Here is a 288,358-nt window from a genome sequence, read left to right as displayed (position 1 = left end):
TTTAAAAATGTAGTGAAATGCTTATATATTTTTGTTTTAATATACAATCTTCTGATTTCTTTTAAGGAGGACTGATCCTAGCTAGGATGTTGTCTTAGTCAATTTTCTATTGTTATAACTAAATATCTGAGACCGGGTAGTTTACAAAAAATAAAGTTTTATGGGGCAATCATTTCTGAAGGCTGAGAAGTTCAAGATCAGATGGCTGCATCTGGTGAGGTATTACTTATTGGTAGGGACTCTGCAGAGTCTAGAGATGACACAGCATTTGCAGCGGCAACTAACTTCTGGGTTTTGAAACTGTCCTGGGACAGAGGCTATGTCCCTCTGGATAATTCTGGGTGTGAATATGCCCATTGAGAAAGCCCAGTTACTATGGTGATGTAAAAACAACTATTTGAGTAAGAGACTAAGATCAGTTTCTAAAACAAAACATCTTACCTAACATTTATCAGGAGGCCACCTTACCTGAGTTAAAACTCTGTCTCTCTTCTTATTCTGTTAAGATAACCACTCAAGTTAAGTCTAAACGAAAGATTTTTGTTATAAAAATTAGTGCAATATGCAATATTAAAATATACAGAAAGTACAATACATAGCTAAATAAAGATTTGAGATTACAAAAAAATGTTTTTTTGATTTGTAGCTAGTATACAAACTAAACATGTTCTTATTCTTGTTAATTTCATTTTATATTTTTCTTGTAAACTTTATAACTATTGTATGTTAATGCCTTACAAAAGTACAACTTTCAATATGATAACCTAAGTTACTAAGGTAATAAGACCACCACCCATAGGACAAACAAAATGTAAGGCTGACTTCCAGTATTTACCCCATTCCATAATTGTATTGGTCAACTTATTAACAAAGACAAAAGTCAAGTCACACAATTGGTAGGAGTTGAGCCTTCTTTCATTGTGGTGCCATTTTCAGTTTAACGACAGCGTTGGCTTTGGCAATCCTGACATGCTTGACAGGTAACTTTTGCTAATTTTCCTTATCAAGTAAAATATATTCATCAAGTTATTTCTCGCTGCTAATCAGATTTGTAGTGCTGGGCCACCCTCTAGAAATTAAAATTGATAATGTTACAGCTGATACTATTTCTTCTTTTCAACAATTTTGTGAGCAATATCATATTGATCACCAAACAGGTATTCCTAATAATCCCCAAGGCCAGGCAACGTTATATAGCAGCCTCACATGTTCCTTAAATTATAATTATAAAAAACAAAAAGGGAGAGATAGAACCCCACAAAATTGTTTCAAAATTTTTAAAATTGTCATGATAAAGATCACACTGCTATTTCAGAGCAAAACATGACTCCAATTACAGTAGGCCCATCATGCCTGGTCTGATGGAGAAATTTACCAACAGAATAGACCAGATTCAATAATAATATATGGTAGAGGCCATGTTTGTGTCTTTACAGAAGGTGCAGTTCAGCCTATTTGGGTATGTGATCATGCTGTTCACCAACATCATGGAGAATCTGGTACCATAGTAAAAACAACTGAAGCTTAAACTGGAGGTGTTGATCCTGACCTTCACCAGAAACAAGAAATTGAGAAAGAGGAGGAGAAATGAAAAGAAGACTCCATGAATCCAGAATGCCAACCTGCAATGTGGGAGAAAATCACCTGACACATCGTGCTGAGCAGATGATTAAACAAATAGGGAAGTACTAAGTCTCCAGCCACCATGTTTGTGAGTATGCTGGCTTTATTGAGCTGTCAGGTAGGTATAGTTCATGGGAAAAATATTTGGACTTATTTCCCAGATCCACCCAGCTATGTGGACTGGAGCATCCATTCCAGTTAAAGCATTCACTATGATACATTTTTGGAATTACATGTTTGCTACTAATTCTCTTTTGTGTTGTAACAATAGGTTGCTGCATCTTCTGAGCAGACATCAGAGAACTTCAAATAAAACCCATCACTTGCACTTAAAATATAAAAAAGGGAAAGATGTTGGGAGGAGCAACTGAATTATGAGTTTTGAATCTGTCCTATGACAGAGGCTATGTACCTCTGGAGAATTCTTGGTGCAAAGGTTCCAGTTGAGATAGCCCAGTTGCTATGGGGATGTTATGTTCAATAGGAGGTTATGTGCCAGTCACGGAATTATTCAGTTCTTGAGTTTCAGACACCAGCTGCTCCAGGGTAGAAAGTTATGGGAGCAAGCAGATCATAATTGGGCTGCTCATACTTATGACCTTGGCTCCACTGGCTTTGAAGAAACTTTCCTATAATAACTTTTTCTATGATAAAATTAATATAATAAACATGCTGAGCTGACTTGTGGTCATGGCATTACATCAGGGTATGGTACCCACTAGGTCTCAACTTCTTCTCTATTTATGTGTCTGGTTTTTTTTCCCTAATATCCCATTGCCTGTCATCTGGTTTCCTGAATTAACTATTGTGCAGGCTGCAAAAACACAGGACATGTTATGGCAAGTGGGAATGAGTGAGCATCCTAGCTCAGGTATCTTTTTTTCTTCTTATAAAGCCACAGTCCTATAGAGAACTAAGCAATTTAAAACAAACAGACAAAAAGGGATCTCATGAAAATAGAAGGGAGAACATTAGATTACAGGAAGGAGATCAAGGGGGAGGGATAATGGGCAGGAAAGATTAGAAATTGAAGAATGATATCCATAAAATTATGCTATGTGCATGTGTTGCTGACTTTTGAAGAAAGAAAATGAATTGATTGTCCTCAGTACTTGGAAATTGAAAGAAGACATGTTAAAGGCACTATCTATAATCCTTAAGTGAAGAATACTTGGTGGAGGATTTTATTTGGGGAATTTTTGCTAATGGCCACACATTTTTAGAAATCCCAATTTCAAAGGTCATAAAGTAAAATGTACTTATTCACTACTTAATTATATACTGATTGGTATAACTTGTTTGTGTAATTTCTAAGCAACTAAAGAACACTATTAAAAGGTGTTTTATTTTTTTTCTATCTCCCATGGAATTTAAAGCACATTCTCATATGTATGCTTTCCTTTACATCAGTTCTAAACCATCTCCAATACAACGAGGTTCTGCAAAGATTCAAAGAACAATTATATGACCTCATTCTATATATGAATAGTTTAACTGTTCTAGAACTTAAAAAATTCTGAAAATCAGGATCTGGGTTTAAAAATTACAATAGGTTTCTTGGTCTTTGCTACAAACCTTTAATCTTTTCCTCTCTTCTTCTGTCCTACCCTCCCCTCTCCCTTCTTCTCCTCTTTTCTTAGTTCTCCCTCTCTTCTTTCTCTTTCTTACAAACTGGTGAAACTTAAGAATATAATCAAAGATCTCCCAGAAGTTATAATAAAACCTTAATATTGATTGCAGCTTCATATATTAGGAATACCTTTTAAATTACTTAAGTGGATAAATGTACTTGCGGTGGTGGCCCCAGGAACTATCTTGTATGATACTCAAATGTGAGATGGACACACACAGATGGAAGGAGAGAGGTGTCTAATCTATATTATAGAATGAGGTGAGGCATAAAATTTATATTGGATTAGTTTCTCTTTGGGCAACCTGATCACATTTTTTGAGAATTTTAAAGTTTCAGCATTTGTTTTCTCTCTCCTCAGTTATTCACCACAATGAAAATATGACATAACTCGTGCCACAAAAGTACTGGGTTCTATGTTACAAATAGTATCTTGGATATTGAACTTTCTCAATACCATATTTGTAAGAGATATATATATCTCCTTCCTTGGTTCAAGTCATTCAATCCTGGAAGCAATCTGAATTTTAATAGGTTGCATTAGAAATATGTTAACAGTTGGAAACTCTTCAATTCAACAGATAATGATATTCCTATAAGTGCTTCATACTGTTTATAAGCTTAGCTTTAAACTAGCCACTTCATTACAAGTACCATGCTGTTGTTACGGTAACTTTGGAGATGGTCATGATGAATGGGAAACGGAGTTGATGAGGATCTAAAGACATAATTTAATAATGACTGCCAGGACACCTACTTGGAAAGCACTGTCAAAACCAAGGGGCTATACTGATTCTCTAGAAACTCCATAGAGCAAGCTTATTGGGGGCTTAATCCTTCCTAGTTAAAACAGAATATATCAGAACACAGATTCCATTGTTTCATCACAATACTACCTGTAACTTTCTCAAAAAACAATACATCCAAAAGTGGTATATGAATAGCAAACTACATTACCACACTTTCAATGTCATTTAAAAATTTTTTTTCTTCCAAATGTGGAATAAGGACATATCTTTATTCTACTTATTTATAGTCATTGATCTAGAGAAAACTCATAGTTTCCCTTTTCAGCAAAAAGAAAACAAAACAAAAAAAAATTATCTTACATGTAGTACATGTGCTCTGAGCACAAAGTCACTTTTTCTTTTCAGTGCCTTCTTATTATTTAAGAAACTGAATATCCTTACAATTTTTTTTCTGATGTCTTCATGTGGAGATCTGAGTGTGAGTATCATTCTGAGCTTGAGGAGTAAGGCATGACAATGGCACTTCTAAATTATATCTAAATATCCTGTTGTGATTTTTCATCAGGTTCAAACATTCCAATTCAGACCTATGCTTTTTAGAAGTTAAATCAACATCATTTTGTCTCCAAATAACTTTTTTCAGTGATCCATACTGGGTAAGACAAATTTAGATTAGGAGAGTAATTAAAACAGTTGAAAATTTCTCAAATATTTTAATATTTCTTCACATCTTGACAAGACAAGGATGAGCCTTCTACCTTTGTTGCCAATCCCCAGCAAAGTTGTTCTGAGAGAAGGGGTCTTTCCTACCAGGAAGAGCATATCAGACACGGTTTGATCTCAGCCTGGCCACTTTCTGAACACCTAGGTAATTTCTGAACACCTTCTGAGTCTATTTCTTCAGGTATGAAACAGAATGGCACATACTCTGCAGGGTTATAGAAAGAATAGCAAAAGTATACATATAAAAGATCTTAAGCAAAACAATGAACCCTCACAAACAGAAGTATAGCTCATGACAGCCATTGAAAAGTTTCATTGGCTAAAAATTCATGCCTATTTTGTAATTATCTGCATGAAGGGAGTAATGAATCTTCTAATCAAGGAAGAGTGAATAGACATTTTTCACTCTAAGGGAGTATCAGTGGCAAAGGCCGTCACAGTTTTTCCAAAACTCATAAAGAAAATCACCTCACTACTCACTAGTGTTTTATTACCATGTTTCCTTTTTTGTTTGTTTTTAAAGAATCTTAAAAAACCAAAATCAAAATAAATTCTATTTTAAAAAGTCAGAACTCAATTCTGACAAAAGAAAAAAAAACAGATTTTTTAACAAAGATCTTTTATTATTATTATTTCTTACATACACATTGGAGAAGATAATGCTAAGTGAAGTCAGCCAATCCCCAAAAAACAAATACTGAATGTTTTCTCTGATATAGGGAGGTTGACTCATAACAGGATAGGGAGGGAAAGTATGGGAAGAATAGAGGAATTCAAGATAGGGAAGAGGGGTGGGAGGGAAAGGGAGGGGGTAGGTGAGTAACAAGGATGGTAGAATGTGATGGATATCATTATACAAAGTACACGTATGAAGACTTGAATTGGATGTCAACATACCTTATATACAAACAGAAATACAAAAAGTGTGGTATTTATGTGTATTAAAAATTTAAGAAAAAAATAATGTTACCTTAGATTAGGTAGAGGGAAATGAAAGAAGGGGAAGGCAGGGGATGTGAGGATAAGACAAATAGTAGAATGAAAAAGACATTATTACTATATATATGTATGTGACTGTAGGACCAATGTGATTCTACAATATGTATACTCAGAAAAATGAGAAATTATATCCCATCTATGCATTATAATCAAAGTATAAAAAAATAAAAATTATCTTAAAAAAAGGAGGAATCTGACTTAAGAAAACAGTCTCAAATCCTAAAATACTGTACAGCAGGTATAGCTGAGCTACTGCTACAAATTGGTCTGGAATGGTAGATTACTCATTATGGATGAGTTACTCAGAAAATTATAATGTTAGGCATTCTGATTTTACACCATAGTGGGATTCTTCCAGGCCATACTTGTACATGCACGTAGTTTGATCAATCTTATTCCTCTGTATCCTCCCTTTCCTTCCCCTCCTACCTCCCCTGTATACTTGCTTTACTGTACTGATCTTCCTTCTACGTTTCTTATTTGAGAAAGAAAACACTCAATGAGTTTGGCACAATGTTCTCTAGTTCTACCACTTACCAGAAATGACAATTTTATTATTCTGTGTGGCTGAGTAAAACTCCATGTGATATATATATATATATATATATATATATATATATATATATATATATATATCTCAACCACTTCTTAGCAGCTGTAATTGTAGTATTTTGTTGGATAAAGGAAATGTAGTATGTATACACATACACACTATAGGTAGTGTGTGTATATTTATATATTTATTTATGTATATGTATACATACATATACATACACATACATACACACACTACATTTTCTTTAAACAACAAAATACTACAATTATAGCTGCTAAGACAATGTTGCTCAAAGGGGAGAGAAGAAGAAAGAAAAAAGAAGGCAGGTATACTGCATTTATATGCCTCATTGAGGAGGGAATAAAGATATAGACTATAATAAGTGGAAAAATAAGTAAAAGTATGTACTTTAAATTGAACAAAGCTAATCAATATAAGAACTGAAAATGAGGTAACCCCTAACACTGAGCAAGAGGGAAGGTAGAGTAGAAATGGAATATAAGAGATCTATAGCTTTATTTTTTTTTATAGTGGGGACATCATTCGACATTTCTTAAGGTCAACACTAGAGTCAAAAATAGAGGCACTTATAGTTATAGAAGTAATAACCAGAAACTTAAAAAGTATAGAAGTCTTTTAAAAATATTGACTGCAGGGAAGGGAATGGAGATGGAGGCAGAATGATCAGGAGACAGTCATTTATTACCACAAAGCCTCTGAACCACTCAATTTTCACAATCTTTATTTTTTTAAAATTCAGAGAATCTAGAATTAAAATCACAGATGAAATACCAACTTTAAAAAACTATTCTGATATAAAGGTAGAATTTTATGGTGTATATATATATATATATATATATATATTTTAAATCAGAAATTGATCCCACATTGATTGGTTTCTAAAGACTTCTCATTGGCTAAGATCTAATTTGCTTTTAAGTGCTACAAATTCATGGAGTGGGCTTTTTCTACTCTGGCTTTGCAATTTAAGACATGATAATTTTTATCATCAGAGTTTTAAGAGGCATCAGTCCCCTTAGAGAGTGGGGCTTTGGGTGAGTCTCTGTCCAGTAAAGTCCTAAAAAGTGACAGCAGAGAATTCAAGTACTCCATAAAAGATACCAAGTTGAGATGAATGCTGAAGTATATGCAAATTCTTGTTCAGGACTATGAGGTTTAAAATATTTCTGTGACAGATTAGAAAGGAATGAAAGTAACTCCACCTGTAGGTATATAGTTTTAAATGAAATTTCATGTTAAAACCATTCTTATTTTACCTGCAGTACTACTATAGAAATTATATGTCCAAAATAAATAAAATTTTTTATCCATATGTGTTACATAGTGCACATAATCTGATATTGTTAGATTAAGGTTTGGAAAACCTGGAACTTTCCCATTAAATGTATTTCTTTTTAAAAGATTTAACTAAAAGAAGATTTTTGTTTCCTACAGTGTGCATGAAATTCTTTTCTTTCTTATTTAGAATCTGCTGTACCTAAAAAGAAATATAAACTTTTTGAATGCAGATTTCTCAATGAAGAACTTTAGAGTTCTTGACAGGATCAAACCTTTTTGCTTTATAAGAGAGTGTTGAGTGGTGGGAAAGGAACCCAGCTGGAAGTCAGGAGGGTTCTTCACTCCTGCCAATCACTAGTCTTGAGAACTCATATAAATCACTTAACCTTTCTAAGCTGCAGTTACAGCTTCTGAAAATAAATTAAATACTGTCATTTCTACCTCATAAAATTCTCTTCAGGAGCAAATTAAATGATTTTTCCCAAAGTGCTTTGATAATAAAAGGCCATGAAAATTGCATTATATCTAAGAACTTACACACACACACACACACACACACACACACACACACACTTGCTTTTCCGTCAAATGAGAGACAGACCATTTGAAAAATACAAAGTGTGAAGAAATAATTAACCACTGGTCTTTGCTTAGCATCAATTCAAGCAATCACATGATGCTGGAGAGGATGTAAAGAAAAGGAACACTTTGTTAGTGGGATTGTAAATTAGTACAACCACTGTAAAATTTAGTATAAAGGATCCTCATAACACTAGACTTGCAACCACCATATGAGCCAGCTATACATTTTCTCAGTATATATCCTGAAGAATTAAAGCAATGCATGCATACCTACGTTAATAACAGTATAATTCACAACAGCCAAACTATGGAACCAGCCAAGGTATCCATAAATAGATGAATGGATAAAGAAACTGTGGTACATATACACAATGGAGTTTTATTCATCCATAAAGAAAATGAAATAATGTTATTTGCAGGAAAATGGATAGAACTAAAGACGATTTTGTTAAGTGAAATGAGCCAAACTCAGAAGGTCAAGGGTCCCATGTGGAAACCAGAGAGGAATAATGAAAAGAAAGGTGTGTATATATGTGTGGGGTGTGATTGCATGAAAAACAAAGTGAGATCAGTAGAAAAGAGGAAAGGGACCAGGAGGAAGGAGAAGGGGAGGGCAAGGGAAAATCCTGGGGAATGATATTGCAAAAATGATATTGTTACATTATGTGTATGAATATGTAACAAAAATCCCACTATTATGTATAACTAATGTATCAATAAAAATGTAGAGGAAAAAATTAAAACAATCATTCCAGAAATCCCTTTCAGAAAATTCAGCACTTGTGAACACAGGGTTTTGTTATTAAAATATTGATGAGTACCAATATTTTCTCACACAAGAAAATAACAGAAAACTACTGTTACTTCTGGAGGATGTGCTATTCCCATGATCCCCCATCAAATGCTGTAGGAACTGAGTCCTGCAGACATCAAACTATGGGAAAGGCAGTAATGACCTATCACTCACTTCAACTTCTATGATCAATGACAGTCAAAATCTAACCACAGAATTTGTTTCTTTTAAAATGTTAGATTCTGTGCTAGAGAATGCAGATCTGAAAAAGAGACTCTTGCAGCCTAAGCTAGTGAAATGGATAATAAACTTAGAAAAATCTTGTCAGATTCTAACCCCACTTCTTTTCTTTCAGTGCTTACTCCAAAAAATTAAATATGCAAATGTAATTTATCAAAAAGAGTTCTCTGAACAAGAATCTTTCATTCTGATGACCCCCTCCAATATATTGTCATAACTTTTGTTTTAACTAATTTTTGTTCTAATTAAAAAGAAAGCATGATTGCTATTGCCTTATACAATCATTGTTTAGAATCATTCACATTTTCTTTGATTATCATTACTTCTTTCTTCTTAAATCTTTCATATGGTATCACTTTACTTCTGCCTGAAATAAACCTACAGAATTTCTGTGTGTCTGAAGATCTTATTGTGACACATGCCCTCAGTGTTCGTTGTTGTTGTTGCCTACCTTTTATAATATATGTTCAGTGGAAATACAATTCTGGAAAGTTCTTTTCTCTTACTTATTGTAATGATTACCTCACTGTTTTCTGGCTCCCACTGTGGTCAATTAAAAGCCAGTTGTAAATCTAGTCTTGCACATTGACTCTTTTTCCCTCAACTTTGCAATTTTTCTCTCAGGTTTTGGCATTCCCAAGATTTGCTATAATGTGTCTTGGTATGGATTTTGTGGGTCTTTCTTGTATTTATTCTGTTCGGGATGACGAGGATTCCTTCACCTATGGATTTGGCAACTTTCACAAATCCTGAAAAATTCTCAATCATTACCTTTTCAAATAATGCAAACTATGTATAAGCCAATGTATATGACTACAGCTTACTAGAATGAAGATCCATAAATTATTATTTCTGATTTCCCTGTAGTCATTGTGAATTCAAAACCATTTTCTATACTAGTTTTTATGAGGCTGCTGTTTAGAGACTTTCTTGAAAACCCCTTTGTCAATCTCTATGTCTCCTTATAATAAACCTTCTTTGACTTAGTTTGAACATGTCTTTCTATAACATATATCATCACAATAAAACCTACTTTGCAAATTAAAGTCCTTTTTAGGTTCTACCATAAAGAAGCATTATCATTGAATACATTTTATGCATAGCAAGTAAAATGTTTCCATAATCATTAATAAACTCAGCCACAAGATATTCAATTATCGTTTAACCCCAAACAAGACAATTCTACCTAATAACATGAAATCTCCTTAAGAGCAGAACTTTGCCTGCTCTGTTTCCTATCCTGTCTCCAGGACCCATAAAAAATCTTGTTATGTAATAGACTCTCAATGCATATTTGATGAGTAAATGGGCTCTAGCTATTCATTCCTTTAAACAAAAGATTATTGCTTTAAAATCCTTTTGTAGTATTTTAGAACCTAAAAGTATTTGGGGCCTGCTTAGATACAGTCAGACCTCCATTTCCATGGGTTTCACATCTTCATATTCAACCAACCGTGGACTAAAGCATTTGCATCGTATTAGGCATTGCAATTAATATAGAAAGGATTTGAAGTCTATGAGAGGAACAAATACTACATCATTTAATGTAAGGGACTTGAGCATGTATGGATTTTGGTATCTGTTGTAGGGGAGTAGGGAACTCTTGGAACCAATTTTCAGTGAACGCCAAAGGATGACTGTATACTAGACAAGTAAAAAAATTAATTTAAGTTACAATTGTAGAAATATAATCTCTGTAAAAGCCAGTATCAAAAAAATAAAAAACAATTATAGTTATGATATCCCTGGACTAGTTGTAAATATACAATTTAAATAAGTTTAAAAAGCTCTTTTAAAAAAGAGCCATATCATAGCAGTAAAAATTATAGTATTTCTCCGTTCTTTGTGCTTTTTGTTCTTCCCAAAATGTATATTTTATTTATTCCATAAATATGAGCATCTGAAATAATCTCATTTTAAACAGAAGAAAGCATAGATTTAGGCAAATACTTTATTGACATAACCTAAATCAGCTCTTCTTGAGCAAATTATTCATCTTATTCAACAAGGACTTGGGCCAAGTAGACAAAAAGGTGGAACTATATTTGGTGTAATAAATATTTCAACTATAATGACCTATTTATTAATTAAAAAAACAGTCATTAAAAATGACAACTCATCATTACATAGAGGTTGATTTCATCTTTGAAGTGATCTAGTAACATTTATTGGGGTCAACTATATGTTGAGGATAAGATAGTACAAATTTTCCCAAATAGAAGAGCCACTTCACAAAAAATGATGTTACCCATATGAATTAAGTAAAATAAACAATGTCTACTTATAATATTTATTAATTTAAACAATATTTAACATAATATTTCAATCACTTTTTTCCACCTTGATATGTCATGAAATAATTTTATTCACACATACGTGTTTGATATCAGTGGTCTTATCATCAAAATTTTATGAGACATCTAACACAGTTGCTCAGAATATATATTTTCATTTCTACCTAAGTTGTTATAGATAAAGCCATTTTGAAAGTGGTTTATAGCCAGGTGCAGTGGCAAATGCCTGTAAATCTAGTGGCTCAGGAGGCTGAGGCAGGAGTCAGCCTCAGCAAAAGTGAGGCATCAAGCAACTCAGTGAGACCCTGTCTCTAAATAAAATATAAAATAGGGCTGGGGATATGGCTCAGTGCCCAAGTGCCCCTGAATTCAATCCCTGGTATACTCCCCCCCATGCACCAAAAAAAAAAAAAAAGAAAAAAGAAAAGGTTTATAGTTTAATCAGTGGAAATCTATCTTAAGCTTGGATGGTCTTATCTTTTGCATAACATTGAAACTTTATAATGAAATTAGTCCTATAGATTGTTATCCATAATTTCTACAATGTTACTGTGTTTGGAGACATGGAACATTTACATTTCTGACCCTTACATTCAGGAATAATTGCTGATTATTTAGCAATAATTTTGCTTCTATTTCTGCATATTTTACCAAGTAACTTCTGACAATAAACTTTGGTTGAGGTTATTTTAGGATATGTATTTTTCTCCAACAGTACTTTATTTTTCACAAAAATAATTGAAACAGTTCCTATAATGAGAAACTCTACAAAGGTGTGAATATAAAACACAGTTTCAAGTGATGATGTTGCCCCCAAAAAATCTATATTTGGACATATACAATAATTTACCATATGATGAAAATGGATATAATAAGTTCCTTGACAATAATTAAATTTTTACATCTGTTCAAAACAGTATTGAATGACTTTTCCCCCTCCTCTACTGCTAGAGTTTCAATCTGCAATATCCCCCAAATGTCCAAGTGTCAAAGGATTGCTCTCCACTGTGGCACTGTTGGAACTTGGTGGCACCTTGAAGAGATGGGGCCTATTTGGAGGAAATTAGTCATTGGGAGTCATTGGGGGATTGTGGGACCTGAGTCCTACTCCTTACTCTCTATTCATGTCCTGGCCATGAAATGAACAACTTTGCTCCACCACACCCTCCCTACCATAATGTGCTGCCTTGCCATAGGCCTAAAAACAACAAGGCCAACCAACCACGGAATGAAACCTCCAGAACTATGAGCCAAAATAAACCTTTTCTCTTGATAAGTTGATTATCTTAGGTATTTATTACAGTAATGGAAATTTGACTGACACATGTACCAAACTGAATTCTAAATGGACTTCAGAATTCAGTTCTAATCCTGGTCTTCTTCATAAAATAGTCCCTATTTCAGACCATAATGATCTTTCTCTGAGAATTTCTGCACTATTTGTAATTTATGTTGTTATAGTTTTTACTTTAAACACACTGTACTATATTATTCTCCAATTTTTTGATATTAGTTAATCTCAACTCCTCCATTCTGCTTATTTCAGACCTTGTACTATTACATACCACTTACCATATTTGTGAGATGTAGCATAATTACTCAATAAGTGGTCATTGGCTGTGAGTTATATTTGGTAAATTTCACTAATAAACATCTTCTGATTGGGTTCTGTACCATTCCCAAATGACTCCAGATACTAAGCAAAGTCATCCAGATCTACTTTATAGAAAAACAAATAATAGAGTCAAATTGACAGAATACTCATTCAGACATGAATAAGTTCTTAGATTTCGGAGCTCCAACATGGCGGCGGGCGGAGAGGCAGCGTTTTCAATACCCCCCCAGTGATGGGTTCATAAAGATGCATAGATAACGCTTAGATTCTTCCAACAGAGAATCTCCTAGCAAAATTCCACTGAAGAGAGACCGGCTGGGAGCTACTAGGATTTTTTGAAGTGACAGATTGCACCACGAGACGCAGAGGTCCAGATCCACCAGCCACAGTCAGAGTGCCACGGCCCGTCTGCCCGCAGCAAACATGACTGAGTTGGGCTGGGGATGTGGCTCAAGCAGTAGCACGCTCGCCTGGCATACGTGCGGCCCAGGTTCAATCCTCAGCACCACATACCAACAAAGATGTTGTGTCCGCCAATAACTAAAAAAAAAAAAATATTAAAAATTCTCTCTCTCTCTCTCTCTCTCTCTCTCTCTCTCTCTCTCTCCCTCCCTCCCTCCCTCCCTCCTCTCTCTCTCCTTCCTATCTCTTTAAAAAAAAAAACAAAAAAACATGACTGGGTCCCGCTAGCCTTCGAGATGCAGCTTGGCAGGAAGAAGTCTTTAGCCAAGCCTTCATGAATTATCGAGCTGGGAGCTGAAGCCAACCTGGGATGGACCAGTCCCACGCCTCCCTTCGGACACTCCAGCAAGGAGCCTGGGGCCTGCCATAGCAGAGAGGTGACATCATCGGAGTTCGGCCGACGGAATTCCTTCCCAGCAGAATCCACTTTAGCAGATGTGTGACTTTCTCCCCATCCAGATACAAGCAGCCAGGAAACTTCATGGACCTCTCAGGGGTCGTGTCTGTAGGGAAGTAGAGGGGATCCCTGACCCCCAACCCCCCATATCACCAGCGGTGACTCCCAAGGTCTTAGCTGCCAGTTTACCACAGCACTGGGGCTTAAATGGGACACGCGGTGGGGCTGCAAGTGTAACTAGATCTCTGGGGAACCGCTTCTGGTGAACAGGACCTGGCTGGCTGGAAGGGGGGTAAGGGCTGGAGAAGTGAAACGGCTCTGGACTGACAAGTCTGAGAGACTCCCAGGAGATGCCTTACAGGGATTGCTATTGGCAGGTAGAGAGCAGAAGCTCCGCTTGGAGGTCATAGCTCCACCTACTGGAAGAGAAGAAAATGGATCTCTAAGACTTCAATATTTTTTTTCCTTCTTCTCTCTCTGTTCCTTTCTCCCCTTTTCCTTCTCTCTTTCTTTCCCATTTCAAGTTTTATTGTTCTTTTCATTCTCCTCTAATTATCTCTCTCCCCTTCTTTCTTTTTAAGAGCACCTTCATTCCCCTACCCCCCAACTTTCATCCCAAGCATTATGTCTTCCATTATGTGTAATTGTCTAAATGCAAATAGGTAAATGTCTTGAGGCTGTCTATAGGGCTCCTAAATACCTAGCTACTACCAACACCCTGATCCAATTGCCTGTTAGTATCCCCCTTCAGTAGAGCAATCTTCTAAAGTAGCCAAGACATACTAACCCTCGTACCATCATAGCACCTAACCTAAACATATAGTCCTATGAACAAACAACAAATTACTATATGCATACAGAACCTGGAAGCCTTTTATGAATTGAATGAATCAGCTTTAAAGTACAATACAGCCCAGCATTTCTAGGCATAATCTCCCACTACAAAGGAGAGACAACAGAGATATACAAAGCCAAAACAAATGTATAGGAGAAAGCAGTTACAAAGCAGTCAAACAGAGCTGGAAAGTAACGTGAACAACATGAAAAAACAAGGGAAAAAAGGACTACAAACAATGCAAGACAACTTAAATCTACAGGAGGACCTAGAAGCATCAGAAACATGGACAGGGAAAGAAATCAAGGCATACCTAACTCAGATGGAATGGAATATTAGAGAAGACATGAGACAGCAAGTCCAAGCATTGAAAGTATATTTTGAAAATGAACTAAACAAACAAATTCAAACTGCAAAGAATGAGCTTTCACAAGAGATAGAGATTTAAAAAAAAAAACAGTAATTCGAGAAATGCAAGAAACCATAAACCAGATTAAAAACTCTAACGAGAATATTACAAATAGACTAGATCAAGTAGAAGTCAGAACACCAGATAATGAAGACAAAGTTTATCAACTTGAAAAGAATATAGTCAACACAGAAAAGATGCTTAAATCTCATGAGCAATCTATCCAAGAGATATGGGATCTCATCAAAAAAACAAATTTGAGAGTCATTGGGATAGAAGAAGGCACAGAGGTTCAAACCAAAGGAATGGACAACTTATTAAATGAAATAATCCTAGAAAACTTCCCAGAGATGAAAGATGGAATGGATTGCCAAATCCTGGAAGCCTACAGGACCCCAAACATCCAAAACCATAAGAGACCAACTCCAAGACATATAATTATGAAGATAGGTAACATACAGAACAAGGAGAGAATATTAAAAGCTAGGAGAGAAAGGAGGCAGATTACATTCAGGAGTAAACCAATTAGGTTAACGAATGATGTTTCATCACAGACTTTGAAAGCGAGAAGATCCTGGAACAACGTATTTCAAATGCTAAAAAACAATGGATACCAACCAAGAATACTGTATCCAGCAAAATTAAGCTTCAGATTTGACAATGAAATTAAAATCTTTCATGATAAATAAAAGCTAAAAGAATTCACAGCCAGAAAACCAGAACTGCAAAGCATTTTGAGCAAAATACTACAAGAAGAGGAATTGAAAAATAGTGCCCAAAACTAACAGTGGGAGGTATCTCAGTAAAGGGGGAGAAAAATAACCAGAGGAAAAACTAGCCAAACTAAAATAAATAAATAAATAAACATGACTGGAAGTACAAACCATATTTCAATTGTAACCTTAAAGGTTAATGGCTTAAATTCACCAATCAAGAGACATAGACTAGTAAGTAACCTGGATTAAAAAAACAAATCCAACAATATGCTAGCTTCAGGAGACTCATATGATAGGAAAAGACATACACAGGCTGAAGGTAAAAGGTTGGGAAAAATCATACCACTCAAATGGCCCTTGGAAGCAAGCAGGAGTGGCCATACTCATATCGAATAAAATAAACTTCAAACCTAAGTTAATCAAAAGGGATGAAGAAGGACACTATATACTGTTAAAAAGAACCATCCACCATCAAGACATAACAATTATCAATTTGTATGCACCAAACAATGGTGCTGCAACATTCATAAAACAAACTCTCCTCAAGTTCAAGAGTCAAATAGACCACAACACAATTATTATGGGGGACTTTCAACACACCGCTCTCACCATTGGACAGATCCTCTAGACAACAGCGGAACAAAGAAACTATAAAACTCAATAACGCAATCAATAACCTAGATTTAACCGAAAGATATAGAATATATCAACCATCATCAAGTGGATACACGTTCTTCTCAGCAGCACATGGATCCTACTCAAAGATAGGCCATATATTATGCCATAGGGCGACTCTCAGTAAATATAAAGGTGTGGAGATAATACCATGCACCATATCTGATCATAAGGAAATGAAACTGGAAATCATTGATAAAAGAAGGAAGGAAAAATCCTAAATCACATGGAAAATGAACAATATGTTACTGAATGATCAATGGGTTACAGAAGACAAAAAAGAGGAGATAAAAAAAATTCTTAGAGACAAATGACAATACACACACAACATACCGGAATCTATGGGACACAATGAAAGCAGTTTTAAGAGGGAAATTCATTTCTTGGAGTTCTTTTCTCAAAAAAAGAAAAAACCAACAAATAAATGAACTCACACTACACCTCAAAAACCTAGAAAAGGAAGAGCAAAACAGCAGCAAATGTAGTAGAAGACAAGAAATAATTAAAATTAGAGCAGAAATCAATAAAATTGAAACAAAAAAAAACATTGAAAAAATTGAAAAAACTAAAAGTTGGTTCTTTGAAAAAATAAATAAAATCGACAGGCCCTTAGCCATGCTAACGAAGAGAAGAAGAGAGAGAACTCAAATTACTAACATACGGGATGAAAAAGGCAATATCACAACAGACACTACAGAAATACAGAAGATAATTAGAAAGTATTTTGAAACCCTATATTCCAATAAAATAGAAGATAGTGAACATATCGATAAATTTCTTAAGTCATACGATCTGCCCAGATTGAGTCAGGAAGACACACACAATTTAAACAGACCAATAACAAAAGAAGAAATAGAAGAAGCCATCAAAAAACTATCAACCAAAAAAAAGCCCTGGACCAGATGGGTATACAGCGGAGTTCTACAAAACCTTCAAAAAAGAATTAATACCAATACTTTTCAAGCTATTTCAAGAAATAGAAACAGAAGGAGTTCTTCCGAATTCATTCTATGAGGCCAACATCACCCTGATCCCAAAACCAGACAAAGACACTTCAAAGAAAGAAAAATACAGACCAATATCTCTAATGAACTTGGATGCAAAAATTCTCAATAAAATCCTGGCGAATCGAATACAAAAGCATATCAAAAAAATTGTGCATCATGATCAAGTAGGATTCATCCCTGGGATGCAAGGCTGGTTCAATATACGGAAATCAATAAATGTAATCCACCACATCAATAGACTTAAAGACAAGAACCATATGATCATCTCAATAGATGAAGAAAAAGCATTCGACAAAGTACAGTATCCCTTTATGTTCAAAGCACTAGAAAAACTAGGGATAACAGGAACTTACCTCAACATGGTAAAAGCTATATATGCTAAACCTCAGGCTAGCATCATCCTAAATGGAGAAAAACTGAAGGCATTCCCTCTAAAATCTGGAACAAGACAGGGATGCCCTCTATCACCACTTCTATTCAATTTAGTTCTTGAAATACTAGCCAGAGCAATTAGACAGTCAAAAGAAATTAAAGGCATAAAAATAGGAAAAGAAGAACTTAAATTATTGATATTTGCGGATGACATGATAATATATTTAACAGACCCAAAAGGGTCTACAAAGAAACTGCTAGAGTTAATAAATGAATTCAGCAACGTGGCATATTGTGGGGTCGGGCTCCAAAATCCTTAATAGGATGCCCATAGCCCAAGAGTTAATAACAAGAATCAACAAATGGGACTTACTTAAACTGAAAAGTTTTTTCTCAGCAAGAGAAACAATAAGAGAGGTAAATAGGGAGCCTACATCATGGGAACAAACTTTTACCCCTCACACTTCAGATAGAGCCCTAATATCCAGAATATACAAAGAACTCAAAAAATTAAACAATAAGATAACAAATAACCCAATCAACAAATGGGTCAAGGACCTGAACAGACACTTCTCAGAGGAGGACATACAATCAATCAAGAAGTACATGAAAAAATGCTCACCATCTCTAGCAGTCAGAGAAATGCAAATCAAAACCACCCTAAGATACCATCTCACTCCAGTAAGATTGGCAGCCATTATGAATTCAAACAACAACAAGTGCTGTCGAGGATGTGGGGAAAAGGGTACTCTTGTACATTGCTGGTGGGACTGCAAACTGGTGCGTCCAATTTGGAAAGCAGTATGGAGATTCCTGGGAAAGCTGGGAATGGATCCACCATTTGACCCAGCTATCGCCCTTCTCGGACTATTCCCTGAGGATCTTAAAAGAGCATACTATAGGGATACTGCCACATCAATGATCATAGCAGCACAATTCAGAATAAGTAGACTGTGGAACCAACCTAGATGGCCTTCAATATATGAATGGATAAAAAAAAATGTGACATGTATACACAATGGAGTATTATGCAGTACTAAAAAATGACAAAATCATAGAATTTGCAGGGAAATGGATGGCATTAGAACAGATTATGCTAAGCGAAGCTAGCCAATCCTTAAAAAACAAATGCCAAATGTCTTCTTTGGTATAAAGAGAGCAACTAAGAACAGAACAGGGAGGAAGAGCATGAGAAAAAGATTAACATTAAACAAAGATGAGTCGGGGGAGAGAAAGGGAGAGAGAAGGGAAAGCATATGGAAATGGTAGGAGACACTCAATGTTACACAAAATTACATAGAAGAGGTTGTGAGGGGAAAGGGGGGGAGAAACAAGGGAGAGAATTGAACAACAGCAGATGAGGTAGAGAGGGAAGATGGGAGGGGAGGGGAGGGGGGATAGTAGGGGATAGGAAAGGCAGCAGAATACAACAGTCACTAATATGGCATTATGGAAAAATTGTAAATGTGTAACTGATGTGATTCTGCAATTTGTATTTGGGGTAAAAATGGGAGTTCATAACTCACTTGAATCAAATGTATGAAGTATGATATGTCATGAGCTTTGTAATGTTTTGAACAACCAATAAAAAAAGTTCCTAGATTTCTACTGTCATAAAAATAGTAGGTTAAAGTGTTAATGGGTATATGATCTTTAATATTTAATGTGACAATGCAGCACTCTTTTGTTCCTACTGAAAGGAGAAATTTCTGAAAAATTTTGGTTGCCCAAAGTGTGAATTTATTAAGTTTCAATTCTTTTCCTGTTTTTTTCCTGGAATAAATGATTGTTGAGTATTTTTTCTGTATAAATTTTAATTGTTGACACAATAAGGGATCTTTGCAAAAATAATAGATGGTAATAACAAGACTACTAACAATTCTTTATATTCTTATGACTACAAGACTATAAATTACTTTTCTCATTTAAGTAAGGCCCACAAAATGAATCATCATGAAGGATTCATGTGTCCAAGAATCACAGAAATATTTCAGATTAGTTTAAGATTACAGATCATTTCCACAAACCTTTTTCTCCTTACCAAAGAGGGTTAGGTCACAAAGTCTAGATGAACTGATCATTGACATTACAACTAGTTCTGCCTTCAATCAAGAAAAAGATAATTTTTATACTGGGCCATGATTTAAACTGACTCTTAGTAGTACATAAACTCAGAATTTAACAGATCAGGGAATTTTTTTATTAAAAATTATTAAATATAATAAAGTTTGTCTGCAGTTGCCATAAACTTTGATCTTTGGTTTATAGGTTAACTCCTTATTTAGGTATGCCATGAAATATATATTTATACACAAACTTAGGAAGCATTTTTCTTTAATATTTATTTTTAGTATGTTTGCCATTTTCTGTAAATTCAAGTAATAATTAGTAACAGATACATATTTTTTCTACTTGAATCCAAAAACATGTTAGATTTCAACTCTGCAATATCTAAATCTAAACTTTAAATTTTATCCCCCACATCCAAAATTGTTTCCTTTTCTTTTTTTTTATTTCCATCACCTTAAATTCTAAGGCTTCAAAGTTTTGGCTGGTTGCAGGCAGAGGAAATAATCTGTTTTACATTTTCTCCATTTCAGATCCTAACTTATCATGATCAATTGTTTCACTTCACTATAAAGAGTCAATGAATTTCAACATAAGCATAGAGCTATTGTGACCTTCATATACCAAGGGCCTTTCTAAAGAATTAAAAGAAATCATAAGGAGATTTCTGTTTGCTAGAATTTCATGAAATATGTTTATTTCTATACATATAATGGGTCTTCTAGTGTTCTTATAAAATTGTATAGTATAATTTGTCTTCTTAGATAGAAAAAATGGGCACCCAAAAGTGGTCTTCATTATGAAACCTGTAAGAAAATTCACACATGAAAAATCAATGTTCAACACATACATTTTTTTCTACATGAAAGTAGAGTTGGCCTACTCTGTAGGGTATTTCATTTTTCTAATACCTAAAAAACTTCTCAGAACAAATGCTAGCTCTCTTTCATCAGTGAAAGCACTAAATTCTTTCCCAATTCTTTTTGATCATGCATTGTAAGACATTTAACAAATTAGAAATATGATGACTAATTCATGAAAATAAAGGCATCAAAGAAAGTAGTACAAAAATGACAATGCTATTATGTGGTAAGTTCTAAAGCATATAAATTATTTCACATGTTTTGTGAGAAAGTTTTTAAAGCCATATTTAAGCATTTAAATTACATTTCTTATTTACTTCCTCTTCTAATTTGCAATTTAGTGGCATAGTGTTTAGAAAGTTATTAAAGATTTTATAATATCCAAATATCACCTTATAGAGGCTCAGTGGTACATGTCTGAAATCCTATGTGGAAGGCTCAGGAGGGCGGATCATGAGTTCAGCCCCAGACTTGAAAACATATTGTGAGGAAAAGGGAAAGGGGGGGTAGGGGGGAAAGTCAGAAAAAGACCAAAAGGAAGAAGGAAGGAAAGAAGAAGGAAGGGAGGGAGGAAAAGAGGGAGGGAGGGAAGGAGGAACTACGGCCCATGCAAACTTTCTCTTGTACATCTTGCTTTTGTAAAACTTAAAGTAAAAAACTGATTTAAGTAATCGAAATGATTATCAGTAGAAAGAGGAGTTAAAATAGTATCATAAAATAACAGAATATGTTCTTTAGAATCCAACAGATAAGAGATGCAAATCCAAGTTCACCAACTACTAATGGTGCTAATTTGGGAACATCACTTAGCATCCGCTACTCCTAGTTCACTCCTCTGTGAAATGCTCATTGTAGGATTACTGTGAGTAATCAGAGAGATATGAATGTATATGTGAAAGTGCTCCATTGAGCATGCAATGGAAACCCACCTAACCCCTGTTCTTCCCATTCACTGTGATGTGTTCAGCAAATGTTGTGGTCCCATCCAGTTAAACCTTGTTATGTAGCTTTTATCTAAATCTAACAATATTTGCACACAATATACGAACCTGTTGTTGAACAAATGATACAAATGTTACAAATATCTGTTTACCTTTGAGGGAAAAAACTGACAAGTATAATAAACTGGAAGTCAATAATTCCATTTATGATTTTAGTCTTATGGACTGAATTGTGTCTCTCCTACCCTCCCCCCAACACTTATATGTTGAAGCCCTAGTCCCCAGTAGGAAGTACTTCAGATTATAACCTTATTTGTATATCGGTTAAGAAGGAAATTAAGTTTAACTAAGAGAATTAGAGTAGATCCTAATCTGACTGGTGACCTTGAAAAAAAAGAAAATTTGGGTACAGACCACATATAAAGAAAAAATGCTATGAAGATACATGGAGGAGATGACCATCTGAAAGTCAAAGAAAGTCACAACCCTGACAACATCTTGATCTTGGGGACTTCCAGCATCCAGAACTACGAGAACTATTTCTGTTGCTTAAGTCACCCAGCCTCTGGTGCTTTGTTATGACACCCCTAGCAAATTAATGCACTCATAGATACTTTTTTGCCTTATGAAGGTGGATCATGCTAACACTCATACAGAAGTCAAAGTTTAATAATGCTTTCTGGTAAGCGATTTTTATTACTTTAATTTCACTGATTTTAATTCATTTTGAAAGTAATGTTATTCTTACCCTTGAATTGCAAAAAGACTTAGAATTATCACTCTTTAGGGAAATACATATGCCAAGGAACTTTTTATTTTCATTTAAGGACTTCACCTGTCAATACAATTCATGTGCAACTAGCAAGTTCTGGGGGAGCATCAATGTGGGTGGTGTTGTCTAGAGCCAGGCTTTCCAGTGCCAAGTAGGAACCAGGAATGGAATTCTTACATTGTTATTGTGAAACTAGAGATGGCTTCTTAACAGAAAAAAACCTTGAAATAAGTATGGGAGGTAGCTTGTGTGTGTGTGTGTGTGTGTGTGTGTGTGTGTGTGTGTGTGTGTATGCTTTGTGAACAGCATAAATTGTTGATTTATTTCTATGGGGTGAATCTTTCAAACATAAAAGTTTAAAAATACCAAAGTACAGTTGACAGGTCAATTTCAACATGCAGCATTCTTTGTTTGTTAGTTTTTACGATTCAAGCTAGTGTTTAGTCAAAGTTCAGAATCATTCTGTCTGCAGGTAATTCAAAGCCCAAATAAATGAGGCACAGGAAAATGCAAAACTATTTAGGAATTTAGTGGTAAATATGGCAATCTGTTCCATGATCATCAGCTGTACTTCTCTTTTGTGTTGATTATAAAACGTTAATTTAAGTTCTTCAGACATAGCTCTAGTTGAACAGTTCTATGTGAAAATCATGATCAAATAAGAATGAATTCTATTTCGAATGCTCAAAAGTCATCTCTATCTTAATTAGCAAAATTCACTAATAAAGCATCACAGTCAGTACTTGAGGTTCAACCCTAAGAAAATATAAATATCTGAATCTATTAGCACATATTCAGCCACATAAATATCCCTGGCCTGAGAAAGCTCCCCACTGTCTCTCCGGAGATCAGAAGTTCATTCTTTGTGCCCAGGATCTTCAGGTAAGTCAAGACTGGAAAGGGGTGGCAAGCTAAAAGCAAGGCAACTGAGAATATTTCCAAAAAAAAAAAGTGTAAAAATAGAGACTACTTATGAATAGAATACTGGGTATCCCAGCCTCCTTCCCCAGACCTACTTTCAGAATAACTGTGACTGCTTGCAGGAGACTAGATTTTTTCTTTTCTGGAGTAAGTAAACTACCTTAGTTATACGGAAACCCCCAAACTTGGCAAGTTACTTGATCTCCCTGCAGTGAAGCCCAGGAAAATCCCCAATTCCAGCTGCAGATATTCCAGCATGCTTATTACACTTCAGTATTAAATGTGAATGGACAGCAAAGGAGCCATCAGACATTTGAGGAGAGAATCCAACTTTAAGGGAGAAGGACCAAAACAAAGACAAAAAAAAAAAGTGGGACTGGGAGAATGGAAGGACACGATGAAAATGAATAGAAGAGGGCTGGGCATGTGGCTCAAGCAGTAATGCACTCGCATGACATGCACGGGGTGCTGGGTTCAATGCTCAGCACCACATAAAAATAAAAAATAAAGATGTTGTGTCCACCAAAAATTGAAAAATAAATATTAAAAAATTCTCTCTCTCTCTCTCTCTCTCTCTCTCTCTCTCTCTCTCTCTCTCTCTCTCCCCCTCTCTCTCTCTCTTTCCCTCTCTCTCACTCTCTTAAAAAAAGGAAGAAAATGAATAGAAGAAAATTTCAACTAGAGAAAAACCTGTAATTCTATCCTTGGAGAAGCAAAAGTGAATGAAAAATAAACAAGCTATGCAAGAAAGTGATTTTTTTAAATAATGATAAAAGTATTTAAGAGTCTTGAGATATATGATCAAAATAACTACTGAAAAACAGTCAAGAATAGTCTTCAGAACTAGAATAGTATATTGAGAAGGAAAATATCTAAATATGAGTTTTAGAATAGGAAAACAAAGGAGACAAAAATGATCAAAAACAAGGGAAAATTTATAGTACTTAAAGCCACACGTCCTCCTATTGAAAACCCACTGAGTACCTACCTCTTGGGTTGACAGAAAATCCATACAACACACGCTATAAAATTTCAGCACAGGTTTAAAACCTAAAAGGATATTAAGTGGGGATGGAAGAAGGGGGGATTACAGACAAAGAACCAGAAATTATAATGACATTGGGTATCTAGCAGCAACAGTGACAAAAAGAAGACAGTGGGGGACAGTAATTTCAAAATTCAAAGAGCACACTTTCAACACAGACTCCACCTTGACTAAAAAGTTAAAGTAATGGTATAATCAATGTATTTGCAAGCAAGAAAGAACTCAAAAAAAAAAAAACATAATACCATGCACACTTTTCTAGCTAGCTAGAAAGATAAATGCTTCAGAAAATGAGGGAATAAACTAAGAAAGAGAGGGTAACAGGATCAGGTCAAAGATTCAAAACAGGAGCAGGTGAAGTATTAAGTTTGGAAACTCTGCCCTGGGCTACAGTCTAGATCCCAGCAGCCCACAGAGAGCTACAGAAAAGAATGAGTGGGAATGATAGACTGCTCAGAGTGAGCATTTGAGAAAAGATTCACAAATATTTAAAGATTTGGCAGAGCTTGCAAAAGGGAACAAATATATAGAAAACTAAACAAGTAGAAAACTAAGCAAATGGACAACAGGCATTATTACCTCTGGGGATGTGGTGAGGGTTGAGGAGAAAATAAGGTAAAGGAATAAATATGTGACCAAAGTACAGTGATTAGTGATGTTTGTTGCCATAAAATATAAACATTATCATTTAAAATGTGGTATAATTATATTAGGACATTGGAAAGAATGAAATGAGGATGATGTAAGGTGAGAAGTTAAATTCTCAACTACCAGAAAGGTAAGTTAAGGATCAAAATTCATAAATAAAAGAAATGGAAAGCTATTATTCAGAAACTCACAGGTAAATTATAGAGGCAACTTCCTCAAAATAGTATGACTGCGAGTTTTATTTTTAAAACATAATACTTTGATTAAAATAAAAATTGATTCTGTAAAAATATGTTACATGAGATCAGTGTTAACAGAAAGTAAAATTGCATAGTTTTAGGCTGTCAGATCTTGCAGAGGTGGTGGCCCTGGAAACAAATAACTAAAAAACAGAAACTCTATTTTCCACTGTGGCAAACACTATTACTACAGTGGCTTTAGGCCTGAACCAGCAACCCACATATTCTCTGGATGACCTTGGGGCAAATTGTTTTACTTCTGAGTATCTCAATTTACTTCTGTTGATGAGGTTAATGGAAACATTTATCACATGGGGTTGGTGTGAAGATTTCTATAAAGTGCTGGTGTATAGGAAAGAAAGAAACTCAACAAATGCATCAGTGAAGGCTACTGGAGCTGAGAAGTAAGTGGCTGATGCAGACTTAACCAGGTCATCTCTGATTGGGACATGAATGAAAAGTTGAAATATATATATATATATATATATATATATATATATATATATATCAGTTAAGAGGGATGGATGTTATAATCAGAGCATGCCATGGATGAATGACAGGGACTATGAAAATATATAAAACCTAAAAGGAACAGAAATTTTCTCAACTCCATCCCATGTAGCCATGCAGAAATACACACAAGCCTTTTGTACCAGATTTGCCTATTTTGTGCATCACCAGATCTTCAAATTGTATAACTTAAAGTCATAAAAAAATTGCACAAAACATTATGTAAGCCAAACAAAACCCATCTTTCATCTCTATGTAGCCTATAATTTCCCAGTTAGCAGGGTCTTAGAATGTTAACGTTTCTCAAGCTGAGATTATATCTACAGTCTTGCTATTTATACCACTTAATAAAAATCATCATTCCTTTGTTACTATTCAGTTAGAGGAGCTATACATGTGCTGTTTATTGGTGCGTGAAAATAGCTATATTTAAAGTTATGGTATTACAGAAAGAGATATAGGATAATTTTAAAATGTCACGAGCATACATTATTTACTATTTTCAAGCACTTCTTAAAGAACTCATTGTTAGCTTTGCTTCTTGATATACTTTTCCTTACAATTCTGGTACTTGCTGGAAAAAATGTTTCGGCTTTTGTAGTCATCAATAAGCTTGTATATAAGACCTCTACTAATGTCATGGTAATGGGGTTTTGAGATGTTGCAACAAGTTGTTGAAAATACTTGAAGACGGGTTGGGGATGTGGCTCAAGCGGTAGCGCGTTCGCCTGGCATGCGTGCGGCCCGGGTTCGATCCTCAGCACCACATACTAACAAAGATGTTGTGTCCGCCGAGAACTAAAAAATAAATATTAAAAAAAAATTCTCTCTCTCTCTCTCTCTCTCTCTCTCTCTCTCTCTCTCTCTCTCCTCTCTCACTCTCTCTTAAAAAAAAAAAGAAAATACTTGAAGACATAGGCTATACATATAATAGCAAAAAAATAAAGCATTTGAGAGGAAAAATATTTTTCCCTTAACATCACAAATTTAACACATAAAAATTGGGAAACTATAATATATGTAAAAGAAATAAATTACCACTTTTTATTCATGATCTTAAGTGAATTAGAGATATTAATAAAAGTATATAGTGAAAGTGTAGTTAAGTCAAATGATATGGCCTACACTCTAGATAGGTTTGTCTGTGACTAGAGAAAATATAAAATCTACCAAATAATGTCAGAAATCATATTAGTGCAGACAAATAATTACTAGTAAGAGCTAGGGATAAAATAAAAGTGAATACCCATTCTAAAATTAATTTTTAAATCCCAAAAGGTATAATTAATATGCAAAATACTATATAGACATATAAAAAAATCCTTTGAAATCTTAAACGCTAATAAACTAAAATTACAAAATGCCGCAGTCTGGCTGGGCACAAAATAACCGAGCCACCACACACCTTGTAGATTCAAAAAGCAACTCTTTATTCCCGAACTCTCACTGACACTCTACCCACACTTTCTGTGAACACACTGCCTCTACCTGGCTCTGCGCACCAATTCTCTCAGAACCCCGTGAGAACTCAATGGGAACTCCAAAGAGCGGGTGCCTGAGGCAGCAGGATATGCCCTAATCCTGGAGCCGCCCTATTCCCAGCAGGATCCACCCTAAACCCTGAGCCACCCTAATCTCTGAGCAGGGTCACCTTTCAACCAAAAAATGCCATGCGTCATTCCTACTTGGCTATGGCTCTCAGCATCTCCCCCCTTCTGTTTAAATAAACAACAAGCAATGTGGCTTAGGGACCATGCCTGTTAGGTTGTCCAATTCAACATATGGTTCTTACCCCTCATCGGATGAGCTGACCTCTAGGCGTCAGCCTCCTGTCTTAGGTTGATACCACTGCAATTGGATCATACCCGTCACTGACTACCAGTCCAGCATACAGCCATACTTGTGGATAGGCCTATGTGTGGTGAGCCATTTCAGCGGACCATGGTCGCCATTACAAGATGGCGCCGGCTTCCACCGTGGATTGCGACAAACAACTCCTTATTAGGGAGAGTTGGCGCGTCATTGTTTAACACCCTATGAGAAAGGTCCACATGGCGGCTTTGCATTGGGGCTTGGTGTGCTTTATTAAGTGTGGGAGGCGCGAGCGGAGAGAGAATGCTTGAAGACATGTCTGAGTAAAGGCCTGAATAAACTGCTGAGAGAAGATTCCTGAGTCGTGTCTTCCTTTGCTGGTGAGGGGTCATGACACCTATGCACCAGTGGGGGGTGAGGTTCTTTGCCTCACCTCTGTTGGCCCCCAATTTTGGCCTTGGTGCCAGTGGGGGGGTGAGGTTCTTTGCCTCACCTCTGTTGGCCCCTAATTTTGGCCTTGGTGCCAGTTGGGGGGTGAGGTTCTTTGCCTCACCTCTGTTGGCCCCAAAATTTTAGACCATCACTAGCAGAAGGGAGGAAGATACAGAAATGCCACAACACCAAGCCAATTGATGGCTCCTTTGGAAAAATTGTATCACCGGTGACAGACATCATCAGTAAAGATATGCCAGCACTACCACGATTTGCTGCACCAACAGATAGTTCACAATGCATACAAGTGATACATAGTCCAGGCAAGTTCTGCAAGCAGTTCAAAGCAGAGGAATCTATCAATATGTCCATTTCCTCCCAAAGAAAATCGACTTCTTGATTGAGCATTACTTGTTATTATTCATTGATGCATCAGTTCATACAGTTTACTGTGATAGCTATCATAGAAGCTGTAGTTTGGTTTTTATCTTTGTCTTCATTGGCACTGGGATGAAGATAGGAATTCTGGCAATGATGCTAAAAAGAAATTATGTAACATTACATTATCCTGAACAGAATTATTAAATATAATGAAAAGGAAAGGTGAAAGTAAACAAACAGATGTGTTAACCTCCTTATTTGTACACATATCAAACCAATCCTCAACAGCTGTTACCCAATTTAAATTAAACCATTTAAATCATGTGAATAATAAAAAAAAAATTCAGATCCATTTTTTCAGGAGCGCTCCTCATATATGATATATGGACATATGCACACACAGACATACAACACAAAACAGAAGTGTGCACATATAACATACAACACATAAGACAATAGTAAAGCCCTTGTAGCTTTACATAGGTGAAATCTCCATTGCAATGTTTAAAAACTCCACAGTCAAAAAATAAAACTGATCAGAAAAACATTAACTTAGGTCTGCATGAGCTCAAAAATAAAATAGAACTTTATGATGTGGGAAAAGGCAATAATAAAATAGATATTGAAAAAAGCATCCTGGTTAATCGCTGTCCAGATGTAAGAATAACCAAGCTGGAGCTCTGAATATCAGCTGCTATGGATTTGAGAAAAATCATCTTCTTTTTGGTCTGTAGAAATCACTTTGGTTAGTCTCTCTGGAATCCAAATCGGCTGCTGTTCTCCCTGTGGAAACACACAAACAGAACCCCAACTCCAGACAATCACTGGGTCAGGACCTTTCCATTGTCCTGTTAGAATATCCTTCCAAAGTACCTTAGGCTTATGTATATTCTTTAGACACATATGCCTTTCCGCAGCACTAAGCCCTGATGAATCCAAATTTAAAAAGTTTAGAGTAAAAAGTGGTATTTTAAGTTTATCTTTGGGGGATAATATACTCCTTTCCAATTCCCTCTTTTTGCTTTAATTTTAATAGTTTGATGAGCTCTTTCAACTATGCCTTGTCCCTGTGGATTGTATGGGATTCCTGTTATGTGAGTAATGCCAAATGATGAGCAAAATTGTTTAAAAGAGGTACAGGTATATCCAGGACTATTATCTGTTTTTAACTGTTTTGGAATGCCCACAGTGGCAAAATTTTGTAAGCAATGAGCTATAACATCTTTGGGTTTTTTCTCCGGCATGAAGGGAGCCCATCAAAAATCCAGAAGAAGTATCAACTGTAACATGCAAATATTTTAATTTTCCAAATTCTGGCAAGTGTGTGACGTCCATCTGCCAAATATGGTTAGGTATCAATCCTCTAGGATTGACTCCAAGATTAACTTGTGGTGAAAATGTCACACAATTTTGACATTGTTTTATTATATGTCTGGCTTGTTCTTTAGTTATTTTAAAACCCTTTTGTAAAGTATTAGCATTGACATGGAACCTTTTATGAAAATTTGTAGCTTCTTCTAGTGTAGAGAAAATATGTACGTCATGTGTAGTTTTATCTGCTAAATCATTGCCCAAACTAAGGGCTCTGGGCAATCCTGTATGTGCCCTGATATGTCCTATAAAGAATGGATCTTTTCTGTCCTAGATTAGACTTTGTATAGTGAAAAACAAAGAGAAAACAGTAGAAGAAGGAGAAATCCTACCAGCATCTTCAAGGGATACTATAGCATTAACTATATACTGACTATCAGAAAATAAATTAAATACAGAATCTTTAAACATCACAAAAGCTTGTAACCCCAAAATGCCATGCGTCATTCCTATGGCTCTTAGCAACAAAATAACCAAATATAACATTCAGTTATTTAAAATTCTTGGCAAAATCATGGAAATCATCAATTATGTCTATATCCTAGTATGGGGGGAAGAGTTGTCACCAAATATAGACACTATTTCAGTTCTTCCCTATATTTGTATTCATTAACATTGACCCTTTAGAACAAACGTTGATTGTCTACAGACTGAGGGCAAATGCCAGCATTACCATTTGCTTGTTACTTATTTTTGTCAAATAAAATCTTACTCTAGAATTCTAATTTATAGAATAGATAAAATCAATATATAGGTTCCTCTGTGGTTTGTCAATAAAAAAAAATTCTGCAGGGAGTCCCTGAATGTTAGAAAACACAGTGCAATGAATAGTCTAAAAAAATTAGTGAGTGATACCAGAAAACTTCTAGAACAAATAAGTGAATTTAGCAAAGTAGCAGGCTATAAACTTATCACCCATACATCAAATGCATTCTTATGCATCAGTGATGAATACAATGAAAGATAAATTAGAAAACCTACCCATAATAGTCTCAAAAAATAAAAATAAAGTATTTGAAAATCAATCTATAAAAAGAGGGGAAAGACCTCTACGATGAAAGCTATAGAATACTAAAGAAAGAAATTGAAGAAAACCTTACAAGATGAAAATACCTCCCATGCTCTTGGATAGGCAGAATTAACACTGTTAAAATAGCTGTACAACCAAAATCATTATACAAATTTAATGCAATTCCTATTAAAATCCCAATGACATCCTTCATAGAACTAGAAAAAGCAATCATGAAATTCATCTGGAAAAATAAGAGATCCAGAATAGCCAAAGCAATCCTTAGCAAGAACAGGGAAGCAGGAGGCATCATAATACTAGACCATAAACTATACTACACAGCTATAGTAACAAAAATGGCATGGTATTGGCATCAAATTAGATATGTTGTTCAATGGTACAGAATAGAAGACACAGAGAGAAACCCACATAAATAGAGTTATCTCATACTAGACAAAGGTGCCAAAAACATACACTGGAGAAAAGATAGTTTCTTCAACAAATGGTGCTGGGAAAGTTGGAAGTCCATATGTAGCAAAATGAAATTAAACCCCTATCTTTCACCCTGCACAAAAGTCAACTCAAAGTGGATCAAAGACTTAGACTCTAGAACAGTGACCCTATGCCTAATAGAACAAAAAGTAGGCCCAAATCTTCACCATGTCAACTTAGGAACTGACTTCCTTAACAAGACTCCTAATGTGCAAGAAATAAAATCAAGAATCAATAAATGGGCTAGAATCCTACTAAAAAAAGCTTCTTCAAAGCAAAAGAAACAAACAATAACGTGAAGAGAGAGCCTACAGAATGGGAGAAAATCTTTGCCACCTGCACCTCAGATCCAGCATTAATCTCCAGGATATATAGAGAACTCAAAAAACTTAATGCCAAAAAAAAATAATAACCCAATCAATATATGGGCTAAGGATCTAAACAGACACTTCACAGAAGAAGAAATACAATATATCAACAAATATATGAAAAAGTGTTTAACATCTCTAGCAATTAGAGAAATGCAAATCAAAACTAAGATTTCATCTCACTCCTGTCAGAATGGCAATCATTAATAATACAGGCAACAATAAATGTTGGTGAGGATGTAAGGGAAAAGGTTCACTCATACATTGCTGGTGGGACTGCAAATTAGTGCAATCATTATGGAAAGCAGTATGGAGAGTCCTTAGAAAGTTTGGAATGGAACCTCCATTTGACCCAGTTATTCCATTCCTACTTTTATACACAAAGGACTTAAAATCAGCATACTACAGTGACACAGCCACATCAATGTCTATAGCAGCATTATCACAATAGCTAAACTATGGAAACAACCAAGCTGCCCTTCAAAGGATAAATGGATAATAAAATTGTGAGATATATATATATATATATATATATATATATATATATATATATGAAATATATACATTGAAATATTACTTAGCCTTAAAGAAGAATGAAATGAGAGCATTTTCCAGTAAATGGATTGAACTGAAGAATACAATGCTAAGCAAAATAAGCCAATCCCATAAAACTAAAGGCCACAAGTTTTCTGTAATATGTGGATGCTAATTCACAGTAGGGGGACACCCCCCAAGGGAAGAATCGAGGTACTTTAGATTAGGCAGAGGGAGGGGAGAGGGATACAAGGGTAGGAATGAAAATAGAATGAATCAGACATCATTACCCTATGTACATATATAATTATATAATCTGTGTAACTCTACATCATGTACAACCAGAAGAATGAGAAGTTATTCTCCATTTATATATGATGTGTCAAATGCATTCTACTGTCTTGTATAACTAATTAGAAAAAAATAAAAAGGAAAAGAAGAATCAGTGCATTAAAAGGATCTACAACTGTATCACACCTAGAAAAATAACAAATGACTCATATTTTATGCATTTCCCCATAATAAAATCTCTACAAGTAAGCAAGCAAGCACTGAATGCTGATGTATAATATATAGATAAGAAATCATACTAGATATAGACACAATGTAATAAATTAACTCTGAAACTCTTGAGAATAGAGTGCCATATAAAGATACAATATATTCTAAAGGACATTTTCATATGGCTCAAGGCCTATCTCACTAACTGGGGACATGGTTATGTAGGTTGATAGGACGAAAATAATTTGTCTGTATCACACATACCAAATTTTTCCCAGAACTTTTGTGACATAAGTGGCTGTATTTGTTGATAACAATGTATTCCAGCTATCTCCAGAGAATATATTCATTTAGTTTAGGGTTTGAAGTAAGTTTTTAAAAATATTTTTATTAGTTACTCATGGACCTTTATTTTTATTTATTTATATGGGGTGCTGAAACTCAAACCCAGTGCCTCGCACATGCTAGGAAAGCACTCTACCACTGAGCCACAACCCCATCCCCTGAAGTAAGTTTTATAAGTAAATTTATTAACAGAAATGTTCAAAATTTGAAGAGAGAGAAAATATAAAGTGATTATTGCAAAGACAAATTTTCTAAAAATGAGTTTTTCGAAGTAATTACAGATTTAGGAAAATTCCTTTATCATTTTTTATTTAAATTTAGATACAAGTGTCATTTTCACTTGCCCTCTTTCTGTGCTTTAAGCTGCAAAGCCCAAAATACCATGTTTACCATGTGCTATATGATTGGGATGTATGTATTTGCCCTGATTTTCTTCTGCAATATTTCCATGAAAGTTTAATATTAAAAAGAAACTCTAAGTTGGGTGCAGTGGTGCATGCCTGTAATCTCAGTGGCTCAGGAGACTGAGGCAGGAGGATTGTGAGTTCAAAGCCAGCCTGAGCAATTTAGCAAGGCCCTAAGCAACCCAGTGAGACCCTGTCTCTAAATAAAATACAAAACAGGGCTGGGGATGTGGCTCAGTGCTCAAGTTCCCCTGAATTCAGTCCTCTGTACCATAAAAACAAAATAAACAAAAACAAAAAAATTCAATTTACAAAGAGAAAAGTTATGATAAATAGAAAATAGGCACATTTTCATTGTATACAGTTGCCTGCCCACTTGTACTACATTTTGCATCACAAATCCCAGCCACAGATCCTGTTTCCCAAATCCAATTTCAACATCAGACTCCTCTCATTTTTCCTTTATGTTATGAGAACTTGGCACATTCTTCTGCTTTTTGATCTTTATTTTGCTCATGCTTAAAGTGGTGTATATTTAAAAAAAAAAACTTCTTTGTGATGATAAGAAAATTTTTGATGGTACAATGTGCCACTTAGCCTGATGTCTGGTAAAGTGTAAATGAAAGAATACAATCTTTTTTAAAAAAGTAATTTATTTATTTATTTTAATTAAGTATACAATATAGCCAAATGCATTTTGATTCATTGTACACAATTGCAGCACAACTTTTTAATTCTCTGGTTTTACACAATGTAGTGTCACACTGTATGTGTAGTCATACATGTACCTAGGGTAATGATGTCCATCTCATTCCACCATCTTCCCTACCCACATTTCCCCTCCCCATCCTTCCTCCCCTTTTCCCCATCAAAGTTCTTCTATTTTTACCATACCCCCCCCATTGTGGATCAGCATCCACTTATCAGAGAGAACATTCGGCCTTTGATTTGGGGGAATTGACTTACTTCACTTAGCATGATATTCTCCAACTGCATCCATTTACCTGCAAATGCCATAATTTTATTCTCTTTTAATGCTGAGTAATATTCCATTGTGCATATTTACCACAGTTTCTTTATCCATTCATCTATAGTTTTTGATATTTCTATGATTAAGTGGGGTCAGTCCCTCCACTTTGAGATGTAAGTCATCAGACTCTCAGTTATCAGCAAATTAGAGACAGAGACAGAGCCCTGGTAGATGAATAGAGCTGGCATCCATAATGTGTGTTGGCAGTTGCCAACTGATAACTCAGAGTCTGTTGACTCACATCTCAAAATGGAGGTGCTGACCCCACTTAATCATAAAAATATCAAAAACTATAGAAGAAATATCAACTTAAAAGAATGAGTAAATTCTAGGAAGGATTTACATGAAGTCTGGGACTTCTGGGAAGAATCCCAAGTAAGAAAATCATTCTGATTTGTGAGGAATGGTTTGAAGAGAAGTGTCATCAAAATGATGGCATTCTAGAAGGCAATACTCAGATTCCCTTCATTGTTGGATAAAGCAAAGTGGGTTCACAGAAGACAAAGGAAATCAGATGTTGTAGTCAACTTTGCATCACTGTGGCCAAAAGACCTGACAAGAACAATGTAGAGGAAGAAAAGGTTATTTTGTCTCATAGTTTCAGAGGTTTAGTCCATGTTCAGTTGACCCCTCAGCTCTGAGCCCAAGGTTAAGCACAGCATCATGCTAGAAGGGCATGAGAAGGAAAGCAACTAGGACATGGTAATTAGGAAGCAGAGAGAGAATCCTCTACCCAGGGACAAATTATCAACCCCAAAGGCACTCACTCCCCCATCATCTCCAGCCATACCCTATCTCCTTTAGTTACCACCCAGTTAATCCATATCAGCAAATTAATCCACCAATTAGGTTAAAGCTTTCATAATCTAATCATTTTACCTCTGAACCTTCTTGCATTGTCTCACACATGAGCTTTTGGGGGGACTCCATAAATCCAAAACATAACAGCAGATGAGAGGAGAGGAAACCTTAAATCTTCCATTATGCCCCAAAGAAAAGGAGAACATGCCATCTCTGTCTTTCTGAGTTGAGGTGTATTCCCAGCACAGAGAAAATGCCTTTTGCTTCATAAATTATAACTGCTAACACTGTTCTGTCACAGGCAACGCTTATTTGGTATCTAATCTTGCTGCAAGCTTATTGAGAATGGAAGACAATCCATCCTTCTTCTTTCCCTCTCCGCTTCCTAAACTGATTACAGTCGTGAATGCTCAGAATAAGATACTTATTGAGTTGAACTTGGAGTTCTTTAAATGCAGACACAAATTATGTCCTGATGTGGATTCTGTACATAGGTAACAATAGCTACTAAACCTGAAATTTTTTACACTACTAAGATTTTTTTGTGGGTAGGTATAAGATCTGAACTATAAAGAAGGAGGAAGCACAGCAATTGAAAGGTGTGTTATTATCAACAGGTCCAGATCCAGACATCTTCTTGTGGTAGAAGAAAGGGCAGGAACATTCAAATACGGCAATGTCTTTCCAGGGCTATCTTGACACTGATCAAAGTTCAACAGTACCTAGTGCCAACTCCACAACCATAACAAGTGCTGATGTAGGGAACCTGTGACACTACCTCTCCTCCTGAAGCTTAAAGAAAAGTGTCAAAATTACAAATTCCAGCCCTGTGCACTGGAACACACCTGTAATCCCAGCAGCTCTGGAGGCTGAGGCAAGAGGATTGCAAGTTCAAAGCCATCCTCAGCAATTTAGCAAGGCACTTAGCAACTCAGTGAGACCCTGTCTCTAATAAAATATTTTTTTAAAAGGGCTGTGTATGTGGCTCAGTGGTTAAGCACCCCTGGATTCAATCCTCAGTATCAAAAATATAAATAAAAATAAATAACTAGATTCCACTTTGGAACCCTTCTTTTACCCCACAAATTAAATTATTTTTCCCAACATTTAAATTGACGTCAACTCTTCTTTAAAATTGCTTTTTGGAAATTACTTTAAGAACTAGGATTGATGCTTTCTCATAACCTGTTTTTTAATATTCCTTCCCCTCTCCTCTCTGGTAAGTTTTCCAATTCTGGCTACACATTAAAATTACCTGGGGAACTCTCAAAACTCCAATGCCAGGGACCACCTCTGAGAGATGGTCTGAGTTAATGACCTAGGATAGAACCCAAGCTTCAAAATTTTTAAAATTTTTATGTTATTCTAATGCGAAACTATTATTTGAAGACTGTTATTCCAGCCAATCCCACTCATATCCAGAACTACAATTATTATTTGTACTTATGATCCCCAAATTTAAGCCTTCAGCCCACACTTGCTTCTAATGCTCCAAATGGGTGATTACTTGGCATCTTTCTTAACCTGCTGAACCACACATGCTAGGAGGTTGAGAATTGTGTTGATTTGTTACTTGCCCATTTTATTCCAACTCCCAAACACAATATCTGGCACACAGATGTTTATTAAATATTCGCTGGTTAAATAATTGTGGGGCTGCCTTGTAGGATTGAGGGAGTTCATTTCTTTTGAAAAAAAAATGTCACTTTTAGCAGTACCATCATTCTTCATTGACAAGACAGTAAAGCAAGTATAGAAATCTAGGGTACAAATGCAGCTCATCTCCTGCATCTATTCCTGGAATCTGCCAGAGAGAACTTCATCTCACTCTTCCACACATGGAAAATTTAGAAAATATTTGTATTCCAAACATATTTGAAGGCAAATCATCCCATTTATACAAAACCACATTGAATTACTTGACAAAGTAATGCTGGGCCATATTAATTAAAATTTTTATTGATTCTACTTTAAGATTATCTGTAACAGAAAGAAAACAAGCTGTTTTGACTAGTTAGATTTTTTTGAGAGGTTGTTCCTGAGAAACTAAAATTTTACCTATTTTCCTTTTGTTTTCAAAACTACCCTCTCAAGGAAACAAAATTAAATATGACTCTAAATTTTTTTTATGTGTGAAACATCTTATTCCTTTGCCCTGGGCATCTTTTATAAATAAAATTTTCATCTGCTCACAAAATCTTCAACTCAAGGTAAAGCCACTTGCAAGAAGGGCACAAAAAGGGGACACAATGGCCGACTGATCTGGACTTTTTATATTAATCTTCTTATCTCAGGTAGAGAAAGGGAGCAGGCCACATCAGAGTCATTTCCTCCCAAGGGAACATTTTGAAGCACTTACCATATCTTTGATGTCTTTTAATTTTGAGAAGGCTATGTCAGTGATTAAGACTAAACCAAACTCAGGCATGACTGTCTCCAAAGCCTGTGGCCAAGCCACTTTAAAAGAACCACCTTGATGATGTCAGCATTCCTGCTTCCTAGCCTCCCAGTATGAGCTTCTTAGAAGAGTACCAGGTACCTGGTAAGTCTCCATCAGCTCCCAGGAGTTTGAGAACCTTGCTATAGCCATCTGAGTCAACTTTGCATCTCTACTGGCCTTCAGGTCCTAGGTGCAAGCCTCCATCCTTTGGAAATGGAAAGGAACAAGTGGTTTTCATCCCAAATCCTGCTGCCCATTATGCATCTGGTAAAGAGAGATAAGCATCCATGGACCTTCAGAAGCCTGAGAGGAACATGGCAGCTTACCATTTTTAGAATGTTAGTTTTGTTTTGTTTTTCCTTTTTGCTTCCCCTTTCATCATGATTCAGTGGGAACTGAATCACTGCACATGCAAATGGCTATAATTGCTTAGGAAATGTAAATAAAGAGCTATAATCACTCAAACTAAATGGTGGAAAACCAATTTTATGAGGAGAAACCTCTCTATTTGCATGAAAATTTTGATTTCTCTAATGACCTCAACTTTTCATATCTTTTTATAGCATATGAACAGTAACTATCATTGAATTTGATTAGTTGTGAAAAAATGGTGAAATTTGGAGAAATAAAATAACTTATCAGACCTAAAGGCCCACCAAATAATCTTAGTCTTTGAAGAGTCATTTGCAATATAACCTTTGGAAATGTTACGTTTCCTGCTCTATCCTCTCCTCTGAAAATAGAATAATTTGTTAGCCAAGAGGGATGTATTGAAGCATGTCTATCATGAAAAGGCCAAATTAAATACAAGTAAGGTATTTAGAACCTTTCTTTTGTTAAAGTAAAATTAGCCAAAGTGGAAGTGAAACTGTGTTATATGGCATTCAGAACAGAAAATGTCACTGGTTAAGGGGGGAAATAATCCATGTATTAGAGGAACAAGCATATAATATAAAAATGAAAATTTTCTCATATATTTATTGATAAAATTTTAGGGAATTATTTGATGACAACCCACTGAATAAATCAGAATAGATTATATAAAAAATATTGTATATACAATATGGAGCAATGTGTGGAGTAATTACATAGAATCTAAAACTCAAAACAGACATTGTAGTTGAGAGACTGAGAATACTGAATATAAATATGAATGGGACATGGGAAATACATTTTAATACCCTGAACTTATTTGAAATGAAGTTATCTTTAGTTAATATTTTCTTTTTCAGCATAATTCTCCAAATCCCACACCTACAAACGATGTCTATCAACTCTTCAAGGCTGAAGTTATGACAACTTTTAAATTATACCAACCACCTACATGCATGGGATTTGAAATGAAGTCTGGATCCTCTGTGGAAAACAATAAATTTAAAATATATCTCATGACCTTTGATGCAAGTATCTAAGAGAAAGACATGTAAATCTCCATTTATGCCAGGATTGGACATTTATGATGTACTAGTCAGGGTTTGTCCAAGAAATAAAACCCAGAGAATATAATAGGATGTATATTCACACACACATGCATATACAGAGAGATTTATTGTAAGGAATTTTTCACATAACATGGAGAGTAATACATCCCAAATTCTAAAGGTGAGTTGACAAACTAGACACCCAAGAGAGCTGAAAATGTAGTTTCAAATTGATTCCAAAGGCTTGAAAATCAGGAAAGTCACTGGTATATTTCTAATCTGAAGTCAGTAGGCACAAGGCCCAGAGAAAACCAATATTTCAGCTTGAGTTTGAAAAGGAGCAAAATATGATAAGCCAGTTTGAAGGCAGAGGGACAAGAAAAAATTCTTTTGGAGAGCATCAATTTCTTTGGTTCTATTCAGGCTTTTTGACTAGTTTGATGAGCTACTCACATGAAGAGGGGCAAGATACTTGACTCAGTCTACCAACTCAAATGTTAATTTCATCCAAATAATTGCCCCACAGAAACACCCAGGATAGTACTTGGTCAAATAATTGAATGCCCTATGATTGAGTCAAATTGACAGTATAAATTAACTGAAATAAATGTCCAACCACATACTTTGAGAATACCTGTGGGAGGAGACTTGGCGCTATGAGTGTGCAGTCAGTTACAGATGACGTCAGCAGTGCAATTTTAGTAGCAGCAAAAGTTAGCCAATAGATTGAAATAAATAATAAAAGAAAGTGTCTTACAAAACGACACCTTGAGTATAAAATACAAGATGGGACGACTTTAATACTAGATCAAGGAATTATGGGTGTCAACTGAACTAAAATTATATTAAGAGTAATGTTATCTTGAAAGCCATTATATATATATAGTTAATAGCATCACCTTACTGACTGAAAGATAATGTTAAAATTCACAATGCATAGTATTTGGATCATATTTAAAGGCTAAGACTTGTGGGCTGGCTGGCATTGCTACTGCTCTCTAAATCTCCGTTCTTGTCTTCCTGGCATACTAACACAGCATTTCCAACTTCCCTTGCCTTTAGGTGGGTCTGGCCAATGAAATGTGTGCAGAAGATATGTGTGCTTTCACAGGCTAAGGATTTTAAGAGAATGTTCTTAAACATTCCTCCACACATTCAGCTCTCCTCTTTTGCCTCTGAATCCAGAGCTCTGGTGGAGGCCCACGGCTCAAGGGCATCCAGGGTACTGCTGCCCTGTAAAATTCTCTGTGATGATGAAAATGCTGTACACCTACTTTGCCCCAACAGTAGCCAGCCATATGGAATTTGAAATGTAATTATGAGGACCAAGGAACTATACTTTTAATTTTTTAAGTTTTTATTGGCTATTCTATCTTGCAGATTAGCTCTAGAGGACAGAAAAGCCACTCCACAGAAAAGATTGGATCACTCAATGACACATGGAGGAAAGCATACCCCCAAAGCATGTGTTAAACGTCAATTTGAGTAATAAATAAGCTCTTATAATGCTAAGCCCTTAAGACCGGGGAGTGTTTGTTATAGCATTGAGCATACCCTGACACATTGCCTCCATATAGGTTGAGTTATTCTTTTATTAATTCAACAAACATTTATCAAGGTCTGACTATGTGTCAAACACTTAACTACTCAGAGCAAACAGCATGATAGCATTTTGTGTCAATTCCTGATGTCTTTCAAGTCCCATGGGGGTGAGGAACTGGGAAATTGGGAAATCCAGCATGCCCGTGAGTGATGAGCAAACTTGCCTTTTGCCTGAGTAAGAATCACTTCACCTCTCAAGGTTGTTCACTGAAAAACCAACGTGCACAATGGCTTAGCTAAAGGGCCGGCAAGGACCTGTATTGATGGCATACCCACCAAGAATGAATGCATAGACACACAGAGCCGGTGGCTGGCTGCCTTCCCGAGGACTCACAGCATTACTGACTTATAAATGAGAGTCATAAAGACCACATAGTTTTCATAATCACCCAAAGACATGTACCTAGGAGATTGTGAGGCCAGAATGGGAACCCAGGTCTCTGACTCAAAAGTAGGTAAATTTTTCCAATAAAACAACTCCCTCATCAGAAAATTCCTTGTATATTTTACTAATTTTGTCAACAAAACAAAGGGACATGAAATTCCTAATATATTATTGGGAAGATTTTAGATGAGCCACCTAAATATAAGAGATGTTAAAACGTTAAGGCACTATAATGCTTTTACATTAACTCATTCTACTTAAATTCTATTTTAAGATCAAATCATAAGAAATGTGAGTTCACTGTAAGAAGGAGACTCCTGAAATTAGAACATAACCAATAATACATGTAAAGAACAAAGACAAAATAAATATCTGCAGATTACACGCACTCAATGCTTTCCTCTTTCATTTTGTAAAAACATCAATAAAAGTTCTAGCAACCATTTGATGAAAATCATTTGATGAATCTCCAACAAACAAGGGTTCTTATTTTATTTTCAGGTATTACAAAATTTGTTTGGCAGCCCTCCCACATCTGAAGTTCAAAATACAAAATAAAGGTTTACTCTAGAATGGGAAATAAAATTTAATGTTATTTCAGTATCAATAAAGAGAAAAATATGTCAAATATCCCCCAAAGCGACCTACTCACTTCTAGAATCTTTCCCCATCTGCAAGGAGATGAAGAAATACTGTAACTATAAAAAAGAAAACAAAATAACTTGCAGAAAGGAAGCATCTTTTAGTTCAGAACATAGCAGAAATGAATTTAATATAAAGGAAAAATAAAGCATAAATTATTAAAATTTAAAAATATCTTCTCACTGTACATGCTGTGAAGCAGTATTTTAGTTACTTCCTCAGCTAGTTTAAAGTAGCCTATGTTCACTAGCAAATTAGAAAAAGATCCTGAAGGAATCAGCAGGACACTCTTCAATGCTTTTGGCAATACTGTGTGGAAAAGGAGGACATTATAATTTTGAATTGCCAATGATTTAGAAGAACTGGACTCTGAATATAAAGATGTTTTAGGAATACCAATTTATTTCATTTATATTTTTCTCTCTATGTATGCCCAAGAGAGATACATAACCAAAAAAATTAGCTAAATAGGACTAGAAACTATACTTTAAATAAGTACATAGTAAAAATTCAAATAAATGAGAAGGTATAGACAAATGGAGCATTTTGGCATTTTTCTTTCTTAATTGTAAATGAAATCAGGATGCAGGTCGCAATGCATGGTATTTTAATTTTGATGAAAAATGTTCAAAGGAGGATTTACCTGCTAGAATTGTACTAAAGATAAAATAGATTAAATGAAGCCTGCTATATGTAGTACTAACCCAGTATTAGTTATTATTAGTGATTTTTCTTTGGAAAATAATATAATTTTTTTACAGGTCAGGAGTTCTTCTTTATTATTCTGATTTATTATATATGACAGCAGAATGCATTACAATTTATTTTACACATGTAGAGTATATTTTTTATATCTCTGGTTTGTATATAAAGTATATTCACACCATTCATGTCTTCATATATGTACTTAAGGTAATGATATTCATCTCATCCATCATCTTTTTTACCCCCATTTCTCCTCCCTTCCTCTTCCACTCCTTTATCCTATCAAGAGTTCAGTCTATTCCTCCCATGTTCCCCCTCCCAACCTCACTATGATTCAGCCTCCTTATATCAGAGAAAACATTCGGCATTTGTTTTTTGGGGGGATTGGCTAACTTCACTTAGCATTATATTCTCCAACTCCATCCATTTATCTACAAATTCCATGATTTTATTCTCTTTTATCACTGAGTAATATTCCATTGTGTATATATACCACATTTTCTTTATCCATTCATCTACTGAGGGGCATCTAGATTGTCTTCTTGAATTACTCATGTTGTCCTCACAACTTGTGAGGTAGAGACTTGTGAAGTAGAGACTATTATGGTGAATATTTTGTAGAAGACACAGAAACATAAAAGTGAAGTGGGTCAGCTTATTAGGCATAATTGCATAAGAATGTTTCATTAAAGTTCAGGTTCTTAGTTTCTCCCGGTGTCTCCCTGCTGTAAAAAGCCTGCTTTGAGGAGCAAATAGCTCAGCAACTGCAAGCATTGGAGCCAGGCAAACCCTGATACATTATGTGAATCATTCCATTAGTTTTTTTTTTCTTTTCGTGGTTGACTAAGTTTTTTTTTTATTTATTGGTTATTCAAAACATTACAAAGCTCTTGACATATCATATTTCATATATTAGATTCAAGTGGGTTATGAACTCCCATTTTTACCCCAAATACAGATTGCAGAATCACATCAGTTACACATCCACATTTTTACATAATGCCCTATTAGTAACTGTTGTATTCTGCAACCTTTCCTATCCTCTACTATCCCCCCTCCCCTCCCCTCCCATCTTCTCTCTCTACCCCATCTACTGTAATTCATTTCTCTCCTTGTTTATTTTCCCATTCCTCTCACAACCTCTTATATGTAATTTTGTATAACAATGAGGGTCTCCCTCCATTTCCATGCAATTTCCCTTTTCTCTCCCTTTCCCTCCCACCTCAGGTCTCTGTTTAATGTTAATATTTTCTTCCTGCTCTTCCTCCCTGCTCTGTTCTTAGTTGCTCTCATTATATCAAAGAAGACATTTGGCATTTGTTTTTTAGGGATTGGCTAGCTTCACTAAGCATAATCTGCTCTACTGCCATCCATTTCCCTGCAAATTCCATGATTTTGTCATTTTTTTAGTGTTGCGTCATAATACTCCATAGTGTATAAATGCCACATTTTTTTATTCATTCATCTATTGAAGGGCATCTGGGTTGGTTCCACAGTCTAGCAATTGTGAATTGTGCTGCTATGAACATCAATGTGGCAGTATCCCTGTAGTACGCTTTTTTAAGGTCTTCAGGGAATAGTCCGAGAAGGGTAATAGCTGGGTCAAATGGTGGTTCCATTCCCAGCTTTCCCAGGAATCTCCATACTGCTTTCCAAATTGGCCAAACCAGGTTGCAGTCCCACCAGCAATGTACAAGAGTACCCTTTTCCCCACATCCTCACCAGCACTTGTTGTTGTTTGACTACATAATGGCTGCCAATCTTACTGGAGTGAGATGGTATCTTAGGGTGGTTTGGATTTGCATTTCTCTGACTGCTAGAGATGGTGAGCATTTTTTCATGTACTTGTTGATTGATTGTATGTCCTCCTCTGAGAAGTGTCTGTTCAGGTCCTTGACCTATATGTTGTTTGGGTTATTTGTTATCTTATTGTCTAACTTTTTTGAGTTCTTTGTATACTCTGAATATTAGGGCTCTATCTGAAGTATGAGGAGTAAAAATTTGTTCCCATGATGTAGGCTCCCTATTTACCTCTCTTAGTGTTTCTCTTGCTGAGAAAAAAACTTTTCAGTTTAAGTAAGTCCTATTTGTTGATTCTTGTTATTAACTCTTGTGCTATGGGTGTCCTATTAAGAAATTTGGAGCCCGACCCCACAATATGTAGATCGGAGCCAACTTATTCTTCTATCAGACGCAGAGTCTCTGATTTGATATCTAGCTCCTTGATCCACTTTGAGTTAACTTTTGTGCATGGCAAGAGGAGGGGATGCAGTTTCATTTTGTTGCATATGGATTTCCAGTTTTCCCAACACCATTTGTTGAAGATGCTATCCTTCCTCCATTGCATGCTTTTAGCTCCTTTATCAAATATAAGATAGTTGTAGCTTTGTGGATTAGTCTCTGTGTCCTCTATTCTGTACCATTGGTACACCTGCCTGTTTTGGTACCAGTACCATGCTGTTTTTGTTACTATTGCTATGTAGTATAGTTTGAAATCTGGTATTGCTATACCGCCTGATTCACACTTCCTGCTTAGAATTGCTTTTGCTATTCTGGGTTTTTTATTTTTCCATATGAATTTCATGATTGCTTTATCTATTTCTACAAGAAATGCCATTGGGATTTTGATTGGTATTGCATTAAACCTATAGAGAACTTTTGGTAATATCGCCATTTCGATGATGTTAGTTTCGCCTATCCATGAACAGGGTATATTTTTCCATCTTCTAAGATCTTCTTCTATCTCTCTTTTTAGGGTTCTGTAGTTTTCATTGTATAAATCTTTCACCTCTTTTGTTAGGTTGATTCCTAAGTATTTTTTTTTTTGAGGATATTGTGAATGGAGTGTTTTTCCTCATTTCTGTTTCAGAAGTTTTGTCGCTGATATACAGAAATGCCTTTGATTTATGCATGTTGATTTTATATCCTGCCACTTTGCTGAATTCATTTATTAGTTCTAGTAGTTTCTTTGTATACTCTTTTGGGTCTTCTAGGTATAGAATCATGTCTTCTGCAAATAGTGATAATTTAAGTTCTTCTTTTCCTATTTTTATGCTTTTAATTTCTATCGTCTGTCTAATTGCTCTGGCTAGTGTTTCCAGAAGTATATTGAATAGAAGTGGTGATAGAGGGCATCCCTGTCTTGTTCCAGATTTTAGAGGGAATGCCTTCAATTTTTCTCCATTCAGAATGATGCTAGCCTGAGGCTTAGCATAGATAGCTTTTACAATGTCGAGGTAAATTCCTGTTATCCCTAGTTTTTCTAATGTTTTGAACATAAAGGGATGCTGTACTTTGTCGAATGCTTTCTCTGCGTCTATCAAGATGATCATATGGTTCTTATCTTTAAGTCTATTGATGTGAATAATATTTATTGATTTCCGTATATTGAACCAGCCTTGCATCCCAGGGATGAATCCTACTTGATCATGGTGCACAATTTTTTTGATGTGCCAGAATTTTATTGAGGATTTTTGCATCTAGGTTCATCAGAGATATTAGTCTGTAGTTTTCTTTCTTTGAGGTGTCTTTGTCTGATTTCGGGATCAGGGTGATGTTGGCCTCATAGAATAAATTTGGCAGAGCTCCCTCTTTTTCTTTTTTCTGAAATAACTTGAAAAGTATTGGTATTAATTCTTCTCTAAAGGTTTTGTAAAACTTCGCTGTATACCCATCGGTCCTGGGCTTTTCTTGGTTGGTAGTCTTTTGATTGCTTCTTCTATTTCTTCCATTGATATTTGTCTGTTTAAATTGTGTGTATCCTCCTGACTCAGTCTGGGAAAATCATATGACTTAAGAAATTTATCAATGTCTTCACTATCTTCTATTTTATTGCAATATAGATTTTCAAAATAATTTCTAATTGTCTTCTGTATTTCTGTAGCATCTGTTGTGATATTGCCTTTTTCATCCCGTATGTTAGTAATTTGAGTTCTCTCTCTTCTTCTCTTCGTTAGCATGGCTAAGGGTCTGTCGATCTTATTTATTTTTTCAAAGAACCAACTTTTAGTTTTACTAATTTTTTCAATAGTTTCTTTTGTTTTAATTTCATTGATTTCCGCTCTGATTTTAATTATTTCTTGCCTTCTGCTACATTTGCTGTTGTTTTGCTCTTCCTTTTCTAGGGCTTTGAGATGAAGTGTGAGCTCATTTATTTTTTGGTTTTTCCTTTTTTTGAGGAATGATCTCCAAGCGATGAATTTCCCTCTTAAAACTGCTTTCATTGTGTCCCATAGATTCCGATATGTTGTGTCTGTATTTTCATTTATCTCTAAGAATTTATATATTTCGCCCTTTATGTCTTCTGTAACCCATTGATCATTCAGTAACATATTGTTCATTTTCATGTGATATTGGATTTTTCCTTCCTTCTTTTATCATTGATTTCCAGTTTCATTCCATTATGATCAGATAAAATGCATGGTATTATCTCCACCCCTTTATATTTACTGAGGGTTGCCCTATGGCATAATATATGGTCTATTTTTGAGAAGGTCCATGTGCTGCTGAGAAAAAAGTATATCCACTTGATGATGGTTGATATATTCTATATATGTCAGTTAAGTCTAGGTTATTGATTGTGATATTGAGTTCTATACTTTCTTTATTCAACTTTTGTTTGGAGGATCTGTCCAATGGTGAGAGAGGTGTGTTGAAGTCACCCATAATTATTGTGTTGTGGTCTATTTGATTCTTGAACTTGAGGAGAATTTGTTTTATGAACGTCGCAGCACCATTATTTGGTGCATAAATATTGATAATTGTTATGTCTTGTTGGTGAATGGTTCCTTTTAACAGTATATAATGTCCTTCCTTATCCCTTTTGATTCACTTAGTCTTGAAGTCGATTTTATTTGATATGAAGATGGCCACCCCTGCTTGCTTACGAGGACTGTGTGCATGGTATATTTTTTCCCAACCTTTCACCTTCAGCCTGTGTATGTCTTTTCCAATCAGATGTGTCTCCTGGAGGCAACATATTATTGGATTTGTTTTTTTAATCCATGTTACCAGCCTATGTCACTTTATTGGAGAGTTTAAGCCTTTAACATTTAGAGTTACTATATGGTTTGTACTGCTAACCATGTTTGATTATTTATCTTTTTTTTTTAAATTTAGTTTCTCCATGATTATCTTTCCCCCCACCCTCTGTCATTACCGAGGCACTTGCCACTGATGGTTTTGGTTGTTGTTTTTCATTTCTTCCTCGTGTAGTGTTTTGCTCAAGACACTTTGCAGTGCTGGTTTTCTGGCTGCAAATTCATTTAGCTTTTGTTTATTATGAAAGATTTTTATTTCATTGTCGTACCTGAAGCTTAATTTTGCTAGATACAGAATTCTTGGTTGGCATCCATTGTCTTTCAGTGTTTGTAGTACGTTGTTCCAGGATCTTCTCGCTTTCAGCATCTGTGATGAAAAATGCGTTGTTAACCTTATTGGTTTGCCCCTGAATGTAATCTGCCTCCTTTCTCTTGTAGCTTTTAATATTTTCTCTTTGTTCTGTATATTGGCTATCTTCATAACAATGTGTCTTGGCGTTGGTCTACTGTGATTTTGTGTGCTCGGTGTCCTGTATGCATCTACAATTTGTATATCCGTTTCCTTTTTTATTTCTGGAAAGTTTTCTGTAATTATTTCATTCAGCAGGTTACTCATTCCCTTGGTTTGAATCTCTTTATCTTCCTCTATCCCAATAACTCATAAGTTTGTTTTTTTTATGTTATCCCATATCTCTTGGATGTTTTTCTCATGATTTTTTACCAGCCTTTCTGAGTTGGCTAGACTCTTTGCAAGATTATATATTTTGTCTTCATTATCTGACATTCTGGCTTCTACTTGCTCCATTCTGTTAGTGATACTCTCAATTGAGTTTTTAATTTGGTTTATCGTTTCCTTCATTTCTAGAATTATTGTTTGATTTTTTTTATAATCTCTATCTCCTGATAAAGATGCTTAACTTCTTCTTTTATCTGTTTATGTAATTCATTTTCAATGTGTTCTTTCACTGTTTGGATTTGCTGTCTTGTATCCTCTTTAAGGTTCCATTCCATCTGTCTAAGGTATTCCTTGAGTTCTTTATATGACCATTTTTCTGATGACTCTAGGTCCTCCTGAATATTTAGGCTGTCCTTCATTGTTTGTACTCCTTTTCTTCCTTTCTTTTTTATGCTGCTCATGCTACTTCTTGTTCTGTTTGGCTGCTGAGTTACTGTTTACTCTTATAAATTCATTTGATGCTTGGGAGGAAAGATATTAGAAGGGAAGGGAAGAAGTCACTAAAGAGAATGAGAGTAGGCAGGTAGAATTCAAGGAAGGGGGAATAAGAAAATTGTAACTAAATGAAAAGATAAAAAGAAAAAAATAGAAAATAAAGAAAGAAAAAATATTTTTTTAAAAATAATAATGATAATAAAAATATGAAAATTAAAATTAAAAAATAATAATAAAATAAAAAATTTTAAAAAACATTAAAAACATTTTTAAAAAGTTAAAGAAGAACAACAAAAAATGAAAATGAAAGAAAAAAAACCAAATTTAAAAAAAAAAATAATAGTAACAAATGCAGTCATAGAGTTCGATTAACTTCTCTTCCAGTAGGTGGAGCTGTGCCCACTGCGCCAAGCTTCTCCTCTCAATAGGTGGGAACCAATCACTGTGCAGGAGCTCTTCCTCCCAGACTGGGTGGGTCTCCAATCCTGAGTTCCTAGGGCCTTCTCTTGTGTTTCCTCAAGCCAGGCCCCACTCACCTGTGATACTCACCACAATACTGGCTACACGTCAGGTCTGCTGCTCCTGGGAGCCCTGTTTTCATGAGTGCCTGGGCACACTCTCCCTGTTTGCCTCCCTCAGACCCTAAGTTTGTAGAGCTTGGGGCTGAGAACCCCCAGCGAATTTGCTTGCCCTCTGGGCCACGCCCCCGGTAGCTGGTGCAAGAGACCTCATTTGTCAGCACTGGTGGGAGCGGTAGCTGGGAGTTCTGTGCAGCGAGTCCCGCGCCACTCCTGATTCCCTCAGTCTGGCTATGGTGCTCACGGGAGAGCTGGGAGGGGCCCTTATGGGAGAGCTGAGAGGGGCCCTTAAGGTTTCCCCGCTGGAGAGGGAAGGCTAGGGAATTACACACCTGTTGCAGCTGGTTTCAATGAAGTTATCTCCTCTGCCAGTGACGTCAGTTCTCTGCCATGGTGGTATCCCATGCAAATGGTGACCGTTCGTTCCCTTTGCTGGGTGATCAATGCAACAGGTGGGTCCTGACTGTCTCTCCCAAGCCCCGTTTCAATCCTGTGGCCATTGCCTATGCAGGCTCAGTTGGCTTTCACCTCTGTAAGTTCAGAAGGGCCGACCAGTTATTTCATCAGGATCATTAGTGCTGAGTCAGGAGAAGCAAGCGAACCGGAGCTTGAATGCAGCTGATCCGGGCTCGGTGTGTGTTCTGAGAGGCCCAGACTGTTTGCCCCAGATCCACGTCAGCTCAGCATTGCCTAGTATCCTGAGCAAATAGCATTTAGACAGTTTACGTCTCCCTATGCCCGCGCAGCTGAAGAGGTCAGAGACTTGATCTCTCCGCGCCCGCCGCCATGTTGAATCTCAAAATAATATAAATTAAAGGGCTTAATAAAGTTATGCCTTTTGCAATTTTGTAATTTATTTTGCAATTCTGAGACTTCTTCAATTAATTTCACTATTGTGATAATTTTATAATATGTCTATAATTTCTTTGATATTTCTCCTTCTAAAAAGCAAAGCTAAATTCACCTCCTGAGTGTACTGGCTTTATTAGTGACTGGCTTCTATGGATAGAGTGCAGAGTGACAAGCAAGGATATGAAGGACTAAGTCACAAAAGGCACTATGGCATTCTCCTTGCCGTCTCTCTCTCCTTTGGATTACTTGCTCTGGGAAACCTGCTGCCATCTCATGAAAGCATTCTGGCAATCCTTCAGAGAATCCATGTGGTGAGAAACTGAGTCTTCTTGTCAACAGTGACCAAGCAACTGATGTTTTCTGCCAGTAGATCCATGAGTGTGCCATTTTGGAAATGAACCTTCCTGTCCCAGTTAAGCCTAAGATGACTGCAGCAGTCTTCTAACTATGTGAGTGATGTCGAGTCAAACCACCCACATACATCTCCCAAATTCCTGATTCTTAGAAATAGCATGAGGTAATACGTGTTTATTTTTTTTAAGCAGCTAAGTTCATAGGTAATTTGTTTCACAGCAATAAATTACTAATTCAATTGTTTTTATTTTCTTTCTATCAAAACAGTAGAAGGAGAAGTGACTGGCATCATTAAATTGACATTTATGTTTCAAGGAGGCTGACCAATTTTTACAGAGCTGCAGCTATGAAAATGGGTACTATTATTAAATCTTTCATTCAAGAAAATAAAGAGCATGTAAGTCTCACTCATTTTGAATGGAAGCCTAAATCTGCATGATTCTTCCTGGCAAAAACATAAAATATACTCTTTTAAGCTGATATTCTATACAATTACTAAAAGATCTACAATTTATAAAGCAATAATTCCATCAATCCTTTCCAAAAATCTCAAGCTGCCTTCCAAAACATTCATTAAGCTCCATTATTGATTTTATAATCTTGGCTTTGCACATTTCTCAGTTCCTCACCCCTTTGAAATGAATGTTACTAATAATGGGAAAAGTCAGAGTTAACACTTTACTCTCTCTTCACTCCTTTCCAACCAAGGCCTGCACTAGGCTACCTCAAGTTTAGTTGTTGCATATCTATCATCTTCTACCCTCAACATTTTTAAGCCAAAGAAATGCTTAAGGTGACAGTGATGACAATGAAGTCAGTGAAACCAATGTACCCATCATCACTTCTGAAATCTGTCATGGCTCAATCTCAAAAATAAAAACCCTATATCCATGAGTAGTAAATAGACGAATGTAGACTAGAGGGCATGGTCTAAGCACTGTTATCTCATATATTTGTTGCTGTCATTTGACCCCTCTCTTCCTTGCTATCTGTTATGGCTTGGATATGAGGTGCCCCCAAAAGCTCCTGTGTTAATACAGGAATGTTACCAAGTGAAATGAGTGAATTGGGAGAACTGCAATTTAACTGGTCCATCCTAGTATGAATGAACTAACTAGGTGGTAACTGTAGGCAGGTGGGCTGTAGCTGAAGAAAGTGGGACACTGGAGGCATACCCTAAAAAGGTTCATCTTCCTTTTGATCTCTTCCCCCTCTTCTCTTTCTGGCCACCACAAGATGAGAAGTACTCTTCTACCATACCCTTCTGCCATGATGTTGTGCCTCAGCTTGGGCCCAAAGCATTGGATTGCAGCCTACCATACACTAAGCCTCTGAAATAATAAACTCAAATAAACTTTGCCATCTCTAAGTTGTTCTTGCTGATTATTTTGGTCACAAGGACAACAAGCTGAATAACACTGAAATTGGAACCAGGAAGTGGGGTCATTGCTGTGACTAAGCCCTTTGGAGAGAACATATCATCATCATGTGTCCTAGACACTCTCCATGGAATTACAAGACCTATTTTCCCAGCTCAATTTTTAGTCTTGGTTTGGTCCCATCCTTTCTTTCTATGCCCACATTCCCACCTTTTGGAATGAGAATTTTTACTGTAAGCCACTATATGTTGGATATGTATAACTTGCTTTGGATCTTTATAGGATCTCACAGCCAAGAGTTTGCCTTGAGTCTCATGTGAGATGGATTTGTACTTTAGGGCAATTATGGACCTGTTAAGACTATGAGACTGTTGGAGATGAACCAATGAATTTTGCATTGTAAGACAGATATTTGGGGGACAGAGACAGAAATGTTATGGTTTGAACATGTAGTATCCCTCCCAAATCTCCTATTTTAATGTAAGAATATTCAGAGGTAAAATGAGGATGAGTGCTGTAACCTAATCAGTTCATCTTGGTTTGCACAGACTAACTAGGTGATATCTGTAGACAGATGGGGAAAGTCTGCAGAAGATGGGTTATTGCTAGTGTATCCTAGAAGGATTCATCTTCACTGTGACCCCTTATGTCTCCCCCTTCTTTTTCTGCTTCCCCAGCCAACATGTTCTGAACAGCTTTCCTCTGTCACACCCTTCTGCCATGATGTTCTGCCAATTCTTGGGCTTAGAGCAATGGAATGGGCCAATATGTGCTAAACCTCTGAAACCATGAGCCAAAACAAACTTTCCCTTCTCTAAGTTGTTTTTGTCTGCTATTTTGGTGACAGCAATGCAACACTGACTAACACACTGATTTTCATCTGACAGAAATCAACTTAGAGATGATCCTCCAACCAAAATCTACTGAACTTGAAAACACAACACCCAAGTGGCAAGAACGTAATGTTTAGGGCTGGTTTCCAGGAATCTGGATGAGAGATTGCGATCTAAGTCAATTGTAAAATGAGGACAGAGAAGTATGTATTAAAAGATTTCATAACGGGGCTGTTAGAACTGTATGAAAAGATATTAACAGTCATAATATACACAGTTTTTCATTCTGCTTTTTAAAATATTTAAACATCAAATCTTGTAGGTTTTCCATTTTTCCCCCATTCTTTTATTATGATTTTTAAAATTTGCTCTAATTAGTTATACATGATAGTGGAATGCATTTTGACACATCATAAATAAATGGAGTACAACTTCTCATTCTTCTGTTTGTACTTGATATAGAGTTACACCAGTCACGTAATCATATATGCACATAGGTAATAATATTGAATTCATTCTACTATCCTTGCCCTCATTCTTTTTGATGACTTTAAAACATTCTATGAAATTAATGTATCTCCACTTAATCAGTATATTTCATTTGAAGATTTGCTATTCCAAATGTGGTTCATGAACTAGCAACTTCAGGATCACATGAGAGTTTATTAGAAATTCAAAAACTTCATTTAAATATTTCCAGGTGACTCATACAATGAATTGAGAAGGGCTGACAGAAATAACAGTAGAGCATGCCAGTGACCTCATCTGAAAGAATTCAGAATGTTAATATTGTATACATATTTATAAAAGCCTACATTTTAAATAAATATTCTCCTGTGTAATATGACTAAAACAGTCTCAGTATATAAGAAATTCAATGACCTTATAACATGGCTAGAGAATTGAACTCAAGTTAGCGAAAAATGGGTAAGAGATAATTACTGAAATTTCTTTACTAAAATGTCTTCAACTGAGTCTGTGTGCCAGCTTGAAAATGTTTCCCCTCAAGGATTTCACTGAGTCACTTGTAAATGACCTATAAATTATAAACATCTTATGTGTTTACACAATTCCATACACCTAAGCATGCAAAATACTGTCAAGCACAGGTGAGAAAAGTAACACAAAATAAATAAGTTACATGAAGCCTGTTCAATTTGCTTTAAAAACTAAAAGGCTCTGTTAACACAAACAGGTGACCATGGCAACCTTTGTTGGCTAGGCATGGAATATTAAAGTTAAATCAAACTACAGCAGTCCCATGTGCTTCAAAAGAGCTATGCATATTCAAATAACTCCCATTTTCACAAATCTTGTGTTATTTTTAAGTAATTTATCCTTTTATCAAAGTTACCAAATTTTCAGACATAAAGTTTTTCATAAATTTTACTATCTTTTTAAAGTCAGGTGAATCAATAGTTATGGACCTCTTTCATTTCTGATATTATAATTGTGTCTTTTTTTTTTCACCTGGCTAGAAGTTTCTATGTGACGATTTTTTTTTTTAACCAGAGACATTTTACTACTGAATGACATCCCCAGTCATTTTTAGTTGTTCTCAGTTTGAAACAGGCTCTCCCTAAGTTTCTGAGGCTGGCCTTGAAGTTGCAATTCTCCTGTCTCAGCCTCCCAAGTCACTTACATGTAACTTTTAAAGGAAAAAACAATAATAACTTTTTAAATTTTGTTGCTACTTTCACTCAGATGTTTTACTGAAAAGATCTCCTTTTCAACATGAAATGTGAACTCTGAAATAAATAATTATAAATTATATTAAATATATTAAATAAATAATATTAAATTATAGATAGGAAAGGGGAAAATTAAGATATAAACTTGCTTTCTTTAATATTTTTGTGATATAATCATATCATTCAGTGTTGTCATGGAGAGAAGAACAAATGTATATGAAAATCTCTCATACACATATAAAATAGAATAATTACCAAATGTTTGCAACATCTATGTAAGCTATTATGTGAGGATTTATTATCATATTAATAGCCTTTCAAATAATATCCAATCGCATAATATCCCAAAAATAAAGTGCCTATTTGAATATCACCACCAATCCAATGTGAATATAAGTGTATAGCCTGGGTTAATGGCAAACTAGTGGGATTTTTAGTAGGCATTTCAAACTTTTTTAACCTTGACTGATTTAATTCAAACCAATACCCTGACATTAAATTCCTGGAATTTTTTATACACATTTCTATCATTCATGCCACATCTGTTAGTTTGTGTTCTTTCAGTATCAAGATAGAGAAAATGAACCAAAGATGACTAGAATTACAAACACCTTTTATTATCTACTTTATAATAAATATGGTGGTTGTTGGATCTAGAGGTGAGTCTGTGGCTCTAGGAAACTCTGGCTCTTTCTATCTTTCTACTCTGTTGCCTTTCATATAAATATGTTGTCCTGTGATGTCAAAATGGCTACTGAAATTACACGAAAAACATCCTGAGATAACAGCACCTGAGGCAGGAAGGGCTATCCTTGCACAGTTGATGCCCTTTTTGAGGGAGGAAAATTGTTCTCAGGAGCACTTAGAGGGCTTCTCTAAGTGGCTACAGATCTGTAGCCAAAACGGGATCACATGCTCTCTCCTCCAATGGTCATTGGCAAAAAGGCCTGAGATTGATACCTTGTTCTCAAAAAAAGTGAGGCTCTCTTCACAAGGAAGGAAGGAGAAAACTGCTGGGTGGACAACCAGCAGTGCATAAATCATCCTCTCTTACTAGTAGCAAAATCTGAAAAGGAGAGTTCCTTAGACCAGATTGTGTGTGTGTGTGTGTGTGTGTGTGTGTGTGTGTGTTTGTAAAACAGAAGTAAAATTTAAAACAGATAATTTGTTACACTAGCATCCTACACTGGTGAAAGCAAGTCAAATGGCTGTTTTGGTCATTTTAAATGTAGAAGGAAAAGTTTAGATATGAGTAGTTTGGAATTTCAAACTTTTTTTTTTTAATCTAACAACCAACAAAAGAGATAGAAGTAAGTTGTAGACCAGTGCATTAGATTGTCCAGAAGAAACCTAAGGTGGAATGTCTGCTTTCAGGTAACAATTTAAGTTCTTTAAATTCTTCCTCCATCATTCTGTTGGGTCACCAACAGTATTTTAACTCTTTCTTTAACACAATCAGTATTTTAACTCTTTTCTCTTCGGACTAAATTATTTGAAGGATATCCTATCATTTTTTCCATTTCTCATGCCCTATCATTGGAGTTTTTATACTTTTTATTTATTTTTTTTATTTATATATGACAGCGGATGCATTACAATTCTTATTACACATATAGAGCAAAATTTTTCGTATCTCTGGTTGTATACAAAGTATATTCACACAATTCGTGTCTTCATACCTGTACTTTGGATAATAATGATCACCATCATTAATAACCCCATACCCTGCCCTTCCCCTCCAACCCCTCTGCCCTGTCTAGAGTTCGTCTCTTCCTCCCATGCTCCCTCTCCCTATCCCTCTATGAATCAGCCTCCTTATATCAAAGAAAACACTTGGCATTTGGTTTTTTGGGGTGTCTTTGGGAAGAAATTTTATCTTCAATTCTAGCCAAATATATTTCTGTAGAATCATCCAAGGGAAAGTCTTGAATTTTCCAGAATGTGAAGTCTTATATGTGGCATCTGACAGATTTTGATTATATATTTATGGCAGATAAAAAAGGGAGAGAGGGAAAGATTAAACCTTCTGGGAGAGAGTTGGCTGTGCATTATCACTTTGAAGTTGAAAATTCTACTAAATATAGGTTGTTATTCTTAGAATTTTAAATAAAAAACAACTTTTGATAAAATAATAATAATAATAATTTAAAAATGAAAAAGGTAGTTCCACCAGAAAATTCTCTACAGAATGCTTTACCACTAGCAATGGACCTCTAAAAAAATCCTACATCTAATAATATCCATGGCTTGCTTAGATGATTAATGTTCCTGTTCATCAAATCAATGATACAGGCTAAATGGTACAAGATTCACAGTTTGTAAAAGATGCCTTTAAAAAAAAGTCAATCATCTAATGAATGCACTATGTCCTAAGTCAACAAAAAACTGATAATGTGACTCTCAGAAATAAATCCTCTTTAACCCAGAAATCCTAGAGTAAGAACCTACATGAATCTTAGCCTTTAAAAAACATCTTGGATTCACACACACAAAAAAAATCTTTTTGAACACCACTAGGCCTCTTTACTCTGTTTTACTATTTTAAACCCAACTACATAAACCAATGAAGTGTTATTTCTTTATAAACAAAACTAAGGTTTATAAACATGAAGTAACTAATTCAAAATTATTAATAATATTGAAGCAAAGTTTCAAACCTACCTGGATGCATACTGTAATCCTAGCAACTCAAGAGGCTGAGGCAGGAGGATCACAAGTTCAAAACCAGCCTCTGCAACTTGCAACTTAGTGAAGCCCTAAGCAACTTATCAAGACCCTGTCTCAAAATAAAAAACAAGAAGGGCTGGGGATGTGGCTCAGTGGTTAAGCACCCCTGGATTCAATCACTGGTAAAAAAAAAAAAAAAAAAAGCTTTCAAACCTAGGATTCTGGCTACCACCATTTACCCTGATTGCATTTGTGTATTTGTAAATGTAACAATAACTAGATCAATGTTTTCCCAAATATCTTGGTGAGATGGTAAGAGATCTTTGTAACAAACTAGCCCAAAACTGTATGGTTCTGTCTAAGAATAAAAGATTACCAGAACTATCAATAAACAGATGAACTATATCCCTTAAAAAACTACTCAGAGCTGTGTCTGTTCACTTATAGTCAAGCACTCTCACACACTGAAGAAATTTGCTGAATAACTGGTTTATTCAGGGAGAGAAGCTAGAGGGTTTGAATTCTAGAAAGGGGTATTCATGATAGCTGTAATCATTAAGCAGGAAATCCAGTACTCTACATATGAGGAAATGATTCCCCCTGACTGCATACAGAAGTTAAAACAAGGTCCATGTTGATGGGTCATGAAAATCTTCAATCTCCAGTAAGTGTCTGCCTTCCCCTCAACAATTCATGATTCTGTCCTCATCCCTCCCTCCCTCCACTCATTTACATATTTTATTTGGAAATGTGTATAGCAGTACAGTGAAACTAAATTTTATAAACAATGGATGCCATTAGCTTAGACATCATTAGTTTACTATAAAAGAGACATGGAAATTATTTACCTAATAATGAAAGATTTCAGAACTTCAGGGGAATGGGCAGCTTCATATGATGCCATTTCAACAGTGATTTATTTCAGTCTACATGCTTTCCAAGAATGTCATCATCTCTAAATAAGAAATAATCCTTGTCATCTAGAGCTACTTTGCTGTCTCTGTGTTCAGAGAGAATTTTACATGCAATTTTTACACTAACTGGTTGAATCTCTCCAGCATTTCCTTTTGAGAATCATCCCATAGTTTGTATTGTCACATAGTAACACTTTCCTTGGCATTCTTGTGGAAGCATAATGCCTCCTTTGATTACAGTTAAGGCTGCACTTCTTGCAACCCACACATGGTCAAACAGGAGAAACTTTATAAATGCCTCCTCTCCCACAACTCCCACCCTCAAAGCTTTGACTCTGCACTCAGGCCAGGAGACAAGTTCATGATCTTTTATCACCTCAGCTTGACACTAGTTAGAGCTAATGTCAATTAAACACAGCAGTTAGTTTTTTGCATCCTAAGCATGGGCTGTTACAGGTAGAGAAGATCAACTTTAGTGTGCAGTGTGTTATTTTATAACACAACAACAGTTGATTCATTAAACCATCCAAGGAAATTTCCAATGAGGCAATTGGATGGTGGTTTCAGTGTCATTCAGGAGCCCAGACTGATAGAAGTTTTAGTCTCTTCAATCTGTGCTTCCAAAATTTCCCAGGGCATTATACTTTCCAGAGATATGAGTGGCACATATCACCCCCACCAACACTTAATTGGATGAACCCAGCCACGTGAGCATACCTCTTTCTGGGATCAAGATAGGAGATTGATTCTCTCATGATTTTCATGGTCAAACAATGTTAAGAAATAAAAATGCTTAGTTTCTCAAGCTTCCTGCTATAGAACACTTAGCCTTTAATCTGATAATAAATCTTGTAATTTTTTTCAATGGGATATATAAATTTGCAGCACTACTCAAACTGATTTATCCATAGTACTTATTTTAGTCCATGGCACCATGATATAGAGAAGATCAAATTTAGTGTGCATTGTGATCACCTGCTTATTAAAATAGAAATCACTGAGTCCTATCTCTGGAGTTTTTAATTTAGTGGATCCAAGCCAAAGCCTGAGAATTTGCATTTTGGATAATCTCAGATGATGCTAATGCTACTGGTCCCAGAGCCACACTTCGAGACATGTGGTTTTATGAGATTATTTGAAAGAAAAACCCAAAGTTATGGGAGTGAATACAGCTGCCGAATGGTTGCAAGTACTAAGTTGCCACTGCTACCATAGCCTCTGTTGCTTTCCAAAGCTCAGCCTTCTTACCTGGGAGAAACCACAGTTCTAGTGTATGTGTTAAAGAATTTCACTCATTTAAAATAAGTATTTGATACTGAGTCAATTTTGTATCCAGAAAGACTGAGAATAGATTGCAAGTTAAGCTATCTGGAATTGATAGCTTTTTCTTGGCATAGTGAATAAATCCTCTAGCACTATTTATTCATCTTTCCATCCTATAATATTTACTAAGCATGCCTTGTTAAGTAAGAAAAAAATGGCTTCAATCTCAGAGATATCAGTCTTCTTCAGAAGCAAATGGAGAGATGTGTCTTGGGATAGACAAAAGACCTGTATTCCAGCATAGCCCCAAGGGTGTTGTATCAGAGGAACCTTCCTCTAGCAGGCAAAGTGCTCATGTCTTAGCATATACCATTCTACTTGCATCCCGTACTGAAACTTTCCTTCAAAACTCAACGGATAAATGTTTACATTTTGAGACAGATGATTTTGAATGGATTTTATATTATTAATATTTCCCCCTTGGATTTTTAACTTTTTAAATGTAAATAATTAAAACTTATTTAATCTTTACCCTGTTAGATTCTTGTGACTTTTTTCTGTCTCCAATTTTCAAAGCCTAAATTTGTCACTTTTTGACAGTTAACTAAATATGTCATTTAGCCACCAAAGACCTTTACACATCCTCTACCTAAAGTTCTCTTCATTCTACCTCACATCAGGCCTTCTGAAAGCAAGTATTGTAGCTTTCCAGCCTTGTTCTTTATAGTAGGTGCTCAGCACATGTCATGGAATCTAATTATTGTCTATAATCTGGATGAAAACTTAAGATGCAATAAATACTGATGAGATGACCTTAATGAGTATAAAGCTACATGAAATATATCAGAAGTCCAAATTTTTCCACCATGATTTTATAAAGTGGATATCCACAAATACATGAGGATGCCTCTAGAGTTGTATCATTTGGAAGGAAATTGCATGATAAAACGTTACTGTCATATACTCTGAACCTCACAGCACATGAACACTGAACCCAAATCCAAACATGACTTAGAATTCACTTAACAAATGGAAGTTGGGTGGTACCTATGGCTAAAATAATGTGCACCCACTTGTCCTATAAGTCACATTCAGACATAAAGTTATCAAATGGAAGGTGAGAGCTTTATTCTCACTTTCCAATTCTAGAAAGTTCTATATAGAAAATAATCTTGAATTCAAAACCATGTGGAGAAAAAAGTAATACTATTACTTAGAATTTATATCTGTATAATAGTTAAATAACTTTTTAGCTCTATTTTAAACTCAAGAATCAACTGAAATATTGAGTTATTCTGGAAAAATTCTATTTCTTTAATTTTAAAATGCTTCTGTTACAAATGAAGTTTTGGGGTTCTACATCAGAGTGCTGGCTGCCAAGACACCAAAGAACACAAAGACCAAATCAGCAACTGGTAGTCCCATTTGGGAAGAATGTTTTTCTTTAGAAGATAATTTTATAAATTCTGTGGTGGAGAAAGGAAAACAAAGTCCATAAAGTTGACACTAATCAACTTCCTTCTGAGAGTTTCAGATTAGAAGAATGAAGTTTAAGTCTGGTTTTCCAATTATCAGTTAATAGTCAAGCAAAGTAAGAAGTGGGCAATGACAGAAGGAAGTCTGCATCACTGGGGAAGACAAGTGGGAGTCCTTTGATGCTATACTGACATCATTCACAGAATTAATTGATCCTTAGAATTTTAGAATAAATCTCTGATGTCCTTTACAGACAGCTACTCTTTGAACAATCAGTTTTTGATCGGCCACTGGGCCTTAATAAAGAGACTGAATATTTAAACAAGTATTACTGAGATACCATGAGATCTGAGCTTCCCACCTTGATTGGGTGTTATATGACCTCCATAAATCATGAAATTGAGTATGTACAGTAGCACTTTATCATCACATGGAAGTAGAGAATAAGATATAAGTCCAGAGAAGGTGCTGAAGGCACAATTCAGTTACAAGAAGATGTGGCCCAAATGTCCATAGTCCCCTCTCCTGCTACACTGCCTTCTCTCTCCAAGCCTGCACCTATAACTGCATTGGGAATTTTCTATGATCAGCTGAAAGAAAGATCAGGTTTTGCTTATGGATGATTCTGAATGACAGACAGATACCACCCAAAGATGGGCATCTGTGGCATTATAGTTCCTTTCTAGGACAATAGGGAAAGGACATGGCAAAGGGAAATCCTCCCAGTGGGCAGAACTTCAAGTAGTACATGTGATTGCTTACTTTGCTTGGCAAGATAAATGGCAAGACATGCTATTACATACCAATTTATGGTGGGGGGGGCAGAGTTCTAGCTGGATGGTCAGAGATTTCAAAGTTATTTGACTAGAAAATTGATGAGATAATCTGAGGAAAAGATATATGGATTTTTTCTCTCGAATGGGCAAAAAAATGTGAATGTATCTGTGTCTTATGTGAATGCTCACCAAAGTGTGACCTCAGCAGAGGAGGATTTTAATAACAAGATAGAATGATCTGTTCTGAGGACATCAGTGTGCCTCTTTCTCTAACTACTTCTGTCAGCACCTAATGGACTCATGAACAAAGTGGACATTGTGGTAGGGAAACACATTATCCATGGACACTTTATACATATAACTAACAACATGGTCTCTAGTCATGAAGGCTGACCTGGCTGCAGCTACTTCTGAGTGTCAATCAAATAGCAATAGAAACCGACACAGCCTCTGATATCATACCATTCATGAGGCTGATCAATGCACTATCTGGTGGCAAAGTTGATTACATTGGACTATATCCATCATGAAAGTGATATAGTCCAGCATTTTTACTGGAATAGATGCTTAATCTTGGTATAGATTTGCCTGCCCATTATGCAATGTTTCTTCCCAAACTACCATCACAGTATTGGCTGAATGCCTTATCCATTATCGTGATATTCCAAAAAGCATTACTTCTGACCAAGGAACTCACTTCATAGCCAATGAAGTACAACAATTGGACCATGATCCTGAAATTCTAAACCATCCTGTAGTAGCTGGTTGGTAGAACAGTGTAATGACCTTTTGAAGACTTACTTACAGTATTAATTAGGTAATAACACCTTGTAGGATTGGAACAAGGTTCTCCAGGATACCATTTAATCTCTGAATCAGAACCCAATATTGTTGTGCCACTTCTTTAATAGCCAGGATTTATGGGAAGGTCCAAGAAGCAATGGGTAAAATGGGATTGGTACCACTCAGTATTATTCCTAGTGGCGTGTTAGTAAAATTTTTCTTCCTGTCTTTACAACTTTTTGCTTTGGTGGCCCAGAAGTCTTAGTTCCAAAGGAAGAAATGCTTCTACCAGGAGACACAACATTAATTTCACTGAACTAAAAGTTAAAACTGCTACCTGACCTCTTGGGACTCTTCATACCCCTAAAACAAAAGAAAAAAAATGGAGTTGCTGTGCTAGATAAAATGATTGATCCTGACTACCAAGGAACAATTGGGTAGCTACTCCACAATGGAAGTGAGAAAGAGTATGTCTAGAACACAAGAGACTTCTTAGAGCATCTATTATTATTATTACCTACATTTGTAATTGACATTGATGGAAAACTACAAGAACTCAATCCAGATAAGACTCCAAATGGCCCAGGAATGAAGGCCTGTGTCACCCACCACGTAAAGAACCACAAGTAGCTGAAGTGCTTGCTGACAGCAAAGGCAACATGGAATGGGAGTAGAAAAAGGTATTCATAAATACCAGCTATTACCATGTGACCAGCTATAGAAATGAGGACTGTAAATACCATGAAAATGTCTTCCTCATTTTGTTATAAATATGTTTCTGTGTATGGAAAATATATTTGTTTTCTGCTTTTTTTTTCAACCCCCCTTTTATGTAACATAACATAACATATTGACTCTTTTAATGACATAGCATTTAAGTGTATTAACCTAATATTGTAGTATTGTAGTCATAAAATTTTATGAAAAAAGAGTAAATTTCACCGAGGGATGTTGCCTCCTCATCTGGGGAAAGGCTTAGAATGGTTTTGGTTGTATACAAAACAGTTATATCATGTTAGGTAAATGTATATCTTGTTATTATCTTTAATTGGAGATTAAGTATGGTCTAACAAGGTACCTATCAGTGCCATGTTGACAAGGGGTGGTCTTGTGATGGTTAATTTTATGTGTGAATTTGGCTGAATCACAGTATCTGGATTTTAGTCAAACATTATTCTGGATGCTTCTGTGAGTGTTTTAGTTTTTGTTTCATATTTTTTGTTAGTGCATTATAATTGTACATAATGGTGGGATTTGTTTTTATATATTCATACATGTACAAAATATAAGAGTATAATTTGATGAATATCATTCTCCAGTATTTCCCCTTTTCTACCCCTATTCCCTCCCCTGTTCCCTTTCCACTACTCTACTAACCTCCCTTCGGTTTTCCTGATGTACCACCCATCCCCACATACCTTTCTTTTGCATTTTCCTCTCTAGATGACATATATGACATATATGACAGAAAACATATGACCCCTGACTTTCTGATTTGGGATTATTTTACTTAACATAATGTTCCATGAGGGTGTATATTTTAGTCAGCTTTCCCTGTACCAAAAGACTTGACAAGAACAATTAGAAGAGGAAAAGTTTATTTGGGGGCTCATGGTTTCAGTGGTCTCAGTCCATATGGCCAGTTCCATTCCTTAAGACCTGAGGCCAGGCAGAGCATCATGGCAGAAAGGTATGGGAAAGGAAAGCACCTGGAAATGTGGCACCAGGAAGCAGAGAGAGAACTCTACTCAACCAGGACAAAATGTATACCTGGAAGACATGCCCCCAGTGACCCACCTCTTTCAGCCATATCCTATTGACCTATAGTCACCACCTGGTTAATCCCTATCAGATTAATGTACTGACTAGGTTAAGGTTCTTATAACCCAATCATTTTACCTCCAAACATTCTTATATTGTCTCATACGATGAGCTTTTGAGGGACACCTAATACTGAAACTATAACAGTGTGTCTGGAAGAGATTAATATTTAAATCAGTAGACTTTGGATAAGGCAGAGTGTACTTCATAGTGTGAATGGGCTTCATCAATCAGTTGAAGGACTGATGAAGACTGACCTTCCCCAAGCAAGAAGCAAATCTCTCAACACATCGCCTTTAGATTTGAGCTGTGGCATTAATGCTTTTGTATTTGGATCTCCACATTGCCAGTCCAACCAGAACACCTTGGACTTGACAGATTCTATCATCATTACCTCCCATAATATATCTTTCTATGTATATAATTCATGCAGGGTCATTTTCTCTAGAGGACCCTGCCTAATACAGTGTGATTCTAATTTAATTTAGGTATTTCTTATTTCACATTCAATTCTACTGCTTATTCTCCCTGAGCCTTTTTACAGAAGACATTAATTTACATTTAATGCATTTTAATGCTATCTGAATTAAAGCACAAGAAAATTTACATCAAGTTCAAGTTCTAAATAAAGAAACAAACTAAGTCAAATAATACAAGTTAATTCAGTTGTATTATTTTTTCATTATTCTATATTTGAATTGAAGAAATTTGACTTGAGAATTGTGTCAACCAGGAGAATTCTAAGGCCTCATAAATAAGAACAGATGACTTTTATTCCTTTTTTTCTATCTTCATTTTTCTATACAATATTTATATTATCTTCATGTCTTTCCAAGTAGAAACCTGACATATTTAATCATCTATACTTTTTTCTGTATAATTCAATGCCTAACATCTCCCCTTATTCCAGGTCTTAGGCATAGGCATCTTCTTCTATCAGCAATTTCCAAAAGACAATGCTATTTCTGCTTTTAAAGAAAATGCTCTTCTGAATCATATACTAAACATCTTGATACATTTTTATATTGTTAGCTCACAGGGTATGCAACTAGCAAGGAAAAAAAGATATTTTTGTTCAGGCCCTACATGCTCAGAGAGCTCTAATTTAAAAAAAAAATACAAGAAAAAAATCTAGACATATTATATTTAAACTGCTAAAAAAAAGTGGCAGATAAAGAGAAAATCTTGAAGACAGCTAGGAAAAAATAAAGACAAATAACATAGAGAGAAACCAATGGCAGACCTCTAAGATGAAACAATGAAAATCAGAAAACAATGAAGCATCTATTAAAAAGATAGAATGAAAAGCATCAACTGAGAATTTTATGTCCAGAGGAAAACAGACTTTTTATACAAAAATTACATGTATTTATTGCCAGTTGAGGTGCACTTGAAAAACTATTGAAGAATGTTCTTATAGAAAAAAAGAGGATAATACCAGAAAGAAATACCAGAGTTATGCAATAAACTATGGAGTGCTGAAAGGCATATGAGATAAATATAAAATTCTTTGTGTTCTAACACTCTGTAATTTAAAACAAACAAGTACTAATATACTGTATGTTTCAAGTATGTAGAAAAGTAAAATGTATACCACCAATCTCACCAAGGATGGGGCAGAGAAATTGGAGAGTACCTATTTTGATTGTTGGGCTGTGAGAAAGTTAATTTGAAATGGATAGTTAGGTAGATGAAGGCTTCCGGAGAAATAATACATTTATTAATGGATAAATGTAGACACCTTTCCCCACTCCTACAAATATTCTTTCAGAGAACCAGAATCCTATTAACTCATATATGGGCTTTAAAAAAAGTAATATTTATAGACAGTGGTTGACATAAATTAGGTTCCTTACTCCTGACTCCTACAGAAGCAGGTGAAAATGAGGTTCTCATTGCCAACAGTGGGGACCCAGCAATTTGACGGAGATGGGGCAGGAAGTATATGCTTACAGGAAAATGAGAGTTGAGTGAACAAAGATACCTGCCATTAATGTACCCAACAGAATTGATTTAATGAATCTTTTGCTATTTTTATTGGCAATGTTCTAAAATGAAAGCATTTTGAAACTAATTTTATCAGAACAAAAGACAGCAGAGGAATTGGTCTCTCTACACTGGATACTGACAGCCCAGAGGCAATGTCTTAACAGGATCTGGTAGTGAGCTGCAGCCATATCCTCAGGATTCTGAAAATATTGGTTCTAAGTTCTATTACAAATACGGTTAATGCAATAATATTCATTGAAGGGAAATAACAAATGCATGTGTTACTATAGTATATAAGAACATAAATATCCTGACCTAATTTATGTAGTTTTTAAAAGTTTATTTTGTTTATTAAATTCAGAGAAAAATAGAGAAAGAAAAGACTAGAAATTTTCATTGTATTCATTCTTAATTAGCTGTGATACCTCTCTTAATTTTGTACTATTCAGAGCTTACCACTTTAGGAAATATCAAGCCTCGTAAACTCTTGTTAATATTTATTATTCCGTGAAATCTATTGCACCATATCCCTAACCCAAGAGATATTGAAAATGGCCATCTTGGCCAGAGAAATGGAATACTTTAATAGATCTAAATCACCTGCTCAACCCCTAAACTAAAGTTGGGGATGAATGTAAAGTATGCATACTGAGACTGGCAAGTGGGATTGTCCCCTGTACTTCCTTCCAGTCACTGGTTAATAATAAAAAATTCAAATCACCAACAATCTAAATTGATTTTTATCTTAACTAAATTTCTGTAACAAACTGCTATAGATTGAGGGGCTCAAACAATAGAAATCAATTTCTCACAGTTCTGGAGGTTGAAGTCTGAAATTAGAGTGCTAGTATGGTCAAGTTCTTAAGGACCCTCTTCCTAGTTTATAGACTGACAACTTCTTCATGTATCCTCACAGGAAATTACAGAGAGGGAGAGAGCCCTAGTCTCATCATTCCTTGATAAGGGCTCATGTTTCATCATGAGGGGTCCACTCATCCTCTCATCTATTTTTTTTCTCAAAGGACCCATTTACAAATACCCTTGGATTGGGAACTGGGGCTTCAACATTTAAATTTTACAAGGATACAAAATTCAGTCCATAACACATTATTAAAAATTTCTAATCTTAGATAATGACTAAAACTCTAAACTTGATTTTAATATTTCTTTTCCAGACCCTCATTCCCCAGCTTGCTAGCCATGGTTTTTAACCCCACGGTCATAGTGATAGCTGCTGCTCAGAAAAGGAGAAAGAGTAGCAAGAAAGTTTTCACTTCATGGGAAATGTAGGAAAACTGTGTTTGGGAGGCATTTTGTTGAAATGCTAATGCATGTTCTCTCTTTTTTAATTTTATTTTATGTAGTGCTGAGGATTGAACCCAGTGCCTCACACATGCTAGGCAAGCATGCTACCATTGAGCCATGACTGCAGCCCCTAATGCTTATTCTCTTTATAATTTTTCTAGCTAAAGTTCCTGCCAAGCCATTGATGCCTGTCCGTCACCCAGTTTCTAGTGCCCAACTCCTTGGAGGTTCTCTCTTCAGTGATCCCATTGCCCATTGTTTACCCAAATACCCTGGGAGAGTAGTATCTCTCTTTTGTTTACCACCAAGCCACCTTTTCTCTTGCCCCCAGACACAAGTTGAACAACATTCAAGGAGCCCTGATAAAAAGGGTGGGATCACACAGTAAATTCTCGTGTGTTCGGAATGTAGCCCCCTCACTAGGCTTGGTTTGCAGGATGGACATTTCCCACCAACCTTTAGTGAAGCTCTCTCTAAAGAATTCCTCTTCCTAAATTCTGACATCCTCAACATTTTTTCATTTTCCAATGGTCTTAAGTTTTTTGACATCTATTTGAAAATATTTGCACCATTATCTAGCTCTCTGATCACTTTTAGATTCTGATATGTGGGAGAGTTGCATGATATCCTGGTATCACATTTAAAACACCTATTTTAATGTGGTACAGTTCTCAATTTTTTATTACAAAAGTAACATATACTCATCGTAACAAGAGAAAAGCCAAAGACGTATGAGCAAGCATTCCCTCTTCGCTAGTCTCCAGCCTGACTCCAATCCCAGTTTCTATCCCCAAGAAGTAACTAATCCTATCAGTGACCTTCCTCGAATTTCTTTTTGCTCTTTATATGTTGTGGATAATGACACAGTGTTATTGTTTCCATTCTAGTTTTTAGCTTTAAAGATTGTGAAATGGATGCCTCTAAATATTTGTTTTATGTAATCAGATATGTTCATGTTTTTCCCTATGGTTTCCCTTATGCTCTCTTGCAAAAAGAGATTTTGTGGATGATTTTGGAAAAAAAATTGTTGATTAAAAAAAAGAATTTACTCCACAAAAAGAAAAGAAAAAAAGAAAAAAATGAATTAACTGAAAGAGTATTGTAGATTACTTTCTGAAATGATGTGCAATACCCCAAAATGATTATTCTTCCTAATTTAATTTGGATAGCAAAGTAGCATAAAGGATATTGTTTTTGAATAGTGAAGTGGTCTAACATACTACTGAGGAACTACTATTTATGCACAGGAATAAAATCATTTGTGTAGAAAACATTATCCTGCTAGAAACAGAGGAATGCATTCAAAGATGATCTTGGATGTTCTCCCATAAGTCTTTGGTAATAGCACATAAAGAGAAAGCAACAAGAATCATATAACCACACTGCTCAAAAAAAGAGCTGGGTGTTAAGCAGCTGAAAACCTCTTCAGCCAGTGGTTTTTTAATGAAGATTATAGAGCATTCTGGAAAAGCTCATTCCTCCATTAGTTGTACATTCTGAGATCAGCAACAAGAAAAGAAAATTAAGAGCACAGAAACCTAAAATGTTCATGTAGGGTTATTTAAAGCCTGCTGGTCAATATATTTTAAGATGCTCGGTAGACAGGTGACAAAAAGATAGAAAAGAATGCTCATTCGTTATATATAGGCACCAGACGTTGGCTTACATAAGATCCCTGCCCTATAAATATTGAATTTCCTCTATTTTTTATTTTTCCTGAAATTTTTTTATTGATTTCAAAAAAGTGACAGCAGAATGCATTTACAATTCTTATTACATGTATATTACCATGATTTTTCATATCTCTGTATATAAAGTATGTTGACACCCAATCCGTGTCTTCATACATGTACTTTGGATAATGATGTCCATCTCATTCCACCATCCTCAATAATCCCCTGGCCCCTCCCTTTTCCTCCCACCCCTCTGCCCTATCTAGAATTTATATATTCCTCCCATGCTCCCCCTTCCCATCCCACTATTTTAACTCTTTGTGGTACTCATGGGTGTCATTTTGAATACATTGTTTCTAAATACTATTTGCTGCTTCTTCATGTTGCTGTCTCATTAAATTTTCTGCAACTTTAGTTTCCAAAGCAAAGGCATAAACTCTTGTCTTATAGAACCTCCAGGAAATATTTAGCAAACCTTTATTCCACTTTCCTCCATTATTAACGTGACTGCTCTTCAACCACCTTGTTACAAATACCTTGTTACAAATACTTACCATCACAGATCTAACTAACTAGAATACCAATAAAAACTCAGTGGGGAGTCTGGAAAAGCTTTTTAAGATCAAAGTATATATTCTGGCCTCCAAAAATGTTTTAAGAGCTCTAAAAAACAAAGCTATGTCTAGTTAATATTTCACTACTAACATTACGGATCTCCATGTATCATAATTCTAACTCACTACTTCTTGATGGAGGTTGCACACTGAGATCATCTTGAAACTTTATAAATAAATCACTGATGTTGAGTATCATCCCTAAAGGTTCTTATTCACATCTTGCAGGTATTATAAATTTAAAAAAATAATAATAAAATAAATCCATGAAGGAATTTAAAGTGATTATCACTGGGGTCAAAATTTGCTAAGTCTTATATTTGCAAAGTCAGGTAATTTTGTTTCTAAACTTAAGTTCACCATGCTGAACTCATTTTTGCATTTGAACTTGCAAAGATATTTCTGCTTGCTCTGGTTTTAAAGAATCACTTTGCAGGATAAGTACTTCCTTTTCCGAGTAAATATTCAAAAATGTCAAAGATCAAATTTCTCTCAAAATTTTTCTTCTCTCTCAAAGTATATCCCTCTTCCTCAGCTTCCTCAAATGGCATCTGGTTTGGAAGGAGGGAGATGAAAGTGTGGTCTCCAGTCTTCCATGCTCTTTATAATTCTCCTGACTATGCTTCCTACATACAATAGTTGCATAAAGCAACAAATAGAAGGCATTTAGCTTTGCTGTTGTCCTTTTTAGAGCCATGTACAAGTACCATAATAGCAGCTGACAAGAGACTGCCTGGATTCAATCTTTGTCTCCATCTCAGCTATTTATCATTTCTTTGTGTTGAGTTCAAAGTACTCTCTACGAGCTATTTTGAAATATTCAATTAATTGATGTCAGTCATTGTTATCATGTAATGTGTAACGTGAGAAATTATTCCTCCTATCCAAAGCACTCCTGTATCCATTTACCAGCCTCGACCAACCATCCCTGCCCACACACTTCCCAGGCTCTGGTAACCACTACTTTGTTCTCTACTTTTGTGAGATCAGAATTTTAGTTTCCACATATAAGTGAGGAAATGCACTATTTGTCTTTCTGGGCCTGACTTACATCACTTAACAGAATGTTCTTTAGTTCCATCTGCAAATGACAGAATTTCATTTTTTATGGCTGGATATATCCCGTGTGTGTGTGTGTGTGTGTGTGTGTGTGTGTGTGTGTGTGTATGTGTGTGTATAATTTTCTTTATCCATTTGTCTATCATTGAACCTTTAGGTTGATTCCATATTTTGGTTACTGTGAGTCATATTACAATAAACAGGCAAAGGCAGATGTCTCTTTGAAATACTGATATCAATTTATATGGATATACATCCAATAAAGGTATTGCTGGTTCATGTGGTAAGTTCTAGTTCTAGTTTTTATGGAATTTCCGTACTGTTTTGCATGACGAATGTAATAATTTACATTTCCATTTCTTCACCTCCTATCCAGCAGTTTTGGTCTCTTTGATAATAGCCATTATAACTAGAGTGAGATAATATCTAGTTGTTTTGATTTTAATTTCCCTGATGATTCATAATATTGACTATTTTTCATATACCTGTGAAACATGTGAACATTCTCTTTTGAGAATTACTCAGGTAATTTGGTCATTTTTAAATTAGATTATCTTTGTGTTGATTTCCTTATATATTCTGAGTATTAATCTCTTCTCAAATAGTTTGAAAAACACTTTCTCTGGTTCTACAGGTTGCTTCTTCACTCTGTTAATTGTTTCCTTAACTTTCTTAGTTTGATATAACCCCATTTGTCAGCTTTTGCTTTTGTTTCCTGTGCTTTTGGGACATGGGGGTATTATTATCCTATGTACATGTGTGATTACATGATCAGTGTGACTCTGTACCATGTACAGCCAGAGGAATGACAAGCTGTGCTCCATTTGTGTACAATGTGTCAAAATGCATTCTACTGTCATATATAACTAATTGGAACAAATTTTAGAAAATTAAAAAAAAATTCTGCCCAGACCAACATTGTAATTCACTTCCCTTTGTTTCCTCCCAGTACTTTCAGTTTAAAGTCTATTTAAGTCTTTGATCCACTTCAAGTTCACTTTTCTATATGGTGAGAGGCAGGAGGATAGTTTCTTTATTTTTATTTTTCTCTTTCTCTCTTTGTCTCCAAATAGATAATCAGTTTTACCAGCACCATTTATTGAAGAGACTTCATTTTTTTTTCCATGTATGTTCTTATTGCCTTTGTCAAAAATTAGTTGGCTGTAAATATGTGGATTTATTTCTGGGCTCTCTATCCCATACTATGGATCCTGGTGTCCGTTTCTATGCCAGCACCATGCTGGCCTAGTTACTGTAGTTTTGTGTACTTTGAAGTCAAGTATTATAATGTCTCCAACATTGTTCTTATTTATCAGGAATTCTTTGGCTCTTTCAGGTCTTTTGTAATTTTGGACACATTTAAGTATTTTTTTCCTAATTCTTTTTAGAATATAATTGGTATTTTTATAGGAATTGCATTGAATTTGTGGATTGCTTCCCAAAATACTGGCAACTTTTCCTATCTATGAAGATGGAATGTCTACATTTTGTGTGTGTGTGTTCTTTTCAATTTATTTCATCAATATTTTAAAATTTTTGTTATAGGAACAACTCGTTTTCTTAAATTTATTCTTAGGGTTTATGTTTTGTCTTGTGGTGTTTTAAAATTAAAAGATTTGTCTATTTTTGTTTATCTTTTCAAAAAAACCAACTCTTCATTTAATTAACTTTTGTGAGTTTTTAGTTTATATTTCATTTGTTTGTATTCTGATCTTTGATACTTCTTTATTTCTACTGAAAAAAAAATAATTTGGGTCTGGTTTGTTCTTACTTTTCTAGTTCAATTAGGTAGAGTAAGTAAAGCAGATTGTCCTCCCTAGTATGGGTAGTCATCCAATCATTTGAAGGCCTCAATAGAATAAGAAGACTTATCTTCCCATAAATGGAAGGGAATGCTCCTACCTGGCTGCATGATTTTGTGACATCGAACTTTTCTTGCATTCAGCCTCAAAATGAAGCCTTGACTCTTGGGTCTCAAACCTGCTTAACTTTCAGACTGAAAACTAAACCACTCTTTCTCCTGGGTCTCCAGCTTGCTAAGTGCAGATCTTGGGGTTGTCCGCATCCATAACCATGCAACCCAGTTCATTATATCTTTATAATTACACATATGTGTGTGTTAAACACACACACACACACACACACACACATCTTTTTCTGTTTCTCAGTAGAACTCAAATACAATATCTGTGCAACATAAGAGAAGAAATGTAACCTTAGTGTCCCCTAATCATGAATTAAAGTTTTATTGATTGATTGATTGATTGATAGGTATCAGAGATTGAACCCACAGGCATTTAACCACTAAGCCACATCCCCAGCCCTTTTTTATTTTGAGACAAGTTCCCACTAAGGTATTTAGGGACTAACTAAATTGCTGAGGTTGGCTTTGAACTTGTAATCCTACTGGTTCAGCCTCCTGAGCTGCTGGGATTACAGGTGTGCATCACTATGCCCGGCTACATTTTAAAAATAATATCATTTTTAGATTCATTTTTTCAGCATGAGATTTAACAGATGGACAAAATATAAAAGACTTGGGTGAGGTTTTTTTAACAGAATGCAAAATGTAACAGAAAAGCAAAATCCTAATTGATATAAGGTGGTCACAGAAAAGGTAGAAAATCAGAGAAGATGCAGGGATTCTGATATTTTCATGTCATGTAGTAGGCAGTCAAAACACTACTGTAAGACAACAGAACAAGAAACAGGGATTTAAAGTTACTATGTAAAGTTACAAATTGAAGAACTTACAATAATATAACTATCAGACCTGAGCAGTGGAAGGAAACTGGGTTAGTAAAGCCAAAGCCTCACCTTCCATGACAGGGACTTAATGGATACCTTCTGTTCCATCCTTTGTCTCATATGACAATTAGCTATTTATTTATGTGAAAACAGAGATATGATCATGTTTTCTGATTCACTGAGGAAACCACCAAAAGATGAACACAGAAATTACCAAAAGTTTTCTTCTATAAGAGAATGATTAGGGTAGGAAAAGGGGACAGGGATGGGGAGTAGGAAGGAGGGTAGACATGGTCAAGGCACAGACATATGCACATATGGAAAAGTCACAGTAAAACCCATTAATTTGGACAATTATTATGCATTAATAAACCTAATAAAAAGTTTACCTCTGAAGTATACGTTTAGAGAAAAGGCAAAGTCAGAAGAGAATTTGTTGCTTTTCATTATATAAGGAATTCAGGATTAAGTTTTTTTTTTAATCTTTAGAACAGTGAAAAAGAGAAAGGAAATTGAAAATGAATTGAGGAAATAAAAGAGCAAATCAAGAATAAATGCTTTTTAAAAATATCAGTGTTTCCTATGGGGTGGATGACACAGAGCTTTGTATTTTAATGCTAATTTTTGTGAGAATTTCCTGCTGATTTCTAGTGATTGTTAGAAATATCAGTCTGAAATAGAAAATGGTGGTGGTGAAAGTAAACCTTGCTTACTTCAACTTCAAGATATTTTAGGAGTAAAGATGCAGGCTCTTTCTTCTCTTGAAAGAACAAAATGCATCTGCTCCATAGGATTATTGACAACCTTTTTTCTACCATATGGGTTTTATTTTTATGCAGCAGCACGAAACTACAATTCTGAGTCTAGTGTTCTACCTTTTATTTATTTTCTTCTTTTCTTTCTTTTGGAGGAAAAAAACACATGCTGATTCTTAGAGATTGAATTCCTACTTGTGTTGCCTTATACTCCTTAGAGAGCATTTTTTAAAAATTTCTTTTGAGAGATGTAATGGATTTCTATTATCTAGAGCTGTATTATTAAGCAGTACAGCACAATACACACAGATGGGGTATCAGATTTTTTTTTAAAGAACTAACAGAAAAGATAACAGTCAATTAAACTCCGAAATGAAAATGTTACAGATTATAAATGCATTCTAATCATAGTACTACCTTGATATGTCAGGGTTAGACAATGACATTTAATAACCAATCAAGGCAAAAGAAAAGAAAAGGCATACTCTGGCATGACAGAGTGAAAAGAGCAATTGCCAGTAAATAACAAATTTTTCAAAATAGCATTTTAATCAATCCAAGGCAAGTCCTTCAATGCAACAAAGAAAAATAAAAATCATTTGAGCCTTGACCAAGGAAAACACCAAAGAAGCATGAGAAAGAGTTGAAGGGGCTAACAATGTTATTCAGAAGATAATGCTTGTAGGCTGATAAAATTGGAGGACAACCAAAAACTAAATACTAAATTGAATGCAAACCCTGAAATGCCTTGGATATTTGAATGTATTTCTGAAATATTCATCAAAAGGTGGAGCTAGATGGGCCCTGAAAGCAGCACACCTCACCATAGGTAAAAAGTGGGAGAATGAGAACAGTTACAAACCCCAGCACAGATGGGGTGACCACAACTCAGTAGTGTGTAGGAAACATTGAAACCTCCTCTTTAGGGTTCTGTTCTACTCTTACACTCTCTATCACCCTAGTTGATATCACCTCAACTCTATTCACTAGCAGGGTCTCTTCATTGTACCACTCTTACTACCTTCTCTTTTCTTGCTAAGGCTTCTAGTAGCACTTGCTGGCCAAATCCAAAGTCCATATGCTAGTCCTCTTTCATGGTGTTTCTATTCATTTACATTTATTAGATATTCTTTCCTTGAAATGGAATGTTTTGTTTTATTTTGTTTTGCACTTCTGGTGATTAAACCCAGAACCTCAGGCATGCTAGCCAAGTACTTGACCACTAAGCTATATCCCTAGACCTTAATATATATATACACACACACAGAGAGAGAGAGAGAGAGAGAGAGAGAGAGGGAGGGAGGATCTTACTGAGTCTCTCCATTTGGCCTTGAACTTGTGATCCTCCTGCCTCAGCTTCCCAAGTTGCTGGAATTAAAGGTATGCACCACTGTGCCCACTTGAAAAAGTTTTTTAAAGGTTTACTATGTATACCAAGCACTTTTATCAGCTCTATGGATACAAAAGAAGATGAAACAGAGATAATTCTTTTTTATTTCATAAGATTTACATTATAAAGAGGCACAGAGAAATAAGTGAGATAATTATTATACTAAAAAATGATACCTCCTAAGAAGAACAAAATGAAACAGAGGTAGGATGAGGTGCTTAAGCAGATTGGGATTGTAATTTTAGGTAAATTGGCCAGAAAAGGTAATACTGCGTACTGATTAAATACTTGAAGGAACATAGGGATAAAACAGGTGAGTTTCTGCAGGAAGATCAATTGGGTTGATAGAAAAGTATGTGCAAAAACCCTGAGGCAGGAACACTCAGGGCACACTAGAAGACTATCAAGTGATGGGTATGGCTGAAGCCAAATGTGCATAAGAAAGAGAACAGGGAATCCATGATTAGGAACAGATCCCATGGAACATTAGAAGAGTCTTGACTAAAGTGAGACCCATTGGGCTTTTAGCAGAAAAGAAAGACAATAAGACATATTTTAAGAGGGTAAGTCTAGCTACTCAATTAGACAAAAAGGAGTTCATGGATTTAAACAAGAAAACCAATTAAGAGGCCATAGCAATATTGTGGATGAGAAGTGTTGGGGGCTTTAGGATGGTAACAATGACGGTGATAAGGAGATACACTCTGAATGCTGTTAGAATTTGCAGATTTGGGGCCTAAGCAACTGGAAGGATGGAATTGCCATTACTAAAATGAGAATGACCACACATGAAGTAGGATTAAGAAGAGAGCATGACAAAATGTCAGAAGCTTGCATTGGGACGTGTTTACCATCAGAGGCTTCTTAGATACTCACGTAAAGCTATATAAGAGGAAGCTGGGTCCCTGCGTCTGATATTCAAGGGAGAAGTCTGAGCTAAAAGCATGCATTTGGAAATCATAGGATGCATGGAATTTCAAGTTATGAACTGGATAATCACAAAGGGAATGAAGACAAGTGGAAAAAAAAAAAAAGAGCTCAGAGGACTGGGCTATAAGACACTCCAGTGTTTGAAGTTCTGCTTCTCCTTCAGTCCAGTACACTGCCAGGCCCACAGGTTCTTTTCCAAATCTCCTCTCATCCAGCACCAAAGTTTTAGCTCCTCTGGACAAAGAACCATCAATCCTGCCTTTCATTCATCTTGCTCCTGGCTACCATATTTCCTCTACAGAATTTAACACAATTTGTATTTATTGTTCATATCCCTTCTCATTTACTATCTGCCTGCTTCACTAATCTGCAAGTTTTATGAGCTGAGAACAGCTGGTCATTAACCCTCCATATACCAGTGACAAGCTCAAAGCCTGGCATATTGAAGGGAAATGTTTAATCAAAATAAGGAATATGAGCCATTCACTGATGACACTCCATTATGTAACTCCAATCTTATTTATTTCTTGAACTTAAGAATTTACCAAAGTTCCCCACAGATACCTCCAACTCAATACAGACTGAGTATCCCTTATCCCATGCTTGGGACCAGAGTGTTTTAGATTTGGAGTGTTCTGGATTTGGTAATATTTGTATAGACTTTAGTAGTTGAGCATCTCTAATCCCAAAGTTCAAAATACAAATGCTCCAAAATCCAAAACTTCTTCAGCATCATGTTGGTGTGTTTTAGATTTTGCATTTCCAGATTAGGGATATTCAACTTGTGTATGCAAAAAGAACTCTTGATTTTGCTTTGTAAGCCAGCACTGCCTACTCATTTCTTATTTTAGTACCTTCAAAGATCATTGACTTGGCCTTTCAAGTCAGAAATCTGAGAATCATTCAAATTTATTTTTCCTACAGTATCTATATCTCAAGTGAAGCAGGAGACATCATAATTTCAGAACTTAAATCATACTACAGAGTTATAGTAACAAAAACGGCATGGTATTGGCACCAAAATAGATGATGACCAATGGTACAGAAGACACAGAGATAAACCCACATAAATACAATTATCCCATTCTAGACAAAGGTATCATGAACATACAGTGAAGAAAAGATAGCTTCTTCAACACATTGTGCTGGGAAAACTGGAAATCCATATGTAGCAAAATGAAATTAAACCCCTATCTCTCACACTGCACAAAACTCTGTATTTCATTAGTCGACAAATCTTGCCAACTCTTTTCCTAAATGTCCTTCAGTTTTATCCCTGCTGCCTTTGCTTTACTTCAGTGTCTCAATTTTTATTTCAGAAAGTTTATATTTGGCTCAGTGGTAGAGCCTTTGCCTAGTATGTGTGAAGCCCTGGATTCAATACTCATCACCAGCTTCCTAATTACTTTTCTTGACCCTATGCTAACTCCTTTAATTTACTCTGCTCATTGTTCCTAGAATAATCCTTCCAAAAAGCAAATCCAAGCACATCAGTCATCCTAATAAGGTCTCATATGGTCCCTGATGCCTCCCACAGGTTGGAAAACTAAAGATCAAGCAGCCTATGTTTAGTTTGGTATAAATATTTGTTAAGTAAATTTGAATTTGTTTATAGCAGTTAAAGAAGGAATATTTGCTTTATGAATCTATATTTCGAGTTCACTTGAAAAACTAAAGGTTTTGTAACAATTGACACAAATTGCCACAGAGCAACAACATGGAACAGAATCCACCGACTTCCTACAGACCAGGAATGTCTTGAGTGCAGCTCCCACACAGCACCCTCCCTCACAGATCTCAGGGAGGACTAGATGGGTGTATAAGCCTTGTGCAGATGCTTTTGCCAGGCAACATTTTTGGATCCCATCATCCCTCCTGGCCTCACACCCTATCATGACATGTATTCATAGTTCTCTCTGCACTATGATCTCTAGTTTCCCTCCAGTTCCACACACTCTTTCCTCTATCTGATTGTTCTTGAGTACCTTTAAATTTCCCTCTCAACCATCCAAGATAGATCAGATCTTGATAAGCCCACAGCCTCACTTCCTCCCTTTTTAGTAAATTAGCAGAAAGCTGGCTCAGCAGGTGTTGATTTGCTCAGAAAATGTGAATGATACCAGCTGCTAGGCTTTAGAGTCCCTCTAATAATGTCACTTTCCTGCCCACTGTTGTATAGTCACAGCACGGTGTTTGTTCCTTTGACCCCCACAAATTTTCAGAGTTGCAGGTTTAGAACCTCTTTCAACTGGAATGCTGGCCATGACACATAAAACCTGCAATTGTCATAAGGTGTGAAACAACAAGAGAGTAGAGGATCACATGTGCTCTGTTAATCCTCTTATTGTTTTCCCCAATAAACCCGTTAAAAATCCTGCTCCATACAATGCTAGTTGTGTGTGTCCATGACCTCTTGTCACAAGGCCTTCACTTTCTTGCTCAAGCTGACCTTGACTTATAAACTCTTCCTGACTTCTCCAGGAAGACTCAGATATTTGCTTCCCACGCTGCCCTGGGCACCTGACTCATTCTCTTAGATTAGCCCTAATACTTAGAGGATCTATCAACACTTCATGTGCAAGTTTATTATTCATCTTTCTAACACCACACCAGGCACATTAATTAGCTGAATAATTTCAGTGAAGTCACTCAAATAACTTTCTTGTAGTAGTTATCCATGACAGAAGGCAGTGATTCTTTCCATTTAACGTAGTAAGGTGTAAAATAAATAACATTAGGTTTCATTTTTTCTGTATTTCTTAGCATATTTCTTTTTATTCTTTATAGAACAAACTTGTGGAATTGTTCTGAAAATTGACTTGAACACGGTGCTCATAGAGTGCCCATGGTGCTCAGCATTGAGATGGTAGGTGCTCAGCCAAAGAGCACTATACCCAGGAGGCAGCCTTGCTTGAAAAGTTTTGGAACTGAACAAGATTCCAATCCTGCAGCCAAAACAACAATGCACAGCACAAACTCTGGTTAGCAAATGAGCAAATCCTAGCTCTGCCCATTATTCTTGGGCCTTGTGCTTCTTCTTCTCGCTCCCTGAAATCACTCCACTAGATGTCTGCCTGACTCCCTTTCTTCCCCAGAACTCTGTTCAGATGTCTTCTTATTGAGAAGCTTACTCTAAAGGAATCCAAGTGAAATGGCCCCCTGGCACTCTCTTTTCTCCTTGCCTTACCTTTGCTCTCCAGTTTATCACCATCTGCGATTCTGCACATTAGCTCTCCTAGCTTCAGCATTAGCTCAATAGAGTAGGGACTTTGCCTTCTCTCTTTGCTTCAGCATTTCCACCAGGATGTCTAGAAGAATGAATCTTGGCACATTTCCTCTTTCTCATTTATAAAGAAATGGGGTAGAAATAATGTACTGATGTCTTTTCAATGAAATGATATATGATTCCTTTCTCCCAGTTCTTTGCCCATTGACTACAATAATACACTTTTTTCTTTTATAAATAAGTTTAAATTCTATTTTGCAGGATAAAATTGATAAAGTTGGCCATAATGAAAATCCCTTCTTCCACAAGCTACTCTGAGCTGCATAAGCAGTACTAAGTGGTAATATATTTGTATCTTCATAAAATTCAGAAATTTTTTAGTTCTTATGTATCTGAAAGCTCACCTGGACCAACTCATTTTACAAATATAGATTGGGGGGAAAAAGGGCGGGGGGCTAAGCAATTTAGTCAAGATCCCACACAAAGTGGCAAAACCAGGAAAAGCCCAGCTGGCAGGATCCTAATCCATCCCATTGCAGTAAACTCTGATCCCACTGTCATTTAAAAGGCAGGATTGAAATAGCTTCCCCTGACTCAGTCCATTCCTTTTTCTACTGTGGTAACCTGATGGCTCATCTGCTTGCTAAGGGCCATGCCCAGTATACCACTCACTCAGTAGAAATAGTTTTACTTTCACGCAGAAAATGTCTTCTGAAACTCAGGTGGAATTATTGGGGCAGGGAGAGCAAAACCACATTAGAGGTGATTTTAAAAGTCTAAGTTCTTCAGAAGTAATTCTCTATCGTTTGTCCTCTGTTCTGCAAATTTGCTCCTATGGATTCGTGGGACATATAACTCTTAACAAATCCAAGTCCTTGATCTTCCTAAGGCTGCCTGGACAGGAGCTTCAACAATTGTAAATTTTCAGAATATTGAGATAGCTACTCAATTTAACCAATTGTAGCAACTGCTTTAATTGAGTACTCACTCAGGTTTGAAAGATTTTCATTCTACAGATGCTATTTAACTATTCTATCTTCTGCTGGAACTCAGCTCCAGATCACCCTAATGCACATGAGCAGTCAGAATTAATCAATGCTTCCCACTTACACCCACTTCAAGTCCAAAAAAGAATAAAGTTTTCTAGCTCCAATCACCTTCATTGCAGAGGGCATCACTGCCCCCTGGTGGAAATACTAAAAACTATTACTGAGACACTTCCCCCACAAATCCTTCACAGGTAAGAACCTTCTGCAGCTTATCCAGAAAACACCAACTTCCTAGTGATCTCCAAATTGGAATGTCATGGGGTCCCAAATACCATGTTATAATCCTACTTCCTTTTCTACTCTCTAATCTCTCAACCCCTGGCTTACATTGCTTCAGCCATCTGTGACCTCATCAGATGCTCTCTGAAAGAGTGACACTGGAAAAACTGAAACATCCTCAGTTAATGTGCATGGACAGAACAGTGATCACTCTAGGGCAAGGCAAAATTTGTATTTATAAATTGAAATCATTACACATCTGGGGTTTATGGAGAGCTCTAACTCATGTATCTACTAAAAATTGGCTTCAGTTGTAAACTTGACAAATTTACAAATCACCTCTTAAATGCTCTCCACTTTTTGTTATCACCTAGGTCCTTCTCCTATTGAACAAGTTAATGAGTGAGGTGGGTGAGCCTCAGAATATATTATTTTACCCTTTCTGATGTAAGATGTAGGAAAAACAGTGTGACAGCAGCTGTGACAAAAGAAACCTTTCCCTCTGACTCAGGCATTACTCCTTTGAGATCTTTTCTTTTCTAAGCACATGGGTGCCCATCCTGGAAGATCATTAGCATCACCTGGAAAATTGCTCTTGTTTTTAAATTCTTATTGTTAAGCACAAAATCCCAGATACTTACTGAATCAAGATTTCAGAGACCAGGGATTCTAATTGTTTTCACAAATAAGGCATGTCTCTAAGTAAGCTTTAAACTTTTTTGAGAAGAGTATTTCTTTTATGTTTCTTACATAACTGATTTTGTGTCCGTCAGCTTTTTGTCACTGTGACAAAAACAACTTAGAGCAGGAAAAGTTTATATTGGCTCCAGTCCAGGGGCTTAGTCCATCATCTGCTGACTCTATTGCTCTGGGCACAAGGTGAGGCAGAACATCATGGCAGAAGGGAGGGGTGGAGGAGCACTGCTCCACTCATGGTAGCCAGAAAGCAGAGAGAGCAAGGAGAAAGGGCTACAGAAAAAAATGGACCCTTCAAGGGCAGGCCCCCAGTGAAGGGACCCACCTCCTCCAGGCATGCAACACCTGTCTCCAGTTATCCCCCCCCCCCAGCTAGCCCATTCAAATGGACATGGACTGATTAGTTACAGCTCTCATAAACTAATCACTTCACCTGTGACTATTCCTGCATTAACATAGGAGCTTTTGAAGGACACCTCATCTCCAAATTATAACAGAGAGAAAATTCTTATGTTTGTCAATTGCCAGCAATTTCACTCACACATCATTATCTGTGGGCTATTGCCATGGACACCATATATATAATTAGGCCTCCATATTTATGGATATCACATATATTGATTCAACCAGCTGAAAATCAAAAATATTTAAAGAGTTGTGCCTGTACTGAACATGTACAAACATTTTTCTTGTCATCATTCCCTACACCATACAGTGTAATTGTTTAATAGCATTTGCACTGTATTAGGTATAATAAATCTAAAGATGATTTGAAGTATTCAGGAGGATGTATGTAAACTATATATAAATATTATGCCATTTTATATGACTTGAATGTCCTTGGATTTTTGTATCCCTGACATGGCAGGAAGAACGTGTTCTGGAACCAATCCCTTGGGGATCCTAAGGGATCACTGTATTATGGAAACAGAACAGGGTGCCTTTCCAACTGCCCTTGACACTACTTTCAGAGTGATATTTCTAGACACGAAATGGATCCTATTGCCAGCAGAATAAAATCTTTTGATGGCTATCAGGCACGAGGTAAAATTTCTTGTTCATTACCATAACAAGAAAAACTTGTCATGTGCAACCGTGACGAACAACTTACAATTCCCCTGAACACTGAACCATTTCAAGCCTCTTGGCCTGAATTCAAAGCACTGCTTCAACTGCACTTTCCCCATCTCTACTCCTTTCTGCAGGACAAACACGTATGTTTCAAGACTCTTTTATAAAGCATTTCCCTGCATTGTTCCTCTTACCAGGTAGGGCTGACCACAGTACCTATATTACTGCACTCTAAGTATTTGCTTGTGGACTCTGCTTTGGTAAATTACAACTACCCTGAACGTAAGAGAATTATGTTGAGCCATGTTTATATTTGGAACAAACTACTGTTGAATGATTGAATTGGTAGAAATACCTAATATATACACAGTTTCAGCTTTGACCCAGTTTATCATTTCTGCATTCCCAAACTGATATAAATAAATAAATAAATAAGCCCCATATAAAGTAACACAATTAAACAGATCTGAATTTAAAAAAAAAAAATTAGCACCCAAGAACCCCTCCTCAGGTGGAAGGTGAAATGAGTAGCTTCAGCTGATGAGCAAAATGTGGGAGTAATCACACAGCTGGGAGTAATCAGCCTGAATGGAGGGAATTATTCCCTGGGGGGTGGACACTACCACCATGTTCCCACATTTCATGAGACTTGATTCAGTCTAAGCCATAATGTATATTTTAATCATGGTACTTAACAAATCATAAGTAAATCACTTTACTTGTATAATTATATCTTAATTATAACTATCATATAGCTTTATGATGGATAAATCATACTTCTCTAATACAAACCCATACTTCTCTAATATAAAACTCTTAAGGAAATAAATGTTTGTGAGCATTCAATTTAGCATTAAATAGTAATAAAATACTTCCAGATCCCTAAATACATGGAAATGTAATACATCTATACTAACAAAAATGCATGTATGTAAAAATCATTACATAAGTAAATTTAGTTTTCAGTGCTTTAGACTGATAATCTGGCAATGTAGTATATGGAAATGACTGAAAAGTGGATGGAGAAAAGTTTTCACAGCCCCCTTCTCTCTGTGTAATAGAAAGCTGGCAAAGGAAAATTCAAACTAAATGAATTAGCAGGGGGGAAAAAAAGCAGATATTATCTTTCATCCACATCTGAAATAGTTTTCTGATCTTTCTTTTCCAGCATAACTTCTGCAATAAATCAAATAATTTCCTCCTTCTTCAGTACAACCAGATCTAAATTTCAGATAACAACAACAACAAAAAAAAAAGGAAAAGTAGAAATAGGGAAGAAGGAATAAAATAAATTTGAATTATAAAGCCATCCTTCTCATTAAAAAACAACCACCACCACCTACTCCATATTAAGCACATTCTCTGTCAATCTTTATGGCCACCTGTGAGGTAGGGACCTTTGTAGGAAGTGAGACTTTGTAAAGAAGTAAGACTTTTTAGGTCCCCAGAGAGTCACTGGCTAATTACTTTAATGTTCTGAGTCAGATCAAATTTCCCCTAATTTTACCAAGTTCCTCATTTCAAAAAAGTAGGAAGTTTCATCTCTCATCTCATTAGGTTGGTTTCTGAGAGAATACCCCATAAAAGAATCCCCAATTCTGAGTTCTTAACTAAGGAATCATGCCCTGAAAATCATTGAGGATTACCACTCCTTTTACAACTGTGCTGCCCAGGAGAGGAGCGTTTAGCCCATATGTCTAAACTATTGCCTGATAGGAACAATCGCCCAACACTCACACAAGAAAAGCAAGATCTGAATAGGCCTATTCAATCTTAAAGAAACTGAACCATTAATTAATTCATAACCTTTCAAAGCAAAAAACACCAGGCCTAAAAGGGTTCACTGGCGAATTCTACCAAACATTTAAGGATGAAATGGTACAAATGCTGTGGTGTTTGCAGCTTTTTCCTTAGGTCTGCATACATGTTTAATGTTTCTCTTTAATTGTGGGAAATTAACTGTAAAATATACGTGTAAACCAATACTTCATTTTTATACTGTCTATTCCCTTAGTTCTCTTTGTTGTTTTAGTGAATCTTAAAAAGGGGAATAAGGAAGTATCTTTTCATGACGCTTCATCTTGTGGTGATCATGCCCTTGATTTTAAACATCTTCATCATCTCATTGACTCTTCTTGATGAAGTAGAAGAAAGTAATTCTTTTGAAGTTGTTCCCAACTTCATTAATAATGTCTGCCACAGAGGACAATGCTAATTCTTTCATTCCTTATGATTTGGCTTATCATATTTTGCAATCATTTGTGCAATTCTTTTGAACCACAATTATCCCCTTTTGATCAAATTTCTTTTCAATGACAGGATTACAATGTTTTAAACTTTTTCTTTAAACAGAAGTATGAAACCTCTTCCAACTTATTGGCATGCTTCTTTGTAAAATATTTAATTAATGTTGACATTTTTATTGTTTCAATTTTAAAAATCTCACTTGCAGGTTAAGCAAACACTGGTGATTACTGGTTTGTGAGCAAAGGTATGAAGACCAGTTTCAAATATTTAACTGAGTAGTGTCAACCTTCTTCTTCATTTTTGACATTTTTAACCTGTGCTCTTGTAAAACTCTTGATTTCCCTGAAAGCATCTTATGCCCCAACACCAGGAGGAAACCCATATTCTTTCTTATGTGAAGGAAAGACAAATAGCTCTTCTCTGTCATGGAATCTTCTCTGCATTTGGTGATCATGACTTCGATCATGGGGGGGCTCAGACCCAGGAAACAGATTTAGGGTTTCAGCAAGTAGAAGATATAAGATGCAGTTAGGATAGTAGACATACATGCTTTATTCGGAGGTGGTAACAACCTCCAGCTTCAGCTCTAGGCCCCAACAAGTTCTATTTAGCCCCTATTTGCCCTCATTTAGTCCCAGAGTCTTTTCAATAGGCCCCTTTTATATGCAGACCAAATAAAGAAGGCACACTGCCAAGAGGTTACATCTACAGGCACATGCGCACAGGAAAGAAAAATTTTGAGCTGACATTACTTAAAGATTAATGTCAATTTAATGTTAAATAATGGAGAGCAAAGGGTTAACTACCAAGATGGTTTTTACTAGCACCACTGTTCACATTAGAAAAACTAGGTTTCTGAATACACGTTTTACTTCCATATGCTAAAAATTTGTCATTGTATTTTTTCTTTTTTATTTATTATAATATATTAATGCACTCACACAATAAAATAGTATCATTTGATCGATTTCATTCCCCAATTCCTCCTTCCCTTCCTCCCCCTGTTCCCCTTCTTCTATTCTACTGATGTCCCTTCTATTTTTTTTTTTTGTAATTTGTTATACATGACAGTAGAATGCATTGTTGACACATTGTACACAAATGGAGCACAACTTCTCATTCCTCTGGCTGTCCATGGTGCAGAGTCTGTCATTGTATTTTTATACCTTTAAAACAATATGATTTATTGCCATCTGTCTAGAACATGTAGCAAATACACAAATTACAAGATCTCAAAAACAAGTGATATCATCCTGGGGTTAAACACTGAAGGAGGACCCTGAAGATTTGGGATCTTCCATATGTTTGGGTTGTGTGGTGTTTGATAGATGTACTCCCTTTCTGAGAAAACATTTTCTATAATATATTGATATAAATCATTAACTACATGGAACTACATGGATGTATGCCACATTAGACTGCTTTTTTTTTTTTTAAACAAAAAGATCTTAAAATTTAGTTGCTCTCAAAGAATAGACTTTTCTCTCTCCATAATCTAGAACCTGTTTTTGTGTGGTCTCAAAGGTAAGAATGCTTTCTATATATCAAAAAGTTGTATAAACAAGAACAGTAGGTTGCCTCTAAAACTTAAGATAGTTATTATTTGGCCCTTTACATGGAAAACAAAACAAAACAAAACAAAACAAAAAAAACTGCTGACCTTTTGCATGTGATTTCTCTGAGGCAGGGGGAAATTTCTGTTCCAACAGATCACATGAAGACTCCATGTTCACCTTCACCTGTGGTCATCTTCATGAGCACCCTCAGGGCTGACTCTTCACTTCCTTTTCTCTTTTCTCCTTAGTATGCAGGGAAAGAGAGCGTGAAGGTCAAGCACTTCTTAAAAAAAAAAAAAAAAAAAAAAAAAGATAGGACCAGAAGGTTCATATATTACTTCAACCTAAATCACACAGCCAGAGAACAAACAATACCACATGACCCTGGTTCACCATAAGATCAGGTGAGATGCTCTGAATCCTCAGGCTTCTACTACTATAAGGACATCAGGGAAGATGGGTAGAAGGGGACTTAGAAGTCTCTGCCACATACACTACAGAATTCTCCTGATTCCTAGGTTAGTGCTGAATCTCCCACATGGTTAACAGTCTCCCACCTCTCCTTGCCCCAGGAATCAAGATCACTCACATGCATAGTTCTGCTCACTCTTAGGAAGTTCTTTTCCTCTGTGGGGATTACCTATCAACAACCAACAGATAGGAAAAGGCAGCCTGGGGGAAAGGAGGTGGGAACAGGCAGAGATGAATGCCCATGAGATAGAAGCGGATATTTTAGGATCCAAAGTTAATGGCCAAAGTAGCTGAAAATGACACTGGTAAGTTCCTCAGCAACTCCCCGTCTTTCCTGAGAAGGCTTGTGGAAGAGAATTCCAGCTACCCATCTCTTACAGAAACTCCCAATTATAAAAATGAAAGCCCAATCAGAGCTTAATAATCAACTCTAGTAAGATTCCTGGGACCTTCAGGTAAATCTGGTTCTAAGTGAAGTCAGGTTTCCCATCACTCCATTTTTATTTGATTGATATTTTTCAGTGATAGTGTCAAATGGTTGCAGTGGATGAAGAAGCATGAAAATATATTTCTGATAATCTCTACTTATATTTTACAGAGTAAAACAACAAGCAAGCTCTTGGACAGGCTTTCAGTTTGCCAGGGAGAGCAGAACTATGCATGTTTTCAGGGGAAAGCAAAAAATGCTCCATTGTCCTAGGAGGGTATTCTAAATCTTCCAGGCCTAGAAGAACCTTGAGGCAGCTGCACATATAGCAGAGAGTTAATACCTACAGACCTGGAGACAAGGGAGAGCAGAGGGATTTCACAGGCTATCAAAAGAAGACTGACATTTTATTGTAAAGTCCAGGCTTACCAGAGCAGAGTGTTGTCCCCCACCAGGAGCCTGCCCTGGCAACCCAGGTAAGCAGAACCATGAGCAGGCAGAGAAAAATAAGAACATCTCACCTAAGGAGAACCAAGCAACTGTAGAAAGACAAACCAAACTAATTAGGAAGGACTCTGGAAAAAAAAGAACTGTCAGAGGAGAGAGAAGACAACTTTAATGAATAATAATAGCATTTAAGAACATCTCTTTCTAACATAATAAGACTTCAGGAAACTAAAAAGCATTGTTTTAAGGTGAAAACAACTACCTAGATTAATTAGAAAAGAGAAAAAGTAAATGGAAGAAATATTTTAAAACACAATTTGCAAATAAAAAGAGATAGTGTATCTTTTAAAATTTAATTGCAAATATGGAAACTACTGCAACTGATACACAAGCAGAAAGGAATTTACTATAGGGAAATGCATCCATCCAGATTGTTTGGACAAGAGGAGCAGCTGCTAGCTAGTCTGACCCCCAGAACCAGCTCAGCAAGTTACTGCCTCTACCACAATCAGGATGATGGGAACTAGGGAGCCACTGCCTGCCTTTTGACTTCAAGATTACTATGCCAGCTGCGTGCCAAGAAAAAAGTACCTTATACTCTGCCAACTCCCACTGCCAGTAGCCAGCCACTGGGATTGTCGTTGCTGCCACTGGGAAAACAAATGCCTTAGCCACTGTGCTGCAGAAACTGATTCCTCCTGGTCCCACCTTTTTCCCACATGGTGGGAGCCAGGCTAATGAGACACAGGTAAAAATCTGAGAAATATGGTCTTTGCTTTTCTTATGTCTAACACACACCAAAGCCTACTAGATGGGGTCTAGAATCCTTATCTAATATGTATTGCATAGTGGACATCAGTCATTATCTTTGTCTGGAAGAATCCCACACAATATAACTATTGTATTTTATCAATTCTAGAAGGCAGACCATCTCTCATAATTGAAAAAAATCCCTAAAATTGGGTGCTTCTGATCATCAGTGACATCTTAGATTCTTCCCATGTTAGGGGTTACCTCTTCAAACAAAGGAGAGAGTAAATGCTCAATAAACATTGACTAGTACAATTATTATTTTCATCGAGAGAGAAATGAGAGAAGAAACATTAATGGCACCTATGACATTTTAAAATTTAGCATCTCAATATAGTTGGAAACTAGAAAGATAGATAATTTCTATTTTCCTATGATGATGCTCATATATAGTCATATATTTCATATCTGTAATTTAAAATTCCAAAATCCCAACTATTCACATCTGTGCAGTAGTTAGCAGATCAAATCTTCAACAACTATGCAAGACAACAACCTATTCTAAGGCCAAAAACAATTTGAAATGATTTTGAGCTAAAGTGTAGGAAGTGCTTGGGAAAAATAACAAGTAGCATAGAGGGACTTATTACATGTTGATGACTTTAAATTTTTATGAAAGACTCCACAGCAGCTGTGAATTCAATAAATGTGGTCATGTGGAGGTATTGCTGAATTGCTATACAAAATCTTGTCATTACTCTTTAACTATGATGTGAGATTTTGGATTTAACAGAAAAAATATACCTTTGCAAAAAAAAAAAAAAAAAAGAGGCTACTCAACACACATGGGGACATCTAGCATACATTTAATACACAGGAAGGGCTACCTGAATTTAAATTTTGTAGGCATCGTTTTACTGTTTTAAAGATTTATTTTAACCTTTCTGAATGGAATCTTTATGGGTTAACATTATGTTTCAATATGTAAATTCTTAAAGAAATTCCCCTCTTTCTCATGTTCTTTTGAATTACTTGAATCAGATCCACTAGCTGAGCCTCCATTTTCAAAGGCTTTGTATTTTGCATAAGCAAACACAGAGTTTTAGGGCCTCTGACTGAACTCACAGACAGAAATAGATGCATCCTGGACTTCCTAATACTGTAAATACTGTTTTTGTTATGTCTCTACACCCAAAGACCAAATGTCATCTTGGTCTTGCTCTTTTTACATTTCCAATACCTAGTCCTTTAGATGCTTAATAAACATCTACTAAATAAATTAATTGCAAGATTACTGAATTACTGATTAATAGTTCTATGGAAAGAAACACTCCAAGAAACTTAAAATTCAATACAGTCTTAACTCTCTCAATTTCTGGCACAGTACCTTTCTTTAAGGAAGGAGGCAAAATTACAAAGTAGCTGTTTTGTTATTTTCTTTTGAAATTAAAAAAAATGTTTGAAACATAACACACATATATAGAAAAAGAGAAATATATGTAAGTGAAACATGAACATATTAAATGAGCACTTAAGTAACATTTAGGAGCCAAATAAAAAATAAGACTGCCAGGCACACAGAAGTACTTTCCACACCACCTCTAGCTGCCCAGCTCACCCGTGTGACACCTGCCAGTCATCATCCACTCCTTCTCCTCTCTAGGTAACCTAGGTCACCACTATCCTAACATTTATGGGAATCATTTTCATTTATTTTATCATCTATGTTTAAATCTCTAAATTATATCATTTGATTTAATTCCTTTAAATAGAGTTTCCATGGTTCATCAAGATGAGACTTAAGTTTAAACTTTTCAGGAATACTTCATGTCTAGTGAGCAATGAAATGAATTGCTAGACACAAAACAGCTTTACAAACACTGGTCATTTTCTTATAATTATAAAAAGAACAATAGAATAAAGATAATTCAGAGCAACATGTTTATTTAAGCACTAGCTAAGCTTTCATTTACAAGCAAATGTTTTCAGGGAAAAATCACTTAAGACAATATTTTCAAGTGTTACATCATCTACACAAAAATTAAACTTGCAGAATTTACAAATTAATATTCTGAGCAGACAGATAAATTATACATCCTTTTGCAAAATCCCATCTACAGCATTTAAAAATTCACACAGGCACAATACAACATCATGTATTTTTACAATCTACCTATTTGCATAGCTTTTCCCACCATAAATGATAATAGTTCTCATCAATAGCTACTAAGGTATGCCAACATAGTGTATTTAAAATATATTTAGCAGCATATAAAAATTAGATAAAAGGGGAAAGGAAATACTACTATTAAATAAAAAAGAAAGTAAAAGGTGATAATAGAAACAACTCCATAGGAAAATAGATCAAAATATCTTTCTGTTAGCACATCAAAAGTGTATACCATTACAGAATGTATGCACAGCACTAATAAAACAATTTAACTGTGTCTTAGTCCTGAGCATAGAATAACTGCAAAACTTTGGTCAATACAAGTGAATGCAAACATTTAACACAAATTATTAAACAATCTTTGTTAGTAGATTAAGGTCAATTTCACTTTATGGGAAATCATCAATAATATTTTCCTTGTGTTTTTTTCAATTACATTAAATGAGCATTGAAATTTGGGAACCCTCTATAGACTGATATGAATATCTGACAAGCGGACCACAGTTTGACTAACATTTCCAGTATGTTAAAGAATGTAAATCGTCTGAACAGGCTATATGAATGAGTGAGCAGGGAGGTGCATTGTATTCTGTGAGTGTTTTACGACTGTCACAAAAGCAGACATCTTGTAATTCAAATAATTTGAAGGTTGTCTTTTTATAGCTAGGCAAAAATCTAGCCACAATAAAAGTGCGAATCAAGCCATATATCAATTGTAGAATACATACATATTGGTAGATAGTAAAATTAAGCACACAGGATAGTACACATTTTTCAAGAATATCATTAATATTTAGTAAATGGATTCAGATATATTTTCCAGTTAATTCCATTCATAAGTTTATGTCTAATAAATGCAGGACACTTCCATAAAGAACATATGGGATATTATCACAGTATTCAGTTTATGACTTATCTTCATTCATGTTTAATTACTGGCAAAATCTTCCCCCATATCTCCTGTGTCAGAGATCTGACCATCTTGCAAATTGCGAGCCTTCCAAATTCTCACAGTTCGGTCACTACAAAACAATAAATGGACATGATGAACAGAAACAGAAAGGTAAAGACATAGCTGTTAGACTTACTTATAATGGAAACATTTTCTAGATGGCCTTTGATAAATGCAAATAAAAATATACATTGTCTTAGAAGAGTAGCAAACATATATCCACAATAATGATAATGATAATAGATAATGATGCTAACTCATCTTATCAAGGGCTGACTATATGCCAGGCATGGTCACTATGAGCCTTTACATACATTAACGTCTTTAATTTCCTTTAACTACCACTAGAAATAGATACTACTGCAATATTTTTATTTTATTTTATTTTTGAGAAAAGGTCTTGCTATGTTGCTCAGGCTGGCCTGAATTCCTGAGCTCAAGATATGCTCCTGCTTCAGTCTCCCAAGTAGCTGGGACTGGGATATTCTTTTATTGAGTAAATTGTGGCCCAGATCACAAAATAAGTGGGAGATGTGATCTGAATTCAGGCAGTCTGGCTCCAAAGCCCATCTCTTAACACTAGATCTGAACTCATCATTTTAGAAAACATGTGATATGAAGTAGGGTCAAAAGTCTTCAGGCAAAGACGCCCAGCGTAAGGGCACAGTGAGGTTTCTGATGGGCAGGAGCCAAGAAAAGTTTCCAGGGAGCTGGTGAATCTAGGAACAAGCAGGGAAAGCTACCTTTGGTTGAAATCAGCAAATAGACCCCAGAAAGAGCAAGAGGCTATTGAGAAGTGGACAAATACTCCACCTAGCACAGAATGTGGAAGATTAAAAGTATTTTTCTGATGCCCCATAAGTAGATGTGATTATTATGTCTCAATTGGAAATGAAAAATACAAATTTTTTAAAGAAGAAAAAAATGTGTCTAAGCGTATTTGCTTCTATTAACCCAGCATGTTGACATTGGGGCCAGTCATTTGATAGTTACATTTCTTAACATCTCTCATGGCTTAAAAAGAAAATGTGTCTTTTCCTGATAAACCCAAAATCAAAGGGAAAGTTCCATGGAATTTTATAGCTAAAAGGTACTTCAGAGATTTTGTAACCCATTCCAGGGGAAGGGGGGGTATAGTGATATGCCCAGTATACCAGTAAAAGGCAAAGATTCATAAGAGAACAAAGTTTGCTAGAATTTCATAAGCATCCCACACAATACACATACATTGGTAACAGCAGTAGGACCTGTGTATTTATCTATCCATTCAGCCATTCCACTTATTGATTCACCCATTTGCTCAGCAAATATTTTTTGAGAACCTATGTGCCAGACACGCTGTTCCAGATGCTTGGGATATAGCTTAAAAACAACAATAACAACAACAACAAAAACAGAACTAAAAAAGCCTCTGCCTTTGTAAACCACACATTTTAACAAGAGGAGACTCACAGTAAACCACAATGTATAACAGATAAAATTAGTAATGAGGGCTATAGAAAAAGAAAAGGCAGGGCATGCCAAGGGGGATCCTGTGCACTAGGCTACAAGAGAAAGAACAATGTGAAATAAAGTGGAAAAAGTCAGGATCTCTGGGGGGAAAACATCTAGGCAGAGGGAGGGACAGGGGCATATGCCCCCAGGCAGCAGTGAGACTGGCAGGTTCAAGAACCAACAAAGAGGCTATTGGGGTTGCAGGATAAAGAATAAGTGGGAGGGTAGCAGAAGGCAAGGCAAGGGAGTTAACAGATGTTCAGAGGGCCAGGCCAACTCAAGCGAAATGGAGGATCACTGCAGGCTTCTGAGCAGAGAAGGAACACACTCTGACTCCTAAGCTAAAGGGCAAAACAACAGAACCTTACGAGAGATTGGATTTGGAGTGCAAAAGAACAGAAGGAATGAACAGTTCTGACCTGAGCAAATGAGACAAAGAAGCCACCAGCTGAAAATGCTGTGGGATGAGCACATGTTTGTAGGGAAGATCAGAAGTTCCATTTTGAATGTTAAATTTAAGATGATGGGGCCACCACAATTAGTTATGACAGTAATTTACATCAGGTCAACCTTTCTACCATAAACAAAGAGAAAACTTTACAAAATATATGGAACAAATGTTTTCAGATACTGAGTGTAGCAGCATAGGACTCAGACCCCCCCCCAAAAAAGGGAAACAAGAAGATGAACTTGGATAGCTCTGGCTCCATCTAAGAGCATCTTCCACTCTACAGTACAGGGAGGAGGAACCCAGAGAACCACAGAATCACTGAACTGAAAAAAACAGAAAATAATATCTGGAGAGTCTATAGCAGTCAGAATTCGCAAGACCAAGAAAAGAAGAGGCCAGAGCCGATCAGGGAAAGACCTCTGTAAATAACCTCATAGAAGTCCCCTAACGTCTTTGATAGATGCTAAGTTTCACATGAGTTTAATAAGACTATGAAGCCAGACCAAATACAATTACCAGGGAGCTATAAACTGAACAATTCCCAGAGTTTACACACAGCTATGATATGTTCAGGGTCTGACTAGGGAGATAACACTGAATATCTGAGATATTCAAGAGGAATCAAAATATAAATCTTACTGAATCAACTAGCCATATTGTAAAGCTTCTCTAGATCTTCTTAAAAAAATACTTAAAAATAAATCTCAGAAAGATGGAACTAAGCTACAAACAATTTAGCTGCTTGATAAAGTTCAATACTCTTTAAAGGAATATAATGCAATGGAAATATTTAAAGAGCAACGTTATAATATCCAACATTGAGTGACCTAGTCTGGGCCTAACAAAATGTGAGTGAAACAGGCATGGAGTAGGCTGTACCCAACGGGATTCAAGTTGGAATGGTGAAGTGGAGCCAGACTTGTTTTTCCCTTGTGTCTGGAGGCTCATGTGACCAGCGGAAGGAGGCCGGGAATCTCAGTCTGTGTGTGTGTGTGGGGGGGGGGGGGGCGGGGGTGAATACACTCAGGGACTAAGGCCAGGAAGGCTGCATCTGTAAGCAACAGAGAGTGAAGGATCAGCCTCCTTGGCCCATAAATGGATTTCTTGGGAGGCTCCTGAGAATCAGAACTACATATGAGATCGGTTACTGTCTCGTCCTATAGGCAGGTCAATCTTCCTTCTCCAAAGAAGGCACCACTCAGTAAAGCCCAGGAGGCCTGTTTAGACCTGAGCCCTACCTGTTGGAACTCCCCTCAGAGAACACTACAGAAGCAGTACCCTGGGAATGCACTGAACAGGCCCAAATGGACAAAACAAAAATTGACTGTATGTCCTACCCCAGAAGGGAAGCTGAGTCTTACATCAAACAGCTTTAAACGTAGGCTGATCCAACTGGCAGCTCAGCATGCAACACAAAAACAGCAACGGGTTATCAACAACCTCCCCCTTGCTTTATCAGTGCATAACTCAAGAAGAATTGGAAAGAAAGATGCTGAACAGACAGTGACTACCCAATCTGGTCAACTATTTTGAACACCTCAATGGAGACGTTTCTTTCATTCTTCACTAAAACTTTGGATTTCATTTTTTTTATCATTTTATTTTATTTTACTTTTTAAATTCTTTCTGTATGTGTGAGAGAGAGAGAAAGAGAATGTGTGTGTGCATGTGAATTCTGGCTATGCTGACTGGTTCAGGAACATATATACAAAACATATATACACACTTGTTTCTATCTTCTCTCATAGTTAGCATTTTTTAATACAATTATTTTTTCCTAGCCTTGTCTTTTAAACACTTAGGCTTTTTTGGACTGCATATTTTGTTTTGGTTTTTGTATTATTTTCATTTGCTTATTTCTTTTCTTTATCTTTCTTATCGTCTCCTAATGGCCAAATTCTATTGTTCTCTCTCCATCTCTCCCAATCCCTTGTTTCTTTTATTTTTCCCCTCCTTCCATATAAATAGCACTTGCTACATCTCTTTTGTATTCTCTATTCACTTTTTAAAATTGTATTTTCTAACTTCCTAACCCGTTTCCTTTTTACCATAATTGTACTTTTGCCATCTTTCAGAAGTACTTGGTCTATATAACACTCCTGCCCCCACCATTAATGTTAATACATTCATTATTGTTGTGGATGATATAACTGACACCTACCATTTGCTTTAAAGTCATATCTAGATCATGGTTATTCTTTTAATTGTTGACAACTGCTGAACCCAACATTCCTCTTTACTGATGGCAATTAATGTTGAAGACATCATAGTACAAACTGTGTATTTACTTTAATACTGTGTATTGTTTGTTGTTTGGAATGGTTGTTATTATTGTTTATATTACCCTATGCTATCAGGTTCTGGGAACCTAAAGGGACACTAAAACTTCACAAGTTAGAGATTCTGCTAATGAACTAAACATTTCCTGACATTAATCCAACTTAAAGAAGTGAAGAGAAACAGTCAAAGAGGGAACTCAGGTCCCACCCCTTGACATCTATATATACATCAAAAATAGAGAGAAGTCCCAGAACAAACAAAAACTACCCACAAAAGGATGTGCACAAAAAAAGAGGTAGGGGAACCACCTCAACTGAAGCACAAGTTCAAAACCTCTGAAAACATGAGAAAACAGGCAAACAAATTTCCCCCCAAAATCAAAAATCCCCAACAAAGGATCCCACTGATAGCAAGATGGACAAAACCCCAGAGAAAGATTATTAAAAATTGATTATTAAAATTTTCAATGAACTAAAAGAAGATCTAAGGAGGGAATTAAGAGAGCAATTGCAGGAGATGAAAGACCACTTTAATAAATAAATAGAAATGGTGAAAAGAAACCAAGCAGAACTCTAGAAATGAAAGACACAATCAATAAAATTGAAAACTCAATTTAAGGCATAGCAAACAGACTGAATAGAACTTCAGCCCTTGAACACAGAAATTTAGGCCTTAAAGACAGGCTATATGACCTTACTACACAGAAAGCAATAAAGAAAAAAAATATAGAGAACATGGCCAGAATATGTAAGAACTCTGAGACAACTTTGAAAAACCAAATCTGAGAATCATAGGGATAGAAGAGAACATCAAGATGCAAACTAAAGGCATAAAGAACATTTTCAGTGAGATAATTACAAAAAAGTTTTCTACATCAGAAATGATAAATCTATATATAGGAGACTTTCAAGACCCCAAATATACCTACTCACATAAAAAGTTCACCAAGACATATCATAAACAAAATGCTTAACATAGAAAATAAGAAAAGAATATTAAAAGCCACAAGAGACAAACATCAGGTCACATTTAAAAGGAAACCAATAAGGTTTACTTCTGATTTATCAGCTCAGACCCTATTATCAAAGAGGCCTTGGAATGAGACATTCCAAGCCTTAAAAGAAAATAACTGTCAGCCAAGGTTACTATAACCATCAAAACTCGATTTCAAATTCAAGGTGGAAATAAAAAATTTCTATGACAAGAATAAACCAAAAGAATTCATGAGCACTAAGTCAGCACTAAGAAGACTACTCAATGATAAATGGCACACTGAGGAAATAAAAACAATACCCAAAGGTTCCAAACAAAGTTAAGTAGAAGAATAATTCACTAAATGAGAATCAAGACAGGATAAGATATAGCAAAAAAATCAAAATGGCAGAAAACCACAAACACATATTCATACTAATGCTGAATGTTAATGGTCTCAACTCCCCCAATTAAATACACAGATTAGCAGAATGAATTAAAAAACAAAATCCAGCAACATGCTGTTTATAAGATTCAATTTATAGGGAAAGACATCCACAGACTGAAGTGAAAGGATGGAAAATAATATTCCATACATATGGTCCAAGAAAACAAACAGGAGTAGCTATTTTCATATCTGACAAAATAATAGAAACCACATAAACACATGGAGATTGAATAATACTCTATTAAATGAAGAATGGATAAAATAAGAAATGAGACTAGCAATCAAGAAATTCTTAGAAATAAATGAGAGGAGAGATAAAACATATCAAAATCTTTGGGACAGCATGAAAGCAGTTCTAAGAGGAAAATTTATAGCATGAAATGCATATTTCACAAAATTAGAGAGATTCCCAAATAAATAAGCTTATGCTTCACTTCAAGGCCTTAGAAAAAGAAGAACAAACTAATCTCCAAGCCCATAGAAAGCAGGAAATCATTCAGATCAGAGCCAAAATCAATGAAATTGAGAATAAAAAAATAATACACAACATCAATGCAAAAGAGAGTTGGTTCTTTGAAAAGATAAATGAAAGAAAGAGTGAGAAGACACAAATCTCCACAGATTCTTCTGAAATTCAGAGGATTGATAAAATCTATGATGAGCTGAAACTGTATAAGTGCTGAAGAAAACATAGGTACTGGCACCAACTTCCTTAACAAGACCCAAAAAGCACAAGAAATAAATCAAGTGATTTTATTTTATTAAGTTTATTTGGCATCTCAATAAGTGAGATGCTATCAAACTGAAAACCTTCTCCACAGCAAAGGAAATGATTAAAGTGTGAAGAGAGAGCCTACAGAATGAGAGAACATACTGGGCAGCTATTCCTCCAAAAGGTGATTGATATCCAGAATATACAAAGAACTCAAAAAACTTAACTCATAAAAATCTAATCAATAAATGAGAAAAAAATAAACAGAAACTTCTCAAAAAAAAAAGAAGCACAAATGTCCAACAAATATATGAAAAAAATGTTCAACAATCTCTAGCAATCGGGAAAATGCAAAACAAAACTGCCATGCGAGTTTCTCTCACTCCAGTCAAAATTTCAATGATCAAGAAAACAAACAAAATAAAAAGTTGGGGAGGTTGCTGGGAAAAAGGTACACTTGCAAATTGTTGGTGAGATTACAGACTAGTACAATCACTCTGGAAACCAGTATAGAGATTCCTCAAAAAACTAGGGATGGAGCCTCCATATGACCCAGTTGTCCCACTCCTTGGTATTTTCCCAAAACATCTAACACAGCATACTACAGAGATATGGCCACATCAATGTTTACAGCAATGCAACTCACAATAGCTAAATTATGAAATCAACCTAGATGCCCATCAACAGATGAATGGATTAATAAATTGTAGTATATGCGTGTGCATATATGTATGTGTATGTGTGTGTGTATATATATATATATACACACACACACACACACACAAACACACACACACATGCACACACGTATAATGTGATTCTACTCAGCCATAAAAAAAAATGAAATTATGGCATTTACAAGTAAGTGGATGGAAATGGAGAACCTCATACTAAGTGAAAGTAGCCAAACTCAGAAACTCAACAGATTTTTTTTTCTCATATGTGGAAGCTAGAATAAAACAAAGGAAAGTTGGAGGGATGGATAGGATAACATAAAGAACCAATCAAATATAAATTAGTAGAAAAGCAAAAGGAAGTCTAAGAGTAGAGGAAAGAGAATGGGAAAGGGGAGGGAGGATGGGAAGAAAAGTAGAGGAGGGATCATTAACTGAAACCCATTTCCATGCATGTGTGAGTTTGTCAGAATGAATCCAATTACTATGTATAACTATAAGCTCTCATAAAAAGTAAAAATAAAATAAAACAAGCCTTTTGTGCTGGAGATGCACCTCAGTGGTAGAGCACTTGACTAGCATGCCTGAGGTCCTGGGTTCAATCCCCAAACAACACCACCAAAAAAAAAAGTGGGGGACTTTTGATTTTATTAGCTATATTCTTGAATTTGAAAACGTATAAATACAATTGCATCTGATGTGTCTTGCTTAAACTGAAAAAAAAAAGTTTAGCTCTTGAAAATGAGATCATATAATAAAAGAGAGGTAGGAATATTTATATCATATGTCAGCCCCTAGGATTCAGTCATAACACAATGCTTAGTCTTGTATTGAGTATCCCACAACTTGGAGTATATCATTTTCAGTAAATTATCAAGGATATAAGTTTCCAAGGAAATAGCAAAAGTAGACACTCTTAAGAACATAGCATATTTTACAAACATCAGTGAAGCATCAAAGGTCATCACCTTAGCAAAACAAAATAAATTGGCTTTGATGTTCCTTAAATATGAAAATAAATAGATCCAAATGAAAAGAAAGATTCAATAGAAACAGCCTAACTAATAAGAAATGGCACAGAAATAAAGTAGAGGTTTCAAAATTAAATCAGGGTAGGTATTCATGCATTTGGGATAGACTGAATCAAGGTAATGTTCAAATTAAATTAACATAGCCATGCACAAATGAGATAGGGAGATTTTCTAAGATATATATTCATGAAAAAATACATTATCTTTGAATGAGACCAATATTTTACATTATAATACATGCTTTCCTTTCCAAAGAACTCATATACTGAGTATGTCATTTTTAGGGTCATAACATCTTTTCTCTGTCTCATTCAAACATCTTCTTAAATGTCACTTTCACTGACCACTCTATTTTGTAACCTTCCCCCTGCCTTAGTTTTCACCATTGCACTTCTTACCATCTAACATATTTTGACTTGTTTAATTTTTGTTTTTTATCATTAGGATGGAAACAAGAGTTTGTATGTATTTTGTTCACTGATGTATTCCCAAGAGACTAGAACAGTGCCAGGCACATAGGAGATTCACTGTGAACAAATGAACAAACAAATGAACCCATCAATCCAGTCATCCATAAAAGGGAGGGAGCAGATTGTATTACTATATAGCTTTTTACTTTAAAGAGAGAAAAATCACAGAGAAATTTTTGAAAAATAATTTGTTCTACATATGAAGGATGGCAAATTTGTTGCCTCTTTGAAAATGAAAATCTTTAAGATCACTTGTCTATAAATTTATTTTTAGAAATTAAAATCACCAATAAAATATCTTGCAGCAGACCTGCTATTATAAACAGAGTGTTAGAACTGGACTGACATTACTGTTTTATAACTTAGGAGCCTCAATTCATTGATCTCAGTGTACATCAAAAAATATAAAATAGGTATCTTAAAACAGACATTAGTATGGCTGTAATAAAAGAAGGTTCTCATGTTAGAAATTCATAACTTTTAATATTTATTAAATCTGAACACAAGCAACCAATAAAGAGCAAAAGCACGTGGGATAAACTTACTCAGCTGCAGTAAAAATGTGGGTAGAATTAACACATATGGCATTGATAGGACTATCATGACCCTTCATCTCTCCAGCTGGCACAAAAGTATCCATGTTCCAGAGCTTCAAAATGCCCCCTCTGCAGCCACTGAGCAAAAGTGGGTGGCCTGGCACCACTCCCAGGGCACAGACCCAATCTTTATGAGCATTAGGAACTTGCTGAAAGGAAAAAGAGAAATAAGGAGCTTAAGGGGCCCCTTCCAAACTGACATTTTCATACCAAAATAAGTTATACTTTTATTAATAAAACTCAATATTTACAATGCTAAGTGGTGTGAAAATTATAAAAGTTCATTTTCTAGGTAGTCACTGAGTGATGTAAAGAAATGAATCTGTAATTTGCTCCCAAATTTGCTCACTAATCTCCATAATTATTATCAGTATTGAAGACTTATAATGTTAATAATCTGTTGATTCTAAAAAAAAAAAAAAACTCAGAATGCTTACAGGATTCTTCAAAATCACATGAGCAGTAAGTATCTCTTCTTTCTCCAAATTTATTATGTATCTAATAAAATGAGCTTGAAAACTACAATGTCATATGTAGATTACAAGACCTACTTCATTAAAACCTTGGTTCAAACCTTGGGTGGAGAATGTAGAGGCCTCAAGTTTTTTGCTGAAGATCATATGCAATCTACATATTTCATAATGAATAAATAACACTTACAAAACAAGACTATATAGCCACAGTCTATGCATAAATATATTTATATGTACAATATGAAAATCAGAACCATGAATGCATATCTATAAAAGAAAAGCTTCTAATGCAGTATGTGCGTCTGTTGTCAAGTTTTTCTATTAATATTCACACTACTTATTCTTTTTGTCTTCATCTTCTGGTTGCAAGCAAGAAAGTGCTAGCAACTGTAATGCATACGTATGTGTGTGCGTGAGCATATATATGGCATAAATATGTAAGGAAAAGCCTGAAATTGTAAACAACTTCATCTAATTTCTTCCTCTGTTAGAAAGATGCTTAAATATTTGAATTTAACTGACAACAAACTATCCATTCTGTGGGAAATGAGAGCACCACCACTCCTGGATGCATGAGAATACTCCTACAGTTGAGAAATCATGGATATTACTCTTAACCTTAACTAAACGTGCTACTGTGGAATGTATGTAGAAAAAGCAAAACAAAATGAGAAACTACAACTCCTCTACTCCAGGGATTATTATATTTAACAAATATGATGTATGTAGGGCAATTCCAGATCTTTCAACTCTTACCGGTATCTGATGTCTTATTTAGCAGGTATTAAGTGTTGAGTGATGCCCTTCTACCAATTAGTAACTGTGGTACTTGACAATAAACCATTTTTTAAGAGGGAGTCCTGATTAATGTTATTTTTAAACAATAAAAATCTATATAGAAGCTCTTTGAATTCTTAGAATAGAGTACTGAGGGGTTTTGAAATGCTTACTTCATACCGTGAAAAAGTTCAGCATTACCTGAAGAAGGTCTTTTTGAGCTAAGTCCCATTTCTTGATTCCATTATCTCTGGACCCACTAAATAGATTATCCCCTTGAATGGTTAGCGCTTCTATGCCATCATAATGAGGGGGTTCAAAATTGTGGGTGGGACTCACAGTTCCAAGAGCCCCTTCAGTTACATCAAACATCTATTTTTAAAAGAAAGGCAGAAAGAAAGCAGTTATTCCATTTAAGTTTTAAATAAGTATACGTGCACATTTATAGAAACACATATACATACACAAATCATACATAGTTTGTTATAATATTTTACTAAGTTAAATGAATTAATCTGATATGAATGACTGAGGGTGAACTGAGCCTTATTCACACCAGTTTGGCCTGTATGTCACATGCTTTCAAAAAAAGCCAACCAAATTTTTTCACGTGTAAGTAAACCACTTGAATCAAATGTATGAAATCTGATATGTCAAGAGCTATGTAACGTTTTGAACAACTAATAATAATAAAATAAATAAATAAATATTAAAATTCAAAAAAGTAAAAATTTAAAAAAATGTGTAAGTAAATAAACGACAAGTTCAGTAATTTAAAATACTACATTAAATCCAGTTGAAATTCAAATAAGCCATATGGCTGTTATTTAACCAATATTAGGTGATCTGCAGTCCTGGGGGCCATCTCTAGTTCCCGAAGCTGCTGTTCAAAACCTCTGTGCTTTTCTGAGTTGCCTTTATCTCTTCTAGCAATGGCCGAGGCCTTCCTAAGAAGACTTGCATGATCCAAAACACTCTGGATTCTTCCCTCCGTGCTGTTTCTCTTCATCTTCACACATGCTCTTGCCCTTCCTTCTCCATTAGAGGCTGCCATGTGCTTACTGTCCAAGGCTCACTTCTAGGCTCCGACTGGAACTCCCACCACTGTATCAACGGCCTCTCCTTCATCACTCTTTCCCTCTCTACTGAGCCCATTTCCAATGCACAGAGCTTTGAGCTACTCTCTCCCTTGGCTGTGTCATCAATGAGAATTCTTGGAATGTCTGCTTCTACTTGAATGGCTCCCAAAACAACATCTTAGTCTTTGCTTATCTGGAACTATGACTTGCTTTCTAACGGCCCGTTGGCTGCATAAGGATGTCCTCTGTTGGGATCTCAAACGCAACACTTCTAGATAGAAACTATTTATCTATTCTCATCTTATCTGTTAATTACATAAAATTCTAAAGGCTATAAATGTTCTACATAAAAGATGTTAATAATGAATTTAATTATTCATTGGAAGACTAAGCTAAAAGATCTTTGAAATCTCTCCCAATCTATATCCTATGAAAAATGAAGATATATGATTAAATAATAGTGAAATCAGTGACTGTGAATGAGGAAAAAATAGGAAGAAAAAAGCAAAGCCTAGAAAAAGGAAACAAGAAAATTTGTCAAGAGAAGGGAAGGGGGTCCTATGGGGCTGGGGATACAGTTAGTAGAGTAGTTGCCTCACATGCACAAGGCTCTGGGTTTAATCCCTACCACCACAAAACAAACAAACAAACAAACAAAGAAGGGGTTTCTACACGAATTGGAGTACTTCAAACCTATCATTTAACTGGCAAATAAAGGGGTTGGGAATTTAGCTCAGTGGCAGAGCGTGCACCTGGCATATGCAAGCCCTGAGTTCAGTCCTCGGCCCTGAAAAAAAGAGAAAAAAAATAGGAAAACATACTTCAGCAACACTCTAATACATACTTTGATGTAATGATCCTTAGAGCCAGTGATGATTAGATCTTGTCCACTGGAAATCTGTTCTACAGTAAGGCACATAACAGGGCCTAGGTGTCCTGTTAACTTTCCTGTAGACTGAAACCTTTAAAAAGAAAGAAAAATGATTTTATTTGAAAATATTTCTTAGCATGATGAGGCTAAGCCTCAACATAAATAACCTATATTTTCTCATGAAATTCTTCACTAATTTCCTTCCTTTCCTTCTTTTCTTCAATATGGGGAATTGAACCCAGGGCTTCTCACAAGTACTTTTCCACTAAGCTGCAACCCCAGCCCTTTTTATTTATTTATTTATTTTACTTTGAGACAGGATCTCACTACATTGCCTAGCCCACCTCAAATTTTTTGATCCTTTTGCCTCAGCCTGCCAAGTAACTGGGATTCCAAGTAAGTACCACCACGCCTGGCCAAATAAATTTTCTTTTTGGTTTTAGTTCCATCTAAATGAAACTCTGTTCAAATCAGAAAGAAAAAAAAAAAGCCAAACTAGAATATTCTATGATAGAAGTGGGAGAGTCCTATGCTAGCTATTTGAGAGTTGATTAATGTCATTTAGATAGTAAATAAAAAAGCAGAAAAATTTTGAAAGTTTGCTTAAGGTTGATTTGAACTCCCTCTAGGTAAATTTTAATCTGTTAAAAATCTGAACAGGTTATAGACATATAATTAATATTTTTAGGTACAATTTATATTTGAATAAAATAATACCAGCAATATAATCATGAAGCCAGAAAAATTAGGAGAAAGTGAAATATTTTATTACATACATATACACATTTTCACATATACACACATATATGCATACACATTATATATACATACATATATGTACATACAGACAGACATATATTGCTGAGGGCCATTACCAAGTAGGAATGACGCATCGAAATTTCCTTGCCAAGCGTACCCCATGCTGCTTAGAGGACATTTGATGGGACATTGCATGCATGCTTTAATGAGGTGACCTTGCTCAAGGACCTAGGCAGATCCGGGTTTAGAGCTGATCAGGTTTGAGGAAGTAACCGGCTCCTTGAGTTTAAGGCGTTGCCAGTTTAAGATAATGGGTTTTAGGGAAGTTAGAGTTGAAGATTATTGCTGGGATTAGGGTGTTCCTGCTGCTTGTTCCCGTTGAGTTCTCGTGAGATTGAAATGGGATTTGGAGAGAGCCTCGTGGAGTAGGTGGTTGGGGCGGGAGGCAGCAGAACGCGTTTGCCCCTGGACCTGTGTGGAGGTGGTGTGAGAGCTGGAATAAAGAATTGCTGTTTGAACCTACAAAGCTGTGAGTGCCTCGTGATTCTGGTGCCAAGCCGAGACATTGGCCTTGGCATTTTGGTGGCCCGTACGGTTCTATTTTATTTTTTGAGCTCATACAAACCTAGGTTAATATTTTTCTGATCAGTTTTGTTTTTTGACTATGTTTTATTTTTTGACTGTGGAGTTTTTAAACATTGCAATGGAGATTTTACCTAGGTAAAGCTACAAGGCCGTTATTATTGTCTTATATGTTGTATGTTATGTGTGCCCTGTTTTGTGTTGCATGTCAGTATGTGTGTATGTTCATATTTTTATATGAGGAGCGCTCATGAAAAAATGGATCCGAATTTTTTTTTATTCACGTGATTTAAGTGGTTTAATCTAATTAGGTAAACAGCTGTTAATGATTGTTTTCAAAGGTGGTTAATAGATCTGTTTGCTTACTATTGTTTTTAAAGGTGATTAACAGATCTGTTTGTTTACTTTCACTTTTCCTTTTCATTATATTTAATAATTCTGTTCAGGATAATGTCTCTTTAACATCATTGCCAGAATTCCCATCTCCATCCCAGTGCCGGTGAAGACTAAGAAAACCAAACTACAGCTTCTATGATAGCTACCACAGTAAACTGATGCATCAATGAATATAACTCAACAAGTAATGCTCAATCAAGGACTTGATTTACTTTGGGAGGAAATGGACATATTGATAGACTCTTCCACTTTGAACTGCCTGCAGAACTTGCCTGGACTATATATCAGTTGCATGCATTGTGAACTATCGTCTGGTGCAGCGAATTGTGGTACTGCTGGCATATTTTTGCTGATGGTGTCACCAGTGATGCAATTTCCTTGCCAGCGCATCCCATGTTAATTGTGGTAATGCTGACATCTTTGCTGATGGTGTCACCAGTGATGCAATTTTTCCAAAGGAGCCGTCAATTGGCTTGGTGTCGTGGCATTTCTGTATCTTCCTCCCTTCTACTAGTGATGGTCTAAAATTTGGGGGCCAACAGAGGTGAGGCAAGAACCTCACCCCCCCACTGGCACCAAGGTTAAATTTGGGGGCCAACAGAGGTGAGGCAAGAACCTCACCCCCCCACTGGTGCTTAGGCCTATCCACAAGCATGGCTGAATGCTGGACCGGTAGTCAGCGACGGGTTGATCTGATTGCAGTGGATTCAACCTAAGACAGGGGACTGACGCCTAGAGGTCAGTTCATCCGATGACGGGTAAGAACCATATGTTGAATTGGACAACCTACCAGGCACGGTCCTAAGCCACATTGCTTGTTGTTTAATTAATCAGAAGGGGGGAGATGCTGAGGGCCATTACCAAGTAGGAATGACGCATCGAAATTTCCTTGCCAAGCGTACCCCATGCTGCTTAGAGGACATTTGATGGGACATTGCATGCATGCTTTAATGAGGTGACCTTGCTCAAGGACCTAGGCAGATCCGGGTTTAGAGCTGATCAGGTTTGAGGAAGTAACCGGCTCCTTGAGTTTAAGGCGTTGCCAGTTTAAGATAATGGGTTTTAGGGAAGTTAGAGTTGAAGATTATTGCTGGGATTAGGGTGTTCCTGCTGCTTGTTCCCGTTGAGTTCTCGTGAGATTGAAATGGGATTTGGAGAGAGCCTCGTGGAGTAGGTGGTTGGGGCGGGAGGCAGCAGAACGCGTTTGCCCCTGGACCTGTGTGGAGGTGGTGTGAGAGCTGGAATAAAGAATTGCTGTTTGAACCTACAAAGCTGTGAGTGCCTCGTGATTCTGGTGCCAAGCCGAGACATTGGCCTTGGCAATATATACCAATGGACACATATATATGTATATATGTGTATGTCAGAAAATAGATGTCCACTTCAATTATTATAAAAATATGAAAATCACCAGGACAGATATCTGGCTAGTAGAAAAATATGTGTTATAAACTGTCAGAAGGTGATAATGACCCTGTTTCACAGTCCTATCTCAAGTCAACCTTCTGGAATACAGGGACGTCTTTCTGTAGGAAGAGAAGCACTCTGTATTTCCTGAATTGTGAGCCTCACTCTAGTATCCTGTCACAGTCTGTAAATAGCTTTATCCTTCATCACAACACAAACTCCAAGACAATAGAACCCACAGTTGTCTTGTTCAGTATTTACTCCAAGGACCTACCATACTGTTGGTGCAATGCCTGCCATAATTAGTGTTGAATAAATATTTGTAAAGTAATAAATAAATGCACCCAGGTTGGGGATGTAGCTCAGCAGTAAAGCACCTGCCTAGCATGCACAAGGCCCTGTGTTTATCCCCAGCAGCACCAGGAAGAAAGGAAGAAAGAAATGAAGGAAGGAAGGAAGGGAAGAGGGAAGGAGGGAGGGATGGAGGAGGGGAAGGAGGGAGGAGGAAGCAGAGCACCCCTCACAGATTTGGCATAAATAAATTAATGTTTGGTGAATAAGTGAATGAATAAAACAGGAGGACATGGTTTACAAGAAAGGAAGCAAGAAAGGAATGAAGGAAGGAGGGGAGGAAGGGGTGGAGGAAGGGAGAGAGGGAAGGAGGAAGGAAGGAAGGGAGGAAGAGAAGAGATAGGTTCCTTTCCTGCCAAAATTTCAAAAACTAGAAAAGAAGCTAAAACAAGCCCACAACTAATGGATAAAAGCTCACATGTCATGGCAAATAAAAATTAAGTGGAAGACAAATGCCTTACATTTCAATTTATCATTTGTTTTCTTTTAAATCACTTTGTCTTCTTAACATTTTATCTTTCTATAATTTATTATTTTATATTCACAAAACCCATGAGAATTTATGATCCAAGTTATTAAATTGTATAAAATGAAAAAGTTGATATAAAGAATGTTTAATTCATGTTGCAAAAATAATTATTTCAAAGGTTCTGGTGGAACTTGGATGAGAATCCTCTCCTCAATTTAAACAGCTCAATTTAAAGACAAGTATCAAAAGACTGTAAAATAATTCTATCTTCCTCTCTAACATTTTTCCCCAGTATGGAGGAAGGAAGGAAGGAAGGAAGGAAGGAAGGAAGGAAGGAAGGAAGGAAGGAAGGAAGGAAGGAAGGAAGGAAGGAAGGAAAGAAAACTGAGTTTGTAAATGAAGACAGAAGAGATATCTAAGACTGCTGTGCTGAATTAAAAAAAAAAGTATTATTTTACATTGTCTTAGAATATAAAATTAGATTTCACAAGTATAGTATTATTAATGTGTGAAGTTGCATGTGCCATATGCAAGAAGTGTGGTTTTGTTCATTTGTTCATTTATTTGTTTTTTTAATTCTACCTTTTAAGATCCCACATTCTGACAGCATTTCCAGAAGCTGCATAGAGGAATGTGCCGGATGGATTTAGTGCAATTTGATTGATCTGGTTCTCCCCAGAAGGAATAGCCACTGTCCGGCTGGTACTTGCAGAACAAGCATCTCCAAGGGTAACTTGACCTGACGACCTTAACACACGCAAAAAAAAGCAAACATAGTCATGTTTCCAGACATGAGTTTGGCTTACAATTTCTTGAATTCCTAAGGAAATGGCTGTGGGCAAAGAGAACAAGGTGCTTTTGTCACTGTATGCATGATGCCTAGCAGAGCACCCCTCACAGTTTTGGTACAAATAAATTAATGTTTGGTGAGTAGTGAGTAAATGAATGAATGAAACAGGAGGACATGGTTTACAATTTTCACTTTAATGCCCATTATAACACTAGGCAGTCTAAGTCCTGAGATAGGGATGACTATAAAATCATTCAGAAAAGACAAATGACATCATGCATAAAATTAATTCATTTGTCTGCAGGTTCCAGAAGTTGTCTGTGAACTAGTCTTACCAAATTTCTTTTGTGTGTAAAAGTTGCCATTTTGGATTAAAGGCACTGGGATCTTTTTAATTATCTGAGTTTTGCTTACTTTAATTCAATCATAAATAGAGTATATGTGCTAAAAAATAAAAATTTGTTTCTATCTCTCCAGATAATTTCTAGATATTAATTTTTTTTAAATTTTGAAACATTTCCTCAGCTAAATGCTAAATTAAGGAATCTTTTCAAATATGAGTTTTGTGATTCAACTGTATTGGTAAGTTTTTAGCTTAAGAAATAGTGTTATTTTTCTATAAAACTTTCCTCAAGAGACTTGTATTCAGCACGTAAAATAATTAGTAGTTCTCAAATTATAAATTAGCACCTAAAAGTTAATAAAATCTACTTACAAACTAGTAAAAATTAACCTTTCCAATGCTCCCTTCTCCTTTAAGCAATTGCAGAGGCAGCCTTAGTTTTGATTATGTAAAATAGTTCAATCTTAGGGCAAAATATCATTATCCAACACAAACAGCAGTTATAAAATTTGTACTAATACCAAAGTATTGGTGAGCTCATTTTCCAAAGATTAATATTTATTTGAAGTGAGTAATATAAATTATTCAATTTCATCAAGTAGTAAATAGTATGAAATGTAATTTCTTACTATTTGGAAGGGAAAAACATGAAATATGTATTTGGTTGTAAATAAATATTTTATCCTTTCCTGTTTAAAACCAGGATCTTATATTTTGTCAATTTATTTTTCCCTTATTTATATGTACTTTAATTATGAAAACTTTGACTTTCTCTGAGGAGTCGATAGATATATACAATTAAATGCATTCATAGCCTTATATTTTCTTGTCTTTAGTAAAAAAGAAAATAACTACAGCCCCTTAAGCTATTTTTAAGTTACTTACGTCAGTGTTCGGATGCACTTTGCTGAATCTCTGATATCCCACACCTTAATATAAGATGTTGACACAGTGAAGACCAAACTGGTATAATTACAGTATTTTACAGATACAACGTTGTTGGGATGACCCCCCAGTGACATTATCTCTTGCCCAGTGACCAGATTCCATACTTTACAAGTACGATCTAAAACAAATAAAAAGAGGAAATACTGTTAATATGAACTACTTTAGGTTCTCTTAACAATAAAAATTATTTAAACAATTTCTCTTCTACAAGAAGAATATGGGAAAGGAAATCTAATTATTCAATTAAACTGCAACAGGCATCCTAACTTCAATGTTAACCTTCTGTAGCGGTTTTATAGCAAGGTAGGTGCAATAGATCAGATTAGAGTTTGGAACATCCTGTTGTATGTATTACATGGTATTAAAAATATTTATGTAAAAATTTTAAATACCCATATTTAAATATTTTTAAATAGTCATAAGCACAATCTGAGTTGTGCTTCAGATTGCCCCTGAATTTAAAATTGCCATCTCCAACCAATATCTTCAAAACATACTGCTTTCTTTACTCTTATTGATCTTTCATATGCACATACCTTTCTTTTCCAGGGCACTAGTGGATTTTATTTTTACTTTGATCCCAAAACATAATCCCAGAACTATTCCCCCTTGTTTTGCTGACATATTGAATCTATAATTATCCTGGAGAGTTAAATTTAAGTCATCAGAAAAGTGTGATACTTTCACATAACAGATTTTTTAACTGTAAAATTTCTTGCCATTATTTTCAATTCCTAAGTTCTAGCTAGATCCATATGCTTCCCTTATAGACAATGAACAATAATGTCTGCATGTTAAACTGAATCATGGAATGTCTCTAAATGCTAAGGAACTCTTACTGGCCCACCACACTCCTTGCACATGCTTCCTTTTTATCTCCCCGTTCTCACTGTCCACCACTTTTCTTATTTATATTCTACTTTCAACACTATGGGACTTAGTTACCAAACACAGCCCACTTCAACTGCTATGTCTGTGCTAATGTTGCCTTGTAATCTTAATTATCCTTTCTTCTATGCCAATATCCAAAGCATCCTATTCATTTCATCCTAAATGCTTCTGGTCAAAGCCTTTCTTGGTTCTCACACCTAGGCATAATCTTCCCTTTCCTGAAACCCCGAAACATGGTCTGTAAGAGCATTTATAGCTAATGTCTAGTTTCTTGGAATCATACCAAATGGGTCAAAAGAGCAGGATGAGAGAGGAGTAGACCATGTTTCTAATCCTGTTTTTTTTTTCAATTTCTAGCTATATTTACACAGGAAAATAATTTAATCTCTTGAATCCTAAATTTCTTCATCTATAACATGAAGATATAATATGTATCCATTCAGGTGGTGAGAAATAAATGAGATATATTTATATAGTGGCTCACAGCCTCTGATAATATAGCTAGTATTCAAGAAATGATAGTTGCTATTGTCTTATTTCTTTTACCCCACTAGATATTTTAATGGCCTTTTATAAATGTGTATATTAACCTGCATTACAAAACCCAGAACCACCCAAACAATGAAGGGAGATATCTTACTAGTCTGAAACATTTCGATATTTTTAGAGCCTGTAAAAACTAAACCATTAAAAAAAAACTATTAAATATCCACACTAAATAACTACTAGCACCTTTTGATCCAGTGAAGAGGAGATCATCAGTAGAATCCACACAGAGCACAGCTTTTGTATGCCCTTCAGCTATGTGAATACACTGAAGTGGAGATGCTCTGATTCCTTTCGAAGCAGGAAATGGGTTGATTATGCCCCTGAGTTTGGGGAAAAAACATACAAAGATTCACTTCAACAGCTCTATCTCATGGGACTAAGTTATTTTTCCTTATTTTAAGAAGTCTTTATAAGGAATTAGTAATAAAATCTAGACTGCTTCCTTGCTTGTTTATAAGCAAAAAAAATGAGGTGGGGAGGGGGGATAATACTAGTACTAATAGCAACTAATCAGGCTTCTGCTAGCAGCTGTGTTCTACAAACAGCAAAGCCCATGATATATCTGGATTTTCTCATTAACAATTTCATCTCTGCAAAGTTTAAGGAAGCAATACTGGGAGCTGTTTGAGTGTATTTAGTTGTGACAAATAAGGAAGACGTAGAAATGAAGAATAACTCAAAGAAGTGACTCAAGGTCATGTGGGAGAGTAATTCTAGGTCAAAAGGAGCATGCTGAAGAAAGAATAATACACAGTATGCCACCTTACATTAAGAAAGAAATTTTCAAACAAAAACTGAAGAAAAAAGAGGAATGTCTGCATGAACAGAAATTGAAGGGAGGAGAATTCAAAAGATCAGAAAATTAAGCAAGAAAATAATTCTAATAAGCTCAACACTTTTAAAATGAGAATTGTAAATAACAGTGAAGCTTTTTAGGGAGTTTCTCATAAGTTTAATATTTCTGGAGTTTCTCCTTTATGCCACTGGCTAAGCACTATGGAAATAAAAAGATTTATCAAAACACTTTTCCTATCTTAAAGAAGTTTAAGAAACAGTCTAAATTAAAATAATTGCACTGGGAAAGCTAATCTGAGAATAAATTAAGATGTGATAAATCTATCAAATACTTAGCTCAGAGCAAGAAGAAAAATTGATAAAATATGTCCATTTAAAGCAGATGGTATAATACTAAGACAAATACAGATATAAAGAAAAACTTTAATTTCCATGTTCCTGAAAGAGAAAAATCTTCCAAGGTATAGAACAAAAGTGATTAAAAAGAAATGTAAGCCGAATACAAGAGAAAAACTGACAATGCAGATGTACTCAAAGAGTTCAGATATTTGTGTTCTTAAATTACTATGTCATAAGGTTTTGAAATTATATGGCATTGTGGAGGGAAAATCATTGTCAGTGTGCTTAGAAATCCCAAAGATTGATAAAGAAAACAAAACATATACACTTGATTATCCAAAAGAAGGTGGGAAAACAGGTTTCAGATACTATACATCGGTGAAATTTCTTGAAGAGTATCACAAATGAAAACAGAAAATGAACCATTATATAAACACTTAAAAATAAATGTTCATCAATAAAAGAGAACATGAGCTCACAAATCTCCTGGGGAGAAATTCTTTGTAGGGTTAATTGGTGGCACACCAAGTCAGTGTCATATTTATTATGTATGTGGACTCCAAATAAAGCCATTTATTAAGGCTTTTAAGCAATATCCCTGGTGACAAGGTAATCATGGAACTGAACTACTAAGGTAGTTCCAAGGACTGAAGAGTTACACTAAAGAGTCAATCTCAGAGATCTTTCCCTAGCCATAAACCTCATCAATCTTTCCCTAGCCATAAAAACAGAAATGGCTTATTAAATTGATATATTAAAAAGCTGGCGGCTGCGGTTGTGGCTCAGTGGTAGAGTGCTTGCCTCACACGTGTGAGGTACTGGGTTCAGTCCTTAGCACCACATAAAAACAAATAAAGATATATAAAAAGAAACAGAGCAACAATGCATTGCTATGCCTAATTGTGTTAATAATGCCTGAGCCAAAACAAAACTCATTTTTTAAAAAGGCTATTAGTATATTGTATTGCCTGGAAAAAAAATCACTGAAAGAATTCATTTTTTTTATGAACCTCCTTAGCAATAAATAATCACTATATAAAATGTAAGCATAAAATTTAAGTCAAAGATAGAATAGAATGACATAAGTAGGAAAGACAATCATAGTAACTTAGGTTTAAACACCTAAATGGTTAAATTTGTTGAATAAAAGATCAAAGAATTAACAATATGTAGTTCCCCTACCAACACTCTCAATGATTCATTCAACAGAAGTAACTATTTCAGAAGAATGTAAGAGACCTAAGGTATTTCACCTAGGCCACATTTAGAATGAGGTTTAGTCTTAGATGCCACATTTTAAGAAGAACATGAAAAAAAAAATGGGACTTTTCCAAAACAATAGAAGTACAAGAAAGACTTTATTACTTACAGAACGGATGACGAAACTAGAACTATTAAACTAATAAAGAACATTTACTGAAGAGAGGATACAGTGGCACTGCAGAAAGACTAAACAGACTAAATACATATATAAAAGTATTAAATTAAATTTGGCATAACTTAAGAGAGCTGATGAAAGACTAATGAGTAGAGATGTAAAGGAGATGAATTTGAGATCAGCTAAAAAACTACCTTATTTTTAAGGACTAGTTATAATGATTTCACAAGTGAAAGGACTGTCTTATCATTGGAAATACTACCAAGAAATGTCATCTCTGGGCGTGTATTTTATGAAATCCAATGCAATTACTTGAATACATATGTCAGTTTCAAATTCTTGAAATTAATGCTCAGTAAATATTTGTAATCTGACAATTTAAAGAGATTAAAACTAAAATGGGAGTGAAGTTTCCTCAAGAGTCTAAATCTGCTATTATGAAATCTTGCTGATGTCAAGTTCATAGCTACAAGCTGAAGCCATCAAACTTCAAATACTGAGAAGGTATGATTATAATGAAGAGTAGGCTACTACTGTTACTTCTCAAACAGCAAAGACTCATGTATATAAATCAAAAGATGATTATAAAGAAAAATTTATAGCATATTACCAACTTTATCCCCTAATGATATAACATCCAATAGAAATCTGTCACATCAAAGATCATACTGGGAAAGTACTCTAAATATTTGGCTCCTGGAAAGAAGGATGTCTCTTTTTCATTCTTAAGTATTTTAATATCATTGACTATTTAGTCTTCTAAAGAAAATTAATCCTGATATTAATAACAGCACTTTATTAATTAGAAACTTTAATATTCTCAAATATTCAGAATATTAGGGTTAATAACATATATCTATATCTATCTATCTATCTATATATAACCTAATATATATTAAACAAATACAGTAGAAAAGCTCTGTGCAGTGGCTCATGCCTGTAATCTCAGCTAATCAGGAGGATGAGGCAGGAGGATCACAAGTTCAAGGTTAAACTTGGCAACTTAGTGAGACCCCGTCTCAAGATAAATCTAAAAAGGACTGGAGATGTGGCTCAGTGGTAAAGTGCCCCTAAGTTCAATCCTCAGTAACACAAAGAAACAAACAAAAAGATAATAGAAAACAATACAGGCACTGGAAGAATATATCCACAGTATTTCTATTAGAATTAATCCATTCAAATTCTTAATATGAAAAATGAACATTAAAGTAATTCATTAAGTTAAGGTTAAATTTTGCAAGTTTGTTCACGACACCTGATCTGAAGGGGAAAGGAAGCATTTATTTTTGTTCTATTCAAATCTGTAAAGTCTTATAATACTGTGGAATATTGATTTCCTCTCCCTTCCCCTGCCTACCTTTTGGAGGATCTGTTGATGATCAGCAAAATGGCAATAAAACAAGGGATACAAGTGGAACAAGGGAAGAGACAAAAGGACAAGTGGGGAGAGGAAATGAGAGAAAGAGAGAAAGAATTAAGACCTCCCAAAATCCATAACATGAAAAAATTCAACAGTTATTTTAGAAACTACGTCTATCAGTAAGGAAAAAAAATTTTTTTTTTCAATAAAACCTCCTTTAGTTTCAAGTTTTTGTTCTTAATTTTTGGCATGATAGTATGTTTTTTCCCCCTAGTATTCCTTTATCCTGTGACCTTTTTGTTTAAATTTGCTAAACCAATAAGAAAAAATATTTGATCCATCCCACACAATGGGAAGCATTAGAACTAATCACTGAGAAGCAAACCTTCTTGACAATAGTAATCATAAAGCTTTATTTCTTTTAAAAAACATTTCTACCAAAGACATAAAGCACACAAAAAATACCACAACTTTTTAAGCTATCATATAAAAAGAGTTGGCCACTACTTTCAGGTATCATTGCAAAAAATACATTAAAAGCAATACATCTAAAAATATTAGTGCATTTACATGGTTTACAACAAGTCATGCATGCAACAAAAATGAGACTTGCTTAGGATTTCTAGGAAGGCATTTTAGAACATCAGTGAAATGCCAGAATGTAGGAAAGACAGAAAGAAAGTACCTGTGTACCTCCGACAGAGAGGAGTCACTTTCATCAGACCTATAGTGAAAGAGTTAGAATTATGAGCAGAAAGAATACGGATGTCAACAGTTAAAGACATTGACACTGGACTGAAAATCAACAGCACAAATAACAGACACAGCAAATGCTTCCTTTGGTGGCCTGCTCTTCTATTTGTCTGGATATCAGCAAGTTTAAAATATAGATAAGTCAGGCAAGAAACCTGACTCATGTTTTCTACCAAGACTTAGACAGGGAAGAAACTTTCTATTAATGATCCACAGAATCTATCCTCACTTCTAAAATTTAGGCCCAAGACAGGAATAATAACAAGTACGTGAATTAGGTTACTTCCAGGTTTATTCCATTTAACATAATTAGTACTTACAAAAAAATTTTCCATTTCAGTAGATTTAGACTCTTATGTGGAAGTTTCACAAATGCACTGTATGTTTCCATGAAAATTAAGTCAAAATTCTAATAATCCTTGGTTTTAACTCACCTCAAAAACACTGAGTTCCTTTGAGCAAGGAGACTCTAATAATTAGGGGACTTTAGTGTAATTTTAGAACTAGGCAAGCCACTACTGAAGGTCCTACCCAGAAGCCTTCAAGACTAGAGGTGAGTTCAGTCTTTATGAAAGTCTAATATATTGTATAAGAGACTTCGGGACAACAAAGACAGGTGAGTGCTGGTGTGGAATGTGGTCAGATACAGCCTGTGGGATGCACATCTCACCAGGGAAGTGAAATGCTCTCAAAAAGAGCCCTGGGGAGAATGAGATGAAAGGTAGAAGTTTCTGAAATGCAAAAAGGATCAGTTATCCTAAGTTTTAGCTAACGGAATTATTTATAGTTCATACAATATTTAGTAAAAAATATAAAACTATGATTAGATTATCAAGGTCATCAAGACTGACAGAAAAATTTATAACTCCTGTGAATGCATGGCAGATAAAATTTAGCAATTCTTCACCTAACTAGTGAAAACTGACTTCCCAAAGTTCCCCAATGGTCTGTTTTCCTCAATAACTGAGAGAAATGATTTAACAATATTTTTTAAGTGTTGCTTAATAACACATAACATATTTACCTCTCTAGACTCTTTCTCATTTAAAGGACATGTCATTTACTGGTTTAACGATATAAAATTATTATATAAAATATAATAATGAATACATAAAATTAAATGTATCCATAAATTAAGCAGATTAAAATTTTACTCAAAATGATGGAATGTTTAAGTATATAGAGCCATTTTAGCATAATCTAAACATGCCATAAACATCTTAAATGACATCCTATATGTTTCAGAGACCTGTGATATACAGAGGGATAACAGCATAGAAGGATAAATGTCAAGCACATACAGTCACGATGCTGTTATTCAAAATCCAAGCCGACAAGTCAGAGTTAATAAATGCCTCACAGCAATATTGTTAGTACTGAATTCTTGCAAGAGATTATGGTTCAGTGTAGGGATACTTTCTCTTGTCTAATTTAATGAAAGTAACATTTTCCACATCCTCTCCTTCCCCACAACCTCCTTCCAGTCCTCCTCCCCTACCTCCTCCAAGGGTCTCTTTTATCCAAGAACACAAGTCTTGTGGTGAATTTGTCTAGAATCACCAAATGATAGTAACAGGTTACACATATAAGAATGGTTTCTTAAGTTGTTGTATCTACCAAAGGTAAAAATCATGCCTATTTTCCATTCAGGAGACCAGGATTGGAAGCTTTTGTGGGCACAGAGAAGCTGAAGAATCCCAAGAAATTTAAACTTCAAATAGTCTCAGAGGTTTTTCATTTCTAATTTACTTGCAAAAGAAGAGGCAAGATAGTGTCAAAGTATAGCAATGCAAATCTACAACAGGGAATAATGTTCAGCAGGAAAATAATTTTCTCTCATTTAGATTATATGGTTCTTTCCCATTGGAAAAAGTACATGTAATATGGCAAGAGTTCACAAGTCAGACACCATCTCCCACACAGAGATGTTTTTGCAGACTGTACTTAAAGATTCAAAAACTTGTATATAAATAGTTGGGGCTCTTTTCCATAATGACTTACTTATCCTGCTGAACTGAGGTGTTTCCCTGAGAAACAGTAAGACGATTAAAGACATTCAGTTCATTACGGGGCCGGCTTGGTGGGGAAGAAGGAGGTGAGAGACTAGCTTCTGAAGTTCCAGAATCTGAGCTACAAGAAAAAAGAACATTAAACAGATGGCTTTAATTGGTTATGATTTGTTAGGAAAGTTATAGGAAACATGCGGGATTTTTTTAAAGCTTTTCATTAGAAAATTCCTTCTTTTCTTCCTCTCTTTCACTTTTTTTTTTTTTTGTAAAATAAAATGCATACTGAACAATTTAATTAAAAATTTTTTTAAAAAATTGTTACATGGGTTTTGTTACATGGACCACAAGGTGGCGCTAATGAAAAGTTCTGCCTGCTGAAATCTGAAGTCCATATCCATAAAGCAAGCCAAATTTAAAATCGTATGATTTTAGAGTTGAGACAAATTGCTCACTTTATAGATAAGAACACAGAGAGCTAGAGAACAATTTGCCTAGTTAGATGTTTCATTTGTTTATTTTAAAATTATTTATTAACTCCAATTCCCCATTTTCCAATTATTCTTGAGACATTTGATTCAATAAAATCAGGCAAATTGCAACTTTAAAAATATAGGAAGTTAGGATGATAAGAAGGATAATTTCTATGACATTCAAGTCAGCTATATCAGTGTCAAAATAGAGAGTGTTTCTTAGCACAAGGGAGAGGGGTGCTATAAGATTGTCCACTTAGATATAGAAAATGCATGAACACTTCTTTTCACATTTATTTTTATGATAAAGAAATTAAGAAAATGTATTTTATTAATATTTTAGTGTAGACTGGCATTGAGGCTCTCCCTCAATAACATGTCTGAGAGCTACCTGTCACACACAGAAAGTTAGATCATTTGAGGAAGGTGTGGCAAGGTAACCCTGGCTCTAATCCACTCAATTAATGTGTGATATGGTGTTGCAATTTATAAATGCCCAGTTAAGTGGGTCATCAGATTGTATCATATAGTAATAAGTAAACTAAGCCTTCAAAAAACTAACAAACTAAACAAATGAGGATAATTCAATTTAAACATGAGAAAACAGCAAGATAATGGCACAACTAACACACCCTGTGATTAATACTAGTTTTTTACCAGCCACTCTAAAGAGGTAGTCAAGGTCTGTTTTATCAAATGATAGTCAAAATAATTTTAAATTTTTCTAGAACACTATTTGAAATATACATTTAATATGCCTCAGCCCACATGCATAAGAACTCTTTCAATGATAATACAAAAGTAACTGAAAAATCAGTTAGTGGACATGAAAGGGAATAAATGCTACGTATATGAACAGTTACATGTGTGACCAAAAAGTCACACAAGCTGACTTGATTGTCTTGATTGGTCAAATCGATCATAACCACAGAGCCAACCTAAATCTAGAAAATAAACAGTACTATCCTTCAGAATCTGGTTCAGCAGATGTATTGTACAGTCTTCCACATAAAATGCATTAATCACTTACTGTTTTTGTTCCTTGGACTTTGATTTTTCTGCTTTTTCATATGCCTTTCTCCGTGTTACAGGGGAAGGCTCTGGTAATTTCTTTTCTGACAGAGATGACTGTCTAGAACTAAAATAGGAAAAGATTCTTTAACTATCTTCTGTTATTTTAAATATATATATAATAATTTTAAATATATATAATAATTATTTATTATATATAATAATATATAATATATATAATGATTATTTCTTATATAATAATTATTTTAAATATATATAATAATTTTAGATTGATTGGTAGACAATCAATCTAAAATTTTTAATAGTTATTACTTGAACACGAAAAATTAAACTAGAATAGGAAAATATTACATGAGTTATTTTTGATTGATGGAAGTTTCACAACTAGAAATTTTGAATTGGTAATCTTATTAAATATGTTTAAACCTATTATCATTACATGTCAACATCAACACTATACTGCTAAATAACTATAATAAACATTTTAAGTGTAAATGCCAAAGTTTTATTGTCAATTACTTCAGTTGAAGGAAAATTATGTTTATAAAAGTTTTGTAAGAACAAGAATAATAGACTATCAGAATATGAGAAACAATGAGATTTAATAAATTAATATTTAGTCACAAAATAGTAATCCAGATAGACAAAAAAATAATGACAATGATTTTACCGAACTAATAATTAGGTATTAATTAGTAGCTATGTATATTTTAGTAATAAAAAATCCTTCTCATAAGTTTTAAATGTTGAATGATTGCCATGTAATTAAAAATTCAGGATTATGACTTTAATATATGGTAGTAATGATTTTTATGCATGGTGGCAAAAATTTATTCTTGGCTAGTTACATTAATAAGAAAAAATAAATAAACTAAGAATTTTCAGACCCCCAGAATGGGCTTACATGATTCCTATTTAAAAGTGATAACAAATATATTAAACTTCATGTGTCTTGACTTTTCAAATCATTTTAGAAATTCTGTGTCATGTAAATCAAAAGGATTATAAAATAATTACTTTACTTCATGAAAGAATGTCATGCAGGAATGGCTTACGAGAGTTACTACACCAAGTAACTGGCAATTCTAAAATTTGTAAAGAATTTCAGATTTACAATATAAATTTCTGAATTTATGAAAACTTAAATCATATGAAGATAGAGTTCAAAATATATTTTCTACTATCTGTCTTAAAGGGTACATTTTTTAAATGAAAAAAAAAAAAAAGTCAAAAGAAGGTATTACCTGAATCTGGATTCCAGGCCACAGATTTAATCTTGATGTTCCAAAACTCCCTACTCATCTGACAGACTAAATGCTGAACACATGCAAGCCCTAAAACCTGTGCTTAGTTCTATATCACTACCTTCACCAAAAACATTTCTTCTATTCTCTTCTTACCACAAATGCATTGAAGCCATAGCTATACTGGTTAGCAGTATTCAATAGTTAATTACATTAGCCACCTCAAGCACATGCAAGAAAGTTCTGTCATCAATAAAATTAATTTTGGAACTAAAAGCACATGGGATTACTAAGTGGATGATAATGGAAATATCTTCATCAAATGAAGAATCTTATCGGAAACATATATTCAGTGGTGGAAAGTTTGTGATTTTGTTTTATTTGCAGTCATACAGTATGTACCATTTTTGTGAGGGCAATATTCCTCAGTGCAGAGGTGGATATTCCATAAACTGCTTTCTAGATTGTATGTGAGGATTAGTTTGAAAATATTATTTAAAATCTTTACAAGTGAATGACTGATCTAATTTTAATATAACTACCATAACACACACACACACAAGGTATATCCACACACTAACCTGTGTCGGGAAATATTTCTTTGTTCTCAAACTATTAATGAAAATATTCTGAGCAAAAAGACTTGTTTTGAGTAGAAAACTTTATTCCTAATATCATAGACAAGAGAGAGAATATTTTTCTTCAAATGTTTAATAACTCCAATAAAAATAACTTGTGCATACACTCATCCAAGAAATGAAATGTGCTTCAAGGTAAAGAATTAGAAAAGCTAAAAATGTAGTAAGTTTGCAATTCATATTTCTTTCTTTTTTTCTTTAAAATGGTCAGCAAAGATTTACTACTCTGACCAGGCTTGAAGAACTAGGAGATAGGTATCCAGAGAAAATGTGGGTCTTTAAGTTTTTGTTTATATATATATTGGGTTCAAAGGCATAACTTTATCCCACTTTAGTATTTATATGTGAACTTTGTCTATAATTCATGACTTGACCTTTGTTAAAATTGAAACCCCTAAAATGACCCTACAGCTTAGTGATAAGGCAAAGCAATTCCATAAAGAACATCTCATCTTAAATTATTTGACCATAAAAAGATCAGGGGAAACAATATCTAACAGAAATGACTTTGAAGATCAAAGATCTTATTTATACAAGATTTTTAAAAATAGAAATAGAAGTAAGAAATTAGCAACATGCAAATTAAAAAAATAAATAAATAAAAGCTAGAAGAAAAGAAGTTAGTGTAGCTGGGCCAAACTTACATGCTGCCTATCTTAGAAGGTAAGCCAGATGGGGGAAGAAGCTCTTTATCCCTAGCAGAAGTACCACTGGTCTCTGTATTCATTCCAATCTCTTGCCCTTCTGCAACAGGTGTAAGAGGGCCAGGCAAGGAGGCATCTCCTGCACTAGTGTCTGAAGCTAGTTCACTGCTATCTGCATACAGCAATTCCATCTGAGTGGTGGTTCTCCTTCGGGCCTAGTTAGAGAATGGAAGGAAAAGCAATCAGGAGCAAACTTCTGCACAGAACTTGATTAGAGAACATAGATTTATATTAGTTTGAAATAGGCAAAAACATTTAGCCTATATTTCCCTGACAAAGGTGTCAAACAAAGCAAGTGAGATAAGTGACAAGCAGAGCTCTAGCCAGATAAGCTCTATGGAAGCCACAATAATTGCCTACATGTGCATTGTGCTTATGTGCAAGGCATAATTCTAAGTATATTGTCTAATTAACACATGGATAGGTCATGTCATCATCCCTATTCACAAATGAAGAAACTAAGATACAAAGAGACTAAATAATTTTCCCAGGGCCATGCAGATAGTAAGTGGCAAAGGCCAGACAATCTGCCTCCATTTATCACAAGTGGCCAGCTTCCTCAATATAAATTGGAAAGAGATAGGAAGGAAGGAAATGGTGGGGAAGAAAGGAAGGAATAAATTAAGACAGAAGATAATTAATTTTAGGGATGCTCAACTAAATTCTCATTTTTCTCATACTTAAAAAGCTTTCTTAAATATGCATTTTTAATATTTGTTTTCAATTTTTGTGACCCTTCTCTTCTTTCTAATGCCATAAATCTATGTTTAATCTGTCTACTGGCTAATTCAATACCAGTCAGCACTAGCTTTAAGCAGCTTGGTGAAGTGGGTAAGTCATTTTCCTAGAATTCAGACTCACTATATAAGCATTCCTTTCCTTACTTTTTTTTTTTTTTTTTTTTGGCGGGGAGTACCAGGGATTGAACTCAGGGGCACTCAACCACTGGACAGCCCTATTTTACATTTTATTTAGAGGCAGTCTCACTGAGTCGCTTAGCGCCTCAATATTGCTGAGGCTGGTTTTGAACTTACAATCCTCCTGTCTCAGCCTCCTGAGCTACTGGGATTACAGGCATGAGCTACCAAGCCCAGGCCTTTCCTTACTTTTAGAAACCAAATAAACGGGGTTACCACTCAGAGTTGGTTTTGATATCCCTGAGATATTAACAGATAAACAAAGGGTCTACCAGATTATATAACTCCAGAGGATAGGTACTTGTACCCCTGCACTTAGCACAGTGGTATAGACTTACAAGATCAACTTTATTTTTTCAATGAGTGAAAAAAAATTATAGGACACCATTTTAGTATCTTACAATTCAAAAGAAATAGCAGGGAGCACTTCAGAAACCTTTAGATAAGAGAAAGCCCTGCAGCCCTGATTTACACTCAATTCTCTCCACAACCAGGGACCCAGGGAAGATAGGAATCTTTTGGGGGTAATTTCCAACCACAGTGGTTCTTTCTGGAGAGAACCTTTAGGCTATCACTTCACATCTCTCTCTGACATTTCACAAGGACATAAGGAATTAGTCTTCCCCAGGACCTAAAAGTTACTTTATGAGATTCTCTTTCCTGCTTAGAAATGGATCCAAGTCATATTGAGAATGTTTGCTTTGAGTTTTGGTAACCTGGTTGGTCAGTGTAATAAAACACAAACCATATGTCATCAAGTCAGTAGCTCAAGAAGCTACAGGAATTTGGAGACATATTTTTATTAGTTTTTCTCAGTATTTTAAAGATAAGGAAATTCTTCATGAAAATCCATATTTAGGATTTCTTTTGAGAAAGTAGGATCTGGTAAACTTAGTTTCATATTCCCACATGGCAAAAATAAGCAAGATTTTATGGTGACTATCTTCTTTATGTAGGCAATTACAATGAACCCCTGGAATACACTATTTTACATCCTACCAATTATTCATTTACACTACCTGATTAACAATAGTTGGCCTTAAATCTATGCATTTGCATAGTATTATTCTTCCAGGTTGTGATTCTATGTATTTGTTCAACAAACACTTAAACACTATAAGAATTTTTTGTTTTCAAATGCTTTGAGATCATTAGTTAATTCATTTAGTATCAAATACAACCATTCACAATCTGAAATGTATCATGGTTTCTTACATATTTAACAGTATGTATGATTTATATTTTTTTAAAACACAATAAATACCCATTATAGATGCATAAGTTTTAAAACACTATAATTAAGGGTCAACATTATATAAGCTACCTCAAGACACCAATTAAATAAAATAAATAACACTTAAGAATATACGAAAATGCTGAAATTTCAAAATTCATCAATGATAATGATTTTAAACCTCCAATCTAAATGATTTACCTTGAAAGCCCCTACCTTGTATGTTGGTTTACATTTAGTTAACCAGTGGCTTAAGAATTAGTCTCCATAACCCATATCCAGTGGAAAATGTGCAAGAATAAAATAAAGCTCCAATTTTTTTTAAAGACTAATATGATTTTTTTAATACCTTTATTTTATTTATTTTTATGTGGTACTGAGGATTGAACCCAGAGCCTCGAACATGCTAGGTAAGCACTCTACTGCTGAACCACAGCCACAGCCCCTAAAGCTCAAATTTCAACAAACAAAACTATTTCAAAATAATTATTTTTCAATTATCACTTACAGATATTATCACTTACAGATAAGTGATAATTTAAAAAAAAAACAACTAAATTCCTTACAAATGAGAGCATTATGGTAAAAGTGTGCCCACTGGCTACTCTATGAAGAGCAAAATCTATAGCCTAAGATAATAATACCTGGTATTTTCAATTCTCCTTACCTTGTTCTTAGGTTTCACTTCACCACAAAGCTTCATAAGGTCTGAAGAGAGTGTGCTGTATGCAAAGAAGAAATTAGCTACAGGATTAAGTGAGAACATAGTGTAGAAAACTACATGTCTTTTATGAATATGAAAAATATGTATCTATAGAAAACAGAAAACATTTAAAGTAAAAATGAATTTATTTTAAAAAGTCATTTTTCTTCCTTAAATATCCCACTACTTTTATTTTAAAATTTGTGAGGGTTAAGGATGACTTAGTTTGGTTTCTATATCATTGTTGGTGGTGGTTGTTTATTTTCAGGTTGGGAGGGGTTTGTTTTGTTTTTTAGTACTAGAAATTAAACACAGAGCCTCATGCATGCTTAGCAAGAGCTCCACCACTGAGTTATACGTCTATAGCCCCCATAATTACTGTTTCTAGTGCTATTCATCATAAAATTCAAAAAGTTTTATGTTTTATGATAATTGTTTAACACAAGATAAAAAATACTAAAAATATAGAAACAAGTCAAATCTATTCAGTCTCCTTAGGCTCTCTTACCTTCCTTCTGATCCTGGGCTGTTTAAAGGTGCATCTTCATCAGTACTATCCTCTACATTTTCTAAAAAAAAAAAAAAAGAAAAAAGAAAAGTCCCCAAATGAATGTTATCTACATGTCATAGTTTAATTGATGTCTATAGTCCCTATTCTATATAAATATAAGTTCAACGTCTCAAGATGGGCACTTTGGTTTTAGTAGCTGTTCAAAGTAGGAAAACCATACATTTGGATGATGAAACGTGGAAAAATATTGGATGGGAATTAGATCATATATTTATCTGAGGATATATAATTATATATATTTCTTTCAGAGTCATGTATTCAACCAAACACAAAAATCCACTAATTAATAATACAAGGTTAAGGTAAGCATGGTGGCACATACCTGTAATACCAGCAACTCAGGAGACTAATACAGGAGAATTGCAAGGTAAAGCCAGTCTCACAAACTTAGTAAGGCCCTAGGCAAGTTAGTGAGACCCTTCCCAAAATAAAAAATTAAAAACCAAAAAGACCTGAGGATGTAACTCAGTGGTAAAGCACACCCAGGTTTAATCCCCAGTGTGAAAAAAAAATTTTTTTAAACACAGTTAAATAAATGCTGTATGAGTTAGCTTTAATGAACTGAGTCCATTATTAATACTACATAAATGTAAATACACTTTTTACATTTTATCAGTTATGCCATCTTGTTTGTTTTTTAGTTTCTAGGTATTGAACCCAGGAATGCCCTACCTCTGAGGTATATTCCCAGCCCATTTTAAATTTTATTTTTGAAACAGGGCCTCTCTAAATTGTAGAGGCTGGCTTCAAACTTATAATCCTTATAGACTCAGCCTCCCAAGTCATTGATATTTCAGGTATGCACTGCCACACTCTGCAGTTATGGGACCTTACTTAAATATTTTTCATTTAAAATTGTGCTTAATTTTTGCCTTCATGTAGAATAGAGTGTATGAAGATATTCAGAAGTCACAAACCAGCATGCAGTTCATTCACATGTACACAGAAGACAAAAAAATAGCTGTGCATGCAACAGTTCTATAAACTAATACAAATAAACCACTGCTATTTCAGAACAACTGCAGCAGACTAGAAAAAAAGGAAAAATCAAATATTTAAAACTAGTAGGAAATCAGTAAATAAAACAGCCACAGAAAGTAAACTAGCTAAAATATCAAAAAGCCCTAATATAAGTACAGGTTTTAAAAACACATATATTATAAAATCATTCCATAAACTAAAGACAGTATTGTAAGCAACATATATTTTAGTTAAAAATACATAGGAGTCACTTTCTTTTAATTTCTAATTATGTATCACACAGGTGGACTGTGACACCTGAGTCAACTATTTTCTGTCTCTCCACTGAGAGTCTCTTCCTTCCTGGTTTAGCAGACACCTTTGGAGAAGTTCAGTAATAATTGATAGCGGTATCTAAAATGAAACCACATAAAGAACCTACACAAAGAGAGTTTACTTTCTGAAGTAAGAAAAGAGCGGTCTTGCAGGCAATGTGTATTTCAAAGCCTGTCACTCAATGAAGGCTCAAGGACTTGTTTCAAAGACAGCATAATTGAGTGTTAAGGTGATTGAATGAGTAGATAATATAGAAAAAGAAGTCCCAAAAAAATGAGAAGCCTAGCCTCTGTTTTCCCGGGTATAACAGCAAGCTACAATTTGCTTGCCTTTTTCTTTCAGAGAGTGATGGAACCAAACAGAATGCAAACATCATGGGAGTGTTTAGTGAAAACCACTTCAGCCCTGATTGTGCATGTACACCCTAGAGACAATATGTCTTGACATAAACAACCTGGACAAAGAGATCCCCACCCATAGTCACAAAGAGAGGAGTCATCAGGACAAAGAATGGTCTGAAGTTATCTGGGTTATCTGAACAGCAGGACACACCATGGCCTTTCTACTGCACTTCCAACTCTGAACTTAACCCTAATCCATGGCCAGAAGCTTTGTTCATCATCATAAACCTAAAGTCAGACAAAACTCCCACCTGTCCTAAGATTTATCAATATCAGGGTAAAATTTCACAAACATCATTGGAAATAACCAAGCAGGATTTTTTTTATTTCAGTCTTTTTTTTTTAAAGTTTTTTTTTTAAATACAAGATCTATATTTATAGTAAAACGTAGTTATGGAAAAGAGTCTATACAGCAACCCTGAGACTGCTACCTTTAGAAACACCTGTTTACAAGACTGCACTTGGGCTGACATTTGAAAACAGTTCTCAGAAAATCCCCAGACAATGCTAAATGAACAAAGGCTATTCGCTATGCCTGGATTGTGCAAACAGCATGGCTGATGTTGAACACCTGCTTTCCTTCTGGAGGTTTGAATTCTAGGGTGTGTTAGATCATACCAAAGATTAGAGGGTACTTATCTGACCATCACTAACAGCACTCTGGTGCTGAATGTCTAATGGACTTCTCTGGCCTGACACACAGCTGCATTTTTGTTCCTTGGGGCTAGAGTCTGAGTGATGTCTCATGGGAGAGAGCATAAGGTAGCCTGCACATGGATCCCTATAGACCCATCTGTGTCTTTTCCCTTTTCCAGCTGTGCATCCTTACCACAATTGTTCTCCCAAATTTCAGTCACAAATACAACTACATGCTGAGTCTCATGAATCTTCTAACAAATCTCCAGAGACAGAAGTGATCTTGTGGACCCTTATACAGGTTGGGTGGTAGTGTGTGGGAAATAAATGTTCTTCAAAGGCCCCTAAAATACTAGCCTAGTAGTGTGGGGTGTTGGCTATGGTTCAGCCTAAAGTTGCATCATTACATGCCACATACTTGTTGTTCAAAAGCAACAATCTGTTTGTCGGCCTCATCTACATAATATCATGGCTATATCTTCATGCTTGTGCTACCCCTCTTCCTGGAGTGACACTTCAATATTGTCTTTTGCCTGGATAACTTATTTTCTTCCTTTATGTTTCATCTGAAATGTCACCTCCTCCAGAAAGTCTTCATCAACACTGCCATTCTTTATGGATGGTCCCACTCTGTGCTCCCATAATTCCTCATATGTATCTCAACCACTGTCCTCACTGAATGGTGTCATAATTTGCTGATGGTCTGTCACTCTTAGCAGGGCATCAGGTCCATGAGATCAAGGTTAGTGTTTCACTCATCTCTGAGTCCAGCACCCAGTCCAAGGCTTCAGGTACAATTGGAGAGCTAAGTAAAGGCTTAGTAAGAGCTAAGTGAAGAGCTAAATAAAGTGTTGTTGTTTTTTTTAAGCAAAGTATCAATGACTGTGACAACTTTCTTTTCTCTTTCTATGCTTTTCCTTCAGCTCCTCTAATCTAGATTATATCCTCAATCTCTTGACTCTGCCATGAGTCACAGGTTATATCAGCTGAATGGGTTTGCACTCAGTGCTTCTGACCCCTCCTCAAAGTATAATTAAAAGTGATTCAAAGAAAAGCATTAGAAACAGAACAGTAAGAAAAGAAGAAAGAAGAGCAAGAAATGAGAGAAGGGGGAAGAAGAGGAGAAAGGAAGGACAGGAGAGGAGAAGAAAGAGGGGATGAAATCTCCTTTAATACATATAGAATGGCAAGAATGCTGGATTTAATGCCAGGAACCTGAGTGGCCTATATGGTTCTTTTAATCACTCCTAATTGGACCTTGTTGGTCTTGTCTCAATCCTTGTCAAAGCTTGAGTAGCTTAAAATAATAGCTTTCCATACATATTATATTATGCAGTTGATCTCACTGATCTCAAGGAATATTATTTAGATATTAACATGCTGTATATAAATCAAATAGATCATATATTTGTGACTTCATTTAAAATAAATACAGATTCATAGACTATGTTTAGTCTAACAACATAGGGATGTAATTACATTTAATATTTCAGTTACTTTCTTCTTCTTTAAGTATCAACATTTAGAAAACATATAACAGTTATGTAATTAGGAAAAAGATTATGATCAGATTTTTAAATAATTTTAAGCAAATAAAAACTACCCCAAATAATCATTCAGACACATCACCAATAATAAAATTTCCCCAATATTCCTGGTCCTACATATATATATCATTAAAAGGAGGCACAGATGTTACCATCAGGTGGGCATAACTGTTGTGGATGTTAAAGAGAAAAAGTTTAAAAACCTTTGTACTCAATGATCTCTATTGCACATTCTAACTTGAAAATATCCTTATGATTATAAATATGGCATCACCTTGCTGAAATAAAGTCTTTGATAGCTTTATTCACTTTTTAATATTAAAAGTATGTGACTAATTTTACAAAAATAAAGAATAGATAAGAACACAGCAAATATATACCAAAGATTTATGCAAAACAAAGTTATTTGTGACGTTAAAACAATAGATGCATGTTAACAGATACACTTAAAAATTTAAAAGAAACATATATGTCATGTTTTCCTAAAGAAAGAGAAAGGACTCAGAGGGTTTCTGAAACTGGAGCTATAACTGGAGCTCAAATAATAAAAGAGACAAATAACTAAAGCATACTTCTTTGAACATTTAAGAGTTTTAAAATCAGGAATGTTTAATAAAGACAAAAGACTTAGTATGTTTGTGGTCAAGGAAACATTTAAAAAATGATCATGCAACAACAACTTGACTGCCAATAAAAACTTTAAGATGTACCACAATTAGTGTACATGAACAATTAGTAATTCATGCAGCTGTAGGGTACATAGAAAGCTAAACATACTTACCTAATGGTACGCTATCTAGATCTGTGCAAATAACAGCAAAAAGGAAACAAAAAGCAATACTCCAATCAAAACAGATCCAGTGTTAAGAACTCTCACATAAAACAAGATTATGAACCATTTATAAGATATATAGAATAGATGCCATAGCAAACACGAATTTATTTTTAGGGCAGTTAGACGCAGAATAAAGTAATGAAACTTAGTTAATCTTTTAAGTAATTTAAATAACCAATTCTGAAAGTTGGTTGGTGTTTTTATCCATAAAAACTAATTACATAATAAAGTTAGATAAATCTTTTTAAGTTGACAATCACTTCTTTGAACAACAATAATTACTTCCCCCCAAATTTATATACACATGCAGATTAAAGACAGAATAGTTATTCAGAGCATAAGTATAGCATCTATTCAGTCAAGCCATAGAGGAAAGAGATAGAGTATAGCATGTTCAAAGAGCAAAGCTACCATGCAACCATTCAATTAAAAGGTAGTCCAAATTACCTTGTAAAGCATGGCCTAGTAAAGCATCTAGCTCAGGATTTAATTCTGCTTTCTCTTTCAACATATGAAATAAGAGCTGGTTTTGTGTAGCACTGGTTATTTCAGTTTGTTTGAGTCGACCTTCAAGAACTTTAATTTGAGCCTCTTTCTGGGCAGCCTGAAGACCCTGCAACAACAACAAATGATCTTGACTCACACAAAATAGAGTCTACCAGTAAAGATCAGCAAATGCTTACAATACACAGACTTTGACATCAGACAGACCATCATGCAACCTCGACTCTCCACTGACTAGCTTGGTGATTTGGGCAAGTTTACCTGTCCAGGAGACTGATTTTCAGTCTCCTCATGCATAAAATTATGTGAATAATACCTACTTCCTGGCACATTTTGAAGAGTGAGAGAACATAACATAAAGGGTCTAAAACAGTCCCCGTCAAAAACAAGCAAGTCAGAAGTCATAATCATCTTCACTGGTAACAAATTAGACAAGCTCTATATGACTGTTTCTTCTGTCTGAGTTTTGGTTCCAGCTATAAAGAATCAATACTAAGCCAGTTATGATACCAAATTCGTTCACTCTGAGAACTTTTTTCCTGTGATAAAGTAAAATTGGAGTTATATCTTCTCTAATTTGTTTATCTGTTCTAAAAGACAAATATAATAAACAACAAGCTAATAAAACTGATCTAAGTATTCCTTACTTTTCTTGACTCTTAAAAAAAAAAAAAGATTTACAAAGTGCTTCCTGTGTAACAACATGTAACAACGTACGTAACCCAATATCATGCATAATTATAAGTCACCAATACTTTTCTTTAAAAACAATGTTCTTTATTACAAAGAGAAGAGTTACTGGAGAGATAAACAACACTACAATGAATGGGTCAAAACTTATGCTTCAGTAATAGGGTAGCTAAATCTTACCTTATTGATGCCCATTGACAGGAAGTGATCTAGCAGGTATCGGGCTTCTGTAAGTGTGCAAGCATTAATGACTGCGGTGACATCCAAAGTCTCACCTTCTTCCTACATCAAACCAGCATATTCTGATTATGATTTTTGACCTGAATCTTGTATATAAACATAAGGCAAAACCCTACTGTATTAGTTTGATAGTATTAGATTAGCCAGTGAGACTCCTCAGAAAAATCTAACATTTTATCCCTTCACCAAGAAATATATCTGAAAAAAGACACATGTGAGTGGTTAAGAATTCAAGGCAGGATATTATAAAAGATATATGCATTGCACAAACAAGAAACCATATCACAAAATCAGCAGATAAATTGGGAGAGCCAGCAAGGAGTTGTTTACATGTAAAATCTGAAAATTAGATTAAACCAATAAATAGGAAATTCCTTCCTTTAAAAATTCAAAGAGCTTTTAAAGATAAATATAGTTCATCAAGCCATCTGACATCTTTTAAATTACCTTTGCTTCTTCCATCTGCATGATGTTGGCTTGACAATCAGAAATACTGTCATTGATATAATCTATGTTAGCAGTCAGTGATTCCATCTCTTCATTGATGTTAACCACATTTTTATCACCCTCTCCATTCTCCTTGACTATCTTTTCTCTTCTTTTTGAAAGTTTTTCTCGTCTTTTTGTGAGTTCTTCCCGTTGCTATTGAAAAAACAGGTTGGATTTTAAGAAATAACATTTATTTACTCATACACAGGACAATCAAAACAAAAACAAAAACTTAAATGTACCCAGGGAACAAATTTAGAAGAGTAAAATTAACAGTTGGCTAAGGGGAGCACGTCTAGTTTCTATTTTCTGTACCTTGAGGAGTCTGTCCATGTCGGCCTCCATGTTGGAAATAGTCATTTTCTGCATGATAATGTCAGTGACCCTGCGCTCTAAGAGCTGCCACTTCATGCGAGCTGTCTTAGAAGTAAACACTCGGCCAGTCAGTCCTTTCCTCAGATATTTTTTTCTATAATCATATAAAAACAGACAAATATAATTACTATGCATTTACATGACTGTGCATCTGCCAATAATAAGACTTGTTTAATTTATGCACAGTTTTCAATATTAACACCCAAAAGGTTTATATAAGGAGCAAAAGAAGAATCATTTGGACCTGGTTCCATTTGTTGTGGGCGCTGGTAAGGCCTGGACCCTTGCCACAGGAATTCTCATTTTCTGCTGGGTGCCTGCCCTTGATGGATCTGCTTCCACAGCAGCTGCACTGGAACCTGCGTCCTGAACAGGAGCATCAGATGAGCTAAGCTTCCGAGTGACTTTCCCAGCCACTTTATCTGACATGGGCCTCACTTGCCGACGAAGAGCTGTAACCTGAAATGGCACAAGAGTTGTCTCAGTCTCTCAGTCTATAGAAAAACGTCATTTATCTCAAGGTCAAAATGTTTCCTCCAAATGGTCAATTTGCTTACTGTACCTCTTCAGTTTTGCGGCGAAGAACCACCTCCTGGTTTCTTTTTTGGGCTTCCAGAAGTCTAAGTTGGTGCTATAAGATAATATTGAATGAACTGAAATATTAAACCAAAAGATATGATACTTCCTATTCCCATACTGACATATTTCCCCATGTCTCTGGAAACCTCCAGAGTTATTAGCACAATCTGAGTTAATAACCTTGTATCCATTACTACAGATAGGGCTCTTTTATTACAACAAACATAAACACATAGTGATATAGCCATCGCTGCCTAAAAATTGAAGTTATCTCTGTACCACTCACTTCTGTTTAACAAACACTATAGTGTTTGCAATATGCATGTACTTTTCTAAATGCTTTATTTACACCTCACCATTTTTGTAAGACATTTTGTTTGAATTGCTAGCTGAGGCATGAGCAGGAAGAAACAACTTACAATATTTGTAATAGAGTCATCTTACTATACATATAATGATTATAAACTTTTAAATATAGTGAGACATTAATCATATTGGCATTTTATAGTAATTTTGCAATTTTATTATTATGAGTAAAATAAATGAACAATAAACATGTTTTAAGTACTTTAGGTAATAAAGATAATTAGCAATGTGTTTCTAGGTACTTTAGACAATAAAGGTAACTAATTATAGATTAAGCTATTCTATATATAATTTAGGAAAGAATTCTGGCCTAAAAAAGAACATAGATACTAGTTCTGGTTCTATCATTTATTCAACTCTGTGATCACTGGCAAAGCTTAGGAATTGGACTTGATTAAATGCATCCCTTCTAACACTTATAATCTCTTCTATAACAAACCCCCCTCATGTTTATATCTCAATTCCAAACAGATCATTCACTTCATGTTTATGTATGTTTTTCTCCTCAGAGGAGAATTCTTTGAGAAAAGGATTCTATCTCATCCCTGCAATATTTACCTTGCCTACCATAATAACTGACATAGAAGCAAAGTTTTTAAATATTTTTAGAGCTGGGGATGTGGCTCAGTGGTAAATTGCTTGCCTGGCATGTGCAAGCTCTGGTTTCAATCAGTATTACAGAAAAAAATTTTTAAATGTATAAACTATCAAAAGCTAAAATTAACATATAGTTTGGAACTTATTTCTATATTAAATTTTTCCCTATTAAAAACCAAAACTCAAGACTATTCATATTTTTGCATAGAATATAACACTTGGATCTTTCTAAATGATGAAAGATGAAGATGATAAGGAATAATTTAGAAAGGGGTTCAACATGCACACAAAGCAACAAATAAGTAGGAGAGGAAGTCTAAGTGTTAGACTCTCTATGTGATTAGCCAGCCTCATTTCTTTATAACAGAATATAGACATCATATTGTAATGGTTAATTCAAATTTTCCATCCCAGAAGATAACTGTTTGATATTGATACTTCATCTCAAATGAATTGATAATATATTGATAATTCATCTCAAATGAATTAGTAATAAAGAGATAGATGGCATATCTTGTAAAAAAATTATTATTGTCATCTGGAAGTTTTCAATAAAACCAAAATAAATAACTAAAAAGTGGAAACAACTCAAATATCCAACAACTGGTGAATGGATGGGAAAAAAATGTACTATATCAGTATAGCCATAAAAAGGAATTTGAAGTATAGCTACATGCTATAACACGATGAACCTTGAAAATATCATGCTAAGTGAAATAAACCAGACACAAAAGACCACATATGGAGCTGGGGAGGTAGCTCTATATTAGAGCACCTGCCTAGCATGGGTGAGGCCCAGGATTCAATCCTCACTTCTGGAAGAAAGGGGGAGGGTTACATATGGTAGGATTCCATTTATATGAAATATGCAGAATAGACAAATTCATAAAGATAAAAAGTAAATTAGTGGTTGTCAGGGCCTAAGGGCAATGGGGAGTGACTGCTACTGGATATGGATTTCTTTATGAAGTAACAAAATGTCCTGGAATTAGTGGTAATTACTGCACAAGTTTGTGAATATACTAAAAACTTGAATTGTACACTTCCAAATGATTTTTATGATATGTGAATTATATCTCTAAGTAAATTGTGGAAAAAAATAGACAATATGTTATACTTTTATTTGATTTCAGTAGGAACAAATTCTATTAACAAAATCTAAAGTGCCTAGGAATTGAGTATGACAAATACAATGATTATTAAAATGTTGCTATACTGGGGAAAAAAGGAAATAAATATAGGCATAAATATGAGTCATCTGACTAAAATATCAACTTTTCTATGTCATAACTCTTTCCACTCTATCTCCTTAAGTTTCCTCTTTCAATACTAAAATAGGTTTCCATTTTCTAAAATATACTGTATAACCTTATTTGTTTCCCAGGGAGGATTCAAATAAAAGCAAGAATAAAGGAGCAATGGAAAAGGGCTCTTCTTTTAAGAAAAAAATCATAAATATAATTTTTTATTCTAAAAAAATAATGATATTACCAAAGGTTTGAAAAGAAAAAGAAGGAATCAACCATGATCTATAAACGTAACACAACTACAGTTAGAATGTTGATATGTATCCTACAAATTTTTTCCCTCATTGCAATCAAGCATATATATGTATATATTAAATCCTGCATTACACTTAATATTAAATTATAATATTCTTTCCTATAACTATATTGTTCCAAAATCTTGATTTTTAATGGATGAATAATAATCCATTAAACATCTATTAATCATTCCCTCCATTGCCAAGCAAACATTGCTGTTTTAACTTTTTTCACAATTGCAAATAATTCTAAAGTGAAGGCTTTAACAAATGTTTATTTTTCTGACTTTTGATATCTTTTTGTATTCTGAATTCATGAGAGTAGAATTCTTGAGTCAAAGTTTATGAAAATTTTTACAGTTCATAGGAAAGCCTCTTTGGAGAAATGAGAAATGGTTATTATTCCAGGAACACATGCAGAATCACTGGTGACAAGACTGTCCTTAGAACATTCTGAAATTGCTAACCTATGTGATATTGAAACCAGCTCTTTGATCTTTTCCTGGAGATAACCTGTCATTCTTTGCCATTTACTTTTCTTTTTTAAATATTTTATTTATTTATTTATTTTTATTATTAGTTGTTCAAAACATTACATAGCTCTTGACATAACATATTTCATACATTTGATTCAAGTGGGTTATGAACTCCCTTTTTTTAGATGTTGATGAACTTTTATTTTATTCATTTATTCATATGCAGTGCTGAGAATCAAATCCAGCACCTCTCACATGCTAAGCAAGTGCTCTAACAGTGAGCCACAACCCCAACCCTGCCATTTACTTCTATCTCAACATTATCTCATTCTATAAGAAATAATCCTCAAATAAAACTTACAATATTTTTCATAAGTTTTTGTATTGAATTGCTATAATATACATCTGATAATAAATGTAATTTTACAAAGTGAATGTTTAGTGTTCTTAATCTACACTTAATAAAGTTAGAAATGTTTCTTCTATTAAACAATCTTGTTCAACATAGAATATTCTTATATAATTAACAGTTAAAGTTGACTTACATCTCTTTTACGTTGATCCTTTTTCAATTGAGCAATCTCTCTGTTTCTTCTAGATTCTGTCAGCCTGGCTTTCTCTTGTTCTTCTTTCATTTGTTTCATTAGGCGAACCTAAAATTAGGGATATACATCTCTTGGAATTATTCTCTCAAGACATTCACTAAATCGACACATGTATGGAAATAAGTTCCTAAAATTCTGAATACACAACATGGAAACACATGGGTTTATGCTTCACACTTAAGAAAGTCAGTTCTTATTTTTGTAGGATAAATACATTTCTATACATTCCTGACAAGTTGCTTAGTGCTCTATGCTATCCATATTCAATGTTCAGTTGTTCTGTAACCTGAGATTTTGATACTATTCTCAGTAGACAAGTAACCATGAACAAGTTACTTTAGTTTTCTCATCTATGAAGTGGAAATACTACTTCTAAAGAACTGGACTAATGTGAGAATTCAATGAGTTGATAGTTGATGATGTTCATAAGAGGGTCTAGTGAATAATTAACACCTAAAAATTTTCAGCTATTGTTGTTGATATTACCAACTTTACAACATTATGATCTAACTACTTCCTAAATAATTTTAATGTGAACTATTTTAAGGAAACTACATTGATTTTCAGACCAGACGTTATGAATAATCAATCCTACAAACCAGATTAAAGATCAGGATTCACGTCCCTTTGGTCAGGTGAAGAAAATGTGTACTTTTCCATATATGAGACTCACAAACATCAAATTCAAGACAGTTGTTTCCTCTTGGGAAATGGGGAACATGATTAGGAAGGGATGAACAAGAGGCATGTTGTCTATCTGTTCAAATATTTTGAACGAGATTACAGATATCATGTTTAATATTTTGAACTAGATAGTGGATATCATGTTTATTATGGTATTAAGTTTTCTGCATGTCTGAAATATTTTGCTTTTTGTTTACCTCGTACAAGAGGTTTATGAGAAATATGCAAAGTCTGCAAAGCTCTGTTGACCCACATGATTTTCAGTTACTCTGGAGAAGGCTTTGATGAGGTACAACTCTTGGAAACAAATTCTAATTGCTATAGGGAAGTGCAACATTTGTAAGATTGGGTTACTTTTTATTGAATATGGAAAGAACCACAACAATTTCTTTGTCCCAAGTGACATAAGCATCCTTAAGATCAAACTTTAATGGAAAACATAATCAATACCTTTGTTTTTTTCATTTCCATCACATCCTGTTGCAATTTCTTCAATTGCTTTTCATACTGAGACTGATTTTTAAGCAACCTTGCATGTTCTTTTTGAGCAGTCTGAAGTCTCTGCAGTTCTTTATTCATAGCTTGTAGTTTCTTTTCATATTCAGACTTAACTTTTTTTGCCTTTTCTTCTGAGTAAGATTCCACTGAGCCTAAATCACCAAAGGATATTTGTATTTGTTTTTGTGAGTCATGCTTTATTTCAGACTTACAACTTATAACCCTAGGGAAGAGTTACCTCCCAACCACCCACATCTCAAGAAAACAGGGTATTTTCTATCGTCTTCTCATTTGTTATCTACTCAATCTGTTTAACAATTATTGAAGTAATATTTTTAAATTTCTCAATATTGAATCAAGATATTAAAACAATTTACCACACTTTGAATAAAATAATTAAACACCCTATACAGATATCATCATGAAAAATAAAAATAAATAACAGTTTTTAACATAATGAGAAATATAACAAAGAAATGGTTGTAGGTAAAATACAATTTTTAAGTTAAAAAAATACAAATTTGACTTGCAAAAAAATACAACAAACTTTGACTTGCACAAATTTTGACTTGTGAATTATAATTTTTCTTCTAAAGTATAAGACTATAAATAATCATTCTGATGATTTTTGTTTTTCATCTGCATCAAATATAATTCTTACCTAAGTTTTGAAGTACTTGGTCTCTTTCAAGCTGAGTATCCCGGATTTTATGTTGTAGCATCATTAGCTTCTCTTCATACTGCCTTTTCAGCGTCTGCAGTCTTTTCTGGCTATTTTCTAGCTCATCAATAAGTTTTTGCTTAATTGCAATTTCACATGTAATGTTTGCTAAGTCTGCTTGATAATTGGCTATTTAAAAAAGAAGAAAATAAAAATACTGGGAATAGGAAAAAATATAATTCTACCTATCAAACAAGAATGTAAAAACCATCATCTACTTGTAGGAATTCATTTGGCAGCTATAAGAAAATTTCTTAAATTAACCAAAATCTAAAAATACGGAAGAAAGGGCTGATGTTGTGGCTCAGAGGTACAGTGCTTGCCTAGCATGTGTGAGGCACTGGGTTCAATCCTCAGCACCACATAAAATAAAAAATAAAAATATGTGTCCACCTGTAACTAACAAATAAATATTAAAAAAAATTAAAAGGCAAACAAGATAGTGTATTCATATTGGTCAGGACAATAGATACTATCTATACTATAGAATAGAAGACACAATGACTAAATCCAATCAGGAAAGGAACTCATTTGCTCAGCCTTGGAGTGTGTATGTAGGTCAGCAGTCATAAAAGCCACTTTCATCTAGGATGAAATAGAGACTGGGAAGAGTTTTCTATCCTGGTTTAAATAACTACCCAAACAGAATTGCTGCCCTCATACTAAAGGGCAAGTACCTTTTTCATCTGATTCAGAATCTGATTCATCAGAGCTTTCACCCCCTTCAATGTCATCTTCCTCCTCTTCCTCCTCCTCTTCCTCATCCTCATGCTCACTCACTTCTTGACTCTCTTCCTGAAATGTGATTTGTGACCATTAAAAGTACAACACTGGCATAGCAAACTGATTGCCTCATTAATAGAAACGGCTTGAATACAATGTATAGAAGCACAAAAAAAAAAAAATGTCACTTTCATCAGCTCAAAAGCCATCCTAAGATTTAAAAGTTATTATATAATAATTTTGTCTTTAATCAAGAAGTACTTTATCTCTCGTAGTTTTCTATCTCCACACACATAGAATGCTTTCACAACAGGCCAGGTTGAGAGTTGTCAATGACTTAGAACTCACACTTCTAAAGAAAAAAACGTCCTCAACACATGACAACCACTTCCTTTTCTACACACAAATAAGTATCAGCAACAAGAACAACCTCATCTGAGCATTACAATTTACAAATTAATTCTTCCAAACTTACTACTTCTAAATCATTGCTTTCTCTTTCTGAAATACCCTTTTCTTCTTTCTTCTCCTGGTCAGTGTCTGTGTTATCTTCTTTACCAGCCACACTAAAAAAAGGAACATTAGGGTGTAGTGTTAAAGTTCAAAACAAAATTGTTCACTTTTTCTCAATTTTTTTTTAATTATCATTTGTGAAAATGTACTAAAAAAGTTGGTCAATTGACTTAGCAAAGCTATCCTGTCTAATGCTTCAGAGAAAACTAGAAATCACATCATTACAGGAGAGCTCATTTTCTAGAAACATTGATAAACAAATTATATCCTAAAGTATAAGATCTTATGAGACACTAAAATCTAGTCATAATACCTACCTATTAACTATAATGAACAAGGCAATTTAAATTCACAAGAAAGTAAAACACATATTTTGTTTTCTGGTCTGAATATATAAAACTTTTTCCCAAAAAATACAAAGCTATGAAAACTACACTTTTGTCAAAGTCCTAATAAATTTGAGAATAAATTTAAAGACTTAAAATAAGTTTGTCCACAGTGTGTTAGTCTATGCTAGCTATATCCATCAGAGTATTCAGGTCTTTTAGGTCATTTCCACAGGACAGGGCTGTTATCACAGAATGGTTCTTTGCATATCAAAACTAGTTCGGGCTTCCTCAACAAGATTCCACATATAATAGGAAGCCTTGGGTTTTTTTTTTTTTTAATGTTTTATTTATTTATTTATTTATTTTTATTGGTTGTTCAAAACATTACAAAGCTCTTGACATATCATATTTCATACATTAGATTCAAGTGGGTTATGAACTCCCATTTTGGTTTTTCAGTGATCTAGTACCTACAGCCATAACTACACAATGGTGTCACATAATGTTTATAGCTGAACTAATTCAGCCCTAGTGGTCCTAGGAGAAGATATAAGACTGTGTTGAGCAAAGTTTTGCCCATCCAAACTACTCTGATACTTTTTAGGGTTAGCAACCATGATCATGTATGAATAGAAGTTATACTTCTGTTCACTAGACTTATACATTTAATCAAGTTAAATAATATTAAGAAAATAAACAGTAAATGAATTTATATGGTTGCTTCTACAGTAACAGTTTTAAATCATTAAGAATAAAAAGAATACTTGAATAAGCCAGTGTTCTCCAAATAATATTACTCTAAAAAGAGCTTTTAAATTTTATCAGAATAGCTTCATAACAGCTTAATTTTTTCAGATATTGTGCTAGATTGAATAATTTCCCTGCTACATGTACTTATTTTTAGATTATAGACAAAAGAAAAACAGTTTCATTTAGATCCTGTTATTATTTATTTAATTCAAAAGCTTAACTCTAGGTTCTTATCCCCAGATATTTCTGTACTCAGAACCATAGAAATATAAATATTTTCACCTTATAAATACTTTTCTGAATTCATCATATATGATCACTTGTGTGAGTTTATTATTTGATGTCTGTCTTTCCCAATAGAATGACAGTCTCATGAAGGCAAAGAGCATGTGTGGCTCAGCTCTATATTCCCAGTACCCAGAAAGGGCACACAATAAATGTTCTGAAATATTGCTAAATAAGTCAATCCCTATGACTTTTCATGAGCACCTCTGTTTTAATAAGCCTATGTGTCTCACACTCCAGTCAAGTTGGAATAGAATGGTAAGGTTTGAAAACTGCACTTAGATGCATGGAAGACAGCACATCTCTGGAGTAAGAAAAAAGGTGCCAGTAAGAATAGCAGAAAAAGAATCTTAACTAGAGTCAAGTAAGTTGCTCACGGTTTTTTGATGAATGTTATTAAAGAAAAATGAATTTGAAGAAACTTAGAAATCACCCAGAAAGAACCTTTCTGTCAAACAAGAAACAATTTTATGTGATATATTGAATACCTCTTTAGTTTGCTTATAATATACTAGGACTGCTGGTTACCACCATCATGCAGTTCAAGCTAAAAATCTAAAAAAAAATCACCCCTCCATCCAACCATATTAAAAAATCAGCAAAATGGACTCAAATCCTATCATACTTGAAGTTTGTGACCAAGGCTTAGAGCTAGCAAAGGAGAACATGTTAGCAAGACATATGCCTCAGGTCTCCCTACCCAACCCCATGGAATATCACTATATCACCCACAACAATTTCAGCTTACAATTTTTCTTATTGTTGGTTCCTTCATTAGTTCAAGATCCATCCCAAAACCCTGTTTGCTCAGATTTGTAACCATAGGACCATTTTATTCCAAATATTTGACTGAATACACACTCCTGCTCTCCCCAAGTCACCAATATCCTGCTTCATAACTGTTATCTTTCACATATATATTAAATAATGAATTTTAAGTTGTTTATGCCATTCTGATGCGGAAAAAAAAGAGCTGTCCTGATTTTACATGATTAATTAACCATTACAAATCACTTTGAAGAATTCAGGTTTTAAAATATAAGTTGATACTTAAAATTATTATACTCAAATATTCAAGTTTTTCTCAACAAATTTGCACTTCACATAGAATCAGAATCTTGGGAGCCAGAAGTAAAATTAGTAATGAACCTATTCATTTGGTAAATAAAAAAGAAACTGTGGCCTGGGGAGGTTAATTCCCTACAGGAAACTAAAACCAAGTGTTCTGACTCCCAGGCCAGTATTCTAGAAGCTTTCACTCAAAGCTCAGCTCACAGACCTGAAGCATGTGCATCACTAGGACCTTTTTAATATGCTGAATACAAGGCTCCACCTCAATCTTACTGAGTCAGAATCTTTATTTTTTTATCAAAATCCCCAGAGATATGTATTTATGGTTGAGAAATACTGTCTACCAAACTGCATAGCATTTGATATCCTTCAAGGATCACATTAAAGTTGCAAGTAAACTATTTGCTAAGTACGTTTAAAGAATATTTTCAAGGTGGTAAAATGCTTCCACACATAACTTTAATGTTGCATCTTATTTCACCTTTTAAAAATAAAAGAAATTTCACAATTTTAATACTTTTATTAAATTCTAATGATGTTATCCTAAATATATAATAATTCAGTGAGTTCTAGTGTGATCTACAGACAATTAGAATTATATTATAATTGTAGAAAACTTAAAGAAATTATAGACTGATAAAATATAAATTTAGAAATTTTAGAATAATTATAATGTATAGGATATAATTATGGAATATATATTACAAAATAATTTCAAGAAAATTAAGTTTTTAAGATAGGGATAGTTATGGTGAAATATTCATTTAGTTGCACAGTAAAAATTCTCAAGTTCTTATCTTAAATAAGAAATAAATTTCTAAAGTGGTGTTTCTAAAATAATTAAAATTATTTTGAAAGTAGTTTATTTTCTTAATCAATTTGGATATATAACCTGGAGATCTGTTTAGAAAATCTATGAAGATAAGTACTAATAAGAAGTAAAATACTACTTGATCCTTATCTAAGCAATCATAATTCAAATTTTCATAATCCAAATTTAAGTAATCATAATCATAATGCAAATTTTCATTAAAGTTCAGCAATAAGCTTCTCCTCTTTCTCAGATTCCGAACAGAAATAAGGAATCTATCCTGATTTTGATACTCACTTCCTAATACATTTTAAAAGCAAATTTCTGTTTTCTAGTTCAATCTTAAGAAAACCTCACAAGTCTTATCTATAGTAAGGCCACAGTTTCCTTTTGCTTTTGTTGTCATGTTTTCTAACAGATTACACCAAATAAGGAAGAAAAGAGAAAGAGGCCCACCCACGTGCACCGAAGTGCTACACCAAAAATGCTAATTCCTGCCCAATCAATAATTACCACTCTGCTAACATGTTTCTGAAAGATACAAACTTACTGGCTTTTTTTAAAAAAAAATAAATCCAGTGGTAGGGTATTGCTCATTTTTGTACTATAAAAGTTAAGTCATCATCATAATTATGACAGTTTACTCTAAAAATCCATAAAATTACCTGGATTTTAATTTAAGTAACTAGTGAAGTTTTTATTCTTAAAAATGTACCTTAAAAATGTTTTTGGTACCTTTGTTATTTCTGTGAAAATCATCAATATTTTTAGAAGTATACAATTAATCTAGTCTGAAGCAATCTACAAATCTATAACACATTTCTTTGTTAATGGCAACTAAGTATTTAAAACAACATTTTAATAAAAAACCTGGGAAATATTCCAACCTTCTTTCTTCTCGATTGCTTTCCTCAAGTTTCTGTAGCCTTCAAAATCACGAGGCACAGTATTGGAAGGCCAAGCCAATGAAGGACAAACCAGACAGTAAAAAGCGAAAGTGATAAGAAGGTAAAAATGATACATGAGCTTGAAGACTTTAAAATAAATTTTAAAAGATATCATCAAAGGACAATACACAGTAAAAAGGCAATACATTTTGTATGAATAAAAAATAAGCAGAAAATCAAGTAGCATTTTATCTAGGAAGAATAAACAGAGACTATCAGTTGAAATCATTCAGCAGTAAAATGTACAGTCTCAATTTATCTAAGTTGATAAGTATTACAAGTATGGAGAGGCTGATGCTTTTGAAATTTTGAAATGGATCAATTTTCTCAATTTACCCCCACAAAAAAAGCCCACTTACAATGAGATAGTCTCTTTCTTTAAAATTTTTACAAAAGACCATTTAATGGCATCATTAAAAATCTTCACAAAGTAATGCCTTTATACCAGGATATGAAAATACTAATACTACATACTAGAATGCTACTTTTAAAAACTTGGTTTTTGTTTTAATATACTACATGTGAACATCACTAAATCTAAATTTTAAAATTCTCTATCAAAATTATACATGAAATGGTATACAGGCAAATGAATATGGTTGTTATGATATCAGTGAAAAACTGTAATTTTATTAATTGAAAATAAAGTCTCATAACATTGGGATTAAGGATTTTACTGTACTATCAAAAGCTACCTACCAAAAGGGCATACCTAAGGCAAAGTGGAAATAAAATGGAAACTATAGTGCTTTCCATTAGTAAGTTTTTTTAAGCAAAAAAGTATAAGAAAAAATATAAATTTGTAGATATAGACTTTGAAATATAACTTAAGGAATATTTCATACACAATCTTGCAGGGAAGGCACTACTCAATGGAATGTACTATATTTCATTATTTGTCATTTAGACAAAAAATAGGTGCCAGGCTCTATTTAAGAATATAGCAATCTGGATGTAGCGAATTTCTGCCCAAAATGATTCTTTGTTATCATCAATATTTAAAAATGAAGAGATTGAGCTTGGGGTATGATTTATTTCATTAAGCCAGTTCTTCTCATTTAAATTTTATCCTGTGTATGCTTGCATTTAATTTTTAATTTTTTGGTCTGTGATTTTTTTTTTTATCAACATATACTGCTACTACAAGATAAGACTAGCAATCTTTCTAAAAGGAAAAAAAGAAAAAAGTCTAGAATGATATTAACCAGGGATCAAATGGTTGAGTATAGCAGTTAGAAAAAGGAAAGTAAGCCGTCATTTAAGAAATTTGGGTGCTTTTAGAGTTTCAACCCAACACCACTAAATATGAATATAGTGCAGTCTGAAGGATGAGAGTTTTCATTTTATTGCAAGTCATTTAAAGCTAGATATCCAAAAACATGGAACTAAATGTGTGAATGGTAACTTTTTTATATGCACAAAATTTTAAGTCTAAACTAGGCTTACATGATGATAATGAGCTACAATGGCTCAAAAGATATGGTTCCCTAATTATAAGCCCAAATTTCCTATTTCAATATAAAGATTTTTTATTTACCTTACAAAAGAGAACTATATTAAAATGTGTAGATTGCATGAACCAAAAAGCAGATCAATTTTAAATGTCTTTCCAATTGGGTCTTTAAAAAACATTGCAATCAATATTTCAAAAAGACAGTGGAGAGGCAGAGATAAACTGATAATCCAACACCTTTTCCATATCTTAGAGGAGTTCAGTTTCTATTTTATTTGGTGCAAATATAATGCTGAAAGAGAAATTCTGCCAACAATTCTATCATTTACATAAGTGAAAAATGGGTAACATTGTCTATACAATCATTCAGAGGCAAATAACCTAGTTAACAGCGCACCTTATGAGCCTTGACAGTCCCCTATTTTTTTCTACCTAAACCCCTAGTTTCTTTTTAGGTCCACAAAAACAAGGTCAAAGAATTAGAAGTGCACTTAAAACCCCACATATTAACTATCAGTTTCAGCTCTGGTAAGAATGATAACAGAAGAGGATATCTGCCTTTGTGTAGATCAATTAATTTTTGGCATCCTCCTTGAATGCAAATTCAGCTTCTCACATAATAATGACACTCTTCCTACTAACTTTTACACTGTCAGAGACCCCACAGCTACTAAAACCAAACCAGCAATACAAAACAGTAAATTCAAAGACAAGAACTTCTAAACAACATGCAGATCCAATGGTAAGCAGCTGTGACAGCCGTGACAGCTCAAAACAGTCTATGCCAAAGGTCAAGCCCCAGACAGGTTTAGGAATTCTCAGCTGAAGGAGGATTAAAACATCCTCCCTACTTTGCTTGGTTTTCTTCTTCACTAGGCTCCACTGTCTGAAATTTCACTGGATTAATGTGTCCTCTCTTATCAACCATTTTCCCAGTATGAATTCTTTTAGTCAGCTTTGCTCCTGGGTTTGAATTCAAGGAGATGAGAGGAGAAAAGAAGATGATTTTGAAATGTGGAGCACTTCTGGATAGGGCAGAATGATGTGAGAACTAGTGTGCACAAGAGAATGGACTGAGGCAGCAAGGGTACATAGGGAATCAGGAAAAATGAACAAGTAAAGCAGAAATTCACATTTTTCCCCCAAAGGCTGGCCTATAACCAAGACAGGGAAAGATTTTTTTTTCTTTTTTTGCTTTTTCCTGGTCCCATGTGAACTGCTCTTACTACACTATAAATTGGTCAAAAATTATTTCATATGAATATACCAAATACCGTGCATTTATAAAAACTTGTCCCAACTTCTAAACAATTAATTTATCATTGAACTGTCTGTGCAAATTGAAGCAGAGACCAAATTTTGTCGACAAAATGGATGAATTTATGAGGTCTACAATGCAAATGATCCCAAATCAATAAATCCAAGCAGGATCTTTGGCCTCTAGAAAGCTCCAGAGGAAGACTAAACACCAGGTTTAGCACAGCTGCAGTTATTCTGAACACTCTGGGGCTATTGGCTCATTGTGTGTTTGTTTTGTTTCAATCCTTTGGCTAAAATGAGAGCTGATCTATGTTTTAAAATAGGAATTTATATTACATACATCTAAAAGTTACTGAGATCTAAGTGTGATGAATGAAATGCTTTATCAACCTGAGTAAAATAATTGGTTTTCATTTTCAATCCAAAACATTTGTCTACAGTGTAGAAAGACAACTTTCATTAAATTCTATACATTTGTATATGTAATAATATGAATTCATAAAATTTATCTCCAGATAAATCTTCTATTTTCACAAATTATAAGAGTGTCACACTTATGTAAACATGGTCTATAAAGTACTCGGTAAGATAATAAATTTTAGGAATTATTAATTTGCTTTTCTCATTTTAAGTTTTCTTATCTGGCTTATTCTTTTGACTGACAAACATTTTATCTCCAATTATATCCCTATTTGTTAGGAAATAACTTATTTTCCTCGTTTAGGTTTTATATTTAAATCCAGTCCTTCAGTGAGTTACTATTATTATCAACACCTACTGTTTTCTTTATCATAAGAATTATTTTTACAAACTAACATACTTACTGAGTTGTAATTGTTCAGCTTGAAGTAACTGCTATTTAATTTAAATTCTGCTTACTTTACAATGGATAGGAGTTCCAAAATAAAGAAATAAGGACACATCTTATTACTAAAGTATTTTCCCATTAGTAAAGTTTATCAGTCAAAAATGCTTATTACAATGCATTACCACAAAACAACCTGAACGAGAGATATTGAGTACATATCACTCACTATAAAAATATCAAAACCAGCATTTTTATTGGGATTCCTATTTATTTTTCATTATTCATATTCACAAGCTATTAAAGCAATATCTCTTAACTTCAAAGGAAAAGGCTCATGACCTTCAAAAGTATACATTTATTCATACTTACTTATTATTCATAAACACAAACTACCTTGGGTTTAAAAACATGTCAAACCTTTTGACATTTTGACCACCTATAGAATTGGATTTTACAAGTAAATGAAAAGTCATGTGCCTGAGTCTCATGTTCATTCAAGTAGAATGTTGAGTAACACTAGTTTCAATAATCCTATGATCATTATTTCAGTTTTAATTGCCTTCCACAAGGGGAAAACTAATCATTATACATTTCTTAATGCTGCCATAATCAGTCATCCATGAAAAACACCTATGAAGCCATTAGTACCTTAAGAATTCAATGCCTCCTAACCATAAAAGTGCAACTCCTTGAATTAATTATTTTAATCATTCTTTTTTTAATACAAAAACAACACAGACTTAATCTGAAGAGTTTAAACTTCCTATAACTTTGTTCAAAGAAGAAATGCCTGGGTGCTTAAATAAATTTCTAAATAAACTGAGCGAAACAGCAAATAGAATTGTGTCAATGATAATTCTATAAAGCTCTCCCCCTGTAACAAACCATGTGGTAAATGAGATGGCTCTGCCTACTTTTGAATATCTAGCCCAAAATGATTAAATGTAACTGGCATGTTCAAAATATACTCACATTATTATCCATATTGACTGCACTATAGAATCAATGTGTGAACATATAAAAGAATTTGTGAGTACGATGAGAATTTAACCATTCACATACTATAAGTAGTCAAATTTTTATTTTATTCCTCTTCTTTACACGCAGTTGATTTCAGAGAGAAATGTCATGATGCAAAGAAGAAAAGGCCTAAAACAGTGGTGAAAAGCTGCGTAACTCCTTGTTGGAAGATTCAGATAGCCTGATATAGCATGGATAATGTTCACATGATCAAATTAGAAGCCCTGCAGAAAATACTTAAGAGACCAAATGACATTAAATGACATTTTGATGGATTAGTTTAGCCTTTAGTTAAACTAATCTAGACAGAAATTAGAATAACCATAATACTACTTAATTGTATTAGGAAATGGGGGAAAAAATGAAACACTGAATTGTAATGGTACAGTGAGCTTTGCAGAAAAGCAAGATGAATGGAATGCAAAAGCAGCTATTTGAAAATAAAATAAAAAATTCTAATAGTAACATTATCTTGTCACAGTCTAAATAAAAATTCATTAACATACTATTAAAATTAAATTTATTTTTCTTACGTATAAGTAGAGATAATCCATTAATAAGTGTATAATTATCATTGGCAGCTAATTTAAATTATTTCTTTAATATGGGAAAATACTTACTGTGTATACTCATTGCAATCACAAATTAAAATATCCTGAAAAGAAAAACAGGTATTCACAAAACATTGATTTTATAACACTACCTTTTTTTCTTCCTCTTTTCCTTCCTTTTCAGCTTCTCCAAATCTTTCTTAGCTAGATCTATAATTTCAATAGTTTCTTTGTCTGAAGATAATATAGTGGGAGAGAAAGCTGATGATCCACTGAAATATGGCGATCTTGATGTGGCTCTTGTCAAGTTTTTTCGAAGGTTCTCATTCACTGCTTCACTTTCTAATAATTTTGCCCTAACAAAAATATACTTAAATAAGGAACATGTTTTATTATAGTAAAACATATATAACATAAAATGTAACACCCCAACCATTTCTAAGTGTGCAGTTCTGCAACACCAAGCACATTCCTACTGTATTCAACTGTGGCCACCAACCAGCTCCAGAACTTTGTCATCCTCTCATACCAAAACTCTGTACCCATCAAACATTAACTCTTTCTTTCCCCCATTCTCCAGCCTCTGGTAACCAACCATTTACTTTTTTTTCTATAAATTTGACTGCTTTAGAAATAAATAGGGAACATTTTAAATGAGTTTTTTTTGCATGCTAAAAATAATTCTGAAATTAATTTCAACATTGCTATAAGGTTGTTGAAGGTTTAGTTTTTCAAAATAATTGTGCTTACAAATATTAATGCTTAAGACATTTTAAAATTCCAACTGAATAAGTATAAATCTCAATCTCAAATCACACTCATCAGTGCTCAAAATAATTCTAACTTTCAGAAGCCAGTGGTAATTACTTGAATTCTGGCTTTACAAACTCATTATTTAAACTTAAAATATAGAAGCAGCATGGACCCCACAGTCTCGGTTGCTCATTCATTATAATGAATAGCACTTCCAAAAACCTTACAAGGAATATTCAGTCAAATTTGCCCCTAACTGGTAGACTGACATCTGGTTCTGAATGTGGCGTGGGAAAAATGGTATCTCCAAGGAAACCAGAGTTTGATAATTGAAAACATGCTTTTGTCTGCTCAGGCATCCTAGTAACAACGGGAGTAATACACATACTGGCAGCAGTAAGTGAAAACACAGAATAATAAGATCCTAAAAGATCCTGAACTCTTAAAAAAAGGATTCAGAGAGAACTCTAAGCCAATACCTTTACATGTATTGATTTAAACCATCAAGAACACAATTGTCTACTTCAATACAATAGAATTTCAAGGTTAATTTGGCACAATGGTGAGAAGAACATTCTGCCTACCCCTGCCTTAACGCTATATTATTAAGCACATTTGCTTTATACTCATATTTTTTCAGAAGAAAATGCAAGATTATTTGCAATCTTTAAGCTCTGAAAGGAACAGTCAGCTCAGTGTTCTTTCACTACTAAAATTATTTATGATATTCTTGAAACCAGCTAGAAACAGAGTATACATATATCAGTGAACATATGTTTCACATCATTGTCCCACACATTTTTTAAGAACGTTTTTTTGTTGTTGTTGTTTAATATATCTGGTGTCATGTATGAGTAGAACAACAATTTTAGCATTTTTAAATGGTTAAATAGTGGTAGGGGTATAACCCAGTGGTACAGTGTGTGCTTAGCATGCATAAGGCCCTGGTTTCTATCCAGGACCGGAAAAAAAAAAAAAAAAAAAAGTTTTTAATTAAATTTTAAAATAAATGGTTAAGTACCTATATATAAAGATTTCAAAGTTATTTTGAAGAAAATTATGAATATAATACTGTTAATATTTTTTAATCAAGAAGGCAAGTTAAGTACAAAAAATTGTGCTGTGAATGAATAATTATGATTGTAATGCATTCCACTATTGTCTTGTGTGTAATAAAAAAAAAGATTCAGGTTAACTTTGGAAAAGCAAAATCAATATTTATGATTATCAAACAACAGAAAGCTACAAGCAATATTTTATGCTTTCCTAGATTTTCAATGTAGCACAAGGCCTGGATCCATATTAATGAATGCTAAGAATGAAAAACAATAAATCAGCAAAAAATAATGACTTGTATTTGAATTGTTTTGATTATTATGTGATGAAAGATGACTTGTGTTTTGTTGGGTTTTGCCTGATTTTAAAAGCTTGCATTGGGAGGGGCATATTCAATGCTTCTTTGGTTCTGGTGCTGCTGATAAACACTGAAAATGTTAGGGCTCACTTCCATAAACCCCAGACTACATTAGCAGAAGCCACTTCTTGTACAGGCTATAGAGGGAACATCTCTCTCTCTTTCCCCCTCCTTTTTCTTTCTCTCTCTTCCCACTCAGCTACCCTGGCACTTATTGCTTCCCACATTTCCTTTAATAGGAGATTAGACAATGATTCGTGAGAGGAAGTAGACAGACATCCTTGGAAAGGGGCAGACAGGGTTTGCATCTCAGTTGCACTCCCTGGATCTTGGGCCATCAGTCTCTAAAAGCCCCTCTCTCCCCTTGATAAAATGGAGATAAAGGTAGATACTTTTCCTAGGATTGTTATGAGAATCTATGACATAATGAATCTAAAACTAGCCTTACTAATGCTCTATTTAACAAATAATAAGAATTTATCAAAACTTTGGAAACAGTAATGATTTAGTAATAGGGGACTTAAAAACTCAATTACTATCACATGATAGTACTATATGGAGCCACATAAAAACAATTTCAGGAAAATAATTAATAACATTTGCTCATAATATAATATCACATTTAAAAAAACAGAATAACAGAGTAGTATATAAACTCTGACATTAATTTTATTAAAATATTGAAAAACTACTAAAGATATATACCAAAATATTAACATTAGTTCTTGGAATGGTGAGAATATGAGTAATTTTATCTTTTTATATTTTCCTACAGGCTCAAAAATCTCTACACAAAATTTAATAACTCAAAAATACAAGGATTTAAAAAATAACATGACAGGCTGGGGCTGGGGCTCAGTAGTATAGTGCTCACCTAGCACATGCAAGGCCCTGGGTTTGACCTTCAGTGTCACATAAAAAATAAATAAATAAAATCAAGGTATTGTGTCCAACTATGACAAATAAATAAATAAATAAATAAATAAATAAATAAATAGCATGACATGACATGGAAACTTATTTATAGGTAACTACTATTATTTTATGATACAATGATAAGACTTAAAATAGAAATATTCCCAAGGGGCAATAGATCAATATAAATTTGCATGAAGTTTAAGCAGCTGTGAATAAAAGTCTTCATGAGACCAAGTTTTGACAGAAATAGGGATTGAAGTAGAATTTAGAAGGCAAAAACAGAATGTGAGAACTTGGATCTGAACAATAATAAAATTAGACCTTTACAATACCCTTCAATTTAAGAACCTTTAGATGTTTTTCTTTGATTTGGACCCATAATAATTCTGTGAGGATAGCAGGTATTATGTCATTATTACACATGAACAAAGTAAAGTGCAGAGATGTTAGGTAACTTAGCCAAGGTCATACACCTTATTAATAAATAAAATCTTAAATTTTAATCCAGGTAATCCAATTTGAATTCAAGTTTTACTTAAGTTTATCCCATATGTAAATTATTTTACATAGTAAATTATAATGCTGGGATTCTAGAAGATTACTCTCCAGGGTTGGGACACATCTAATTAAAGAACCATCAAAGCTGGAAACCTGAAACAAGGTATTAACCTATACCAGGAAAGATCTGATCAACCCTTGAACTCAGGGCTCATGAGTCACATCTGTTCTCAAAATGGATTAAGAACTGGATTTAAAACCTTGAAGAAGGAAGAGGCTATATGCTGCTTTCAGCCACTAAAAGGAGTAGAAATGACTCAGGCAGTTTTCGAGGAAAGAGACATACTAGTCATGTCATTTGTTCAATAATGAGATCAAGCCTAGTACAGCCTTAGAATAACAGGGTGGAGAAGAGGAAATAGACTGCAAGAACCAGAACATGCAATCAGCCCTAACAACTGACCAGCATCAAGGAAACAAAGAGCTAAGGAGAAGCACTGATGGAAGAGGACCTTCAGAAATTTACAAAGATACCAGTTGTGTTTCAAGGAATGGTAAAGATAGGGTCTACAAAATGAAAAAGAATGAATTTTGAACAGTAGCCAGGGAAAAGCACAGTCAATGAAAGGTAGAAACTGCCAAGTCCAGTTTAACTTCTGAGCAGGACACAAGGCCCCAAAGTCCTCTGCCAAACAGAAAGTAAAAATTATATATATACACACACACACATAAAATAAAAGTTATGTTTATTTGAATAACTATCTATTGCCACATTAGGATATCTTCTCTTTTGGTTTTGATTTTTAAAACATTTAGGGGATCTGTTGTGCCCTGTGGAGCCAGAAACAGAGGAGGCAATACTTATCACAATACCTCTAGAATAGCAAGAAGAAGAGAGGGGAAAGAGAACACAAATGCAAGATGGGGACAAGTTAGGGTAGCTGCAAAAGATGATCTCCTCCTATCTGGCTACTTGATATATAACCAAAGGAGATTTGAACTTAGATGCTTCCACATGGAGCTGACTAGAGTCTTACTTCAAGGGAAAATAATTCAGTCATCAGGGCAAACCATGGAACTTAAAATTTTATGAAAAAAATAATTAATGTCCCTGACCTCTTTTTTCACCCTTATTTCCCCAACCTGGGTTTCTGGTCTTCTCAACATTCCCACACTATGCTTGGGCATCCTTTTACTAAATTCTGTCATTCTATTTACTATGTGTTACTATTAATATATGATGTCCTACCTAAACTTCACTGTTTATGTCATGGCATGGCATTGATATATAGTCAGCATGTGCACTACACTGCATGACATGTGAATGAATGTACCAAAGAGAAGCAGGCATAATTGATAGACAGGTAATGATCACTCATAAGAATGGCTAAAGAAGAGGGAACAAGACTAATAGAAAATTCAAAAATCTGGAGGTGACTTTGTAGACATTGATATTATGGAGAAAGAAGCATAGTCAGGAAAGACACCAAAGTCAGCTTTATCAACATCTTTTATGCCTGTACAATGCATCAGGTTAGGTAAGCAACCAGTGAACGGAATAACAATAAGAATAGGAGGATAATATGGGAAGAGAGAAGAGGACAGTGGCTTGGAATATGACATTGTGGGAAAGGCAAGTATCTAGTCCTCTAAGGTTAATATGTCCAAAGGGCTGAAGTATTTCCATGAACAGCTGCTGTACAATAAGCCAACAAATAGATACACTATAATACTGTAAAATCCATACTAACATGTGCATTATGTTTAGAAAAACTATACCTGAGATCTTCAATTTCTTTGATATAGCTATGAATCATATTACTGATCTCCTCATTTCCTTCACCTGAAAAATAAAATATGAAATTAAAATTTTCTTTTAAATGAAGTTATTGGTTTTTTTTTTTTTGTCAACAAAACAGGAGGGAAAAAAAGTTTGGAGATAAAACAACAGTAATTTAAGGCACAATTCTTACAGCAAATTTTCTATCCTAATTTAGATGAGCAGACCATAAGATAATATGATGCAAAGGACATATTTTGTTTGTAGAAGAATTGATTATTATTTAAAATGAGGTAGTTAACTTAAAATCACAGATTAGATTCACACCATTTGACATTTCTACTTCAACTACTCTAGGTGATTAACACAATGTTCCCTGCCATCCAGAGGCTAATCCCTCATTCATCCCTCAACACGCAAAGGCATACCTGCTCTGGCAAGAACTTGGTTGGCCTGATCACTAACAAGCTGTGTGATTCTTGACCTTAAAGCATCAACCGTCTCTTGCATGGCTTTTATTCTTACACGCAGGTTGTTATTTTCAGTCTGTAGCATAGCATTCTCATGAAACATGTCATTGATGCTTTCCACACCCTCCTCGTCAATTATCCTTTTACCCTGGGAAAAAATATACATTTTCTTGTTTGTTGAGGAGCCTTAAATACACAAGAGTTTTGTTTAACTCCAGAACTATACAATTCGATAACCAAGAGCTCTTTATCTTAGCAGCCCCAAGGCAAAAGATCCCCTCTGCTACAACCCTTCATGGTGCATTAGTCATTAAAAAAAAAAAAAAAAAAAAAAACCTGATTGGGTAAGAACTATTTTGAACAAATGGTCGGTTAGATTGGACTGAACATCATTAACACCAACCACAAGGAAAAGTAGAGAGCCCTACTTCCAAATACTTCCACAGTTAAAACCAAGTGACTCCAGAGTCACATCACAAAAAGCAAACCATCACAAAATGGCGTCCCTGAATACACACAAGCCAGCCCCAGATGTATCACAAAATTTAACAACCCCATTTGTTTACCGTCTTATATTCCATGAGCTCCATTTGAAGTCGCGTGATCTCACTACGGAGAGCATTGATTTGCTGACTAGCTCTGTCCTGATTAACCATCACCTTGTTCTTGATATTTCTAGCCCGATTGGCATATTTCAGAGTGTTTAAGGTTTCCATAAAATCTCTGTCTGAAGGGCTGACACATGCTATCATGATTGTTTGGCTGAAAGTTACAAATAGTAATTAGGTTTACATATAAAAGCAAATAAAATGCTGAAATGTTCATTTTAAAATAGTTTCTTTTCTTTGAAATACCAAAAGATTGATGTTACTAACTTAAAAATAAAATCAAGTTTAAAAGCCCCCATGCTTTAAAGCCATCTTTAATCTTTAAAGGAAAAAATTTTGTATTTTTAGGTAATATTGGGGAAAATTAATTTGTATTATTCTTCTTTGACCCACATGCTTTGAGAAAGAACAAACACATGCATTTGTTTCTCACTTCTGTACAGAAACTTTCAGAAGCAATACGGGCAATAAGCTAACATTACTCTATCTACAAATATAATAAGTTGAATATCAAAATAATTTCATTAATATGTCAATATTTTTTGAAATTTCTTCCTTTTATTTGGTCACTGAAATCTTGACTTTTGAGCCAGCAAATAATTTTACACAACATTTAATCACACAAAAAGAGAATATTATATCCTTATGTTTCACAGTATAATATATCATTTGTGATTGAATGATCAAAGTTCCATAGTTTCCAACCAGATTATATTAGGGGGAAAAATGGAAAATATTACACTAGAAACATTAGTTTATAGTCATGATAAATTGCTTAGCTAACCAAAACATGGTCTAGTGAAATGCTTAGCCTGCCCCAGCTATTGTTTCTGTCAATGAAACAAAAGGAGGTTCTGTTAGGCACTTGTATTTTCTAACTAAACAATGGATAGGAACTGTTGTTAGAGATCTAATTCACCTGTCCTGGTAGAAATCAGTGCCTTTCAATTCTAATCTGTAGCCTCCTAATATACAACCCAATATTTGTACCATATTAGGTCGTTAATAGTTGTGGTGTGCATGTCTACCTAATATTTATTGCAGGTAAGTTAGATGAAATAACTCCTGCCTCTCTCTCTTCTGATGAAGATAAAGTAATCAAATAAAAGGTAGGTTTTATGGATGTTGATTAGAACTCAAAGTATGGTTCCCAGTCCAGTGCCATTCTGCTATTTATTATTTTTCCACAATAAATAAAGAAATTAAGAATAAGCATTTTAGAAATTTAACACTTGAACTTTCTGTAATCAATCCTGTAATCAATGAACTCATCTCACTGAATAGAGTGCAAACCAGTTTAAGTGTTTTCAAAGTCACATGGTAAGTCATAAATGGGGTAAACAGTGCAGTCATGCACAATATTTATTAATCCACCACTAAATGGGGAGGAGGGGAGGGACTTGCCCTTCAAAAATATTTTGAGAAGCACTAAGATCTTGCAAAGTTTGATAAGAATAACAAAAGTCAGGAATTTGAGGAACTAGCTAAAATCAATTGTATAGGGAAAAGTTGATATATTAAGCAAAACCAAAAGATGAAAATTTCAAAAATGATTTTACTTAGGAAAAACTCAAAGAAAACTTTAAAGCTATTTATTTTTAAAGTTCACACAATAATTTCAATTCTGTTCTAAAGGAAATGATATCATTTAAACATGCTATATTATATATGTCATATATTAATTTATAGTACACATCTGGAAGAAAATATATCACAATGTTAGCAGTGGTTACTTCTAGGCAACAGAAATATAGCTAATTTTTATCCATACTTTATATTTTTCTGTATATTCTAGAATCTTTGGTATAAACTTGTAATGCTAAACATTATAAATATGTAAAAGTCACTGTGTTTAAAAAAATTGTAAAAGACACATAATTATTAACATAAATATATAAAGCTTATTTCCAATAAAAACACCTTGATTAAAATTTTTCTTTTATTTGTATGAGCTTTAAAAAATGAAGATATTTTGCTTTCTGAAATTTAAATTAAGCACAATGCTTTTCAACTAGAAATTCAATCCTACCATTTTAAAGCAGAAATAGAGGTACACTAAAAGTAAAATTAGAAGGGTTCATCTCCCCAGACACACTACTATTCATTAAGGAAACAGGTGACGTCTGAGACTATTTAGCTATAGCCTGTCTAAAACTCAACAGGAATTCAAGATCTGCAGTAAAAATATTTTAAAAGTGCTTAAAGAGCAAGCAACCCTTCAAAGGAAGCGAAGTACTCAAAAGTATATATACTTGGAAAGTCATTTAACATCTCTGCTTTTTTTTAAAGTTAAGAAATAAATACAACAAATTACCACAATTTAAAAAACTATAAAAATGTACATTTGGTTTAAAACAAAAATTTCTGTTTAGTTATAACAAAAAATTTTGATCAGATTAATACAGAAATTTGGACTGAAAATGTAGTACACTAAGAAGAAATATGCAACATGGATGCAAAACTGTGTCCACACATAGGATATATTATAAAAGAAATGACTTAAGACAATGCCAATATTACATAAAAGGAAAAAATATAAAAATGCTGTTTATTTCTATAAAAACCTTTTTTCTAAAACAAACTGATCTCAAATCAAATACATTTAACATTATCCAAAATTCTTTGAATAATCGTTGTTCATAAAGAAAGTTTGAAGTTTAATTACCAGATTATTGTAGAGTATCTAATGATTTTTTTTTTCAGTAAATGAATTTTAGACCATCAAAAACACTGTAAAGGGCTGGGGATGTGGCTCAAGCGGTAGCATGCTCGCCTGGCATGCGCGGGGCACTGGGTTTGATCCTCAGCACCAATAAAAATAAAATAAAGATGTTGTGTCCACCAAAAAATAAAAAATAAATATTTTTAAAAAATTATCTCTTTCTCTAAAAAAAAAAAACACTGTAAAATAGATTTGCTGTTTGCTGTGCTTGTTTATCATTGCCTGAATTATACTATGATTGCCTTAAATGCAAAAATGTTTCCAGTTGGGAAGTCAAAGTGTTGACATTTACAAAGTGGAATGCTTTACCAAAAGGATGTGCTTAGTTAATGAACCATGTCAGAATGCAAAGGACTGGAAAGCTGAAAACCAGCAAACAATTCTATATTTCCTACAGTGGACATTTAAAAAATTTTTTCCGTATATAAAAAAAAAAGTTTGAGTTTTGAGGAGATTCTTCGATAATATGTTCAACAAAAACACTCAAGAGTATTTAAAGATAGCACTTAATTTTTTAACAAAATTTTATTTATTTTATGTACCATCTACTGTGTGCTAAGTACTTAAAACAGAAACAATGGTATAGTAGAAACAGCTCATATTGTAAACTTTGCTTACAAATTAAATGACTGATAAATTACTCCACCTCTCTGGATTTTAATTTCCTTATCTATAAATAGGAATAATAATCCCTTAAGGACTGTTATAAGGATTATATGAAATAATAACATAATGATTCACACTTGTTACTTAACTACTAGCTTATTGTCCTATTAATTTGCTTTATAATAAAAGAAGTTATTATAAATCTATAAATCGCATTATAGATTTACTAAAAAATAACAAATAATTAAAATTTAGTAATGTAGAGGATAGTCATTTATGCATACCTATTTCCCCCAAGAGAATCCTGCAATAATCTTGTCAGCTTAGAATCTCTATAAGGGACATGGGTGGCCCTCTTGCTCTTGTCTCCCAATGCACTTATTACATTGCCAAGTGCCAACTAAAAGAGAGAGGAGAAAAATCACATATGTTTACTAATTATAACACTTTTAAATAAAGAATGACTATAGAAAATAAAATGGAGACATGACAAATATGAGAACATCTGTTTTACATTTGTATTTTCAAGTACATATGAAGTAAACTTCAAAGTTTTCTATTTTAAGTACTAATAACTGATAATATTAAAAATATATAAGTATTACTTCTCATATACATATAAAGATTACCATAAAATATTAATTCATGTTGTAAATTCTTCTCAACTCAATTAAGAAACAAAATGTTTAGTTAGTAAACAGTCCTGTGAAACTTTCTTGTTGCAATGTAGACCCCTTATGTGGCTAAAATATACTTTAACTACAATAAAAGTATCAGTATGATTTTTCTGAATTAGAAATTTATGTAAAAGTAAAACTACCCTTAGAAATAACAATGAAACTATATGCTATGCATTCATTTTTTTAAAATAATATGAATAATGAGTCAAATTGCTGAAGTCTACAGTTACTCCTGCCACCCACACTGTTTTTCCTACTGTTAATGAGCTAGCATTTACAGGATAAGCATTATCTAAAACTGGCCACACTAGCCTTCAGTAATACAAATATCTATAACTATGTCGTTGCTATGACCAAAACATACAGTGAGGGGCATCAGGATTGTACTGTGTCTTGATCCTCCTTTTCTAAACAGGCTAGTTACAGTCTTAAGCACTGGTCACAATGAAACTACCAGATATGTCTCAACATGCCTCAACAGCCTAAACAGGAAAACAGAGCAATGACTTTATCTTTCCCTGACAACCCACATGTAAATACCAACATAATTTTATCTCCTAAGAAATTTAAAACAATACACAAAGTCCAGGATCCAGGTCATGCCCTTTTATACAACATGCAAATATATGGTGGAGTATCATGGTATTGGGAGGGCTGCAGTGCCCCAACACCAGGGTCACATTGATATATGAGCAAATGTTGAGCAAAGATTAAAAAAGGATGGGGGAACATATTTTTGGAGACCCCACATCCAGGGTAGAAGAGAAGCAAAGCAGAAAGCACACAACCTGATGTCGTCAGCACCACAGAAATTTAGTGACGCTATTACTTTTATGCAGGAACAAATGTCCAATTTTATAATGAAGACAATAAAGAAAAGGATTTAGTAAGCAAAATTTGCTCTAAAATATTTTCTTCCACATAATGGAAGTCTTAAACCAACTCAAGCACAAGTGTTTTCCAATCAACATACCACTAGGTGGCATGGCATTAAAGTTAATTTCTAATATAATTATAAAAATTTCATTAAAAAAATCATTTGACTATAATTCTAAAAGCCAATAAAATAACTGTCATTAAATGTTAAATTCAAAGCTTCTTTGAGTTTCATAAAATACCTAATGTATATATATATATACACACAAAAAAACCACACATATATAATTTAAAATTTTTTTCTTTCAAAGTAAAAAATATTAGGTATTATATATATATATATATATATATATATATATAAACACACTTTCTTCACATATTGTAAAATTTAACAACTAAATTTACACACATAAAGAAAACCTGCAATGTGAGGGGAAAGGAGGGAAAAGTCTACATGTGATGTCAAAGATTCATGAATTACTAATAAATTACTGCAACTTTTATTTGTCAGTTGTGTGCATGAAAAGATCCCCATAAGAGGATATTATATATTGTAAAAAAAAGAAAAGGACAAGAGTAAAGCCCTGATATATTCCAGGCACACAGCTTTAGTCTTACAAGTCCACAGTTGATAGAAATGCCTTCTTTTGCCCTCTCGCCTGTAGCGCCAGTTCGCTTCAGTCTTTCTGATCCTGCCAGATCAACAAAATGGAATTTTGCAGTCAAGGTTTCAAATTCATTCATCTGTGATGATTCAGAAATCATCTTATTATCAGTTGCATTTTCCTGCAAGTAAGGTAAACAGTGAAAGTATTTTTATTAACATGACTATCCTCTAACCTCTCCTTGTCCTTATCCCATATACCTATATAATCACAACCGAAAAAGAAGGCATGAAACCATATGAAAATAAATGCAAATGTGTCTGCTGGAAATTTGAAACCTAATATTGGAAAGAACTTACTTTCCAAACAGGTCAAACTCCAATATCAACATCTGAGGCTTTGCTTATGTTGAAGAAGGAAAACCTATAGCACATGGTCCTCAAAGCCAAAGCATCTTGGGTAACTGCACTCATTACTCCCTGCCCGCATACTCTACTGAGATTCATGTAATGTTTAAATTATCATAAAATAATTTTGAAAGTTTAAGAAATGAAAACTATCAACTCACAGCATCTACTTGAGGACACATTCTGGTCTGACACACATGAATGGTAAAAATGGCATGTGAACGAGAACTCTGAACATTCATCTGGGTACTGGCCGTAGTGCGGGATAAAGCACCCAACTTCAAACACTGCATCATCTGGAAAAGGAAAGAAAGCTTCACCTGAGCTATATTTAAACACAACGCAGTGAAATTTTACATCTGAGCTAAAGGCTAAACCCCATTAACATTAAGGAATGTAAAAGATGCAGTTTTTCATATTTTAATTTTAGTTTCAGGCACTTTTTGAGCTGAACTTCTCGGCATAATGGTGTATTATTTTTTAAACAGGAGAAAACACTGAGATTCCATTGTTTGTCATTTGCTGACTTTTGCAGCTTCCATTCCAAAATGGTTACAGAAGAATACTTTGGCACAAAGTGAGCAATAACTTGAATTTACTCAATCTCTTCTTCTGTTGAAATTTTTTTATGGATTTTGTAATTTTTCTTAAGTTTTCCTTTAGGAGTCAAGTTGAACTCTTATCTATATATGTTACACCAAAAGATACAAATGGATTGTGATCTCATCCTTCATCATCAATTGTTTAACCCTATCTGTGAAAGAAAACTATACACACACTGCCTCGATGCTTTTGAAGTCATGAAGTCACTGCCTGTATTATAACATTGACATTTTTACAATATGTCCTGCTTTAAAAATATAAGGAAAAAAGATATGATTATTAACGCCTTACATATAAGGACACAAGTTTCAAATCTTTATCTTATGCAAACTAAATAAAACAAACAAAAGGGCTATATTTCAGCTACAACATAAACGTCACCTCTGATTCTGTATTCACAGTACGTGTTGTGACTCCCACAGTATAAATTCCTCCAGTCGAATCTTCATGAATTCTTATATTTGATTTTTTATTTTTTGCATCAATGTCACGAGTGGTATCAAACAAGTCAAGGACCTCTTCATTATAGAGCTATCATGAAGAAATATTAGAAGTTTGATTTTGATAGAAATTTTTCCATGAGTGTCATAACATACACTTCATAATGTATGAACATAAGGAAGAACACTTTTTCTTTTTTCACTATTACCTACCTTTCTTTTGGTAGAAACACATCCGTGTATTCTCCACGGTTTTTAACTAAATTGGGGTGTCCATTAAAACTAGTAGTAAAATAAATGATATTAACTTGAATTAAGTTTTCTACTTTGTACTTAATACAGCTGAACAACATGTTCCACGGAGCAAAATGATTAGTTTATGGATCAGGTGATTTAGACCAAAACACACTTGACCAAGGACTCAGAATTATAATGCCAGGTTCAGTTCACTACATTGTTGCTCAAATCCTACATATTCTTCTGTCAAGCTCCTCACACTAGATTAAACCGTCTTAAATTAATCAAAACTTGCCCCAAACTTAGGACTGCATTGACGCATCTGTCTTTGCAGAGACCAGCCTCTGCAGCCAGATTAGTGCTACTGCTATAATCCTATTATTTTTCACATGCTCCCCCTCCCTTTTGGTCTTAGTTACTGAGTTTCCAACACTTTGTGATCCTTTCTAAATTATCACAGTAATTTTCATTTATCTTTATCCTTGATAAAGAAAGATTCAAAAATAAGCAATATTAATTGTACTCTTACGCTATGTACATTGCTAAAGTGTTCATTATCTTATATGCTAATATCAGTGCCTATAACTAAGGTGTACTTATTGCCAACTATCTAATGTTAACTTACTTGAACAACATTTACTAGTACTATCTACAAAGCACTGTACTAGAAGCCAACAATATAAAGTCATAGGGCTATGGCCTTAAGAATAAAATTTAAAGGAAATCAGTGACACAATTAGATTATTACCTCTAAGAATTGGGCATTCACTTTGAAGTCTGGAGGCGGAAGCCCATTTTTAATTGCTGTATGTTTTTTTTCTTCAATACTCTTGAAAAGATGTTTCACAGCACGAGAAATAATACCCTGTTCTCCTTCAGTGATATTAACATCAAATCCTGTTCCCATTGTGTATGTTTTGCCAGCTCCAGTCTGAACAAAAGAAAAGAGAAAAATGTTCAACCTCAACATAACCTCAAGAAACAAAAATGAAAGTACAATTTAATTGACATTTCTGAAAAGGTACAACTCCTATGAAATTAAAATGGAACTTACTTGTCCATAAGCAAAAACTGTAGCATTGTATCCTTCAAAACAACCTTCAATTAGTTTTTCAATACACTGAGTGTAGATCTGCTCTTGCTGAGAGTCAATGTCAAACACATAGTCAAAAGTAAAAGCCTTATCCTTCCCTAGGAAGACCTGAGGTTCTCCTGGTGTGACAGATGTACAAATATGGCATCCTTCAATCTTTTCTTTGGCAAGCTGTGGTCTTATTCTGTGAAAAACAATGAGTAAAAATAAAATTTAAAAAAGAAATCTTCAAATAATATGACTTAAAAACTCTTGGCCAAATCTTTTTTTAAAAGACTAATGTAATTATCATCTGCTCCTTTAAGTGAAAAGTTTAAGTAAATTTTGAATTACTCCGAATAAATTTTAGTATATGAGATGACTTATTTAACAATTCCAATGAATTGCTTAACAATCACCAAAAGTCATGAAGAGTATAAAATTCATCTTAAATACTTATTCAGGTAAATAATTTTCCTTGATTTCTGTAAGCAATAGACAACTTGGTCAAATAAAATCTGCTACCAAAATGTTGTTTTTGTTATTTTTTTAATATATTTATTTTTAGTTGTGGATGAACCTTTATTTATTTACTTTTATGTGGTGCTGAGAATCGAACCCAGTGCCTCACACATGCTAGGCAAGTATTTACCAATGAGCCACAGCCCCAACCCCTGTTTTTGTTATTTTTATTTTAGGCTTCCTCTCTTTATTTCCAGTGATCATCATAAGCAAAAATAAAATTATTAAGAACATATTTATCTTGATACTCTGATGACCTTGACTCAGCTTTTTGCAAACTCTTTATCAGTGATTTCCAAGCTTATTTGACCATTATCTACCCTCAGCTTAACATGTTTAAGTACATGCTCATAATTTAAATATGCATATCTATTCATATACATATGTATGTACATCTGTATTTATTAGTTTTATATATATATATATCCAGAATTTTATTAAAAAATAAATACAAATAGAAGTTATATTATTTTCTCTACAAAACCCAGTAATTTATCATGAGTTCTCCTCCCTTTACTTGGAAGATCACAGTACAACAGTCACCCCATATCCAAGGTACTGCTCCAAACTCCAGTACCTTTCTGTTCTGTCTTCTCTTTCTAACTTCAGGCCTATTTGCAAAGGAAAATAAACACAGTGATATGTTCGTAACAGCACAGTCCCAAATCTGTCCCTATTCTATACACTCTATAAACAGGACTATACTGGGCATGGACCATACTGGACATGCACACTAACAACGTACTAGACTTTTTAAAGAGATTCCTATTTGTTGTGAAGAAAAAGAGGCAGTTTAAAAATGGTAAATGCAGAAAACCAAAGATGGAAAATATAAAATAATAAAGACAGTGTAAGGAATGGACTTTAAAGAAATCTGTTCCCACATACTTGGTTTTTTTGTTTTTCATTTTATGGGCTTTTTTTTTTTTTTAAATAAAATTCATGTCTATAGGGGAAGAATGAGTTCATCCACTTTGTAAAGATAAAGTCAAGCCTAAATCCAGATCTTTTGACTTTAAACTCTTTCCAGTTTATTGAAATGAAAGCCCAATAAATGGACAGGAAAGAATTCTGAAAAATAAGTGAACTTCTGCAACCCTAGTTATCCATACTCTTAGAATTCCGTACTCCCAAAAAATGTAAGTTAAAAAAAATGTATTTATTTCAGCAAGGATTCCCTTTCTTCTGTGACACTGGTGTTTTTCTTTGACAAAGTCTTCAGCTGTGTTTGCTTTAATGTAGCATAATAATCAACATGGAGCAAGCCAGGTACGGTGGAAAGAGCAATGGAGTAGCCATCAGAAGGCTTGAAACGTATTCCTTAATGTCACTCACAGACATCATGTGATCCTCTCTTACAGCAACAATTTCTTCACTTCTGGGGGGAAACTATAATTTCTTCCAAGATTCCTGCTAGATCTAACACTAAGTGTAGGATACTGCATATAAAAAAGAAAAAGAAGGAAACAATATTTTTGTACTGTTGTAAAATGATAGTATAAAAAATGAAACAATTCCTCATAATAAACTATGTTCTTACACTATAAAAACAGCCCACAGTAGTAATGGCTTTAGCTTTTTGGCATCACATATTCTGGATAAGTGGTGTTTTTAAAAATTAATATTCTCTTCTTTCTAACTTTATTTTATACAGTTATGCAGAACAAACGATACCAAAACCCTAATTCCTGCCAGGCACAGTGGCATAAACCCATAATCCCAGCAGCTCAGGAAGCTGAGACAGGAGGATTATGAGATCAAAGCCAGCCTCAGCAAAAGCAAGGGGCTAAACAACTCAGTGAGACCCTATCTCTAAATAAAATACTAAGTAGGGCTGGGGATGTGGCTAAGTGGGCAAATGTCCCTGAGTTCAATCCCTGGTACCACCCTCCCTCTCTTCCCCTCCCAAAAAGAAAAACAATTCTCTTTGGGAGAATGACCATCTTTATTGTTGCCAATCCCAAAAATAACACAATCAATAACAATCTCAGCTAAATGATATCTTCTTCCTCTGTCCTATTCCACCTATCTGATCCATCTCCAAGAGCTATCAATTATCTCTGTAATAACTCTCCAGTCCACCAAGTTCTCTTTCCTCATCTACATCATCCTAATTAAAGCCATCATTATCTCTTACTTAGAATATTACAAAAGTCTCCTCATATATGTCTGTCAAATCTTGCCCCCAGCAATCTGTTCCATTCACTGTACAATCAGTGATATTTATAAAATACAAAGTTGATCAGGTTCCTAAAACCCTTTGATGCAACACTGTGCTTTTGCAATGCTCAGTCTTTGCATTAAATTATTTCCATTAATGGTTGTGGTGAGGGTTTATTTTAACCAGGTTCACTAACCAGGTATGCTTTGTGCTCTCTTGCTTCTATCCCTTCTATAAGACACTGCTTCCTTCTCATCACTTCTCCAGTCTCTCAATTTGCAACTCTTTTACAAGCCTAAATACCTTATGTTTTCAATCTCTATTCAGATATTAATTCATTTTGGAAACTCCCATTACCCCTTTGCATTCCAATATAACATCAGTACATGAGCTCAGTGTTTTTCTCTGCTGAAAGCCACCTAATTAACCCTAGGCTGCTGCTCTCCTCCAGCTTTATGGCTGCTATACTATGAGAAGCTTAACAAACCCCATGTAATAAGACAAATCAAAACAAACACATTGGTCTAAATGAAGATATGCACTAGACTACTCTTTGAAATGTGTGCCTTAATAGTTTCAAATAAATTATTATAATCATCAGGTAATTTAGTTGGCCATTAGAATACTTTTAATTTCAGACAAAGGAAACCTAGGTGCCATTTGAATTGCAGATTCACAGCCAATTTTAGAATGCCAATATCTCTCTGCATGTCTTTAACCTTCACTTCCCAACATATACTCATCTGGTTATTATACTTGCTAATGGCACAGAGGATCTGTTTGAAACATAGATGATGCCCAGTTCCACTTGTTTGCATGGGTGGAGGAAGTGGTTTTACTGTCATCAAGACATACTGAACTCTTTGCACTAGATGGAGGTGATGGCAATTTTCTAGCACAGGTCTGAGAAATTCCCACATGAGAGGGGATGGTCTTCCACACATGCATGCAACTGGACTAACTACACTTTTAAAGTTATGGATGTATTTTGCTTTTCAATTCTTCTTCAAAAATTTAGGATTTTAAATTCTCCAAATCTCTAAATTTATACTTGTCAAAAATTTTCACATGAAGTACCAACCCAAGCCAATTCATCTGCTTAAAATGAAAAAGAGCTCAAATTTATCTTACAAGTCTCAATTTTGAAACTGTTATTCATAATTGGGATTACATAGAAATAAAATATAACAGTCCTTTTGAGAAATAGCAAACCAAAAAAAAAAAAGAATCTGATGTTTACAACTCTGAATATTTTAAATATCTTCTTTTTTTAGTATTTTTATGTAAAAAATATGACTATTAAACATATTCATCTAACCCCAACACTAAGAAATTATCAAGGTAAACAATTTGATTAATATTAATATAAATAAATCACAAGCCTTGTAGAATTTTAATATTCCACAACTAGTTATATTTGAAACTGCTTCTTTAAAAAATTTCATAAAATTTATGCCATAAATGTTTAGGACAGAGCATTCTAATATTACACAGAAATATTATATTTTAAAAAGCTATTATTTATATATTTATGTAGACAACAACATATATCTATATATAACAGATAATTATAAATTATCTACCTATAATTATTATATCTATATATCTAAGAATTATGGATAATTACAAATAAATATAGTGTGTAGATAATTACAAAGTTATAAAAAATGTAATTTGATGTACCTAGTTTGTGAAAATTGAAGGTTTGAAACAGAGTATGTTATAAACTGTTAATTAATTTTAAGATGAAGAAACAAATGCTGTCCTCATTTTCTCGTATCTGAATCTTTCCCTCAGCACTTAGCAGCCATTTAGCTTCTCTACTCTCACACTATTAAAACTGCTCCCACAAATGGCACCAACAACTTACTTATTTCCAGTTTCAGTGGACCATTCAGTCTTCAGAATTTGATCATATATTTGATCCTAACCTCTTTTCAGAATTTTATCCTACATTCAATCCCATATTTCTTAAATCTCTACTGCAGTTGGCTTTTGTGATTTCCAACTTTTTTAGTAATTCTGATTTCTGAACAAATATTATACTTAATACCACAAGTAACTACCTACCTTAAAATGTCAGTCTTTCCTCAGGAAAAAAATGTCCACATTCTTAGGTTGTCATCTAAGAATTTCCCCAATCTGGATTCTTCCTGTCTTTCCATCCTCAAATCAAGTCACCTCCAGCTACATCTAACACTTCATCATTTCTTGGTCAACTTATATACCTTCATTCATCATACATTGCTCATAAATTCCCCCATATAGAATGTTGGTCCTCCATTTTTCTACCTAGAAACCTATTTGTAATTCTTTAAAACTCACCTCACACACTGGCACCTTTATAATTCTTTTCCTTTTCCCCAAGCTGACCTAATTACTTATTCTTCCGAGGACTTTGTTCATGATTTTATAATAGTAGATATCAAATTGAATTATTGTTTCTCCACTAGCAAATAAGTCTTTGGAGACACAGTATATTATAAATTCATGAAATAAAGCAAATCAGAAAATGTACACTGATCCCCCTACATTACACTAAGAGAAGAATGATTATAATAATCTCATACCACTTTATTCTTGTCACAAGAAAACTTGTTCTTGAACAAGCATTTACTCATTCTACCTCTCAATTTTCTAATCTATAAAATAAGGAAGCTAGATTCAATATTTCTAAGGTTCTCTGCAAGTTAAAATTCTTTTTAATTAACCTTTCAAGAAAAACAAAATAAAAGTTTCCTGTGCTGGCTTTTGAAAAGTGGCAACAAACTACTTATTTTCTTTCCTGCCATACACTATGCTCACCATTAGTTATACCATTTGTGCCTTATTTCTTCATAGTTCCTATTGTATACTTCACACTTTTTTATCATGACTGGGACAAGAAATTGTATTTGTGAAAACATTATCAGGGTTCCTTGCAGTGGCATTAGCCAGTGAATATAGCAGGAGATTCTGAGGCTGAATCTACTGTTTCCCAAAATTGCGCCCTGCTTTCTGTTCTTTGAATTCATAATAACCAAACTACTTTTAATTAACTGAATATATTGAGTAAACCAAGAGAACTAGTTTCAACATAAACTGGAAGACAAAGATAAACATAATTTGGGGAAAGGCTTATACTTGCTAATTTTCAGCTAGAGTTTTAGTAATGAAACTCAGCAGAACTGAGCATACACTTAATTCTGCCACATACTGTTGTTAACTGGAAATGCACCACCACGGGACTTCAGCAACCCTGGACATTCTTGCTGGCATGCCAAGAATGTAAGACCCTGACTGCTCTTTCATGGATTATTTCTCAAGGTTGTTTGCAACAAGTAACCTTTCAGGATAAGTAATGTCTTCTACCTGACAGAGCTGGCTTGCTTCTGCTTACTATAAAATCAGTGAATCCCCCCTTTTGATGAATCTTGATTCTCCACTGCTTGCATACCATCCACATAACAGATGTCCTGCACTAATCCTGATGTTAGGAGGGAATCAGGAATCAGTTTAATCAATGTGAAACTTATGGTGCTTACTATACTGTGAATAATATAAATCCTTAGTCAAACCACTTTCCATAGCCTTCTTATGGTGTGATATGATTTGAAAACTGTCTTTTGAACTTTTCTGTGTAATAAAATCTACCAGGGTAAATTAAAAAGTCTTTAGCCTCCAACTTAGGAGTCTTGTGTCTTCTGTCACTATCCTTGGGATAGCAAGCATGAAAAAGTGTGCTGCCTATAAGTAGACAAAAATCTCAGACTCTTCACAGGCCTTAACACATACTAGCTGTGACCTTTGGCAAGTCACTCTCTCAGCTTCAATTACCTTATCCATAAAATATCTATAAAATATTATGTCACATCCTGATTGTAGCATCTTGAACAATGAGATAATATGTGTCAATGAAAGCCTATCAAGTATCGTTATACCATTTTAAAATTCTTTAAGTCAGTTCCACCATAAGGCACCATAACAACTTACATCAATTTAGGCCTTCTAACATGTAAAAGAATACTTTTTGGGTCCCAAAACTGTTGTTATATTAAAAAAAAAAAACCCTCTGAGCCAGGCACAGTGGTGTACCCTTGAAATCCCAGCTATTTGGGAAGCTGAGGCAAGAGGATCACAAGTCCATGGCCAGCATCAGAAACTTAGTGAGACCCTGTCTCAAAAAAAAAAAAAAAAAAGCTGAAGATATGGTTCAATAGTAAAGTGCCCCTGAGTTCAAATCACCTATACTACCAAACAATAATATAAAATAAAAGGGCTGGGGATATAACTCAGCAGTAGAGCACCCCCAGGTTCAAATCCCAGAACCAAAAAATAAGCTATGATTTGGATTTTAGGAAAATTCGGTATGAAACTACTCTGGAAAGAATAGAAGTATAATAGAACACTGAAGATTACCTGCATGTGTATGTACATATACATACAAATCTATACATACATATATTGCTAAACAAAGATAATCAAGCTAAATATTTTTATACCATCTTAAAAAAAACATAATCCCAAATTAGTCTTCTCATAATACTAATTAATCAAGCTTTATTCATCCCACTATTCATACCAATATAGGGTACAATAGGAGTTAATAGGAGTCAAAATGAGAATTCTTTTCTTTTTTTTTTTTTTTTTTTTTTTTTTGTGGTGCTAGGCATTAAACCCAGAGACTCATGTATGTGAGGCAAGCAAGCACTCTACAACTGAGAAACACACTTAGCTCCCAAAAATGGGTATTTTCATTCTTTCGACATTATTATCATTTTTTTCTATCTCCATATAGTTGGGAATAGAATTGCATTCAGAAATAAACAGAACTAAGTTTCTAAATAACAGGTTTACTTAAAAGGGGGGATTAAATTATTATGGTACAATTTTTCCCTATAGCTAATTAAGTTGAATTAACTGCTAGAGACTAGAATGTTGACACATAACTAAGCAATAATTTGTAGTTACTGAAAAAATTCTGACCTAAGGAAAACAAATAAACCCATGCCATTATAATTTATAACTTCCCACTATGTGTGCAAACAATTTTTTTCAATATTAAAAGAGTAGCATTAATATCAATGATGTAAGCCCGCAGATGTAGACAACAAACCTGCATTTTTAGATGTGGTTTTTGAAGTACTTTCAGACTTACACCTCTACCTCTCCTATTCCTCTGTCCCCCATTTTATTAAAAACATCTCAAGGGATAAATACACCTTTCTTTTGTGAATATGTGGGTTGTTATTTTTCCCCACAAGTAGAAATAGAACAGCACATAAAATGTCCCCCATTTTGCCATTGGCCATTGCTGGCTTCTTGTCCTGTTAGAAAGTAACATTGTCCTTCCTCCATGGTTTCACAGATGGGGCGAACTTTTCCATCACCTACACGTCTTTGTAAACTGCCTCTCCTTTTTTTTTGCTTGAGTTATTCTGATCTCATCCCCACACGACTGTGGCTGTTCTCCAGTTTACACAATAATCTGACCTCATTCCCACTTTGTGCAGCTCTTTTACTCACACCTGTCTGTAACTAGCCTGCTTGGCACACTGTTAACGCCTTTGTTCTCCCTACATAACAATAAATCTATCCCTTGTACAGATCTATTGCCTTTATATTTGTTAGTGTCTTGGGTGATCATCATTATTGGCTGCTACTTACTAGTGCTCCATTTAATTTCTTAATGTTAATTATATCCTACGAGTGTCCTCCCTTCTGTTTCCAAAAATTTACTGCAATTATCATTTGGTCACATCTGAGCCAATAGAGTTTCTTTTTTAACATTCCTATAGATCATTCCTATAAGTAGACACTACCTCAAAGAAGCATTCTGCTGTTGTTTAAGCCTCCACCTTCTGTTCTAGAAAAGTTTCTAGCACACCAGAAGAACTTGTTAGGCCAACGGTGACCTTGCTGAATTGTCTCCCAAGAGACTAGGCCACACAAAAGGAAGTCCTCTCCCCCAGATGGATCTTTAATTACAATGATGGCTGACTGAAAGAAAGGTATGTCTTTGAAGACATTCAAGAAAGAAACATCCCTCAATAATTTCATTTTTTAAAAATCATCTGCTCAGTAAAAGTCCAAAAATAATAAAATACCACCACATGCTCCAGGGACCAGGAAGCATACACTTCTAAAAATGACAGAAAGGGGAACCTCACTTTCTAATCCACTAATGATAAGCCAGTGTGAAAAACTATACATCAGTCTTGTCCTAATCTAAGTAATGAGTTAGGTATCCTTCTGCCTCATCTCCACGTGATGGAGCTGATCAAGTTTATTTTTACCCAATAACATGAAAAGATCTCCATCAACATATTGCTGTTCAATTGAAATGCTTAATACAGTGTAGAGTTAACATTTGAAGCTTCAATCCTCAGCTGTTACTTGGTCTCTGGTTTGCAACACCATTTGGAAAAACAAAGATTTATTTCCCCCAAGTGCAGTAGCTAACTGCACTTCCATGTAGCTAACTTGGGAAAGAAGGCAGGGGAAATAGATAATGGAATATTGTACCAACTTCTTCTGACTTTTACTCAAATGTCTCCTACCTTTTTATCCTCCCAGTTTATCTAAGGATATGGCACATTGAGAAAAGCTCTCTTAAGTAAGGAAACTAATTCCTTTCATAGGGAGTGGCACTGTGTAACTTCCTCTGTTAAACACCAGATACTCAAAGAAATACATTGAAATACTGCACATAGTCTGACAAAACAAAGAATAAATTAACCAAATTCCGGATTTAGAGAAAAGCCCAATCCTCGTTCATCATTATAATTAATTCTTTTGGAAAATGAGTCTGTCTTCTTTAGTCTTCCTTGAAGAAACAGAAAACCTTCTACTTAAGATAACGACAACATAGGGAGAGAAGAAAGTACTTTAAGAAACAGAGTGACCCACCTACCTGTTTTACAAAGTGCTCATAAGATTTCAGCCTTGACTGGCCCTTCATGTGGTGGCATATCTGTAACCAAAGTCCCTCAGAAAACCAATTTAGTCAACCAAATCCCATGGAGCACCTACTACATACAGACTGACAAAGATTTAAAATATATATATGAGGGATGTAGCCATGTGGGTGAGGGCTACAAGAAAAGTAAACATATGTTCAATGGAATATTATAGGAGAAATACTTGGCCAGAAGTGAATAAGCTAGAAACAGGAAAAGCTACACACAAGAAATTATATTTGACCTGAGTTTGGAGGGTGGTTATAATTCTTTAGACTGAGAAGAAAGAAAAGTCAGTTCAGGCATTTAAAAAAAGGCACAAAAGCAAAGATGCATAAAGTATGTTTCTTTGCTGGTTATGACATAGTCCTCTTCAGCAGAAGCAATAACATTAAAGTTGGTAAAATTTAGAGAAGATTTATAAATATCAGGACACCACCTAATTAGATATCCCAGCTAAGACAATGTCTTCTAAAATGATCATCCTGGTTTCCACAAGTTGAAAGATGGCACCGAAACACATATTTGAGTCCTCTGCCAAATAGTTTCCCCCTCCAGATTGATTCTTGACCATCTTCAAATTGCTTTATGCCCTGGGAGACTGACTTTCATGGGCTACAACAAGGGGACCCTTGAGCACCCATGAGGATCACAGTGAGGACAGTAGGCACCAGTAGGACATTGCAGGGTAGGAGAAGAATGAGGTCAGGTTACTTATTTTCCTGGTTCCTTCCCCACCAGGTACGGGTGATAGACTATGTCCCTTTATCTAATGCCACAGGAAGCTCCTATTAGGCAGTCATTTCTTATACCCATAGCTAAAAGCATGATGTGGCAGTACTATTTTTATCCCTTATCTCTCTAATGTTGCCTGTCTTATACCACACTCTCCCCAGTTATCTTGTTTGAATGGGTCACCTGATCCCTACCAACTAACTGATTCAGGATTAACCTCAGGAAATGGCAAAAAAAAAAAAACCAAAAAAACCTTTTTCAGCATTACATTGTTACCATCCATTTTACTCCCATTTCTGCAATCAGCATTGACCTACAATACAAAGCCACCAAATTCCCTGAAATTCTCCAGCTCTTCACAAGCAAATAATCGACCTTTCTTTTTCCTGGGTAAAGCTGGAGCTTAAAATATATGTAATAAGCTTTATTATATAATATGCTACAAGTGATAATGCAAAACTTAAAAACATCATTGTTTTTGTCAATAGAATGATTTTATATATTCTTAGAATGAGAAGAATTAATTAGGGGCCAGGGCTATGGCTCAGTGGTAGAGCGCTTGCCTAGCATGCGTGAGGAACTGAGTTCAATCCCAGGCACTACATAAAAATAAACAAATAAAATAAAGGTATTGTGTCCATCTACAACTAAAAAAAGGGTTTTTTAAAAATAATTAATTTTAAACACGTTTTTAAAATGTGTTTCAAAAACTTGAATGAAAGATGGGAACAGGTTCCTGAGGAGAGGAGGAAAGGGAGAAAAATCATCTCAGAATGAGGATCATAACAACAGGATGAAAATCAAGTCTCAAGTACCATTAATAAGTTTCTAATACTTCCTACTTTTTTCTTATTACATTCCTATCCCAATTTTATACAGAGTTTTCAAAAGTTCTTTCTAAATGAAACCTTTGGGGAGAGGCAACTATTTTATGCTATTGTCTAACAATACTCTATGTTTATTAAACTATATAATTATGAGAAAAACTGATTACATTCTAAAATGATAGTAATATGTCCTTGTTCCCATATGTATATTATCTGTTCTTATAGTCACTTCATCTCTGCTTCTAGAAATACAAACAACCTTTTAAAAGCATGGACAATACAGTACAGGTTAGGATTCTGGTTCTGAAGTAATTATAATAAGTCATTGATACCAATTTTTACCATCAAGGAAAAATAACTCCTACCACAAACATCAAAATAAACTGTAATTCTGTCATCTCACAATATCATGCATGTGACAGGCCAAAGCCAAAGCTAGAAACTACAAGAAACACTTTTTTGCAAATGTATGAGATTCAGCATTTTAATAAGATCCTCCATGGCCAATGATACACACCCACATGTATTTCCTGCTCCTTGAGTGTGAATGGAACCTGTAAATATGACAAGATGCCAATTTCAATTCAGTTACTAACCAATGAATGTGGAGTTAATCAAAGAGAGACTATCCTGGATGAGCCTGATCTAATTAGGCAGGTGTGCCACTGCTCTGCTGGACTGCAGGAAGAAAGCAAGCATCCTATGGTAAAGTGCCTAAAGAGAGACACCTTTAGGCACTGAGAGCAATCCCCTGACATCAGCTAGTAAGAAAACAGGACCGTAGGCACACAACCACAAGGAAAGAATCTGCCAACAGCCTGTGTAAAGTTTATAAGAGGACAGCAAGCCCAGATGAGAACTGCAACCCTAAAATGATACATTGACTTCAGCCTCCGGAGGCCTGAACAGAAGATCCAGTAGAAGGTTCTTGGACTCCTGATGTATGGAAACTAAGACATAGCAAACATGTTGTTATAGTTTGGAATGAGGTGTGCCCCAAAAGCTCCTATGTCAATGCAAGAGTGACCTGATGAGACTATGAGAGCTGAAACCTAATCAGTCCGTCCTATTTTGAATGGAATAACTGGATGGTAAATGTAGGCAGATGGAAATGGGTCACTGCGGGTGTGCCCTAGAAGGGTTCATCTTCCTTGTGGCTCCTTGCTCTCTCTGCTTCCAGGTCTCCATGAATGCTCCATGAATGCTCCATGAATGGAGCAGCACTTCTCCTTCACACTCTTCCACCATGTTGTTCTGCCTTATCTTGGGCCAGAACAATGGAGCCAGCCCACCATGGACTGAACCTCTAAAAGCATGAGCCAAAATAAACTTCTCATCCTCTAAGTTGTTCTTGTCTGGTATTTTGGTCACAGCAAAGTAAAGTTCATCAACTATACATGTGTTATTTGTTTTAAGTTGCTGAATATGTGACAGTTTGTTACATGGCAATAGATAACTAATACAGAAAGATACCTTACGACCTTTATGACATTAGACCTTATTGTTTCAAGACCATAATCTTCAAAAGGACTGTGTATAAAATTTTGAACTTGGTCTAGTGACATGAGTCACTTCTGGCATATTTTGATGACAAGACTAAATAGATGAAAGGAGATTCATTCACAACACCACTAATCTATTTGTCTTTTGCAGAAAAAAATGAATTCATTCTCCTTCTAAGTTATTGATCTTTACATACCTGCCTGTAAACTTATTTTCTTGATTTCAGAATCCCTGAATCAAATGTTTGATAATAGTTACATTTCCTATGTGTCCTCAAAAATTTTTTTAAAAATGCTGATAAAGAAAATTAACTCAATTAGAAACATCGTTTCCTTTTGATCCTTTAATTCAGAAGCCATTACATAATAAGACTGTAATTGTATTAAGTACTTTTATATTTTCTAAGCTTCCTCAGCCTGGGTTCCCATTTTTTTTCCTGTTTATTTTTTACTAGGAATCTGTGATATTTTTCTTCTGGTAGCAGCTCCTGCTATAATAGTCCCAAATCCCTGAAACCATGAAGGCATTACCATACTTGGTAAAGGGGATTCTACAGAGGTGATTAAGAATCTTGATATTATTCAGGTAGCCTGATGTAATCACAAGTGTCCTTAAAAGAGAAAGTAAGATTTACTTCAGCAGAGGCACATCAAAGTGCTGCAGTGTGAGAAAGACTTGACTAGCCTTTGCTGGCTTTGCAGATGGAGGAGGGAGCCAAAGGTCAAAGAACACAAGTGGCTTCTATAAGCAAGAAAAGGCAAGAAAAGAGGTAGTTATTATAGAGTGAGCCTCCAGAAGGAATACAGTCCTCCCAGATCATTTTAGGATTTTTGACCTCCAGAATTACAAAAGGGGAAGTCCTTGTTTTTTTTTTTTTTTAAACCACCAAATTTGTAATAATTTGTTATAGCAACAATGGGAAATTAATATTTGCTCTTCATCTTATATAAATGGTTTGGTTCTAAAAATATTAGTCATAGTCAGAATGATCATATAATCCACTGTTCAATCTAGGATAACTCCAAAAGCAAAAGGAATACTATTAATAATTGTTCCAAAATAACTGTTATAAGTTAAAAATGTCACAGTAAACTGAGATGTATGCTCATTCTACTCATGGTACACTCATAGCAGAGAATAAAGTTAGAGATGAATATTTCAGCCAAAATGAGGAAAGAAATTTTTAACAATTAATACATCAAAATTAGGTTGATTATCTTAGGGGATAGGAGGGTCCCCTCACTGGCTACTGATAACAGATAAGAGTAGTATCAGTTCTCAAACCTGGCTGCATGGGAGAAGTTCAATGTGTTTATTTATTTTGTTTAGTAATATTTTAATTTATATTCTCAGGCCCCACCCCAGACCTATTAAGTCAGAATTTCCATAGGTGGGGCACAGAATCAGTACTTTTAATTAGCTCTCACTTGGATTCTAACGCAGTGCTAGCCCACCACCAGACTGTGGAAGCAGTGGTGGGCAGTACCATTTATGCTTCATTTTGGAAGTGGACCTTAACACGGTAGGGTAGAGTCCCCTGCCACACAACACAAATAACAATGTCACTATTTCCACCACTTTTTTCCTCCCAAACAAAAATCTTAGTCCTGAGGCCTAATATGTTTAAAAAAAAAAAAAACATAAAAAATGAGTAACTCCTACTGGAGCTGCCTGAGGATTCCTCACCACTAGGTTCCCCACCCCCAGTAGCTTTTAATACACTCCATGAAGTACCAAGCTCCTCTGAAAACAAAGTGAAAACCAAGGCCTCGCAACATCAGAAGTAAGGAGGTTCATCATGTCCATAGTTTGTTGTGACTTTCAAGAGCAGTGTTTCAGAATTTGGATTATTGCAGATTTTGGAATATTTGCATTTACATAATAAGCTATCTTAGGAATGGGACCCATGTCCAAACATGAAATTCATTTATGTCTCATATGCACCTTATACACAGAAGTAATTTTATACAATATTTTTAATAATTGTTGTGCATTTTGATTGCTATCTATCACAAGAAGTCAGGTATGGAATTTTCTACTTGTGCATTATGTCAGTGTTCAAAAAGTTTCACATTTCAGACTTCAAAATTCTGGATGAGGAATGTTCAACCTATATTTTAAAATTGTTTTAATTAATGTAAGTCTGGATTTGTCATCCAATTTATTTTATAAAAATTACCTTTCCTTGATTTTCCAGCTCTTCTGAAGGTACCTCATGTTAAAAGGCTGGAAGTTGGAGGTAGAGAACCTATCTGTCTTTTATCACACTCTTAATGCATAGCAGATTCAGTTTCTTATTTATTTATATGATTTTATATTAAGAAAGAATGATTTGCGGTTCAAAAAAGAAGTCTGAGAACCTTGTTGTTGTTGTTGTTGTTGTTGTTGTTTTGTTTTGTTTTTGTGGTCCTACGGATAGAACCCAGGGCCTTGTGCATGATAGTCAAGCACTCTACCAACGGAGCTATATCACCAGCCCCTAGATTTTTTTTTTAAGGTGTTTTAATTATTATTTATTTATTTTTATGTGGTGCTGAAGCGAGTGCTCTATCACTGAGCCACTAGTAAAATTTTAAATAATAATAATAATAATAATTGCAGAAGGTCCCTCACGTACGAAATATTCCATATTTTTCTAAACACACAAAAACATACATGGATCATACAAGAGCATATAAAATGAAATTACCTGTCAATGAAATTGGCTCTCTAATGGCTAAATTTTCATAAACTTCCTCTTTTTTTTTTTTTTTTTAACTGACTGTCCTTTTTGCTGAATATCATTCATGGGGCTTTATATTTTTTCATGAAACATCAGAAAGGGAGAATGTGAATAGCAGTTCCCATACAATTCTCACCAGTTTAACTTGGCCTATTACCTTAACCTGAGATCAGAGTTCGGAAGTGAAAAGATCCCTGGCAAATGCGCAAGCTGGCTTTCACTCTCAGACTTTTTAGCTCATGAATGTGCTAGAGAAACATTAGAGAACAAAGTATCTTTGATAAATGCACAGAATGCACTTAATCCTTTTCTTGAATTGAAGGTCAGAGGAAATAGATAAATGTCATTCATTAACATGGATACTAAAAGAGTTAGGAGTTACATTGTACATTCTGAGAAAACAATCTGAGTCTCCGGAATTGAATAAAAATGCCATTAACAATTTTTGAACCACAAAGAGCTGTCTAAGCCATCAGCTTTCCCTTTCAGTACAAGGTTTAATATCTACAAATAGATTATGAAGGTTTCTGCTTTATCAAAATAGTGTTGACTACACTACAGACATTTGAGGTTAATTACAAGAACTAAAGGTTTCCAGAAAATAGGAAGATGTCTTCCTAGATTTGATTCAATGTAACAAATAACTTATTGTGCCTCTATTTGTAAGACGCTATGGCAGGTATTGCAAGAAAAATGAAGAACAAACTATAAGTTCCTGACACCTGGGAATTTATCATCTAGTATAGAAATGAGGCAAATACAAAAATGACTGTAACTCAACATGATATACTACTACACACAAAAGAATCTTAAAGCGGTACTTCCAAACGTCAGTGTATACATGAACAACAGGAAGAGCTGATAAAAATACACATTCTGATGTGGATATTCAGGTGGGAGTTAAAAATCTGCATTTCCAACAAACTACAGGTAATGCTGATGCTCTTTTTGGGGTTTGAAAGTCAAAGGTGGAATAGGTGGAAGACATCAGCCCAAGTCAGAAGAGGGGAGAATAGTATCATTATGGCAGGGAAAAAATAAAAGATGATATTTCAGAAGGTTTTTAGGTAGATAGGATCTGGAAGAAAAAGAAATGAAGTGAAAAAGAAATGAATTGGAAAAGAAATAAACCAAAGAAACATGTGCTTTATTCCTTACACTGTGTTTTTCACCTATGGAAAATCCTAATAATGACTATTAGAGCTATTGTTTTAAAATAGCTATCTCATATCTCATTATTATATATACAGAATTTTATTAAAGTGCCAAATCCTAGTAACTTTATTTCTAGGCATTGCAAAGTCAAACCAACTACAGTATTTAAATCAGTGATTCAAAGATGAGCTCAGACAAGAAAGCTCAACAGAACATGAAACTTGTAGGCCAGATTCTGGGTTTTATCTTCACTCCACCACCCTTGGGCAAGATTGCTCCAAATATTTGCAGTCACATCCAAGAAGAAGGAAGGTAAGATAAGGAATATGCGCTATTTTGGTTTCGTGTTCCTCAAGCAGCACAGGACTCTTGAAACCTGCATTTGTTTTCTATTGCACTGTACCAAATTACTATAAACTTGGGACCTATGACAACATATTTTCTACAAAACAAAAGTCCAGGCATGGCATAGCTGAGGCCTCTGCTCAAAGTCCTAGGAGGATGAAATCAGGGCAAGAGCTGGTAGTTGTTCCCAGTGGGATTTCAGGGTCTTCTAAGCACATTTAAGTTGTTGGCAAAATTCAGGTGTTAACAGTTCTGAAGTAAGGTCCTTGTTTTTTTGCTGGTAGATGGCCTCTTTCAGCTCTTAGATACTGCCATGTGGCCCTCTCACAATATGGCAGCTTACTACTTCAAAACCATCAGGAAAATCTCTTATCTCCTAAAACCTAGTCCATATAAAGCAATTATGGGAGTAATATCCCATCACTTTTTCCATATTCTGCTGATTAGAAGCAAGTCACAAGTATTATCCAACTCAAGCCAAGAAAACTACACAAAGTAAGGAACGACAGGAGCCAGGGGTCATTGGGTCTTTAAGGTCCATGTGTCACAAAGTTCGTCCTCAGAAAATGTGACATTTTATTAGAGACTTGAAGAATGAGGAGTCAATTATATTAGAGCAGTGGACTGAGAAGGCAACCACTGAGGAAACAGGGAAGGAAGGAAAGGACCCTTTAAAATGCATGCCACCAAAGGCCACATTGAATATCTTTCAGTTTCATAACTGGATGGAAGTGAATATGAATAAAATATATTGTGTGAGTTTTATATACCCAACTACCCAATCTTCTCAATCATTTTAATCATTCTCTGAGTTATGATTCAATATGGAACAAAGAAAAAATATTGCACATCTTCCTGGAATATTAACTTTACATTTGATAAAATTAATTAGTACTTAATACATTTTTAATAATGAGAAAATATTTCTAGAATGTATATACAAAATGTAGTGCAATATAAAATTTAAACCAATTTTTTAGATAATACTTGAAAATTTAAAGAAATTTCTAATTGAATAGTACATTACACATTTTTCTCTCACTGTGGTGAGGGGAATTTTGAGTGAAAAGCTTGAGACCCAATGCTATTGTGGGTATACACAGTACTTTATACCTCATTAAGTATTAATGAGAGAAAAGCCTCACAGGTGAAGAAATAAATTTTTAAACACACAGTTTCAAATGTAATGCAAATGAGCATATTCACTATAGTCTCTGAAAGGCAAATTGCAGATTAAATTGTTCCAAAGGCAATTAAATTTATAAGTCACGCAGTCAGGTGTTGATGCCTAGGTTACTATACTTTAAAATCATCCTTCCCAAACATTAATTTCAGTGTGGTGATAAAAGCTTTGTGTTTGGCTTGGGTTTTGTTTTTACTTGTGTTCTTTAAAATCAAAATGTGTATTTGCATCTTGTGGCATAATACTAATGATACTCCAAAACCCATCCTTTTTTCCTTATTAATAAAAATGTTCACTATTAGTAACATGTTTGCCTGAATACTCTGTACATTTTAGCCTCCTTGTAGCTATGTGGTCACATGGCCAGGTTCTAGTCAGTGCCAACACTAGAGTCTTTAAATTGTAAGGATGGGTCTTGGCCTTTTTTCTTGCCTTCACGCTCACTAGAATCCAATGGTGGTCTTGCCATGTTGACCTGTGTGAACAGAGGTAACACTAGAGTCATATAGAAGAATCCTGGGCCCCCAACACAGTGTATCTTATCAGTCCTGGTCCATTTATATAACACATATAATGTGGAAGAGATGTAAATTTCTTTTTGTAATTTGGGGTCTTTGTTCAAACAGCTCAACCCATACCCTAACTAAATAGCTGTAAGAAGATACCACCCTAACAGAACTTGTGATATGTGGCACTGACAAAGAATGAACAGCAGGTGAGCACACAGTCTGAAGAAAAGTCGCTGGCTCTTATTATGCCATGCCAAAATGTTCAGTGAAATGTCATCTTGAAAGTTAAGTACCTTGAAGGGATAAAGCCTTTAACTTGAAGAGAAGTTACTTGAAAAATCAAGAATGTTAGTAGGTATTGACTTCTTGCTGCCTTCAACAAAGTGCTTCCAAGATATATAAACTCAGCCTAAATCAAGCAGTCTCAAGTAGATGTGGAAGGAAATTTGGCTCTACTGAGGAAAATTCACACCATACATAGCCTGAATTCTAAGTTGGCTGAATGTCTCATAAAGTGGGCTTCACTGGGTTGAAAAGTTGTTCCTCTACACCCCACACTAACACAATGAAAACAGAATGTTCAGAAATCACTCCTTAGGCCAGTAGAACCCTGGGCCCCAACAGCTCCCAATCAGACAATGGGAGCTACCAGCAATTAAGAAGATATGGAAGCTATTACCTGTTCACCCAAGCCTCCAGAAATAGGGGTTTGCAGAGTACAAAAGTCAGCGATTAAAATCCAGATTTTTCCCCCCATGCTGGGGCTTTGACCCGGGGGTGGGTGCTTTACAATTGAGCTGCATCTCTGGTCCTTTTTATTTTTTATTTTGAAACAAGATCTTGCTAAGTTGCTGGGGCCGGTCTAGAACTTGCAATCCTCCTCCTTCAGCCTCCCAAGTTGCTGAGAATTCAGGTGTGCACCATCACGCACAGATAAAATTCAACATTTAGCTGGGGGAAATAACTAATTATGTTAACTTTGACTTATAGCCAATCAGCTCAAATAGGTTTAAAGTTCAGTGAGTTTTAAGAGGATGTAGTACTTACATATACAGAGACACACAAGCCTGGACTGCTCAACACAAAGCCCCTTAGACTCCCTTACCTGCACCATCAGGAAGTGAGTCTGAAAGCTATCTATCCCAGGACAACAATATACTTTCCAATATCCACTTTATATCTGGCCATGGAGAATAATAAAGAATCTCCCAAAGGACAAAGTCAGAAACCAGGGAGAACAAGTGATTTCCTCCCTGAGGACAATGGGGCCAGTTTGTCAGCAGGGCTAACAAAGACCTTTTCCTACTGCCAACATAAAAGTCTTCATGATTTCTATGCACAGAATTTAACAGGTGCTAGGTAAGGATCAATGACTTTTGGGTTTCCAGTATTCCCCTTTTCCAAATGGAGTGTCTCACCCAGCTTTTCCTCTATCACTGTCTATTGGATGTGTTATCCTACCCCTACTTTTATTGTACATTGGACACGTATTTCATACAGCAGACAAGTTGGCTTTCCGAGGAAATGGGCCAATCACAAGAAGCTATAATAGGACGTAAGAACAGACTTCCCATTACCCAGGTACAATATATTACGGAGATGGGTAAGATTTGGTGAAAGAATGAATATGTCATGGATGAGAAATAAAGTGCACATGCAGAAACTGTAAGATGTCTCCCCAAATCCATGTCCTCCTTCCAGAGGAACAGGAATTCTGGGTGGGTAGGTATTTGGAAATCTACATTTCCGAACCTGCTCTGCTATTACATGTGGTGATATGACTGAGTTCTGACTAAAAGATTGCAAGATGACTGATGTGTGCTACTTCTTGGTTAGTTTCTTTAAAAAAAAAAAAAAAAAAAAAAAAAAAAGGACCATGTCTTCACTGTTCCTCTTCCTGCTAGAATGTGAACATGGTATTTTCCATCCATGCACATGAAATCAATATCCTAGGGACAGCCAAATTACAAGACAGAAGGAACCTACATGCTTATACTCTACCACTCTACCATTGAGCCATATTACCATTCCTCTCAATTAAAAATAAATAAGCATATAACTGTAAATGAAAAAAAATAAATCTGTCAGAGAGATTAATATTTGCTTTCTTTGATTCCTTAAAATTGATTCAGTAAAAACTTATATACATAAAGATGTCACCTGAAAATCAGAGAACAAAAAATAATAGCTAACACAATGTTTTACATTTCATGTGCTTTTCATATATCTCTAACATACAGAAATTTGTGTTGTCCATTAAAGAGCTAGATATCAATAAGTAAAAATATTGTATATATTGTATCATCCAAAACACAGGCATCAAAGGAGCAATGTGTGATATAAATTGATGAGTAATACTCCCCATGGTACATTACCTGTATGCCTAGTTGGCCACTAACAATAGGCTTTAGACCTAGTTTCACTGGAGTTTTCTTGCCATTGCTACTACTACAGAATCCCCCCAAACCAAATATTATTTGTAAGCAGTTTAAATCCTAAAATAATTTCAGGAGTAAGACACATTTACCTTAATCAGTCTCCAGGACATGCTAAGATTCTAGGATCAGCTGGAAAAAAAAAAATGAGCACACTTTGCTAGGAGCAGTATATTCCTAGTACACTCTCAGCTGTTGAGCTCTAAGAGAACAAAGCACCACCCCTCCCATCTCAGGTATCCATTGTTATAAAACTGAAAATCCTTTAAAATGTTAATTTAACAGTTTAAATAACTTAATCTAATTCCCATTTACTTTGAGTTAATGCTTTGAAGTTTCATGTGTGGTTTTGACCCTCTTCTCCTAGATAAATTGGTATTCTGTAATCTGCAATCTGAGGGCTTAGCATCTTTCTCCTCTCTCCTCTACTACCCATATACTACACACCTTAACATCATTTGGTACATTTGTCTTTCTCCCCCATACAATTCTAACCCAGTTGTATTTTAGGGAACTGCAAATGAGTCTCTATTTCATCTCTTTGTATCTCTTCTCCCATATATTTAACCTCCTTTGTCTAGCACTATTCTTTCCACCTGTCAGTGTCTTGGGAGGATGAAGGAGGTAAGGTTATGAAAAGTATTCAAAGTGCAAAAATCACCTCTTCCAGTTGTGCAATCTACTCACTGTATAATCTTTACAAATTATGAGTATTCAAATCATACCTATTACATTCTCACATAAGCAAGTTGTTATGATTTGGATGTGAAGTCCCAAAATAGTAGTAACAATTTGATTATTACACTTGGGTAATCATGATTACAATAATTGAATGTAATTATTATATTGGAGCCAGGATAGAAGGAACCACAGCTACAGTCTCAGTGGAACACATGGTGATTTCATCAATGAAACACAGCATGAATCTGGAAAGACAAGTATCCTATGTTCTAAAAATAAAAGATCCCTGAACTTGAATAAAGAATTCTAAAAGCAAGCTCCCATAGCAATGAATTTCAGTCTTCTTGGTTCTTAAATTTTAAATGACAAATAGCAGAAATCTGGATACTGAAGGATTCATTCAAATATCATCAAAATGTTTTTTCAGTTCCCAAGCTCAGATACCTAGAGTTTGCTTGATAAGAGACACCATCTGAATAGGTTTCCCAGTGAGCTTGCTATGGGTCCTGCAATAAATTCAGTGGGGAATACAGAAGAGATCTAAACATGAATTCTGGTTAGCAAAGACTTGCCATCTACTTGGAGAAAAAAAGTCTGTAGTGATACATGCATACCCATATTTACTAGCTTAGGTGTCCATCAACAGATGAATGAGTTTTTTTTAAAAATGTGGTACATAATGTTGAGTACATATATGAAGACATGAATTGGTGTCAACATACTTTATATACCACTAGAGATATGAAAAATTGTGCTGTATATGTGTAATAAGAATTGTAGTGCATTCTGCTGTCATTTATTTTTTAAAAAATCAATTAAAAGTTTTTAATTGTGGTATATATACACAATGGAGTTTTAGTCAGCCATAAAGAAGAATGAAATTATCCATTTTCAGGAAAATAGATGGAACTTCAGAGCATAATTGTAAGTGAAATAAGCCAAATAAGCAAGTCAAGAGTCATATATTTTCTCTCATATTACATACTAGAGAGAAAAAAATGGGGGGTTTGGGAATTAACACCCATAATTTAAATTGTGTTCCTATCCATCAGTGATGATTCCACTAAATGAGAAATTAAGAAAACTACCCAATTCACAATAGGTGAAAAAAATAAAATATTTGGGAATCAATCTAACTAAAGAGGTGAAAGATCTCCATACAAAAAAACTACAGAACACTAAAAAAAGAAATTGAAGAACACCTTAGAAGATGGAAAGATCTCCCATGTTCTTAGATAGGCAGAATTAACATTATCAAAATGGCCATATAACCAAAAGCATTATATAGATTTAATGCAATTCCTATTAAAATCCCAATGACATTCTTCATAGAAATAGAAAAAACAATCTTGAAATTCATTTGGCAAAATAAGAGACCCAGAATACCCAAAGCAATCCTTAGCAAGAAAAGTGAAGAAGGAGGTATCACAATACCATGCCTTAAACTACACTACAGAGTCATAGTAACAAAAATGGCTGGGTATTGGCACAAAAACAGATAGATACCCAGACAGACCAAAGATACAGAATAGAAGACACAGAGACAAACCCACATAAATACAGTTATGTCATACTAAAGAAAGATGAAAAAAACTACATTAGAGAAAAGATAGCTTCTTCAACAAATGGTGCTAGGAAAACTGGAAATCCATACATAGCAAAATCAAATTAAATCACTCTCTCTCATCCTGAACAAAAATCAATTCAAAGTGGATCAAGGACTTAGCCACTGGAACAGAGACCCTGCACCTAATAGAAGAAAAAGTAAGTCCAAATCTCCATCATGTCGGCTTAGGAACTGACTTCCTTAACAAGACTCCCAAAGCACAAGAAGTAAAACCAAGAATCAATAAATAGGATATAATCAAACTGAAAAAGCTTCTTCACAGAAAAAATAAATAAATAACATGAAGACAGAACCTACAGAATGGGAGAAAATCTTTATCACCTGCACCTCAGATACAGCATTAATCTCCAGGATATAAAAAACTCAAAAAACTTAACACAAAAATAAATAAATAAACCAATCAATTAATGGACTAAGAAACTGAACAGACACTTCACAGAATTAAGGAAATGCAATTCAAAACTACACTGACATTCCATCTCAGTCCAGTCAGAATGGCAAATATCAAGAATACGAGTAACAATAAATGTTAGTGAGGATGGGGGGATAAAGGTACACTCATTCATTGCTGGTGGGATTGCAAAGTGGTGTAACCACTATGGAAAGCATATGGAGATTCCTTAGAAAACATGGAATGGAACCACTATTTGATTCAGTCATCCCATTCCTAGGTTTATACTCAAAGGACTTAAAATCACCATACTACAGTGACACATCCACATCAAAGCTCAATTCACATTAACTAAACTATAGAACAAACCTAGGTGCCCTTCAACAGATTGGTAAAGAAAATGTTATATTTATATACAACGGAATATTATTCCACCTTAAAGAAGAATGGTATTTGTAGGTAAATGGATGGAACTGTAAAATATTATGCTAAGCGAAATAAGCCAATCCTAAAGAAGTAAAGGCTGAATGTTCCTCTCATATGTGATGCTAATTCACAATAAGTGGGGTGGGGGGAATAGAGGTACTTTGAACTAGACAGAGGGGTGTGAAAGGAGGGGAGAGGGTATGGGAGTAGGAATAATAGTAGACTGCATTGAACATTATTACCGTATGTGCATATATGATTACATGAACTGTGTATGTCTACATCATGTACAACCAGGAGAATAAGAAGTAATGTATGATGTATCAAATACATTCTACTTTCATGTATAACTAATTAGAAAAAAAATTAAGAATTAATTTTAAAAATGGGGGTGGGAAGCATGGATTGGATCTCATGCAACCAAAAGGGAGGCAAATAGAATAGAGAAAGGGGACTAAAGAGTGGTATTGGAAAGGGAAAGGGGAAATACTGGAGAACAAAACTGATCAAATTATATTGTATGCATGAGGAAACATGTAACAATGTATTCTACTATTATGTATACTTACAATGCACTAGCAAAAGGAAACTAGGTTCAATATGCAGAATATAAAGCTATTTATTCTGAAACATTTTTCTTGTAAAATGTTGAATCTTATTTTTATAAAATCTAGCATAGTTCCTTTATAGTATATATTCTCACACAATCAGAGTTTTATTTACTCTATTACTGGTGAGATCCAATTCAGTAGACAGTGCTGAATTCTCCCAGCCTTGAATATGAGTGTGCTGTGCTGTAAATGCTCTCAGCTGTTAAGTGCACCAACTGCCTCCTTGTCCGAAGCTGAGTGAGCCCTTTCCAGCACTTAACTGTGGTTTTTCCACTGCCATTTATGTTCTTGCAAACATAAATGATTGACAAAAAAAAAAAAAAAATGTGCAAGTGCTGAGTTTGTCACAAAGGAATAACCATTGAATTGTAAATGCAAATGTTCCTGTGAGACATCCTTCTAGGAAATGCTGAATGAACCAGGGGTAAACTCCTTTATGTACTGCACAGGCATCTTACACACCACTCTAGTGGGAGGGCACTGGCCAACCCCTGTGTGAAGAGGAGTTGTGAGGAATACTGCTTGAGGCACGCTGTGGCTGAAGGCAGTGTGAAATGTCCAAGGATTCCCTTTACTGTTCATGCATACACTCTGTTCACTCCCAGCTTTAATGATGCTCCCTCCTTGCTGGAAATATCCTTTATTTTAGAACCTCAGGTCCTGCTGATTATTGCTTTAGGATCTACTGTCTCTTACCCTCACCCTCACCCCAAATTTTGTGATTATTTCCATCATTATCAATCTCCGCCTCTCTGCTTTGCTTCATGTTTTCCCTTTCTCTTGCTATACTGGGACTGTACTCCTGGTAGAGCGTTAGTTTCTGGGCTCAGTTGTCTAGAAAACTCAGATTTATTTAAGCACTATTAAACTAACTGAGGTAATTTCTTGATACTTTCCACAAAGTGTTAAAGAAGAAGGAACAAGGTTCTAACCATTACTGTTCCTGAAGTAGAGGGAGGAGAAAGGAAACTTGCACGTTGAGCATTTATAATGATCACTTATAATTTATAATAGTGTGCCAGGCACACTATTGGGTTTTCATGTCATTTCATGTAATATCAGTTCATTCTCACAATAAACCATCCATCCAACTTTGTTGATGAAGAACAAGGAAATACAAGAGAAGTGAGTGAGCTTTCAACTTGTATAACATTGAGCTCAACACAACAGTACATGCATCATAGCTTGGGGGTAGGGTTATAGTGGGTCAGATCAGTTCAGGCATATTCCAGAACTTGAGTGTCTAAATACTAAAACAATCTGCAGGAAATCCATCAGTCCTCATTTTGAATGCTTGGTTTCATCTCTTTTTCATTCTGCCATTCAGATGCTAATCAAAGCAGAGGCAGCCAGGCAGTGCTTCTCCAAGCCAATTCTTCACAGAGCATGCAAAACAGATGTCATCCTCACATCAAATGTTATAGTCTTTGTCTACATGTTTTTAAGTAGAAATATGTTAAAATTTGTCTAATTTAAACTTCATTCTCTTCAATCCGATCTTTAATGAAACTACATGTGGTTTCATCTAGGTAATCACTTTTATCACTTTTGGCAAATCACTTTACAATAACTAAATAAAAAAATGGTCTGCATTTTTAATTTTACTATTTCCATGTTTGACAAACCAAAAATATTGCTATATCTAAAGACTATTAGTATCCAAAATCAACAAAAAATGGCAAAGATTCTAAAGATTTTAATCACAAACACTTGTATAATATACACTATCTGTCTAGTTATAATAACACTTGTTATTCCATTCAATCAAATTAGCAAAGATGCTAAAATCAAATTTGCCAATAATGCTAACTTTCCTGTCATGTTAAACTCTTAATAACACCCTACCACCTTCAAAGCTAGGTTGAGCTATTACTATCCTCAAATACTCTGGGTCCTTCTCCCTCCTTTGCTCTACAAAGGTCCTGTCCTCTGCCTGAAAAGTCTATCCTCAGGATATCACCTATTTCCTGTAGGAGGCCAGTCCCTATCTCCTTAGGATTAAGTGTTCCTTCATGTTTCCATAGCACCCTGTGCACAGTATTTTTATTAGGATTATCTGTCTAGATGTGTTTTTTTCTGTGACCATGAAATCTCCAAGGGCATATTTTAGTACAAAGCAATGGTAAAAAAAAAAAAAAAATCAGTAAGCATGCAGCATGCAATTAAATTAAGTGAAATCAGCAATTCAACAACTTATCTTACTCAACAAAACTTTATATTCTGAAATCCCTAAATAGTAAACAAACATTTTCCTCAAATCATGACTTATAATGATAAAAGAATAATTGCATGGACAAACATGCATATACACATGTACAATGAATTATATAATAGAATTGTAAGAGACCTGAAAGATTATTTATTCTAACTTTCTCATTTTATAGAGAAGAAAATTCAAACCAGGAGAAGGTAAGTGACTTGTCTAAGTTCTCCAAACTGGAATCCTCCTTGTGTTATGTTGAAATGATATTTAATCTGCACACTTTGGTAAACAATTCCTGAAATCCTGGAGTCTCTAGAATAAGTGTCTTTTGTATCCCAGGGAGATGATTGGTGACTGAGGGACTCCAGATAGCTTCAGAATGAGGGCTGATCACAGGAAGACCAAGGCATAACTGAATAACTTTGTGACTTTCCAGTCCAACCCCTCCACCAACTCCTGGGAAAGGAGAGGTGCTGAAGGGTTAGTTGAACATCACCGGCCAATGATACAATCAATCATGCCTATACAATCAATCCTCCCTAAAATTCCAAAAGGACTGGACTCAGAGGACTTCTGGATAACTAACCACACACAGCGAATGGTGGCATGAGAAGCTCTTTACCCTTTCCCAACATACTTTGCCCAATGCATCTGTTCATTTGTAATAACCTTTATAATACCCTTTATAATAAATGGGTAAACATAAGAGAAGTGTTTCCCCAAGTTCTTTTAGCTGCTCTGGCAAATTAATAAAAGCTGAAGAGGAACAGGAACAAGAACCTTCAATTTATGTCTAGTTTGTCAGGAGTACAATAACAACATATCACTTGGCAATTGGCACCTGCAGAGGAGAGGTGAGAGCAGTCTTGTGGGATAGAGCCCTTAAACTCTGAAACCTGATCACCAAGTAGAAAGTGTTATAATTAAATTGAATTAGAACACGCAGCTGGTATACATTGAAGAAGTGCTTATTATGTGAGGAAATACCCTCACACACCTGATGTCAAAATTATTGAAACTGATATGTGAAAGTGATACGTTGTGTTGTTTTTAATATTATAGGAGTCCAGGGTCAGATTTCTTTTGTAACAGGTTTGCACCTTCTTTGGGGGATTGTGACTTGCTACATTTAGTAAGAACACCACTGTTCTAGTTTAATATAAGTAACATGATGACATTATTTCCATTACCACTTAATTAGAAGAATAAAAAAAGGGTTGATATAAGAAAAAAATCAGCCTTAAAATAACTTCAAAAATTGTAAATGAGACTCTTACAAAAGTGATGCACATTTGTTACATTGCTACGAAGTTATTATCTGATGAGGATTAATATAGGGTGTTTCTGCTGCTATTGCCACTGTAACAATTACTAAAAGTTCTGTGGCTTAAAACAACACAAATTTATAATATTATTATTCTGTAGTTCAGAAGTCTGAAATGAGTATCACTGAGCTAAAAATCAACACATGTCATCAGGGCTACATTCCTTTCTGGAGGCTCTGGTAGAGAATCCATTTCCTTGTCCTATTAAGCTTCTAGAGGCTGCCCACATTCCTAGGCTCATGGAAACTTCCTCCCTCTTCAAAGACAGCAACAGTAATCACCTTCTTCCCAAGCACATGGCTCTGACCTCTTCTGTTTCCCTCTTCCCTATGTAAGGACCCTTGTAATCTCTTGGGCCAACTCAGATAATCCAGGTTGATCTCCCTATATTAAGGTCAGTTAATAAGCAACCTTGATTCCATCTGCTTCTTCAATTCCCTTTGCCATCTTATGGAACATATTCACAGATTCTGAGGATTAGGACTTGGACATTTTTGGTTTTGGAGGCCATTATTCTGCCTATCGTAGGAAAGGAAAAATGCATATGTATATAAACATATATATGTATTCACATACACATACACACACCACACATACATGTGTGTGCATGTATGAAACCTCCACATCAACTAATTTTCTACTAACAGAAAAATAGAATATCAAGAAAGAAAGAAAAAAATTCTTCAATTGATGAATGGGTGAAGTGCAAAACATGTACATAGTACTCTGCAGTGAAAAGGAATGATACATGCAACAGTGTGAATGAACCTCAAAAACAGCCTGTGAAAGACACTAGACTCAAAATAGCAGATTCCATTTTCTAAAAAATTTCTGGAAAACTGTAGGGACAAAAGCAGGATCAGTAGTTGTCTAAAGCTGGGGAGAAGAGGAGGTTCTGATTCTAAATAAGCGCAAAGTAAATTTTTGGAAAGTGATAGAAGTTCTTTAAAACTGGACCATGACAATGGTGGCACAAGTGCATAAATGTATTAAAAATTATTCAACTTTACACTTACACTGGGCAAATCTTATGCTCTATAAACTATAACCAAATAAAACTGCTAAAAGCTTATCTTTTGGTTCTAACAGCATTATGTATGTGCTCAAAAGATTTTCTTTTTAGTTTGAAGAACAAAATTGAAAGGAATTCAAATCACCATTTTAAATTTTAATGTCTAAAGTAATGTTTTTGAAGGTACAGTCAAGTACACATCAGAATAATATTAAGAGCTAGTAAAATTGTACTCCTACTTCTACCTGCCACCCCTAACCCCTCCACACACTATTCCTCACACTATGGATCCAACTTTACCAATTTTTTTTTCCCATAGCACTTATCACCCTCTATCATACTATACAATTATTTATTATTATTGCCTTTTTCCCACAAGTGACTCTAACACTCACATAGTCATACACATACAATGGTAAGACAGCTCTAAAAGAGCAGGGACTGACATCTTCCTATCACCTGAGAATAGTTCCTAGCTGAAATTGTTGGTACTTAAATATCTGCTGAATGTGTGAAGTTTAGGATTCTGGGCCTCACTGCAGGGGGTGCAAATAGACCATGTGAACTAGGGCCCTGAGTTCCACATCTTGACCAAAATAATGGGATGCTAACATTTGAAGTCCACTGGCCCATAGGGAGCCCAGCTCATCACACATGGCCATAGCAACTGAAATGCATGGCAAAAATAATCTAACACCAGCACTGTCCAGAAAAATATAAATAGCTGAGTATAGTGCTTATAGACTTAACACAATGTTGCATGAAGAGGGGAACAAATTCCTCAGTTTCTGAGTATGAAATAGAAGGTTTTGCCTCCAACACAGCCACTTATACAAATCAAACATAATACTCTTGCCAGACTTTTAAATTGTATACCAAGAGAATTTTATGTAACCACAAGTCAAATAAACAACTAAAAAAGATTCTTCTAACTGTAATTTTAGCTATAAAGTAATGGAAACATTCTCATTATCTATGGTACCAACAATGTTGTATGCATTATCCTAAATAAGCACTTTAGAGTATACTTCATACTCTAGATTTCAAAAATTATCATAGGGAGAAAAAGTCAATGAATGTTAGTGTAATGTGGTCATCTTAAGTATCAGTGACTAAGATCATCAGATGGTACTTAAAAGAGTTCAAAGAAATACTTATTTTGTATCTATTATATGCATGTTTTTCTTGTCTCTCAGACTTCTTGTACTCAATTTCTTTCTAATCATTGCTCTGAAATCACAGGTGTTTACCAAAGAGCTATGCCTATGGGCTCTCCATAGAGCTAGTGAAGAAATATTTTTGGTAGACTAAGAGTACTGTGTCAAAATATTATAAATGTTTTTTCCTCTGTACTAGAAGCTAGCCTTTATTTCATTATTTTTACACTTCATAATTTTATATTTTGCTCATTTAAGCACCCTCCATATAAATTATTTCATTTAATCATGATAATCAAGATAGATAAAATGAAATAATGCACAAATAAACTACCAAAGAAGCAGATCAGACATGCCTCAGAGAGTTGAAATGTGGGGTTCAAGAAGCCTTATAGAAACTATCAAGATGCAAATTTTTATTTTGTGCCAATCACCAAACCACTAACCATATTTTATGAACAGGTATTGACCATCCCCCAATTTAAGACTAGAATATTCTCAGGGCTCAATTTAACAAGGAAAACAGCTTGGATACAGCCCAAGCTAATCAAACATTTTAGAAGTTCATTAATTAGTTTAATTTCTTCTTATATTGTCTGAGCACTGAATTAGATGCCTGGTACACAAGATGATTACAAACTAGTAGGGAATAAAAGTCTGAAAAATAATTGTGATATTCTATAACACATGCAATAACAAGGACCTACGAGAAGATTATTGGTAGGGAAAAGGAGAGTAAAAAATTAAACAAACATTAAAAAAGGGTAACCAAAACAACAACAAAAAATCCCATTGACTCAGTTTGAGTCCAGAACACCATCATCTCTTATATGATAAGCTTTCTTTACCTTTATTCCAGAGGGAACCATTACCTCTTGCCCAGTACATTTTCCAAATATCACCCATTATTTTATTTCTAAAACATTTATCTGACCATGTCACACTTTCTATTTAAACCTTTAACAGTTTACCACCAACTTAATAAGATAGAAACCAAATGCTTTTTCATGTTATGCACGCCTTCTGCATCTTTTTTCCTTCATCCATTAGATAAACACTTCCCCTTTCTACTAATCCAGTCTATCCCACAAAGTCCAGATGGTGACTTCCCCAGCATTCCAGCCCACAATGACCTTTTTCTTCTCTGAAGTCCCACTGCATTTATTAGCTTTATGACTTAATCTGTGCACAATCCTATCTTGGCACACATTGCCTTTTCTTGTTTATTAAATATATCTGTTTTCCCGCATAAAATGTAAACACTGTAAGCCAGGCACAGTGGCACATGCCTGTGATCCCAACAACTCAAGAAGCTGAGGCAGGAGAATCTCAAATTCAAGGCCAGCCTCAGCAACTTAATGAGGCCCTAAACAATTTAGGGAGACTCCATCTCAAAAAATAAAAATAAATTTAAAAAGGACTAGGGATATAGTTTGGTGGTAAAGCACCCCTGAGTTTTACTTATTGGTAAAATAATAATTTTACCAATAAGTAAAAATTAATAAAATGTAAGTACTTTAATCCCAAAATCATTCTTTGTACTTCTGTTAGAAAGTCCATAAATTCCATAAATACTTGTTGCAATACATAAACTACTACAAAAATTATTCTTTACTTGATTTATCATGGAACCACAGGTTCAGAAATGGCAACTAATGTTAATTATCTTTCTTCTCTCAGATAAATTTTTAAGAAAATGCATTTATTATATTCTCCACTCTCCCATATGATAGACACAATGTTCCTTGACAACAAAGTTCACACTTTTCTGAGTACTTCAGGGGCAAAAATTTTCCTTACGCCAACACTGCTTTTTAAAGACAGTCTCACTATTTTAAGCATATCCCTTAGGAATTATTTGGATTCTCATTCATTCATTTATTAGCAAATATTTACTCAACAATGCTCTGTATGGAGCCCTAGAAGAGGAGCACTGCATGAAGTGACAAAGTGCCTGTCCTCAAGGAGCTCAATTCTAGTGAGTCAGTACACAATGTGTCCAGTGGTCCTAAGTGACAACAACCAAGGCAGAAGAGAAGTAGAGGTCAGGGAGAAAGAAAAATTAGGTCACTATCAGTTAGATATTTAAGGTGATATTTGAGCAAAGTTTTGAAGAAAGAGAAGGAACCATGCAAATATATAGAGGAGGAGTACTATGGACCAAGAAGGGACAGCGAATACAAAGGCCTTGTAATGTCCATTTGCTTTTGCAGATGAATAAATGTGTGGTTTATAAGACACAGGTGAAAAGTTTAAGATGTGCTAAGCATATAAAAGTAGCTAGTAAGCATATTATTAGTGAAACATAAGCAGAATTCATAAGACCTATTAGGGATAAATGGAAGTAGTTTAGTAATTATAGCATGTATCCCTAAACAGAAATAGAAATAGATGGACCAAGAGAAACCCAGATTCATGCATTCAATATGCAAGAGGCACCTACTATTCATGAAGCAGTAAATATAATGAGACATCTGAGGCACTGAATATTTATAACATACTAAATAAACAAGAGGGACCTAAAGGACTTAATTTTGGTTATCTCACAGGATCTCTGCCCAAGTAGCACATAAAACCCAAAGCAGCTCAGTGGGGTACCAGGCAAGTATCAGCTGAGGTGAGGCATACTTGCCCCTCTGTCCCTCTGATAGAGCAAGTTTATGGCCCTGCATATCTTTCATGTGATCAGGCCCCTCACTCACCTCAGTTCCATTCCTTACTGCTGACATGGCAGAGAGAGAAAAGACATATGAACATTGTGCACAATGATTCAGGGAGTGTGATCCTCAGTCACTTGTGCACTATCCTAAATGTGTAAATTCTGTCCCATTTTCCCCTCCTTCTTCCCATGGTGAACTTTAAGTAAATTTAATAAACTTCTTAATTTAGTGTCCAAGGCTTTCTGTTCCTGCCTCTGTGGTAAGATTACCTGGTATGGTACTTTGAGACTACCACTTACCAAGCAACAGGTCCTCAGGCCAGGCACTCCTGGCAGGTTTGAACGGTCAGAAGCAAGTTGGGCAGGAAAAGGAGTAGGAGTTCAACAAATTTTTAGACACTATATCACGTAGGGCCTTGTAAGCTACTCTAGAAAACTTGACTTCAAGATGGAAGGCTACTGGAGGATACTGAGCAGAAGAGTAACAGGATGGGATGTCCATTTTTAAAGTATCATACTAGTCTCTGTATAGTAAATACGCTGTACAGGATCACAAACAACGAGGTGAATTAAAAAGCAGGATGTACAGTCTTCTAAGCAAGTGACAGCAATGACTTGGACCAAGGCAACAACAGTGGAAGTAAAGAGATATTATTTGTTTTGTATGTTTTAGAAGTTCTATTGAGCTATGGAATGAAAATAAGAATGTCATAAAACAAGAGAATTTGGTCTTAAAATACTGAATAAGAATATATGAAGTCCATTTAAGATATTGTTCATGTAAATGGAAATACTTGTTTCAAAAAAAGAATAAAAGTAGTATATCTACTTAATTACCTTAATTGAGTTAAAATATGACACTAGAGTGTATATATATATATATATATGACACATTATACATGTATACTTGTGTGTCTAAAGTCTTAAGTCTGTATATGTACATCTAAAGGTAACAAGTGACATTCTCTGGACTGGGATGTAGACACTTCTGATCTCTTTAAAATTTTTGTATCTTCTTAAGGTTCTATAATATATAATAACAAGTTATAAGAAATTAATGCATTATACACTTTTGCATGTATTCTATGTTCCTTAGGATAGGAAACATGTATGGGAATCTTGATCTTACAAGCTCCAGCTGATGCACCTCAATAACATGGGCCAGTTATTGAGAGTCAGAGCAGGAGGAAACCCTACAGTCCTGGAGTCTTCTTTAAGAAGGTAATTAGAATGGTCAGGTAACACCTTAGGAAATTTACTAGAGACTCAATCAAAATTTAGGTATTAATCTACACTAGATCATTTGATTGGGGAAGAAAAAGGCATAGAAATCCAGATACAGTCACTATGCAAGCACTCAGCAGACCCAGGCTTTGTGCATTGTCAATCAGTATAGTATATGATAATAAACACAGATTTCAGAGTCAGATTAAATGGACAGGATTTGAATCTTGACTCTGCCACTTCATAAATCAGTGAACTTGTGCAAGTGACTGGGACTCACTCTGCCTCAGTTTCACTCTTATTTATTCACTCTAAATAAGATAAGGGCACCCACCTCCTGTGATTCTCAAGAGGATTCTTTGCATGTGCATAATCAATATTAAACTGGCTTGGATTCGGGGTCAACTGCTATAGGCAATATATAAAGCAGGCAAAAAGAAAACAAATACTGAGAACTTCAACTGCAAAGGCAGCCAGGCTTAGCCCACATATGGAGGTGTGGTGCCACAGGAGAGTTCAGGGACACCAACAGCCAGAGGACAATTTAATCCTAACCTACTCTGAACAGGATGGGAATAGGACAAGATACAGAAATAGGCTGGTTAAGAAATAGGTGTGCCTATAGGAGATGTCACTGGGGCCAACCAAGAAAGTTGGAAAACTAATCTAGGCTAGGAAGAATAGCCAGGTCCTGTAAGGAACTAAATCAGGATGTCCTAATTTACTAATGAGGTAACTGAAACACTAGTCCACACAGCCAGCAAGGATTGTATCTGTGAAGTGGAGATACACTTGAAAACTGCAATAAATTTAGCAATAAAAACTCAAATTTGGGCTGGGGTTGTGGCTCAGTGGTAGACCACTCACCTAGCACATGCAAGGAGCTGGGTTTGGTCCTCAGCCCCACATAAAAATAAACAAAATAAAGGTATAAAAAATAGAAAAAAGACCTAAAATTTTCTATTATGACAAAAATAGGCTCAGACACTATGAAAGGCAAAAGGAATCACACTATTTTTCTTAAGAACCACCTATAAGCCATAATTGACATGCCTGAAAAGACAGATTTTATATCTCTGACAACCACAAGTGCAAAGCATTTACTTTGTATAAGTTAAAAGAATTTAAATGTATTTGATGAGATTTCACCTCAATTACTTTATTCCAAATTTTACTGGAATCGAAGGCAAAGAAAGGGGGTGAATTAGCCTCTTGTGCATATTTATTGCATTTAACCCTGTCTCTCTAGTCCACAATAGTGACATACAGTTCTTCTGCTAATGAATAAAAATGATAATTTAGAAACAAAGCAGAATAAACATAATACAAAAAAAAATTTTTTTTTCCTGGTTGCAGGAAAACCCCAGACTCAGAGTGGACAATATTCGTGTCACCCTCTAAGTGATGAGCACAGTTGTAAGTCCAAGTTCTTTGAAAGTGAGAAGGGGAAGGTCTTTTTAACTACTGCTATACTTTTGCTATCATCATCAGTATGCTGACAGTGCCAAGCACTATCACTAGGTACAAAAATACAGAAAAGGTGATTTAGCATAAAACTCTCATGGTCATTTACATGAACAAAAAACCAAGAGAGAAATGTACCACCAAGATGTGTAGCTATGATAGTGCATCAGAAATCAGCACCAAAAAAAAAAAAAAAAAAATCTAAAGCAGAAAATAGCCAATTCTACAAAAGAAGAAAGCCACCTTCTGCCTAGGTTTTATAAAATTTCCTAAGACAAGTAACCTTTTTAGAATTATATTAATTTCAAGTAGGCTAAAACATTAATTTGAGAACAAACATTTATGGAGCAACCAATTGCTGGAAAGCCCCACGCTTAGAATTTGTTGAGAGACAAAGATAAGACTAAAGAGTTTACCCTCACAGAGAATACAGCTGTGTTGCTTTAAAAATGCAAGATAAATGATAAGTACTACAAAGGGGACTCACAAAAGGTATAGGAATGCAAAGGGAACCATAAATTGTCAAAACCAAATCAGGAAAGGACATAGCAAGGAAGCAAGGAAGAAAACACAGACCACATAGCAAGGAAGAAAACACAGATTATTTGTACAGAACAATTACTATAGTAGACAGCTTTCAGAAGAAGCAAAAAGTTTTCAGAATAGCTAAAAGGATAGAAAAGAGAAGAGCTTGTTTCCAGATCAAAACTAATAGAAATAATAGATGGAAAATGGAGTAGTCAGTAAACAAAATGTTCAAAGTAGACTCACTACCCAGTTGCCTTGTCTTAAAAAAAAAAAATGATTTTTGAAAAACTTTTTTTTTAGACTGAAAACTGCTTTAGACAAAATTTTTAATATAACAGTGATTAAAGGGTATTCATAATAAAATGTTATCAACAACAGTAAAAGGCCAAGTTCCCATGATTCTACAAATACTTACTAAGGCAAATTCAAAGTGAGACCAGAAAGAACTCAAAAGTGCATGGGAGGAACTCTTGGCTAAGCACCAAACACTGAATCAAAACCAGTGCCCAGAATACAAACTGAAGGCATGTCATCATGACAAGTGTGTAAAACACTTCCTTTTCCTAAATTAGTCTCAAACATTTTTCCAAAAAAAAAATGTTTTGATAGACTCTTTCAAGAAATGAGATTTCAGGATTAGTAATGAATGTACTTATTATATGGCTATAAAAAAGAAAAACTGTACAAATATACAAAAACCACAATTTATCTAAAACTTCAGTTGAACCATTAATTTAATGTACTTTTTTGTCAAGCTGGTAATGAGTTAAAATTATGCAGATATATAAACTAAGTGGATTTTATTTATTTATTCTACTTCTGAAAGGGACAAAAATTACATATATTGATTTTAAAAAAACTAGTAGCCTACCAAAACTGCATATTTGGACAATCTGAATAATTGGCAAGGGAATAATCTCATTCTAGGAAAGAAAGGCAACTGTGCCTTTTAGAAATTTCATAAAAGGAAACCAGAAAAATTTTATTTACCACATAAAAATAAATAAATAAAATAAAGGCCCAATGATAGATTTATATATATATATATAAAAGTTTTGTTAGCTTTAGACAGTCACAGTGGTACATGCCTGTAACCCCAAGGTATTGGGAGTCAGGAGGCTGAGGTAGGAGAATTGCAAGTTCAAGACCAGTCTTCATGATTCAGTGAGACCCTGCCTCAAAATGAAAAGCTTGGGAATATAGCTCAATGGTAGAGCACACCTGGGTCCAGTCTCCAGTAACACACACACACACACACACACACACACACACACACACACACAAAAATAGTTTTAGAAACATTTTCTTTAGAAATTCTCTAATGGGTTCTGAGACATTTCTAAAATAAGAGAAATCCCTTCACTTCTTAAAATTTAATTCCACCCTGTAATATTATATTTACTCATGGATAAAAGTATATATATGACCTAAAAACTAAAATCTTTTGTAATTCAATACAAGAACAAAATCATTACCATCATATGATTATTATGCTCCTTCATGAAGCAGTATTTGGCATCTGCTTATGAGAACTGGCACTACATGTAATTGTGATTCAAAAATGTGTGTCATCCCTACTTAAAAATCAAGAGCCCAATAATGAGTCTTTCCCATTTTGAGACAAGAATACACATCAAAAACTTTCAATCACTCCTTCTTGACACAATAACCTGAAGGTTATTCACTCACCCATTCATTCATTCGTTCATTCATTTATTACACTTGTTGAATACCTGGTACCCTGCAAAAGAACATATCAAGCAATGAGAAAACAAAGATATGTATAAGACAAAGATATGTAAGATATGCTAAAATCACCCTAGTGCCCTAATTTAAAACTTTTAAAATGCTAAAATCTAATCAGCATACTAACTTCCAATTAGAAAAATTTTACCAGGTCTGATGATATGTGTGTATGTGTGTGTATGTGTGTGTGTGTGTGTGTGTGTGTGTGTGTATGTCTGTGTGTGTGTGTACACAAATACTTTTTAATTCTCCAATTTTAAATAACTTATATGGAGGTCACACCATGGAAACAGCATTGGTCTAGGTGTCAGGACTTACATTCTAGTCAAGCTCAGTTGCTTATTAGCTACGTGATCTAAGACAGGTCATTTAACTTCTATTGACCTGTTTCACAATACATAAAATGAAGATCATAATACCTGTTTTACCTACCTCACAGGCTTGTGAAGATAAAAGGGCAATAGATGTAATAGTATCTGTTAAAATATAGAATTCAATATAAAAGCATAATGTTATTATAATCTGAAACATGAGAACTCATTATTTTAACTTTCAAAGCTACACTAAAATAGCTAAAATGCTTTTATGTAAGTTAAGTAAAATAATGCCAACTTATAGCAAAGTCTTACTCTTTTTAAGACTAGTGTTGTAGATTTACTGAAAATTGAGTATGTTAAATATTAATAAAAATTGAGATAATGTTGAAGAAATACTATCTAGCAAAAAAATTCTCAAAGGACCAGACTCATCCTAGTCACCTGGGAGCTTTTTAAACATGCTGACTTATAAGCATGAATTTTTAGACAGCTAGGTATAGAAATCCAGAAGATTTTTTCTCATTCTTAAAATGTAAGGGCCACGGACCTCTTGTGAAAGACCACCATATTCTTCTGACTTTATTAGCAAATCAGATTAGAAAAAAAAGGCTTGATTAGAAAAATAATCTTGTGAAATAATTACTGCTCTCTCAAGTTCCTTTATATATATTTTAATTAATGAAGGGTAACACGGGGCTGGGGTTGTGGTTCAGCAGTAGAGCGCTCGCCTAGCACATTCGAGGACCTGGGTTCGATCCTCAGCATCATATAAAAATACATAAACAAAAAAAAAAGGTATTATGTCTAACTATAACTAAAAAATAAAATATTTAAAAAATAAAAAGAAAGGATAACACATTTTAGGTATTACTTTTACCACCTTAAGTTGTGTTAAAAAGTAATCTGAATTGTTATTCTTTATTATAACTAGAAAGACAATCAAAGCTTGTTGGGGAATTTTTAATAGGTGTTTGGGATCATTAAATATAAGAGTTCTCCTTTCTCTTGGGATAAATACCATCTGCTCCTTGAAATGTAACACTACCATCACATTTTATGATATAGGTAACAATGAAAAAAAAATATGTAATAATTCTACAACTATGCTTTCTATAATTTAGCATTAAATAAGATTAATAATATATCAAGAAATTGACAAAATTTGAGTTTTTCTCAGCAAATTAATACAAAATTAGCTATAGTTTCATATTACTTCAGAAATATCTATACTATTCCATATATTATACATTACTTACTGAGTCAATTCAAATTTCAAATGTGTAGCATTAAATGAATTCTACCCATTGAAAAACTTTTTGTTTTTCCAATTAAAAATACAGCGGGTACCCCTTAAAATACGTAATAGAAAATTTAAAGCTATTTATGTAGTAAAAATAAAGATGATAATTTATTTTTTAAATTTTCTTTAACATTAAATGCTATTTTGAAAAGTAAGAGATTAATTAGAAAAGATACACAATTTTTAAAAATCTCTATTGAGGAAAATCATTGTGACCTTTGCAAGAATGCCTAGTTTTTAAAGAAATTATTTGGTGCATGCCTGCTACTGAGATTCTGTCTCAAAATGAAAGAAGGGTTGGGGATGTAGCTGAGAAGCAGAATACTCTCAGGTTCTATCCCCAATATCATGAAAGAAAGGAAAAGAAGGGCAGGAAGGGCAGCAGAAGGAAGATAAGGAAGGTGAGAGAAGAAAAAAATAGAGAAAGAAAGGGGAAGGTATGTTTATGTTAATTAAATTTAGGATCTTCTCTAAATCTATAGCCCTCTAATTAAACTATAGTACAGGAAATACTTAAATAGTAACTGTTGAAAAGCTTCATGCAATTCTTTAAATATTCCTTACATTAACATTTAAGAAACAAAAACCTACACACGCTTTTCCTTGCAGCTGCTTTATGAAAATGTATATAAAGTTCCAAAACAAACTACTGAAAAAGTCCCACATTATTGTTCCATATTTCTTACTAACAGACGTTCCTCTGTTTGAAACAGAAGGTTGCCTGTTCCATGAAATGACTGAAAACACAAAGTTGGTCATTCTTATCTAGACCACAAGAAAAAAAAATATGCAATAAGAAAAAAATGATAAATTCACTCAGTAATGACCATAAGAGTCACAGGACAGTTACAAACCTATCATTATATGTGTGACCATCATTACATGTGTGACCGTTTTATTTTGTATACAAATTTTAAAAATTAAAAAAAAAAAATTCCTTCCTCAGCTCATATGTAAAGCATGACTTTACATATTTCTTTCCCGGACACTCTTCATGTTTAAGTCAAAGAAAGCTGACAGCACTCAAAACACTTCTCTAAATTCTAACAGAAACTTGAAGTTACAGAACATATCCTGTTTAATAAAACAGACACACACACACTATTACTCCAATCCCTAACCACATATCCTCCCTATAAAATAATAATAATAATAATAATAATAATAATAATAATATTTCCAACTTTCAACACTATTTAAGCAATATATTTGATACACAAATAATTTAAGGCATTTCAAGGTCATTACAGTGTGATTATACCTGCTTTAAGAGTAACTATAGCATTGTGTTATCTTCAGATGGATCCAACTCTAACTCCACAGGGTATAGACTCAAAAGATAAGGAACTCAAAGACTTAAAAGCACAGTGTTGAATCCCAGGAGATGATGAATAATTGTTCTTTTGGTACCTGCATATGCTTTAATGCCACATCAATGTTCACTCTCACTCATTCCACTCCCTCCTCTGCAGGGACAAAACCTGAGTTTTAGGTGATCCAAATCTTTTATGCATCTTTTTAGGCTTATATTTACTGCTTAAGCATGTAGACTTTAAACTTTTCAAGGAAAAAAGCTGTTTTCTTTCTTTCGAGGCTTTATCACATTAATTGGTCTTTTTCCTACTCAAAAATCTCCCTACCTCCCTTTTCTGTTTATGATCACCAAATCAAAAGGGCCCACAGTACTTATCAAAATACTCATCATATCCTAAATTCCACTCAGCCACTTTCCAAAATATCTAATTCCTGCTTCTCCTCTAATATACCCAAACTCACTCTCAGCTAACTCCCTTATTTCTTACTTCAATGAGAAATTATAAGCTGTCAAAATAAAATTTTATTTTCCCTTTCCTAAATCCACTCATACAGTTTGCTTCCATACTATTAAAATGAATGTACATTCTCTGGTGCTACTGAAGATTAATCTCTCACTTGTAAGCTGTATTCCATCATTTCTCACCCATTTGAGAACTTTGTTCCTAGAATTATTCCTTCCCTTCCTTCTAGGTCATTCTCAGCATTCAAACATTCATGATTGAATTCCTTTCTGTATGCCTCAGATTTCTCATTTTTGCAATGAGGGTAAACATAGTACCTACTCTACAGAGTTTCAGAGTTATATATAATTACTTTATAAGATTACTATAATTATTATTATTATCATGCCTTAAATCTACCCCTTAACCTCCTGTGCTTCTCTGGTTATCACAGTTCTCTAATCCTCTTTGTAGCAATCTCAAAACAACGGCCTATTCTTACTCTCTCTAATGCCTCAGTCACTCCAGAACCTCCTTGAAAAGTCACTGTCACAGATGCTAATTACTGTCAGGTAACTAAATCCAATAGTCTATTCTCAGTCCTCAGTAAATAAATAGCAGCCAACATACAGAGAACACTTGCTTTACTGCCAGACATGTTCATATAATCCTCACAATATCTCTGTGGGGCAGACACTATATTTATCTCATTTAGAGAAGAGGAAACTGAGGCATCAAGGGATTAAGTAACTAGCTAAAGATTCCCCAGCTTACTCAATTTCCCAACAAGTTCTAGAGAAAATTCCAAAATTTGGCCACATTCTGGCAATTGTTTTAGCAAACATTCCCCTGATTAATTCCTTCACAAGCAAAAAGCTCGTGTCCTTATGTCCATACTATCTTATTTACAGTGATTTTCAATTCTCATAATCCATGCCCTATTCCAAAAACAAATAAAAATCCCCCTCTGTGAAACTTTTACACATTATAACTAGTATAAAATCAATGACAGAAAAAAAAACAAACATTCGAATAGAGAAAGGAAAACATGACCAATAATCAGGAGGGAAAAAACAGTTAATGGAAACAAATCAACAAAAGATCAAGATGTTATAGTTAGTTAATGAAGATTCTGAAATAATTATTACAGGGGCTGAGATCATAGCTCAGTGGTAAAGCCCTTGCCTAGCATGTGTGAGGTCCTGTGTTTGATCCCCAATGCTGCATAAATGTATGTAAATAAAATAAAAACAACTAAAATATACTAAAGAAAATAAAACATATACAGAAAGGATAAAAAGAAAATTAAGAGAGAATTTTAATCTAGATATAATTAAATGAATATCCTAAAATGGCAAAATATAATATCTGAAATCAAAAATTCACTTAGTAAGATTAATAACAGCTTGGACAAAGAAGACACCTCTGATGAGCTCAAAAGCAGATCAACAGAAAATATCTAATTTGAATCACAGAAAGAAAAAATAATTGAGAAGAAAACAAAGCATATGGAGATGTAGGACTCTCTCAAAATGTAACATAGGCCTAACTGTAGTCCCAGAACAAGAGAATGAAACAGAAACAGGATCTGAAAGGATAGTGGCCCAAGAAATTTCCAAAATTGACGAACAACACACCTCAAAGATTTAAGAACCTCAATGAACTTTAAATGAAGAGTTAAGTTTATGGCAAGAAATCTTACTAAAGATGCAGAGAAATAGTTCATAATGATGAGATTATGACAGAACAATATCCCCCCCCCAAATGTCCATATTCTAATCCTTAGAACCTATGAATGATACCTTACATGGAAAAAAAAAAGACTTTGCAGATGTAACCATGATAAGGATCTTGAGGTGGAGGATTACGCATTAGCCCTTCACAAGAATCCTTATAATAGAAAATATATTGTTAAGATAGAAATAAAAATTAAAGATGCTACTTGACTGCTTTGAAGAAGAAAGATGGTGCCATGAGTAAGAAGTGCAAGGATTATAGTGCAAAGAGCTAGAAATTCTAAGGCAGGGAGAGAGGTTCTCCTCAAAGCCTCTGGAGTACATTAATCTGGGCCCAATGAAGCCTATTTTGAACTTCTTATCTCCAGAACCAAAAAATTAATAAATGTTTATGCGTTACAAGCCACTAAGTTTGTAGTACCTTGTTGCAGCAGCAGTAGTGAGACTTATTATCAAACAGAGAACAATGAGTTCCTGACAATTAACCTATGGGTTTTTGCTCCCAGTCACATATACAGGGAAGAAAGTGAAAACAATGATTAAAAAGGTTGGTTCTGGGTCTATGAGAAAGTAAGTTTTACCCCCTCACCACTGGCTTTTGGCTCTGAGGCCCCTTCCTCTTTGGGGGGGGAATCTATCCTGTATCAATTTCTTAAATAAAATTTTCAAGCATATCAGGTGCTTATTCTTCAACACCAGGGGAACAAGAGCCCATTCCCAATCTCCATTGGACCGGTATCAGAAGGACACTAATATAAGTTTCGAAAAAACAGGAAAATACAACATTCCTGAGTTTACCTCCACTAAATCATCCAACTTCAAAACTGAAAACAGGAGCTGGAGCTGAGTGGGAGAGTGCTTCCCTAGCACATGTGAGACACCAGGTTTATTGGATCCTGAGCACCATATAAAAATAAACAATATAAAGGTATTATGTCCATCTACAACTAAAAATAATTTTTTAAAAAACAAAAATTGGCAGAAAAGGAAAACAAGTCCATTAACATATTTGGAGGATATTAACTCATTTATCCCAGTAACTAATAAAGCAAAAAAGAAAAAATAAATCATTAGAAATATAGAAGATTTAATCATACCATTAACTATCTTGAACTAGTTGACATTCATAGAACACTAAACATAAGCACTATAGAACATGCACTGTTTTCATTTACCAAAACAGATTATATTCTGGGTCATAAATCAAATCGGCAACAAATTCAGAGAACTGAAATATACTAAGTGTATCTTCTGACCACAGTGGAATTAAACTCAAAACGAACCAAAATTAAAAACAACAACAACTTTCTACATATTGGAAAACTAACCAAATTACATAGCTACCTTTTTCTCCCTCAAAGTTCCCAAATTCTCACACCCTCCTGGCATGAGGGAAAGGGAAAGAATGGTCCTCCCTGCCCTGAAAACACTGCTCTCTTTCAGATTCCTGTTTGTCTTTGACACTGCTCCCCTTCTTTGTAAAGTTTCTTTCACCCTTCCTCCAATTCCCACCTCTCTTCAAGGCCTGCCTTAAACACAACCCTTCCTATGAAGCAGTCTCTAATCCCTTTTGTGCAAAATAACCTTAACTTCACATCAACTTTTAGAGGAGATATTTTCCATACCTCTTTTAGCTCTCAATCACCTCTTATCTTGAAGCTTTGAATATTTCATGTGTGTAAATAGTAATTTTTCAATATGAATGTCAGCTATTAAATGATATAATTTATAACTTACCATCTTGCTGCTTATGGACCTGTATTAACTAAGGGGCCTGTTAGACATGCAGTCTCAAACCCCACACCAAATCAAAATTTCCATGTTTTACAAGAGTTACAGGTGACAGGACTACATACTGAAGTTTGAAATATTATGCCTGACAAGGTTTCTCATTAATTCAACACAATATATTGTATATGGAACAATTCAATAACTACCATTCAAATTGATCTAAAAATATGACACAATATCTAAGGAACACATAGTGAGGGCTGGAGCTGTGGCTGAGTGGTAGCTCACTTGCCTAGCATGTGTGATGCACTGAGTTCGATTTTCAGCACTGCATATAAATAAATAAAATAAAGATCTGTCAACAACTAAAAATATTTTTAAAAAAGAACACAGTAAATTTGAGGTCAAAAAATATATTTTCAGGAAGTGCAATGATTAATGGTATACTGGTAAACACATCTAAACTACAAGTACATGGCTACACAATATGTCCATAAAAATCGAGGTTTATATTTCTCCTAGCTATTGTCTAGACATTCTACACGAAATACTGAAATATTTAGTCAGTCACTAGGGATGATGACCCCTGATAAAAAATAAAAACTGGATGGTTATGTAGGCCTCCTCTATCATCAAATAGATGAAAAAAACTGGAAAATAAATTGGCCAACTATCTACCATAACTCTTGAATCCACCATAATTAGAGTAGTATTTTTCACATATGCCTACATCCAAACTTCCTCAAGAAGCTCCTTAAGCCCTCAAGTAATGATACTTAATTTTTATAAAGTAAGAAAAAATTAATAATTTCATTTAAAACAAACATGAATTCACTTTTCTGTCATTTTGGAGCCCATATATAATGGTTTTAACAGTTGAAAGAACCCATTGACTATATTCCGCTAATTTAGCAAATATTTTAGGAGTCCATCTCTATTTTCCAGGGCAAACATAAATCTTAATTACCTATCTGAACTTTTTATTTAAAAAAAAAAGATATAACATTAAAAAAGATGTGCTCAAGAATAAGTAAAATTTCATTATGTTGACACTGTAACATGTAAAAAAAATCTTTGTTTCTAGTTCAAACAGATTACATTAGTAGCTTATATTCCATGCCCAGTTTCTTATCCCCATTCTGAAAACAATTGGTCAATTCTTCCCTCTTGCTCCTATCTATTCAATGCTATTCCACTTAAACAAAACATCAACACCTAATCCTTGAGTCCCTTTGACTGGACAGAGTCCTTAAAACAGGTCCCTCCAGGACAAGTAGAAAGTGTGTCCAAATAGGTACCTAATGTCACACCTCATTTCTTTGATCTAAGAAAACAAAACCAATTCTGACAGACAATAATTTTAAAGTCTTACAAGGAATCATTAATTCAAATCACTCTAAAGCTGATTTACCTTCAAATCACCCCCAAATTAAACATATCTATGTTTATTATATATTTATTAATAAATATTTAATATTTAGTAAAAACTAAAAAATACATTTAAGATACAAAAAGAATGTATTTAGGCAGCCTCCTCTTTTTGTGCCATAATGATAAATAATACCATTAAATGTAACATGTAGCATTAGAATTATATTAAGGTGCAATCATTTCCCTTATAATTTTTTTTCCTTTAGTAAGATGCAATATTTCAGGTTAAACTCTGATAAACAAGATCAATGAAATACAGATAAACCAAATAATAAACCTAGTTGTTGAAGTAAATAAAGGTTTTATACCAACACTCATAAATGGTCAGAAACATACTATAAGTTTAGATTTCAAAAATGGTTCAAATGTACCCTAGTTTTGTTTGTTTGGTGATAGGGATTGAGCCCAGGACATTGTACATGCTAAGTATGTATCTACCACTGAGCTACGATCCCAGCCTCTGTACTCTAGTTTAAATAGTTCTCTATAAGAAAATTAACAGCACACTAACATGGTATACACAACAAATTTACTATGGTCTAAAAGCATAGTAGCTCATTGGTAAAGCAGTTGCCAAGCATTCATGAGGCCCTATGTTTGCTCCCCAGTACTTAAAAAAAAAAAAAATTGCCTAAAAGTTTAATAAGCCATCTATCATTTATTTTTTTTTACCATCCAAAACCTATCATCATTTTGGAGGACTGGTTTGAAAGTTTCAACCTTTTTATTCTATAAAAAGCATAGAATAAAAACCATAGAAACTTGAATAGATATCTTCTTTTTCCTCTATTAGCAAAAAAAAGATCATTTTACTCAACCATTTAGACATAAATATTCTTTCTGTTGCTAGGGATACTAATAAAGAGATTATATTTTAACCATCATCCATTATTACTCTTTCTTCCTCCAGTTATTCAATGACAAAAGTGTAGTTGTACAGAAGCAGACCAAAAAATGTTCACTATGAGACCACTACCTACTGTTATATAACTGCCTTTGATACTTTACATAATGTGTAGAGACAGTGCCTTTGATACTTGACTGTTAAAAGATTTACTTGATATTGGTCAATATTTATATACTACAAACATAGTCAGAAAATCACTTTAAAAAAAACAATTAAAACACATTCAAGTAGCTCTTAAAGAATTCTACATGGGCTTGGAAAACATCTCATCCAACCTAATGTAAAACCTAAAAACCAAATAGACCCACAGGCTCTTGACAATGAGTGGGTCTCAGCAGCATTGCAAAACAGAAAGAAATTTGCTTACGTAGGAAGATTTAGTGGGTAGGAGGCACAGGATAGGGCAGAGGACATCAGGAATCTAGGATCACACAGCAGGCAGAAGTCTAAGCAAATATACAATCAGCCTCAGGCACATAATGTCCACAGGTTTTAGAGACTCACTTACAAAGGTCTATTCTGATTTATAACAAAAATTTACAGAGTCAATCAACAAATATTTATTGAAGGTACTTTATGAATTAACCACTGTCCTGTGTACTGAGGAACTAGTTATAAATAAAATAAAAGATTGCTACCATATACAAGGGTCTGTGCTAAACAGTGTATGAATACAAGTGTTGTTCTGTTGTTCATATTAGCTCAAGGGAAAGTTCAGTGATGAACTAAGCAGTAAACAAAGGCGGTAACTAAGGCACAGGGATCAACAACAGTGCAAATTATTAGAATAGTGATACAAGGCAGGGCCAAAAGTTCCTGGAATCAAGCTACTGAAGGGCTGGTAATAAAGGTTTAATTCATTCAGCAAAATCAGTTTATTCCCATGCTAATTACCAAACATGAAAACAATAAAAACAGATAAGACAACGCTGACCTTATAAACCTCTGAAGTTTAGGATAGCCCAATATTTAAGAACAGGCTCTACCCTAGAGAAATCTGCAAGTGTTTGGTGGCCTAACTTCAAAAGGTAGAGATATACAAGGGCAAGAAAGCAAAGAGATCTAGTAGAGATGTGTTCAAAGTGATACTTTAGGAAAAAACACCTGATAGCAATGAAATAGAGAACTGAAAAAGACCTAAGACAAGGCAGAGGGGCATAATAGAACATGTGATTGGCAGTCAGAAGACCTGGTTCAAGTCTCTGCTGTTTTAATTATTAGTCTCATATTCTCAGAGTCCGTTTGTCATCTTTAAAACAGGAATAACAAGTTGATTAAAAGAGTTGAATAAAAACATACAAGGATTTACTCCCTAGCCTGTAAGAAGCCATACCAATGTTATTTCTATCATTAGTTAACAAACTATGGCAGTAGTTTAGCAATTCAGTAGTAAAGACCAAAGCTGGAATGAAGAAAATGTGAATAGCTAGGGTGGGGAGAAAAGAAAAGTGAAATATATAAAACATGAATGAGAAACAAACAGCGGGATTTGGCAAAGAGGGGTACGTGGAAAAGGTGGAAATTTTAAAAACATAAGTATCAGAAGACATGTGTTTAGGGAGAGAGAAATGAAAAAAATATTACAGTACTAAATTATTTGTGAAAAAATAAGTTGAAAATTTTTAAGTATGAATATAATATCTCAGAGTGCCAAAATCACGTAAAGAAGACAGAAAATTCTCTCAAGTGAATAGTCTTGTTTGGTCTGATTATACTTTCTAATATCAAAAATATTGGCAATTGCTTAAATTTCACTAAACTTTTCTCAATATACATTTAATTTATATTATACTAATTTATGTTATGTTATATCATAAATGAGCAAAGAATGGAAATGAATTAGCTGGTTACTTTTTAATCAGTAAGGGTACCATTGTGAGATGTTTCTTTGTATAACTTTGCAATGTAGTAAACAAAGAAAATACATTGCTTCCTTTGTTAACTTTAAAGTTCTAGAGAGGTTACAGCTAACAAAACAGTCTTAACAACTGGATTCAATGGTCAGCTCATCCTGGAAGTAGGGTTTGCTCTTTGGAATACCTTACTAGTCCACATCATTAATGACACTATTATAATCAATGAGGCATTAAATAATCTGAGACCTGAACCAGGATGATGACATGTTGAATGCGGGGGGAAATGGCATAAACATAAAAGACAGTAACAATGCACCTACACCATGAATATGAAATGACAAGCTCTCCAACTCAATTATGCCGGTGGGAATCCAATTTGGTCCCTCTTCTAAGCAATGTCTAATTCTATCCTTCAAATAAGCAAAAAGTAGCTAAAGACAGAAAAGCATCCAGAAAGCTTTGATTTTGCAAGGTCTAATCTGTATCTGGACAGAGATGATTAGTAACAGTTTTGAGACCTGCCCAGTTAGTAATTTTGCAGGAATGACCCACATACATGAAGTGACATGTTCAGTGATGAAAACGAGCACATATTGTTGTGCAGTCAGTCTCCTCCAACAACTGTAAATGCCTCTTCTCTCACTTGGATAACTGATGTATGAAAACAACATAAGGCTTCCTAGCTTTTTCTAAGAAAATTAATTTTCTAAGAAAAATGGTTGTTGCTCTGTAAGCTCTATAAACCTGTTGATGATGATATCTAATATTTGACTGTGACACCGTACCTGGACACATTAATATTGGGGTATTTGAGAAATACCAGGAAACTACAGAAGCAACAGAAATTATGAATTGAAGTTATCTAATTCAGAATATTCCTTAATGACTGATGCATTCTCAAGCATCTACCACAGCAGCAGTGAAAATTATCCACTAATAAGGTAAAGGAAGGCTTAGTTTTGCAACATGAGGATATTGCTAAATGTCTGTGACAAATGATGATGTTACATGATTATATTACATTGATAATACACTAAGATTACCTACAAAGCACCAAAAATTTAGCATTAACATGACACAATTAGTGCAATCCCCAGGACATGTTAAAAGGGCTTCACTGACTTTTGTTTCAATAGGGAATTAATATTTCTTAAGAAACTGCTATGCACCAGGAACTGTATACTTAGAATTGATATTTGTTATTTAATTTGCTACTTACTCAATTAGGGTTTCTAGAACTGTTTTGTTTGTTGTTGTTATTGTTGTTTTGTTTTGTTTAGTTTTGTTTTCAGAGCAACAGGAACAGTGTGGAGAGCAGGCTGTGCTCTGCTCTGAGTTACTCCATGTTATATAGAACAGCAGCTTTCAGGTTGTGCCTAGCCCTGAGTTACTTCATTTCAATAACAACCTCTGAGGCAAAAGGACTTGTCTGGACAAGTAGATAACCACCAAATGTTGGACATACAGAACTTATCAAAAAGAACAACCCCCAGCCACATAGAATAATCAATCAGAAAGCACAAAGTTATAAATAACTGATCTGTGCTGATTTTAAAAAATTACCACCTGCAAATTTATCAAATTATATCAGGAGCACATGGCATATCTAATTCTACCAGAGAAACTAGAAACAAACATTTATCAAACATACCCTCACCTAGGACCTATAAAAGGAGGAGCCCCCCAAACTGCAACCCAATACACTGACCTAGTCACTACTCACAAGCCTGGCCCAGGAATATCACAACAATGAACTGCCAACTCTCTGTCCCCAGGCAGCTCAGCAGTTTTTTGCAGTCCATGACATTGCTCACTTAGAAACTGACTTCCAGACCTTCATTTTGCCACTCTATGCCTTGAAAGCTCTACCAGCTTGGTTAGTTGGCTTCAGTGACTCTCTTCTCAATACTGACTGAAATTGGAATGAAATAAAAGAACTATGATTTCTGGGGTCACAATTACCAAGTGAAACTAAGAGTACTTGGTTAATTAAAACTGGTGTAATCAATGTAGCTTATGGATTTATTGTGATTCAATAAATTATGACATTGTGGAAAGACAGTTGTGTTCTATACTAATAGCATGGCTCACTCATGACAAATGGCATCTACCTTGCATGAGAACTTGGTGTAATGACTGGATATATACTAGTAAACAGAGTAGTATTTGTTGAGTGAATGAATTAGTAGTTTAAAAAAAATAATCGGGCTGGGGTTGTAGCTCAGTGGTAGAGCACTCACCTAGCATGTGCAAGGCCCTGAGTTTGATCCTCAGCACCACATACAAATAAATGAAACAAACGTACTATGTACAGCTAAAAGAAATAAATATTTTTTAAAAATCAATGAATAGTATGACATGGGATGGAGTAGTATATCACTGAAATCTGAAAGCTGTATTTCCTTGAATAACAGGTGCACAAGTTCCTAGAGTAGTGTAGGAATGTCTTGAAAACTGATTCAGAAATGTTAGAGCCAGAGGAATCTCGGAGGAGATCCTTTATCTAATTCTCATTTTAAAGATTAGGCCAAGAGAAAATATAGGATTTGCCTGAAGTAACTTTCTAGTTACTGGCAGAAGTATGGCTAGGCCCTAGGACTTTGAACTCCCTTTCTGTAGTGTAAACAATTATTTTGCAGCTTCCCTTGAGGGTTGATAGGAGCTCCTTTGTGAAGGAACCATATTGCCCAGCAATATTTACTACAAAAATCACATGAGCTATTAACTCATACAGTAAAATACTCGAGTTATGACAAGATAAGGAAGATATTTTTCTTGTCATCTTATAATGTCAACTAAAAGCCTCAAGAAAAATCTGCAGACACGTCCCAAGGATTTCCCAAGAGGTGGCCAACTGGCCTTTCTACTATCAGCCCTTATCTCTTATCCTCAGGCCATATGAGGTAAGGTGAAAGATACAATGTGGGACTATTTTGAAGGAATTGGGTTTAGAGAACACTATTTTTTTCTTCTCCAAAGCATAGGGATATAGAATGTCTCTCCTCTGCTAAACCAAGTGAGGGGGAAGCCCAAAGTTTTCTTTACTTAAAACGATAGAAGAACAAAACAAGACAATTATGGCGTCTCACTTCTCAAGAGTAAACCATCTTAGAATGTCCATCTCATAGAGGGCTTGCCTATCCCAGAGTAGCCATCCAGGAGGATGAGTGACTACTTAATAAAATCTGAGGTGTGGCTTCTGGAATCTAGCCATGTAAACACACATACATACACACACACACACACACACACACACACACACACACACACACACACTGGCATTTGCTGCCTACTTGGAAAAGTCTGAAGATAGAAAGTCAAGAAAAACAAAAGTATAGTAACTAAGCCAGCAAGCAGCACTCCTTACTGTTTGACAAGTCATAGATATGTGTTATTTCTCATTTCCCAGGTGGACAAAGAAGAAAATGGCATTTTGCCCATAAAAATTTGACTCTAGGGGAAATGGACATTTGTTGTAAGAGGCCATAGGTATTATAAGGGAACAAGAGCCAGGGAATTCCCAACAGGACAGGCCAAGAGTAGAATGCTCCAGTACTCTCAGTGATAACAGAAATTACCTCAAAATTTTCATTAACCACTTTTTCCCAGTTAGTAAAACATCTCCAGTCCCCAGCAAAACTAGCCATCTCAGATCTGCAAGTTGCTCTGGTCTGAAATATTGGATGGCAATGGTATTGAAGAGTTCAAGGAACTATGAGAGTATAGTGTTGGGAAAATTACCTATGGCAATTTTAAGTTGCCAAATTGCCAAAAATGCTAATAGGATGACTAGTGATGAATGGAAGACCTGGCCATGAGATCAGTGGATGAGGCCTAGTGTCAAAGATAGCAGTAAAGGACTCTGAGGTTGATGTGAGATTTGGAGGAGGAAAGAGGAGAGTCAGATTAAAAACTTCACTAGGAAGCAAGGAGAAAACTCCTATCCAGGCACTGAATTATATGTGATGTCGGATATTTCTGAAAAGCCTAACTACTTACTACTTTTTTCTTACCTCACTGATCTCCAGTTTCCTTGGCTAGATCTTCTCTTAGTCTCTAAATTTGAGAGTGTCCCTGGGCTCTTTCCTAACAAGCCTTCTCTAAATTTTCTTTCTTCATGGGTAAATGTATCCGATTCCATCACTTCAGCCAACTAAATGTTGTTGACTCTCAAAAGTTTATCCTCAGACCAGACATCTTCCTTACGACTCAGACTCATATATTAAATTACCAACTTGACATCCTTTTTAGGATGTTCAATGTACACAGCAATCTCAAAATAAAATTCAAAGTAGAATGATGAATCCCACCACCCCCAAAAAAAATCAATTTCCCCTCAAAGCCCCAAATATAATATATTTGATTCTTCTCTTTTCATCACACCCTTTATCAGCAAGGCCTCACAGCTCTGTCTCCCCAAATCTGATTCTCATTCTCTATACTCTGGTTATTAGTTCATCCAAGCCACCTCCATCTCTCTCCTGGAACACAGCAGCTTTCTCACTTGCCTGTCACCTCCATGTTTAACTCTTATAATACAGGCCATCCTGTATATAGCAATCAGAGTTATCTTTCTAATATGTAAATCAATCCGTGTCATATTTCCACATGACATTTTCTAATAAAGTTAAAATGAAGTCCAAAATTTCCTCTCTGAACTGCAGGTTCCTCCCTCCCTATCTAATCTTATCTGTATCCATCCTCTTCTCTATGTGTTGTATCTGGCTAGACAGCCCTTCTACCCTAGTCCACTAACATGCCAGTTTATTTATCAATGCTTTTTCATGTGATTTGTTTGGAATACTCATCTCTCAGATCTCCCATGGTTCTTTTCTCAACAGCCAAGTCTCAACTCAAATGTTTCCTTATAATAAAGCCCAATAACTAGAAAGTATGTCATTGTTTCCCCTCCATAGTACATCTCAGTATCTGAATTTAAAAAAAAAAAAAAAGTCTCCATCCTCACTCAATGTTAGCCCCTTCAGAGTTAAAATTCTTGTCTTGCTCACATCTGTATCCCCAACACCCCAAACACTCTTCCTGGCACATCAGTAGAAGTATTTTTTTAACTGATTTACTAAAGGCTCCCTGATGCTGAATATTAGAGCTGACATGCCTGCCAAGTACATGAGAAGGACAATGAAGAAATAAAAAAGCATATCTCTTTGCTCTTGAATAACTCACAATTCATGTGAGGAAAAAAAAAGTCAAAAGAAACCAACCCCAAATACAATGGTTTATGTAGCAACCTACAAATAAAACTTCTATCATAGAATATAAATTACAGTTACATATGATGAGGAGCTGTAGGGTTAGCAATGTGGTAGACTTGGTCAGGAAAAGCATCCTTAGGAACAAATAATTGTATGAGGTATGTATCATCAATATCTTTTTACAGATGAGGAAAAAATTCACCCAAGATCAAAAACTAGAAAAGGAAAAAAGCTCAAACAAGTCTTCTGATGTTATAGCCCACCTTCCTCTTAGTCAATCATATTACTGCAACTTCCTTATAACAAGAACTGGCTACTCCAAAAGATACATATAATAGAAGTAAGATTAGATACTAAAAAACAGAGCTATTGATGGCATCTAAAAGTCTACCAAAGATTTAAGAGCTATCCAACAACAATATTAAAAGTTCAACAGTCCTTGGGTTTTGAGCCTTTCAAAATACAGATCATCAGCTTACTGAGAAAAAAAAAGGAAAACATAACATAGAAACATAGTCTGGTACCCACAGGAAATTGGGATTGATGAAATAAATACAGAACCACCAGGCACAGTGGTACACGCCCATAATTCCAGCAATTAGAGAAGCAGAGGTAGGAGGATAGCAAGTTTGAGGATGGCCTGGGCAACTTAGTGAGACTCCCACCGACTTAGGAACACCCTGTCTGAAAAGTAAAAAGGATTAAGATATAGCTCAGTGGTAAAGTGCCCCTGGGTACAGTACTTAGTACAAAAAGAAGAAGAAAGAGAAAAAGGGAGAGAGGAAGAGAAATAGATACATAAGAAAAAAATATGAGTTAACAAAGGAGTTTTCTGTATTCAAAATATTCTTAGAAATGGTATATTTTAAGAAATTTCTATAAAGGCTTCCTACATTACTCAGACCAAAGTTGACCACTCAATGAATGTTAATAACCAGCTTTGTGGGAAAAGGGAACATAGATATGTGTGCGTATGCACACACATACACATATGATGTGCTTACTCATGTCCTGGTATGTGTGGATGAGCAGTTGTCAGTACATCTTTGCAATGAATATATCTAGTAAGAATAGGATGAAATTCACAGAAAGGGAATAAAAAAACTGAATGAGCACAGAAATTAGAAAAGCATTAGAAAGGATAAGTATAGAAGAGAAAGCTAATAACCAGTGGGATTATGGTAAAGATTAGGAGATTGCAAAGATTAGATTTCACAGTACTTAATTATTAAGAAGCATTTACGTTACTATTATAGAAAATACTAAATTGCTTTTGTATTTAAAAGTGGCTAATGTGATTACAATTGCTTTAGGGGACTATTCAGATAGCTTGTACCTATAGTGTTCAGACTCATTTTTGATATGTTTCAAAGGAAAGCTATCATATCTTGTATAGAATAAGATTCTCCCAACTGGACTGAATTCTTAAAGGGCAAAATCCATACCTGATTTCTCTTGCATCTCCCCAGCGAAGTGTGTTGAGTGTATTTGATCTCAATAACTAAAAAATTCAATTTTACTACTTGCAATGCATTGAATTAATCAGAGGAAAATTTCATTGGAATGGTCAGAGATGTGAGCTACTTATTATACTCACAAATTAATTACTTTAGCTAGCAAAATATACTTAATTAAGTAACTTCTTCCATAGTTACAATGGCTGGGGGTAGCTTTTTTAAATATTTTTACTAAGGCTGTGATGTAAGCCACAGAAGTATTATCCACGTTACACATAGGATCTGAGTCACAGAGAAGTGACACGCTATTTTTCCACAAGGTTACTTTTACATCACCACCACCTGAAAATGAGTCAGTGGCACAAAGTGATTTGAATTCAAAGTTCAGCAGCATTACTTTCATCACCAAAGTTCATTTTAAAAGATTGCATTGTAAAAGGAAAATTATGTAATATGCATATAAAATAAACATATTTAATAGTCCACAAAAGTCATACAGATGATTGCTTTTGAAAACAGAAATTCCTGTTATTGAATCTTTCATTTTTTTCAATAGAGAATATAGTTCTCTTCAGAATGTACAGGAAACAATACAAATTTGTAAACATCTGTTTTACAGCATGAGCATAGGAAATTTAACTATGATTGTGAAAGATATTTATCCTTAGTTGTATTACTCTGTTTCTATCAGTTATATTCATCATTTTAGGAGCTTATATTTGGATAAGGAGGATTCTTCTGCTTTTCAAAGCCAGCAAACAATTCAATTTTACCACTTAATGATCTGCCAGTATATTATAGGTTCATCTGTCATTGCAATGTTTCATTGCATAGCAAGTCAACTTGTGAAAGACACAAAAGGTATCTGTTTCAACAGTTCAATCACAGGTTGGTGATGCAGCTTAGTGGTAGACTGCATGCACCTGTGGGGCCCTGCATCAAAAACAAAAGAAGGTAATCCAGTTTGTTTTCTAAACAGGTTTTTTAAAAAGTGAAATCTCCTCCCCCACCATGATTTAAGTTTCAGGCTTCATTTGTAGAAACCTTATCACTCAGAAACTTGTTTTCAATGCAAACAAAACTAGTCATCAAGTCAAAGGTTTAGGGAACTAATATTAAATAAACAATGAAGATTCAATTATTGAGTAAGGTCCAAAGAAGAAAAGGAAATCACAATACTTGTTTATTAATTTTTTTCTTATTTAACCAAAGTAATTAAAATTAAAAATAAGCAAAATGATTTCTCTCATCATACAAAAAGGAAATTTTAATCAAATATCTTTTTGTAAGTTAGCAAAAAAAAAACCGTCACCTACATCAATCTTTAAAAATTACTTCAAATTAGATATGCCATATAGAAATAGTGAGATGGCCACTATGTATTGATATGCCACATGGAAATAGTGAGATGGTAGTTTCTGTAGAAAAAACTTTGGGGTCTTAATTAAAAAAAAAAAAACTTGTTGGCATAAGTAGAGGTATGCTTAGGTTAATAATAAACTAAGTGATATATTTCAGAGGTTTAAGGATTAACATGCCAGTCAGCTCACCTTTCCAGGTAAGCAGTTAGAAATCAAAAAGCAGCCCCCACGTGCTTAGAGATAAATAGAAAATTCCAGGAGTGTACATGCCAAGGAAGACAAAATTCAGATGACATGGTATTCAAACTGGTATGATCATCTCAGTCTTGACTTTTGCAAATCAGCACAGTCAGTAAAAGCAAGCCAAGGTAGTGTTCTACTATATAAACACAATGATGATATCTTCCGATAGTGATATCAGGGTAATTTATATGATCTAATATAAATGCACTGTTATCATCCCTTTTCTTCTTCATTAGAGACAGACACAGTAACTTTAACTGAAGATCTGAGAGGTTCTATTATACAAATTGTTTTTTGTAATTTAATCCAAATACTTTTATTGAGGCTTACTGTGTGCCAGGCATTTTTCTGTAGGCATTATAAATATGTCAATCAATTCTCATAACAGTCCTATTATGCTAGGTTTGGATTTGGAGTGCTGCCCAAGCTGGTGGCACTATTGGGAGGCAATGGAAACATTAGGAGGTGGGGCCTACTGGAAGGAAGTATGCCATTAGAGGTGTGCACTCAACAGGGACATTAGAAGTCTGGCACCTTCCTCTCTCTCTTTCTGCTTCCTGGCTACCAGTAGATGAGCAGTTTTCCACATCATGCTTCAACCATAATGTTCTGCCTTGCACAAGTCTGAAGGGAAGGAGCCAAGTGACCATGGATTGAAATCATGGGACTGTGATCCAAAATAAATGTATTCTCCTTTACTTTTATTTTTTTTTCACCCAATATTGGGGATTGAACCTAAGGCTTCTCTACCACTGAGCTATGACTCCCATCCTATAGGGCCTCTGATCTTACTAAGGGCCCAAGCTAACCTCAAACATACAATCCTTCTGCCTTAGCCTCCAGAGTAGCTGGGATAACAGGGATGAGATACCCAGTTCTTTCTTTTAAGTTGATTTGATCAAGTAATTTGTCACCAAGACAAAAAACTAATGAACACACCCTTATTATCTCTATATTTCTACTTCATAGTTGAAAGTACCTAGATAAAACTAAAGTTTTATAAACAAGAGCTCACCAAAGAAATAATCCCTACCTTGAATGGGGTCAGAAAAGAAATTATGGTTAGTTACTAGACATTAGCTAGAAGAGGAAAAGAGAAAAAACATTCCTAGTGCAAGTCATTTACAGCACTCTATACACTAAGATGGTTATATACTTAACAATCCTATAGATTGGCACTAACTCCATTTTATAAATGAGAAAACTAAGGCTCACAAAAGTTAAGTGGTTGTCCTAAAATTTTGAACTCATATATTTTTGACTCTAAAGTCTATGCTATTTTCAATAAGCCATGCTACAAAAGAAAATAAAATTAAGGAAGAGGTGGGAATGAGAAGATGAAACAAAATTAATAAGGAAAACATCAATAGAAGAAGACAGCAGAACAGAAATCACTAGAGACTAGGAAAGGTAAGGGACAGTAGGGAGAGTGAAGAAGGTACATCACGGGTACCACAACACCCGGTAGGGTGAAAACGTGCTCTGGAGTTGATGGCACATAGGGATTTAAAGTCTATGACAATTAGTTATACATTTCAAAATAACTAGAGAAGTTTGAAGGTTCCCAACACATAGAAATAATAGTATTTGAGAAGATGGAAAAACTAATTACCCTGATTTGGTCATTACATATTGTTTACATGTATCAAATTACAATACTGTATCCCATAAAAAGTGTAAATATTATGTCAATAAAAAATAAATAAGGAGGAGCTGGGGTTGTGGCTCAGTGGCAGAGCACTCGCCTAGCACATGCGAGGCCTTGGGTTCGATCCTCAGCACCACAGAAGCAAAAATAAATAAAATGAAGATATTAAAAAAGAAAGAAAGAAAAATAAATAAATAAGGAACATAAAGTTAGAAAAAGAAAGAGGAGATCAACCAGCTCTTAGCAACTACTTGATAGATATTGAGTAAGATAATACTGTTGCCACAAAGCCCCAGTGCTTTGTACCCTACAAGACAGGGCTGCCAGGAGTAGAGAACCAAAAAGCCAGGATGGCTACTTGATTTCAAGAATGAACATGCATAATTCCTTCTCATATTCTTCTTCTTCCCTACTTTCCCCTCATTTTCAGTGATGCTGCTGTGAGAAAAAACATGCCTGACTACCTAGATGTGCCAGTCCCATATAGAACAATTTCAGTGCATATACCAGTAGCTTCACCTAGACTAGCACACAGTCTATGGGCTACTTTAGCAAAATAAGATGCTATATATATATTGTAAGGACACAGCAGAATCCAATAGGACATTTTGATATTAATGCAACATTAGGCACAGTTCAGGGCTGACCAAGAAGTTCCATTTCAAAGTGACAATCAACAGAGCTTTAGATATGGATTTAAAACTTCAAAGCTTCTTAACAAACTCATATATCTCTTTTGACCAAAATGTTATAGGAACAACTTGAGAATCTTTTTCATCAACTTAAATTTGGGGAAAATTTCAATTTATTTTCGTTCATTAACACGTCTTATACAATATTAGCTAAGTTTATTCAACTTCTTAGTGAATTTTATGTGTTGGGGTGCATGTCCATATGTGTATGTGTCACATGAATCTCATATCAAAATCACAGTTTCTTAATCTCAGGTGACTTTAGTCTCAAAACATACTGGAGTCTCCTCAGGTGACTTTAGTCTGAAAACATACTGGAGTCTCCTGGTGAAGAAGAGAGGAGTGCAATTAGCCTGTCTGGAGGCTGGGGTGACAAGGAAGTGAAGTGAGGTCCACAGGTGACCTAGACTAGATCAATGACAGTACATGTATTTTGGTGGTAACTCTCAGTTTTGAAAGGTTCACATTAGTTGAAGTAGATCCCAGATGAAATAAAAGAGGACAATTCTCGCCACAGAAAAGGGGCTTTTCATAAATGCATTTAATCAAATGTGTTTGGAATCTAGATATGGGGAAAGGGACATAAGTCAGGAAACTAAGACAGAGGCCAAGTCTGGACAAATAAAATAAAATAAGAGATTAAAGGGAACGCTGTGACCCAAAAGCACAGGCAAAATCAATAGTAAGTTAGCAGCAAAACAAATTTTAGAGTAGTAGGTCATTGAGGCAAAAAAAATAAAACTGCTATTATTTACTTGTAGCTTTATATATAGGTCTGACTCAAAAAACTCAGAGGAACTAAGTCTGCCCATTTAGGGCACCAATGACTCCAACTAAAAAAAAGATAAGGAAAACAGAAATTCAAATGTGACATATAAAGAAGTCTCCTGATTTAGGTATTGATATTCAACACTGCCATAGATTAGAATCACTCATGTTAGTTCTTTAAAAAATGCTAATGGCAATAATCTTACTAAAGACCAAGGAACTCAGATTTTTTACAGTGGGACAAGGCAGAGGCAGACACAATGTTTCAGTTTTTGCTTTTATTTTTACTTATCCTATGATCTACTTAACCAGAGTTCAGAGTCAATGAAGTCATTTTGCTAAGTTTTCTCTTCTCCTAGACAAAAAAATGGTAACATCAAAAAAATGACAGTAATAATTATCATTTGGAAAACGTTTACTAAGTGCCAATAATATAAGGGTTTTAATGCATTTAATTCTTACAAAAAACATATTAAGTAGGTATTATTTTCACTTATTTAGCTCATATAAGTTTTCAATATTTGTTCAGCTCCTATAGACATTGAATTAAGCATTATTTTCATTCATAATGATGTACTAAAAGGGATGAAAATTTTGGAACATGATTGGAGATAACTTTTACCACTATTAACAAATTTATACTGATTCATCCTCATGAATATCCAGTCCCTGCTTCTAAACAGCAACATTTATAGTAACTATAAAGGTTATGTTAAAAAGTAGGAAAGCTGAGAAGTCCATCCAGGGACCAAACTCACAACTTTGTCCTTACTAGCAGCACACTGAAATCAAATGGACTTACATATCACACTATTCACAGGACCCAATAACATATAATATCTTTATGACAATTTTTAAACAGAATGAGGTAGGATTCTAATATTGAAAGATATCAGACAAGCCAGGCACAGATGGCCCACACCTGTACTTCCAGCAACCCAGAAGACTGAGGCAAGAAGATCACAATTTCAAGACTAGCCTCAGCAACTTAGTAAAACCATGTCTCAAAAGCTAAAATGGGGCAAGGGATGTAGTTCAGTGGTTAAGTCCCCCTGGATCCAGTCCCTAGTACCAGAAGAATAAAATAAAATAAAGATATAAAATAGACCACAAAAGTGGTATCAAAACATGCTCAAATTTAAAAGTGCAAAATCATCAAAAGCCCTTGAGTTACTCTGTTGAGAGCTACAATAACAGAACACATATAACATGTAAATTAAAAATTATGATGATTTATAGCATGCTAATGTAAAATTAAGAACCAACTAAAGAACTCTGTCTCAAAGACAGATGAATCTACTACAAAGGTAACAGAAGGTCCAATTATGCTTATGTAGCAAAATAGATAAGAATATAATCAAGGAAAAATGGAATCTCTTGACAATCTAAGGACAAGTTGGCAAACTAAAATTCAAAAGTATCATACTGTATTGACTAAATTGATACCCAAAGTGTCACAGATGTCACATTTAAATTAAGGAAACTTAAATGGCAGGCCAAATAACCAGGGATTAAATTTGTAATTTCAACTTTAATCAGCAGTTGACAACTTCCATTTTAGGGTAGGACAGATACAGACTAAATGACCAACAGGCAACCCAAACAAAAGAGCTTTGGTTTGAACAGAGGGAAAAAAGAAAGAAAGCAAGCACCAATTTTCAAAGGTCATGGAATGATTATGGACCTGTGTTTGCTGTGTTTGGCTTACCATCTGTTGGTCAAATGTCTATAGAATTCTAATACATTATATCCCAATATAGATATAGGCAGTGAAAAGTTAATACTCAATACCAAGGCAATATCAATGCTTTCTGAAAAGCATCTCCAGTACCACAACATTTGGTGAGCAACACTATCCCTCATTTTTTGATTCCAGGAAATAGTCCTTTACAGTCAGTGCTCTTTAGTGCAAATGAGAACATTATCCAGAGTTGTAGGAGACAGCACAAGTCTTAGAATAATAAAATTAGTGTGCTTATTAAATAACAAAGGCTAGCCAATTATATTACTATTTGATATATTGAATTTAATACATAAAGTACAGAATCATAGAAATAAAGCATATGATATATAATATTTAGCACATTACTCAAAATTTCTATATGCATAAAATAGTGAATATTAGGCTACAATAGGGCATACATATATATGTATGTATATTGCTGTGTCATTCATAGTGGCTCAAATAATAGACACTCAAAAAAAAAAAAAAAGAATAGATAACAAGTACATTTAAAGCATTTTACAGATTCAAGTTATGGGTCACACATTAGAGAATGACTAATCCAATCGCTGGAGTTTGGAACATTACCAACATGCCCATGGTTAATTATACAAATTCATCTCTAATCGTATTACTACCTGGGTTTGTAAAAAAAAAAAAAAAAAAAAAAAAAAGGATTTTCCAATGCTTTCACATGGTTGTCTCTTTTGATCCTTTCCCAGATGCACTGAAGTAGGTGAGGAACTGCCTAGCCAAGACCAAGTTCATCAGGGTAAGAATCCTGATTAAAACAGTTTTGTGACCATCCCGTGCTCATTGTATTACATCTCACTACCCTTAATAACTTTAATACCTCTATTTTCTGTAATACTAGCACACAGTGGAAATTTAATAATTATGAAAAAAATAAATTCTGATCTAAAAAAATAAATAAAATTAGAAGGAATACAAGTGAAGTTCCAGATGCCCTATGCCTCATTAGTACCTTATATGATCACATCACTTAATTAACTACAGCTTGACTCTCCAAAGCCTCTTACTCCTCTTTGCTATAAGAAAAAAAGAACAAACTTATTTAGACAACCTCTGACATTGTATCCATATAAGAGAATGTGAATATCTACTCTGAAAAACATATAATTTCCTTCATCATGTTCAGAGATTTGTGATACTGTCATGACAAAGTGACAGACACAACTCTCCAAAGTTAAGAAAAATGTCAAATCCAATTTCAAAAACTAAAATCTTAACTGAACAATAAGAGATCCAAAAGTAAGAAATAAATTGTCCTTGATTTTTTTTAGCCTCTGCTAGGGTCTCATGATGCTTACCTTTCCACAACCACACTTGAACATTTTTTGTTTTTTCCCTTTTACTAAAGAAACAGATGGAGTTGAAGAGTCATCCAAGAACACTGACTCTGTGGTTAATTCTTGAATGACTGTCAGTCTAATCTGGACATGTAGCTATCTACTTGTTTCATGTCATAACCCCAATTTCCTTCAAATGTTCTACTCTAATACTGCTGTCAATACATTAGTACCTTCTTTTAAAAAAGAATATTCTATTTCAGAAACAAGAAGAATCATATAAGGAAGGGCTGTGCCCTGATCCTCAAAGGCAAAAATTTCTCTGCATGGGAAAAGTTTTTAAAAGCTCTGTGTAGAGATGGAACATAGAAGACTTTTTGTATGACAGGCCTCTGTTACAATCAAAATGTGTCATAATCTTTATTCTCTCTGAAATAAAGAAAGAAAAGGAGGAGATGATTTAAAAGCCTAAGAACCACTAGTGAAGTAACATGGAAAAGAAGGTCATTTTAAACCACCCAGATTTCTATGTCAAATTCCACTCTAGATTCTCATAAGCAGGCTTCACCCACCCCCACTTCCCAGCCACCTTCCCTAGAGTGAGACCATTTTTACTGGCAGTGAGAGCATTAGAACTCACCTGTTAAACGAAACTTTTATGACTGTTTAAGGAATTCAAACTATAGGGTCCCTCCCACACACTCTCCTTTTCTTTTTATTTTTCCTTCAATATTAAAGGGATTCTATTTCTGGGATGCCTGCTAGCAAAACATGAAGTCCTAGAAAATACAAAGCACTTATCAACAGAAAACAGGAGCTGCTAGTTTTGTAACCTCAAGCAATTCCTTCTACTTCTTCAGACCTCCATTGTCACCACTATCTCAAAAAAAGGGTGTGGGTGGGACCTTGACCAGGTAGTTCTTTCAAGGTGCCTTTTAGTTTTAAAACTATTTTGTCAATAATTACAGGGGTACTAAAAATTATGTTAACTATATAAATTTTTTAAGTTTAAAAAAAAAACACATTTGAGGACAAAGGAACCTCAAGTATAATTCTTAAACATCCAGAAAGATCTTATAATAATCACAGAGTGTCATAAAAGAGTGTCATAAAAATTGTCCCCGTTTGCTTGGCTGTCATTTGCTCCAAACAAAGCCTCAGCCATGAGAAAACTATTTTAATACTCTTAGAAGATTAAATAGTTAATCCACTGGGAAACTAGGATGAAAGATAGAATTTATAGATCTCGTTTTTCAGAAGGAAATACTGAATAGAATAACAAACAAATTTGTCACGCATAAAAATTATTCCAATGATACATAGTATACAAACACTGTCTGTTATCTGGCATGCATCTTCACTGATGTCTTTTCCTCCCTAATCTGAAACTTTTACTATCAGGTAATATCTAATTTTGACAGAAAATAACCATTTCTAAGTGAAATTCTTACACGAGTTGTTTGTTACACATCTTGGGGGAAAACATCCATAATAACAAATATTCCAAGTCAATTTCTTTCAGAAAAAAAAATTGATGAGAATTGGAAGATTATAGTATTAACTAGATACTAAGATAATTTCTGCTTTCATGGCTTCACTAAACTGGAATTTCTAGTGCATCATTCACTACCCCATAATTATGCATCAAAATATTAACCAATTAGAAGGTAAGATGGCAAGAGCTCAAGGGGCAGTAATAATTAAACATGAAACCTTGCAGTTCCATGCAGTTCCAAATAATAAACAGATCCACCACACTTTTTAAACTTATTAAACCATATTTGAAGAAAAAGAATCATCTCATGTTTTATAATTAAATAATTTCATTGACTTCAACTCACATCATCTGCCAGTTCTTTGTCTTCTCTCTTTTATCTCTATTATGTTTAGAACCTGATACAAAGGCATACAGGTAAAATATGGATATCAAGTAGGACATAATGTCCTTATCCTCCTAATGCATAGGCTGTGAAGTTCAATTTTTGTATGAAATATACTTGAAAGCAGGGCACATTTTTTTTAAATAATTGTTTTTTAAAAAATGTTTGAGCCGGGTGCAGTGGCCCATGCCTGTAATCCCAGTGTCTGGAGGATCACGAGTTCAAAGCCAGCCTCAAAAAATGGCAAGGTGCTAAGCAACTCAGCGAGACCCTGTGTCTAAATAAAATACAAAATAGCACCTGGAATGTGGCTCAGTGGTTGAGTGCCCCTGAGTTCAATCCCTGGTACCCACCCCCCAAAAAATAAGTAAATAAATAAATAAATAAATAAAAGTTTGAACAACAACAAAAAATGCTAGCTGGGTACAGTAGCGCATACCTGTAATCCCAGCAACTAGGGAGGTTAAGGCAGGAGAATTCCAAGTTCAAAGCCAGCCTCAGCAATTCAGCAAGGCCCTAAGCACATTAGCAAGGCCCTGTCTCAAAATAAAACACACACAAAAAAAGGGCTGGAGAAGTGGCTCAGTGGTTAAGTGCCCCTGGGTTCAATCCCTGGTACCAGAAAACAAACAACAACAAAATGCTGTTGCAAAACAATAAGAAAGCCAAGAGCAGCGGGGAACACCTATAGTCCCAGTGATTTGAGGGGCTGAAGCAGGAGGATCTCGAGTTCCAGACTAGCTAACTTCGTGAAACCTTAGGTAACTTAATGATTTTGTCTCAAAATCAAAAATAAAAACATCTGGGGATGTAGCTTAGTGATAAAGAGTACCTGGGTTCAATCCTCAATGCCAAAATGAAAAAGAGAAACATTAAAAAAACAAACTATTACATTTCATTTCTAGTTTGTGCTGTTGGTTCTATTTTGTGTTAGTTCTAACACATTTTGTGCATTTAAACAGCCTTGTTCTGTTAGGTATAAGCTCTGTTGAAGCAAGGACCATGTGTGTCATGTGTGTTGCAGTAGGAAAGGGTCTAGTTCACAGTATGTACTTCATAAATATTTGATACATGAAGGAACAAACAAATAGCCAAACACCAAATAACCATCTGTTTCCATGAACTAAATGTTACCTGGAAGCCTTGCTCATCTACATTTTCTAAACATTACATTGTTTCAAATGACTTTCTTCACATGTATAGTTAATGTTTCAGTCTGAAATGTTTATTAAGTGAAATGTTTTTAAAACATTTGGAAATAAGTTTGAGAACATAGTAATAGATTTCAGAAACCTAAATTTGAGTTCCAATTTCAATACTTAGTGATGCAGAAGCCCTGAAGAGATCACCCAGTGTATTTGAGACTCACTTTTTCCTCTGTGAAATAAAGATAATATCTGTCCAGGCTACCTCATAGGATTTTAATAAAAGTTAAATAAAAAATCATTCATTATCACAAACAGAATGAGAAAGGAATCATAACCACCTTAATATTTCTTTCCTAGTAACAAAAGAAGCTCAAGCCAAAATAGGAAAAATCCAGTTTGAAGTATTAAAATAATTACCTCCTGGTCCAGTGAGGTATCATCAGTGCCAACAGTTAGAGTAACAAAAACAATTATAATTGCACTTAATACATGGCATGCACAAAGATCTGATAACCTTTCTTAGCTTTAGGATGCCATCACAGCATGGAAGAAAGCACAGGGAGGTCACATCGCAAATGAGTGCCAATGACAGATCTAAAACAGCTTCTGATGGTCCAACCAGACCTTAAGGTTGTTGAGCAGTGCTACTTCTTAAAAGTGCTTCGGTAAGGTAAAAATACAGCAAACTCAAACACACACTAGATTACATTATACACTAACCAAAATCTACCATCAAGGATACATAGTTGTGCCAAAGCCAAGCAAGGAAATTTTTGTTACCCGACACAATAACGTGTAAACACAATGGTACTTCCTGTGTCTTCATTTTTAGCCAGCTCTCAACATATTTTGCAACCTAAAGATCTTGAAAAAATTTACAAATTTGTTGTGTCAGCCTTCACAGAAAGGGGGACGGACATGTCATTCATCCCATGTCTTAGATTTTCAACTCAAAATGTTTAATTGATTTTATCACTTTGAGTTAACTGACCAGTTCTAAAGTCAGTATGCTTCGATAATGAGAATTTACACTATACTTCATTGTTCACTGTTGTTGATGATGTCTATCTAAGCATCTGTTCAGCTTATTTTCTAGGAAATCAGCCACCATACTGAGTCTACAATCAATGCCTTTGTAATCCTATTCACCTTAAGGAAAAACTATTGTTATTAAGTCTATTTTGCATATATGTAATATATATTACATATATGCATATTTGGAGGGGTATTACTCAGGGGCACTCAACCACTGAGCCACATTTTCAGCCCTACTTTGTATTTTATTTAGACACAGGGTCCCAGTGAGTTGCTTAGCACCTTGCCATTGTTGAGGTTGCCTTTGAACTCATGATCCTACTATCTAAGCCTCCTTCAGACTGCCTTTGAAATCCAGTGTATGTATTACACTAAAAGCACATGTCAAATTAGAGACAAAATTTTCTTGAGAAATATATTATCAGCATTTAGATTTCATGAACTTTAAATTGAAAAAGTAAAATCAGAGATTGGGATGGTAGCTCAGTGGTAGAGTGCTCACCTAGTATGTATGAGTCACTGAGTTTGACTCTCCGCACCGCATATAAATAAATAAAAATAAAGGTCCACCAGCAACTAAAAAAGAAAAGTTTTTTTTTTTTTTTTTTTAAAGTAAAACCATATAAACCAATTTATTTCAAGCATACTTAAAAGTTTGTAGTAACTGGAGCTGGGGCTAGGGCTGATCGTACAGCAATAGCCTAGTACAAGTGAGGCCCTGGGTTCCATCCTCAGCACCACATAAAAATAAATAAATAAAATAAAGGTATTGTGTCCAACTACAACTAAAAAATAAAATATTAAAAAAAACATTTCTAGTAACTGGATTAAAGAATAGTTTTTAATTTTAAATTAAATTTTTAGTTCCTTAATCATAATTCAGGAGCTCAACAGCTACATGATGTTGGACAACAGGACTGTATTCTGAATCCATACCTACTGCAATGAAAGATGTCATGCAGAACACCTGAAATATACTCTGCAAAAGATATTTTCAGAAATTGAATTCAAAATGTTCTCCTTGGTTTGGTGCAGTGATGCAGGTCTATAATCCCAGTGATTCAGGAAGCTGAAGCAGAAGGATTCCAAGTTCAAGTCTATATGTTCAACTGGGCAACTTAGTAAGATCCTGTCTCAAATTAAAAAAATAAGAAGAACTGGGGATGTAGCTCAGTGGTAGAGCATTTCTGGGTTCAATCACTGGTACCACAATAGGGGAAAAATATGTTCTCCCTAAATCAGAAATGTCTTTTTCCTAAAGTTTTATATGATCCAAGCACTTACTTTGAAAAACTCAGAGTCATCAGCTTTAACATACTGATAAGTCTCTACATCTAATAAAACACAAGCCTTCATGACATTCAGTGCATTTAAACAGTCAACTGTTATTACATTATTCACTGATGGCAAAGGGTAAGTCAAATACCTCGTTGATAATGTGCATAGATAGAAAATTTTGTGTTCATTTATTTATCCTGCTGACAAAGCTTGTCACAAACTAGGGAGAAGGATGGGAAGATGTTAGAAAGATTCTGAGGGAATATTTCAGTTGATTTAAGTTCAGGTTCTCTTTTTTCTGAGCTCTACCTTTTCTAGTAATGTCAAGATATGAATAATGTGTCAAAGCCACTCATTTGTAATTGAACTAATACAGTTCCAGGAAAAAGCACTTGACCTTAAGCTAAGTAAAATTCTGCAACACAGGTTCTTGCTTCTCACCTATATAGGGTTAATGATTAAGAACTTGGGCTATAGAGTCAAGCCCTTTGGGTTGGAACTTTATGTCTTACATTTGCTATCATTTTTACTTGATTATCTTTCTGTGCCCCATGAGTAAAATGGCCATACAAATAACAGGACCTAAATTATATAGTATTATGATAAATAAATGAGATTTTTACATGATATAAAACATCTCAATAAACTTTTTTTCTTCGCAGTACAAGGAATTGAACCCAGGGGTGCTCTACTATTAAGCTACATCATTCCCAGTCCTTTTCATTTTTTATTTTGATACAAATCAAAATAAATTCCAGAGGCAGACCGCCTTCTTGTGATCCTCTTGCCTCAGCCTCCTAAATAGCTGAGATTACAGGCATTAACCACCATGCCCAATTACAATATAAAATACCATAATATACATCCTGATTCTTATACATGGTATACGTGCAATTACTATTACTATTTTAGCTTAGAACTCAGAATAACAGAGATGGGATATATGTTCAATAAATATTTAAGTGAATAACATATGTCCAAGCACTTTATAAATAGTAAAATGCTAGGTAAGCATAAACAATTTTTATCCTATATAAAGTAAGTTTAGAGAATAGCTCTGTTCAGACCACAGAACAATGTATTTAATGGAAAAATATCCCCAATTTTGCCAAAGTGAATCTTCACAATGTGGCTTACTAGGTTCTGTTGAAGTTTTTATAAAATCTTTTCCCCAAAATCAGATCCACACTCATTTGTCTAAAAAGTGCTAACATACCAAAGCCAAATATAAGTTATTTATTAGTTAATATTACTTTAGGTTCAGCCATGGCTCTGCTCACCTCTGCTGGAAGGGATACCAGAATATACACATAAAAAGCTCAAGTCTCTAAATATGTTTTTTCTCAAGGATAAATTTTCTGTTTTTATTAATATTCCATGATCAGATCTTTTAACAAAACTGCCTATTACTAGCCTTCCAGTTTTTTTTTTTTCCCCAGCCAGGTACAGTCATTAATCTGTATTATAAGGTCAAAAGAAGGGTAGTAACTGTGAAGAGGAGAAACAAGCTAACAATGGATAAGTAGCCCTGAAATAACCAAAAGGCTGACTTAAAACTTCAAAGCTTTGTAACAGGTGATTCTAAACAGTCATAAAACTGTCACCTCCATGGGTGGTAATTTCCTCCTATGTAAAATAAGGATATATTTTTAAAATCTTTCAAATCCATGCTATTATTTAAGTTGATTAAAGATACAAAGTACATAAAACTGCCATTTCTATGCCTAATGAAGAGTGTCACTAAAATGACAACTATAGAAATGTTTACATGATGACATTTTAAGAATGATTTTCCAGAAAGGTACAAGAGTGGAAGATTTTTAGTGAATTCTGAATTTCCTGGGGGACTGATTATTTTTATAATCCAGAAAGTACAAATAAAGAGAAATGAATTAACAATGGGATACCAGAGCAGTGAAAGCTACGCACTTGCTCTATGATGAATGCTTCATTAATTTTTTAAACACTGTGATGATGTTGCAATTTTCCAAGAGCAACTGTCAGAGGTCTTTCCTTTTGATATGTATCACAACAGTCTAAATTACATTGAATACTAGTGTATCTGTCATTGACCAAAATGCAAGTTTGATGTATCTAGTGTTTCAAAGTTCACACCCACGCATTGTATAATGTTACTGTTATATTGTATCTGCTATGCTTACCTGCAGGATATTTCACCCAGTCACCCATTTAACCCGTGATCTTGCTGAATAATTTTCTTCCCTGTATAGATGTATCACGGGTGAATTTTACCTTAAATACGACTCCTATTCCAACACCTAAGAGGCCAGATCTGTCTCAGGCCCATATACTTGGGTGCATCTAGTTCCCCGGGATGCTTACTAAGATGTTCCATTTGCACGGACTTCCAGAACCTGAGTGGGCTCACCGCGGGCTCCGCGATCTCAAGCCCTGTCAGTCTGATGCTTTGTCTCCTGCCTCAGAAGGCCAGAGCTGCAAGCACACGTATGACAGACACTCTATAAATAATAAAAAGAACACCACTGTCCAGCAGAGAGGCAGCTCCTCCAGGCAACGCCAAGCAGGCGATCGCCCGAGGAGGCCAAACCTGAGGCGATTGTTCCTCTGGTGCAGGATCCAGCTGGGGCGGTCTGCAACCGCTCCTTCCCCCGAGGGGTCAGGACGCCCCCGGGGACCCGCGCCACACAGCCGCCGACCACCTGCAAACGCCCACCTCATGAAGGTGGCCACGCGCACCAGGCCAGCGGGGATCCGCTGCCTCAGTTTCCACAGCGGCCGCGGCAGGCCAGACGGGTCACACACCAGCAGCCGGTGCCCAGGCCACAGCAGGTCCTCCCCGCGCCCTCAGCCCTTGGACAGCCCACCGCCAGCAGCCCGGTGCTCGTCCTCACCTGACAGCCACCCGCACGGAGCTCTCGTCTGGGGCGCCCCACATGTTGGCGGCGGGCGGCGGCGGGGTCCCTGGGCCTCTGCACCGCAGAACTGAGGCGCCGCCGGAGCCGCAGCGCTCGGGCGCAGGAGGCTGGGGCGGTAGGGGGCGGCCGGCTCACCTCCGCCGCGCTACAGCCATTTTGGGCGACTGAATGGAAAGGTGGCGGCGGCGCTGAGGCAGCAAGAGGAGGAGGTGATTCACGGCTCGCGGGCGCCCGCCCCTTCTCCCCGGCTCATCCCCCAGGTTCTGGGGCGGGGACGTAGCGCGCTTGAATGGCTAGTGCGGCGGCCCGGGAGCGAGCAGGCCGCCGGCGGCCTCCTGGCGGCCAAGTAATGCGCCCTGCCCCCTCCGACGGGGACGCGGCCTCCCAGCGGCAGGCCAGGGGACTCCACGCCCGCCGGGGCGCTCAGGGCTCCGCGCCCCGCACTGCGTCAGCGACGGCCGCAGAGCCGGGCCCCACCTCGCCCTCCCCCAGCCTGCGCCCCGCCCTGCCCTCCGCTGGGCACTGCCTGGCGCTGCTGGGCAGGGAGGCGCGCGGGGGAGGGTGCCCGCCCCGATGCCCACGCCCGCGGGCGACCGGCCGGTGCGCCCTTCCAGGCTCTTCTGTGAAGCAGCCAGTGCACGTCCTGGTGCCTGTGTCTTTTCTAAAACCAAAGCTGGATTCACCCGCGCGCCAGGAACCAACCAGCTGCTGCCCTGGATCTGCTTTGTTTCCACCGTAGCCCTATTGTCTTCTTTTCATCTTGGACTTTGACCCCCTTCCCTAGCCCCACGCTGAACGCCCTCCCTCCCTGGAGTCAGTCATTCATGCTAAACTGGCTCCCTAGTCTGTCCCCTGTCTCTGGACAGCTGGGCTATTTTGCAGCCCAGCGCCCATTTACCAGCTCGTGTGGAATATGGAAATGATTTACTCTCAGATTCCTGAATGCGTTTCTGTTCAATCATTTGTGCACTGGTAAATGAACTACACCCTGGTACTGCCAAGTGTTCCCATAACTGAATATCCATCAAAACAACTGTGTAGTAAATCCTTCCAAACTGAGTTTCTTTCCCTGTTGGACCTCAAAAAGCGCCTCCCAATCCCAGGATTCTATCCACACTGTTCAATTGTGGTTTCTGCTTGTCACTATTGTCCTTCCACATGCCTTTACATAGCTCTGTGGAAACAGTCTTTATTAGCTTTGCCACAGAATATCTTTTGTAGACTGCCCCATACATATCTATAAATAAACATGTGGGTTCACACAAAACAGTATAACAGATTAAATGGCACTATTCAAATAAAGTCACTGCCCAAGTACATAAAATCATATACCTCATCGTCCTACTCAACAGTTACAGCAGCGTGGGTCAGCAGCACACCTTGGGACAAAAAAAGAAGTGTTATGATCTAAACCCATGGGAAGGTTCCATGGGGTGTATAATTATAGATAGTTTTAATTTTATTCTGTCCCTTATTCTTGCTATCCTTAAATTATAACAGACACATAAATGAGAAGTAAAGAGAGCAGTGATGGTGAATATCCTTTTATAGACCAAATTGGTGACAAAAACTCTCCTCTGGCTACCCTCTGGAGAGCCTTCCCTAGCCTCAATATTTATCCATCAACACATCAGAGCCTCATTTCACCCTGCCCTGGCAAGTCCATGTCAGGGTGGATCTGGACAGGCCACTTTGTCTCTTGGATTGGTATAAGGAAGGCAAGAAGAGCAGAGGACATTTATCAAGAAAACTAAAAGAAATGTGTATAATTTAAAATATTTTAAAGTTCCTATTAAAATGGCACTATTACATATCTATCTCAGATCTGTCACAAACAGATGTCTGCAGGAACTAGGCAGGTGACTGGAGTTAGGGAAGCAGGCAAAGACTGATAAACAGAGAGTCGCCTTTCAAAGGTAGTGGCCATTCTCAGTTATGGGTGAGCATTGCTGAAAAGTGAACCCTGTGCTGCCACATTTTTTGTTTGTTTACTGTGCTTATTGCTTCTCAAGTGAGAAAGAAAAATCAAATCTTTACATGAAAACTCCATATTAAACATCCACAACTAATTCAGCACAATATTTAAATATCATGTAAACCATTCAAAATATATCTCAGGTCAATTTCAGTCCCAAGTCACCAGGCTGGAAATTTGGTCAAAACATTAGTACTGATAATAACTATGGCTTTGAGTTCATATTGTGCATGGTTTCAGCAAGAGGCAGTGTAAAAATTCTGATTCAGTGATTTTCTCCCAAATGTCAAAAGTTGTAAAGTTAACAACCCATATTGCATTTATTCCAGATTCCTTTACAGTTGCTATAACACCTTTCCTTATGGTTCATCTAATTAATTAATTATCTTAATTTGAAGAAAATTCCAAGGACAGAACTTTCACTACAGTCATTCATACACACACACACACACACACACACACACACACACACACACACTACAGTCTGATTCAGTCAATGGAATTTATGATAGAAGGATAATGAGTTCAAGCTCGAAGGGTAAAGAATTCAGCTATATACTGCCCAGGATGGTCTGTCTCGAGTCCACTCTTGCCTCCACACTGAAGGATAAAGTAAGTCATTTCCTTGCCTTAAACTTTTCAATAGCTACCTAACTCAAGCAGAATAAATTCCTCCAAACTTTAAGGCCCCTTGTACTCTGGCCCCTCCCAACTCTGACCTCATCTCTTCACACTCTAATCCTTACCCACCACCCTTTGGTGATACTGGTATTTTACTTCTGGAACACACAAATTTCTATCCTTCCTAGAATCTTTTTACTAGTTTTCCCAGTATCTGAAATGCTCCTTTTCCTGACCTTCTCAACATTCACTAATATTGGACTTTTGGGTATCAAATTAAATGCTGTATCCTCAGGGACGCCTCTCCTGATCACTCAGTTGAAAGCATCACCCCAACAAGGGCCAGCTACATAAATTGCACTACCCATTTGAAAATAGAGATTCAGGGTATCTTGTTAGAAAAGCAGAATAAAAATGCTATTAAATTTACAAAAATATAAGCTTTTTTCCTTCCTTCTAGGCTCTGTCTTAGATTGTTATTATGTTTTGCTATTTAACATCATTCCCTGTAAAGAAAAATGAACATTTTAGATTACTTTCATGAATTTTACCATTCATTTTTTTATTGTACAATGCTAGTTTAAAATGTGAATATAATGCACAAATGTGAAATCATAAAAATTGTACGATTTCTATTTTCAAATTCAATTATGCACATTTATTTCTTAAGTGCACAGTAGAACTTTGCACAAAAGTAGCTCAACTTTTTACTCACTGTGTGTATATACATGTGTGTGTTTGTGTGTCTGTCATTTGTTCTTTCAAGTATTCTCAGCCCTTTCACTTTTTGATACATGTTCATTCTACTAACATTTGTCTTATAGATAAGAATTAAGGACTGAAAAGAAAAGAAACTACTTTTCCCTTTTCTTTTTGTTCATCACTTTCAGAATCAGTGGTTGGCTGACTACTGCAGGACGTAATGGTTGCTGTGTTTTTTAAATACCATTGCTTTATTTATGCATGGGAAGCAGCTTCTCAGAGAAGGATGGCCTCTTAACATGCCAGCGTCCCAGTTCCTCAGTTCTACACCATACATTTACCTCAGCCTATGACTTGCTTTGAGTCTCCCTGAACTCCACATCATGGGGGTCAACCATAATTCTGTGTTTTGGGGGGATCACAAATACTACATAAGTTTCATGATTTAGATGTAAAGTATCCATCAAAATCTCCTGTGTTAATGAAGGAACATTCAGAGGTAAAGTGATTGGATTGTGAGAGCTGTAACCTAATAGTTCATCCTAATTTGAATGGACTGACTAGATGGTAACTGTAGGCAGGACGGGATATGGTTAGAGGAGGAGTGTCACTGGGGAACATATTCTGGAAATATTGTTCTCCCATTGTCCCCACCCTCCTGTGTGTCTCCCCCACTCCCACCTCCTACCATGAGCTGAGCCTCTTTCCTCAGCTAGGCCCTTTCCTCATGTTGTGCTGCCTCACTTTGGACCCAGAACAATGGAGTTGGCCATCTTTAGACCGACACCTCTGAAACTGAGAGCCCCTAATAAACTTTCCCTCCTTTAAGTTGTTCTCCTTGGTGTTGTGGTCATAGTGAGGAAAAAGACAACTAAAACAATAAGAATAGGACACCAGAAATGCAGAACACTGCTAACAAGCATATGCTCCAATATCTTCTCACTTAAAACCCAAGTCCAAAGATAAAATTAAGAATCACAAGACAGTGACAACAGCACTGACCCAAGAATAGGACCCTTCTAAGCACAAAACTGTGACCACAATGATCATTTGCCCAGGAGCTGGTGCTGGACTCCCAGCTGCATCACTATTTTATTTCTTCTTATCTCATTTCACTAGCTAATATTTTCTTGGTTTAGTTGTTGTTGTTTATTATCTTCATCCCTCCATTTAAGCATAAGCTCAAAGATAGCAAGGATTATTTCTATTTTTTAAATTAATTCTTTTTAGTTATGTACAGCACCAGAAAACAACCTGTCATTATCACAAAAGCATGGAATACAACCTTCTCCAATTCAGTTCCCAGATCTCCTTTGCCACCTCTACCTCCATTTCACCAATCCCTCTTCAATCCATTTAGTTTTCCTTTTTTTTTTAAATTAGTGCCCTGTTGATACACCCAATGCTGGGACCCACAATGCCACATGCATGCATGCACACAAGAAAGTTCAGTCACATTCATTCTACTGTTTCTGCCTTTTCTTGTCCTTCTTCATCCTCCTCAGTCCCCTGGACTACTCTCTTGGTCTTTCCTCTATTTTGATTAAATTCCCCTTTCCCCTTTTTCTCTCTCTCTTTCTCTGTTTTTTAAATTTTTACCACCCTCCCTCACTTATTTTCGATTAGCTTCTGCATATCACAGAAAACATTCGACATTTGCCTTTTGGAGACTGGCTTACTTCATTTAGCATGTTAGCTTCCAGATCCATCCATTTACTGGCAAGTGACATAATGTCATTCTTTTTATAGCTGAGTAATATTCCATTGTATATACATACCACATTTTCTTTATTCATTCGTCTGCTGAGGGGTACCTAGGTTGTCTCCATAACTTGACTGTTGTGAATTGTGCTACTGTAAACATTGATGTAGCTATATCACTGTAGTATGCTGATTTTAAATCTTTTGGATATATACCAAGGAGTGGAATAACTAGGTCATATGGTGGTTTTATTTCTAGTCCTTTGAGGAATCTCCATACTGCTTTCCAGAGTAGTTGTACCAATTTTCAGTCCCTCCGGCAACGTATGAATGTAACTTTTTACCCCACATCCTCTCAAACATTTATTTTTCCTTGCATTGATAATTGCCATTCTGACTGGAATGAAATGAAATATCAGTGTAGTTTTGATTTGTATTTCCCTAATTGCTAGAGATGTTGAACATTATTTTGATATATTGTTGACCATTTGTATTTCTTCTTTTGAGAAGTATCTGTTTAGTTCTTTTGCCCATTTATTGATTGGGTTGTTGTTGTTTTATATACTTCCTCAACAATACTCTTAAAGCACAAGAAATAAAATAAAAATTATAGGTGGAACAGCACAAGATCAAAAAGCTTCTGCACAGCAAAGGAAACAATTAAGAGTATAAAGAGAGTGCCTACCTAATGGGAAAAGATCTTTACCACTTGCTCCTTAGATAGGGCATAACATCCAGAATATACAAGAACTATTTCTGTTTTACTCACCAGTATTTTTGTAGATCCCTCAACACTGTCTAGCACATATTATGCATCATTAAATATTAGCTGGATGACTTATGTGACTTTTAACAAGATATGAGACCTAATTCTCTACTGCTTTTACATAAGTAATGCATTTCTTACCATATGGAGTTATTTGGGGCAAAGGAAGAGCTTTACGTGCTCCTACTTAGTGCACAATAAACTACCAGCTAATTATATTAATAATGATTGCAAACAGAGTGCTTTTAAAAGCAAGTACAGATGCTGCAGCTGCACCTGTCTACGATACAAAGATTTATTCCAGCACACCCTAAACAAGCAGCCAAAAAGAAGCTACAACATGCACTGGGGTAAAGACCTCACCAGTGTTCTCCCTCTAGGCCATCTACTCCATGCTTTTCTGGTTTCCACATTCTGATAAGTCATTAAAAGTTATTTGGTTCTTCCTTTTTGCTGCTAGCAAAAGATTAAAAGAAAAAGTTCTGATTACAACTTCATATGCAAACAAGTGGTTTTGAAGAAGCATGCCTAGGCAACCATCTCCCCAGAAATCTGTTTGAAAAAATCTTTAGGAAGCTTATCTTTAATGGCACCATCAGAAATATGAGTCTTTCTTCAGTGATCCTTTTTGTTTTGTGCATTTTTCCCATTACTAATAATGAAAAACGTTTTTAGGACTCCTTCACCATGCAGTACATTATGCTAGATGCTTGACATGCATTATTTCACTTATTTTCTCCATGACACTTGAAGGTGGGTACAATTATTATCTCCAAATTACATGAGGGAACCGAGAAGCCTTTCCAACAATTCTGTTAAAGCCTTATCTAGGGCTGGGGATGGGGCTCAAGCGGTAGTGCGCTCGCCTGGCATGCGTGCACCCTGGGTTCCATCCTCGGCACCACATATAAAGAAAGATGTTGTGTCCACCGAAAACTAAAAAATAAATATTAAAATTCTCTCTCTCTCTCTTTTAAAAAAAAAATCTTGTCTATATTTCAGGCCCACTTTTGTTTTTTTTAAAATTACTTTTCTTCAAACCTTTTGCTGATTTCACTTCTCCACTGGACCACATGACTCTCCCTTTGCCAAATCTTCATTGCATTTTGCGGTTGCATTTGTTTGTTGTAGGGGTGATGATCCTTTTCTAACTCCTCAACTAGACTGCAAATTTCTAGATGTTAGAATTTATGGAAAACCCATGAGGCAACAGTACTTTTTTTTTGTTGAATAAGTAAATCAGTGGTTACCAAAAGAAGGACATGTTATGTTTTGATTTCAAAACAAAGCAAATTTTCATCATAGATAAGCTGTTACATACTGATTATAGTTCTCAACAAGACTGCTTCCAGACCATAAAGTCTACTAAAGGTGTCATTCAAGTACTTATGTAGGAAACCACAGCACCTGAGATTCTGTAACTAACAAAAGTAAGCAATACCCCTATAATTTTGGAGATGAAAGACCTTTTACCATTCCAATCACTGTGTTCATTTTAGAGTTAAGGAACTGAAAGAATAGATGACTGCCACCGGTTTCCCCCATTCTCCAACACACACACACACACACACACACACACACACACAAACACACACACACATACAAATACATATACACACAAATGAGTACTCAGTAAATTGGTAGCACAGCTAAATTAAAATTCAAGCATCTTTGCTCCCTGACCTGGGATCTTTGTCATTTACTAAAAATTTCACATTTTATGCTTTTTTTTTTTTTTAGAGAGAGAGAGAGAATTTTTTTAATATTTATTTTTTTAGTTCTCGGTGGACACAACATCTTTTATTTTATTTTTATGTGGTACATGCCAGGCGAGCGCACTACCACTTGAGCCACATCCCCAGCCCCAACATTTTATGCTTTTGGTTTATAAAACCTCAGCCTGCACTACAAGTGTTTGCATATGAAAAATATATGTTGAGTGTCAGGGTTGTAGCTCAGTGGTAGGGCTCTTGCATAACAAATGTGGGTTTCATTCTTGGCACCACATTAAAAAAAATAAATTAATTAAATAAAGCTATTGTTCCATCTACAACTAAAAAAAGGAAAAAAAAGAATATATGCAAACAAGGTGTGTGTAAATTTATAGTTGTAATTTACTTAATATTAAGGCAGTTTGTTAACAATTTTTGTAAACTCATGTTTAATGATTTATAACATTACTAAATAATCAAACTTTTAACTATATTCATATTTTTCATTTATGTTTATTTTGAATATTGATATTTCTAGACAGGGTTTGAAGAGTTTTCTTTTTTTATTTTTCTTTCCTTTTATCTATTTATAAATAGATATTGCTTGAAATTTGTAAAATAACATAAATTTCTTCTACAAAAGTGATGGAATTATCCTTCTAAGGAAAAAAATGACAAGTATATGGGTGTATTGGTGCAAGCCTATAATCCCAGTGGCTCCAGAGGATGAGGCAAGAGGATCACAAGTTCAAAGCTAGCCTCAGCAACAGTGAGGCTCAAGTAACTCAGTGAAACCTTGTCTCTAAATAAAATAGAAAATGTGGCTGGGGATGTGGCTCTGTGATTGAATGCCCCTGAGTTCAATCCCAGGTAGGAAGGAAGAAAGGAAGGAAGGAAGGAAGGAAGGAAGGAAGGAAGGAAGGAAGGAAGGAAGGAAGGAAGGAAAGGGGGGGAAAGGCAAGTAGCTAAACTTTTCTCTATTAAGAATTAAAAAAATAGGGCTGTGGTTGTGGCTCAGAGGTAGAGCACATCCCTAGCATGCATGAGGCACTGAGTTTGATCCTCAGCACCACACAAAAATAAAATAAAGACATTATATCCATCGACAACTAAAAAAATAAATGTTTTTAAAAAAAGAATTTTAAAAAGATAAAAATTAGATTTCATTTTTTATACTTAAAATCAGAGTTTAAAATCTAAACTGTTCATTTAAGGTCCGGGACCTGAGTGCCTGCCTAGAGAAAATTCAAGGAATAAAGATTCGCCTCCAGTGTTTTGGACTTTTGTTAGGTTTGCAGCATATGTGTATTGCAGACAGCTTGATTACCCCAAAGTACTGGCCCAGTTAATTGCATTCAAATGCAAATTACAGCTATTAAGTCATGCTGGTCTTGAGCCAAAATCTTGAGCCAAGTTGGTTAAGAGGAGCATGTTTTTTTTTTTTTTTTTCCCTAACTGTGCAGGACCAAACTTGATAGGCAGCTTGGGATAGTCATTCATTAGAACCTCATTCTTTATGGGATTTTCTTTTCTTTTTTTCTTTTTTCCTTTTCTTTCTTTTTTCTTTGCATATTATAGAGTTGAATTGCTGAACATTCATGTTATAAGTTATTTTTAGAACTACTTTCTCTTATTTGTTCATCAATAACATTATTTTCCTGTATCTGAAAATTAAAGTTCCTGCCTTTACTTTCTAACCATTTGTTTTTTCTTATTACCTCCACATTCATAATTTTCAAGTTCTCATGGTTCTGGATGTTCTGAAGCCAAAACATCAAAGAAATCCTGAATTTTTTATTTTTATTTTCTTCATAAAACCTATAGGAATTAAAAATAAAAGGTTGACCTTTTAAAGTGGGGGATGATATTATGAATATTTCACAACTCCTACAATAAACAAATGCTTAGATTTACCTCCCCTCCTCCCAAAATAAACTCACAAATATGTATTAGAGGATAGAGGGCCTTACATCTAGAACCCTCAATTCTCCTTTATGCATATAATCCCCATTTGGTGCTTTTTAAGCAAAAATATACATTTTACCTTTGTAAGATGTATTGCCTAAATAAAGTTCTTTCATCTCCCTGATCTAATCTGAGACTAGAGGTTTCACAGAACTCTCTACCAACAAATTCCTCCCAGACAGGAGAAACAAGTGACACCTGTATTTATTTTATGATGCTAAATCACTCCTCCAATATTTGAAGAGGTGCAAAATCATTTCTGATAGGAAAATTGTTGTTAAATTCCCTTTTTAACCCAAATACTTATCAAAATGATCATTTAAAGGACTTCTTTGTAAATCTGACATTAACTCTAAATATAAAAATAGACACATTGGAACAAGATGTTGATAAATAGTAAATTAACAACAAGATCATAGCAGCACTAAATACAATTGCTTATACACACACCACAAAAGAGGAGGAGGAGGAGGAGGAGGAGGAGGAGGAGGAGGAGGAGGAGGAGGAGGAGGAGGCAGCTGAGGAGGAAAAGGAAAAAAAGAAAGAAAAAGTGTGTTTTGATATGGATGAGAAATAAGGTGAGAAGAGTCTTGAAAGCAGAGTTTACATTAATAGAGTAGAATATAGGAAACTTTGAACTTAGCAAGTAGAAGAGTGATAAGATAAAGGCAGTTATTTGAAAATGTGTGCAGTAAAATACAATATTAAAAAGTGTTATGAGATGTCTGTTAGCTGAACTTGGAGGACTTGAGCAGTAAAATCATAGCCTCCTTCTACTTTAGTTAGGATGTGGTAAGGGCCTGAACTAGGCCTCTTAATAGACCACAGTGAAAATGACGAAGTAGAACTTACAAAAAAGATGTACCAAGAACAGATTAACAGGATTTAGAAGTATAAAGGATTAAGATATTAAAATTCCTGCCATAGATATTTTAGGTCATGGGCTAGAAAAGTGCTTGTTAAAGACACCACCAAGAGGGGAATGGTAAAATAAACAAGGAGAGAAATGAATTACAGTAGATGGGGTAGAGAGAGAAGATGGGAGGGGAGGGGAGGGGGATAGTAGAGGATAGGAAAGGTAGCAGAATACAACAGTTACTAATAGGGCATTATGTAAAAATGTGGATGTGTAACCGATGTGATTCTGCAATCTGTATTTGGGGTAAAAATGGGAGTTCATAACCCACTTGAATCTAATGTATGAAATATGATATGTCAAGAGCTTTGTAATGTTGTGAACAACCAATAAAAAAAGAAAAAAATATATATATGTACACATATATATTAAGAAAATTTTTTTAAAAAAGACACCACCAAAATGATGGGAGCATCCACTGGAGAATACGAGGGGAAAACATGAACAAAAGGGTCCTCAGTCAAAGAGGATAAATTTATGGAGTGGTTTTTAAAAATTTCCTTAAGTCTGAGCAATTGAGAGAATAGTAGTACTATTGGCAGAAGCAGGCAAGTTGGGTGGGAGGAAAGTTCATCTAATGGAAAAAAGAAAAGTTTATGATAGAAGGAAGGACCACTTGGGTTGAATCAACTTTTCACACACACACACACACACACACACACACACACACACACACACACACACACGCGCGCGCGCGCGCGCGCGCTTGCGCAGAACAGAAGCATCAAGGTACTAAGGGAACCAAAGGAATGAAGGCAGGGAAACAATCAATGGAGGTTCTCTCAGATCAATGTAGCCAATTGCACTCATGGCAGAATGTTTTTAACAGGATAAGAGAAAGAAGGGCCATGTGTCCAAGAAACAGAATTAACTGTAGGACAGCAAAGGGGCTGGTCATTCCTTTAAGACACTCTTTAATGTAGGTACAAAAGAGTTCAATCTAAATTCCATTTCCACTTGCAAAAATCACTATATCAGTTGGGTGCAGTGGTGCACACCTATAATCCCAGTGGCTCTGGAGGCTGAGGTAGGAGGATTGCAAGTTCCAGGCCAACTTCAGCAATTTAGTGAGAACCTGTCTCAAAAAATAAAAAGGGCTGGGGATATGGCTCAGTGGTTAAGTGCCCTTGGTTTCAATACCCCATATCAAAAAACAAACAATCAAAAACCCCACTAAATCAATATAAGTATTTTAGTGTCCATTAAATAACACAATATTTAAAACTTTCTTTACTCCTTCACATTATTTTTTAAAGACACCTTTCATCTCTCACATTGTGTATAGGCATAATGAAAGTTATTGATTGACTACAAATTTGTGTGTTTAAACTTGTCCTGACCACGACATTTGTAAACTGTAGATTAGATGCCTTTCATTGTATCTTCAGCTCCAAATGCAATGCATATTGATACTCAGTATCAGATGTTCTTGCATGACCTGAAAAATCATTCTTTTGGCAACATTGTCTTTGAATTCCAAATAACTATTAAGAGTTGACTGTGCTCTCTTTTTTTTTTCTTCAGATACTTTTAGGGTAGTAATTTAGAAAACTGTAACCTGGATTTTTTTTTTTCATTTTTTAAAAAAATTGTTTTGCAGATCTTACCCTCTCAGTTTCTAAATTTTGAAACTCCCAGTTCTTGGCCCAAAGTCCTCTCATGTTTCTTTTTAATACTTTTCTTTTTATACTTTCTCTTATGGCTTAAATTTAATCTGTATAATGATTACCATTCTCCAATGCAATCCTTTATTTATTCAATAACAATGTTTCAAGTGACTACAATATTGAAGACACTGAGGCAAGGAAAATATAGCAGAAAGCAAATGGGAAAAGAAATTGCCTTGGGAAGCTTATATTTTTAGGAGACAGAAAATTGAAATCGATAAATAAGAGGATGCCCTTGGATCTATTGAGCTAAGTAGTGACACAGCCAACTTTGCTCTAATGAGATCACTTTGACTGCTGGGTTGACACAAACTGAAGGGAGCCAAGGATGAAATGGAGATGGCTACTTGGGTATTACTATTATCTAAGCAGAAAGTGATTTGACTCAGGCCAAGTTAATGGCTGATTGCTAGTGGCTATAAAAGTAGTAGGATTTCAAGTTCTACAGATTTTTATGTCACACACACACACACACACACACACACACAGAGAGAGAGAGAGAGAGAGAGAGAGAGAGAGAGAGAGAGATACATTTATCTTTAACTATTTATAAATAAATAATTTTAGGCTGACAAAAAGTTGCAAAATAAACAGAGTTCCATATACTCAGCTTCTATAACACATTGACTTGCATAAATATACTACAAATATCAAAAAAGAATATAATTCACAGAATATCGTTGTTCAGTTGTAGTTGGACACAATGCCTTTATTTTGTTTATGTGGTTCTGAGAATCAAACCCAGTGCCTTGCATGTGCTAGGCGAGCGCTCTACTGCTGACCCACAACCACATCTCCATATTTTATTTTCATTCTTCTTCTACTTTCTCATCTATGACTATTTCTCATTCAAGATTTTGAAACTTGAAACGCACGCCTGTAATTCCAGCGGTCCCGAGGCTAAGGCAGGAGGATCATAAGTTCAAAGCCAACCTCAGAAAAAGCAAGGTGCTAAGCAACTCAGTGAGACCCTGTCTCTAAATAAAATACAAAATGTGGCTGGGGATGTGGCTCCATGGTGAATGTCCCTGAGTTCAATCTCTGGTACCCGCCCCCCCCCCCCACACACAAAGATCTTGAACAGTGCTAACTATTTATTTTATGGAATAAGCTTTCAGTTTTGGTTTATCTGAGCTCTTCTCAAGATTTGAATGAGGTTACACCTTTTTTGGGGGGGGGCAAGCATACAAGAATAAGGATATTGCACTCTGCTCAATGCTTCAAATCAGCAAACACATGAAACCAATATGTCTTATCTCTAGTGATGCTAATTTTGATCACATGGTTGAGATGATGACTGTAAGGTTTCTCCACAGGCAAATTATTTTGTCTTTGCTATTGACACATAGCTTATAGGAAAATATATTGGGAGTATGAAAATCTTTTTTTCTCATCATGTTTTTATTCATTAATTTTAACATCTATCAATGATTTCTAGCCAATCACAATTATTAATGGGATATTCATTCACCTACTAGTAATTTTATATTTTCATCATTCTTCTGTATTTACTATCATCCAAAGGAATAACTATCCTTTCTTCTTCATTTGTTTATTTCTCCCATTATTTATTTGTATCAGTATTTACTCATGTATATTTATTTTATTCTATTGTTTATAAATCATTAGAAACAAAAAAGACTAGGCACAGTGGTGTATGCTTGTAATTCCAGCAACTGAGGAGACTGCAGCAGGAGGACTGCAAGCCCAAGGCCAGTCTGGGCAACTTAATGAGACCCTATCTCAAAATAAAAATAAATAAAGGGTCAGGGATAGGCTCACCGGTAGAAAAGGAGCCCAGGTCCAATCCCCAGCATGGGGAGAAAGAAAGAAAGAGAGGGGGAGAGAGAGAGAGAGAGAGAGAGAGAGAGAGAGAGAGAGGGGAAGAAAGGCAATGCTGGTATTTTTAAGGTCCAAAGGTCACTGGTGCTAATATTGTAAACCATGCAAAATTATGTGTGAGAAATATTCTATTAAAATATGTTAGAATTTTAGAAAGAACATAAAAAGGTAATGAAATCTTGAAAGTGCCTTTATATTTTGCTTTTTAATACTAAAATATAAAGAGAGAAATTTTTATATTTTTAAGACATAAATCAAAAAGAACCCTTAACTCAAACTTCAAGTAATTGTAAAAACTATTGTATCCTCTTCTGAAGGAGTGCCTGATGCCTACCTACCCTTTCTTCAAATCACCCATACCAGTGTCTGAATAACAGAGTAACTATCAAATTATCTGGAAATTATTTTCATGTCATGAAGATTTTGGAAATATTTAGCTGAGTAGTTTAAAAAACCTTATTTAGTGAATGTATAAAATCAAAATACTAATAGTATCTTGTGTTACATACATTTCTCAAAAATAGAACTTCCCTAAGTCAATTCTTTACTACTTTTGTTAAACTGATACGCACTCCACAGAAAAGCATAATTCCAAGATTAAAGCAAAAAAAAAAATTTGATACTTATGTTTGTAAGACCCTCTATTTGTCATCTTCACCTGAAATTTCTTGTCTTTTGCAAAATTTCCCTCTTCTCATTTTAAGCTTCCTGTTCAAACTTGCTTGTACCCAGGTTACTTTCATAATCCCTATTCTTTATCAAATACATGTCTGCTAAACACATTGTTTCCTATTTGGCTGTAAGCTCCACTCACCTGAGTAAACCTCTGGCAAGATATGGCCCACGTGACTGGTTCATTACTTTGTGCCTAAGGCCTGCCATACTGCAATGACACAAAGTAGATGCTCCATAGACATCAACTGCAGCAAAAGATAAATGAATGGTACGTCCTTCAAATTCAAATATTAACTAATATAAATGTGATTTGAGGAGACACTAACTGTTCTTCAGGGAACACACCTGAACCAGTTCAGGGGCAGGACGTTTTATTTCACAAACAAGGTATGTAGCTGTGCACATGAGTTTTCTTCTGACCCAGCTTGTTTAAAATTTGTGAAGCAGCTCAGGATTATACACAAAAAGAGTTGGAAAATTTCATCACATTAAATATCTTTCATATTCTGGACGGAGACTTTAGACACAGAGCAAGTTGAGATGAATGTAATAAAAAATATAAATATAAATAAATTTAATATAAATAAAACTCTATGAGTTTACAAAGAAAACAGGGCTAACATGAATGAAGATGCATTATTATTTTTAATTGCTTCTTACAGCTCTGTATACTACTCATTAACTTGTATTTGATGCTTTCATTTAGTAACATCATGCACCAATAATAACATTTTCTAATTATTTTAATTCCCTTCATCTAAACATCACGTTGTTTTGTGTTGTGTTACTGGTGGGTATCATGTCTTGACAGGTTGGGGCTTTCCCCCTTCCACCTCCAAGTCTGAGGTACAAGCAAAGATGAGAATGACAGTGCCCAGCCCATGTGCATCAGGTCTCTGCTGCTATCTTCAGAGTATGGCATCAGGAGATGGCATTTGGTACAACAGCCCAAGCAGACTAGGATAGATTTTTGTACTGAGAAGTAATATTTGTATGAAATATTTGCTGTAATATTTGTATGCAGAAGTGGTTTTGGAGCTGGGTAGTGAGTTCAGGGTAGAAGAGTTTGACGTGCATTTAAAAATATGTTAAAGGTAATTCTGGTGAGGTCTCAGACAGATGAAGAACAGGTTATTGGAAACTGGAGGAAAGGGAATCCTTGTTATAAAATGGCAAAAAACTTGGCAGAATTACACTCTAGTGTTTTACAGAAGGTAGAAGTTGCTAGCAATACAATTGGATATTAAGATGAGAAGATTTATAAGCGAAGTTTTAAAGGAGTAATTTGGTTCCTCCTGACAGATTATTCTAAAGTGCAAAAGGAGAGAAATGAATTGAAGATGCGGTTGTTAAGAAAAATGAAACTAGAACTTGAAAATTTAGAAAATTTTCAGCCTATCCATAAAATAATAAAGCATGTTCTGAAGAAAATACCATGAATGTAGCAGGACTATCACTCAATAAATACTTTACAGTATTATCAAGGAGAAGCACTGCAAAATTAAACTAAAGAGGAAGGAAAGAAGATAGGTAGGATGATCGAACTAAGATAGGTAGGATGCAAATATACCCTATTCTTCAGGAAGAAGGATGGGAAAATGTCCCCAAAGTGATTCCGAGATCATTAGGGACACTGCCTCAGTTTGAACAACCCAAATGATTTCTGCCTGAAGCTTTGGGGACAGGATGCCCACCTAAATCCAGGGGGTTGACTCTGCCATCTGCATAGTTCAGAGGGAAGAGCATCAAGCAAAAGATCATTACTCATTTTACTGCATAATTGTCACATATTTTATGCCAATTTATTTATTTATTTTTTGCAAAAATGTGGTGTGTGACCATTATGTGAAGCTAACTCAATTGTTACTGATTTGTGAATTATAGTCAAAATATTACACTTGGGAAAATGTATTTCAGTGTTGCAAAGTATGGCCTTCAAAAATTTAATCTTCTGTGTCTAAAGATTCTACACTACTAAAGATTCATTGGTTTGGTTAACTGACATGTCATTTTCAGCGCCACTCATGTAAAATGTGTTTCCTATGGGCACCGCAGTGCTCTAAACAAAACATGCAAATCAGCCTTTGGAAATACACTAAGGTTGTGCTTGCATGAATATTCTATCCTCCTGAATCGAAGTGCACAAGACAAATGCACATTCCATATGCCACTGGTGAATACAGTGCTGCTCTGCTTGCCTTCTAATCAGTGTGCCAAACAGAATCATACCCTGTAATGATGACAGGTTATAAACCAATTTGGTGGCTGAGAAAACAGGGTGCAACAATGATGCAATGGTGATGATTATGCAGTAAAATAGGGTGTTCTCAAGATTTAAGATCTAATATGCCACGCTATGTCTTAGACATACTTGGAACACACCAGCTTTTCTTCCTTTTCATTTCTTCCTTTTGAGAATTGTTTGAATTTTTAGAGTGGGAATGTCTATCCTATGCTGGTCTAACCGTGGTATTTTGGAAGCACAGAAGTTCTGAGTTCATAGTTTCACAGCTAGAGACAAATTTTGCTTCAGGAAGAATCATGCCTTGAGTCTCATGCATACCTGATATAAATGACATTTAAAGGAGACTTTGGACTTTGTGAACTTTGGAGTTGATGCTAGAATGCATAAAGAGTTGGAGGACTGTTGGAATGAATGTATATTGAATAGAAGAAAAGCATGAATTTTCGGGCTAAGGGTAGAATGTTGTGGATCAATTTATATTTCCCCAGAATACTTATGTTGATGTCCTAACCGTCAGTGTGATGGTAATTGAACATGGGGCTACGTGTAGGTAATTGGGGTTAGATAAAGTGATGAGGGTGTGACCCTCATGATGGTATTAGTGGCTTTATAAGAAGAAGAGAAACTAGCTCACTTCCTCGCTCAGGAGAAGGCAGCAGTCTGCAAGCCAGGAGGAGAGGCCTTTCTCAAGGAATCGAATAGGTTAACACGTTGATATTAGGCTTGCCTTCCTCCAAAACTGTGAGAAATAATTTGTTTTTTAAGCCACATGGCCTATGATATTTTATTATGGGTGCAAACTAAGATAGTGACCTTCAAGACATGTTTGCCAGATGACTGGCTGAACTCTCTCACCTTGGGCTGCTTGATGGTATTTAGCTTGAGCTCTGCTATGGTTTGGTTTTAATCTGGTTTGTCCCCTTCAGAATTCAGGGGAGTCTATTCACTGTTGTGAGGTACTGACTGTGGAAACTTATCTGACTGTGGTGTTAGAAGTGGGACTTGGGAGGTGATTAAGTTTAGAAAAGGTTATCAGTGTGGAACTCCTAGTGGCTTTATCAGAAAGTGCACACATGTGCATGCATGCACACACATACACATGGGCTTCCTGTCTCTCCCCATGCAATGTTCTGTGCTACCTTGGGACTCCAGTACTCTGTCAGTAAGAAGGCCATCACCAGATGCAGCCCCTAGTTAGAACCAAGAGCTGAAATAAACGTCTTTTCTTCAAAATGTACCCAGTCTGTGGTTTTGGGTCATTAGCAACTGAAAAGGGACTGATACAATATTCACATTCCTCTCCTTGGTCAGCATCCAGGTGCAGGTGGAAATCCAAGGTTAGGAAAGAATTGATGACATTCCTGTTTTTAACAGAGGTCAGTATAGAGGAAAAAGAGCAGATATGGGGGTGAGGAGAACAAGTTTATAAATAACAAAGTAAATGTCACTTAGTAACAATGTAATCACAAAGAGCAATGACATGTGGTTGAATGAAACCATTAATAAAGAGAGTATAGGATGAAATTATTCATGTGTAGAATACAAAGCAAATATTGACATCTGCAAGGCACATACAGTCATCCTTTTTATCCTTGGTTTTGCTTTCTGAGGTTTCAGTTAGTGGTAGTCAACCACAGTCCAGAAATATTACATGGAAAATTCCAGAAACAAATATTTGATGAATTTTAAATACTTTTTATACCATACATTTGTACATGTATTCTAGTTTATTATTGTTCTTAATCTTTTTAAAGTTATTTATAAATCAAACTTATCATAAGTATATTTATATAGGAAAAACCATAGTATACATGTGGTTCAGTAGTATCTGAGGTTTCAGACATTCCTCTATCCTCTACAGATAAGAAGGGACTAGGCTACCATATATGAAGAAGGACTTCACAATTGTATTTCACTTATCACAGAAAATCTATGCCAGATTTTCCTTTCGTTGTAGAAAGTACTCTTTACCAACTGTATGATGTAGGAGATTTACCAGTGGAGTAGAATTTCCCCTGCAGAAACAGACATATTTTCTGATTTGAAATCCACTATCCCTTCACAATTTCCCCATTTTTAGTGTCTTGGTGGATTATTTGTGTTTGTATATTTCCTACAAGTTAACTTTGTGGGTTTTATTTATAGTTATATTCCCCAGGGCTTAGCCCACTAGTAAGTGGCCACTTACTAATGTCTATTAAATGAAATTTTATAAATAAAACATGTATAAAAATGAAATCTCTTTTGCTTCCTTCCTTGCCACATTTTCTCAATCAATCTGACCCATTTCTTTGCAAACAATTTTTTAAAACCATGTTTTTTTCAAGACAACATAGTAATATATTTGAAATATATTCATGGTAAAAGAAAACAGTATAGAAAGAGAAGTGAAACAGCAGCTTTTCTACCTCAAACCCATGATTCCTATTTCTCAGAGGTAGCTACAATGATCTGTTTTGTGTTTAGCCTTTTAGAAATTGGCTATATACACATTAACATGTAAATGTGTATATAGTATCTATTAAATAGGATGTTAAATAATTTTTTAAGTAGACCCCAAAGCTGAGAACTATAGGTGAACAAAGTGAGTAGTCCTTTGGTCTAAAGAGATGTGCTATACTTAGTTCTGCAGCTACCTCCCTTTCCAGCCTATATATGAGAAGGCTAGAGACATTAGAAAGTGAGACTTCCTTTCATGAGCATTATTACTATGTATGCTTCTGTCTCATAACAAACCAAATGATAGGAGCACCAAGCCACGTACTCATTAAGAATAGGGAAATCTGCCAGGAGGAGTACCAATATGCAGCATTCTCTTTCCTTCTCTTCTCCCCACTCTGCCTCTCCAGATGCTTCCTGATCTGCAGAAATATGCTACAGCAAAGGAGTGGAGCTCGGGGACAGAACATGAGAGAAGTTTACTCATGTCTACTGGAATTAATGTAGAAAAAGACAAGTGCTTGATTCTTACCTGAAAATCCAACAAAAAGGATTTCTACTTCTGACTATCCAGTACTCAGGGCTCGTAACCCCCTTCCTGAAACAATTCTTCAAAAATTCTGGATAAAATCTTATAGATAAATATTTTTCATACATGACTGAGCTAAGGCCTGAAACAATAAAGAAGTGTGAATTTATGGAAGTAAGAGAGAACTGGAGATGGATTTGCCCTTGGATTATCTGCTCGTGGACAAAACTTAGGTTTTAGTAAGCTAACTGTACTAGGAACAAGAAGAAAAGTTTGCATGAGACATTAAATAGAGGAAAGTTTTGCATAGAACTAAGATCTGCAAGCAGTAACATACTGGCTGAGTAAATTAGGGAAAACTCCACTGCATAATATGAAAGTGTGGCCATATTTGTGTTTTGTCTTTAGATCTATATAGAAGGGAAAAAAAATACATCTTCCCTGAGATTTCCTTATCACAGCCCTGAACTCTACCATATTATATGGACCACAAAGTTCCAAACTAGCAACTTTAAGAAGAGATATGCAAAGATTGAAGCTACTGAAATGATCAGAAATAGAATACAAATAACTATATAATATACTTTAAAAATAGTAAAGAGAAATCAAAATAAAAAAGATAGAGAAGCAACTATTGTTTTGAGGGTGGGAGGCTGAGAATCAGCACCAAGACTCCACACATACTAAGCCAATGCCATACCACTGAGTTACACCTTTGGTATCCCCAAAAGACATTTGAAAGGATTAGATATGGAAAGGAACCAAGTGGAAGTTCTTTAAAAATCACACACACACACACACACACACACACACACACACACACACACACTCATATACATATAAATAATTAATACTGAAAAATTCAAGTATGTGTAAAATGGTAAATTATACCTAGGAGAAGAAAGAAAGAGCTATAAAATAGATCTAAAATAATAACAGAATAGCCAGGTGCAGTGCCATGTTTTTGGCTACTTGGGAGGCTGAGGAAGGAGTGTCACAAGTTCAAGGTCAGCCTCAGTAACTTAGCAAGACCCTCTCTCAAAATACAAAACAAAAAGGACTGGAGATGAAACTCAGCAGGAGTGATCGTGGGTTCAATTCACAAGCCACAAACAAAACAAATCCACAGCATAGAGTATAGAAAGATAAGAAGATGAAACAGCTAAAAAAAAAAAAATCCTATGCAATATGGAGGATAAAGTGAGAAGACCTTATGTATGTTTTATTTTAGGACCCAGAAGGATTGGATAGAATGAAGAAGATGCATATTGATTTTTTAATTTATTAATTGTTGACAGAATTTTATTTTTATTTACTTATATGTGGTGCTGAGAATTGAACCCAGTGCCTCACATATGCTAGGTAAGTGTTCCACCACTGAGCTACAACCCCTGCCCTCGTGTACTGATATTTATTTACCTTTCTTACAGGCTTCTTACAGGCTTCTGAATCAGAAAATATGCATCTTTCAATAATACATGAAAATGATCAGCCATTATTTTTTTTTCAAATATTGCCTCTTGATAGTAATTTCTATTAGAATTTACTCATTTGAAATATTGTTTTCTGTTCCCCTCTTCTTAAAAGGTATTCACTGAGATAAAGAATTTAATATTTGAGTTCTTTCTTCCGAGCATATGGAAGATAACCATTCTGGTATCTTATGTTTTCCATTGTTGCACTTTGGGACAGCTGTCAAACCAATGATCATTCCTTTGTGGGTGAACTGGGATTTCTTTCCTCTATTTTTAATAACATTCTACAGAAACACATCAAGGAAATTTCAGAGAGGCACTAGGCCCAAGAAAACCTTATAAATTTTACAATACATTTAAGGAACATGAAATTTTAATCATATATGTATATATTTTTAGAAAGTATCAAAAGGAGGAATGCTTCCCACCTTCTTTTATGAAAACAGTAGGAGAGTGATACCAAAATTCAGATAAAAGAACACAGAAGAAAAAGTAAATTATAGTCTGGATCACCCTCTTAACCAAGGAATCAATCCTAAATGATATATTAGCAAACAAAACCCTAGAATGTATAATTAAGGTGACACATTCAGTTCAAAGTGGTTTCTTTACAGATATGAAACTTTTGTTTAATATTGGAATATCTATATAAAATATATTATCATCACAATAAATGTCAAAAAAGTATTTTATTATATTAAGCAACCATTCTTGGTAAAAAGCCCTTAGTAAAATAGGAATAGGAAGAAACTTCCTTAAACTTTATGGAATGAATCTGTACACGCATATGCAAGCATAAAACACAGAAAGAATCCTACTTAATAGTGAAAACATTAGAAACATTCTTTTTGAAATCACGAAGAAAAAAAGATGTCCATTAATAGCACTGTTTTCAACATTGCTTTGAAGGCTCTAGCTATTGCAATTTAGCAAGAAAATGAAATAAAAAGTCCCAAAATTTGAAAGAAAGAAAACTCAGTATTTGAAGCTACTTGTCAATAACAAAACATAAAATCATCCACAGATAAATTATTTATATTAACATGGTTATCAGATAGAAATCATTAGAAAAAAAATCAATTGCATTTCTATATACTAGCAACAAACTGATAAAAAATTTTATTTTATTTTTTAAAGAGAGAGAATTTTTTTTTAATATTTATTTTTCAGTTCTCGGCGAACACAACATTTTTGTATGTGGTGTTGAGGATCGAACCCGGGCCGCACGCATGCCAGGCGAGCGCGCTACCACTTGAGCCACATCCCTAGCCCTAAAAAATTTTATTAAGAAGAAAGAAATACATGATTACAAGCCTCAGAAAAGACCCACACATTTGACCAGTGACAGAGAGACAGCACTGAAGATAAGTGGATAAAGAAAGAAATTTAACATAATTGGCTCTAGGCAAATTGAGAATAAGAAAGAACATGAAAAAGAAGGAAAATAAGAAGAAGGAAAGGAAGAGGAATAGGAAGAAGAGAAAGGGAGAAAGAAAACTATGAAACTGGACCCCTCACATCGCACTAAAACAAAATAATAACAATGATCAGGTAGATTAAAGACCTCAACATATAAGGGAAAATTATAAACAATATAGAAGAAAATTTAAAAGAATTCATGATATCACTTGAGGGAAGAATTTCTCAATAAGACCCAAATAAGTACTGACCACAAAAGGAAAGATTACAAACTTGACTTCATTAAAATTAAGAACTCTTCATCAAATCTTCATAGTATCCACAACTTGTACAAAATTATCTCAAAATATAAAATGTTTATAATTTTGCTGAGTTAAAAAAACTCTAGCATCAAAGAGTGAAGATAAAGCAAAAAACTAGGGAAAGTTATTTGCTTACATAAAATTGGCAAGAATTGGGGCTGCGTTATAGCTCAGTGGTAGAGCACTTGCCTAGCATATGTGAGGCATGGGGTTAGATCCTCAGCACCACATAAAAATAAATAAATAAAGGTATAAGACATATAATAACATTTTTAAAAATTGTCAACTATTGAGAATGCAAAATATATAACGTATTATTACAAATTTATTATAAAATTCCATAAAAGTATATATAAGAAAACACTCAAAAGATGAATAAGTCTTAAATTGCCTCCAATATCTCAAATATTGATGAAACACAGAGTAGATAAACAAATTATAGTACACTGGAATGTTGTAGAGATTTTTTAAAAATAGCCAGGAGCCATGAAGCACATCTATATTCCCAGCCACTCTGAGGCTGACGCAGTAGGAGGATCATGGGTTTGAGGACAGCTTCGACAACTTGGCAAGAGCCTGTATCAAAATAAAAAATAAAAATGACTAGGGCTGTAGCTCAGTGGTAAAGTGCCCCTGGATTCAATCACCACTACCTTCCCCCCTCCAAAAAAAGTAAACAATAAGTTTTAAAATATGATGTTAAGTAGAAAATAGAATGTTACAGAAGAATACACATAGTTATTATTTACTTAATAATAGCCCTGAACTGCTAGAATAGTAATTGAGACTGGCAACTTATATATGCCAAAGAGACACTATAAAGTACTTCTAACCATCATCTTCACTGCTTAATGAACGTGGATCCCCTGAGTCAGAAGATTCTCCTAACTTTGTGTCAACAGGTCAACAACAGCCTAACACTATGCCGCAATGCACCTCATTTCACATCATCACATAAGCATTATATCATCTCACAGAATCCCAAGAAGGGTGAGTACAGTGAAATAAGACATTTGGGAGATGGAGAAAGAGAGACCACATTCACACAGATGTTTAGTTACAGCACATTGTTATAATTGTTCTATTTTGTTATTAGTTATTGTCAATTTCTTACTGTGCCTAACTTATAAAGAAAATGTAAGTAAATGTAAATATCATAGGCATATATGCATAGGAAAAAAAACATAGTACATACAGAATTCAGTACTATCTGCAGTTTCAGTCATCCGCTGCAGGCTATGTGATGAATCCCTCATGGATAAGGAGAACTACTACTATGCTACACTTTTTTTTTTTTAATCAATTCATCAGTTGATTTCACTTTTGGGGCATTATTAATACTGTTCCTACAAAATTCACGTACATGTCTTGTATGAACATCTACTTTGAATTCTATTGAGTATATAAGCATGAAACTGATGGGTCATCTTTCAAACTCCGAGTTTAACATTTTGAGGAACTGCCAAACTGCTACCCAATATTACTGAGTGATTTCACAGGTTCATCAGTGTTATATGAATGTTCCAATTCTTCACATTTTCACTAAGGACCTAATAAGAACAATGCTTGCTGTTATCTTTTATTTTAGCCATCTTAATGGAAAAAACACCTCACTGTGGCTTTCATATTGAACATCTTTTCATGTGCTTATTGGCCATTGGTATATCTTCCTTGGAAAAATGTCTATTCAGATCTGTTATGTTTTAGCTATGAGGTGTCCCCTAAATTCTCCCATGAGTTAATGCAAAACACTTTATATATCAAATGGATTTGGTTATGAGATCCTTAACCTAATCAGTGAATTAATATTCTGATATGGATTAACATAACTGTAGGTAGATAGGGTACTCCTGGAGGAGTTGGGGCCCTGGGAGCATGCATTTGGGGTATATATTTTAGTGGAGCTCTCTTTCCTTCTCTCTGCTTCCTGGAACCATGTTCCCAGCTGGTTTCCTCTGCCATACTTGCCCACCCTCATGCCTAAGGAATGGAGTTGGCCGTCTATAGACTAAGACCTCTGAAACTGTGAGCCCCCAAATGAACTTTTTCCTTCTCTAAAATTGTTCTTATTAGGTCCTTTGGTCACAGCAGAAAAAAAAAAACTGACTAAAACAAGCTCCTTCACCAATTTTTAATTTGGTTGTGTTTTTATTCTCAGGTTATAAGAGTTCTTTATTCTGGATAGAAGCTCCTTATTATGTATATTATTGTCTCCCACTGCATGGGGTGTTGGGGTGTTTTTCCACTTTCTTTATGATGTCCCTTGAAACAAAAAATTCATAATTTTGATAAAATTTTATATCTATGTTATTTTCCTTGGCAACTTCTCCTTGCCTCAACTTATTTTTAAAAACAGGAATGAAAATATACTATTCACAAAATTATTCAGGGTGGACATTTTGCCAAATTTCTATCTTTATCTATCAGTCTATTAATCTATCTGTCCACACTGCACCTTCTTTTGTGTCTGTATAGAAACATATTGTATTAAAGTAAATAGCAAGTTTGTTATTGATACTCATTTAAATGTTTTTGTCTTATTGTTCTTACAGTGCCACAACATTCATGACAATAAATGTTTACATATGTTTGTGAGTGTACCCACCCTATACATTTCTAATGAGAGATATTGCCAAATTATCTCTGTTGATGATCTCTGTATCCATATACATATATGTATGTATTACATATACTTATATAATTGTAATGTTAGAGAATGCCTTGAGTGTATGTTCAACCCCCCCCCCTTTTTTTTTTTTGGTACTAGGGATTGAACTGAGGGGCACTTAACCTCTGAGCCACATTCCTAGCGCTTGAACTCATGATCCTCCTGCATTAGCCTCGGGAGCCACTGGGATGACAGGCATGCACCAATGCACCTTGCATGTTCAAACTTTTTATCCTTAGAAATCTGACTTTAAAAATGACGTTTATTTTGCCTTTCTTTAATTGTGTTTGAGGTTGAGCATCATTCATATAATTATTAGATATTTGTATTTTTTCTATAAAGTGCTTCACAATTTCTGTTCATTTTTCTAGTGGAAGCTTTGCCTTTTTGTTGAATTTTAAAAGCTTTTTTAATTTAAGAAAATTTTCTTTTTCTCAGCTATGTATTCTTTAAATATTTTTCTTATTTTGTTGTTTTATTTGTATATTCATAAATTTTGTGTTATGTAAAATTTAAGATGTCTACATAGTTGAATTTATCTCTTTTTTTCTTATGGATTCTACAGATTTCCTTTTTTCTTAAGTATCTCTAATATTTTCCCCTAATCTTCAGATTACAAAAAGTCTAGCATTATTGGTGTTTTTTTTTTCCTTCATTTAATTTAAAATCACTATAGCTGGGCACGGTGGCATGCACGACTATAATCCCAAGGGCTCTGGAGGCTAAGGCAAGAGGATCACAAATTCAAAGCCAGCCTCCGCTACAGGGAGGTGCTAAACAAGTCAGTGAGACCTTGTCTCTACAATAAAATACAAAATAGGGCTGGAATGTGGCTCAGTGTTTGAGTGCCCCTGAGTTTAATCCCCAGTACCAAAACAACAACAACAACAAAAAACCATTACACACAATTTTTGAAACTTACTTATTTGGAAAATTGTATGTATACTTATATATTTATATACAAATGTGTATATTGAGGATGTATTTATGTATACAAATACATACACATATGAACATATATAAGTATTTATATATTTGTATACATATATATGTAAAAATATATACATTATATAAATATATACATATGTGTATGTATTTGTATACATAAGTACAGCCTCAACAACTTAATGAGACCCTGTCTTAAAAGAAAATATAAAGGGGCTAAGGTTGTGGCTCAGTGGTAGAGCACTTGCCTAGCATGTGTGAGGCACTGGGCTCGATTCTTAGCACTACATATAAATAAATAAAATAAAGGTCCATTGACAACTAAAAAAAATAAATAATAAAATATTAAAAAAAGAGCAAGGGATGTGACTCAGTAGTTATGTGCCCCTGGGTTCAATCTCTGGTACCAAAAATACACACACACACACACACACACACACACACACACAAACACACACACCCTAGAATAGGGCTATGTACATGATCACTAAATAAATATTATTAAATAACAACTTTTAAATTCATATTCCAATTTATACTTCTTTGTATGAGATTGTCTAAATATTTTTTAAACTTAAAACTTAACATCAGAATTGATTTGACACATCCCAGTAGTGAATAAAGCTAATGCAAAATGTAGTTGTAAGCATAAAAAATTCTATATATTTCTTGTCACTTCTACAGATTTCAAGCATCTTTTGTTTAAATCATTATTTGAATAACAGATGCTTCCTGAGGGGGGTGGTGAGGAGAGGGAACAACAGGTATTTGAGCCTTTGCACTTGGAGAGAGCACTTTTGTTCAGTCTAGAAGCCCTAAGGATTCCCAGGCATCAATCAGCAGGAGTGTTTCCCAGCCCTGAGTGACACCTGAATTCGTGTCATTCACAAAAAAGGAGACATTTAATATGTTCCAGCAGAAGATTAACAGAAAGCCTTTTCAGAAATGAACAGAAGTGCCTACAATTGAAGTTCAAATAATTTAACCTCTTACCAGAACTATATTCTTTTTCTTGTTTTCTGTTCCAAGCCACATTCTGCAACAAGTATGATAGGAATAAAGTCAGCCATTGTTTCTGTACCTTGAACTATACATCCAAATTCCTGTAATTACTTTTATAAAAATCCAACTTGAATTTTTGTGAATAATAATAATAATGACATTTTGAGCTGCTTAGGAAGTTAGTGTCATTATTTGTTAGAGTTTTGCTATAAAAAATAAATAACTAAAGATACGTAATTGTAGGAAATAAGCAATAAGACTTACATGAAACTTTAAGGGAACTATGCACGAGAATATACATAAGAACTGGGCTGGGGCTATCGCTCAGTTGGTAGAGTGCTTGCTTGCATGCACAAGGCACTGGATTCTAATCCTTAGCACTACATTAAAAAAAAAAAAAAAAAAAAAAACTGCCCCTGGAGTGAACTTAGCAACACATCAAAGGCAATAAATGAAGGAAAAAAAATTTTTTTAAGAATACATAAGAACTAAATAACACAAAATGTTTTCAAAGCTGTTATAAAAAATCAGAGCAAATGGAATGAGGAAGATGAACCCTACGATTTCTAAACTGATGTTTTCATGCTCCAATTTCTTTTCTTTTTTTCAATCCAAAAGGACTTTCCAGAAAGAATAGGATTCTGGCTATGTAAAGAGAGTTGATTTGCATATACAGATACAAGTGAAAAGTTCAACTTGGAGTATAACCAAAAAGTTCTAAGTGCTCTTCTTTGTGTTTGAAGGAGGAAGAGTGTTGGCTGACGGTTACAAAAGGATGTTGATGCTGGGTCATGAGTGCTTGTTGGACAGAGCTGGAGAGGCTGGCAGGAAATAATAGTTTCTCAAAGCCTTGAGGTAGAAACCAAGATCAGAATCTGAGCTGTCTGACCCAAACTGGATGATCTCTGGGAAGATAAATCTGATTATGTCACACCCAATCGTGACTTCTCTTACAATTCTGCCTAAAGATGAAGTCCAACATTCTTAACAGAGTCTTATGAGTCCACCCATATTGTGGACAAAAATTGCCTTACCATATCAACTTTAAACCTTAGAAAGTCTGCATTCCACCCATTCCAAACTTGCCACATTCCCTGACCATGCTATGTTCTTGTCTTCCTCCACGTCTTTCCTGTATATTTGGTACTGCCTGCTTTCATCTTCTCAACTAGCCATCTTGCAAGCCTGTATTTATTAAATCTGACCTCAGTGGCTCCTCTTGGAACATTTTGCTATTCTCTTAAAGGTAGCATTCCCCCTCCATTTATTTTGTGACATTTTCTTTGTAATAGTATTTACATAAATACAGATATTTTTTCCCTTCTGGTTATAGTTATTTAAATTGGGACACATACAATGTTCCTGTTTGTATTTGTATTTGGTTTTGAATCCAATTCATGATAGGCAATATTCCATAACAAGGTTATAATTTATGACTCATCCTTAAGATTTCCTGTTGACTTGCAGGTTTATAAAAGTTGCGATTATTTCCTCCAATACTATAAGGTGTGAATTATTTGAAAAGTTCCAATTATGCTCTAAAATACAAGAAAGCAAACTGTGAGCCAGGTGCAGTGGCGCAAGCCTGTAATCTTATCAGGCTAAGGCAGGAGGATTGTGAGTTCAAAGCCAACCTCAGCAATTTAGCAAGGCACTTAGCAACTCAGTGAGATTCTGACTCTACATAAAAAAATAAAATAAAATAAAATAAAAAGGACTGGGGATGTGAGTCATGGGTTAAGTATCCCAGGGTTCAGTCCCTGGTATCAAAAAGAAAAAAAAAAAAGAAGAAAAGAAAGAAAGAAAAAGAAAACAATGAAGCTAGTAAGTATAAAGCATACACAGTAAGTAAAATATTAGTTTATGATTTATGCTTGAATCTCACAGGATTGTTAAGTATAAAAATGATTAACAAGTACATGTAAAAAAAAGTACATGTAAGGCATCATGACATACCCAGAAATATCAAGTATATTGACAATCTCCAGAAGGTAGAATTGATAGAATCAATAGAAAATATGATGGAAAAGGTGTTATTCAATGATAGATAGATCAATTCATGATCATGACTCCTGAGTCATGATGATCCCATTTTGGCCCTACATGTTCTCAAGCCACAATGGCACAGCGGGCTAACTGACCTGCTGAGTTGTGTCAGGTATACTTGCCCTTGCATTTTCTGATGTAGCAAGTATATATCATTGGCCCCAAATGCCTCCCATTTCTGGGCCCCTTGTTCATATCTAAGTTCTGCTTCTCAAAGTCACATCAAAAGCTGGGAAGCTGATGCAGGAGAGAGAGAGAGAGAGAGAGAGAGAGAGAGAGAGAGAGAGAGAGAGAGAGAGAGAGAGAGAGAGAGAGAGCATAGGAACTTTGCATCAGGGAGTCCAGTGGTATGGTCCTACCAGTAACCTAGTCTAAGTATGGTAATCCATTCTATCTCTTTTCCCAGGTCTGTATGGTTTAATGAACTATAATTTGAGCATCCTAATTTTGCCCACGAGCCATTCTGTTCTATGAACTCTGAGTTAGCTTGCCTGGTAGTATACTGGGAGGATACCATTGCATCAGGGTAATTTTTCATGTGACAAGTAAAACTGCATGCACTGCTAGATTCTTAGAATCACATAACTTAGGTGGAATGAATACATGAAAGAATAAATGACAAAAAAGCAAGAAAAAATATCTTTTTAATAAAGAACAAAACATTGCTAAATAACCATGAAACATGAAAAAGAAAATTCATTGTGACTGAGGAAATAATCCTGTTAAATTCTAAGAGCCCTGCTGCAAACATTCAAGGAAAACATGATAGAATGGAGATGGTAAGCTAGGAGACTGAATATGCACTGTAACCTGGCTTCTGTAAATTACCAGTGGGTGATTTAGTAGGGTGGTTTAACTTTACTAAACTTCTATATGACAAATGAGGAAAAAAAAACCCCAAAAACTCATGAAGGTATTTTGTAGATGTGATTAATATTTATAATCACTTGACTTTACATAAGAAAAGTATTACCCTTTATAATGAGGATAGGTCTAATCTAGTTTGTTGAGGTGTTCAGTGTAAACAGCAAGATTTCTCTGGGAAAAAAAAAAAATTCTGCCTGAGTTTTCAGCCTGCCAGCTTGCCCTACAAATTTCAGACCTACCAGCTTCCACAATTGTGTCAGCCAATTTCTTAATGAACAATAAAACACCCTATTTGTTCTGTTTCTCTGGAGCACCTTGGCTGATGCACCTTTCCAGTTTCTACTTCAAATTACTATGAAAGTTATTTGAAAACTTCAACATGCTGTGACAACTTAAAGTATTATCATCCCAAACATATCTAAAGAAGGTAATTTAAATAGATGAAAGTACATGTACCTTGCTATGATTTTGAATGTTTGTCCCCTTCAAAACTCATGTTGAAATTTGATTGCCATTCTGATAACATTAGGAGGTGGGACCTTTGAGAAGAATTTGGCCAGGAGGGCTCTGCCCTCATGAGTGGGTTGATGCTGTTATGACAGGAGCAAATTCATTATAAAAGGGTGAGTTTGATCTCTTTTTGTGCTCTCTCTCTCTCTCTCTCTCTCTCTCTCTCTCTCTCTCTCTCTCTCTCTCCCCCTCCGTCCCTCCCTCCCTCTCTTTTTTCCCCTTCTGACATGTGATATTTTTTACAATGTTAATGAAGCAGCAATAAGACCCTCACCAGAGCCAACACATTCACCTTGGACATACCATCCTCCAGAATATCGAGAAATAAATTTCTACTCATTATAAAGTACTCATTCTCAGGTATTCTGTCACAGCAGCAAAAACAAAGACATGACTATTATATGATTTTATAAAATTCTTCTTGCAAAAGAACTCTGTAATACTTTGAACAGAAATGTCAGTTTTCAAAAGAGAGATAGTGGAGTTGAAGGATACTAATGAGAAATTTCTTTTATTTCCTTATTTTATGAATCTTAACTTGCTAACAAAAGTAAAAAGAAGGAAGAAAGAACAATGGCAAATGACAACCTTTATTTTACTTATCAATATAATTAAAATAATTTGCCTGATTTGATCCTCATCAAATGCTCTTAGTCTCAATCCTTTGAGAAAAAGTAAAATTTTACGTTATTCATATAACCTAAAAGTACACAGAACCTTCCCCTTTATCACCAGGATTCCTCATTCTTTCCCTTTATCCCACAATAAAACCTGTCATTTTGGTTAGTCCAGCTCAGATAAGCAGTGATGCTCCACCTTGGTGAGTACATCCTCAAATAAAAGCTCAGCTATGGATTCCACAGTTTTCTCTACTGAGTTCACCATAAACAAGTCACTCAAATCCCTTGTACCTTCAGTTGGCATTCCAGCTGATCAGCCTTTCAGGGTTGTTAACCAAACAAATCATTATTGCAACATGACTCTCCTATCATTGCTCTTCTGTTTTCTGAAGACTCATATCAGAATGTCTTATTACCTTAGCAACATAACTCGTAGCTCATTTTAGATTATAAGCCATTCTTATTTACAAGACTTGTCTCAGAGCCTTCAACTCTATCCCCCAAACTAAACCTACTACCTTCAAATATGAATTCTAACAAATAGTAAAAAATTTTAAATGTAATACAGAATTTGAAGTCTCAAAATCGCTTTTCTAAAAGTATTTGTAGCACTACCTCAAGAGATCAATTAAGTTTGAAGATATTCGATGATCATGTAAAAGTGAATAATGTGGGGCTGGAGCTGTAGCTTTGTAGTAGAGCACTTGCCTCACACGTGTGAGACACTGGGTTCGATCCTCAGCACCACATAAAAATAAATACAAAAAAGATATTGTGTCCATTTACAACTAAAAAGTATTTTATAAAAAGAGAATAATGTATATTTGAATGTTCATACTCCCACAGGATTGTTTAAGAAAAATTAGCCTTATAAGCATAACTCATTTTTTTCATTGATTTTTAAAGAATATTCTGTTATACCTCCTAGAGTCATCTGTGTGCAATAAAGAATAATTAATTTATCTGTTAGTTTTGCTTGTTGAGATACTAAAAAAATTTTATTCGGACCAAATATGTAATAGCATTTGAGTGAATTTGCTAAAGTATAAAGTAAAAATTTCTCCTCTAATCTTTACAAAATACTCATTAACTTGAAGCAATAATAAAAATGTCTACTCTGCTTTGAACAACAACAACAAAAACTTTTCCACAAGTTTTCTCTTTTATCTTAGTTTACGGTCCTTAATTCTTGACATGCTTCCTTGAATTATCAAGCCTGTTGGCATCTCATTTCAAAAAACACTTCTTAGTGTATAGGTTTTCTCATCAAATAGATTTTTTTAAAGTAAAGTCTTGATAATCTTGAAAATCATGTAGCAGACAGGCAATTACACTTATTTTGAATACATGGAATATATCAAAATACTTACTGTTTGGAAGGATCAAATCAATCTTCCTTACTTTTTAATTGTTTTTTAAATTCTATAAAAACAATTAAGGACACCTCTTCATTTTGTTGTGGTAGCCATGTCCTTAGTATCTTTTCCTGCATTTAAAATGTTTCTACTGAAAATGTAACAAAATATATCAGCAATTTTTGCATAGATATTTGCAGGGTAATTTGGCTCATTTTTGTTTTATTTTATATTTACAAATTTCTGAGAATCTGAAGTTTCTAGATGTATGAATTGCTAAGTATAATGTCTGTGAAGACAGGAATCATGTTCTTCCTGGTTAAACTCCTGGCAACCTACATGCAGTTCCAAAAATGCCTGAATTAAAGAGTGAGATGAAAGGAAATATATTATTTTTGATAAGATTCTGTATGAAGGTTCAGGATTCATGAATCTCTAGAGCCATAGGTTACTCTAAGGTCCTTCCATGAAATATCTTTCTCTCTCTCTCTCTCACCCTCTCTCTCTCTCCCCCTCCGTCCTTCCCTCCTTCCCTTTCCTCTCTCCCTCTTCTTGTTAGCTGTGCTCCTAGCAGTCTTTAAGATACCAATTAAAAGGAGGGTATTCTAAAATTGACAGACCAAAGTTCAAACCCAGTTTTGTCATTCATTACAAGTGTGAACTTGGACAAATCCTGCCTTGCTATTTAATTTTCTAACCTATAAAATGAGGAAAATAATAGTCTGTACCCCCAGCAGGAAATAGGGATGATTAAATGAGATAATTTTTCTAAAATACTTAGTGTTATTTGGCATTACAGGAACAGCTCAACAAATCTTTGACATTATGAGCATTACTATTACCATAATTATAAATAAGTTAATTTTAAGTTCCATGAGAGCAATAATCACTATTTTTCAAGATTTGTACCTCCAGTACCTAGCACAGGATTTGCTACATGTTTGTTGAACCGCACTGTTTATAATCCATTGATAGAAATCTCAAGGATAAATATCTCTTATTTCCCCTTCTTTCTTGCTGGTGGGTGTGTGTTGTCAGAAAATAAGCAATATATTTAGCTTGTGAACCATAAATGCTGATCACCAGTCTAAATATCTAATCTAAAACCTAAATGATCAAATCTTCAAGAGGGAGAAAAACTGATTTACTGCTTCAAAGCAAAAAAAAGTGAAGTTTGATTAAAAACTGAGTAATTACATTTGTATGTCTGTGATACATTTTTCTGTGAATATGCTTCTTGCTTTTAAAAATAATACAATAAAGAAAGATAACCAGGAAGGGAGAGTGAAGTGCCAGAGAAATGTGAAGTTTTTGCTTTAGTTTATCCTATTATTCCACTGAGGGACTATTCAAGTAATCTGTGTAGCAAAACTATACACGTAGAAATACTCTGATGATTCTTTAATCATGGCTAAATGCCAGAATTTCCACAATACTTGGAAGAAGTTTCAAGAAGGCTTCCTTAAAGAGACTGGCTGGGTAAATGCATGATGGCAGTAAGAGCTGAGAGATCACTGGGACTTCCCCTTCATTGATTGGGAATTCCTTACTAAGTACAACTTTATTTGCACAACTGCTTGGTTCACTTAACATAGGTACTGCCAGAGTAAGTACCACTAGTGTGTGTAATGAAACTTTTTATTATTGGTTCACTACAGTGTTGATTTTTCCAAATTCCATAGTGAAAGGCCTTTTAACCTTCATACACAGCTCTATGTGAGTGCTCCTGTTAGAGCTGTCAGCCCAGAACTCAACTGATAAAATGATTCTACCAGACAAGGTGGGGCCTCTTAAAACATTACATCATGTGTATATACAGAGCCAGGGAAAGATCTTCTCATATGCTACCTCCAGAGTGATTATCCAGGGAACACTCAGTGACTCGAAGTCATTATGAGTCTAACCTTGCTTGAGAAAATATTTCGTAAGATATTCATCTTGCTCTTAGGAAATACAGATATATTGAGACTTTGGGCTGCAGAAGACATTTTAGATCAGAAAATTCAACCCTCTCAATTTAGCAGCTTACCCAAGTTTTAATTGGTGAAAGCACTGGAAATAAAACCCAGGTCTTTTTGCTCTATCCATTATCTAGCACTGATTCTTAATTATTTGATGTTAAAGCAAGTGACTATTTTTAAAACAAGCACTCTCTCCTGTTCCATTCATATTATAGTAAGGGGTACATTGCCCAAGCAATTGTTTTCATGCCAGAAAATCCTTCAATTTCTTTCTTTCTTTTCTATTTATTATTATTTATTCTATTTATCACATTATTTATTCACTTTTAAAAGTATGTTTTACAAAGTTCAGAATTTTTTAATTCTAGGGAAATTGTCATTTGGCAGAAAATGTTTTACTCTTGAATTTTAAATAATACTAAAAGCAAGTGCAATTAGTATCAATCAATACAATATCAAATATTCACTTTGGGAATAAAGCTGAAGACCCTGATTTAAAAGTATGATATGGATATATCATATTTTAAAACGTAATAAAAAACAAGTGATTGTTTCATTGTGCAATAAACTAACAGTCATCTTTTTTTTCAGTGACTATACTGGTGGTGCAAATATAATTTTGTTTCATGTAGAGTCCAGTATTTTCCCTGGAATTCCTCTCTTTCTCTTGTAGTTCTCTAGGGATCTCCACAGAAAAAAACATCTGATTACGTTAACCTGCAACAAACAAATCTTATTGGACTCTTCAATTAGGGAATCAATGCCTACTTTGTGGAAAGTCATTATCAAGCCAGCCCTCCTCTTGGAATAGCATAAATTCTCTGCCTCATCCCTCCTACCCCATAACATTGAGTGACAACTAGAGGCGTTGGAGTCAGCGTGCAGCTGGGTTTAAATGCTGACTCTACCGCTTAATTGCTACATCACCTTGGGCAAATTAAGGAAACTCTTAGCCTCAGTTTGCTTATCTGTTAAGAAGAAAACAATACCTGCCTTTTAAGACTGTTACAATGATTATTGTGAAAATAATCTAATCTGTCTCCAAGAGAAAGCCTAAAATATGGTTGGTTTTCAATAAATGGCGCTACTTGTTTCCTTTCAAATAAGTCATTCTTGCCTTGGAATTCTTCAAGTATTTACAGTCCTTCACATTTCAAATGATCAAACCTAATACTCATGGCGAGGTGGTTGTATTTTCTCAAGATTACATTCTAGGCCAAATTTAACGTTCTTTTTAATTTTTGTAAGTAAATCTTAATCACATTTCTGGCATGTACTTATAACAGAAAGACTTTTCCTGCCTAATACTTTCTCTTCCCAGAAGACCAAACCCCTTCACTATGTACTATTCCCTTAACCACATGGCCAGGGATTTCAGAGCTCTTCAAGAGGATTAAATGTGCTACCAGGCCTGCTGCAAAGCAGCTTTTATTTTAGTGCTTTGTCCACATTGCTACTAAACTGAGGGCTGTTTTATCACAGAGCAAATCAGTGGCAAATCTGGATATGGAAGCCAACAAGCTAGATTACCAGCTTTTGGTGACACTGAAAGATCTCTTCCATTGACCGACTTCCTTTGCTATGGGGTTTCAACAATGCCCATGCGAGAATATGACCAGAAACGGGAGCACCGTCCTGTACTATGATATGATGGATCTGCACACTCATAGACAATCAATTCTCCACAGACCTGAACTTAGAAAAGGGAAGCCTGGCACCCTGCTTAAGGGCCAGTCAGCCTCATTAACAAGCACACTTACTTCTATTCTTTTCTACAGACATAGTGCTTTGTCCACATTGCTTTCCCACTAAGTATTTATGGTGTAGGTTGCCTGTTTAGTAATATACTAGACCAAGTTTATCCAATTTAATTTAGCTTTACTAGATGACTTAATTTTGCCTGTTTTCCCATATCATCAGCATAAGCAATCTGTTGCGGTTCAATATATTTCTCCTTGGCATGGGAATGAAAATATTTCCCTATTCTTCAGGACACAGTGATTTGTTATTTTTGCTTCACTATAGAGGCATAGAAGGGAGGAAAATAAATCTTTTTTATTAACACATGGTTTTGTCCTATACTTTAATAACATGGTTTTATGCCAAATCCCAGAATGAATCATCCCTTATAAATCAATCTCTGAAATTACAAATTTAATGTTTTAATAGTTGAAAATTATTACTCTGAATAATACAGAAAAATGAAACGATTCTCAACTATCAAGTTTAATGTACATAAAACTTATGTTATTGTCACCTGTTAAGTGAGTGTATGTATGCCTACATATATATAAAATATACTGCTGAGGTAAAGTTTGAATTAGGGCAAAATTCAGTCTTAAGATGCAGATTGCTTGTGAAGATACCAAACTTACAAGAATTTAGATATCATTTGCTCCACATTCAGAATTTAGGCTTTCCAAAAATTAAAAATATATTCTCTCCCAGTATAACCTCAGTTGTTGTTAAATATGTAATTTTAAAGAGAAGAGATAAATAGAAAAATAAACCACAAATAGTGCTCTTCTACTACCATTATTTATTGCCTCAAGTCTTGGCTTTGATGAGCATTTCTGCCTTACAAAATCTTTCAAATACTCTAACATATTTATCTTTACTCTTTGAATGAAAAAAGGATTTCAGGGCTGGGGTTGTGGCTCATCAGTAGAGCACTTGCCTAGCACATGCAAGGCCCTGGGTTCCATCCTCAGCACCATATAAAAATAAATAAAACAAAGGTATTGTGTCCAACCACAGCTAAAAAATAAATATTAGAAAGAAAAGGGGGATTTCATCTAAAACCAACACAGTTCATACTTAGTGATTTGGAGGTTCTGAATAAACCATTCTGATAACCTTATTATTTAGTAATATTAATATTATATTAATATTTAGTAACAAATCTATAGAATTTCTGTGGTTATTTGTTTTTTCGATGAAATTCAATTTTGAATATACCATAAACACTTTCCTTGACTATTAAAAAATATCAAGGTGACAAAAAGGGATGGAGTTGAAATGGAGTCTGTCACAGCTCACTCTTGTTTCATTTAATGCTATTAAACTGTGAAAATGTTATCAAAGAGCATCGTTTTCTAGCTAGTAAACTAAGTTAGAAATGTTCCCCAGTTTAATACAAATACATGCAATCAGAAGAGGAAATTGCTGTGTTAGGTATTAGCATGATCCAGTCAGCTGGTTTCCTGTTTTGGAAATCGCTGTGCTCTGTCAATCAGGTTGGGTGGTTCTTTCTCTTTGTCTCTACAGGACAGTTGGCCAGTCAGTGAAAATGACAGACATTTCAATGGAATGGTGGCTCAGTTTGTCAGATTCATTAGATACTTAAATATAAAAATATTGGGGCTCTTTTAATACAAATTAAAAATGTATTAGTGTCAGGTAAAGATAGTTTTTGGCTAATTTTATATACAATTAACCTTTCAGGAGAATTTTAAAAAGTTTTGCTTTGATTCCTTCTTTAACAAAATGCAAATTATGTTAAGATTTCTACAGGATATTATGTAGGTTAAGTTGGGAAAAGTGGTCTTCTTTATAATGACAGTTTTATCATCTATTAATAGAATGTACAATTGGGCCTTATATGTGCTTCTCTGTATTTTTTATTTTTTCAAACTCTGTACATTTTTTTAAAAATTATGCTTACATATGAAATGCAAAATTCATGTGTCATCTACAGAAAACATACATGGTGTTTTATATTATTTTTCAAACTGGATGTAATACAACAAGAAAGTATCTGTCCTCTAGAAAGATTATTTTCCACAATATAATATATATTTCTTCCTAAATATATATCCACTTTAACCATGCCCTGGGTTTTAACTTAGGAGGAATATAGCTGTATCCTCATATGTACAGGTATTATAATTTCAATGGTTTTATGATTTTTATGTTTCATTACCTAATTTTTAAAGATATTGAGTTTTTTATGATTATTGATCACTTAGATATCTCCTTTTAAAATGAATATTCAAGGCACTTGCCTACATTTTTTTTTTTGCAATCTGTCTTTTTTTTCTTCTTATAAGTGTTTGATTATATGTGAAGCAATTAGTTTCTCTCACCCAATCACATCTCCTTGCACACTTTATTGGAATAATTTGATGAATATAATTTCTATTTTTGTTTTATAATTTACAAATTTAAGAAATTATTTTGTATAGCTTTGAAAAAAAATAACTATTTCTTTTTCTTTTTTTTTTTTTGTGAGAGTGATTAAAGCCAGGGCATTCTATTAATGAGTTATATCCTCAGCTACTTTTAAAATTTGTTTTCTTTCGTATTTCAGTATTATTTATTATTAATTCTCATTTTCAATATTTAGTATGTAAAAATAAGTTGTTACGTGGTATGAGTGAAGGGTACAATAGCATTTTATTATCACACAGATTTCTCAATATCTTAATATCATTTTTTGGAATGAATATCATGTTTCCCCTTCCCAACAACATAATGTCTATGATGTATCACTGCCTAAATAGCAAGGAAAAATTTTGGGGGGGGGGGGGAGTTTTCTCACTTATTAATTTCACTATAAAGTTTACAATGATTTTTTTTTAACTTCATAACATCAGTCGTGTGGCATTATGGTGCTTTTTGGTCAGTGGTAGATTTGATTTAAAACCATGGATACAGTAAATAGCCTAGCCATGTACTAGTCTGTACCATCTAGATTCTTTTCATTACACTCACATATTTGGAAAATGGCGAAATGATCTTAAGATGAATTTTATAGAATGTATTTCAATCAAGCAAAACATCATTGTATATGCAGGTATGTGTAATTCTATACATAATTTACATAATTTTTACTTGTTGAATTTTTGAATTTACTAGAGCTCTTTCAATTTCATCTGCTTTTTAAATTTTATTTATTATTTATTATTTATTTATTTATTTATTTTTGGTACCAGGGATTGAACCTATTGGTGCTTTACTATTGAATCACATCCCAGGACTTTTTTTTTTTTTTTTTTTTTTTTTAAATTTATTTAGAAAGAGGATCTTTCTGAATTGCCAAGTGCCTCACTAAATTGCTGAGACTGGCTTTGGACTCATAACCTCCCTGCCTCAATCTTCTGAGTCACTGCAATTACAAGTGTCCACCACTGCATGTGGCTTATTTGCTTTGTTAAAAGCACTAGATTGACACTGAGGATTCTTTCTATGGTATGTTTATTTTGAATATCTTCTAATTTTGCTCTTTTGTTTAGGGTTTTTCTTACTCTTATTTTTTTATAAAATGTACTTTCTAAACTATTGAGATAAATATTTTGCTAATAAATTTTTAGTCATTAAAAAATGTTTGGTTTTATATGCTATGACTTTTAAACATTTTTCCATGTGAGGTGTGTTGGGGAGGGGGAGTCAAATTTTTTATTTGTTCTGCAACCAGCCATCTTAGGGATTTTTCCCTGTCGGTTTACAGAGCCCTATCATTCCCCTAGTTTCTTGCTGTCATCAACATTGATTAGGCTGATCTGATGCTCAGCACAAAGGCTCGCCACCAAGTTGACAAAGGTAGCCTCTTCACAGAGGGATGCAATCTAACCAGGTTTGGCAGCCTCAGGAATTACAAGTGTGGTGGGCGGTAGTGCACAGAGGCGACCTCCAGCACCTCTTGAAAAGCAGTATTAAGGACCCTGGAACTTCCAGCAGCAATACTTCCTAGGCCAGAGCATGGATTCAGCCTGAAGCTGGATCTTTAACTCATCGGAGTCTTGGCCTCCCCCAACTCTAATCTGAGGTAGGGAAAAAATGACTATTTTATCATCACACCAACAAAACTTAGACTTTAAATTTAAATTTATATTCATGCTATCAATCTTACTTTTAAAAAATCCTTCTAGTAAGATGAGATGGAATTTTATAATTACAGGAAATTCTTGGTTACATTAGTAGGCACGCAGAAGTTTAAGAAATAATAGTTTAGCTAGTAATTTCATTTTTTCCTATCAGGCTTTCTGTATGTTCTGCTATTTATGAACAAGTCAGTTGATTTAAATTTAATATTACTACAATTTTTACTACATTAATTGTTTTTACATATGACACCCCAATCTTCCTTTTTGTGGCAGAACTTGTCCCCTGACCCCTGTTTCTAGTAGGAGCTGCCAGTTTTACTTTACAATCACCTCCAGTCCCAGTAAGTAGACCAAGCCAGGCTAATAACAGTCATTCCCCAAGATTTTTCTAATCTAACTAGAGAAGGGACCATGTGAGAGAGGACATTTATTTAGCAGATGTATTTACTAATTTGGGAATTATATGTTTAGTATTTCTGTAAATTGATTTAAAAATTGCTCCTCACATAATAAATTTAAAGAGTAACGTATTGTTATATTTATACTTTATATTAATATGAAATTGAACATTTTCAGAGTCAAACAAGTTTTATGCTTTGGCTGCAAACTTTGCAAATTTCCTTATTCCAGAATTGAGTAGTGTTACCAGTAATATGTCACAGAAATTCTCAGTTTCATTAACTCATTTTTACCTAGGCACCAACTCAGCAATGTTAGAAAAGGTGATTGTTCTTGCTGAATTAATTCTAGAAGGGAATGGTTCATAATGAGAACTGTCTGAGGAAGAGATCATTTACTTGTTGCAGTGGTTTTTTTTTTTTAATTAGTGCATAAGAGTTGTACATACTATTGGGGTTCATTTTGACATAATCATAAAAGCGTGGAATATAATTGACTTCCTAGAATTTCTCTTTTCTTTCCCTTCCTCACTTTTTCTATGATATCATATAACTATATTTTGGTCAATTTCATTCTACCCTTCCTTACTTTTTGTATCTCTCCTCCTTCCTCCTTAACCCCTTTCCTCTCTCCACTGATCTCTCTTCTGTTTTTATGGGATTCCCTCCTACTCCCTTTTCTATCCTTATTTTCATCTAACTTCTGCATGTGAGAGAAAACATTTGACTCTTCACTCTGAGTCTGGTTTATTTCACTTACAGTGATGTTCTGCACTTCCATCCATGTGCTGCAAACACCATAATTTCATGCTACATTTTCTTTGAGCATTTATCTGTTTACAGATATCTGATCTGGTTCCATAATTTGGCTATTGTGAATTGCACTGCCAAAAACATTGATGTGCCAGTATCATTACAGTATGCTGATTTTACTTCTTTTTGATAAATACCCAAGGAGTGGGATAGCCAGGTCATATGGTGGTTCCATTCCTAGATTTGAGGAATCACCTTATGTTGCAGTGTTTTGTTTAAGCCTCAGGACCACCTACCGATAAGTAGGTGATGTCAGGAAGACTCCTTGCAACTGTTTAGGGGAAAAAAGAAGTCTGTGCACTTGTCACACAGTTGTAGTGACAGCCTAACAGGGTCAAAGCATGCAGGGAGTTACGTGTCTTACAGGAGGTATAAATGCTCTGCTGTCTCAAGAATGCCTATGCAAAGCATCAGGCCTAGAAGTTCCTTCAATGAGCTTGTCTGTGATTCTATCTTGCTTGTCATCTTCCTTAATTTGTGGTAATTAATAAAAAGCATCTGATTTCTAAAGGCAGAATCACCTTTATAAAACCTCAAAGAACAAAGATTATTGAAAGTAGAATGAATAAAAAGGTGGTATGTTCTATACTGGATTATTATTTAGCAATGAGAATTAACACATTGCAGTTACTTCATGCAAACATAGTAAATCCCACAACCATAATATTAAGCAAAAGTATCACGACTCAAAGGAAAATTATTAGTATACATCTATTTATATAAATTTCAGAAAAAGGGATGAGTACTTAGGTTGTAAAAGAAAAAAACAACTATAACAATCAAAGAAGTGATTACTGTGAAGTCATAAAAGGGATTAAGTCTAGAGGAAAGGAAGGAAGACACAGTCTAGAAGAGATTCATGGGGTGGCAGGGATGCTTCTCAGTTGGCAGCAATGTTTTATTTCCTAACTCGTGGGATTTTTTTTTTTTTGTAACATGAGTTTTTATTTTGTAATTTTAAATTTTATTCTGTAAAATTTTATTTTCTTTAAATATTCCCAAATATGTTGTATTTTGCAATGAACATAGGCAAAAGTTACTATTATATTGAACATGGTGATTTCTTTCAAAATCATTAAGTCACTTTAAAACTGATATAATTTAGGGATTATCCATAAACCTATGGAATCTAGAGATGAGAGTAAATTTTTAGTAAGTGAAGTTGGGTGTTACTTTTTAGCAATGAGAGGAAATCCTTAATTTAAAAATGTTGGCAGTAGATTAGGGTAAACATTCTTGAGTGAAAATAAGATCACTTTCTTCTTCCCTGGGGGTTTGCATAAACTAGATGACACATTTTTGTTCCACAACTGCTTAGATGTTTGAAATATCTTTACTGAGGTTGCTATCATTTTTCTTCTAGATGTCATGTCAAATAAAAGATTAATGGAAGTGTTTGCAGATGTAGAAGTTGATATTGATCAGTTGGAAGCATTTATTAAAGGACAAGTTAGCACAGACATTCTCCTACCAGCACTAAATTCAGACTACGTTCAAAAATTTCACCTGAAATTTTGACTTCGACTCTTCAAAACAATTCTTTGTTCTATTAATATATTGGAAAGCTTCTCAGACTTTGTCATCAGATTTTTGAATAGCAAGAAGGATGATTTACATTTAAGTATTCCCCAAATCTGGGGTTAACATATATAAGGAAGTAACCCTGCCATATCAGAGCCACCGTGATCAGAAGCCTGATTATCCTTCCTTATGAGGGCCCCTCCTGCTCCTCGCCACCTCCATCTGAGCAGGCGATGAATATTAAGCTGCTGGATGTTTTGTATATCTATGCCTTCAACTGTTGTGTGAAAACCCTTGATAACTAAGGTACAGAAATCAATTCAAGGTAGATAAAAGGAATCTTTGTCTAAAACAACAAACTTTGAAAAATAAGTACATAGTAATACTCATTGTACAATTCTAAATCCAGTAGAAGTAACTACATTAAAATTTGGTTGTGGCTCATCCTAAGTTTTATATACATATGCACATCCCCCCCCCACACACTTGAACAGTTTTTTTGTCACCTAGTCTGATACTATCTATATTCCTCTTCCACTGGAGTTTTTAATTTAGCAGACAACTTTCCAAGACAGTATCAAATAGTAAAGAAGAGACCTACCTTATTTTGTAATGGTTGCATTATGTCCCCTGATCCTTTGCATAGTCATTTTTCCATCTTAACCTATCATCCTCCCTCATTACCCTTGTGTCTATTTTCCTGTGGCTTCCTGACTTCTTGCCTGGAGAGTACTGGTTTTGAACACTGACTGCACATAAGAATTTCATAAATATCCTGTAGCCCAGGCCACCTGGATCAATAAAATCAGAACCTTTGGGGTGGGACCCAAGCATCAAGATGTTTTTAAAGTTCCCCAGATGATTCCAAAGCACAGTCATATTGGGGAGCCTCTGAAAGTCTTTGTACATGTTCATTTCCTCTCCTGGTGCCCATTCCCAATCTCCCCCATTGTTTATTCTTGGTTGACTCCCTCTCCCCACAGCTGCTTTCTCCTACTCATCCCACAGATCTCATTTTACTACCTATTTATACTGGGGAGCCTTTCTGGCCCACAGAGAAGATGAGTAGATGCAAAGTTTTGAACAATGAAACTCTCACAGGCCTCTAAAGTCATACCTGTAAGTTGTACTTTGAATCATTTAATATCCGTGTAACAAACATCTTGAAGATTAAATTGTGTCTGTCAGGCTAATTCTACACTTAAAATCATTAATTTAGTTAACTATAACCGTGGTTTGTGAGAGTGATTTCTCTACACTATATCATTTAGTTCTTTCAACAATCTTTAGGAAATATTCAAATTCCATTTTACTATGAAGTAAACTGAAGCTTGGGCAGTTTAACAGATTTCCAAAATATACACCAAAGTTAAAGATTAGATATAATATGGATTTTTTAAAACTCATAAAATCTTCACTAAGTTAAAAAAAAAAACAGAAAAGTAAATGAAAAGGCTTGAAACCTTTTAAACCAAGAAACCTTTTTGAAATGTGTATTTTTAAAATTTCAGATGCTATGGAAAGAACTGTTCAGCTGGATAACAGAAGAACAATAAATAGAAACATTTGAAATATCAACTATTGATGTTATGACACACACACGTGTTTTTTTCTTTTTAATAGTTATTTTTAAGTTCTCGGCGGACACAACATCTTTGTTGGTATGTGATGCTGAGGATCGAACCCGGGTCGCACGCATGCCAGGCGAGCGCACTACCGCTTGAGCCACATCCCCAGCCCACACACGTGTTTTTGATAAGTTTATAAAGGCTAAAATAAGAGACACTGAAAATTAGGGGTTTTGTTGTCTTGTTTTAAATTTTAAAAAAATCAGTTCACTATTTCAATGTATACTTGGAATACCTTTCAAAAGCAGTAGTTGAAAACAGAAACTTGAGCAAGATTTCTAGAAGTGTAAGTGCTACAGACACCTTGATCTCTACTGGATGGTTGATTAGACATGAAGGTTTCAGAAACCAGAGCACACACCACACCCTTTCTATTCACTACCTTCCTCTCTCCACCCCTTCCCTCCTCTCCCCTTAACTCTCACAATATCTTCTTTATTTTTCCAGCTTGTACTGTGTGTTCACCTCCTGTGTAATTACCATAAATAATCAGCAAGATAGGACCTGTGTGGGACACGGGCCACACCTTGGTTGTGTTGTGAGCAACCGCTTGAAGTGGTGGCAACCTAAACATTTGCACACTTCTTGCCACAATATCCTGTACTTCAGAATTTCATCACAAGTAAATCTAATGGGTGAAATATATGAATTCTTCATGGTTAATGCCTGACCCCAAGGTGACCTTCCCCTATCAACTGAAGTGTTGACTGGCTTATAATACTTGATTTGGCATGCTTGGGATGGGTGTTGACTACAGCTCAGGATGATTTTTCAAATAAAAAACAAACAAAAAAACCAATTGTTCTGCTCTATTAGGAGCCTAGCAGGGGAAAACAAAAGGCTTTGTTCAGTGGTAAACCTATAAAATCAGAGATATAATTCCTGCATCTGCCAAAGCTAAAATAATCAGTAACATGACTTAAGGGTCACAAGATCGCAGAAAAGCAATATTTTGATACTTTAAAAAATTCAGCTATTAATGTAAAAGGGGAAAAAAAAACACCATAAAAGGGAGTACACACATATGCACAACCACGGTTCTCAATAACAATGTGGTAGAAAAAGCCCCCATTACCTGGGTTTCTGTGGTACATCATCTTGTCTGCACTGATATCAGGCCACCCAAAAGTATTTAATCCTCCCCTCCTTATGTTCTTTTGAGTCCTCTGAGGGTCTTCCCAGTTGCATGACAAAATTTCATCCACTTTCTTGAAAAAAAATACAAGGTTATTTAGCAAGTTATAAATTAAATACCAGTATTGGAAAGTTGCCAAACTCTGATGTCCAAGTCACTAATAACCAACCCTCCAAACACATACACAAGGCCTAAGTTGTGCAAAAAAGACAAAGTTGTATCATTAAGTAGGACTACATAAAACAGATTCCCAGCCAGATGCTGGGGCACATACCTGTAATCCTAATAGCTTGGGAGGCTGAGGCATGAAGATTGTGGGTTCAAAGCCAGTGTCAGCAATTCAGCAAGGCCCTAAGCAACTCAACAAGACCCTGTCTCTAAATAAAATAACAAAAAGGGCTGGGGATATGGCTCAGTGGTTAAGTGCTCCTGAGTTCAATTCCTGGTACAATCCCCACCCCTACCAGATTCCCTAACTGAAAAATGGAAGAAATTGAGGGTCATAAAGAAATTTCATTTGCTCAAATTCACACTATGTATCGGCAAACGAGAACAGAATTTAAATCTCATGAGTTCCCATCAAGTATACTTTCCTACTCCTGATTATTTATTTTAGTAGATATGTGGTTTTCAGAATTTCATAACAGCTTTTGACATAGCTGAGTACACCTGGGTTATTACAAAACTAGGAGTGAGACCACAGGCAACGAGAAGCACAGGCATTTAGCTGAGTGCTTAAAAATTCAGCTCTGCTTCTTTACAAGCTTCACTGATACCACTTTTTTTTCCCCCACAATATCTGGTTTAATCTCCACTGGGTGACCTGTTTCTTATTAAAATTTTGCAACATAATTTCAACCATTGCACCTTGCTTTGATTTGTCACTGTCATTCTTTCTAATATGACTAACCATTGTACTCTGTGCTTTCAAACAAGTGGGACAGCTTCCTTAGAGGAACTTCTGAGTAATTTAAGGAGAAAGTTTACCTGCCTCCTTAAGATAGTTGGTTCTTAACTCTCTGAGTTTTATGCATCTCTCCTTCTTGGTCCAGGTAAGTACTACCTGGAATAAACCCAACTGGGCCTAATCTATTATGATAACCTTCCCCAAAATATCTGGTATTCACTTTACTTACAATTCCTTGCTAAAAATCAAATAAATCACTTTTCCTCTCCCTTGTGCATCAGTGACAAACTGATTTAGATGTTAGTTTCAAGTCAAGGTGTCATTATTACAATGACACACCATGATGCACCACTAAGTGCCAATTCTTTAAGGATGTGTGATGACTATATCCCAGGCAATTCCAGGATACAAGTCCCAGGATTTCCTGTGTCCAGGGTCCTAAACGGGCATCACATATTACTATGCACCAACCTGTGCCTTGTCTAATAATGCTGTTTCTTGTATCCATATGAGCTTCACATCAGAAACTACCATTTCCTGACACCTTTAAGTTTCAATATAAATAAAAAGAGTGGGTGCCCATTTCAGACTGTGAGCTCCTCAAAGGCTTTGATCATAAGGTATTTAACTTTGGCTGTCCTGTGACTAACAACCTGATTCTTTATGGGTATTTAATACATGTGAAAGAGAACCAAGAAAGAAGTGAGAAATGAATGAATAGTCTCCAAATACCTCTCATAAAAGGATAATCCTTTGGTAGTTTACCTTAATTAGCCTGTTTTTCTTTTTTCTGATTTTTTATTGATGCATTCTAACTATACATAATAGTGGACTTTGTTCTTACATATTTGTACATGTACACAATATAACAATATAATTTGGTCAATGTCATTCCCAGTGTCTACCCTTTTCTCCTCCCTTTCCCTGGTCCCTTTTCTCTACTGTACTGGTCTCTTCCATTTTCATGAGATCCTCATAACCACTTTTTTGCCCCTTTTTTTCTCTCTAGACTCCACATGTGAGAGAAATCATACAAACCTTAACTTTCTGAGTTTGGCTTATTTCAAATAACATAATGCTCTCAAGTTCCATCCTTTTTCCTGCTTACTTTTCTATGATCATTGATATTTTAACCTTTTCCTAACTAACTACAGCTCCCTTTCTTCATTTCTGCCTCAAAAGAAACCATTCCTTTCTTGTTCTGGTCTAATTTTATGGGAGATTACAAGATTTGTACAAGATCTTGTATATCAAAGTAACAAAAGATACTGGTTGATGTGCCCTAATAAATCAATGGATGTTTATTGGGGACTGTGATTTGCTGCTTTGCAAGAAACAGTGACATATACATAGTCCATTTAAAGATGACCCTGGCCTCGAATGTTGATGGGGGAATACAGTTGTGGAGACTAGAATGGAACTCACGAAAATGAACTGGAAGAACAGGTGGTAGGATATCAGCTAGTGCTGAAGTAAATGTGAGCTTATAAATGCAGCCACAAAGGCAGCTCAGACCTTCCCAGGCCCAGCCCTCTGCACTGAGCCCTAGACTGTTGATTGTTTAGCAACCACATGCTCAACTCAGTTGCTTAGAAAAGATTTGTGGCTTCTCAATTTTACCTTGTAGAAATGCTTTTGGTATTCAGTTATTAATCACATTCCAAATGTCAGCAAATATATATCCTGAAATCTGAAGCCTACTCAAAAACAATCCAGTTGCTATACAGAGATCTGTGTCACTGACCTCATAGCCCTTAGGACAAAATCTAAGATAGAGAACTTTAAATGTGTGAATCCCTCACTCCTGAGATCCAACTATGGGAATGAACTCAAGGAAATATTAAAAAACCTGCTCACACTAATTTTACATTATTTAAAGTTGTTTCCAGTTGTTTAATATTATAAAGTTGTGCAGAGTAGTGCTTAAGTACATGATGATACATCTGTGCAATCGACTGAATATCAAACTTAATAGGATGTTAGCAGTATTGCTAGGTGTCTTGGTCCATTTTGTGTTGCTATAATAGAATACCACAGACTGGATAAATATATATAAAGAAATTTATGTTCTAGAGATTGAACTTCAAAGTTGATGGACCCACTTCTCATGAGGGCTCCCCTGCTGCTCCATCCATGGTGGACTGCAGAAGTTCCAGAGAGGGGCAGAGAGAGCTCATGGAGTCTGAACTAGATTTTATAACAAGCCCACTCTTACGATAACTAACCCCCTCTGAGATGACTACATTAATCATTCACACAGGCAGAGCTCTCATGACCAAATATCACTTCTTATAAGGCCCCACTTGCCAACACTGTTGCATTGGGGATTACACAGCCAATACGTGAACTCTGAAAATCACAGCACCGTGGAAACGTGTTTATTGTATGTTCTTTTAAATGCTATTTTTCAATAACATATGTAAATTCAAGCATAACACAAAGAAGGATAAAGGCAAAATAAATGTTAACAGAGGTTGTCTAGTAAACAGAGGTCATTGGGTAGAAGAGTACAGCAAACTTTGTTTTATGACTTTGCTTTTGTTGGTGTTTTTTTTTTTTAGGTTTCTGAATAGAAAATATATTACTTTTGCAAATGAAAACTTAAGTGAAAAAAAAGTAAAGTGCAAAGAAGAACTTTTACTGGCAATTCAGAACAATGAAATTTCTTTCCTGTCACCTCTAAACCTTTACAATAACTTTATTGATGCCTAAAATTTCACATCAAGGTGCATTTTTTTGTCTTTAACACTGTATCTTTTTTTCTTACACTGTATCTTTTGCTCAAATAAAAATATTGTTAAACATATATATCATAGGAGGCCACTGATTTTTAAGCTACAAGTTTGTGAAATCAATGTATAGTCTTAATTGAAATACAAATGAAATAAAATAGAAAATATCAGAGTTCATCTTAGTGTGGTAAGATACTATTTCATGATACTTTAATTTCAGTCATATTGGTATGGAATGAGACATGAGGTAAATTTTTTTTTCTTTTTTATTTGTTTAATTAATCATACATGACAGTAGAATGCATTTTGACACATCATACATAAATGGAATATAACTTGTATTTCTTCTGGCTGTACCTGATGTAGAATCACACCAGTTATGTAATCGTCTATGTAAATAGGGTAATAATGTCTGATTCATTTTACTATCCTTCCTACCTCCATACTCCCTCCCCTCCCTTCACTCCCCTCTGCCTAATCCAAAGTAACTCTATTCTTCCATAGTACCCCACCACCTTATTGTAAATTAGCATTCACATATCACAGAAAAAATTCAGCATTTTTTTGAGATTGGATTATTTTGCTTAGCATGATATTCTCCAGCTCTATTCATTTACCAGCAAATGCCATAATTTCATTCTTCTTTAAGTCTGAATAATATTCCATTGTGTATATATACCACAGTTTCTTTATCCATTCTTCTGTTGAAGGACACCTAAGGTGGTTCCATAGTTTAGTTTTTGTGAGTTGAGCTGCTGTAAACATTTGATGTGGCTGCATCACTCTAGTATGCTGATTTTAAGTCCTTTGGATATAAACCAAGGAGTAGGATAGCTGGGTAAAACTGTGGTTCCATTCCAAGTTTTCTGAGGAATTTCCATACTGCTTTCCATAATTGTTGCACCAATTTGCAGCCCCACCAGCAATGTTTGAGTGTATCTTTTCCCTCAGATCCTTAACCAACATTTATTTACTTGCATTCTCGATAGTTGCCATTCTGACTGGAGTGAGATGAAATTCTAGATTAGTTTTGATTTGCATTTCTCTAATTGCTAGAGGTTGAACATTTTTTTCATATATTTGTTGATCGGTGGTATTTCTTCTGTGAAGTGTCTGTTTAGTTCCTTAGTCCATTTATTGATTGGGTTATTTTTTTTTTTGGTATTAAGTTTTTTGTATTCTTTATATATCCTGAAAATTAATGCTCTATCTGAGGTGCAGGTGATAAAGATTTTTGTTTTGGTTTTTATTGTATGTTTTTTATGTATGGTGCTGGGAATAGAACCCAGGACCTTGTGCATGCTAGGCAAATGCCCTACCACTGAGCCACATCCCCCAAATACATTCTTTATGGGAGAAAATGGCAAAATAGTTGAAAGTCAATGCTGCAGTGTGAACTTAGAGTAGATCTTCTCTTGAAATGTGCTTTTGATTGTGGTAGAGCTGTGTGAAAGGGCAATAGGTGCTTCAGTTGGATAAAAGGGATATCTCTGGGATTTAAGGATGGAGAAACAAATGAGAACATCAAAGGACACAGTTTGTTCTGTGGCTATCCTCAGCTCCCCTTGGCTCTCTCTTCGAACTTGAGCTGTGGCACAGAGCTCCCTCCAGCAGTTTCCTGGAGACGGGTATTCTGCTGCCATTGCAGCTGTGGTAAATAGCATTTTCAGTTAGTGAAGTTTAGGACTATAGTGTCAGTGTAACTCTTTGGGTTTCTCAGATCTTATTTCTTAAAATATATTTCTATAACTTTATTTTTTTTAAATATTTTTATTAGTTATTGAAAAAAATTAATTTAATTTATTTATTTGTGTATGGTCCTGAGAATCAAACCCAGTGCCTCATACATGCTAGGCAAATGTTCTACCACTGAGCTACAATCCCAGCCCCTCGTACTCTCTTTTGATACCTAAGAAAACAAAAACAAAAACAAACAAACAAACAAACAAACAAAAAACAGTTACTAATTCTGTGGTATGAAGGTAGTATTAATCTTCGTAAGTCACTGGAAAAACATTTTATAGGACGTGAATGCTAACATAAATTGATATATTACCAAATGATATAGGGAAAAAAGTTGGAGTGCTTCCTTTCATCTTCTAGGAGCCAAGATTCTAAACAATCTAAACAAAGTTGTTATGATCATGATTTGTTTTATTCGTCACCACTAGTATAGATCTGAAATTTGGTGTGACTTTTGAACAAAATTGCTTTACTTTGGCTTTAACATTGCAACACAGAACAGAAACGTAGTGTGGGTCATGAGGCTTTTTAGACATGTGTCAGATTAGTGTAACAATTACATGGGGAGAGGGGGAAAGGAGAATATGCACTGAAAACTCTGACCTAAATTACAATTTATGAACTCAAAAAATATTCACTTTCAAGGCGTTGTGACCAGTTTTCTGGGTAGAAGTTATTTTTTAAAACAGCTTTCAATAAATTTC

At 35.0% G+C, this 288,358-nt stretch overlaps 1 protein-coding gene and 1 pseudogene across 15 annotated transcripts; both read right to left on the bottom strand.

Moving 5' to 3' along the window:
• Nucleotides 1-58,142: 58,142 nt before the first annotated feature.
• Nucleotides 58,143-64,642, bottom strand: LOC101959167 (10 kDa heat shock protein, mitochondrial pseudogene; annotated as a pseudogene).
• Nucleotides 64,643-90,803: 26,161 nt separating this feature from the next.
• Nucleotides 90,804-236,138, bottom strand: Kif21a (kinesin family member 21A). 15 transcript variants are annotated; one of them, XM_005334026.4, is made up of 38 exons: nucleotides 236,004-236,138; nucleotides 164,233-164,455; nucleotides 163,927-164,109; nucleotides 162,883-163,032; nucleotides 162,060-162,194; nucleotides 161,505-161,672; nucleotides 159,615-159,730; nucleotides 155,961-156,156; nucleotides 155,353-155,542; nucleotides 154,924-154,987; nucleotides 149,714-149,917; nucleotides 144,410-144,448; nucleotides 140,239-140,329; nucleotides 139,718-139,835; nucleotides 138,981-139,169; nucleotides 138,272-138,471; nucleotides 137,078-137,185; nucleotides 133,534-133,602; nucleotides 133,216-133,430; nucleotides 132,912-133,065; nucleotides 132,555-132,749; nucleotides 132,048-132,149; nucleotides 131,121-131,286; nucleotides 130,620-130,640; nucleotides 125,896-125,956; nucleotides 125,352-125,406; nucleotides 122,474-122,688; nucleotides 119,946-120,053; nucleotides 118,438-118,566; nucleotides 116,369-116,407; nucleotides 115,681-115,692; nucleotides 111,995-112,131; nucleotides 110,309-110,489; nucleotides 108,873-109,037; nucleotides 104,300-104,417; nucleotides 102,578-102,748; nucleotides 101,076-101,275; nucleotides 90,804-92,068 (listed from the first exon to the last, which is right to left on the bottom strand). In XM_005334026.4, the coding sequence occupies exons 1-38, from the start codon at nucleotides 236,045-236,047 to the stop codon at nucleotides 91,975-91,977; spliced, it is 5,025 nt and encodes a 1,674-aa protein (XP_005334083.1). In that variant the 5' UTR covers nucleotides 236,048-236,138; the 3' UTR covers nucleotides 90,804-91,974. The 15 variants fall into 15 exon arrangements, with proteins under 15 accessions (XP_005334083.1, XP_040136743.1, XP_077871025.1 ...); XM_040280809.2 differs by lacking the exon at nucleotides 236,004-236,138 and adding an exon at nucleotides 235,826-235,955; XM_078014899.1 differs by lacking the exon at nucleotides 115,681-115,692.
• Nucleotides 236,139-288,358: the final 52,220 nt, after the last annotated feature.

Source organism: Ictidomys tridecemlineatus, chromosome 6, assembly GCF_052094955.1.
Source record: "Ictidomys tridecemlineatus isolate mIctTri1 chromosome 6, mIctTri1.hap1, whole genome shotgun sequence".
NCBI classification, from domain to species: domain Eukaryota; kingdom Metazoa; phylum Chordata; class Mammalia; order Rodentia; family Sciuridae; genus Ictidomys; species Ictidomys tridecemlineatus.
The sequence above is the reverse complement of the archived record's forward strand: the minus strand, read 5'-3'. Positions and strand labels throughout refer to the sequence as shown.

Bases quoted from the DNA above. Each gene is read 5' to 3' on its own strand.
- Kif21a (XM_005334026.4), bottom strand. From the start codon at position 236,047: ATGTGGGGCGCCCCAGACGAGAGCTCCGTGCGGGTGGCTGTCAG. The intron at 139,836-140,238 runs GTAAGTTTGGAA...ATCACATTTCAG, and splicing joins AAAGCAATGATTTAGAAGTA to GAAGAGAGTCAAGAAGTGAG. The intron at 132,150-132,554 runs GTAATTTAAAAG...GGTTTGATGTAG, and splicing joins TGCAGATGGAAGAAGCAAAG to GAAGAAGGTGAGACTTTGGA.